This window comes from Lagopus muta, chromosome 11 (assembly GCF_023343835.1).
Source record: "Lagopus muta isolate bLagMut1 chromosome 11, bLagMut1 primary, whole genome shotgun sequence".
Taxonomy (NCBI): Eukaryota; Metazoa; Chordata; class Aves; order Galliformes; family Phasianidae; genus Lagopus; species Lagopus muta.
This window is the reverse complement of record NC_064443.1, coordinates 1,490,401-1,697,716: the sequence shown is the minus strand read 5'-3', so window position 1 is coordinate 1,697,716 and position 207,316 is coordinate 1,490,401. Positions and strand designations below refer to the sequence as shown.

At 45.0% G+C, this 207,316-nt stretch overlaps 9 protein-coding genes and 4 non-coding genes across 30 annotated transcripts; 9 read left to right on the top strand and 4 right to left on the bottom strand.

Moving 5' to 3' along the window:
* The first annotated feature begins 3,239 nt into the window (after positions 1-3,239).
* STAB1 (stabilin 1) lies at positions 3,240-55,308 on the top strand. Of its 4 annotated transcripts, none has more exons than XM_048957672.1 (70): positions 3,240-3,339; positions 4,382-4,536; positions 9,749-9,882; positions 11,722-11,837; positions 12,378-12,463; positions 13,464-13,533; positions 14,283-14,378; positions 14,684-14,800; positions 15,294-15,490; positions 15,681-15,814; positions 16,866-16,993; positions 17,959-18,050; positions 19,224-19,346; positions 21,264-21,410; positions 23,201-23,263; positions 24,022-24,135; positions 24,522-24,575; positions 25,619-25,699; positions 25,987-26,145; positions 26,902-26,964; positions 28,170-28,271; positions 29,309-29,395; positions 29,812-29,923; positions 30,424-30,607; positions 30,852-30,945; positions 31,830-31,988; positions 32,805-32,900; positions 33,281-33,376; positions 33,973-34,020; positions 34,459-34,589; positions 34,958-35,069; positions 35,316-35,393; positions 35,756-35,857; positions 36,334-36,441; positions 36,936-37,067; positions 37,218-37,346; positions 37,804-37,860; positions 38,649-38,735; positions 39,826-40,021; positions 40,425-40,520; positions 41,297-41,342; positions 42,544-42,623; positions 43,403-43,528; positions 44,200-44,273; positions 44,675-44,749; positions 45,101-45,220; positions 46,157-46,204; positions 46,316-46,399; positions 47,249-47,395; positions 47,553-47,690; positions 48,289-48,348; positions 48,423-48,599; positions 49,223-49,309; positions 49,728-49,874; positions 49,966-50,031; positions 50,513-50,738; positions 51,185-51,334; positions 51,810-51,914; positions 52,076-52,183; positions 52,291-52,484; positions 52,973-53,117; positions 53,205-53,338; positions 53,634-53,799; positions 53,915-54,021; positions 54,098-54,217; positions 54,307-54,453; positions 54,550-54,669; positions 54,743-54,883; positions 54,987-55,136; positions 55,203-55,308. In XM_048957672.1, the coding sequence occupies exons 2-70, from the start codon at positions 4,456-4,458 to the stop codon at positions 55,248-55,250; spliced, it is 7,797 nt and encodes a 2,598-aa protein (XP_048813629.1). In that variant the 5' UTR covers positions 3,240-3,339; positions 4,382-4,455; the 3' UTR covers positions 55,251-55,308. The 4 variants fall into 4 exon arrangements, with proteins under 4 accessions (XP_048813629.1, XP_048813630.1, XP_048813628.1 ...); XM_048957673.1 differs by lacking the exon at positions 3,240-3,339 and adding an exon at positions 4,174-4,261; XM_048957671.1 differs by lacking the exon at positions 3,240-3,339 and having other exon boundaries at positions 4,177-4,536.
* A 1,497-nt stretch (positions 55,309-56,805) lies between these two features.
* Positions 56,806-80,282, bottom strand: NT5DC2 (5'-nucleotidase domain containing 2). The gene is made up of 14 exons (XM_048957692.1): positions 79,897-80,282; positions 76,648-76,832; positions 75,802-75,876; positions 74,108-74,163; positions 72,304-72,397; positions 68,122-68,250; positions 64,799-64,859; positions 64,069-64,171; positions 63,552-63,653; positions 62,450-62,531; positions 59,249-59,335; positions 58,215-58,355; positions 57,907-57,971; positions 56,806-57,154 (listed from the first exon to the last, which is right to left on the bottom strand). The coding sequence occupies exons 1-14, from the start codon at positions 80,171-80,173 to the stop codon at positions 56,893-56,895; spliced, it is 1,719 nt and encodes a 572-aa protein (XP_048813649.1). The 5' UTR covers positions 80,174-80,282; the 3' UTR covers positions 56,806-56,892.
* Positions 80,283-80,411: 129 nt separating this feature from the next.
* Positions 80,412-81,250, top strand: SMIM4 (small integral membrane protein 4). Of its 2 annotated transcripts, XM_048957696.1 has the most exons (3): positions 80,412-80,509; positions 80,645-80,806; positions 80,950-81,250. In XM_048957696.1, the coding sequence occupies exons 2-3, from the start codon at positions 80,656-80,658 to the stop codon at positions 81,015-81,017; spliced, it is 219 nt and encodes a 72-aa protein (XP_048813653.1). In that variant the 5' UTR covers positions 80,412-80,509; positions 80,645-80,655; the 3' UTR covers positions 81,018-81,250. The 2 variants fall into 2 exon arrangements, with proteins under 2 accessions (XP_048813653.1, XP_048813652.1); XM_048957695.1 differs by lacking the exon at positions 80,412-80,509 and having other exon boundaries at positions 80,516-80,806.
* A 2,880-nt stretch (positions 81,251-84,130) lies between these two features.
* On the bottom strand, positions 84,131-145,248 carry PBRM1 (polybromo 1). 13 transcript variants are annotated; one of them, XM_048957684.1, is made up of 32 exons: positions 145,146-145,226; positions 144,092-144,212; positions 143,000-143,155; positions 142,097-142,194; positions 141,399-141,546; positions 139,038-139,169; positions 138,229-138,345; positions 137,562-137,630; positions 136,728-136,826; positions 135,463-135,548; positions 132,533-132,631; positions 130,044-130,135; positions 126,087-126,300; positions 119,767-119,908; positions 118,990-119,087; positions 116,228-116,504; positions 114,885-114,990; positions 112,803-113,445; positions 111,077-111,288; positions 109,365-109,550; positions 108,517-108,674; positions 107,682-107,948; positions 106,097-106,242; positions 105,627-105,784; positions 104,963-105,146; positions 104,094-104,304; positions 99,319-99,520; positions 95,122-95,280; positions 91,272-91,427; positions 88,918-88,988; positions 87,579-87,795; positions 84,131-87,228 (listed from the first exon to the last, which is right to left on the bottom strand). In XM_048957684.1, the coding sequence occupies exons 2-32, from the start codon at positions 144,128-144,130 to the stop codon at positions 87,056-87,058; spliced, it is 5,115 nt and encodes a 1,704-aa protein (XP_048813641.1). In that variant the 5' UTR covers positions 144,131-144,212; positions 145,146-145,226; the 3' UTR covers positions 84,131-87,055. The 13 variants fall into 13 exon arrangements, with proteins under 13 accessions (XP_048813641.1, XP_048813639.1, XP_048813634.1 ...); XM_048957682.1 differs by lacking the exon at positions 95,122-95,280 and having other exon boundaries at positions 145,146-145,225; XM_048957677.1 differs by lacking the exon at positions 95,122-95,280 and having other exon boundaries at positions 143,000-143,152; positions 145,146-145,224.
* Positions 145,249-145,265: 17 nt separating this feature from the next.
* On the top strand, positions 145,266-153,476 carry GNL3 (G protein nucleolar 3). Its single transcript, XM_048957693.1, has 15 exons — positions 145,266-145,376; positions 145,471-145,529; positions 145,615-145,752; positions 146,179-146,292; positions 146,475-146,561; positions 147,364-147,499; positions 148,337-148,440; positions 149,393-149,528; positions 150,013-150,100; positions 150,472-150,655; positions 151,100-151,242; positions 151,827-151,963; positions 152,438-152,643; positions 152,984-153,065; positions 153,154-153,476. Exons 1-15 carry the CDS (start codon positions 145,364-145,366, stop codon positions 153,240-153,242), a joined length of 1,716 nt encoding a protein of 571 aa, XP_048813650.1. The 5' UTR covers positions 145,266-145,363; the 3' UTR covers positions 153,243-153,476.
* LOC125699016 (small nucleolar RNA SNORD19) lies at positions 147,558-147,630 on the top strand. The gene has a single exon (XR_007379406.1). It is a non-coding gene; the product is annotated as a small nucleolar RNA SNORD19 (small nucleolar RNA).
* Positions 149,850-149,922, top strand: LOC125699015 (small nucleolar RNA SNORD19). Its single transcript, XR_007379405.1, has one exon. It is a non-coding gene; the product is annotated as a small nucleolar RNA SNORD19 (small nucleolar RNA).
* LOC125699017 (small nucleolar RNA SNORD69) lies at positions 150,326-150,404 on the top strand. The gene has a single exon (XR_007379407.1). It is a non-coding gene; the product is annotated as a small nucleolar RNA SNORD69 (small nucleolar RNA).
* LOC125699014 (small nucleolar RNA SNORD19) lies at positions 150,949-151,021 on the top strand. Its single transcript, XR_007379404.1, has one exon. It is a non-coding gene; the product is annotated as a small nucleolar RNA SNORD19 (small nucleolar RNA).
* A 1,329-nt stretch (positions 153,477-154,805) lies between the features above and the next one.
* GLT8D1 (glycosyltransferase 8 domain containing 1) lies at positions 154,806-160,066 on the bottom strand. Its single transcript, XM_048957691.1, has 9 exons — positions 159,844-160,066; positions 159,639-159,737; positions 158,560-158,776; positions 157,792-157,909; positions 157,232-157,316; positions 156,901-157,013; positions 156,574-156,740; positions 156,280-156,392; positions 154,806-155,663 (listed from the first exon to the last, which is right to left on the bottom strand). The coding sequence occupies exons 1-9, from the start codon at positions 159,857-159,859 to the stop codon at positions 155,473-155,475; spliced, it is 1,119 nt and encodes a 372-aa protein (XP_048813648.1). The 5' UTR covers positions 159,860-160,066; the 3' UTR covers positions 154,806-155,472.
* Positions 160,067-160,075: 9 nt separating this feature from the next.
* SPCS1 (signal peptidase complex subunit 1) lies at positions 160,076-161,884 on the top strand. The gene is made up of 4 exons (XM_048957694.1): positions 160,076-160,757; positions 160,830-160,889; positions 161,197-161,283; positions 161,738-161,884. The coding sequence occupies exons 1-4, from the start codon at positions 160,185-160,187 to the stop codon at positions 161,858-161,860; spliced, it is 843 nt and encodes a 280-aa protein (XP_048813651.1). The 5' UTR covers positions 160,076-160,184; the 3' UTR covers positions 161,861-161,884.
* A 3,335-nt stretch (positions 161,885-165,219) lies between these two features.
* Positions 165,220-181,759, bottom strand: NEK4 (NIMA related kinase 4). 2 transcript variants are annotated; one of them, XM_048957689.1, is made up of 15 exons: positions 181,563-181,759; positions 177,284-177,550; positions 176,070-176,267; positions 175,173-175,280; positions 174,418-174,572; positions 173,656-173,797; positions 172,285-172,704; positions 170,717-170,860; positions 170,218-170,358; positions 169,782-169,848; positions 169,333-169,439; positions 168,022-168,110; positions 167,179-167,384; positions 166,182-166,315; positions 165,220-165,523 (listed from the first exon to the last, which is right to left on the bottom strand). In XM_048957689.1, exons 1-15 carry the CDS (start codon positions 181,653-181,655, stop codon positions 165,431-165,433), a joined length of 2,364 nt encoding a protein of 787 aa, XP_048813646.1. In that variant the 5' UTR covers positions 181,656-181,759; the 3' UTR covers positions 165,220-165,430. The 2 variants fall into 2 exon arrangements, with proteins under 2 accessions (XP_048813646.1, XP_048813647.1); XM_048957690.1 differs by having other exon boundaries at positions 181,599-181,759.
* Positions 181,760-183,047: 1,288 nt separating this feature from the next.
* On the top strand, positions 183,048-206,678 carry LOC125698850 (inter-alpha-trypsin inhibitor heavy chain H3-like). Its single transcript, XM_048957697.1, has 21 exons — positions 183,048-183,161; positions 186,715-186,738; positions 187,806-187,972; positions 189,042-189,146; positions 189,566-189,728; positions 190,568-190,678; positions 191,283-191,408; positions 191,889-192,005; positions 193,564-193,732; positions 194,030-194,155; positions 194,397-194,578; positions 195,516-195,701; positions 196,306-196,445; positions 196,789-196,943; positions 199,187-199,213; positions 200,053-200,103; positions 200,692-200,805; positions 201,366-201,570; positions 202,945-203,117; positions 206,068-206,179; positions 206,290-206,678. The coding sequence occupies exons 1-21, from the start codon at positions 183,072-183,074 to the stop codon at positions 206,417-206,419; spliced, it is 2,673 nt and encodes an 890-aa protein (XP_048813654.1). The 5' UTR covers positions 183,048-183,071; the 3' UTR covers positions 206,420-206,678.
* Positions 206,679-207,316: the final 638 nt, after the last annotated feature.

Sequence of the window (207,316 nt, the reverse complement as noted above, 5' to 3'; positions counted from 1 at the left end):
GCAGCTATGCTCTGTCTCATCTGCTGAGGATCTGCCCAAACGTTGTACAACTTCCCTTCTACCGCAATTGGAAAGTTGTAAATGGATCTCACAAAGAAGGAAATTGAATGAGATGCTCCTATCCTGCCTGCACCATGTTCATGGCTGGCTTTGTTCCCAGCACCACTCTGGTGGCTGTAGATGTACTGAACAGTGATATATCAAGCTTTTTAATTTTTTTTTCTTGACAACTTTAATAAGGAACTTTAAAAAAGAAACCAATCAACAAGAAATAATAATACAAAATGCCACTTCTTGCATGCAGTGTCTGATGGAGATGCTTACTCCTACGGGGTTTATCTTCAGACATAGCTGGTCTCAGGAGAAGCAGCACCACAAGGAAAAGCGCACAGTAGTTCAGAGCAGGTGAACTTCCAGCTTCTGTTTCCTGCTGCCTACCTGATAATGAAGGGACATTTGCTAATCCTGTGAGCTAAAAATGGATGTGGAAAAGGGGGTATGAAACTCATTGCAGCGAGAAGGTGCTGAGATTCAGACGACACCTGCTTATGTCAGAGATTTAAGCTCTGAACTCATGAGCTCTGTGCCTAGTTTACAGCTAGCAGTACAGCTTCGAGCATCTGCAGAGGGCTTTTGTTGCAGCTGGCCTCAGGCTTTTCTCAGAACCTTGTTAATATCATGAGCTTCACATTCTCCCTATCTTCACAACCCATTTTGGCTCCCTGAGATCCTGAATCATGATATCTAACTCATATCAAATAGCTGTGGGGAAATGAGAAGCTAAATCCCAGGAGAATCCCAGAGCACTCCTTACCAGATGGAGAAGGCAAAAAAAGTAAAACCAAGAGATGGAACAACACAGCAGGCTTTCACAGCAAAAGCATGCAGAAAGGAACCTGGAGTTGGTAGTGATAGGTAGGACAGGGCCAGCAGCATCTTCACAATTCCTGTTCCTTCCAACTTGCCAACAGAGAAAGAAATAAAACACCAGGACTGTGTGCAGCAGCAGTGGGGTGTTCAGTGAGTACAGCACAGCCAGCCCTGTTCTTACACAAAGCACTTGTGGCTTGGCCTGTTCAGTGCCTTGTAGGGCCCACAGCCTCCTGATGCACTTCTGATTCAGACAGGAGAGACCTTTGCTAGCTTTCCCAGAAGACTGGAACAAGATTCCACTGAGATAACCAAAGGGCCATCTCACAGAGAAGCAGCGTGGTATGGCAGCTAGGTGGCAAACCATTTCTCTGGGTTCTCTCATTTCAGGAAAGATTGCTCAAACAGAAGATTTCAATCGCAGGAAATTGCCCAAGCTATCCAGGGCTGCACACTGCATGGAGAGGGCTGGTGACACAGCATTTTAAATGCATGGCCCTGCAGGGCTGGAGGGGTTTGTGTGTGAATCCTTTCCTTCACACAAGCACAGGATTTTTAATTTATTTTTTCCCTCTGTGAACAGATTGAGAAGTTTTCACCAGAATGGTTGTTAGGTTCTGAATGTTAAGGTGTTCATGGAAGAAATGTCAGGTCACAGAGACGACGTGCTTTGGAACCAAACTTTTTTACATTTGCCCCATTTCACAAGTTCCTTTAATTGCTAGTCACAGAATCATAGAATCACAACGACTTGCAAGATCATCTTGTCCAACTGTCCTCCCATCACCACTGCTACCACGAGCACTAAACCAGATCTCGCAGCTCCTCATCCAGACACTTCTTGAACACTGCCAGGGACAGCAATTCCACCACCTCCCTGGGCAGCCATTGCAGTGCATGACCACTCTGACAGAAAAAGTTTCTCCTCATGTCCAACCCAAACCTCCTCTGGTACAACTTGCAGCCATTTCCTCAGGTCCTGTTTGTAAGTGATGTTCTTAATGCAGACCTGGATACTTCCCCTGAACATCCTGCATGGTTTAGAAGCATTAGCTTCTGCCAGATCTCAGGATACCTTTCACATAAATTCTTCTTAGCATCTAGTGTTTTCCTGATCTGTATTTGCCAGAAGAGAAAAGGATCAGAGTAAATGCAGCACTAATATGTATTTCTTCCTCCCAGCTGTTTCCCCTTCCTGTCACAGTGTCATCTCTGGCAGTGTTGGCAACTGGACTGCCTGTGTGAGCACACTGCATCGTTCCGCAATGAACTGAGCATTCATTCAGTCATTCTAAGATTCTGTGATTCTATGATTGGTAATGGCTTTTGGCCATCCACTCTTTTGGAGTTGGGTAGTGCTTCACCTGACACTAATTCCCAGGGTCATGCAGATGCAATGTTGGCACAGCTTTTGGTGTTGCAGAACTAGCAGTTGTGATCTGAGCAGTTCATACCCAATGGCTGGAACATGCTGCCTTTGCCACTTGGTCAGAAAAGTACCTGGTGATAGCTGACCTTTGGATTTTATGCTTTATGCCCTTCTGCTGTAAAATGGCGCTGCTCAAGAGTTCCCAGCTGTAGGCTGTGTACTGCTGTTGTATCACACGCCTTTAACATGAATGATGATCAGGTAAGGAGACTGAGAGCCTTTTCATTACTGTGTGTCCTATCTGATTCCACCAAGCTTTCCTTTCCTTTTCTTTTTTCTGTGCACTAGGCCAGATACAGAGATGATAGGCAGCAGTGGAAAGCCTTAGAAACAGTCTTTGCGTGTCTTACTGCTGAAACATTTTTCTTTGGAAAACACACAATTAGAAATCAGGCTGGAGGTTCGGTAAAAAGGAAGGGTGTGCTCATGTGCTTCAGGATAAGCTATCTTCACCATGAAAGCTTGTCTATCTGTGGGTGCCCAGTGCTTCCAACGTACCCCCTGTGTGACAGACAGCTCTGCCGAGCAGCGAGTTCCCTGCAGGCTGCCTGTTTTAGCTGCATGTGCCTGACAGGTAGCACGGAGTGGAGGAGCAGTCTCATTGCTCAGTGCACATGGGCAGCCTGGTGCCGTGCTTGTAAATCCACACGGCGCTGTGCAGCCTCCATCCTAGCGCTCCCCCTCTACAAGCATATCTCAACTGACAGTGGATTGCCTGATCTTTACAGGTCTTTTCCAATCTTGGTGATTCTATGACTCTTTGCAATTCTGATCCCAGCAGAACTGGCATGCATTGCATTGCCTCCTCCTCATTTCACTGCTCCACAGAGTACAGGACAGTTTTGGGGCTCCTGGCCTTGCCCAGAGCTGTGGTTTGTTGGGCTGTCCTCCCACAGGACGAGTGCTGTCAGGCTGGGCCGTGGGCTGGTACATCTGCCTCATGTACTTCCTGCCAGCTCGGGTATAGAACTTGCTTGCTCCTCGTCATGTTGGCTGCTCTGTAGGATGGGGGAAGACGTAAAGCCCAATTAACAGCACTAGTAAGTACAGCAGCTCTTACATCCTTTCTGTCTTAGCATGCATGTCTGTGTGTTTGCGCAGGGGACGAGAAAATATGAACGTGCTCAATCTAAATTCAAAGTTGCTTCCCATCCTGGTATCATTATGCACTTTCCTGTACTATTCATGGCTCAAAACCAAAGGATACCTCATTGCTCAGGGGGGATTTGCTACCGGGACAAGCAATCCTTAGGCTCCTCTGTACAGTGGGAAACAAAGGCCACGTAAAATCAGTTATCAATCCGTGGTTGTTCGTAATATTCAAAAGGAGAAATTCCATTTCTGGCAGCACCTCAGGTAGTTTTGTATTTTTTATTCACATTTAGGAATTTTCATCTTCTGAGTGCTGTGGGGGAGCTCCTTGAGTTCATCAGAGTGTCAGCAGAGTCTTTGGGGACTAATGTATTTTGCTACTGCTGGCATAGCATCTACAAATGGGATGTTGGTCATGCTGAGTAACTGAAATAACTTTAAATAAATATCACACGCTGCCCAAAGTGTTTCACTGATTGGTGGCATGTGCTCGTATTACTGCTCTGAAGTGCAACTCATGCTTGCACTGCTTTGTTCACACACACACTGGGATAGGCAATCACTGGGTGTACTTCTGCTGGAGAGGTTCTGGACATACTAATGTCACTGGTAAAATGAAATTGCTGTAACTTCATGAATTTGGGGTATCTAAATTTTGCCCTTTGGATTTGCCTTCAGTTAAGCACACAGTTAACCTCTTTTCATTCCAATTAGTTGAAAACTAAGGATTTCCTTCCTTCTGTTTTGAACTGATATGTAAGAGGAAATCCGTCGTCGTTCCTGTTTTGAGTAGACCTTTCAGTGAGGAGTTCTGCTTGTGTATTAAAAAAACAGAATAGAAAGAAAGAAAAAGGCAGCACTGATTGAGGGGTAACAGCAGAAGGAGTCATTCCACATACAAAGGCTTTGCAGCCAAGGAGCACCACGCGAAAATGTTCTCACTCTGTTCACTTCTAACCTGTGCTTTGTCTTGGATCTGATTCCTCGTAGGAGGTCTTATCTTACCGAAACTGCAGCCTCTATCACCACCACCCCTTTGTGAAAAGGGTCCTGCCTGTAAAAGAATGAAAATGCATCCTCCTGGGTTGCTGCTTTTCTTCTTAGCAGCGTGCTTCATTCCCACAGCCGACTGCGAGACTCCGAAGGTAAGTCTGCCTGCCTTTGTTTAAATGTTCCTCAAACAGCCCTTCACATATGAACGTTTGTGTGCTACAGAACAGTCCTCTCCAACCTCTGTTTCTCATGCGCATTTTTCTAGGTGCAGAATAGCATGCAGAATGGAACTTTCAGCCTGTAAAATACATTCCTTGCTCGTGGGTGGACTTGAAGGGAACAACTGTTTATGGGGTTGGGTAGTGACAGGACAAGGGGGAATGGTGTTACACTGAGACAGGGGAGCTTTAGGTTGGATATCAGGAGGAAGTTTTTCAGCCAGAGGGTGGTGAGGCACTGGCACAGGTTGCCCAAGGAGGCTGTGGATGCCCCATCCCTGCAGGCATTCAAGGCCAGGCTGGATGTGGCTCTGGGCAGCCTGGGCTGCTGGTTGGTGACCTGCACACAGCAGGGGGATTGAAACAAGATGATCATTGTGGTCTTTTTCAACCCAGGCCATTCTATGTATCGCCTAAAGGTCAGAGCCAACATTAAGGTTGAAGCAAATTACTTGAATTTTTTATCAGGTTCAGTTTGTATTTATGATCAGCACTGAATGCAGTGTAGAACATCACTGGGGATCTTTGTCTTCTGCTATTTTCTGTACCTCAGGCATCTCTCAGCACAGGTCCATATGTGTCCCTAGAGAGTTTTCTAAAACACTTCCAAAAATCTCATTGAACTATTGATGTGCAGCAGGGAGAATACATTTGTTTCATGTACATTTCCTTGCAGTTCCCCAAGGAAGAAAACCACATACTTTCAGTGGGAAGATTTCCTTCAATTTCTCTATTTCCACTCTTGTGTTTAGCACTTGTAGTGCTAGGAGTGTAGGATGCCTCTGTATGTCTAAGGCCTTCACTCTGATGTGCATTTGTGTCACCTGCTGCCCTTGTCTTTTTTCTGCTGTTGAAGGAATGGACTGGCCTACAAAGTCTGAAGCTGTGTGAGGCATTTGGAAATCCTCTTCCTTGGGCATCTGAGCTGTGGGAGGGTTACCTTGTGTTGAATGACAGATAGTTTTGAGGGGAGTGCACAGATGAGCTAACATGATTCTGAGTCTGGAAGACCTGACTTAGGAAAGGACAGAGTGCTGGAAAGATGCTTCAGTGTGAGAAATTTAGGTAGAAGCTTCTGTTTGTGTATATGGCACTTTCATAGGCTAATTGAAGGGCCATACATGGCTAAAAAGCTTTTAAATAAGGTAAGAACCTTGTGAACTTTTCAGACTTCCAGGATATTATGGTGACTTGAGCACAAGTATGGTTTGAAGAAGTGTCTCTACTGGTGCTCACTGTTGGTCTGACAGCATGATTTCCAGACAAGCAGGTTCCAGTGCAGCAGTGCATGCAGAGGCAGGGCTCCTTCAGCTGCTGCCAGCAGAAATGTTGGTCTCTTCACTTTGAAGAGATGTTGATTTCTATAATTCCTGAGGTGTCTGGCTGGGTGTGAAGCAGTTAAAATGTAGGTAATGAGTGACTGCTCAGAGAGAGGTGAAATATTTATAATCACCTCTTGAACAGATTATTTACTCTAGGAAAAATGACCTTTCAGATCTCTTTTCCCAAAAGCTTCCTTCTCCTGGAGGGAGAGAAGAAACTCTTGAAAAGCTAAAATGGGAAGCAAGGAAAATCAAGAGTCTGATGAAGTCTTCTCAGATCACTCAGGACGGCCACAGAATGTGACTGTTAGAGAAGTGCTGAGGTGCCACCAGAAGCCTTATGTTGCCTTGCAGGAGCTTCGCAGGGGTCACTGAGAGAGAAAAGAGAGGCTTTGTGGCAGCTGGTTTCCAGTGATGTTATCTCAGAGCTCTGATTTGATAACTCAGGTCTGTCAGCTTGATTTGGGCTTTGGTATAAGTTGCAGAAGATACAGCACATGTGAGAACCAGGAGAGTTTCACTGTTGGGAGATCAGTCCCAGGTGATACTGGAGGAAGAATAGAAGTAGCAGGGGAAGGAGAGGAAGGCTCTTTGTCTTAAGTGTCTCCGAGCTGTTTGTCCTCATGCTGAGAAGCATTTTTCTTGGACAAATGCAAAGTATTGGTATGTCCAGGAGCCGCTGGTCTGCTCAGCTAAAGTGCACCTGAGAACTTGTTATATGACTGTAGTGACTCAAGCAAATGTCTGAAGCTTTGTTTTGTAAAGGGCAAAAGCACTGGAAACTTGGTGATTCATTAGATAATGACTGTTTCCAGAACTGGCTCCCAGGATTGTTGGAGCCGAACACTGAAGTCCAAATATGTTTTTCTTTCTTCCTTGGAGTTTTGTCTTGCAGAAGGATTTGTGTTACGATTTGAGAGGAAGTGATAAGTGATAAGAAAATGAAGGGAATAAAAATAGCCCTTAAAAAAGTCCCCAGCTTATTCTCTTGAAATTGAATAAAATAAACACGAGCACCTGGAAAGTAGAAGAGAAAAGTGTAGGAACCACTGCAGCATCCAGAAGCTCAGAAGTGTCTCAGTGAAGCCCAGAGGACCACGGCTGCTCCTGCACATACGTGTGAGTGCAGTGAGAAAGAACCATCCTGCCCTGGCAGGACATTGCTCAGTGTGCACAGGGGCTCCATGCCCATGAACCTTTTTGGCTACAGCTCTAAAAGCCTCCTTTATTTTTGGAGCTGATTGAGAACAGCAGCTTTCCTGTTTGCTTGCTTTGCACCCAAAGCGTGGTGCAGTTCAGGCTCACCTCATCTGATGGGAGCAGTGCCTGTTGTCACCTCACCCCCTTCTTCCCCTGGCACAGCCACCAGGGGCTTCGTGGGTCCTCAGTGCTATGGGCAGCCGTGCTGCAACACAGAGGCAGACGTTCCCTCCTGCTGCTTCATCCCCAGTGTTTTCAGCCTTAGGAGGAGTGGTCACAGATAAGGCCAGAGGAGCAGCATGGCTGTTTTCCACAAGGCTGTGCCCCAGGAGTGCCCTGTGACTGCAGCTGCAGCCTGCCTCTCATCCTCTCCAAAGCCTGAGCATCCAAACCACCGCTTTTATGTCTGTCGATTCTTTCTTCTGCTTTCCAAACAAAGCAAACAGAGAAAAATGACTACTTCATCAGTTCTGTCACTCAAATAAGAAGGGACATTTTATTTTTTTTTTTCATTTTCCACACTGCTATTTTCTTCCTCTTTCCTCCTGCTGGTTGCTGCTGACATGGGCATATTTCCTTCCAAAAAGGGGAAGGTCTTACTGGAAAGCTGCCTAAGCTTCACCAAGTGTCCTAGGAATTTAGGGTGGGGGGATTCCATGGCAACTGTCTTGCCTTAGAGGTCTTTGTTTTATTCTGAAAACGAACTGCAAATACTTACAGGTGCCACTGGGTAAGGAGGTGCTCCTCTCACAGCATCCTTCTCTGTTTAGAAATGGGGTGCCAATGCTGGACAGAAAGAAAATTGAATGTGAAAACTAAACGTGTTGTTTAGTGGCCCAGGTGTGCTGACAGCCAGCTCCTGATACCTGGAAGTAAAGATGAGAGAGAAGATTGGAGGGCTTTAATGTAATGCCTTGTGCTTTACTCTTTGTGTGGGCTTTTTAATGTAGATGGTGAGGCTCAGACACCTGATAAGGGTTTGTGGGGAAGTTCTGACAGTGAAAGAGCATCTCCTGTAGTAAGGCATCCATCTGTGTTTCCTCCTTAAGCTTCTCCCTTCTCCTTTTCCTGAGGCATTGCCTGAGCGAAGGCTGAGGCTGGGATTTGAAGGGACCGGATGCACAATTCTGCTAGAACTGGGTGTCTGAGTTCATCTGGATTCTCTCAAAAGCTGAGCTTTAATCTGGAGTCCTACTTTGTGCTAAAATCCACTATTTTGAGCTGTTCCTTTCCTGCCCCATTAATGGCACCACTGATCGTTCGAGGCAGAGTGCTCCAGAATTAGCTCCTCGTTTACCCATCTGTAGTGACTGTCTTAGTTTTGCTCCATAAAAGGTGTGAGATTTCTGGCTACACTGTGTGCCTGTAGGGTAGAAACATAAGGAATGGCAAAGCTGACCTCTATCCTGCTGGATAGAGTTAGTGAAGCTTTGGGTCACAGGGGATGGGGAGATGAATCTGGAGGATCTCAGATTGTTTTCAAGCTATTTATAATGCAGGGAAGGGAGTCCTTCCAAAGGAAGTGGTTATTAAAGTTCAGCAAGGAGTGTCCCAGATGCACAACTAGAAATGATATCCACATGAGGGACCATCACAAGAGTCGGCTGGTTTGCTGGGAGCATCTCTGCACAGATGGCTGCAGGTAACTCCAGGAAGGCAGGAAAAGGTCAGCAGCTCCAGGCAGAGGGAACATGTGTCAGTCAGGAAACTGTTGTGCAGAGATGTCCCTGCAGAGCTGGGACTCCAGGGTTATCTCTCAGGAGGTTTTCCTGACAGGGTCTGTTGGCTATCATACGGGAGGGCCTTCCTGGGCTGCTGATAAAGATGGGAATGGGAAGCTGTGGACTTCCTCCTTTGTTCTGAGGCAAAAGTATGCAGTTGGGCTTACTCAGGCTCAAAGGAAGCAGAGCTGGACTGAGGTTGCTGGTGGGAACCCAAAACAGGGTGTTCTGGACAACAGGAGAGCTGCTGGGCTAACGGCGTTGTTCAGGATTGGCTTTAGGAAAATATCCCAGATTGAGATCTCCTCCCAGAATCTGATCTAATATTTTTATTTTTAGAAAATACAGTGCCTGTAGAGGTACATTTGAGGAGAGTTGTGTTTTTTTTCCAACTGATGAGCTTTTGGGACAAACAGAACTCCTGCCTCCCAGCTTTTCCCTGCCATCAGCAGAGGTGAACATTTTCTCTTTTTAAAATGAGCAAAGACGTCTCTTGTGCAGTTGCTTGGCTCCAGTTGTTTAGGAATTCGAGGAGAGTCATCTGTGAGCTTCAGTGACAAGCTGGCATGCAATGATGCCTGTTCTCTGTGAGGCTGTATTTTTCTCATCTGCTCTGGCTGCATTTCTTTTGGAGGAGCAGAGCTGGTGGGTACAAGGGTATGGAAAAGCCCTGCAAGGATGCCTGAGCCCCTAAGGAGAAGTTGTTCTGGTTAGGTGGAGGTACTTATGCTGAATTTATCACCAGCCATATTTATTATCCAAGTCTCCTCCCTGATCTTCTTGGTTGCAAAAAGAATGATGCAGTGCTGACAAAGATACTAATAGTTGTCAATATGAAAACCACTCAGTTTTGAACTTACTTCATTTTTGTTCTGCTTTGTTTTTTTGTTTTTTTTTTCCAAGTTAAAATCCATGAAATGCAACGTCAAGATGACATTTACCTCAAGCACAGCGTGTACATCTTGTGCTGTGATGTCTAGGACATCCTGTCCCAAAGGCTGGATAAGGGCCACCGAAGGATTTGTGAGGGGATGCAGGTAAGGCACTCCCTAGGCAGTCGTGGTTTTGGTTTAGCCCTGCTATGCAAGGGGTAACAGTGATGTGTGTGGTTTGTGAGCTCTAACAATCCAAGCAGTTTTGATTTCAGATACACAAAATGGATTTATGGCCCCCGTTGTTGCTTTTATTTCCTTGCAAATCCCAGGGACTTTGTCATGGTCTGAGGTCCTACATACCAAAAATAAGTTGTACAGTGATTACCTCCACCTTGCCCTGAACAACCTGAGTTTTCTGATCATGATGTAGCAACTAAACAGAGCTCTGTGTACTCTGTAGAGGTCTGTAGAAACCCATTTCAGACTGCTGTGGTTTAACCTGGCAGCAGCCCAGTACCACAAATTCCCCTCCCAATGGGATGGGGGACAGAGTTGGGAAAGAAACAAAACAGGACTCACTGACTGAGCTAAATACTCAGTACCCTTCCAGTATTTGAAGGGAGCGTATAAACAGGAGGGGATACAGCTGTTTACAATGGTGGATGGTGATAGGACAAGGGGAATGGTGTTAAACTGAGACAGGGGAGGTTTAGGTTGGATATGAGGAGGAAGTTTTTCCCCCAGAGGGTGGTGAGGCACTGGAACAGGCTGCCCAAGGAGGCTGTGGATGCCCCATCCCTGCAGGCATTCAAGGCCAGGCTGGATGTGGCTCTGGGCAGCCTGGGCTGCTGGTTGGTGACCTGCACACAGCAGGGTATTGAAACAAGATGATCATTGTGGTCCTTTTCAACCCAAGCCATTCCATAATTCTATGATAAAATTTCTTTACTAAGGCAGAAAGGGAGGAGGGGAAAAAAAGGAAAAAAAATAATCTTAATTCTTGTCTTCCTTGCTCTTATTCTGTTGAGCGTTTCTATAGCTTGAATCTAGCAGGAAAAGGGTGAAGGAAAACTGAATGTATCCATAAGTTTTTAGACAATGGAACACTATAGATTATTGTTTGCACATCTATTCAGTAGTGAATGTTATACAATACAGCCCCATTGTCTACTGTTGTCTGTATTGGCTATTTTGTAGAAACAGTTTAAAAATATCTGTAGCAGTTGTGCAGTAACTACAGACATATACAGGAGCCAGGCGGAATCCAAAGCCAATTTCCAAGTTCCTTTTGGGGAAAGATGTTGTGCCAACAATAAACTAAAATGTGAGAATAACCCGAGTGCAGACAGCTTTTGTGAATGCTGTCGGTTTGGGTGTTGGGGGGGTTGTTGGACAGACCCAAGTGCAGTTCTGCCCAGCACACACGCAGAGCAAGAGACAGTTTGCCACCAAGGGCTTATCTCTGCATGAAGATAATGGATGAAGGGAAAAATGCTCCTTCTTAGGGATGTAGGGGTATGTCCTAGATGGCATAGAGAGCCCAGCGAAAGAACACAGCTATTAAGTGCAAATTTCCAGCATACCACTGTGGAGTCATTAATGAAAGATAAAAGGCAACAAGTCTTGCAAGGAAACTTTATTCTTTCAAATCTATTTTAGCTGTAGAATCCGAAGTCACTCTGGAGAGCATTACTCTGTCTCTATGCCAACTAACCATTCGGCATCTGCAGTTTATGTCTGGATATCGTCAGACTTCCCCAGATCCTGTCTCACATCCAGTCCCTGGCGGAATTCTTACAGCCTGTCTTTGGAGCACAAGTCAGCAGGCATCCCTAGGGAAGATGTGACCAGAGGGGAAATTCCATGTGCGTGTACTGAGGCAGGGAAGAGTTCTCTTCCGTTCAGAGTTCAGAGCGCAGCAGTGTGCTTGCTGAGAAACCCTGCAACAAGTGTGTGGTGTGTTTGTGTGGTAATCATGAACCTTGGATTGTTCTCTTTAAGGTACACTGTCAAGTTAGGGGAAAATACCCTGTCCTTATCAGGGTGCTATCGCACATGTAAGAAGGAAATTGAGGAGAAAAAGTGCTGCCCAGGATTTTGGGGTACAGAGTGTTATGGTAAGTTTTTCATCCATCTGTAATACTTCCAGCTGTTCAATAAGTCAAAAAGAGTTTCAACAGGAGGCATTAAATATGCCTTGAGTTGATTAATCCTCATGATTCCAGTTCCTGCTTTCTAAGCACTCACGTGGTCTCCATTATCTGTCTAGGAGGTTTAAAAGATAATGGGGAAGCAATTTCTTTGCTTCACGTGGATTGCGTCCGCTTACATTTAGCACGTAACATAACCCCTTTTGTTGGAACTTCCTTTTGTCTCTTCTTTAAAAAGAATGCTTTGGAAAGGGATGTTTTTGTTCCTCTTTAAGAAAGTTTCCAAAGGAAGAGGAAGGTATTTCTTTCTGGTGTCCCTCTGGTCTGGAGTTCTTGTGCCATATGTGTGTTAGTCCAACCCAAGGTGCAAATCGCCCTTATAGGACTTTGCTGGTTAAGAAGCCACTGTGCTTTTGCACAGCTAGAATGCCTAGGGGAAGAAGGGGTAAAACCAGGGATGCAGATTGGGTTTTTCAATGTAACCTCATCTGTCCTCTTACCTGCTAGAATGTCCAGGAGGCTCTGAAAATCCCTGCAGTGGTCATGGGACATGCTTGGATGGTCTGCAGCGAAATGGAACCTGCATCTGCAAGGTCAGCAAATGGGTTCTGAGGGGGTTTGTCACATTTGAGGGAGCAGAGCGCTGTCTGTGCTGCAGCCTTTGATGAAAGCCAGTCTTCTGCTTGGAGGGTCATTAGCAGAGTCTTTTATTCCAGCATCAGTGTCTGTGATTCAACTGGAGGACCATTGTGGTCTGCACCAGCACTAGGGCGCTGTTGGTGAGGTTATGGCATTAAGAAGGATCTCTAGGAAGAAATTAAGAAAGAATTGCATGAATTTACCCCTCTGATCAGTTGAAATAATCAGTGTCTGCCTGTGACTGCAAGAAACCCTGAGATCCTCTTGATAAGCCACACACTTACCAGAATTGAAAGATACAATTCCCTGATGTACTTCCTAGGGATGTACTTCACCTTGGTAGGCAGTTCCTCCCCCTCTCCAGATAAGGAAGAAAGGCTAAAAAGAAAGCTCATTTTGTTGTTTTTTTCCATTGCAGTTCTAGTCTTAATACAACAGAAGCACAAACAACTGCTGTGTGTGTGAATCATATAAAGCAGTGTTTCTAAAATTATTGGCCGAACAGTCTTGAAACTTCCCCCTTTTTACAGCATCCTTAATTAATGACACTGTGGAGAGACTAGCTAAAACCCTGCCTCTCAAGCCCCTCTTTGAGAAAAGCTGATTTTGGACTTCTATATCAATTAAAATACACAGTTAAGGTCCTCTATCCCTATAAAATCAATGCCTAATGTCCCATGAGCATCAGTGAATTCCTTTTCCAGAGAGATATCAGCAGTTGATATGTTCTTGTCTGTGATCCAGAGATTGTTTCCTCAGAGGCAATCTGAGTTCTGATATTTTGCCCTCTGGGTGTGGGTTTACCCCTCTGTGTGGGCTGTGGTACACCAGCACTGCAGGGCTTTGGCTGCCAGTGGACAGCAGAAATGGGGAGATACTCTGAGCTATGGCAACGTTTGGAGGAATGCAGTGGTGTAGAAAAATAACATCTGTCACATCATGGCCCCCTTCTAGGAGCAGTACAGTGGTTTTGCCTGCCAGAACTGTCGAGACGAAAACCGTTTTGGCCCAGACTGCCAGTCAGGTAAGGAAGACTGAAACCTCCACAGAAACACCTGAGAGCAAGTAAAGCAGAGGGGAAGCTGAGTAAGGGATGGTGCTGGCTGAGAGGAGGGGATGACAGCTGGCAGTGTTTAATAGCAGATATCCTGACATTTTGTCTTCATGCTGTCCCATTACATAAAACGATTCTCAGTGTTTCATTCAAATTAATCCATTCTTCCTATTGTAAAGCTCTCTCCCTCTCCCATTACCAGAACTATCTCAGTTTCCTCATGTCCCACATGCTCTGGAGCAACACAGGCTCGTTTCCCAGCTCTTCTCAAATTCCTGTCACTGCTCCAATTGTCTCTCAGCTTCCTTCATGTTGCGGTCCCTACAAATTAATACAGAAAATACTGTTACTCACATACATCATTTTGAATCAGTTTACAACCAGGGCAGCCTTCCATCTCCTGTTTCCTTTGTATCCACACAGATTATATAAGTGTGATCCCAGTGCTTGCACTCACAGAATGACCCCAATGCTTGGATCTCACATACAGTGCTTGCACTCACAGAATGACCCCAATGCTTGGATCTCACATACAGTAGATCTTAACACTGCTTCCTTCCACATTGGCATGGCATTACTTTTGAAACAAGTTACACTTGCTGTGGATAAGTGGTGGGTCATCAGGGTGCCAATTTCCAAGGCAGATAGGCAATGTGAGACTGGAGCCCTTCACACTGCTTTGAAGCTGAAGACCAGGTTTGCTTGGACTTTCCTTTCAGTGTGTGACTGTGTGCATGGGGAATGCAACAGCGGTGTCACTGGGAACAGAAGCTGCACTTGCTATGGAGGCTACACTGGCCCCAGATGTGACCAAGGTAAACGCACCACTAGCTGAAGAGGGGCTGTTAGAGGTAACTGTAAGATGAGCCTGGATACATGTGTCCCAAAAGGAGATGGGATTTCTCTGGAAACTTGGTAGATCAACCCTTCCTTCCAAGCCTTGTGGGACCCCACTGCCCAAGCTGCAAATCCATCGCTGCTTATAGCCCTGGTTTTTATGCTACCTTGGGCCTGTAGAAGCCACGTTCCCATGGCATTTGCATGCATCTTGTAAGGTAAGTTGTGTCTTCCAGCAGTGCCCTGCTTGCTCAAAGGGCAACTCTTTGCTGTGTGATTTCAGAGCTCCCCCTTTGCAGAGGTGTGAGGTGTGAAGCCAACAGTGAATGCGTGGTTAAAGATGGGACTGCGATGTGTAACTGCAAGCTGGGCTACAGAAAAAGCGGCAGTGCTTGCGTAGGTGAGAGACATGATAGGTCCTCTGCCTGAAAAAACACCCCTGCTCTAGCATCTGTGGGTAAACGCGATCGCCATGAATACGGGGTCACTGCAGAAGTGTAATAGCCTGGTTTTTAGGAATCCCTGCAAGAGCAATAGCTCTCTTTTCACTGGCTTTTTCCAATTCTTGCTGACCGAACTCGGCTTGTAGATATCCTCAGATACGATGAAAATTCAGGAGTAAATCCAGGCCTCCTCTTTCTGTCACTCATATTTGTTTTACTGTATGTGGTATGAAGTATGTGTCATCCAAATTCTTCAAATTAGAAAAAAAAAATCAATCCAAACTGCTATCTGAAGCTATTTTATTTTCATGGGAAGCTGTAGAACCTTAATCACATAAATCCCTTATCCTCCATTCCCACTAGCTTCTGGCATTCCGTTGTGCATCATTAGGTTCTGTATTGAAAACAGAAATGTAGATATTCTTACACCTCTCATCTCTTCATTTTCAGCTCAGGATCCCTGCACTTCTTCTCCATGCTCCCCCTTTGCTGTATGTAAGTTTCTTGGTCCAAGAAAGTATGAGTGTACGTGCAGAGAAGGATATCAAGGAGATGGGAAGGTTTGCCAGCCCATAAACCCCTGTGTTGATAACAATGGAGGCTGCCCAGAAACCTCAACGAATTGTATTTACAATGGCCCAGGAAAGGTAAGGGCGATAATGGTGTGCCAGCAGCCTGCAAGGAGGGTGGCCGTGTGGAAGTTCTCCCAGTGATCTCACCATTGTGTGAGCTCAGATCTGCTCTCCTCCCCTTCAATGTTGTAATCAGACTGGTTGTTTTTTTTTTTTCTCTGTAGGGTGAAATAATCTCTGTAATCAGTGCTTTGTCTTCCGTTAGGCGTCCTGTGTTTGCAAGCCTGGCATGATCGCACGGCCTCCTTCATTAGAGTGTGCTTCATTTGCCAATGACTGCCAGACGTATTTTTGTGGTTTCTCTTCTAAGTGTGAAATTAATTCCCATGGAAATCCCAGGTATGCCAGTTTAAGGATTGCTTTTAAAACTTGTTCTGCAGCTATAATGGAAATCAAGTGCGGATTAGCTACATTTTGAAGAAACAGAGATTGAAATGAGAAGCAAGAAGTGGAGTTGCAGAATGACAGAGAAGAGAGGGAAGAAATGCCAGATCTCATTTTAAGCAAAATGTTTAGAAATTGATACCCTGTAGATGAGAAATGATGGCAGACCTAGGACCATTTTTTGGCCTACCAAAAAAGTGTGTGTGCTCCAGGGCAGAGCTGAAACCATGGCTTTCTACTCTGAAGACAGGCCAGCAAAGGGCAGAACTCCGTGTTCTGCACAGCCCCTGACTTCAGCTGGCGCTCAGCCCTCAGTGGCCGGAGTGATGTCAGACCTCCCTTTGGGGTCTGGTGGCCCCAAACCAGAGAGCAGAGCTGGTGCTTAGACAAAACCCAAACAGGAAAAAACGTTGGTTATTGGCCTCAAGTAATCTCTGAGCAATGACCTTATGGTGTGTGGATCAGGATGGATGTTTTCACATGCAGATAAACTTTTCTGCAAAAGTCATTAGAGTGTTTAAGGCCCTCCTTAATTCTAGAGCAACCTGAAGCTAACCAGTTGCTGGGGCCGGTATTTTCTCACTGACGCTCAGGGGCCACGAGAGCTGTTCACAAGATTTTCACTTAGCTTTGTGGGGTTTGTGAATTACCACACATTTTCAGATGCTGTAGTGATTGATTCTGGCTGAATAACAGGATAGAAAGGCATTAATAAATACACTGGCTATCTGTACCCTGAACACTAAAGAAGACTGTTTTGATGTTGATTGCATCTGAGAAAGCATCTTCTTTATCTTTGGTTAGGGCCAAAGCTATCTGCCATCCAGAGGCCTGCATCTTATTTCCCATCCCTTAGATGAGGCAGTAATTACTAAGCTCTGAATTACACCTTAAGGTGGAAATTACTCTTTCAAATGCAGATACTAGTTTTGTCCTACTCAGATTTGTCAAAAGTGGTGTGAGAACTTCTTCATAATGTTTAGTTAGCTTTCCTTCTTGTCTCTAGCTGTGTGTGTAAAGAAGGGGAGATTGGAGATGGGAGAAGCTGCTACAGAGATCTCATGAGTGAAATAAACAAGCATAATTCTCATGGAATATTCAATGGGAAATTAAATGTTGCCAGGAAGATGTTTGGTAAGTGCCTTTTGAATTTGTTTGGGGAATTAAGCCAGGGGGAGAGAGGGGCAAAGCATGTCAGCAAGAGGCTGAAAGCCTCTCATCATAACAGGACTTTGGCAGTGCATGCTCACGGCCTGCAAAATTAAATGCACTGCATCTCTGAACTCAACTCACATTACCAGTTTTGGCTTGTGAACTGAGGAGGTACCTGCAAAGAGTGGTGTGGATGTGTTAGTTATTTGACAGCCCTGGTGAAAAAAGGAGAACTTGCTCTGGGCTGTGAGTCAAACCTGTTTCCCTCAAGCCAGCAGCGCGCCTCCACCTGCAGTGTCTCAGCGGTGTCTCCACCTCAGTGTCACCTGCAGGCTCAGCTTCAGCTATCATGGGATTTTCTCCCTCTCATATTCCAGAGCTGCCAATACTTGTTTTTAAGTGTATTTTCCACACTGATCTGCAATATGAGCACTATGAGCTCTGGGTTCCTAACTCCAGCACAGCAGGACTTGATAACAAGCAACCTTTGTTGATAGGAACTTTGTTGATGAGCCTGACAACAGAGTGAAGATGGACAACTGTGGGTTCACAGTATCTTCACAAGAAGTGTATAGTTTCCATTAATCCTGGTGGCACCCAAAAATGAGTTGTTTCAAGTGAAAAACAGAGAACAAGTTGAGTAGATTAGTAAGCACAGGGAAGCATAAATATTTTAAACAGTCTGCACATTTCAGCAGTGATTCGGTGTGGACCAGTCACCTGTAATCTTCAGCAATCTTGTGGTCAGATGCTTAAAATGAATAGCCACTTGCTGAGCTGTGAGAAGGTAGCAGTACCAAGCTGCCTTTAGTTCCATGTAAGCAAGTACTAGTTACATGCCTGCTGCTGAAAATGTGCAGATTGAATAGTGCTGTTAACATGAAGAATAATTATGGCTGGAGTTGTGTAACTTCTGAGTAACTTTGCTGCATTGTCACTCTTTGCAGTTTCTGGTTGTTCAGTGTTGCTGACTAAATACGGGCCTTTCACTGTCTTCGTACCTTCCCTTCTTCCAATTAATAACAAAATGGAATTAAACGTAAGTTTGCTTGCTTTTAGCAAATGTTTGCTGTCTTAAGATTTATTCCTGCCTGAGTTCTGCAGCCTGTAAAAACTGATGACGAATGAGAGAGTATTAAGAGAAGCAATCCCTTGTAAGGACTGCTTTTTGTCTTGTTCAGCTGCAGTCTCACAGAGGATGTCACGTCCCTGGCATTATTTTTACAACTCCTATCCCTGCCTTCATTATTGACAGTCCTTTGTTTTTAACGTCAGGAGCTGCAACTTCAAAAAGTTTAAGTTCTTCTGGTCATGCTTGTTTAAAGCTCCAACCTTCCCTGTGTGACCATCCTCAAACATTTATGTGGCTTTTAACTGCTTTAGTGTGGGGTTTTCAGAAGGTTCAGAGGTCTGCATCAAGGTGTTGGATGTGGGGCATTTCCTTGGTATGGCCCTAGGTATGGGTACAGTGTCAGCTTCTCAGGAGGAGTTCATCTTACTAATAGGGAAAGCAAAGATGACAAGACTAGAAAAAACTCCTATGGGAGCAGGGACAAGAGTGAGAGTTCTGGGCTTCAAGTAGATCCTGTGGGTCACGTTACCATTTTATTAATTTTAATTAAATTCTGTTCATTGCAGTAGTTTTTGTGCAGTTGCATAATACCTTGTTGAGCAGAGCTTTCTACTAGCACAAGCCCATCCTGTGCTGAGGCCATAGTGGCAATTCCTGTAATCGTAGAAAATAGATGAAGACAGATCCTTCTGGTCTACCTGCTCCTGAAGGATTAGTTCCACCTAAGTCAGCATCCACAGCTGATTGTCTTTAGAAATCACTAGTGATGGAAAACCCAGAAAACAAAGGAAGAAACCAAAGGTAAAGTCAGCAGATTAGGCCACCTGTATGGACCAACATAAACAGAGACTGTGTGTGCAGAGCTTAGGCAAGTCTTGTAATCTTGGCCATGCGGGAATAGTTTTAAAACTGTCCAGGTCCCATAGGTTTCTCTTCAGGGGATTCTTCTAAAATCACTCTCAAATGAATCAATCTCTCTGTGTTTGCCACAGTGCTTCTCCAGTGATGCAAAATGAAGAGGGAAGCTCAATATTATATGCAAAGCTTTTTTGTTATAGTAGTGTTAAGGCTCTTTAATTAAAGGAAGTTTTTGAAAGAGCATACGGTTTCCCTTCTCTGTGTGCCCTTTACTCCCCACAGGGCACTGCTGCTGCAGATCTGTGCAGGATGCACATTGTTCCTGGTCTGCATTTGATAGAAGACATGGTTAAAGCCAAGACTATGTGGACCTTGTCAGGACATCAGCTGACATTCAGTAACCAGGTAAAGGAACTCCTGAAGTCCAGGACTGCTGTTTTTGTGTTGGACTGACCAGAGTTTGGGCACAGTTTCCTCAGTGTGCTTTCTTAATGAGAAAACTGTTTTTCTCCAATCAGCATGCCTGTGATCACAACAGTTTTTCATTTTCACTTCTTACAGAGAATAATGAAGTTTTAAGAGATGGGGATGTCTCAGATTTCTTAGGTTATAATGTACTTATCAGGACAAAAATCTTCTTTGGATACTTATCCAGTATCTTTATGTCTAGTTAAAAATAGTCACTTCTCTGCTCCTTGGCTCTTACCATCCACTTGAGATGTGCACACAGGCGTGGTGTGAAACTGCTTGCATTTCTTTAGCCTGTAGAAACAAAGTCGTTTTTGAGTTTTAAGGTGGATGCACATGTGAACACATCTGCTTGGTCGGTTGTGGATCAAGCTGTCAGAGGCAGACTGTCCTGATGTGTTCTGATAGCCCTGGGGCAAAAAGAAAGTATGCAGATGGGAAGAAAAGGCTGAAAAGTTGTAATTGTTCTTGCTTAGCAAGAGACTGTATCGAAGTGGTTTCCAGTTGTTCCTGTTCTAGAGGATGCTCTTTTATCAGCTTGTTGTTGTACAGGCGTAATGCTGCTGTCCCTCAGAAAGATCCTTTGTGAGATCCAAAGCAAGATGTTTTAAGGTTTGACAAGCAGATGTTTCTGCAAACAACAAGTTAGGCAGAGCCTGACTCCTAAACCTGGTAAAGATGTTTCTGCAGTCTGCATATGCATTCTGGAGAAGAAAGCTTTTCCCTGTGATGTTACCAACTGCAGTATCTTGCAGCAGTCACCCTTTGGGCTGAATGCTTCTCCTTGGAGCTCATGTTCTCAGACACAGCTACACGCTGACTATCTCCTCTTCCAATTACCCAGTTTGTTCCTTTTCTCCTTTTCAACTGACTCATGTTTTCCAGCATCCACTGTTCTCTCTCCATCCTGCACATTTCCGGTATGCTCGTCCACAGCTGGCCGAGGGAGAGCTGGACGTTTCCTCTCTGAGGATCCAGCCTTGGCCTCAGGGTCTGGATTGTAATACATGCACCCTGCCTGCACCAAAAGTACAAAGCGTTATTTGGAGCTGGGGCATCTGAACAGGACTTATCAATGGTCTTCATACATTTCTTTCCTGTTTGTTTACTCAGGAGCCTTTTGATCCAGGAAGCCTTTGTTTCAGCTGGACTTCCCAGAGATGTGAACTGAAGTGAAGGTCAGGGAGGAAAAGTTCAGAAAGAGCTCAGAGAAGCTGTGCATGCCTGTACCCGGGTTATGGCTGCACCAGTACCTTGTACCTTGGGGTACAAGCACCAATACCTTTGGGGCTCACTTTAAAGGTGCACCTCTGTTCACCCACCTTCAGTGCAGGATTGTGCACAGTATGGAAGGACCAGATGCACACCTTATAATTTGGAGAGCCTGACTGTTTGGGCTTTGTCATGGAACACCTTGTTGCTCTAGGAGCTAATAAAAGCTTCAATCAGAGCTGTAGTTTCAGGACTGCTTCCAAATGCTGTGTTTGGGTGCCCAGGAGGCAGCATGCCTCTCTCTTTGTGCTTGGCAGCTCAGTGCAGCAGGTTGGTGATCGAGGCACCCTGCCATGTTCCACAGCTGGGAGAAGCATTCACGCTCACACAGACCTAAATCTAGAGATGACTGTCCCAGATTAGGTCTTCTTTCTCTGATAAGGTTTCAGAATACTCCAGGATGGACATGTTACCCACACTCATGTAGGAGTGAGATGTTTGTTCTGCACTGAGGGCATCCCTTATATTTACTTTTTCCAGAGTAAACCCAATTGTGTCTTCACTTTGCTAACCCAATGATTATACAGATCTGTTGTGATCCCTTGAACGTATACATGAAAATAACCTTGCAATGTTACCCAGGGACACACCAAATCATTTCGATACCAAGATGTGCCAGGGGAGCTGTACAATGTTCTGCACTCAAATCTCCCAGCAGCCAATGGTATTATACATATTGTTGACACCCTGAGGAAAAAAAGTACTGCTGACAACATTGGAAACCCACAGGTATGCACATGTTTCTACTTCTTCTGTTTTATAGTATGGTAGAATAAATGCTTTAAAAATATCAATTTCCAAGGCTGAGATCCTTTAGTCAGCGAGGTATTTTTAAAGGAAAAAGGCTGTTCATTTTGTTTTCAACTCCAGATAAACATACCTTTAAAAGTAGCTAACAGCACAGCACAAGCCAGATACAGTCTTTGCAGTGATGCTTTCACAGTGCTTGGATAAGTAGAGCTCTTATGTCATGAGTAAGGTCACTCCCTTCATAGCAAATAGGCTCTTTTGCTGTTGTACCTTACAGGAGAGTAATGGCATAAATACTGAAAAATATAAAGCATATAAAGTTGAAATTAAGATTTACTTTCTAAGGGCTGTACTGCATTTTGAAATTATATTCAGAAATGTTAACTTTGCATTAAAAGTATGTAAAATGAGGACAAATCATCATTACAGACCATTGCAATTAGAAGTAGTGTCTTGTGTTTTGACACTGGGCAGGGATTTAGGAGTTGTAGGTTCAGTCTCTGCTTCTGCTGAGCACATTTTCCTGTAACTGGGAAAACTTTTTGCTGTAGCTCCTTCACTGTTATGTCTGAGCACTTTCATATTGTTTCTATATGCAGAAAGAAGGCCCTGGTACCTACTGGCTTGTTGCAAAAAAAAAAAAAAAATTCACATAGAATGACATAAGTTCTTTGATTTGGTTGTTTGCACCACTGTCATTAATCTGTAAAAATAGTTGAATTCTGTGATATCTTGTGTTTAAAAAGTAGATAGAATACTGTGTTAAGCATTAGTAGTTCCCGAGCTGAAGTGCCCTGAGGATGGTTGTCAGTGGCATAAGTTTTGGGTGTATATGTGGACTTAAAAGTGCCCATTGCTGATGAACTAAAGGAGCTCACAGTCTTACCACCTGCATGAGGATGTCTTCCAAAAAGGACTGTCTAAAATCCAGAGGGGTCGTGGGGCTGAGCTCAGTGTCTGCAGAGGAGGGTTTGCATGTGGCTGTGGGCTGAGCAGGCTTTATGAATTTCTCTAAGTTTTGGGTACTCAGCACAATGGTGACTGTCACAGCACTGCTGATGTACATGCTCACATTGTGATGGCTGAAAAAAAAACCACCAACAACCTTTAAGAAGATGGCACAATCTTTTTTTGTCCTACAAATGGTGATCCTCATCTGCAGTCCAAGAGGAGCGTGCGGGGAGGTGCGTGGCACCAGGGTTTGCCAGAAGCTGCTTTGGGTCAGGGTGTGAGCAGGGGGCTGGTGGAAACCAGCAGCATCCAAGTACATGCAGCGTTATGGCACTGAGACAGAGGCAGCTTGGGAAGGCAAGACAGCAAGAATGCTCCCTGAAGGCTTCTACTTCCAATGTGATGTCAGGTGTATGCGTATGGATTGTATTTTCTCAGTACTGGGGCTTGTTTGCAGGTGGCAAAATGAACTCTTGCCCTCAAATCAGAAGAGGTTTGGGATGATAGAGCAGATCCTCAGTTTACCAGCCCGGTTCTGCACAACTACAGGTTTCATCTGCAGTTGGGAGTCAGAAAACAAAAGAGTGCTCAAGTGCATAGAAACTCTGGTTTGCTGCACATGAGAACAAGTCTGTGTCTAAGCTGCTGTAGACTCGGTCCTTGCTTGGCTCACTGGCCAAAAAAAAATGTCTGAATCCACTGAGGCTTTCTGTAGACTTGAAGCATGCCAATCCTTAAGTAACAGCTGGCATTCCAGTTTGTGCTCAGACTTTGCTGCAACCCTGGTCACTTTTCTCTCTCTTTGTATCTTCTCACAGAAAACCATTGGGGAGATCCTTGCTTCCACAGAGATCTTCAGTCGATTTGAAACTATACTGGAGGTAAGCATGTTTCTGTCTGCCCCAGGAAGATGTGGCATTGCTGCTGTGCACTGCCTGCTAGTGCTTTCATGGGAATTTGGGGTAACATTTAAATGCATCTCAGTTACTTGTCTTTCTGGATGCTTTTGTCTGACTCACTTCTTATTTTGATTATTTTATATGCATACGTAATGGAAACATCAGCACAGGCAGCAAGCATACAAGTGTCTTTACCACTTTCTTCCCCACCTTCCCATCTTCAAATCATGATTAGTTCTTGACCATCGTGCCTGTAAAAGAGCAAATGTTACATGCCTGCCCATGTCGAGATGGGCTGAAGCTGCCTGTTGGCCTGGTGTAGATGTCTATGTAAATACAGTTCTCAGGTTATAAACGTTTGAAGCTGCTGCCCAGTCTTCATTTAGCTAATATTTTTACAATATTAACACAAAATTGACTAAGTTGAACTGTGATTATAAGCTTTCTCTCTTTTTCTTCTTCCACAGCAAAAAGGTACCAGTTTAGTATCTGTACTTAAAGCACAGGGAGTGTTAGTTCAGTGCTCTTTTTCACACAGCTGCACTCACACCAGTGACTGCACTGCTCAGCCTGTTTTTATGGCATTTACATCTGCTTAACACAAGCCTTGTCTCTTGTCCATACCAGCTTTTCAATCTCTACACCTGGTGGGTTGCTTACAGTTTCCCCTCCCTTTCAGATGGATCTCCCTTGCTAACTCATGCTGTGTCCATTGATGAAGTCTTTCATTATTTTTGCAGAACTGTGGCCTGCCAGCAATACTGGATGGGCCAGGCCCCTTTACTGTGTTTGTACCCAGCAATGATGGCGTGGATAAATTAAGAGATGGAAGGCTCATTTATCTTTTCACAGAGGTGAGGGCTCATAATCCTCTAACACGTGTTGAACGAGGTGTGTTGCAGGGGGCTGTGCTGGCATAGCTTGTGCAAGGTGCCTGGTCACTGCTGCGAGTTGTTTTTCCTGCAGCTGGCTAATCCATGTCTCTCCTTCTGTGAGGCTTTGGGAGACAACTGAATGCTGGTGGAACCTGTGATGATATTTAGCCAGATTGTTTAAGTCTGGTTTTGGGTTTTCTTCCCCTCTTTGTGTAGGGGAATATGAAGGGATTTATTTTCCGAGTGAAGTTGCTGCTGTAGTACATTGGCATTGTCAGTCATTTGTTAAAAGAAAATGTAATTGCCTCTTCTCACTCCTGAGCATTGAAGGGCTGTCCAACTGTTATGCTCTCTTCTTTCCTTAGGGCATAAATAAGCTCCAGGAACTTGTGAAACACCATATCTACCCTTCAGCAGCGGTAAGGCAGGCAGCACTAATCCTAGATAATTGGAGCCCTTTGGGCCAGCCTGTAATCACCTATGTTGTTTGGCATGAAGGTTGCAGTATTGCAATGGAGGCAAGATATTTACCATGAAAGTAGTTGCCCAAAGACTGGTGCACTCCCATCATGACACTGCTCCCTTTCCCTTCTGCTTGGGCCCCATTGGTGGTTAGTGATGGAAAACTGTTGTGAGTGAGCCTATGCTGTGTGCTGGCACCACATTGCTGTGTGGCAGGGTAAATAAAATTAATGCATGCATTAACAAGACTTCTTCACTTATGCAATGAGCAAGATAAATGTTTAAAATTATTAACTTACACTGAAGGTTTTGTGTACACTCCAGCATCATAGTGCAGTATTCTAATCGCATATCAATATTATGCCAGTCTTTTGCTGAGGAGGAATGTCAGTCCTTAGAATTTTCCTAATTCCTACACAGAAAACAAGCATCACTTTGGCAAAACAGCAAAGCACAGTTTTCCTTGCAGCTGATGAACGACAACATCAGCAACAAGCTGAACTACTTATCTTAATAAATTGTTGGGCACAAAAGTAGTGATTATCATAGCTTTTAGAATTTCTGTCAAACCCTTATGTTCAAGTTTCTGTGCAGTAACTGCAGTTTACATTTCCTCTGCCTTTAGAAATAAGCTTTTTTATTAGATCAGAACAAATTACCTACTATGCTTCTGCTTTACTTGTTCATTCAGTATGCCCTGTATACCTGTATCAACGGGAGACACTACTAATAGAAACTTGATTTCAGATATGCTGGACACAAAGAATGAAAACCACTGCTGTGGTTTTTGTATTGCAAATGATTCACACCAAGTCCTCAATTTCCCTTTGGGCAATTGTGTGTGTTTGAGATATTTCATTAAATGTAAATGGTAAAGTCTAAATCTTCAGAAGTATTTTTAGGTGGAGGAAATTCTGAAAGAACTCCATAAGCTGTACTAAAATGGCTCTGCTTATTCATGATGCTGTCCCTCTGTGGCATTGGTGTTTTTTTTTTTCAGATAACTGTGGAGAAACTGATAATGATGCCGCACATCGTTACAATGGCTAACCAGATACTATCTGTCAACATCAGTGCAGATGTAAGTATGGGTCAAAACCCACTCAGACAAACCTCCTGTTCTAAGAAAAAGTCTTAAGGTTCTAAATAGTGAGTTTTCAGCCTATCTCCATTTCCTCCTATGCCTTAAAAATAGACTTAAATGGGGTCACTGAATTATTTTTCCTTCTTATCCAACTAGTGACTTCACTGGATGGCTTGACTGTGTGTGGTTGCACTTGATGCCATCTCTTTCCTGCTTTGGTGTTATGTAGTTAATACACTCTAATGGGATAACATTCTGATAAATTATTTGTGTTTCCACATCAGGGAAGAATTGTGATGGATAACTCAGAGATCCCTTTAAACATGAGAAACATTGTGGCATCAAATGGTATTATTCATACCGTGGATGGCATCTTCATCCCTCCTTCAATAATTCCCATTTTGCCTCACAGATGCAACGAAGAACAGCACAAAATTGTGACCGTAAGTCAACTTGGCCCATCCTCATCTTAGCCATTGCTGTAGACCCCACACTCACCTGGAGGAACAGAAGCAGAATGTGTAAATTACACCTGGGCAGTGTCACTTCGCCCTGCTTTGTTGGCAATCGGCTGTTTGCTTTTAGTCTTTCTTTTCCTTTCATCCTACCTTTAAGGCCTTGTGCTCTCCATACCAGAGTTACTAATCCAGCTGGGAATGCTTTGTTCCCATTACCATTGGCATTGGCCTCCTGTCATTGTGTATGGGGAACAGCCATTTGGTAGTGGAAGTGCAAACAATGTACAGTATTCTCACATAAAGAGTTTTGTGAGCATTACTTTAGGTGCACGTTCCCCAAATTGATGATTGATATGTTACTACAGAAAGAATACAGCTCTGACTAGGGAAAAAGTGTCTGATTTGGAGCAATATGAATTATCTGAACTGACCAGAGGATCAATATCACTTTGAGGTTACCACGTGGATGCCCAAAGTGTTTTATTGCATAGCTGTGTGTCTCATGGCTCACAGGGTGGAGGCAGAGGCTATCCTGAAGTCAGATGCAAACTCGTAACTATAGAGCCATTTGATTTGAGCAATAAACTTACCCTGTTTCAAAGTGTGGAAATTCTCTCCTAAGAATGCTTCTGACACGTGATGTTTTGGATATACAGTGGGAATAGTAGCTCTGTGTCATTCTTGGAACGGGGAAGGGGTTCATTGGGAAGATGAAGTTTTCCACTCTTGTTTTCTTAACAGGGCTCTTGTGTGGATTGTGAGGCTCTCAACAGCAGTGTTTGCCCACCTGGCAGCAGAGAAATGGTGATTATTTCTGGGTATTTCTTTGCATGGTGACATACAAGCACACTGTGACAGATAATTGCAAACTCAAAGCATTTTCAAACAAACGCAGTGCAGGAAAGTCAGCTGGTAGAGGAGAACAGCACGACTTGTTAGAGGATCCGTGTCCACCACAGCCATGGCGAGGGAATCACAGCAAGCTTTATTCACTGCAGAGAGTGAGAAACAATTTATCCTTGGCCTGTGCTCACTATTGATTCAGAATGAGCAGAATTAGCTGAAGGTGGAGTAAGGAGGAGCAGGCAGGGTGCTGGCGTTAAGGCTCATCCCACGCTGGGTTCTGCAGAACAGCAGCTTCCAGGAAATTCCTTTCTGAAGGCCAGGCCTGAGTCATTGCTGTGAAAGTCAGACAGGTGTGCACCACTGTTAATTGTCACGTGTCTTCTGTTGGCTCTGCATGTTGGGATTGCTTGCTTGTGCTGTGTCAGCATGAGTCATAGAATGGCTTGGGCTGGAAGGGACCCCAAAGATCCCCGAGTTCCAACCCCCTGCCACAGGCAGGGCCACCACCCTCCAGATCTGATACTAGGCCAGGCTGCCCAGTGTCCCGTGAATGTAGGAAGTGGAGCTCTGCAAAATCTACATCCACTTTTTCCTCAGGTTGAGGCAGGTGTGGCAGAATCATGCTGGGCCCAATGCCTGTGTGTAACTCCTGGGGTATTTAAGCAGACGTTATTTGCAGTCCTTTCCATTCCCCATCCCTCTGTCTCACCTTGACCCCTATCGTCATGTCCCTCCCCACTCCCTTTCTTTCCCATTCTCACCCTCTGTCATTCCCTCTCCCCCTCTTCCTCACTCTTCCCGTGCCTTTCACCTCCTCTTCCCTCATTTCCCCAACCTCTTTCTTACCCTCTTATTTCTCCCCCACTTTGTTCCCTCTCTTTCTCCCCCACCTGTCTCCTTTCTCCCCATCCTTTCCCCCTGCTTGTGCTCCCTTCTTTATCACACATACAATTGTTAGAACAAAAGGGCAGTGAAAGGAAGCCTCCTTTTGTGCTGGACTCATGTTCTGGGATCTTTTGTACTGGGATCGTGTTCACCTTGGCTCCTTTGTGAACTTCCTTAGCTCGGGGTCAGACACAGTTGCTATCTGCGGCAGAAAGAGCAGAGGGGAAGGTTACCACGCAGATATAACCAGGCAGCACTGACTTGACTTGTTTCTACAGGAACTAACACCATTCCCAAAAGAATGTGTCTACGTCCATGATCCACAAGGACTGAATGTCCTGAAGAGGGGATGTGCCCGGTACTGCAATCAGACCATTGTGGTGAGTGTGATGGAAGGCTGTACCCCTTTGAAAGGAGCTTAACTTTGCTTTGCCTGATCCATGGAGAAGACGTCCAGCTCCTTGAGTTGAGCGAGGATGGGGTGGGAGCCAAGGGAGGGCCGTCCCATGCAAAGGTCTGTCCCTAGGCCCAGCAGGTGGGTTGGCTGCCCACCCTTCTTCGGTAGGCAGGGAGAAGAACACAGCACTAGCCTGCTATGAATATCAGAAAGCAGCTCAGTTCAGCTCCAGTACATTAAATAAATGTACTGTGCATCAGTTTCAACCAGCCAAGACAGAGGGAGCCATGGACAAATGATGCTGTGTTCTCTGAGTTTTAACCACGTCTCCCAGAGGAAGCAGAGCCCAGTGAAAGTGCCATAGGCTGTGAAGTGATTGCATCCTGTTTATGAAGCACTGTCAGATGGGTCAAAAAAGTGGCTCTTGTAGAGTTTACAGACCTCACATTTGACTGCAGATCTTGAGCTGTCCCAGTGCCAACTATACAGAAAGATTTGCGGGTGTCTCATTAAACAACGGGCGGATGTTTGTCTTGTGATTCCTCTTTTGTTGGTCATTGCAACAAGGTTTGCAATCCAGGACTGCTACCTCTCTCCCAGAGAAGTACTAAGCGATGATTAATGAGGAGCAAGTGGGATGGTATTATTAGTGAAATAAAGAGAAACATGGGCGTAAAAAAGCCATAAAAAATGAAACAAAAAACAATTAGAAAGTAGTGGTTTATATCGAAAAGAACTGGCTGCAGTCAGAAAGAGAGGAATCTTTGGAAAACGTTTTCAGAATTAGAGCTAAATTTTATGTTTGGACTTGATCTTAAAGGTCTTTTTCAATGTAAATGGTTGTAAGTATGGTAACAGTTCTAAGTATGGTTGTTTTTAGAAGCGCAGATAACAAACGAGGCGGTCTATTTCAGCATAGCCTGTGATCACAGGAAGGATTTCGGAACTGTGAGAGCAGGACAACTCCAGGCAATATATTCTATGTCACTCGGTGCTTTAAGGATTTTGCTTTTGTCTCAGAAACCTGGGTGCTGTGAAGGATTCTTTGGTCCAGACTGCACGCCGTGCCCAGGGGGATACACTAACCCATGCTATGGCCGGGGAAACGTAAGTATGAAAGATCCTGCTGTGCTGCAGTGAGAAGTTGAGTCAGGGTGGTTAGAAAGAGCAGTTTGCTTATTTCTTTTGGAATGGCAATGTAGGGTATTTTTTCTTTATGCTAACAGTTGTTCTAGATAAGTGTAATTCTGGGTTCGTGCTCCAGGCTTGAGCCCAAAGCATTGGCCACAGAACATCCAAGGAAGATGGCACGTACTCATCAGTGGGCTTCAGCTTTTCAGCTCTAATGTGAATCCTGTTGTGGCTTTTGAAGGCAGCCCTAAGTGGGATCTTGTATTACTACCATTACTCTCCAAAGTCCTGTTTTTTACTGCAACTGTCAAAAGTGCTTTTGATAAATATCAATACCTTGGCTTTCCATTCGTTTGCTGAGTTTCTGTCTCTTGCATTTTGTTTCTTTCCAGTGCAGCGATGGCATAGATGGGAATGGCAACTGCCAGTGCTTTGAAGGTTTCAAAGGAATAGCCTGCCACATCTGTTCAAACCCAAACAAACATGGCGAGAACTGCGATGAAGGTTGGTGGTTCTGAGAGAGAGACTACAGCAAAATGTAGGGCAAAGGTAGAGAGCAGGTTTGTGTATCCAGGGTTCCCCTCGTGCAAGACCAGTGCTGTGAAATAAGGGATGGAAATGTCATTGCAAGTGTCCCATCAAACAGCAGTAGAGAAAACATGGCTAATATGACAGTGGTAATACAGGTATTGGAAACTGGACAAATGTAGGTGTGCAACTTTGGTGCATATCTCTCCTGTTAAAAAGAAAAGGCATTTTCATTTCCCACTTAACAAGGACCTTGTGTTTGATGATCTAAGTTTGAGCCTGTCTTTAGAAACCTCTTGGAGCCAGGCAGTCCCAGTGTCTGTTCCCTAGCCATGTTTTGGTGAATGTCTCTCAGCTGGCACCCCTCTGTTAAGAACTGGGATGATCATGAGATGTCACAGGGGACTGTGAAGGAAAGATGAGAATCTACAAAGCCCCATTGGTGTGGTGGCTTCAGGTCTGATCTTTCTTGACAGATTGTGGCTGTGTCCATGGGGTGTGTGACAACAGGCCTGGCAGTGGGGGTGTGTGTCAGTCCTGGTCCTGTAAGGAAGGCTATACTGGAAAATTCTGTGACAAGACTTCCAAGAACTGTGGCCCGAGTGGGCTGTCCCAGTACTGCCATCAGAATGCTGTCTGCAGCCTCAATGACACAGCAAGGTCAGTCCTTCTGGTACACACATTCAGGTGGGCATGTTGTCATTGTATGTACAGTGGCTGTGAGTCTGCCAACCCTGCAATTGTGTGTATCTTTGTGTACCTGTTGCACAGAATTGCTCAAGTGATGCAGCCAACCTGCGACATTAGAGATCAGGTTCTTGCTTTTTTGCAAGGCTCAAATTGTCATTTTGCTCTCTGCTGCCTTAAGAAGGGGTTGTACTATCTTTTGTCCTTATATTTTAAGGTGTATCTGCAGGGATGGATATGAAGGTGATGGGTTTTCCTGCCAGCCCATTGATCTGTGCAGCCAGCCAGAACGAGGAGGCTGTTCTTTGAATGTAAGTGGGGTTGGACTACCAAAGTGTGCAGAAAGAGCACTGAACAGTCAGAGCAGGGATCCAGGACTCTCAGATTTGTTGGGCACTGGTCTTGTGCCTATCTTTCCTTATCTGTAAGGTGGGGCATAATAACAGCTACCACAAGACAATCATTGTAAGGAGATCAGTCATTTGGTTGGTGGCCAAATGCAACACCCCAGGGATGAATTGGCTGGTTGTCCAAATGTGTTGGCAGCCACAGAGATAAGCTGCACAGGTTTTTGTTTTGCATTCCTTTTCCCCTCATGCTCTCTTAATGTGCTGTAGCTTGTAGCTCAGGCTGTAGCTTGGCTGTGAGTTCCAACTTACATTTCTAGTAACCTCCAAAGCTACACTGTCATCCTTAGTAAAGAGCTGTGGTTCTCCACAGTGGAAGCAACCACCAAATGCTCAGATATCTCTGTGATTTTGATCCCTCAGTGAGAGGAAAGCATAGAAGGAAATAGGATGGCACTGGGTATACAGTAAATCTTTGCAGATAGAGAGCTGCAATCATTGCTGCCTCCATGTCTGGGCAGAAAATTGCACCCCTCCTCTTCAGGGAATATTTTTTCTGTAATGGAGAGCTTTTTGGGGTGGCAGGGAATGCCCCAGGAGTTCTGAGCCACCTTAAACACAAGTGTCCACCTTTCTGAAAACACGGAATGTTTCCAGGATCACTATGATGGTATCCTCTAGGCCATTTCTGAACAAGATGCTTCCAGCCCCCATCCCCGATGCTGCAATCAGAGCTGATCATTCAGAAACTCTCCTCAGTCTGATGAAGGAGATTCGTCTCTGCATCTGCACAGCATTCCTTCCTCTCCTCTGCTGAGTGTAATGCTTTTCTCTCCCTTCTCCTGCAGGCCCTGTGCACCAGTACTGGCCCAGGCAATGCCACCTGCCAGTGCAACGTGGGCTGGACTGGAGACGGGAAGGCCTGTGTGGCCATAGACAACTGCATGCAGGAGAGCAGAGGGAACTGTCACATCAATGCTGACTGCATTTATATCGGCCCTGGTCAGGTATGGGCTATGCTAAGCAGACTGATGGTGGACCTGCATGATTCCTAAGCTGTGGGATTGCTGAAGACAGAAACTGGGCTGGCCATCAGCAAAGCCTGATTGTTTGCTGCCAGAAACACAGCTCCTGCTAGGCCCTCACCTTGGTGGTGGTGGGGCACTGGTATGTTTGAGGCTGCTATACTACTCTGACGCTTCTGTGCAGCTAAGGGAAGGGACTACAACTTCATAACAAGGCATTGGTTGCTGTGCCCGACTTGTTCCCAGATCTCAGCATTGTCTCTAGGCAGTGCTAAGACATACAGAAAATCCCACGTGGCTGTTTGGAAAGTCAGATAGGGCGTCTTTGAGGTTGGAGAAGGTTGTGTGGGAAGGAAGCTTGTTTCTCAAGCTGGTTGATGCTTTTCCCCACTGAGCAAAGGGAGCGTTGGACCACAGGCTCAGAAATGGTGCCAGATCTTCAGCAGAACATAGCTTTTCCACCTGCCTCATACGCAGGAAGCTTTGAAATGAACTCTCTTCTCATTCTGTTCGCAAAGTCTGTGTTGTTCTCTGAAAAGCTGGAAACAGATGGAAACTGTAATTCCCAAGTGTCCCTCTCACTGCCAAGCAGTGCAACAGATCAGTGCACTTGAGTAATCATGCAGCATGCGTGCTGTAGTAGAGTATGATGCCTTGCTAAGGAACTATCTCTGCATTTTCAGCTCTTGAGGAAGAAAACTAGGTAAAATCAATTAAGAATAGATTTTGCTGCCTAATAGCTGTTTTGGGTTGCAAATGAAGATGCTCTGATAGATCTGAAATGTCTCTTTCCTGCAGAGTAAGTGTGTCTGCAAGAGAGGTTATGCTGGTGATGGCCACAACTGCGATGCAATCAACCCATGTCTCCTGGACAACGGCGGCTGCCATGACCTGGTGAGTAGCTGAAGAGGCTGGCATGGCAATGGAGGTTCCTCTGGTTCCCTGTCACAGCTGTTCCCAGCCATGGCATCCAGAGTATTGCAGGAGTTGATGTTGCATCATCCTACTGGCATGCCTCTGAGGTTATAAAGATTTTTTGATCTCTGCTCTACCTAGGGAGATCCTCTGATTTCTGTGAGTACACAACACAAAGCAATCAACTAGGCCTTGCTGTGTAAGGTATAAACTCAGTGGCATGTGAAGGCAAGAGGAGGAATATGTTTGTGTGTGCTCCTTCAGCCCAGGTGTGGGAGGCCAGTGTTTGATTCCTAGGTCAGTGTAACACTTCATAACCTGTGTTTGCTCTCCAATTTCTCCTTCTGTTGTGTTTGCAGGCCATGTGTGTACCCCTTGGAGGAGGGGAGAGGTCTTGTGCCTGCCCTGAAGGCTATGTTGGAGATGGCATGACATGCTATGGGGATGTTCTGAAAGTGAGTAAAGAATAAGTATCAGAGGTCTTCTTGAGGTCAGTGAGAAATGGCTCTCTCCCCTCTCCCTTTTCTGTTGAGTGAAGCTGACTTCTCCCAGTGCCAAACAACGCAGTTTATTTTTGCCTAAGACCACAGAAACACTAGTGATACCAAGGCTGATGTGTTCAATAAATCATTGGCAGTACTTTCCAGGCTGTTTCACCCCTGTCTGTCCTATGCAGTACTCTCTATTGCTTGGAAAATTTTTCAGTTCAGAGTTAGCTAGGCCTATTTTCTGCCACTAGAAATACCAAAGTCCATTGTGGATTCAATCCCTGTCCCTGGTAAACAGCAGCAATTGCAGACAACGTGAAAATAACTTATTTAGGTATATATATTTTTCAATGGGTAAAATACACATATTTTTAATGGCTGGAGTTTGGCCTCGAGAGCACCCATCCCTCCTTATGATACAAGGTGCAGTTAAGGTTGTGAGGTGGAAAAGGAATGCCAAAGTCACTACTGATGGATGGGCTCCTGTCCCCTGCTGTGGGACTCCCGGTCCGGCAGCCCTGGTGCTCAGTTGAGGTAACCCTTCTTTTGTTTCTCTTTGGAAGGAGCTGGCCAGGAGTTCCCACTTTGCAGGCTTCTATGACTGGGTTAAGGTAAGAACTTTGGATTTTATGATGGAGTAAGGCTGTGAAAAGACAGTGATGTATGGCATCTCACTGAGCCTTTGTTCAGCCATACGCACAGCGTTAGGGAGGGATAATTTTGGTCCCTCCTATAAAAGTGATGCTCAATGTTCAGAAAGAATTTATGGATTTGATTGAAGGGATTTGAAAAGTAATTGAAATGTGAAAGTAGAGCTTAAAGTTGCAGACTTCTCCTCGGCAAACAGGTGTCAGGTGTTTCAGCTAAACTCCCATTTGATTGCCAACAGCTCTCGTACCACATGGCAGGAGAGCCTGCTCTGCAAACACTGTCTTTCTGCATGCCCATCCCACAGGACTGCAGAAGCAGGGTGGCTGTGGGTTATATTCTATGGAACAGATGTGGCACTGGCATGTCTTATTTGTTCATCTTTGTGCTTTCGACAACAGAAATCTCTCTTCAGCATCCCAGCAGGAACCAATGTCACTGTCCTGGTGCCATCAGAGGAAGCTATCAAAAGCTTGAACAAGAGTGAGAAAGATTTCTGGTTGACCCCCTACATGCTGCCATTTTTAGTCAGGTACGAGGAGAATCCTGCCTTTGCTTTCCTATGCCTGACAATGGTAACAAAATTGTACATGCTCAATACAGAGTTATGGAGAGCTAAACACAGAAACACAGTTAAATGTATAGTGGGCAAATAATAGAGTATGTATTTGGAATGTAACAGAGCTCAGGCAATTGGAAGTGGATTTATTTTTCGGGTATGTGCAGGAGGAGATTTTCCCTGTCATAAGGATGTGTAGGGCCAAGTAATTCCTTGTCATTCTAACCACGTGCTTACCTGCTTCATATGAGAGCTGTGTGAATGGTGGGTGAGATGACCTGATCTCACGTTGTTATGAACAGCATCCTCACCGTTTCTTTATCTGCCTGCATTCCCTTCAGGGCCCACTTTCTTGAAGGTGTCTTCACTGAGGAAAAGCTCAGAAAGTACGACGGGCCAGAATTACCCACCCTCAACCCACGGACCAAATGGCAGATAAACACTGAGAGTGGTGTAAGAGTTTCTTCTATAATGAGCATGTGCAGCATCAAACTAAACCTCCCAAGAACTGCTGCAACCACTGGAGAACATGGCTGGGTCACTGGTGGATTCCAACATAGGAATCTTCTAAAAACTGCACCCAGATTCATTGTGTGCAGCCTTGAATCAGGTTTTGTCTTGCCTTGAATCAAATGTATCAGGTTTGCATGTGCCTGGCGATTTCTGATGCTTCTGCTCCTCTCTCTGATAATTTTGCAGGTATTCACCATTCAGAATGCAAGTCTAGTTGTCAGTGACATCCCTGCCAGCAATGGCATCATTCACATAGTCAGCAAGGTACGTTGGTGTATGTCACACTAGGAAGTACGCTTGCAGCAAGTTTGTGTTGGCAACATTTGAGATGGAGGCAAGGAATAATACATATGTGGACAGTTAGAACAATAATGACAAAAATACACTTGATTGTCACAAGGTCCTGACAGATGTTTCCTGTATACTGGTGTTTAAGTATATATCTCTGGGACAAGTGGGAAAGGAGTTCCTCTTCTCTCGGCTTATAGAAGAAGAAGAGTTAAGACTTGCAGAATTGTGCCAAATGAGGCACAATGACTACTTGCTTTTCTTGCAAGCGGGGCAGAAATTATTTCCCTCAGACTCTCTTGCACGAACTTGCTGATGAGCTTGTTTTTTTTCTGCAGGTTTTGTTGCCACGTTTAGGAGACATCCCACCCAGTCCTCCAGGGCTGCAGGAACAGCTCGATGCAGTTGCCTCATTCAGCACGTTCAAGAAGCTGCTAGAGGTAAGCAGCTCTGTTGTGGTTGTCAGAACAGATGTCAGCAAGTTCCCAACTCACCCTTTGCAGGTGGGCCTAAAATTTGACCAACTGGTGAGTAAAGGAAGACCATCTGTTTCCTATCATCCCAAAGTGATCTTCTAGAGAAGATCTTTTCAGCAGTCAAAGGACTTATACTTACAGTTAGGTCCCTATATCATCTTATTACAATGGAAGATGACCAATCTACTGCAGACACTCATATGCTTGTAGGAGGTAAAGAAACCTTGAGGAAAAGGTAGACTTGTTAATAATCAAGGAACTGTGCTCTGGCTAGCCTGGGGAGGGAGCAAGCAGTTAGATACACATGACTGCACAGAAGTTGTATCCCCATTTTTCAAGCATTTCCTCTAGTGCTTTTGCCTTTGTAATTGATTTCATGTGCAGTCTGGCTTCAGTAAGTACAGGTGTAATTGCTAATATCAATGTGTGGCCTTTTTTAGCAATACCAGCTCATTGGAAAAATTGAGTCCTCTGAAAAATACACAATCTTTGTTCCTGGAAACCATTCCATCGAGGAGTACTGCCACGCTGCCAATGTCACACAGTTGGTAAGCTCACTGCTTGCTTGTAGCCCAACATGTACTGCGGTTTTTGCAGGGGCATCTGTACTATCAGATCATAAACTTGAGCTCAGAAAGATTTGAGTATGGATAGGAGGATCTGATGCTATAAGCCAGGAGAAATGTGGCAGAGAAAAATGAGAGGGAGGGTTTCCTGTGATGTTACAACGGGATGTGAAAAGCCTGCTGGGACTCCACATGCAAACTTATGACTAAATTTGCATATGATGGATGGCAGAAGATATTCTGCATGCTGGCTGGCCATGGCACGTATCTGCCAATTTAATACCTTTTGAAAGGCTCCAAAGAACTTTTGTGGCTTCATCCAGTGAAAGAGCCATCACGGTGTGATCAGTAATTACTATGCCCTGTGGACTTAATTAGCTCTAGAGAATGCTTATTAACTCTTCCAGACCTTTGACTGAACGGTAGTCTAGGAAGTCTGTTTTTTTATTTCATTTTCTTTTGTTTTGTGGATTTAGGACAATGAGACAGTGCAGTTCCACACTGTACTGGGAGAGAAACTCTTGCCGACAGATTTGAGAAGTGGAGTCCATAAGAACAGCATGTTAGGGCTCTCCTACTGGTTAATGTTTTATCAAAACAGCACCCAGGTAAGGAGGGAAGGCTCTTCTGCTTCTCATGCCCCCATATCTGTTTTGGATACTCTTACATTTCCAGACTGTGGCTGTCTGTCAGTCATCAAGCAATCCATGCAAAAGAGTTGAAGGTTATCATCTCAGTCCTTTCCTTTTCCTTTGCAGAAGTTTGTCAATAATATTCCTTTGGATGGAAAAGTCTTTGAGACGAGGAATGGCATTTTAATCGGGGTTTCACAGGTCCTCCAGATACAGAAGAATCGTTGCACTGCCAATACCACCACTATACAAAGGGTAATGATGATTTCCAGTTTGCTGGCTGCAAGTTCCCCTACAAAATGCATAGGAGTCACGACCAAAGTCCAACCTCTGTCTATCTTGTGGCTTTTGGCCATCTGAAGATTGTAGGGTCAGATGAGGCAGAACTGCATGCGGGAACCTCAGGTTGCAGACAGTCCTACCTCAGCTGAGAGGGTCGGGAGGGGGATGATGTATTATCTTTTCAGCTTTGTTCAGTGGTACAGTCTCACTGCCAGAGTGCAGAAATAAGACCTTGTGTGGAGCCTTTGACAGCAGCCAGGAGCAGGGGGACCGGCACTGTGATTTTTCTTCTTTCAGTGTTTTGAGTCATGGAGATGAAAGCATCTTTGTCCCGGCCAGCAGCCTGTACAGCACCATTTGTAGTCCAGGTGTCTTGGTGCTACACGGGCAGAGGGCACACATGTGACTTGTCCTGTTCTCTGTGCCCTAGTCAAGGTGCGGCAAATGTGAGAAGGGGATCAAGTGTCCTCCAGGATCAGTTCTTGTGGTGAGTTCATGTGGCATCTCACAGGCTGCTTGCTGATAGTGCTTTGATGTCCTTTTATAACTCTACGGATGTCATCTTATTACCTGAAAAGTTCTGTCCTTGAGTCCTCCGTGGCTTGTTAATTAGCAAAGTTTGAAAGAGAAAGCAGAAACCAAGGGAGTTTTATGCAGGAAAAAACACAAATGTGAACTGTGAGACTCCTTACAGGGGTGGCACTGGGCCTTTGCCTGAATTTCAGGACTATTTCAAAGCAGCAGTGGAGAGTTTCCCCTGGTAGGGACGACAATCAGATTTCTTTTTTGATCTCTTCCTCTTTGGATGTTATCTCCAAGGACAGGTGTGCCAATAGCAGTTTCCTAGGCTGTGGATGTGTTCGTGGAGATTGGCTGGTTGAACCTGCAGCTTGTTTGTGAGTGAGTGACAAACACTCAGAGAGGAACACAATCACCGTTTCATCTTTCTGCTGGCTGTGAAATGCCACATCTGATTATTTTTAGGCTTCATTACTCTATGCCAAAAATTTGCCAACCACTTTTTCTCAGTTATTCATGTTGACATGCATACCACAGATCTGTCAGGTAACGAGGCAGGCCGTGTGGGCAAGCTCACACCAGGCCCAGAGATGGCTCACTGCTGTCAGCCCACGGTATCCAGATTTTAGGGCTGTTCTTGGAGGGTAAAAAGCTTCATTCCTCTGTTAAGCAGGAGCGCTGCTGTATGCACCAGAATGGATACAGTCTGTCTATTGCAATGTTTGCTATATGTATCTATGTTAATTATATTGGCAGGAATTTCCAGGAAGCAAGAATCTCCCTCGCTGTAATCTGCGCTCTGGGGACATTGGTTGCCATTTCATCTGTGCAAAAGTTTCTCTGGTAAGAAAAAAATGTTTGGTTTTCAAATAAAAGCAAGTAGGGCATTAGAAACACAGCTGTGGAAACAGCCTGTGCTGGACTGACATCCTGGCTGAACGTGTGCCACTGCACAGCTGAGACAGGTTTGTCTGGGCATTGCTCTCCATCCTGGAGATAGAGGGCACCGGAGGAAAAGACTAACGGAAATGTCTGTGCAGTGAGGGACTGTGGTCTGCTGCTCTTTCATTGTTACCTTGGGTTTTGCTGTAGAGGAAGAGAAGGAGTTGAATGTTTATAGTCAGATTTCCTAAGGAAATGAGGCATGACTGGTGGTATTTGACTTGTGCTTGTGCCCTTCTGAACAACCAATGAGTAATTGGAGCCAAAGTGAGGAACAGGTTTCCCTGTTACTGTGCCCTCACCAGTTCTGTGAAAACATAGATGGGGAGAAAATTCCTGAAGAGGAAATGGTAAAAAGAAAGGCCTGTGTGAATTTGACCCCTCTCTTGGTTGCTGAAACAACTCCCTGGGAAGTTTGGTGGGAGTGGAAAATTGGGAAGGGACAGAGGCAGTTGGTAATACTGTGCCCACAGCCAGAGCTTCAGTCATCCCAGCCCCCTCTGGGCACTTCTGCCTCTCCCCTGGATTATGTTTCTCTTCACTTCTATTTCCCAACTAGGTCCCATCGTGGTTGCCTCCCTCTGTGGGTGAATGCAGAGAGAAAGCAGTGAAATGAGGCTTCAGAACCGAAGCACTCTCTGTCAGAACCTCTTTCTGCTCAACACAGTCTCACACTGATGGGACGCAGGGAATGCAGGCAGGAGATGAGCTGGATGGGCATGGGGCTGAATGTTTGTGTCACCAAATGACCAGCATTGCTCAAGCAGCCATATACATCCTTTACATGTGGTCTGGCCAGCTGAGAGCCCCATTCTGGGGGGGTCATTCCACCCTACCTGCATACAGCTGCTGTTCTCATGTGTTGGCACAAGTGACGTCTGTTGCGTTGAGGAGCAGAGTGTCTTCCTCAATAAAGCCACGAGCCTGGGGGACATGCTACATCTGTGCTGCATCAGACAGCTCACCCCAACCTGCTTTTGTTGGTTCCCAGAAGTCTGTCTGCTGCCCCGGCTACTACGGACACATGTGTGAGATGTGCCCAGGAAAGCCAGGCCGGTGGTGCTCCGGGAACGGGGAATGCCTGGACGGCATCGAGGGCAGCGGGGAGTGCCAATGCCTGGAAGGTTTCCACGGCACTGCTTGTGAAATGTGTGAAGTGGGCCGCTATGGAGCTGACTGCAAATCAGGTGACAGCAATAGTTATTTTGCAACTCATGTTCTGCTCGCAAGGGGAGAAAAGCGGGCCCACAACCCGCACAACAGGCCCACAGCTGGTGGCCCGACAAGGAAGGGTTGTGGGAATGAGTGCTCGTGATCAGCCACTTGTGGCCCCATTTTCATCCTTGAAGGAGTAACCACTGCTCTGCTGCTCATCCTGCTGCTTCCCAAACTGCAGGGAGTAGAGCTGGTCTGCTCCTGGTCACTGGGATCTGACAGTGAAGGAACAAAAGCCAATGCTCCTGTAGCATTTTCTATATGGCAGCTAGAGGCATTGGATTAGGAATAGAGCAGACACTGAAATGGCAGTGAGATTCTGCTTTTGAGACCTGGTTGGTTTGGTAATGATGATCATCTATTCTTACCCCACAGAATGTGCTTGTGACAATGGCATATGCAACGATGGACTGCAAGGCGACGGGAGCTGTGATTGCTTACCTGGGTGGAAGGGCCCAAGCTGCCAAGAAAGTACGTGAATGTGGTGGGTCTGGTGGTGTAACATCACTGTTTTGACAGAGAAATCAGAGTAATTCTCTTTAGCTGCTAGAGCAATTCTGTGTTGGCTGAACAAGGTGACCACAGTTGTGTGTGCTTGCATCCCCCAGAAGGTTTGTTAGGCTGTGCTAATTCATGCTTGCACATCTGTGGTGTGACTTCCCCAGCAGCACATAAGCCTTAATGTTATTTGTTCTGGGTTGGCTATGACTCCTGTTACTTGCCTAATAAAGTGGCAGTGCTTGATTTGAAACTTCCAAAGTGCCTCACTGTGTCTGCTGGATTGCTCACGGGCTCATTGGTTTAGGTGAGCTCAGCCTATGGTCTACAGCTCTCAGCAAATCTGTCACTGTGTGGTAGTGGTATGACAAAGATGGTTGTTCTGGGATTTGGGATCATGATTATCACAGGGATAGGGGGATTTTAAAGGATTTCACCCAAAGCTCGAGTGTGTAGTGACATCAAATGTTTAGGGAACATTTAGAAATGGAAACTGAGTGGAGCTGTCCTTTTAATCCAAATGTAAAACACAAAAGAAAACCATGTTTTACTTTGAATGGAGCAAATCCAAAGGAATAACAAGATTTCAGTCCTTGCTTCATTCCTAGCAGTTTTGAGGCCCCATCACCAATCAGGGCGTGAGCATGGCAGGGAGAATGTTTGGAAGGAGCTTTGCTGTAGATGGCAGAAACATCCTCAGCGAGTGCTGTACTGGAAATGCCACGTCACGTTTGTGTTTTCTCTTGCAGGAATTGAGATGGATTTATGCAATAGCACTTGCCATCAGATGGCTAAGTAAGTACAGCCACAGGACTGGGTCATTTTGTGCTTGGATATGCTTTACAGAAGACTGATTCTGTGTGTCAGGCATCTCAGAGGGTTTGGAGACAGTTTCTGCTCTTTTGTGGTGCATAAATGGCTTTTTCATTCTTCAGTCTTTTTGGTGCTAAGCCCCATCCACTTTCCCTTAAGGTTTTATTTGAATATAAAATCTTTCCAAACAGATTCCATGCGTGCGGATGAGAGAAAGCAGAGACTCTGAGCAGCTCCAAGCCTGTCCTTAGTCGTGCAGCAAAGCAAGCTGCTGACAAGCCCCCTCTGTCTCTCTGGTCCCCACAAAAAAATCCTGTGGGCTGATGGGTTTCAAAGGAGCTCTTGCTGCCTTCTCCATCCATTACCTGCTCTCTGATTTTGTGGCACTGAGACACAGCCACCTGCATGGCACCAAGTATGTGTCTGGGCAGGGGGTGAAGCCTGTGCCCAGGTGCCAGCTCCTTGTCCTGCTTCTGCAGTGGTCCCAGGTGGTTATGGGAGCCTCTGTCAGACCTGCCCCAGAATTTAGGCATTAGGTCTGAGTGACAACAGATGTCATTCAGGCCCCAGTGAGCAGAGGGTTCTCTTTGGGCATGTACCAGATTATTGTCCTCCCTGCAGTCTGATAGATGAGCAAAGCACCTGTGGAGATCTGCTGACTTGTTTGGCTCCTTGCTGACGTATGAAACCCAGCAGTGCTGCCCAGGAGCTTTGTTCCAGATCTTTGTGTGACTGTCCAAGGCCACAGGCTCATTTCTGGATGCAGCCAGATGGTTACAGGGTCCCAAAGTAGCTATTGCCAACCAGCTATCACCCCCCACCTGCTGGAGCACTCCAGTGCCTCTCCATAAGCATAATGAGCACTGCGTAGCTGGGGCAGAGAGGAAGGGGCCAAGATACAGACAGGAGGCTCTGTGTTCTATGAGCAGTGCAGCTGTTAGGCAGCCTTTGTTTTGTGCAAACCTCTGCCACGCTGCCACGACGGTGGGTCTCTTCTTCAAATGCTCTTCTTAGGTCTTGGGGTCTGCAAGACCTTTTGAGAGGAGGCTCAGGGGAGACCTTACTGCTCTCTATAACTACCTGAAGGGAGGCTGTAGTGAACTCGGGGTTGGCCTCTTCTCTTCCACTGACCAAGCAAATCAGAAGATGTACTCAGTGATTATTTTTCTCCATCTTGTTTCAGCTGCCTGAATGCCTCCGCAGATTCCCCACCTATGTGCTTCTGCTCTGCTGGATACACAGGGAATGGGACGCATTGCACAGGTATGTCAAACATGGCCAAGGTTTAAGGTTTGCAAACATCTGTAGAGTCTACACACATACAAAGGTTTTGCAAGAGAGAGACAAAAAGGCAGGTGTAGCAGGGCAGTTCTTACTTCTTATGGACAGAAATGTATGTGAATGGATTGTACTCGTTCAGGTATAACAGCAACAGTGACAAAGCTATAGTGGTTTCGGCCAACAATCCCTGTAATATGAATGCTTTGATTCCTTAAAATGTCACACTCCTCATATTTGTTGGCCATGCTGAAATCAGGTAGAAGCAGTGCAGCATCTGTGCCAAAATGAAGTAGGATTTCAGGGAACTGCTCTAGAGCTGCATGTATCTGACTGTGTCAAATGAGAGACAAGAGCAGTAATGTTGTAGCTCAGAGTAATATTGTAGCAGAGAAATCAAAACATTGGTAGATGTCCTAGTTGATTTTCAGCATTGTCCTTTTTTGAAAATGGCTGAAAGGAAAAAGTGAAAATGCATGTGCAGTGTGCAGGAAAGGATTTTTTGCTGGACTAATCATTGGTCATCTGTATGCAAACACTGTGGAAAGACTTCTTAGTCCGGTGTGGGGTTTGTTTGAGCTCAGCATGACTTCTGAACTGCCCTCTCAGACCCAGGTGAATCCCCTGCCTTTAAAGTTTCATTGAGAAAGAAAAGGATTTAAATAAGACGATCTGATTTTTGTTAAGATGAACGATCATCCTGACCCTGTTTATCTTCCCTAGATGCTCTAAGTTGGTTCTGCTGCTTTTGTTTGCAATCACAGAAATAGATCCATGCACTATTGACCACGGTGGCTGCTCCATACATGCTGTGTGTACTAAAGTGTCCCCAGGAGAGAGAACCTGTGTCTGTAAGGAGGGCTATGCTGGCGATGGGACACTCTGCAGGGGTGAGTGCTCAGTTCGTGTGTTGGTGATGGTGGCAAGACATGGCTCATGCAAAAGGGAATTTCAGGCAAAAAGCATTAACGTTTCAGGTCAAAACACCAAATAACTTGGCTGTTCTTTCTGTCTGTTCATGCAGACATTATTTCAGAGTCAGTAATTAGTGGCTGACCTTGATTCAACCATTTCTGCCTTTTGCTGGGGTGCATGCACACATTTCTATGCACTTACATACGTACCTGCAGGGATGTGCTCAGAATTTTCCCAGGTCCTGAGGAGTGATGTGGTCACTGCTGCCCTGACACAGTGCCACCCAGAGATGTGCAGAGAGCCCTGGCTGCCCTCTGCACCTGTATCACTGGCTGGCCAGCGTTCTGTGGTGCTCTGAGGTGAGGCTGGAGCTGCAGGAGAGTCCAGCCCTCTTCTATCATTCCAAGCATGCTCAGATGGACATGGCATTCTCAGGGGGCAAATTTATCACAACTTAGAGACCCATGTGTGGCAAGAGTCAAACTCACACTTCTTGCCTGTTCCTTTGCTTTTGTAAGTTGCTTTGCCATGAGGGTATTTCCAAAGCTGGGAAGGTCCTCCCTGTTGCTTTACCTCTTTGGATTGCCAGTTCCCAGCTGCCTTGAGCAGCCCTCAGCAATAACGTGGCCTTATTGTTTTGCTGCAGAAATTGATCTTTGTCTTGAAAGCAGCGGGGATTGCCACATCAACGCAGAGTGTGTTAAAACAGGCCCAGGGAAGGTGAGTAATAAGATGGATGTCAGGGCAGAGATACTGTGGAAGTTGTCACAGATGTGTCATTCTCCAAAAGGCTGTCCTTCCCATGGCAATGCCAACGTTGTACTTATTGCCTTCCACAAACAACAGTTGCCTGGGCAGGACATGAAGAGCCTGCTGTTTCCTCAAAAGCAGATGCTTTCTGTTGACCAGAGGTTGGAGGTAGTGTCAGGTTATGGTTGGAGGTGGTGTCAGGTTATGGTTGGAGGTAGAGTCAGGTTATGGTTGTTGACACAAACATGACTTTCTTCATGAAGGAATGGAGTGTGGGACAGATGTTACAGCACATGTTTTCCATCCATTCAGCCATTGTGTGTTTTCTTTGTTGGGTCCAAGTTTCAGACCAAGCATTGTTTTCCCTCCAGGTTGCCTGTAACTGTCTTCCTGGTTACAGTGGGGATGGTGTGAGACAGTGCAACCCCATCAACTTATGTGAACAGGTTTGTCTGCATTTTCCTATTACCGGGGTAAGGGTCACAGCCTTGAAGCACTTCTTTACCCAACAATTAAAAGCAAAGATGGGGTTAACCTGTTTGTTTGGAGCCAGCTGTCTTGCCTTCTTACACACATAAGGAATCTCACAGTGTCTGTGGTTTCTATTGCTTCTCACAATGACCTGCAAGTATCTCAGCCACGTGGCACTAGGATGGGGTGTCCCTCTTTTGGGACAAGCAGTGCAGGAAGAGTGAAAGAGTGACAGAGTGGAAGGCATGTGGGCCTGTTTCTCTGCATCCATTTTGTGTGGAATGTGCTCAAAATTTGAAGTGTAAGCCTTTCACTTCTCTTGCTAGAACAATGGAGGCTGTAGTCCCTTTGGGCTCTGCAAATACACAGGCCCTGGCACTCGGAACTGCTCCTGCTCTTGGCACAGCATTGGAGATGGCTTCACCTGCCGTGGTAAAGTCTATCAGGTGAGAAACATGCACAGCATCTTTTGTGTTCAAGCCTCCTGCCCCACAGCAAACCTCCCTCCAAGCACAAGCTGCAGGTCTGTGTGAGTATCACTGTGTGTGCATGGTGTAGGAGGGAAGGTAGATCTGGGGTTCTGACTTGGGGTTGCAATCGCAGTAAAGCAACTTTGCTCCAGAGGGAGCTGCAGTGTGGACACCTTTGCTGTTCTGTTGGCAGCTGTGGCCATGCCTCCAATTGTGTCATGTTTTCTAACTGTGACAAGCAACTCTTTCCCTGGGAAATCCACTTCTCTCAGTCTGTAGGGTCAAGGCAGTTGTCCCTGGTTGGCAATAGCAGCATGTGGGATGCAGGCTAGAGGGAGGCATGGTCAGGATTCTCTCCAGCTCTGTTGCCAACTCAGCGGCTGTGCTTGGAAGAACTGGTGACCTTTCTGGTAGAAGCAAATGAAAAGCTATCAGAGATGATCAGTTATCATGCCCACACAGAGATGGGAGAAAAGAGAGTGGCTCAGTTTTGTGCTCCTGCGCTACTGTGTAGTGTAGAGGAGGTTGCCTTTCTAAGCTTCTGTTTGCCACTCAGTACAGCATCCCAGAACTGCTGGTGGCAGCATACTGTGATTAAAAGGGATGTTCTATGAAGCGCTTCAGGTGCCCCGTGAGCAACCCCTGCAGAAGCTGCCAGCTTTCCATCCTCAGCAGTCCCTGCCCTCTTCATCTTGCAGCATCTCTGATGTGAATGGTCAGGCAGAGGTCACTGCCTGCTCTGTAACCTCCATGCCCACAGTGCTGACAGGGTGGGAAGGCAAGGCGATTCTGGTGTCAGAAGAACTGATGTCTTAGCAGAGTGGAAGAGTGACTTGGAGTGGAAGGGGCAGGTCACAGTGCTGGCTGGTTGGAAGAAGCTATGCTAACACCAGCTGTTTCTCTTTGTTTAAGGAACTCGCAAGGATAGAAGATGCATCTGTGTTCTTTAAGATGATACTGGTCAGTGACAAATAGCTTTGCCTTTGTCTGTCAATTTCACCTAGTATTTTCTATAGAGAGTTTTGCTAACTGGAACTATGTTTGCTGTCCCACAATGCTTCCTTGCCACAGGCAGAAAAAAACAAGGAGCTCAGTGGTGCAGGGCCTTTCACTGTCTTCATCCCACGGGCAGACTTCATAGGAAACTCTACAACTGTAAGTGTCCTCCCATCCCAGACACCCTCAGGATAGGCAAGCTCCAATTATTGCAGTGCCTTGAAGCAATGGGGTTGCAAGAGTATTAAATGCATCATCCATTCTCCATCAGTGTGAGGTTTGAAAGCCTCTCTGCTCCCAGTCTGGGCAGGGCTGGGCATGGGTCCTGCTGTAAGGAAATGCTTGCTGGAGGCCTTGTCTTGTAGTTCTCAGAGATGCTGCCAAATCAGTGATGTGTGATGACTTTCATTGCCCGTGGCTATGAGGGGTTGCTAATAGCAAGGCTTTAGAGTATCTGTTATGAAGACAGATTATTATTTTTTCCTTCCCCATGCCCCATACCCTGCCATCCCACTTTCATTGGCTTCTTCCCTCCAGTCCCAAGAAGAGGAGACCTAAGGGAGGAGAGATCCTTATCCACAACCCCATGAACAGGACAGTTCTTGACCAGCAGCTTTTTGGTGTTGGTGTGATGGAAGATCCTAACACCACCACCCTAAGTCCTGTTGGGCAGTTTCACACCTCGAGTCCCAGCTTTTTTCCCATGCACTACACTCTCATTAAAGGAACAAATCCCAAGAACTGTGTATCACGGGCATTAATTGCTCGTGGACAGTGTACTTGTATGTTTTCCAGTAAGGCAATCTTTGCAATGTTGATTGAAATTTCCCCACATTCCTGAATGGATGTGTGCATTCACTGTGTTTTGGGGGAGCCAGCTTTCCTGCAGGAATGAGTCAGTGGGGCAGGCCAAGCAGAAAGGCTTGGCATAATCCAGGTCTCCCTCATTAAGTCTTTGCCTCCCTGGAGAGGCAAAGTGCCCCCAGTGTTCCTGTTTTGTCTCTGCAGTTTGAGGAGTGGAAGAGCAGAGGTCTTCTCCAGGAGCTGCTTCGCTACCACATGGTGGGATGCCAGAAATTGCTGTTGAGTGACCTGGAAGCCCAGGAGTCCCTTACATCTTTATCTGGCCACACAATAAAGATCACTGAGAAAGAGGTAGTTCACTGCCACCATTTTCCCTTCCCTGTCCCGCTTGACAGCTCGTCACTTTTGCTGTCTTTTGAAGGCCTGCTGGTTGTAACAAGTAATGCCCACGGATGGCTCAGAGGGCAGTGCCCCACGGGAGCACCTCATTGCGTCCCTTCTCTCTCAGAATAGTATCTATCTCAATGATGAAGCCAAAGTGGTCACGAGTGACATCGTCGGTGTGAATGGGGTCATCCATTTCATCAACAAGATCCTCATTCCAAGTGACCTGGTGAGCCGTAACATTTCCTCACCGATCTCACAGGTAAGCCCAAAGCCCAAACCCCTGTGCTGAAGACAGGGCTGGGATCGTCCTCCCAGCAGCTCTGACACTGCTGCCCCAATAAGCCCTGCTCCATGGATGCTGCTCCCTGCTGCTCCAAGCTGTGCAGGTGATGTCAGAGCACACAGGTCTGGCTTGTGAAGTGAAAGCATTTGTGGCACAGTGGTATTTGGGACTGAATATGATCAGAAAACAGTACAGAGTGTGGGGAGGAAGCTCATCTTTGGTGCAAACCATCACAGTCCTATTCCAGTGCAAAGACTGCATGCCAGTGTCTCTCTGGCACTGCTAAAACAAGCATTAGCAGTGCACAGCCACTGGATTTTACAGTAAATAACACACTATCTGTATAGCACAGTGAAAGTCATCCCAGTTCCCACCACAGCAGTCTGACCTGCACGAATCAGAAAAGTGGTGGCTGCTGCATTCCAGCATTTGCAGGGCCAAATCCATGGCACAGCCACGAGGAGATGAATGCATTGTGTTTACCTACTGTGATTGTTAACTGCCTGGGGGGACAAACTGGCACAGTAGCTCCAGTCCCAGAGGTATTTGGTGACAATTTTTCTTCTCTCTGCAGCTGAACATCACAGAAGCAGCAGAGACCTTTGGGTACACCATTTATAGCAAGTTGCTGAAGGTGAGCCATGCCTCCTGGGGAGCTGCTGTGAACACTTTGGCCTTTTTCTTCATATCCCTTCTTGTCTTGGACAGGATGCGGAGCTGCTGCCGCTGATCAGTAACCCCCTGCACAGACCTTTCACCATGCTGTGGCCTACAGATGCTGCATTTAATGCCCTCCCAGAGAAAAGGCAGCAGTGGCTGTACCACAGGGAGCACCGGGGCAAGCTGGCCTCCTACCTCAAGGCACACATGATCAGAGGCACAAAGGTAAACATAACAGCAAGTAGGCTGAATGCCTCCCAGGTCACACATCTGCCGATAGCTGCACCAGAGCGACCCTGCCCAATATTTTGCCATGTAGAACATGCAGAGTATCAGCTGCATACCAGCTGTGTTGGGAAGACCAGGCCCTGTTTGAGTGCGTGCAGCACTCCATCACAAACCTCTGGTGCAGTGTGGCTGAGCTGAACCTTTCCTGCAAAAGCTGCAAGGAGGCCACATCACTCCCAGCAGCCAGCGCATGGCTCGCACGAGCTCTTCTCTATGGGGACGATGCATCAAGCTGAGCCCTGCCAGGCCTGCTTACTGCTCAGGACAGGACTAACCATTATGCCATTGCTCCCATACTAGCAGGGTGTGCTGCCACATCCACCTCTTCAGTGTGGCTTCTGGCCCTGTCCCTCAGCAGGCAGTGCTTCTTTTTTGAAATGCAAACTGTCAGTTTTGCCTGTCTTTCCTGGCATTCAAGACCAGGCTGGATGGGGCTGTGAGCAACCTGGGCTAGAGGGAGGTGTCCCTGCTTACAGCAGGGGGCTGGAATTACATGGTCTTAAAGGTTCCTTCCAACCCAAACCATTCTATGACTCTGTGTTGATCATTTTCCTTCTTAGATTGTTGCTGGTAACATGCCCCAGGTCAATTCCATACGGACCATGCATGGCTCCACTGTCTCGTTCAGCTGCAGCAGAACCCATGTGGTATGTGAAGGTGGTGCTTGGTCCTACTTTGCCATGGGCAGCAGATGCTCATACACCAGCAGGAGGGTAAGATGGAGTGGGGCTGCCCACATTCTGGGATGCCCCATTGCAATGGCTGCAGCTGGGCTCAGGCTCAGAGACCAGCCAGCAGGAGAGGGCAGAGGCATGTGGCCCTGCAGATACATGCAGCGATGGCCCCTTTGCTGCATCAACCTGCTGCTGCCATGACCTGGATAGACCATTTCTTAATAGAGGTGGCTGTGAAAAACTGTATTTGGGTGGATAAGGATATGAGCATGGAGGTTGTGAAGAGTTCTTGGGGTGATTGAGAAGTGGCAGCCAGAATGAATGATGTCCAGGCGGTGCAGACAGGGTGCAGAATGCGCCAGGATCATGAGGTGCTTTCTTCCTTTGGCAGGGAGAGCTTCTGGTAGGAAATGGTGATGCTGTGGTCATCCAGAGGCACATGGAATTTGATGGGGGCATTGCTTACGGCATCGACAGGCTGTTAGAGCCACCAGATCTGGGATCTCGCTGCGATGAGTTCATCTCTGTGGAGCTGCAGGTGAGTAGTTGGGGTGATGCTGATGTGGATCCACGCTGTCAGAAGCAGAACCCACACAGAGTGGCTGTGGGGTTTCTTTCTCCCTCCACAGGGATCGATGGAGAGCTGCGGACCCTGTGGCTTCGAGCCGCCCTGCCCTGCTGGCTCAGTGCAACGGGTAAAGCTTTCACCTTTGGCATTGAGGCAGCCTGCCGAGGGTTGCTGACAACACCCCCACATGTTTTAGCAGCATAACGAAGGCGCGTGTGTGTGCTGGGCTCAGCCATGCCATTTGGTGGAGCAGGGTGGAACAAGCAGCATGGGCTTGGGGAGTCTGGCCAGTCCCTGTGTGGGTGGCAGCGGGTAATGAACCCAGCTCCATCCCTGGAGCAGCACAGGGAGCCTTGTGGGGGCCTCGGGGCCAAAGAGCTCTGCCTGGCTGCCGGGAAGGAGGGGGTTAACAAGGTCCTGGCAGGAGCATCTCCCGCACTGCTGCTCTGTCACCCCACAGTTCCTTTGCCTCCCACCCCACACTAGGGAGCCTCCATTACTGGTTGTGGGAGCGAACAAGGGGCATGGGAGGGTCGAGGTGAGGTGGAAGGGGCATGGTGTCCAGCGATCAATGTGGCAAACTCTGTGTTGTGCCTGTTTCCCTGCAGGGGGGAACCTGGGGCTGCCACTATTTCGAAAACCAACTGTTCAGGAACACTTTTCTGTTTCGCCATAACCACCCATTGCGGCCGTCCTGGTCTTTCTCCCCGTGGGAACCCTTCAGAAGACACTTCTCTTCCAGGGGGCCTCTGAAACGAGGCTGCAGAAGGAAGTGCGTTTCCACCCAGTGGGTCCCCCAGTGCTGCACGAACCACTACGGCCGCGACTGCCAGGGTAAGGCAGCGTGCATGGATCCCTAGTGCCTGTGTAGCAGGGCAGGCAGTGCCCAGGCAGAGAGCCTCATCCACGGATGGGGAAATGTGGTGAGGTTGGAACAGGGAATTCCCTTTCCTTGGAGAAAGCCCCAGTGAGCCACAGAATGCTGAGGGCCGTGGGCAGTCGCATCACTTGTCCCTCTGCACCCAGCACATGGCCACAGCTGGCTATAGGCTCTGTGCTTCCTGCACAGCAGCTACTGGCCGCTCAGTGAGGCCAGGCAGCAGAGCCCAGCCTGGACACACAGCAACCTTCTTCTTCAAGCCCCATCCCAAGGACATGGGCTGTCCCAGGCCACTAAATGTGTCATACGTGGCAGTGTGTGTCACCCCTGTGTGAGTGGTGCTGCCCCAGAGCACATCAGCCCCACATCATCACAGCCTCATGGAGGTCCTCATCTACAGCATGCCCAGGGGGGCTGGAGGCGCCGTGTGGGAACCGTGGGACCTGCGATGACAAAATCAGTGGCTCGGGGCGATGCAACTGCAGCCAGGCCTTCATCGGGACCAGCTGTGAGCTGTGTGCACCGGGCAGATATGGGCCCCAGTGCCAAGGTATGGGGAGCTCAGGGAGGCTGCGTAGTGCCTTTGTGCAGAGGTGGCTGCAGGATGGAGGGGGATAGGTGCTGGGTGAGCACAAGAATCTGTGCAGAACGCCTGCACCATGCAGGGGATGTGCAGGGCTCGCTGCAGTCCAGATGGTGCTCTGGCTGTGGTTTCTAGAAGGCCCTGGGCTCAATGGTTCCTCCTGGTTTACCAGCCTGGTAGGGCAGAGATCCTGGGGTGCAACCGACACAGGGAGGGATAGAAGCCCTGAGTGGAGGAGCTTGTGTGTCCCCTAGAACAGAGCAGGACAGGGCGTGCTGAGCGATGAGGGGTTTGGGTGGTGGTCCCTCCTGCATGGGAATGTGTGGAGCAGACAGTTGGGTCTGGAGGCACCGGGACATGTGTTGTGTGCACTGGCACACTGCTGTCTGTGGCCCTTCTGCCACCACAGCAGAGCAGTGACAGTGGTGTTCCTGCCCCTCAGAGTGTAATTGCACTGAGCACGGTGTGTGCAATGGAGGGCTGCACGGAGATGGCTTTTGCTTCTGTGTCGAGGGCTGGACTGGAGAGCGCTGCGAAGTCCCCCTGGGTGAGGGCTGCCAACCCCTGAGCTTCCCCATGCGGCTCACGGCTGGGCCCAGCGGCTCATCCCCCTAACAGACCTCCAGAGAGGCTCTGGGGCTGACAGCTGTCCTGCACTGCAGCCCTGGGAGCACACCTGTGGCTCTCTAACCTGCACTCTGTTTTCAGCCATGAAGCCCACCTGCTCGCCGCCGTGTCACCCCCAGGCCTCCTGCCGCGCTGGCAACCTCTGCGAATGTGACATGCACTATGAAGGGGATGGCAGAGCCTGCACAGGTGGGGCCTCAGGGTCAGAGCAGCTCCATGGGGGTAGGCCATGCCGGGGGTGGTGCACAGGGCAGGAGAACGGTGCTCCGGTGCTGGTAATGCTGTTTTCCATGCAGCCATTGATATGTGCAGCCAGGACAACGGTGGCTGTGCCACGCATGCTGCCTGCTCGCAGCTTGGTGTCAACGTCTCCTGCACCTGTGCTGTGGGGTTCTGGGGAGATGGCTACGTCTGTGAGCCCATTGACCGCTGCGCAGACGGCAGGAATGGGGACTGCAGCGAGCACGCACACTGCATCAGCACCGGGCCGGTGAGCACAGCCCACACACAGGGGCAGCATCCGTGCTGTGCAGATCCCACACTGCTGTACTCAGGCCTGCACAGTTCACGGGGCCGAGCTCCCACTGGTGTCATGCTGTGGCCGTTTCTCCCCCACCTCTGCCCAACCGGCAAAGGGTTTGCCATAGCCATGGCATTTCAAGGATGTTGGATGGTCCCTCAGGGACAGTGAAGGCCAGCAGCAGAGGAACAAAGCTGCTCACTATGGGGAAAATGGGGCCAGACCTGCACTGCAGTGCTGGAATGTGCCACATCCCTGCAGCTCAGCTGGAAGTGATCTGTGCAACACTTCAGGGGGGTTCCCGTGCAGCTGGACACAGGCTTGGAACATGGGCTGCCAGCCCATGGAGGCCACACATTCTGCTGCGATTCTACACAGCTGTGGCAGTGCTCAGGGCTCACAGAAGCACAGCTCAGCAGCTGCTGCTTGCACGATGGCCAACACCTTGTGTGCTGCAGAACAAGCGGCGCTGCGAGTGCAAGAGGGGCTACATTGGCGATGGGATCCAGTGCCTGGAGGAGGTGGTGCCCCCAACGGACCGGTGCCTGGACAGCAACGGGCAGTGCCACCGGCAGGCCATCTGCACCGACCTGCACTTCCACGGTGAGCGCCCACAGGGCCACAGATGGGTGCAGGCCGGTGTTGCGTGGGGTTGGTGCTGTGCTGATGCTCCGTGGCTCCATTTTGCAGATAAGACCATGGGTGTGTTCCACCTGCAATCGCCCCGAAAGAAGTACGACTTCACCTACGTGCAGGCGCAGGAGGCGTGTGCTGCAGAGGGGGCGGTCCTGGCCACGTTCCAGCAGCTGGGGGCCGCGCAGCAGGTGGGGAGCAGCAGTGGCAGGGGGCCATGCTCTGTGTCCCTCACAGGAGTCTGCCGTGCTGCTGGCCTCTTCCTCAGCCCCCCACCGGCCTTTGCCACCTCCCCTGTGCGAGGTCCACACCACAGTGGGGTCTGGACCAATTGGGGAGCGGCTCACAGCCATGAAATTGGGCCTCGCTTGTGCCAGTGGGATGGGGCACACCTCAGCCCTTTAGATGGGAGGAGGGCACAGCGTGGAGCCGCACAGCTATCGCAGACACCCTCACCCTGGCTCCTGCTGCTCCGCTTCCCCGCAGATGGGGTTCCACCTGTGCCTGGTGGGCTGGATGGACAACGGCACCGCGGGTTACCCTACGGCATTTCCCACCCCGAGCTGCGGCTCCAACCACGTGGGCATCGTGGACTACGGCCCTCGGAGCAACCTCAGCGAGACGTGGGATGCCTTCTGCTACCGCGAGAAGGGTGAGCGGTGCGGGCGCTGGGCTGGGCCGGGGGGTGGCGATAGGGCGCCCAGGGCGGTGTGGGGGGCGGTGGGCAGCCGGGGCACTGCGAGGCGCATCGCGGCGTTCCCTTGCAGACGTGACGTGCGTGTGCCCCGACGGCTTCGTGGGGGATGGCATGTGGTGCCGCGGCCGCCTGCCCGACGTGCTGGCCGAGGAAGCGCGTTTCTCCACCTTCTACTCCGTAAGCGACGCGCCGGGAGTGGGACCGTGGCGGGGCCGGCCCGGGCTGCCCGCAGTGCTGATGGGATGCTTTCCAGCTGCTGCTCGCTTTTGCCAACGGCTCGGCGGAAGGGCTGGAGTTTTTCACCTATTTGTCCGACGACTCCGCTCCCAAAACGCTTTTTGTCCCCGTGAATTCTGGCTTCGCAGAGAATGAGGTACGCGGCCGCGGGGCGAGCGCGACTCCCGGGGATCAGCGGGGCTCCGTGCGGCCCCGACTCCGTCCAGCCCGGCCCTCTCCCCGCAGACGCTGTCGGGAGAGGAGCTGCAGCTGCACGCTTCGGCTCTGCTGCTCTTCAGCTTCGACCTCACCGCGGGAACCGCCGTCCCGTCCCGGGCGGGGCGCGACCTTCTCGTGTCCCCCTTCTCGCCAGGCAACAGCACCGCGCGCTCCGTAGGTCCGACCTCGACGAGGTCACCTCCCTCCTTCCCCCCCGCGCTGCGGGTCTGAGCCGCGGGGAGGCCGCTGCCGCTCTGTTCGCCGCCGCAGGAAACCATGTGGATCAACGACTCCGCCGTCGTGGAGTGGGACATCGCGGCCGCCAACGGCGTCATCCACGCCCTCGCCGAGCCGCTGCGGCTGCCCCCGCCCGCGGTGCAGCTCGAGCAGGCGAGTGGGGGGGGGCACGGAGCGCTCGGCCCCTGCCTCCCCCCGCCCGCCGTGACGCCCCGCTTCCCCGCAGGTGGGCGGAGGGACGCGCGCTGCCGGCGCTGCCGCGGGGGCTCTGGCAGCGCTGTGCGTGGCGCTGGCGGGGGCGGCCGCCGCGGGCACCGCGTACTGCGTGAAACGGCGCCGGCGGGACGGGCAGTTCGGGTACCTCCAGGTGCGGTGGCCGCGGGGAGGCGGGGGGGAGCGGAGCCCCGTGCCGGTCCCGCAGACTTGGGACGGGATGCGGGGCGGCGCTGAGCACAGCCCCGCGTCTGCAGGCCGACCTGCGCGAGGAGGACGAGGAGGACGAGGAGCGCTCGCGAGCGAAGGCGGAGCCGCGCGCCGCCAGGCCCCGCCCCCAGCGCCCATTGGTCGCCATCCCCAACCCGCTGTACGGCGGCCACGCCCCCGACTACGAACCGCTGCACGTGAGCACCGCCCCCACCCCCCCTCCCCCCGCCCCCCGCCCCGCGCTCACGCCGCTCTCCCGGCAGGACGCGCTGCTGCTGCAGGATCCCGCGGGCACCGGCGACCAGCAGTGACGGACCCGGCTGCGGCGCGGCCCCGCGGGCGCGGACAAATAAAGAGCTCCGCCCCTCACCCTCAGTAGCGCCCGGTTCCGCGGCTCCGGTTCTCGCGGCACCTCGCGGCACGCGGCCCGGCCCCGCTCCCAGCGCCGGGTCTCGCCGCCCTCGATTTGCGCGGCAGCCTCAATGGCTCCCAGCCGTCCTGGGGCCCGACTCCGGGAGCAGCCTCCTTGTTCTGGCTGCCCGCGGTTTGGACGGGCGTATGCTCCGCTGCGTGAAATGCTGGCTGAATGGCCAGACCCAAAGAGCTGTGGTCGGTGGAGTTAAATCCAGTTGCCTGCCTGCCACAAGCGTTGTGTAGTACCCTAGGGTACTGGGGCTGCTACTATTTAACATCTTTATTAACCATCCTGGTGAGGGATGGTTACAACCTCAGTAAGTTAGCAGAAGATAGCGAGGTGGGATGGAGTATTGATCTGCCTGAGGGGAGAAAGGCACTGCAGAGGGACCTGGATAGACAGGATCAATGGGCCAAGGTTAACTGTGTGAGTTTCAATAGGGCCGAGTGTCAGGTCCTGCATTTTGGTCACAACAACCCCAGGCAACCCTACAGGCTTGGGGAGGAGTGGCTGGAAAGCTGCCTGATGGAAAGGGACCTTGGTGTGGTGATGGACAGGGGGCTGAATATGAGCCAGCAGTGTGCCCAGGTAGCCAAGAAGGCCAATGGCAGCCTGGCTGGGATCAGGAATGGTGAGCAGGACCAGGGAAGTCATCCTGCCCTGTACTCAGCACTGGTGTGGCCTCGAGTGCTGGGTTCAGTTTTGGGCACCGCAGTACAGAAAGGAGGTGGAGGTGCTGCAGCAGGTGCAAAGAAGGGCAACAAGGCTGGGGAAGGGCTTGGAGAACACAGCCTGTGAGGAGAGACTGAAGGAACTGGGGCTGTTCAGTCTGGGGAAAAGGAGGCTGAGGGGAAACCTTATTGCTCTCCTCCAGTATCTGAAAGGTGGTTGCAGTGAGAGCAGGGTTGGTCTCTTCTCACTGGTGACAGGACAAGGGGAAATGGCCTCAAGTTGCTCTAGGGGAGGTTGTTTTATTTTGCTTATAATGGTACGTTTGGGGAAACACTTATTTACAGAAAGGGTTGTTAAGCACTGGAACGGGCTCCCCAGGGAGGAGATTGAGTCACCATCCCTGGCTGTGTTTAAAAACCATTTGAACATAGTGCTCAGGAACATAATTTAGCAGAGGCTTGTTGGAGTTGGGGTAGTAGGGTTAGGCTGAGGTTGGACTTGATTACCTTGAAGGTCTTTTCCAAACTGAGCAATTCTATGATTCTACGTTCATCACCTTTCCTCCTCTGCAGGAGGCAGCACTGTCCCTTTCTACTCCCTGCCCCCAGCAGCAAGCACCTGGCACTGCCAGTCCTTCTCCCCAAGGACAGCTCGTGCAGCCAGCACTAGTCACAGCTCACACAGGTTCTGCTCCCTGTGCCCCAGCAGCTCAGGACTCCGCTTCTGTGCCTCTCTAGGCATAAAGCAGGGAGCAGCAAACACACGATCTACACCTGAACACAAGTGTCAAACATCCTTTAGTGGTACACAGAGGTGCTGCTGGCCACACGTACAGACTCACTCAGTTGGCTGGAATAGCTGGCCTTTCACCGAATGTGCACCATCTCCTCCAGGAAGGGGGTTTTCATGCAGCCTGTGCAGAGCTGATCCATCCAGAGTGGGGCCTCATGCTGCAGCGGGGTGCGCCGTGGGTAGAAGGTGAAATTGACATCGTAGTTCAGCAGGCAACTGATGGATGCCATGTAGATATCAGAGAACCGCACCAGCCGGCGTGAGAAGTACGTGGGGTTGTGGAAGGTGCGGAAGATGCTTCCAAACTGGGGGTTGAATAGGTTCTTTGTCAGCGACCTGAGGGGAAAAAAATGGAGCTCTGTAGGACAAAGGCACTTCTCAGGCTCAATCTCTGCCCAGTGAGAGCCACTGTGAGTGCCATCTGCACTCCAGGCGCTCAGCCTCCCAGGCTTCCCAGAAGACTCTCACAGCAGCTATGCTCATCAGAATTTAGCAAGTGGCAGTTTGGCAATTACTGCAAAACAACAGAGGCCCCAGCAGGCAAAGCCCTCTTGGGCCCAATATGAATTTTGCCAACTCAGATAAGAATCCACACCTTTCCAGCTCACAGCAGACCTCCCAGGTCCAGTGGTGTGACCCCAGGTTCCTCCCCAAAGTTTTGCAACCCCAGGCCTTCCATTCCCACAGGATATTTTGGGATCAGCCTCCCACTGAGGCCTGAGGAAGACCTCCCTTGTGCACTGAGACCACAAGGAGCATTCACCGCACTGCCTTCCTTCCAGCTATTCCTGCTAGAGGTGGGGACCCACTTGCAGTGCCTGCAGTGCCAGGAGTCACAGCAGCCAGCCCACAGGCCCTTCTGGCACAGGCTGACACCACCACCACCCCTTTCCCAGCCTGCGTTCATGCTGTCCAACCTCTCCTGCTGCAGGACTGCACTGCTGCAGCCCAACACAGACACGAGGCAGCAGGGAGGGCCGTAAGCCAAGAGCTGCAGCAACACCTTCCACAAAACAGGTTACCAAATAGGCTCAGTGCAGATCTGAGAGCCCCCGAGAGCCCATAAGCAAGCATAGCAATGCACTGACCTGATCTCCTGCCGCTCCTTCATCCATTCCAGCAGTACTTGCTTTGACTCCGCATCCTGATACATCTGCAGAGACAACAGCAACTGCCAGGTCACATCAGCCCTGTAAGCCACCCCTCCAGCCCCTCCAACACCCTCAGGGGTTTCACATAACTCACAAATCTGCGAGGCCCATGCAACTTTATTTGAGGAGAATAAGATTTTCAGAACATGGGAAAATTATGATATCCTCTGATTCCTACACCAGTCCTAAGTCTCAGACTCGGAAGAAGGCATGTTACATACCCTGCTCAGACAGGAGCTCTTTACCTGCATCCTTTCCAACAGCCCCGTCAGAGCCTGCTGCCAGGTCAGGGAGTGCATGTACTGCTCTGTGTTTATGATCCGAATCTCTGTCTCCAGTTCAGGGACTATGGCTCCAGTCCTCCAGCCGTGACGCAGCATGAGGTCCTGGAGGTCAGGGTGAAAAAACAACTGTGAGTTCAACATGAAGACTGAAAGCCAAACACAATCCCATTTTCTTGGAAAGTGGTCTGTTCCCATTGCAGATCCTCAGGGGACAGCCATCCTCACAGTCCGTTCTGGGTCACACTGTAACTCCTATCTCCCAGCCACCAGGACCAGCTACAAGAAGCATCTAGAAATGTGAGCTCCACATGAACTGCTCTCAAGTTCACAGACCAGCAGTCATTCTTCACTGGCAGAAAGTACCTCAGGTGCCCTTTCTGCACTGCTTCCTTCTGCGTGACAGCAGAATGGGATGTTATGTCCAGGAAGCATCCCAAAAGCCACAGCCTACAGAGCACCAAGCAAGTATGCTGAGACCTGAATGCTCAGAGCAGGGCCCTGCTTTACAGACCAACACGACCACAAGTCATACCAGCTTACTGCCGCCTTGCTGCATTCCCTCCTCAGCCATTTCCTGTCCTTCAGCAGCCACAGCACCACCTCCTCCTTCAACAGGACCACAGCACTGCCTCTCTGATGCTCTCTGGTTACCACAGGAGGTAACCAGGTTGCTCTGCTTCACTCCTCACTTCAGCAGCACTCTAACAAGCATGTTCCAACCTTGCTATCATCTGCTTTTGGGCTTCCCCCCTCCCCAAAGCAGCTTTAGGCACTGTGGGACAATTTGGGCTTGTAGAGCAGCAGCAGGGATTCACTCTGAAATACACCGTGATGCCAGACGTGCAGAAGTCTGGCCACACGCAGCTCCTGGATGACTGAACTGCCCAAAATGCTCAGCCTGGACACAGACAGATCCTCCTGATGCACCACAGTGCTCATCACTCAAAGTCCTGCTATGGGAAACACAGAAGCAGCACGCACAGCTTTTTACTCACCGCAAGATCACTGTACAGATGGTCACCAAAGTAGAGCACCTTGGATCCACGCCAACCTGTCAGCCTCAGAAAATCAAAGAGATTACCCTGCAGGTAAAAGGAGAACGGGAAAGTGAGTACAGGCCAGACATCTTCATCCTCAGTGTGTGGAACGGGGCAGCCACCTCACCAGCACTGTCAACACAGCTGGATGTGTCACTGTACCATGGCATGCAGATGTGAGCACTCTCAGGAGATGTTAACCTCATCACTCATCCACCATCCCAATTCAAAGGCTTCCATCCTTCTCTGTCTTACCTCACTTCCACTTCCCATGTGACAACTCCCTGTACAACTCTTGGCCTTCCTTAGGCTGCAGAAAAAGCTAGAAGCTCTTCATACCCCATTAAGCAAGTCAGGAAGTCCTGTGCCCTAGGGCACAGCAAGTCAAAAAGAACGCATGGACAACAAAGGAAGCTTAGAGATAGGAATAAAAAGATGAAAAAAGAAGAGACAACGACAAAAAGAGAATGAGACAAAAAGAGAATTAGACGAGAAGAAGCTTAGAGATGAGAAAAGCTGAATGGTGGACAGAAGGCAGACAAAGTGCCCTGGGCTCAGAAGACAAAGATTCCACCTCAGAGGACGACTAGGAGGCAAGATGAGCAAGCGAGGATGTCAGAAAGGAGCACTTGAGGCTGTTCTCAGATCACCGACTGCCATCTCAACCGAAGCACATAAACCCAGGCGTTCACAGCAATTGCTTCCCCCACCCACGAAGCCAAGCAGCTTGGGCAGCCTCACAGCTAAGTGAAAACAAACCAACCCACAAAGCACCAGCTAAAGCTGCTTTCAATGCTTTCCAAACATCCTGCCAGCACACAGAGGAGACTTTAGGGATTCCCATCTCCACACAAGTTTTCCACATGAGTCACAACGGAAACAAAACCCACTAGGAAAGCAAAAGGCCCCATCAGTGCCAGCAGACTGATGTGCCAGCACCAGCAGCCACACCAACCTGCAGGCTGCTCAGCAGCAATACCTCCAGCCCGTGCCCATCTCTGCTGCCAGGCAGCATGCCTACTGTTCACTGCTGAGTGAAGGCTGGCAGGCCTCTGCATTTCTGGGACTTCCTCTCCTCAACTCACAGACCTGGAGAAGGAGCTTGGAGGAGCCACAAGCAGAAAAGTCCATGTTTTTCAGAAAGGAGACAGACAATAGGCAGGATTGGAGGGCCATCATTTGAACTTCCTAGTGCAGAATTACTAGTCCTTAAGATCACACAACTGCCATACAGCAGCGAACCACCTCAGGAGCCTGCAGCAGTGTGCTGGCACAGCAAGATCCATGGTGAGGGACACTTGCCAGGAAGAAGCATGCTGTGAGAGAAACCATAAATGCTGGAGATGGGATGGACTACCGCCATAATACACTGTTACATCCCAAGAACCACACTTAGGCAACAATCCCCACAGTGAGATTAATGTGATGGGGGAGAGGGACTCTCCAATGGGACAAGAGAGGACCCCCACACCCCACTTTCTTCTCTCATCTTTTCCTTTCCCCAGTGCAGCACTCATTTGGTTCAGCAATCTGTGGCCACAAGATGTAGGTGATCAAGAGCAGAATTAAACTCAGCATGCCCGAGCTGCTCTTCTTCTGAAGGAGCTGCTAACCAACTGAGAAAACTTGCCCACAGGAAAAAGACTTCCTATGGGCTCCGCTTGCATGTCCCCAGCTCCAAGCTCCTGGCAGAGTGCAGCAGCACAGTGCTTTGACAGCCCCACTGTACAGGCCAGAGGCTTCTGAACCAGGACACAACCAACTTTTCCACTGCAGGTCAGGGCACAGCTACTTGACTGCAATCTCACTAACATATTCTTCCCGTGGGATCCAACAGCTCACAAAACCAGGAACAAACGGTCCTAATGACAGAGGCCACTTTATCTCAGGGGACAGACCAGCTGCAAGAACACCACAAGGCAGCAAGTTTACCAGGGCCCACCCTTTGGAAACCCCATCTTTTGGGAAGGGAAGAGCCAGGCTTTGGACCCTTTCTGATCACCTTTTTCCTCCTCTATGAACCACCTGAATGTGAAACCTCTCCTCACTTAGGAAGATCGTCCTTTCCAAAAAGTGCTAAGCAGTCTTTGCTGTTTCTATAAAACTGAAGGTTTTTTAGCAAAGTGCAGCCAAAATAGACTGAGGCAACAACACAACTAAGCCAGACAGCTTCATGCCATCTTTCCCAATCTTGTGGCAAACAACTTGGAGTGAGATGTGGGATAGCTCTGCAGAAACATCAGACTGCAGGCAGTTCTGGACAATCACACTCTTAGGACCCCCTTAAGGGCAAAGGTTTTCAGGACTGGGACATCAGAAAAGCTACACGTGCAGGGCAGGTTCCCCTACTTCCCACTTTTCACACAGACTGGACAGCAGTGGGGAAAATCTCAGCCTGGAAGAGCGAACTCAGCACAGATCCTCCTGAGCAGAAAGCCCTGCTCCTGCCCTGGGGACCCTCCCTCCCTCCAGTTGGGCTGGGTGAAATACATCCCTCCAACTATATGCCATTCTGCAGCATCACCCGCACGTGGAGCTGCATAGGAAATGGTTTCAGAGATGCAGACTGGTTTTCTCACCAGGCAGCTGTCACACCTTGTTTCAGCTCTGCCTCCTGCAACTGTAACAAGCTGCAGTTGCCAAGAACACAGCCTCTTCTACAGGTGGCATGGACCATCTCCCACAGCTCAGAGGCTGGTTTACCATATGCTAACAGGCACAGCGGACCTTGGCAGGGCTTTCTGATGTACAAGACCACCCTTGATCCTAACACACACATCTGAAAGACTTTACAGAAGCTTGCAAATCCTAATGAGAGCTCCACAGGGTGCCAAATGAAAACATTTAGGGGAGCAGTGTCATACTGGCCAAGTGAGAGCTCTCTGCACATGGCCAGAAGACAAGCCTGGCTGCCACCAGCCACCACAGCACACAGAGCCTAGGGCATGCCTCCTTGCAATTGCTCTCTACCTCCATTACAGATGCTCTTTTCAAGGATCCATTTTTCACTTTCTAAACACCCACAATTATCTATCAAAGCATCCACTCTGCCTGAGACAGAAGTCTTCTATCTCCAGGCTTTTCCAGTGTGCAGGTGTACTGTAAGTCCCCAGCATTTTAGACTCCTTTCATCTCCCTTATGCACCCAGGTCACTTTACCTCTTTGTAGATCTTTCCTTTCTCCAGCTGGTTTATTTTGTCCCATTGCAGTGAGCCATTATCATCCAGTTTTCTAAAAGGTCTAGAAAAAAAAACAAAGGGAGAAAATTCAATTTCTTTTGATTTTTAGTGACTGTTGCCCAGCAACTACAACATTCAGATCAGAAAACTCATTTCCATATGTCAGAACCCTGTTCATTTCACTGGCTCATTATGTGAAAGCCCCTCAGGCACCATGCAGTCATACATTTTTATCTCCAAAAGACCCAGGTCATTACAGCTCCAGTCCACATCCTTATGACACTTCACCCACATCCAGTGGAGAGAAATGTCATCAAGTCAGCTCAGTATACAGATTTACTCCCAGTTATGCTGGAGTGGTCTGGGGGGTGGGGGAAGGAAGAGGAAAGAACAGTGGACTCCCTAGAGGGCTGAATATAGAATATATCCTTGATCAGTCACAAACAGAGGCAACAAAGCAGGCACAAGTTCCCCAAACCAACAAACAAAAATGCAAAGCAAGCACAGCGGTCTGCCTGTCGTCTGGTCCCTTGACATCTCCTATCTGATCACAAAACCCAGCTGCCACGTACCAAGGTTTCCAGAGCTACCAGTTACAAAACACCATCATACTCAGTAACTAAAACCACAGATACTTGCTTTCAGGAACAGGAAAGGGAATTATGTTGGCACTCTCTCAAGACCTACTGCCAAGAAACAGCCAGCTGTCATACATACCATTCCACTTCACTTTTCTTTCTAAAGATTGAAGCACACTAATACCTCCAAAATCTAAGTTAAGCCCAGGCCATGAAATAACTCTGGAGGTTTAAGGTAGCTAATTTTAGGAACACGCTTTCTGTTGGCATTACCCATAAGATACTTATTCCCAGATTGGTTGGTTTTTTTTGTTGATCAAGACAAAAGCCTCAGAAAGTACCTGAGACAGCACTGGAAGGTTAGTGGCACAGTGGATTTAAGTTACACACAGAAAACCATAAACTGCTCTTCAGGAGGGTAGGAGAAGCTGTGCACTCCAGACAGCAGGGCATAAAACCTGGGGCCCCCACACAACACTACAGCAGTGCACTGGGGCACCTACTTTCGCCGGTCAGTGAAGAAGTTGGGTTTGTCAGCTTGCACAATGACCATGTCGAATAAATCCCGCCAGTTCTTGCCAACCATGTGTTTCATTCCTTTGTCCCTGGGAGAAAGAAACAGCAAACTTAACAGACTGTTTTCACCCAATGCTACATCTTCCCAATGGTCTGTCCTGAAACTACCCTCATTTCAGCAACAAAGAAGAAAGCACAATATTTTCCAGAGTCTCACAAGGCTGCCTGATTGCAGGCAGGGCTGATGTAACACTTTGACCAATTCCAGGCATCCCACCCTTCTCTAGTTCAGAGATTCCTTCTCTAAATCCAAAGAAGCAATTCAAAGTGGCAGCTCTGTAATAACACTGTGGCCAGACACAGCCTCCTAGCTTCTTGGAGAAGTGAAAGCCCATGGTGTAGAAAGAGCAGCAGGGTGCCATGTTCACAGCTGGTCCCCACAGTGGCCTCTCATCACTACAGCCACAAAGCTCTCTAGCTTGGATATGTACTAATGGTACTCACACAAAGCTAAAGGGACTGTTTGTAATGAGGAAGAGTTTCTTCTTGTGGTTTACCAGTCTGTTCAGGACAGCGTAGATTTCATCACCGTGCAGAATATACTGCTCTAAATTGGAACAAAACAGACAACAATCAAGAAACGCTGACAGAAATCATGAACACATTTCTTTAAAATCAAACAGAATCAAACCTGACCCCTAAACCAACAGGGATGGCAAAAGGACCAAGTTGGATCCATCTCAGACAGGACAGGTAGTGAACCACTATGGTGATAAAATGGCCTTCCTCATCCTCATCAATCCCATCTGGAGGAACGAAAGAGCCTGAGGAACTGAAAAGGCTGGCAAGAAAGAGGGCTGATCCCAAATAGAAAGTCATAGCTGCTCCATGATCATATTAAGAGCTTCTTTCCATTATGAATGGAAGGAAGCCTCCTCAGCCTTCCCAGGCAGTGCCTCTGCAATGTTCACACTATGCAGGAACTGCCAACCCTTACTTAAAGGCAGAAGGAAAACAGACACAAAAGCAATGATGTAGCTGTTTCCTCCATTAGAACAAGATCCTCCATCAGACCCTAAATATCACCTGGTCCCTAATGCCATTCTAACCCTTGGCTGCCTTTAGGCATGCCACAGCCAAGACTTCGTGTAGGACCTATGCAGCAATTTTTGCAGAATGCCACGTAGCACAGGACACAAAAACAGATTTTGCAGCAGAGCTCTGCTCAACTCACCCATATCTTTTTCAATCCATTTGTACATCACTCCTTTCACGTGCACATCTCTAATGGCATCCTGAAGAAAGGGATAGGGGAAAAAAAGTTTCAGTTTAATGAATGGCATTCCTGCTTCCCAGCCTGTTGCCACCATCGAGGAGGAAAACACTAATGACACTCCCTGCCTTCTTGCTGAATGAAGACTTACTGCTTGGTATCAGCGTAGAGGATCTTGCTGAGTAAGGCTTACTCACATGGTGAAAAGAACACAGTGAGTATAGTAAAGCTGACATAATAAAGAGAGAAACTTCCCATTTGGGAACAGATCTTGGGAACCTGGGGAGGTTTCAGTCACCTGAAAACTGGAGAATGTTGCCCAGTTTTCAGGAAGGGCAAGAAAGAAAGCCCTGATGATTACAGGTTTATCAGTGTCATCTCAGTGACCAGCAAAATTATGGAGATTTGGTTGGGAATTACTGGAAAACACTTGAAAACAGAGTCACTGGTCACAGCCAACACAGGCTGACAAGGGAACAGTCCTGCTTAACAAACTCAACTTCCTTTTATGATAAGGTTACCCACCTAACCAACCAAGGGAAGTCAGCTGATGAAATCTTTTTGGACTTTTGGTACTGTCTCTCACAGTACCCTTCTGGACAAGATGCTCAGCATGCAGCTAGACAAAACAATAACATGATGGGTGAATAATTGACTGGCAGATCAGGCTCAAAGGGTTACAGTAAACGGGGTTCCATCAGGCTTGTGAACAGTCACTGATGAGGTTCCACAAGGCTTCAGTTTAGGGCCCCAGGTAGGCATTGGGCACAGAAGCATCCTATAGGAGTGATGGTGGGTTGGGTTTGCTTGTTTGCCAAAACAGAGCTGCCCAATTTTCAAAAGGAAAGCAAGCTAAAACAATGTTGTTAAGAGTATCCAAATATCCTCTATTTTCCAGGCAAGAGGCCAAGATGCAATGCATTTCTGGACACACCCAACTAAGATTTCTCACTAGTCTCCATCCAATGACACATGCCAAATACACATGGCCATTTCCAAACATATTTAGCAGTGTTTGTGCATGTTTAAAGGTACTATTTTCATCCATGACAATTTGGATTAGTAAACGAAGGCTGCCTTTCTCCAGGACACTTAAATCACTGCTGCACTATGTGCAACTCCTCTGGGATTTCAGACTGCATGGCCACACTCACCACTGCCACTGCTGGGGGGACACGTGCACACAACACCATACAGTCACTTCAGTCTCACTGCCATGCAGGTGAAACTTGCTAGTCAGCCTAAAATTAATTACCTTCAAACCTGGGAGAGAACCTGAGTTTACAGCTTAGGTGGGGGACAATGAAAGTGGAGGAGGCACCTCTTCAAAGTAAAGTTTGAGGAGTCTCCTTTCACCATCTGGATCTCAATTGCAAAAGGGCAGCAGTGGACACATCTAATTCCCCAAGAGACTGCCCTATTGAGCTATAAAGTGAGAGCACTAACAAGAAAACAACTTCATCTTGACCAGCACTGGCATTAAAAGCAAGCAACGCCTGGCATTTGCGTCAAAACCACATTTGCAGAGCAGAAAGAGATTCCAAGTCACTCCTCCCCATCCCAACAGCAATGTCAAAAGGAGCAAGGGAAGAGCTGTGCATTTTCTGCAGGACTTAAAAATTCCTTCCAAGGAAAGCTTTCTCACTCTCCAAGACGAAGGAGCCAAACTGGTAAACGTCAGGAGCACAAACTGACACATCTGCTTCAGCCTTCACCGCTGCCTTAGGGACTGCACTTTTGACTCAGTGTCTCTGGTGCTCCCTCCCAAACACACCAGGCTGCAATTAGGGTCACCACCAAGAAATACAGCAGAGTATCAGGTTCAGACATGTTTTAACTCACTGCAAGCCTGAGATACAGTAGCAGATGAGGCTTGGACATCTGTCTGTGCAGGCATGGAAAGGTCTCTGTGCTCACGTCAACAAATCATTTATTTGTGCTTGCACTGCAGGGGGATTCATTTTGCAAAAATGTTTATTGTCACTGTACAAAAAAGGAAAAAAAAGCTGCTCTGGTATGAGTACAAATCAGCTGCCATCTTTTCAGTAAAAATTTCAGGCATTGGCACAGATTTTCTGTTGCGTCTCACTTCTCTGCCTATCTCAGTCACTCCTTCAGGAACAACCACATCCTTCAGCAAAGGATGCAAATTGCCAGGGTTACTACTTGGGAGTTTTGAGGGCTTGAGCACACAGCCTGTATCAGTTTGTATCAGGCTGTGGCAACCACCCGCCTGCTTTTCAGCTAGAAACAAATCACTTCTGACCTCAAGAGAAGGCTCAGAAGACACACTTGATAGAAGACCTCTGGAGTCAGCTGTGCTCCCTCTTTTCATTTTCCCCACTCCACAATCAAAAACTGTTCAGGTCTTGTGGGGAGCTGGCAGGCCTGCTCTTATCAAGCACCAACAGCAGGTCAGAACGCAGGCAGCAATCCTTGGCTGCAGCAAAGCTGACAAGGTGGATCCTTATCACAGAAGCAGCAGCACAGATGCAGCATTTCCCTCACAAGAAGGCTGTACAGTGTATGTACAGGCTGCTGCCAGAGGATGAACATAACATTCCCGCAAGGTACAAACCCCAAACCATTTCTCTGTGGAGAAAAGCACAAAATGAGGCTTGACTACCAGGGGCTACACATCATCTGTCAACAAATGCCACCTAGGACAGCAATTTCAAGCACTCGCACCTCATCTGCAGCATTAACCAAGAAGTCAAATGGTATCCCCCAGCAGTGGTGATAATCTTACATAGACTTTTCAAACACTCAGAGTGAAGTTGGTGGGCACAACCAGCACCTTGGGCTAACCAGCTCTTGAAAGAAGTCCCAGGCATGCACAGAGAAACATCCCCAAGAGGATCAGCCTGCCCTGCAGATGCAAAGTGAAGGGGTGGATTTTCAGAGCAGGACTTTCAAGACAACCCCTGTCTAAAGTAAACTATGTGATCAGATCAAGCCTCTGTGAAAAATAAGATGTTAACAGAAAGACAGAGCTTACCAGTTTGCAGAGCTAGAAAACGTTTACTGAGCTTTATAGCATATTTCCCAGAGAACCTTCAACCTCACTGGCCTAAACGCTTCCACTAAAGATATATATACAACAACACCCACTCTGTAGTGCAATCACTGGCCTAACATGTTCTAGAAAGCTCTAAAGTGGCAGTAACAGTCATACTGGACTACTCACTGATGGCCCTTTGGTTTGGGAACTGCAAAGCTCACAGGCAAAAGAGCTTGCAGCTCTGATGTGGTATGAGCTATGGGGCTGCTGACATTTCACTTACAGATATATCCTTGTAAAGATGGACCTGGTCAAACTCAATGCCATGAGTTATGAAGTAATCGATGACTGAAGAGAGCAGCGTCATTTCAGGAAGAGAGAAGATGTCCATAAACTGTTTAAGTGAAGGACCCTAGAAAGCAAAATTAAAAAAAAATAAAATACAGAAATGTATTGAACAAAAAAACGTTTCAGAAAGAAAAAAAGAAAATGCAAATCCAAAAAAAGAAACTTATCACCCAGTACCATTTGGAAGGGACAACAAAAGCACGTAGGCAAAACAAACAATTTCATCCTGAGCCAGTAACTCACCTTGATAGGGCTGCAGCTCTCCCATACGTTTGTTATTCCCATAGCAGATCAACCATACACCTATCAGCAGATCAACAGCCAAGTTTGGCTCCAGAGAGATCAGCCACCCCATACAACAAAGCAGAAGACTCTACTGAGTCTCACCAGTAAACTGAAACCAGTTTTATCATTGTCACCAAAATGCCAGATCTGCCAAGGGAACACCTATTAAGATCTTGTATGTGAAAAGCAATTTGGAAGCAGTCTACTCAATGAACTCAGCTGCCAGAGGTGCCTGGCAACCCAGTCACAGCATGCCTGCGCATGTGAGCTTTGAGCAACCCATGGCTGATGGCTGCAGTCACAGCTCTCTGGAGTAACACCAGCCCACGTCAGAAGGCATTTTTTAGAGCTGTGTGAAAGACAGACATGAAAGCAGCCTCCAAGAGATCACAGAAGGGACTCAAAGTGGAGTTGTGAGAGGGAGCGTGCTGCCTCGTGCCAAACACATGACCCTTCTCATCAGGATGCAACACCCACAGCACCTTCCATGCAGTCCATACCAGCCATGGTAAGACAGCCAGCACTGGTGCTGCACGATCTGAAGGCATCACTGAGGCAACACAAACTGGGGGCAAGGCAGAACATGCAGAAGGGCAAAGAAACAACAAAAACCATTTTGCTGGGACCAAAAGCTATGATGGCATGCTGAGGAAAACACAATTCCCATCTATCCAGCACAGGACAAGCTGACCTACAGCAGGAGCAGACCCCCTTTGGTCTGGGCTACGTATTGCACAGTAGTGCTACTAAACAATATTTGCTGAACCCTTTCAGCAGATTTTTGTCCACTTGGATGTGGTTTTACTAAAGGAACATTTATCCTAGCAGGAAAAACAAGATTTCCTGAAAATAGCCCCCATCTTTTTTTCCTTTTTTTTTTTTTCTCCTTCACAGAATTGTTTAGGGTGGAAAGATCATAAAGTCCAATCACAGAATCATTAAGGTTGGAAAAGACCTCTAAGATCATCTAGTCCAACCAAGCCATCACCCAAGGCCACTAAACCATGCCCCAGTTACTTCATCAATGCTCTCCTTAAGCACCTCCAGGGATGGTGACTCCCCCACCTCCCTGGGCAGCCCATTCCAATGCCCAACCACTCTTTTGGAGAAGAATTTTTTCCTATTATCCAACCTGAATCTCCCCAGCACAGCCTGATGCCATTCCTTCATCAACATTTCATATCTATCACAACTTTTCCCCAAACATTCCCCATAACTGTTAAGGGATTCTGGGAGAGAAGCAGGAGAGATGCACACAGGCAGTTCCTATTCAAATCACTAAGTACAGGATTTAGCAGAACTCAGCACAGCAATTACCTGCCCCACCTCTGAAGACCTGAAGCTTAGATGAGACATTTAAACATTCAACGTTAACTGCAAACTACCTTGTAGTTAATTGTAGTCATTGCCCTGCAAGGTTCCTTTTAGCAGCCATGGCCTCATTATATCAGAAAAAAAACTGACATAATTCAAGATGAAAACTGCACCACAGGTTTAGAAAGACTGTCATGTACACTTTTTCCACGCTCACAAGTTCCCTACCTTTCTTAATTGCTAACTAACACTAGTCCTGCCTGTAAAAGGCTGCACTGCCTGATCCTAGGTAAGATCTGTTCCTACCTACTGCAGCTGTTGTGATGCCAACACCTATCCACATGCTCCTGCCAACAGAGGATCAAGAAAAGCCTTAATGGAGAATACTACCATGCTTCAGTTACATCAGTACGATTTGTCTTATGCCTGCTGTCTCTCATCTCTGACTTTGCAGCTGTTCCTTGAGCAGCAGGCCCAGGTGAACTTCATGAGGTTCAACAAGTCCAAGTGCAAGGTCTGGCACCTGGGGCGTGGGCAACCCCCACTGTCAGTACGAGCTGGGAGAGATGTAAGGATGGAGCACAGCTCTGCTGAAAAGGACCTGGGGTGCTGTTGGATGGCAGCTGGACGTGAGGCTGCGCTGTGCCCTCACAGCCCAGAAAGCCAACCGTATCTTGGGCTGCATCCAAAGCAGCACAGCCAGCAGGGCAGGGAGCTGATCCTGCCCCTCTGTGCTGGGACACCTCACCTGGAGTGCTGTGTCCAGATGGGGAGTACAGGAGAGATGTGGGTCTGTTGGAGTATGTCCAGAGGAGGACCACAAATGACCCAAGGGATGGAGCACCTCCCTACGAGGACAGGCTGAGAGCTGGGGCTGTGCAGGTGGAGAAGAGAAGGCTGTGGGGAGAGCTGAGAGCGGCCTGTCAGTACCCAAAGGGGCTGTAAGAAAGAAGGGAACAGACTCTTCAGCTGGGACTGTTGTGACAGGAAAAGGGGAAATGGTTTCAAACTAAGGAGGGGAGATTTAGATTGGGTATAAGGAAAAAAGGTGGTTTTTTTTTCGGGAGGGGTTGTTTTGGTTTGGTTTTATTTAAATAAAGGTGGTGAAGCACTGGCAGAGGTTGTCCAGAGAAGCAGTGTCTACCTTGTCCATGGAGAAATTCAAGGTCAGGCTGGACTTGGCTCTGAGCAACCTAATCTACCCGTAGGTGTCCCTGTTCATTGCAAGGGATTTGGACGAGACGACCTGCAAGGTTCCCTTCCAACTCTAGTGACGGGAATGACCAAACCAGCAAGCTATGACAGCAATTGGGATGGCATTGTCCCGATGTGAACAATGCCTCAGAGATGCACATGACAGTCAGCTCTTGCACTCCAGGTCTCGCTCTAACCTGAACCCCTTTTGGAATGACCACTTGTGGAAGCACAGTGTGAGTGCCAAGCACAAACTACAGGACCAAAGACAACGCATAACTGCTGTGGTACCTGCAAAGCACAGAAAGGCACCTGGTCCTGCAAAAGCTCACAGCTTGAAGCAGACTGCACGCTTGTGGCTATTTAAAAAGAAGGGTTAAATCATCCCAGTTTGCCAGGAGTGAGGAGGGCGGTATGGCAGGAGGAGAACTGGGTGCACTTTATGCACAGATATCAAATCCTAAACAGAGAGATTATATTTCAAAACTGGAAACAACGCTGAGCTATAAACAGAATATACTCATCCAGAATGCAACTGCTCAGATTAATTGCTCCCAAGAGAGAGAAATCAAACAGTGGCATTACTGGAGGCTTCAGACTGCAGACTCAGAGGGGTATTTAGCAGAGGAAGCCTGCTCTTCTTCCAGCTTCCCTGTAGGCCACTGAACTAACAAAGGTCAAGAAACAAAGCAAGCCTGGGGGGAAAGGGATGTGAATGGCCCTGCTAGCCCACAGAACCACATCAGGCATTTGTGGAAGAAAATCTCTCTCCTAACTTCCTCTAGTTCAGGCAACCAAAGGATCTCTACAGATCCTATGGGCGTTACTTCAGTCTTTTACTGCGACAGTATGATTTTCTGCCCCTGAAAGACAACAATCACAGATGCCAACCCTACAGACAAGTCACTGAAGAGGTCTGAAGGCTTGTAGCAGGGATCCCTTTCACAAAGAAAAAGGAAAACCCTATACCAAATCAGACCACACTGCAGCCACCCTGCTGCTATAGACACCACACGGCCCTTCCCCCACTGCAAACACCATCCCTGCAGCATGCCCTGGTGGCTCGGGAGCAGGATTTGGCAAAAGAACAAGAAGGGAACATCTTCCTATCAGTCCCCAGAGCCATTCAGCTCCAGGCCAATAGCCCCGGTGTTCAGAAATGCTTTGCAGATGGCTTTCACATGTTAAACTGCTAAATAACCTCTGGGGCGAATTCCCACTGGAACAAAAACACACACTGCAGCTCCCTGAGTCCAAGGGAGGCTGGGGTCATTTATATGCTCACACAATGAGTTTTCCTATCCACTAACAGAGCTTACAATACCTTGCCGTAGAAGTCGCTCATCTGATACAAGGGGATGTGCTGCGTACCTCCATAGAGTTCGATTACCTCTTCATCAGGCACTGGTTTGAGCCCCCTGGACAAAAACCAGCAAACAGTGTGTCAATAATCACCAGTCTGCACAGAGCTACAAACTGCAGAGAAAGGGAAGCAGAGACAGAGAGGCTGGTTTGTAAGACTCACACATTTTTCTTGCACAAAAGCAAGCCTGACAGGAACACGATCCTTTGGATTCACATAAAACCTTACCCTGACATTTTTCAAATACCTTGCCTGTTCCTTTAACTTAATTGAGGGGCTTTATCCACATTCCAGCAGAGTTCAGACAGAGGTTTTCCCTCCACATGCCATCAGTCTGCTGTGGGACTGCTCCATCCAACAGCCCCCATCACCCAACTCTCAGCAGCACCAGGAATCTAGCTTTGGAAAGGTTGCTTCCATGACATTTATCACCACTAAATGAGAAGGTGGAGGGAAAGAGCTTTCTGAAATGGGATTTCCACCCCATTCAGTTTTCCTGAGCAAAGCCAGCCCTTTGCTAACAGAATATTCAACAGGGATCGTTCTTCTTGCCCCAAAATACTGTAACCACAGCCAGGGCTACAAGCTGTACCTGGACAGATTTTCTGGCTGCCAGAGGCTTTGCCTCTTGCACAATTTGTGATGGCTGTTTACTCAAGCAGTCAGTGACTTTCTATTTCTCCTTACATATTCTATCAATGTACAACCTCTAAGAAACTAGAAGTTGCCTAAGTTTTCCTCAAAAGCAAAGGGCAGTTTAGGAAAAAGATGCAAGGGATACTTACAAGAAGAACACTATGAAATAACACTTAAATGTGGGGTTTTTTCCTAAAAATCTCTTTATAAAACTACAGTAAAACATGTGGCAGTACCAATCCCCTCCCCCTCAAACAAAAACACTCAAAGAAGCCAATTCTCTCTAGTTATGAAATTCCCTTCTTAATATTCTTAAGAGTATTTTCTGTAATTGAAGCATAACAGCAAAAGGGCAGAGTTCAAATAGCAACCAGTGGTTTCCACGCTCAGTAAATTCAACACAGATTTACGGCAGCACTGCTGTAGACATCTAAGCACTGCTACTTCTGATGCACCAGTCCCACTCTGCACTGCTGCTGGGCCTTCTCTCAGTTTCCAGCCTCGTGCCTTTCTGGACACAGCACGTGGAAGCAATCCCTTTATGCCTTTCCTCTCAGTTTGGCCACTTACAGCAACGCAACACTCAGAGAACAGTGGAAGAGAAGGAAAAACAGGGCAACCTCAGCCTCCCACTAGGCCCAGATTCGGATGAATCATTACATTAGTGACACTGCTTTGAGTTTATTTGCACGTCCAGACCACGCTCCTCTCAGCTCTGTGACAAGCCAAGGCATACTGCAGCTGGGATGTGCTGCTGCTTGGAACACATAGGCACAAACGTGGACCACGTGTGCTGGAGGCCTTCCCTGAGCGTGCTGTTTACTCATGTGTGAGCACAGGCACGCCGTGGCTGCAGCTCAGATCACACAAAGACGTGATCAGATGGATCATTAAGTATTACAAAAAGCTCCAGGTCCTCCCACACACTTGGCTTGAAATCCTTGAGAAAAAAAGCTCCCTGCAATTATATGCCTTGTAAGCACCTGAAGCAAGTGGAAACAGGATAAGCCAGACAAGACTGTGCTCTGCTCAAAGGGAAAAAAAGCCCGTATACCATGCATTGTGGTTACTCAGACACAGCAACCTGCATATAAAGGCATTTAGAAAACAATGTTCAGAACTGACAGACCTATATGCTGTCCCGAGCTGGACATAATGGAAAGCATCGATCTTCATCAGAAGACTCTGTGAGAAGGGAATGAAGGACAGATATTTACCATAAGAACTCAGCAGGTATACATTGAAACCATGTTTAAGTTTCAAACTCTAAACAAATTATGTTTAGAAAACAGAATTCAATGCAAATATCCCACATCTATGTATTTAAAGCTACACCCTTCTACACACACTTAGCAACACTAAGAGTGATTTTTTTTTTTATAAGCCCCTCTGGCAAAGGCCCATCTTCCTGTGAGCCAAAACACCACTGCCTGCTATGCCCTCAAGTAGGTGGACAGGGATGGAGCTGATAAAGGGAGAGGACAATGTTTCTGTAACTTAGAAAGTCTCTTATCTCTTCCAGAAGCACACACATTCCAAAGGGGCTTTGTGTGCTCTGGAGATCAATTTCTCATCTCATTTATCTGAAGCAGAACTAAGGGGGCAAGCTCTGCCTTGGAGCACAGCTGCATCCAGTCATCCCCCTTACACAGGAATGCACTCCTTCACCACTTGTCCCCCTCCCCAACACACACGTAAGCTGGGATGCTCACAAGCACACCAGGCTTGTAGCATCAGAGCTCTCTTGGAGCTTTCTATACTGCCTCATTCACGAGTCACCTCCTGCCCATCCATCGTCCTGAAAGCATAACTCAAGTTCTCAGCACACAGAAAGCGTTCCAACCCAGCACCGTTCTGCAAATAAAATCAGGACACAGCTTTGAATCCCTTGTCCTGCTCCTACAGTGCTACATAACCCACTCCACAGAGCACTCACAACCCGCAGGCACACTGTTCCACCAACACAGCACACAGGAGCAGCGTGGTGCCCACAGGCAGAGGATCGCAGGTGAACCTGCCTGAACATTCACTCAGACAGGCACTACCCAGTTCTTCATGTGCTTTGCAAATTCTGATCCCCCCCAAAAAAGGCAGTTCTCACCCTGTACTTACTGAAAGGGCAATTTGCTTGGCCAGGCCAGCTGCCACTGTGTTTCCCCACACATCAGCCACAGATTTAAACATGGAGTTTCTCACAGACTGCTCCCACCTGACTGCCTGGCTGCACGGATGACATCACTAGGCAGCAGGCTTTCATGGAATGGGTCCAAAGCACTGGAAAAGGTTTAAAGCTTGTGCTCTGCTTGCCTGCACTCCAAAGAAGCATGCATCTCAAGTAGCTTGGATCTTTTTCCAGGCAGTCCTATTATTCGGGTTGGGGGGTTGGGGAAGGCTTCCTAAAGCATTCTCCTGACAAGTCATTTCTATTATTAGGGAAAGACATAACTCCTCTGCTCCTGGAAAGTACTTGCTGGAGACACGGGATTTAAATCTCCTAAAAGATAGTAATGATCAAGCAAACAAGCTAAGTTTTTAATTAATTAGTTTGTGGAAATAACTAACTTTTTAAATTGGCAAAGCTGTTTACCAAAGACCTTTTGCTAGCCTGGCCCATTCTGCTGCAGGCTACGCAAACACAAAGGACATCTCAGCCCTGCAATTTGTAAACAAGAAGAATCTATGCAATGGAAGCCAGCTGGTCTGTGCATTTCACTGATAGTCTGCTGATCGATGTTACTGCAAGCATTGGCAGAAAGTATTTCCACTCAAAATACAACACAATGAAAGACAAAGCCCAGGAGGTTGAACTTTGTACAGCTTTACCTTTTGTACATCATAGTGAAGTCCGCGTATGGCAAACCCTGGAATGTAGTCATACTTCCCAAGCCCTTCCGGATACTAGAAGAACAGACAGCAATACTTTTAAGAGACACAGGCATTGATTATCAACAAAAGCATTTCACCTGCTGAGCTGGCTTAGGCCTACCAGTCCTCTCACCCCAGGCATAAACCAACTGAGGGACACGTGCACTTTGTTTTGCCCTTCAATAAAGAAAAGCAGATGAATGGAGCCCCCAGATTGCTGCTCTCGTTTAAGGGACACTGACAAAACCCCAACCGATCCGTTCAGGCAGCGTGGACTCCCAGTAAGCTCCATTCAGTGCTCACATCTGGCAGAGCAGTGGCACTGCAGGGTCCCTCTAAAAAGGAAGACACGACTGGAAGAAAACGCACAGAGCCTACTGCAAACAGGGGGCCCATTACCAGGCATCCACCCGCACTGATCTGCACTGCCACGTCCTGCACCCCTTCACTGCTGGCCCAGTGCTTATCCACGATGTGCATCACAAAGCTGGAAGTCCGCAGGCATGACTTCCACAGTCAGGAAAAAGACAGCATTTTATTTCCAGACTGAAGTTCCCAGTCCGTATTTACAAAACCTCAGGAATGTAGAGCTTGGTAAATTGTTCAACAGGAAATTAATTCCAGATACAGACAAAATGTTCTGCAATCAAAGGCTGAAATGTGAAATTTATGTTAATAATTAAAACAAAAAACAAAAAAAAACAACAGTGCCACATGTGCACAGTGCTGCATTTGACAAGCACATCTGAGGCACTGCAAAGATCAGTATGATTAATTGAAGGGAAATCCTTAGTGCACCGTTACCTTGAACTGTTCTATGAGGATGTCTCTGGCAGTGTTGAAAATCATGGAGTGCAGTAAGTTAGAATACTGTGCTAATGTGTAGTCGTAGTCAAAGCCATATATCTCAACATCTCCCAGGCTGATCTCGTTGTTGGCATAGATAGCTGCTGGGTTGAGGAGATTGCAGACTCCTGGTGGAAGGAGATCTGAGAGAGAAGAGAAGGGGGCAGAGATTACAGAAACCGAGAGGACCACCACCATTTCAAGTCTTCTGCCAGCCTACACAGAGCAAAGCAGGCCTGCTGGTCTGAAGCAGCAGATGTGCAGCCCAGCACAGCTCACCGACCGGCAGGGCTGCAGAGCACAGCAGGGAAGCACACAGCCCTCCCTTCCTGAGCAAGGCGAGCAGGAGAGCTCCCCTCCTCAGAGTGCCTGCATCACCCCAATGACCTGTGGGCATTTGTTCCCCACAGAGGCTGGCAGCCCCCACAGAGCAGCCTTTCAGACACCCTCAGGCATCTTTATTTCCTTTTTTAGGAGCAAAATGGAACACAGCTGTGTACGAGCACCAACTATGCATGTAGAGACACACATTTATATAAACAACAAACAAACAAACAGCCTAAAACAAAACAAACACCAAACACCCCACACTCTGGGAGCGCGTAACGCTGATAGCAAGAAGTAATCTGCGCCCTGCTGATAAACAGCTGTGGGAACAGGTCAGCTGCTGCGGTTTGTCACTCCAGAACAGGGCTGCTGCTTGTGAGAGCCCAGCAGAGCCAGGAGCAGGCCCTGCCCATGCTTCCCACTCCATGAGAGCTGCTCTTTGCAAGATAAGAAAGAGCAGTAGGACTCGCTTCCTACAGCAGGATCCCTCATCACATCCACACTGAGGAATGGGGAGGAAGGAGACATTTCCCCCCACACAAGGACAGGTAATGTTCTCTTGGAACGATAGCAAAAGCATCGATGTTTTCCTGATCCCACCCAGCATCAGCAGGCAGCGCTTTTTTCCCCTTCCTACCTTCTCTTATGGCTTTTAGCAAGAACCCATGTCAGTTCCTTAAGACTTTCTCGCTATCTCATCTGAATCTATTATCAGAGTGCCATCAGCCATTCTCAGTTAAGACTTTGCCTGGAACAATTAGAGAATTTACAAAGGGTGTTTTCGGTGGATGTCTCCATTTGCAGGTGTCAACCTAAAGAAGCAGCACAGACCTGCTTTCCTCTGCTAAAGGGAGGAGAATTGTAACAGCCAACACACCCCGCTGCAGCTGCCATATCCCTACAGAGACCAACACTCACCGTTCAGGATGTTTGGGACAACACGTTCTGACAGTCCGAGCAGCACGATGCTCCTTTTATAGGAGAAGTGAGGCTTGCTTAGATTTAAAAATAAATAAATAAAGCCAGCTGCAAAAATGCAGCCAATAAAAGGCACAGGAGCTGGTGTGATTTTGTAAGGCAAGGGGATGAAGGCAGGTCAGAAGCAGAGCAGTGGCTGTGCCACGCCACGCTGAGAGCAGGGGCAGTGCTGCATGGCTGCCCATTCCCCCACGCAGCTCTTCTCCTCTCAGACATTTTGTCCCCAGCTTACACAGCGCGTTCCCTCCGGCCTCCTAAAGGCCAAAGGAAGATGTGTATGCCAGCCAAAATGCTTTCTCATCATTGCCTCACAAGCAGCACGTTCCTTACAGACGCTCCCCTCCTTGCTGTGCTTTCTGTCACCGCTGCGACCAACACAAACCCACGGCCTCCCATCCCCACTGCCACCCGCTGCCTCAAACTCATGGCAGTCTCCAAGTCCCTGAGAGAAAGAAGAGCTGCTGCTGCTGCACAGCTGGCACAGCATCAACACCGACGTGCAGCATCCTGCAGAGACTGCATCCACAGCGCTGCTGCTGCACCACTGCTCCTACCAGCTGAGCAGAGCCCAGTGCGGATGCCTCTTCAACAAGAACAGCAGCTTTTGCTTTTTGCTCCGCAAAGAGGGGTTGCTGGGCAGGTTGAGTAAGTTACAGCAAGAAAAAAAAAAAAAAAAAAAAAAAAAAAAAAATAGCATTAGCTGTCAAAACTGAGCTACGATCCAAACTTCTCTGTCCAAGCACTCATCAGGAAGGAGGCAGCAGTGCTAACTCAGCACTGCACCCGGGAAGTGTGAGCAAAGGGAGAACTGTGGGTGAAGAGAACTGTGTGACCACCCAACTCAGTGCTTCTCTCTCCGAGCCACACTCATCACACAGAGGTAAGAAGCTGGAAGTTCTTCCAAAAGTTCCCCCAGAAGTATCTATTGTAGCAACGTGCTCTAGGGAGCAAACATTGAACATTCACATTTCCTTACAGCCAAACCTTCACTTGCTTTCCAGATCCGCTGTGTTTCAGGATTGTGCATTTCCTAGACTGCAGGATTCTGGAGACTCGTTAGAAACAGTGCCTTATCAGCCTTCCTCCACACCTCAGATACACAAACACTGATAGCCCCGCTCAGCACGGCCCCTCCGACACACACCTGTGCCTGTCCTTGGGCAGAGGGGAGAAGGCAGCACATGAAGCAGAGGATGTATTCCTTATGGGTGATGCCCATGGCACAGCCACAGCCGTTTGCTTTAACGCCACTCTTACAGAGAACAAAGGCCCAACTCAGTCCCGTTGTCCCACCACCAACAAAAACCAAGGTGGGCCAGTTGTGCCTCCTCTCCAACCCTCACCCATCCCCATTTCACATCCAGCTCTGGAGGTAACGCTGGAGCGCACACCCTGCGGCCAACTCCTCTTCCCAGGCTCACCGAGGGCTTCACGCTTTATGCCAGAGCCGGGGGAGGCGGCAGTGACAGAAGCTGCCCATCTCAGAACCGCAAAACGGCTCTTCCAGACCCTCCGACTGCTTTTGTTTATCTAAGGGCTGGAGAAGGAAAGCGAACAGAGAGCTATTTAACGGCAAAGGGACGCTTCCCAGCTGTCCACGCTGCTTCCCTTCGGAACTCCAGGAGCCGAAAAACCTGCAGGAAAAAAGTTCCCTGCCCTTACGGCGCACAAGTTATTGTTTCACGTTATTACGGATCTTAACGCAGCTGAGATCCACCCGCCGCAGCCCCAAAGCCCACGGTCCCGTTGTGCACATGGGGCAAAACGAACGGCTTTCCTCCCGGCCGGGACCCCGCGGCGGGAGGGGGCGGACGGAGCGCACGGCCACGTTCCCGCCGCCACGGAGCCACGCTGCGGCGGGGCAGAGCGCGGACAAAGGCTGCGAGCAGGGCCGGTCCTTACCATAGACCAGCTTCTTCATCTCGTGGTACCTGGCCCACAGGTAGCTCCGGGTGTCGGCGCCCTCGGACGGGGCTGGCTGGCCGCCCGCTGCGGGGCCGGGCTCGGCGCCGCGCCGCGCTCTGCCGCCGGGCAGCGGCTCCCGGGGCTGGCCGTGGCCGCCGTCCGCGGGGCCGGAGCCGCTCCTGGGGCGGCAGCCTTGGCACGACACGGCGACGGCGAGGAGCCGGGGAGCCGCACCGCCGCCCCTCCGCAGCGCCGCGATGCCCAGCGCCGCCATGGCCCAGACGGACGGACGGACGGAGCGGCCTCGGGGCACGGCCAGGGCCGAAGCGGCGCGGATCGCGCTACGAAGCCAGCCCCGGCCGCCCGCGGCGGCGGCACCGAACGGGCGGCCAATCCCCGCCGCGCCGCGCCAGGGGGCCGGGCCTGGGCCGCCGCGCCCCGCCTCGACCGAGAGCCCCGGGGCGGCGCCGGGAGGGGCGGGGCGGGGTGGGCGGCGGCCTCCAGGCGCGGCCCCGCCCCCGGAGCCGCCGCGGCCAATCGGAAACGGGCGCCGGCACGCCGCTCGTCACGTGACACCGAGCGCGTCCTTCCGGCACGCCGTCCCGAGGAGGTGAGGGGCGCGGGGTCGCGCCGCGCTGATTGGCTGCGGCCTTCGGCGGGTCGGAGGCGGCAGAGCAGAGCGCCGTCCCGGCCGGCTTCCCGCTGACCTTCACGCATCGCTCCGCGCTCCCCTCCTCTTTGCTAGGTGACCCGGCCATGCTGATCAGCCGCCGGCTGCGGCGCCTGCTGCGGTTGGTGCCCGGCCGGGAGCGGTTCGGCCCGTACCGCCTGCTGCCCTTCTTCTTCGTCCTCGGCGGGGCCATGGAATGGTTCATGATCAACGTCCGCATCGGCAAGGAGACGTTCTGTGAGTGACCGGAGCGCGGGAGCAGCCTGGGCTGCGGGCAGCGGTGGGGCTGCGCTGTGAGGTCCCTTCAGCCCGGCCGAGCTGGGGCAGGATCGGGGTCGTGTTCCTCTTGGAAGAGCTTACGAAGCCTTTTTCTGGCACAGATGACGTTTACCGAAGGAAGCGATCTGAAAGACAGTACAAGGCGAGGATGGAAGAGAGCGAATCTTAGCTGAAGGCTCCAAGGGACGCATCTCAGTGTCTGCACTTTGTGCGATAGAAGCACTGCTGCGATGTGCTGGGCGGGAGGGGTCTGTGCGCGAGGAGCTGCCGGCTGGCACTCGGTGGTGTTTGTTAGCAGGTTGTGCTGCACTCTTTCGTATTTAACCGAATTCATCGGGTTTCAGCCTTTGCCATCGATTGAATGTTGGTTGGTACTTCTAAATAAACTGCAATGAGTGCACAGTCTGGCTGCTGCTTCTCTTTGCTCGAGCAGACACCATTCTGAAAACACCAGGGTATGCTAAGCTGTATGCCATGGATGCATCATGGCAGGAAGGAAGCGTTCCGTTTCCATTAGATTCCTCTGGACTGGTGGAGGCTGCTATTGTGTCCAGTTAGTGTTCTTTACAGTGTAGTGCAATTCCAACTCGGTTCCATAGGACAGGCGTACAGCTTGGTGTTTGTTCTGCCTGCACTGCTTTGGAAAATCATTTGTGCCCTGCTCTGCTGTGCTGCCTGCAGTGGTGGCTCTTACGAAGTGATGCACAGGCAGAGGGGAAGAAAAGGTTGATGCAAGGGAAGGAAGCCACGATGCTGCTGTGCTCCAAGGCCTTCATCAGGAGGACTGAGGCCACTGGGGCACCTCCAGGGGTGGGCACCTCACAGCCTGACTTTGTGCTGTACTTCATACTGAAGCGCTGTTGTACTTCAGTTCCATCTGCCTTTAAAGCCTTTGGACATTTTTTGTGCTGCTGCTTTGTTTTCTCATTTTTTCTCCATTATTTTAAGAAAGCCTTGTGCACCAGCAGCATCTCAGCACTCCACCTGCTATGGACATTCTCCCTGTGACTTCTCATAGCACTCCCATACCAGTAGTGGTGTCTCAGCAAATGAACATCCAATTTATTGCATCAGAGCTTTCTTAATCCACTGCAGTGGATTCACCAGGCACATAGCAAGTTGGCTTCAGCATCTCCAGTTAAGGAGCACAGAAAGACAGGAGTGCCAGTGGCTCACGAGGAGTTCTTAGTGGGGAGTTTAGCAATGCCAGTCTTTGTGCAGGAGAGAATCCTCTGAGCTGACTGTACCATTTCAGCCACGAGGCAACACGGAATTGCAGTGACAGAAGATGAAGATGATGAATACTAGAAGCAGAGCAGCTGAGCTCTGCTGATCCATTCCAGTGCCAAGCACGCCTGGTGGGGATTTTGGATCGGTTTTACTCCACACCCACTCTTTGGGTTGAAGGATTGCTGCTCATTCGCAGAATCACAGAATGTCCCGGGTTGGAAGGGACCTCAAGGATCACAAAGCTCCCACTCACTGCCACATGCAGGGCCACCAACCTCCACATTTCATAGCAGACCAGGCTGCCCAGGGCCCCATCCAACCTGGCCTTGAACACCTCCAGGGACGGGGCATCCACAGCCTCTCTGGGCAGCTGTTCCAGCACCTCACCACTCTCACACTGACATCCAACCTCAATCTTCCCTCCCATTCCAGCATGAGAACACAGTGTTTCTGTTAGACGCTACGGGAGCAAGCCAGGACACAGCTTTAAGTGTCAGCCTTGCCAGCTGTGGACTCAAGCACATCTGTTCAGTCTGCAGGGAGTTCACCTGGCGCCAGCACAGCACCTGCAAACAGCAACTCAGCAGTTCTTCTGGCAGCAGCCACAGCAGGAGGCTCTGAGCACAAGCAAAGCATCACTGCTGAAAGCTTCCCGGGTGGTGAGTGGGGCCCAAGCTGCGCCTGCACTCTGGTTATGGCTAGCAGCAGCTGCTCCTGAGAGGTGCAGACACCTGCAGCAGGACTGTGACTTCTAGGAATGTCCTTAAATCCTTCTTGGGTGTTTGTGCCTGGCACAAAGCATGAGGATTATTTGCAGTCCTCCCCAAACCGTCTGATGGAAATGGGTTGCAGACTTTGGGATGGACAGAGCATCCATCACCATTTTTTGTCAAAGGCTGCAGAGCATCCTTTGTGTAAAATGAGCAGAGACAGAGCAGCAACTGGTGCTGCTGTGCAACTCTGGGGATCTTCCTTTCTGATTTCATGTCTGTCTGCTGCCTGCTTTGATAGAGGTTAAGCTGCACATCTACAGCACAGGATTTCTGAACAGGAGAGCTGATCAAAGGAGCGGCAGACTCTTTGCTTAGGACCACTGGATCCTAGTGCACTGCAGGCACTTGCAGAAGGCCTGCTGATTTGTTTTCTTTTTTTAATGTACTTACTTTTTGCTTCCCTTTTGTTTGATGGTCAAATTAAACTTACTGAAAATTGCAGCAAGCAAAAGGAAGATGGAGTTCCTTCATTAGACCTGCCAGTGAACCAGAAGCCCTTCCTTGCTGTTGAAAGCACTCAGCTACTTTGGAACACCACTTCCACTCCGTGTTTGGTGCTGGGAGCAGGCTGGGCAGATCTGAGTGACCTCCAGAACTTCACGCTGACCAAATACTACGTGAAGAATGACCTGAATTAGTCTCCCTGTGTGCCTCCCCATGGGATTCTAGGAGGGTGGCAGTTCTGCGTGCCAGGCAGTGTTCAACCCTCGGGTGAAAGGCATTAATGCGTGTTAATTAAATGGAACAGTAAGTGTGTTCTGGTTAAGTAGCTCTCTGCAAAGCATGGCAGAGGCTCCCCAACACAAAAGAAGGCTGCTATCATTTAATTTCCCTTGCTGTTGGTGTTACCAAAGAGAACTTCCATCCCAGTTTTCAATTTTATTGGGTAAAAGATGCGTTTTCCACATTGCTTTTCTAATTCCCTTCATTATCCAGCTACGTCAAAGAAGTCCTGAACCAGGTTAGCTTCCAGCACGAAATTAAGGCTTGCTGTTTATTTCCAAAGCAGTTAATGTGGAGGCAAATGGACCCGACCGCATCCTATCGCCTCTGCTTAGCACACCATGTATTTTGCAGGGCTCCCTTCGTGCTCCTTACGGCTCATTTTTCAACACCACTCTTCTTAGCAGCAGCAGAAGAGTCTCACAACACACAGGAGAACAGAAAAAGATTCTTCACCCACACACATGCATGCACACAGGGAGGATTCCATAGCGTCAGCACCAACCAGAATTACTTGAAGGAAAATCCCACCAGAAGCCTCGATGGGACACTCAAACCTGGTTAATCCAAAACACTTTGCAAACTATTTTTATTCAAATTAAAAAGACTCAGGTAAACAAAGTGATGGTACATACATGTTACACACCTGGTTATCAGCTTAACCCTCGGGAGTACAAGATGGAATGAGCAGCCAAACAGGGACTGACCAGGTCTGAAACCATGAGCTGAAAAAAAAGTCACCAACATCAACTTTTTTTTTGTTTTTTTTTCTTACAGAAATGGTAAATTTTCTCATAGAAGAGAAGAGCTGAGGAAGAGAACAAATAATTATTACTCATCTCCAACTGGTTTATGAAAATGCCGGTCCTAGGTCGATCTGTTTCCACTCTCTCAGAAGCCAACCATTTCCCACACATACATTAATTACGATAGGAAAGTTTCATTTATGCAGATACAGTGAAAAGCAGAGGAAAACAAATGAGGGGTTCAAATGCCCACAAAGAGAGGAAAAGACAGACAGACGTCTTTCCTTGTTTTTAAACCAGAGTCAAAAAACAGCTTCTTCTGCTGGTTTTGAATTCTAGACTGTAGCCATCATATCCCAAACCTTCCTGCCATCAACTGAAACGTCTCCTATGCAGAGACAGGATTTTGAAATAAATAAAGCTTATCAGAATTGATTAGGGCCAGCCCCGTGGCTCAGCGGTAGCGCTCTGCACTGCCTTAACAGGAGGAGCCAGGCTTCGTGGGGATTCCCAACCTCTTGCCCCTGGGCCAGGGAGCAGTGGGAGCACTGAGAGCAGTGGGAGCAGCATTTCGGCTGCCCGGGCAGAACAGAGCCAGTGCTGCACGTCTGCTCATCGCCGGCCTTCAGATAAATTAAACATCTGAGTTACACGGGCTCCAGAGGGAGTCCCATCCAGTCCTCCAAAGAAAATAAATAGAACAATAAGTTAACTAAAATCCATCCCAGGTTCTTTGGTGTAGTTTTTGTTCATGCTGAGAACAAGACCATCTGGTGGTATTTCTACGACCCACGGTAATTCCAAGTGCTTGGAAACCAGGACTTGCTGCCCGATTCGCTTCAATGTCTCATTTGTGCGGCTAAAACTGCAAAGCTTACGGTAACTGAAATGTGTTCTAAGATGACAGTGTGTATGTACAGGAGGTCTAGGTGTACTCCTACCTCATGAAACAAACGTGGTTCCTTACTGGCCTTTGTAAATGATTTCTGTACCACAGGTGCTCTACTGGTAGAGATGTCCATTGTAATGTCCTGTAAGATTTTGCTTGGCTCCCTTTTCCTCGCATCCCAATGTACATCTGTCCTAAAACGTCCCTAAGTGCTCACCTCTAATTATAAGGTTTTCTGTGCAAGGAATGTAGGGCTGGAATAGGAGGGGAACTAGCCAGTACCATTTAAGAATAGTTCATACTTGCCTGACCCTTCCCTCATCAGTATTCAACTGCATTACCAAATAGAACCCAGTATCTGAAGAAAAACATGCAACCTTCTGCCAGTATGAACTCAAAAGTGCTCTGTATGAGCAGACTTTGAAACACCTTTCCAAATGATAAACGTTTCTAGAAGCAGTATGAAAGCATATCAGCAAATTATTCCTTTGGACTGAGTTGCAGCGACCATGTTTGTGCCAACAGCTTTTTGTTTGTTTGCTTTTCAAATTAGTGCTGTTTTCCCAGTTAATTTGTGCAATCCAAGAGCTCTAAAGTGGAGCTTGTGAAAGCAAACAGCTTTGCAGCCCAAAAGGTTGGTTAGTTTGCTACAGTGAAGTCTTCAGCAAAGGCAGTCACAACCTGAACATTTGGCAAGAGGAGCCTACATGACCTTACTGAGCTAAACGACAGAAGCACAAAGCCCTCTGAAGGCTGCAATGCACAACGCACTCTGTCTCCAATGCACAAGGTATGCTGAACTTACAGAACTGTTTTGAAACTGAATTCATGTGTTACATTTCAAATTTTGCCTTGTAAAACTTTCATTAGTGTGAGTCAATACACTTAATAGAAAAACGTCTTACGGTGCCCAATCATTAACAGAATATGTGTGGATTTAGAAACCATGTGACTCTACCAACAAAAGAGCTTCCCCTCTCCTCTAACTTACCTTCCATGACCCACACTGGTTCAAAGTTGTGGCCTCTCCCACACGCAGACTGCACTGCACAGGTAGAGGTGTTCCCTTCCTGCTGCCCAGCGTCAGGGACATCTCAGAACACCCAAAGCAGGTCATAGCAGACGAAAGATTTCACCTCCCACAGGCATGCCAGCACACGTATTCTGCTACTGATCTGGGGTCACAGTGGCCTTGGCTGCAGCTTTAATGCCTGGACAGGACTGGACAGCATTAGCAGTCAGGTTAGCCTTGTCCCATATCTGCACCTGCACTTCCACGATCGCTGTGGCCCATTCAGCTGCCTCAGTATTTACCTGCAACGTGGTTTTTCCCTAGCTCCAATGCTCACCTTACCTTCAGCTTCTTTCAAAGAGATCCTCCCTGCTCATATCCAAGTCAGCTTCCTGCTGGGAGCGCCTAGCACACACAAGCACATGTACACACATTCCTCTAGGATGTAAACTATGACTAATTTCACATTCCATTGTACCAACCTGTAAATACTTTGTTTTCTTTTTTTCTTCTTTTATATAAAAACAATGGCATCAGATTCTCAGCAATAAAGTGTAAGAAAGATGAATCCTCGACTACAGTTAACCAAATATGAAATCGCCTTTCAAACAAAGGAAGCATATGCAAAAATCTGTGTATTTGATAAAGTCAACTTAATATAACAAAAAGTGAAATATGCTTATTAAAAGTGTCCTTATATAAAAATGGTCTCGCAATGTACAGTAAAATGCAATACAAATCATCGTTGGTTATCTCTCCCCACCCAGTAACTAAAACAGCTATTGTTCCACAAAACTCTATATGCCAGTATCAAAGAAAGAAGCAAGAACGCGACTACACATTTTCTATGTTGTACGCCTGACGGATGTTCAGGGTGTCTCGCAGCATCAAGTCTCGCAGGCGCCACAAAGCATCGGCCATGGTGGTGTGAGCCCCTTTGCTTTTCAGCCAGTGCGACGGGAGGCGGCTCTCCTGCTCCTTGGACAAGTGGACGTCTCGTCTTCGTGCTGAAAGGGGAACAAACAGCCTTGTTATCCGCTGGCTTTGCTAAGCTGGCTTTGCCCTTCATATTTGCCAGCATTTTTCTAAGGGGAAAAAAAAAAAAAAGGGAAATAATTCTTCGCTATTTCTTTTATTTGAGCACATGCAGTGGATAATTAGATTTATACCCAGTGATGGAATTAGTCCACTGACAGCATATATTCCCTGTCTGTGGATTTTAATGAAACTGACACACGCACGCAATTGTGAAATAATCAGCAGATTAATTTGGTATTTTCCATGGAAGCCACGAGTATTCAGTTACAAGGAAGTGAGTTCCAGATGGAAACACCCCGTTCTGTGCCAAAAACCTTACCTGCAAGGGTCTGGTCCCACTTGCTAATACTGTTTGATTCAGCACTGAGCCCCTCGATGTATTTCAGATAGGCTTCGGAATGAAGAAGCCTCTGTGTCTTTGGTGGAGGGGAAACAAACATGGGAGTCGAGGGCTGCTGCATAACAGGCTGCGTGGCGGGGCTCTGGCCGGGATACGGGGGAGGTGCCTGCTGTCCTGGAGGACCGAGGATTCCTATCTGCAACGGCAAAGCGATGGAGAGATGGCATCTGGGGGAGCTGCAGGGATGGATCACACCATGCCTCACAGCATCCTCACACAGCAGAACTTTGGTTATAACCAAAGGTGTAAGAGATTTCCCTAGAAGGCAACCTCCTCCAGGCAGCCTTACCTATTGAGGTCACTCACACATACAGAGAGATGTGTGAACAAACCTCATTTAACAGAAGGCAGCTTCTCATCACTACCACCATTTCTCCTCTCTCCCACTGCCCTTAATTACTGCCCTTGCATCATTTTTATTTCATGCCTTCTGAAATTTGACTAGAAAATCTGTGATGTGCAAAGTGTGGAGTTTAGCTTGCTTTAGAGCTCTCTATAACATATCATCCAAAGCAATCCTCATCCTTGGAAGACCAGGATGCTTCCACAGAATAAATGCTGATCTCGGTCAGACAAAAACTGCAGTCACACAAAAGTCCCCAAACTATGGAATTCCCACTGCTGCCATTCACCTGCAGTACTGAGAACTCTTAGCAGAGCCAACCCATGGTTTAAGGAACTCACTGAAATGACATACTCGCTCTATTGCCTTCTCACTCAACTTCTGTTCTTCTTTACACCTCTCACCAAATGCAAGTGCAGTCCTTAAAACTCAGTGTGATGAACATTTAATCTACATCAAGAGTGAACATCTGATCATCACTGGCATCAAAACTCCCAGATGTAAATGGCCAGTGAACATCTGCATTGTTGGTTTGTGAAATCTGGGAGAAAATAAGCAGTTTTTATCCATTTAGCCATGGCTGAGAAAACGGACAGCATCCCCTCTGTCAGCAGCTTAGCTGTGTGCTTACGTGACTTACATTAGCTCAGCAGAAAGGAAAAGAAGCCTGTTTTGCTTATTTTGCAGAACTTACCTCACTGGGCAGAACCCAATTAGTCTAATAACAGTTCAACCAAGAAATACAAATAGGCACCGAGAGAGAGGTATTAACTGGTTCTGAATATAGCCCTGTGCATTTGTGGCTTCTGTTCTCTCTGCATAAGGCTGTGTGCATTCCTTACACGTCTTAATTGTTGCAATGCTAATCCAGAGCCTGGGAGCCTCATAAATAATGCAAAAAGGACTCACACTCACCTGCTGTCCAAACGGACCTGCACCGGGGGCTGGAGTGCCTACCATGGGGGACACGTTTTGGCCTATAACACCTATATTCCAAAATATACAACGATTAGTCTTACTTCAGAGCAGAGAGAAATACCGCTTTGGTCAAATTTGCAGTGCAAATTTATACTCTGAAATCATTGCTTAAAGCAGTTTTGGGAACATTCTAATAGCCCACTCTCCCACAGTAAAAAACGCTTTGGAATTTTCTCAATGAAAAATAAAAGGCACCAGAACAACGACCCAGCATCGATGTGTGCCCTGCTGAATCTCATTCAGCTACAGAAATGCAAACTCCTTTTTTTCCCTCCTTTACCCAGACTGGCCTGACTACATCATTTCCTTCGTTATACCTTTGGCTGGACACAATCCTCCTGAAATCCTCATCCAAGGAAAAGCTGATTTGCTTTAGCAACACTGAATATTTCCTGGTTTTTAATGGTATAAAATACAACCGTGGCAGGAAGAAAGCCAAGCCACTGCATAGATTCTGTATGTAAACATGTACATAAATAAGATGCCACTTACAGGTTCAGCTTAAATAGTCTCATATGAGAGACAGAAAAATATTTGAAAAACAAAGCCACAAAGGCAGGTTTGCTTTTTCCCCATTTTTTTTTTTATGAAGAGGCTTTTCCCTACTGCATGCCATGCAGCAGAAGCCTCCCACATACAAATCACAATGTGCAGTTCCTGCTATTTGACGTACATAAAAAGTCATGCGTGTTGCTGCTTTTCTTCATGCCATTTTTTTTTTTAATTCCTTCATTTCAAAAGCTGCAAAATACCCAGAGTCTTCCTAAGGCTTGAATTTGCAGGCAGATTTCTGTGTCAGGGACCAGAAGACATGTCATTGCATTTTGCAAGCTAAAGCACATATCACCTTAATTTTCCATTTGACTACAACCCTCCATCTTAAATGCATCTGTACTAAGTCAGACATTGGGAAAAACACTGAGAATGCAAGCTGTGGGATATAGCACCTATCTTTGTTTTGGTACAAAGTGAATAGGTTTGGAGGGGGCACCCTCATCTGCCCAGCAGCACAGCCTCGCCCTGAGCCCACCCAGCCCCATCTAACACATGGGACCACATCCCACGTGTTCCTCCATCCCTGGCACTGCTTTGCTCATGCACAGCCCAGCTGGAAATACTGTGCAAAGAAATGCGTTGTCCCAGAGTCGCCTCCAAACATTTGTAAGCTGCAGCTGTGTGCTTACAGGTCTGCACTGCGGTGAGTTGCAGGCAAGCTCAGACACACAGCACTTCTACTCTATGTGAATTGATGGTGAATCTCGCCTGCTGGTGAAGATGCAAGCTTACACTGACGGGTTGAAAAACAAACAGAAGCAAGCAAACAACATCCAACCATCACAGCGATCTGCAGACAGATACGGCCCCAGCAGGGCTTCCGACCAAAGTAGCTGCAAAGGGAGCAGGGAGACAAACTGAGCACTTCTGCCCACAGCTTGTTTAACTGCTGAATGGATGGGATGCACATCTCTAACGGCCACTTGAGTTATCAGGGGTAACTACCTGGGAAGAACCCACAGACAACAGAATGAGAGGGCAGGCGAGTGTATTTTCCCCACCAAATGGCATTATTGGCATTAACGCCAGAAAGTTTGGTATCATTTGTTCAGCCTTACCTGTCTACAACAGGGTGGCAAAAAAAAATAGCAAATGCGTAGTAAACATATGTTCAAAAAATAAGAATTTGGTCACAGCAGCATAGCCAGTTCACCTTACCCCCAGAAGTTTCCAGTTCCAGCTACAAGGCACAATCTGCACACTGCTCTATTATAACATATGGTGGTGCGCAGCGGCCGAGGGCTCTGATGCAGCTGGGTGAATCAAAGCGCAGCCAAAACGCGCTTTGTCAGCTAACACACTGCACACGAGCTCAGTAAGAAAGGAGAGCAATGCATCTCATTGCAAATTCAATCATTTTGCTTTAATGTGGAGAGGGTGGCAGAGCACTCTTCAAATGACACAGGGGTATGAAGGGGCTGACTGCCGTTTGTCAGACCTTTGATAAACTCACGCCATTCTCAGCCTTGTTTTGGCTGGTGCAAAGCCACTGCTGGAGCAGCCCCACATTTCTCCAGTGGCCTTCTGCCGTTCCTTTATTGGATGTGTATTCTGCCAATGTAATCACTTTGCACCCCCCTGCATTCATCTGTGCTGCAGTTAAACAAACCTGTAACAGTTTAGGCACAATCAACTGCCACTAGGAACAAAACAAGCCACAGACAATTCCTGTAACAACCAGTTAAACAGCAAGTACATGACAATGAAACACAGAGCGAATGAGGATGAGTTCTTACCGGGCGGTGGGATGCCTGGGATGCCTGGCATACCTGGCGGGAGTTGGTGGGGTGGGGGCACCCCTGGGTGAAGTGGCTGCATGCTGCCCATGCTAACAATGCCATCAACTGGGCCCTGCAAAGGTGGCAGCACCGGTGGATAGCCACTTATCATGCCTTGAAGGACACAACAAATTTCAAACATGCATCAATGACATGCAATATGATCTATACAGTAAATCATGCACTATCCACAAAAAATAAAATGAAATCGAAAGCACCCTTAGTAGAGCAAGACGAGACTACAATTAGTATCTCGCAAAAATGAAATCAAGTTATCGATATGAAACACTGCACTGTTGATGAATTAGTATTTAGTGTATTCGTAGGCTTCTCATGGGGGCAATAAATGCTGAATACTGAGACATGTTAACACAAGGGATAAATTCAGCCACAATTAAATGTTACTAACAAGCGATTTTAACGCGGCTTAAAGCTCTGCCATCTGCATACAGGTTACAAACACGACACTAACTACACGAGCCTTGCACACAGCCCTGGCATGTGGGCTGGCTCAGAGACCTGACCAGAAAAAATAAAGATCTACACGTTTTTTCTGCAGTGAATATGCAAAATTTACATTTAAAAGTCCATATGCTTAAAATCAAAGGCAGTGACAGGGATGACTGCTCTTATACCATTTTCAGTACAAATCAAGGAAGTCACTACAGCGTGGGGCCGGAGAGCACTGGGCTGCAGACCTGCACTCACAGCACTTGACTGAAGGTAAAAGAGCTGACAAGGACTCATCTGGCCCCTGGCTGAAAATCACATCGTACCCCACTGCTCTCAAAGCATCTTAATAGGGAACACAAAGATACTGCACTGCTGCTCATAATTTTGTTTTTCAGCATGTGAGGAAGACAACTTAAGGGCTGATTCCAGTTGTGACTCAGGTTCACTGCCATCATTTAAGTGCACCCAGACAATGCAGGTAATGCTAGCTGCTAGAACTTAAACTTGCCTATTTTCTTGTTTGTTTTCTAGGCTTTTAAATCAGAGAAACAAGGAAAGGTGTTGGAAAGGCAACAAAAAGATTGAGAGGGGACAGAAGCAAGTCTAAAGAAGAAAGGTAAGTTTAGAAATGAGAACTGCTGGGCTTTCTGTAACCTGCTCCAAGCAATAACGTACAAAGTCTTTGCCACACTCCAAGTAACCCATAAAAGAAACTTTCAAAGCAGAGATCTCTGGAATAAAAATGTCAGGAAAAAAATAAATCAACATCAGCTCTGACTGAACATTTTTCAGTCTGAGCTCAAGATCCGAGCAGCTTGAGTGGCTCCAACATGTGAGCCAGATTTGTCACCTGCCCAGCAAGGGTGACAAAGGTGAGAAACCTGCAATTCCAAAGCCTGAATTGGAACAAAGAACTGATCTTCAAACATTCGTTTTCTTTGAATACACAGGACACCCAGACTGACACTGATTTTGGATACTATTTCATATATCTTGAAGCTTATCTGTTCCACCTTATCAATACAGTGCAATCTGTACTGCTAATGGCAGAAATAAAAGAAGAAAGGATAAAAGCATCCCTGGAATAATGTGCTTTTACTGTAGCTGCTGCCTGGTACTTGCAGTGCACCCCACACTGCAGTCACACCATCAGTGCACCTCTGTAAGCTTCTGAAGCTTTTAAAGAGAAGAAAAAACAAAACAAAACCCACAAAAAATACAAAACAGAACCAAATTTCCAATGAAACAAACCCATCTTTGTCCATCACAAAAGCCCATTCCTGCATTTCCAAACAAAATACTGAGCAGCTGATTAGATTAATGACACTGTAGAAAAGTCTCCATAGGAAATCTGTTTTTTTAGCTCATCACAAGGTTATACAAACAGCCACTGTCATTCCTCACGTACAAATTATCACTTTGATTTTAAACTAGTATACCTGGTGAACTATTTTCAGCTCCCACAGCTGTGATTTACTGCCTTTCAACTTACTCTTCCTCCCATTTCTTTGAACCGTAACAACGTGAGATTAAATAAACTATTGTAGCTCCTAAATTTGAAAGCAACTAGAGCACTGTGTGCTGAGAGAAATGCATCTCAGAAGGCATCATGATTTCTTGCACCTGTGGACTGTAAAAAAGTCTTACGATGAAAAAGATCTCAGAAACAGAGAAAAGCAACCGTGACTTAAAGATGGGCTTAAAACTGTGACTCAAAGATGGAGGAAGGTTTGAAAAGTCTGCATGGAATAAGACACTTGTGGAAACCAAAAGAGGAAAGACTGCAAATGGGACAAAACCAGCAAGAGTTTATAAAGATCCACTTGGTCATCCTCCTAAAGAAGTATTTCACAATGGCTGAGTAACGAGACTTGAACTTCTAACTGCTAACTGTAAGATGATGGCCTTGAACAAATGTGTGCTTTTTGAGGAGGCTGCTGCAGGATGGCAGGGAACACACATAGCTGGAAATGAGACAATATGAAAAAGCAGGAACCAAACCAAGAAAAAAAACAACCATGAGATGATGACATTCCTAGTCATCGCCACCTCATCGAGATCAAAGATTACTCACAAACCAGCACTGGAGCTAGTTTTCCTTCTCTTTCTTTTTGAAATATGTGCACACGCACACAAACACCACCGCAAGACACAAAATCTGAAAGGTGTTCAAAGAACAAAGGTGTTTCTTACATTTTATTTTTTTAAGGCAAAAAGAAATATCAGTATAAACAACTGCTTTTGTAACCTGGAGGTGGTAAACTGTGTAAGAGATATGCCTTCAGTCTAAGCATCCCTCCAACCAATGCACTGAAAAAGGGTTTAGAAACCAGGATGAAAAATACTTCAGGCCATCAGTTCTAAGTATGGCCACAGCCTGCAAGGCAGGAAAGAAAAAAGAACAAAAGAATAAATGGAATAATTTGAATGCCTTAAGTTAAAAAAAAACACAAACCAACAACCAAGAACTCACAAACCAAATCAAACCACACAACAAAAAGAAAACAAAAAACTAGTCATTCATCCAACTATTCACTTTTACCTAATTCAGGACTATTTCAACCTTGACTGATGCTACCCAATCCTTCCTAATCAGAAATGGGAGAAGAAAAGCAACGCATCAGGTCAGACCTAATCCATCCTCTCGCAAGATGTACAGCTGATTCTCATAAAAGAACTTCCTATGGACTATGCAGTCTTCACGTAGGACCTGGACACACTGCCTATGAGTCAAGTTGGAGTATGACTGGCAACAAGAAAAAAAACCAACAGGAACCACAGAGAAGAGTTCTCAAAGCTGAGGTCTATTCTGCAAATCACCTGATAAAAACCAGCAGTGCTGACGTTTCATACTTGGTTTTGCAATGACTCCAGAACCTAGCCAGCTGCACTCATGTCTAATCATAATTCTGGAGTTTCGATATTAAATTTGGTTTGGATTTTCTTTTGCCTCTCGCATCCCGACAACAAAAACAAGTCCTCTGTCTCCTCCTGAACCACCTCCGCTGATGCTGCTTACACTCAAAGAGTATTCAGCTCCCAGCACCACTGCTGCAGCGAGAACAAACACGACTTCTGCAAAGTAGAGCCAGTAAGCATAACTGCATACAAACAGCACAGGCCTGCCTCACAAGGAGGAGGCTTCTTCCCTGTGTTTCCATCAGAACGCCCACTGCTGGGGCAGGGCACCGGGGCTGCCACCCTACTGCTGCAGATACGCATATTCACCGTGACGGAAGACTGAAGAGGCCGAGCGTTTTCCTCCGTAAGAACAAAGTGACCCAAGAGTGTGTTCAGTTATGAAGGGGGTTGATACAGTGGATGAGGAAAAATGGTCGTAGCTCCTACGTTTTACCTGCAACGGGTGTCAACTGCTGATTGAGCATCCCCATTGGTGTTGGTGGCGGCACCACCCCCATAAGAGCCCCGACAGGAGTGCCTGCCCGGGGGGAGGGATTCTGCTGCTGTGCTGCTCGCTCTCTCTCCTGCTGCTCAGCAACTTTAGCTGCCCGCTCTGTAAAAGTATTTTAGATTTTCAGTTCTGTTTTGTAACCCAGAGTTTCAAAATATTATCTGTTCATTAAAAAGGTCTAGTCAAACACTGGCATACTTTAGTAAAATATAAAGTAGAACAGATGAATCTTTGTAACCAGCATATGATTTGATTTCATGTGGCTGCAGCTAAGACTTCTAGAGAACCTTGAATGAAAAATATCCCACAAAGTTTTATCTTTTTCTTAAAAAATAATATTAATAATAATAAAAATAATAAAATAAAAATTTTAAAGGAACAAATTGGATAACAACACCAGTGTTACCAATGTGAAGCAGCAGTCCAGCACGAGGCTAAGTCTGCACCAGGACAACATGGCAAAGCCTCCCCTCTTTGGACACCACTGGCTCAGCTGGACCAGCTTCAGTCAGCACTGCCAGCCAGTGCTCCAGAGCAAGGTGCAAACAGCAGCCAGCAGTGCCAGTGGCCCATTTCTTTTTGTGCTCCCCACTGCTGTTTCATTGGTGGCGGTTTTGCTGTTGTTGTGTTTTTTTTTGTTGTTGTTTTGTTTTTTGTTTTACTGATACAGCTGAAAAATGGTGGCAAAGTTGGGAAGCATTTGCAAAGTTTTCTTAGAGTAGATAGGTTCTTTAGCGTTTGGAATATAACAAGCAGCAGTTTGATGAACCAAAAATATCTGCTCTGCCTCTGTCATTTTCCCCGTTTTTGTTCCCTCAGATTTTTTAATTTTCTTTTTCCTGAAGATGTCTAACTCACACTGAGCTGCTCACTGGAGGCCATGTGTGTCCTCTGTATGATTAATCTGGTCATTATCTCAATCGAGTTTCTCACCATGACTGCAGGAACAAAAGATCTACTGCAGGGGAATCTGACCGGAGGACTATTTTATATTAAGGGAAGGGCAAAGGGTCATGGGAAGAAGAAAGAAAGAAAGAAAAAAACCACAACAAAAGAGAACCAAAAAACAACCCCAAGCAAACAAAAAAGAAGGTATACCGAATGCCCACTGAAGGTGCTTCTGGAGCATGCAAGTTGCTGGTTGTTCACTCTGAACATCATCTCTTACTGACGCAATGAGGAACAACAAAGGATAAATGAATGCAGCATACATCTCCAGCAAATGTTAACAACAGTGAATGCAGGGCTGGAAGTTCTCTTGCAGTTGGTGAAAGATGAGAACTGTCACTAAAACAGCAACCAAGGTCCTCAGTCAAACAAGGCTAAAAAGTTCATCAAGGAGATCACGTTATACATGCATCCTGCCAAGGCTACTTAGTTTTTTCAAGTACGTGACTGCAAATGTTCACCATGCATTGGTGTCCCGGAGGACCTGTGCAACACCTAGCACTACTGCCATGCACTGTAAGACTGGTTTCATTTCCAAAGGCATTTCCTTCCTTTTCACTTGTGTCATTTCAGAAAGAGATGACGACGCACAGGAACTCCTATGTACACTACAGGCAACTCACATGTGACTGACCACAAAATACATGAGACGTTTAAAGGCAAATCCTGAAGTAGAAAATGGAGATAATCATCTTAAGAGTACAGCAAGCATTTAGAGAAAAGATAAAGTAGCTGTTCTGCCTCTCAACTACTCTTGGCCAGTGAAAATAACAGTCAGACAAAAGAAAAAGTTTTGAAGACATTTTGATGAATGAGAGATTCTTGTTAAGCATTCAGTTTTATCAGATTTTGGAGTGCTGAGCCTCTGAGAATGTGACATAGGACAACATTCAAGTTTTACCTGATCTGTCCCTGTCTACCATTGAACTAACAGATGGAACAATACTGCCAGAGGGAACTTAAGAGGTCTGAAAGTTTGGCCTGGAGCATTCACCTTCACACTCGCAACATTCAGGCTAGGCCTTGAAATCGTTCTAATCCCATTTCCAATGCATCTCAAGAGACAGGAAAGAGACATTCTGCTTTGAACAGACCTCTCCTTAAAGACAAGCCTTGGCCTCAAACCCCACATACTCTTTCATATTAAGGAGTTCTCATGGTGCAGTTAGCCATGCAGGCACTTCCAATGCAGCCTGTTCTTTATTTGACTACTGCTAAAGAACAGCCATCACTCTGCACGTATACTAAATGAAATTTTCAGTAGATCAAAATGGATCAAAAATGCAAACTGCTTTCCCAGCAGACCAGGGAAAGGCACTTTACTATCGAAATGTCAAACCATATCTGCTCCCTACTCTCTGCCCACCCTGGAGTGCATGAATTTCACACTGTCACAGTGGAAGGAGCAGAGTTTCTCTCCTTTCATGCACAGGAGTAAGCAAAGAGTTTGGACTCTGAGGAACACCATCCCAACCCTTCAAAACCGAATAAAAGCAAGCCTGTCCCTGGGCAGACAGCAAGTCAGAGAAACTGCAGTTCAAAACTCAAAAGCTTTGGAAAAAATGTAAGTAAGGAGGAAGGCTGAAATGGAAGCACTTGGGCTCACACAAAGGACAGACGCTGCTGCTGTCACATTACGGTGGAAGTGCGAGCAGCAAGCTGCTCTATGCTAGAAGTGAGGACATGCCAGCCATCCTACTGCTTGGGCAAGGCTGCAGGGAGGGACCTGGCAATAAAATGTATCAGACGCACCTAGAATGGTGAAATAGGAGACTACAACAGGGAAAAGAAAGACCATACTACTTTCACATACAGCATTACCACTTCCCTTGACAACATTTGCCAAGGAAACTCGCATGCAGTCCTGCTGCATTACCCTCCAGCACTTCAGAAAGGATTGAGGAGGCTGAGGGTGTGAAGTGACAGCACACAAACTTCTAGTCTGTACTATAAACTGTAAGCGTGTAAAAAAACCTAACCAAATCTCACCTCTTAAAAGTAATATTGTAACTTAATTGAGCAATACCTTCTTAGGGTGTTGAAACTTCCCTAACCAAAGTAATGTCTTCTCCCAATAAAACTGCAACAGTTGCTTAAAAACTGGGCTTTATATTAGAAATACTGAGACATTGCTAACTAGAAAAATAACTGAATGCCAAACCACTGTATTAGAATTCATAGGGCCTGCTGTTAAGGATCAACTGTATTCTGACTTTGATCAAATAAAGTTGACACACAGTAAGCAGTATCAGTGAGGAAGAAGAGAATGAAGGAGAGGACAAAGGAGAGGATGGAGAGGATGAAGGAGAGGATGAAGGAGAGAACGGATTTTCTAAAGTAAATCTCACGCCTATGAAATTTATTGGCATAAGGTTTCAAAATCTCTCAGCAACGTTACAACACGTGATTAATACTGAGACTGAATAACAGGTCATATTTACAGTACTGCAATTGAATCTATACCTCTTTTTCTTTTTTTCTTTTTTTTAAACAGAACTCTTTCAGACTCTCAGTACAGTTAACTGAAGAACTTTTTCCCACTCCACTGTGAGCTTTCTTACCTGGCACTACAGCTCCAAAGAGCTTCTTGTCCAAAGATCCCTTTCTTGCAGCCCCCTCGAAAGTCCTCCCATATGGAAACTTTTACAAGCTGTGTTTTCAGCTGACAAGGGCACTGAGCCCTTTTGCTCCTCATTTTCCACATTTCTTTTATCTTGGCTCATTTGATTATTTGTGGCAAAGACACCTGAATTATCAGTTGTGCACTACACAATTTAAGCCTGCTCTTTGCTCCTCTTCAGTCATCGCTCAATACGACTTCTCTTTAAGGTACACCCAGAACACAAACGTAACTACACTCAGAGGGCAGTGAGGCCCTGGCACTGCTGCCCAGAGAAGCTGTGGGTGCCCCAGTGCTGGAGATGCTTAAGGCCCGGTTGGATGGGACCCTGGGCAGCCTGAGCTGGTGGAGGGAGCCAGCCTACAGCAGGGAGATTGGAACTAGAGGACTGTGAAGGTCCCTTCCAGTACAAGCCATCCTGCGATAACTGTGATTTCTACAATTCTATGACATTCTGTGATTCTATGATAACCACCTTCTTTTATAAAACCGGTCATCTGAGTAACAGTAATGAACATGTTCAGAGAGAAAAAGTAGAAAAAAAAAAGTTTAACATTTTGTATTTTATTTACCTTCATATTCTGCTTTCTTTGTTGCTTCCAGGTTTCTCCATTCAGTTCCTACAAGCCTGCTGAGCTCTCCAAAGGAGTAGTCTGGGTGCTGAGCTTTAATCACAGCTCTCATCTCACTGCTAAATAGGATGTAACCACTCATGTTGATCTTCCTTTTTGATCCCTCCTTCTTGGTGCTGCCCTTAACAGACTTGGGAGTGGACTGTGAGAAAAAGCAGTTATGACCACAAGTATACAACAGAGAAGTTTCTTAACATTAAAAAAAGTAAAAGCTGTAGGAAATAGCATGTAAAAATATCCCCAATTTTCTCTCTTGTACATCCATATGAGGGCCAGCCAACCTTACAGCCTCTCAAGAGAGACTACGCTTCCCAGTGAGCAACACGAACACACGCATTTACAGAAAACACTCAAATGGGGAAAAAAACCCCACAGTAACAACAAAAGCAAGAAGCAAAACACAATAACATGATGCTTTTTAACCCTTCCAGACACAAGACCAACCTTATAACTGCGGCTTCCAAAAGTGTGCAGTAACTCAGCACAGAACAATTGCTATTAGCTGAGGTCATTTCAAATTAACCCACAGGGCTCAGAAGTACTGAATAGGAAGCAAGTAGTTAGAAGGCAAAAAGAGAATACAAGCAATTGTACTAATTTCATATGTCATCTATTTTGCTGTTCAGAAATACTGCCAACACGAGTCAAGTAGAACACTTCATTTGCCATCACACATTCTATGAAATGGCTTTCACGTTTAATCCTGGGCTTTTGCACCTCTCATCTCCTTGGTGCCACCCCCTAATTTCACATTTCTGAGTGCTCTTCATTTTGCCTGTCAAACTTTCCTTTCTGCTGCTCCTCTCACATTTCCTAAATACCCATTTATCCCTGGAAATGAAAAACAGTGCCCAATTTCAGTGTCACCTGCACACAAGTTCACAGCCCTACCTGTTGATGGGTAACTAATCCTCTGTTCCACTAAAGATCTGTCTCCTTTGCTCTCATCATCCAGACTGCTCCTGCTGAGAGCTCTTTGACATCTCCAGCTATCAAAAAATTCAACCTACTCTGACAACCAGCAAGGCAACACCTGCCATTAGATGCAGGAGACCACAACCCACCCACTGTGTGACCAATAAGGCCCAAAATGCTTCATCAGATCAAATCCTTCAGAAGGCTCTCCCCATGTCTTCAGCATTACAAATTTCTCACACTGTGAGCAGCACAATCATTTCCAAACATTTGCAGGGGAAAAATGTCTAATGCCTATCTCTCAGAGAAATGCAAAGCTTCAGCTACATTGAGACTCTGAAAGCCTTGTTCATAATTTAAGCCAAGTAGTGGATGAACTGAGGCATAACAGCACGTTACTACAAACATCACTGCATTCATTTTCAAATAGCAATCTACCCTCACTGTTTTCATTACAAACCAGGGGTAACACTTAGCTTTTTGGGAGGAATTCTTTAGATACGTCTCTATGATGGAGAAACGAAGGAAAAACCCCACACAGTGCAGGCAGAACATAACCTAGCTTCTCAGAAGTTCTCAGTTCAGAAAAAGGAGAATCCAGTTATACATATGGAATATGTATTCCAAATCCACCACACCTGGTGGATAGGGAAAGGCTGTTGGCACAAGTTTCCTTTAATTCAGCCAAGTCTTTCACACTGTCTCTCCCAGCACTCTCCTGCAGAAGCTGGCAGCCCGGGACTTGGACAGGCGCACTGTGCTGGGTAAAGAAGGGGCTGGAGGGCCGGGCCCAGAGAGTGGAGGTGAATGGAGATCAAAATTCAGCTGGTGACAGGTCATGAGTGGTGAATCCACACCCTGAGTGCTGTATTCAGGGTGTTTTGTATTTTGTGCCTCTCACTACATGAAAGACATTGAGGCCCTGGAGAATGTCCAGAGAAGAGCAACCAAGCTGGCAGGGGCTGGAGTGGAAGCTTTATGAGGAGCAGCTGAGGGAACTGGAATTATTCAGCCTGGAGAAGAGGAGGCCCAGGGAAGACATTATCACTCCTACAACTCCTTGAAAGGAGGCTGTGGCAAGATGGGGGTCAGTCTCTTCTGCCATGAAACTAGGGATGGGACAAGATGGAATGGTCTCAAGTTGCACCAGGAGGGGCTCAGATTGGATATTAGGAAGAATTTCTTCTCAGAAAGAGTGCTGAGGTATTGGAACAAGCTGTCCAAGGGAGCAGTGGATTGACTGTCCCTGAAGGTGTTTAAGGAAAGGGTAGATGTAGTACTTAGGAACATAGTGAGCAATACTGGTGGCAGGTGGATGGTTGGACTAGATGATCTTAGAGATAGTTTCCAACCTTAATAATTGTATGACTTGGCCTCTGCACTTAGACAGACACAAATGTATCAGCTGGTTTTGCTTTGTGATGCTTGCAGTAGTGTATTAACAACAGTCGTGTTATTACACTTACAGGTCAGGCCATCAGTTTGGGAGAGATAACAGGACTTTTTTTTTTTAAGAATTCTAAATTCAATTCTTATGTTTTCCATTACTCTACATTGCTGCTATGACAATTTCTAACAGAATATTTTCCACTCAAGCCAGGTAACTGTTTTAGATGTGTTATGAGAAGAAATAAACCAAGACCCACTCGTACAACATTTCACAGCCATATGATAAAGCAAAAACCAAAACTAAAATTGCACTATTTCTTTTCCCTTCCCATTCTGCTTCTTGATTCACAGCAAACAGCAGCAGGAAGGCAACATCCACTCATCTGTCAAGCTTGACTTGGCTTGACTCGTTTAATTTTCAGGAGTAATACTTGCTTCTTTTGTTACCAGGAAAAAGGGGTAAAAACCATCAGGGTTTTTAGTTGTTAGATAAATTGCATGTGTTTAAGAGAACATGAAGCAATCGTGTGCCTTTTACCTAGGAGCTCTGTTTAAAAGAACTTATTTTAAAGGGGACAGAAATAGAACAGATTACAATAGGTCAACAAAGATGGTTCATTTCTGTGCTATGTGATTGCAATCACTCTGCCACAGTTATATTGACCTTTGTGTAGCAGCTCAGACACAGCGTCCTTTATTTTCCAAATCAGCAGCATCAGGAATCTCCCAGGGGCCCTTAAGAATCGTTCTTTACTTTCAGCCTGCATTGCTATTTGACCCTTTTCAGTTTTTCTAACTTTCTTTTCCCACTTCAATTTCTAGTCTTCAGAGATCACATCTGGCTGAAGTATAAACACACACGTTGGATATTTCCACTGATTTCTCAACAGTTACCCTAGAAGTCCCATTACAAACAATTCTAAGAAATGCAGCTTTCAAATATGGCTTTTTAAAAAGACACTATATATTAGTTCCTCAATAAAACATCTCAAGAGATCTGAACAAAACAGCCATACTGGAAGACAGAAAGCAAAGGAGAGCAGAAGACAGCGAATGCTGCAAAAAGGCAGCGCGAGGAATTCTTTAATGTCCAGCAATTCCTGCAGTGGTAATATTTTGATGCATAAGCAGCCACAGTCCCCTCTCCTACAAAATTATGTTAGTTAATACAGATTAACAACACAATATCTTTTTTTTTTTTTTTAGCACTTAGCAAGAATTCTCATGCTACTTAAGAACACAGCATTAAAAAAGATAAGAGCAGAACAACGGCTGCACCAAATGCATTTGGTGGTCTGCTCACACAGCAAAAAAAATAATCACAAACAAACCAAGGTAAAGCAGTGAATTTCATCAACGTGTGTACGTGTGTGTCACATCCAAAGACAGTTATTTCTACCCAGTGGTCACATCGTTTCTTCAGCTGCCAATGAGGCTGCCACTTCAGAATTAGTATGACACAGCAGAAATCCAGACTGCTGGTTACAAACACATCCCAAACTCCCTCTTGTTCCCAGCACATCACTCCCACTGCCTTCTCAAGGCTGGCATTAACTTAAATGTGAGAAGGTGATGAAACAAATAAAATAATTTAATCCAGTTGCAAACAAATGTTTTTGGTTAGATTAACTCACAGGTAAAGTTTCCCACTCTACTTCAATACTCAGTTACATAAATACCAGGGCTTTTGTGAGAGAAGTAGTAAGAGAGGGAGGACTGAAAATGCCCTGTTTGAGCAGCAGCAATGACTCATGGCACGTTCAAATGCCATGTAACCACGTGGTTCCTGATTTGTCTCCTGCCCATATATCAGCACATTAAAGTTTCTGCGATGTACAGCAAGACATATAAAAAGTTTTCATCACTTTTTTTCCTCTCAAGTTCTGACTTTCAAGTATGAATGGTAACTGAAAGGAGCGATCTTTTTTCCTTCAATAATGATGTGGAGCATTTTCTAAAAAATGAAACAAGTCAGAACTCCAACACTCCAGTCTAGCTTTTTACAAGATGTAAGGAAAAGCTCTAAAATGGATGCCAGGTTACCTAAGTATTACAATTAAACTCTTGCATCCTAATCTTATAGTTGATATAAATACCTAGTATTTCATAAGCAGTGTCACGGAAAACATACTCATGGAAAAAAGAACATTGACATCTACAGAACATTCCCTGCGAGATTTTCCTCAGCTGAATGATTTCCTTTAAAAATATTTTAACTGACTCAATAATTAGAATATGGATATCATATTGGACATGCTAAAACTGCTCTGTGTCATCACTCCACAGACCAATAAATCAAACTATAAATCTGTTCTGTAGATGTGATAAAACACTATTGCATTTTGTTTAGTGGGGTTGAGGTAAGAATGAGGAATATCAGCACTTAAAGGTCCCTCAAGGAACATGTTTACCTGCGGTGGAGTATAAGGCATGATATCCAATTCACTAGATAACGGGGTCTGAAGCTGAGGCATGGAAGGTGTTTCAGTGATATCACCTTCCTCTTCTCCCATCTCTTCCATGTCCTCATCGCCTCCTTCCAGCTCAGCAAACTTTGCTTCTAGCTGCTGGATTTTCTTCTCCAGAAGTGGAGATGGTTCCTTCTGAGGAACTATGGGTTTTCTGAAAGGCACAGGAGGAAGACAGAAGGAAGATGAGAATACACTCATACTCAACAAGGCACAGCAAATATTTTGAAGAGAAAACCAACTTTTCTCCACATTTTCAAAGTGAGCAGGCTGGGAACAGGCAAAAAAGCTGTGTGGGGGGACAGGCAGGATAGCTGATCCCAACTGACTAATGGGATACAGAACCACAGAATGGTACCAGTTGAAAAGGAGCTTGAAGGTTCCAAGCTCTGCCAGGGGCTGATGGCCACCCACTAGAGATCTGGCTGCCTAGGGCCCTCCCAATCTGGCCTTAACCATCTCCATATTCAACTGACTGAAACGAAGGTGATGGATGTGGGGTTATGGCATTTGTCTTTCCATGAAACCACAGCTTGTGCTGAGGCCCTGCTTTCCAGCAAGCAGCTAAACATCTGCCAGCTGATGGGAAGTAGAGAATTCTTATTTTGCTTTGCTTGCATGCATAGCTTTGCATCAGTAACTATGCTGCCTTTATATTAACAAAAGACTGTTTCTTGCATCTGCCCTTTTCATTTTCTCCTCATGCTATGGGAAATGTACAAGTGGCTGCATAGGGGCTCAGCTGCTGGGTGGGTCAACACACCTCAACACAGAGTGCTCAGGAGATCTCCACATCCCCATAACATTTTTACCTAAAATAGTAAATTTCATCATCGACAACTTTTGCAGAGAGTGAAAATCTCTTGAGCCCCTTAAATTTCTTCATTTGTTTGTCGCTTTCGTTGTAGCGGCTCTCACACAGGAAAACATCATTCTCAGAAATTTCAGTTGGTCTGCAGCAGAGGAAGTCCTTGAACGACAGAACAGCACACTTGCCTGCAGAAATGAACAGAGCTGGGTAAGAAGGCAGATCCTTTACAAAAAGGGGTGGAAATTCAGATTTTCACTAGTCATGTAAGTATCAGCCCACTGTCTGACCCAGCTGTGGAAAAATACATCAGCTGACATCTCTGTTAAGTAATGTCACTCATGAGAAACCTACACCAACTGAATGCAGCTTTTGGAGTTGTTGTTTTTTTTTTAAAGAAAAAAAAATAGAATTAAAAGATTAACAAAAAAAAGCCATTGCCAGTCACAATGCATCTGAATTACAGAATGAAGTATGTAACAGTCATCTCATTCAACAAACCAAATATCAACCTCCTTCTGAGCTGACTTTCCAGGTACATATACTGGAATAATTACATGAATAAGCAAGGATAATGGAGTTTTCTACTCTGTGACTTCAGATTTTCGTTTGCTTTTTCCTTTTAAATGTACAGAGTGCCCAGTGGGTTTAAAGTTGCTAGGAATTACCCAAAATGCACGACATAGGACAGGTCTCCTCCAAGTTACTCAGAAACACTTCCTTCTTGTAGAACATTTTAGTTGGCTCATGTTCAGTTTCTTCAGGATGGATGAAGATTGGACCAAAGAAATACGCAGCTCCATCTCGCACCCACATCTTTTCAATTCTGGAAAGAAAAACATATCACTGACATCAGTGCAAGGCCATCCTTGCTAAGGGAGTAAGCTAGATACACTGGGCTGCTCAGGAAGACTGTGGGCACGAAACAAGTACTGAAGTGCAGCCTGCTCTGACTGTGCAGCCGTTACCTTTTTTAATAGGCTGACACAACTCCACCTCAGCCTAGTAAGAGCTTCTAACACAGTCTCATTCAAAAGATTTTTTTCTCCCATCCTCTTCTACACTTTTTTGCAATAATCCAGTCTTTTGGCCAATGTATTCTGACAGACACAAACTGCAATAAAGAAGTGTGACCTACCTCCCTACCCGAGGCCGCACTAATCCATGCGATTTTATGAAGACGCAGTCCCCAACCTTAAGCCACATATCATTGTAACAGAGCTGCTCAAAGTAATGGCAACCAGGCTCCCCATTAGACATTTCTACTGGTACATCTTCTTTGTCCTGCAAAAGAAAATGCACTTAGAAGCTTGTGGGACAACGGAAACTAAACACAATGATGCCAGGTGCAAGGAGAAGAGTATTTGCTCCACCTTTATGTCACCAATAAGAGGCAACACACCAACTAGACAAGTAAAAGCAAAAATTAGGGGACTTGGACTTTAGAAAATGAAATATCCAAGCCAGAGCTATCCCTCTATGTACGTTGCAAGCCTTCCTATTTCATAATCAAAGCTGTAATTTTGCCAGTAATTCACAGATCCTTTTTTGTGCTATTACTACAAAGGCATAAACTTTGAAGCCTTATCTGTCTACTTTGATGGCTTGTTTTAAAGCACACTAAAACTTACAGAAGGCAAGAATTCAGTATTTGGTGAAGTTAAAAGAAATAAAAGCGTAATGATCATTTATCACAGTTACACAACTGCTCCATGCTTTTAAGAACAGAATCATGCAGTTTGCTCTATTTTAATTTCTCTTTGGTGCCTCAAGCTTCATTTGACTTCTCTGTTTGTTATTTCAGAAAGCCAATGGAAACACAGGATATCCCCTCAGTGTGTGTCAGGAAAAGACTTTAGAAGCTTTCATCCTCTTGGTAGAAAGGATTTCTTCTTTTGTCGTGAAGCAAATAAATACAGTAATACACACAGTGTATACTAAGTGGCAATGCTGGACATTCCATTTTGAGGCTCTGTTAGAGTGCTCAGAATGTAAAATAGACTCGTCTCATTACTCCAAATTTATTTCATATAAACAATTAAACTTACTGCAATTTAACACAATTAAAAAAGTATATTTCCTTATGACTTTAAATACAATAAAATAAACCAGTTTTCCTAGTAGGTTGTGCAGAAAAAAGCAGTTTGAAGGTAAACTACTTGGTTGTTAACCACAAACCACAGTGTTTATTATGTACTGCTTACTGCTGCCTTGCTACTAACAATTTTACTGAAAGACTACTTCAAAAAGCAGGTTAGAATCATAGAATCATAGAATCACTAAGGTTGGAAAAGACCCAAAAGATCACCCAGTCCAACCGTTCACCTATTCCCAATAGCTCCTACTAAACCATGTCCCTCAACACAACATCCAGCATTAGGATCAATGTCAGTTGAAATTAGACTTTTAGATCCACTGATTCTCCAGGATTGCAACAAAGTTTTTAGTAGAAATATTATTTTCTACTGAAGCAGTGAAGGAAAAAAAAATAACCCTTACCATGGTCACAAGAAAGCATTTTGTAAAACCTAGCAAATAGGTACACAACTCACTTTTTGCTTAGTCGGGTTATAATTTGTTTGTACCTCTGTAATGAATGTAAAATAACTTTAAACATGAATATTATACACATTTTTTCCCATGGCTGGATGCTGAGAAACCCAAGTTGTGCAGGCTTAAATGTTCATCATTCTTTATCTGTCAAACCTTTCCATCTTGCATACCTTTTCGAGATGAAGGATACTTTCCCCCACCTTACTGTCATCTAACGTATCAGAGTGCTTCTCCTCCTCTGCTTTGTCTGTATTAGCAAATACAGAAGCAACACGGACCACAGGCAGGGGCACATCGCGTGGGACGAATCTTACAGAGCTGACAGGCATAGTCCACAGTTTAATCTTCTTAAAAGATTTTGTCTTAGCGGAATAACGCGACTCGCAGACATACACATCCTCATCTCTAAAGTTTTCAGGACACAGTTTAAAATATTCCTGCAGAACGAAGAGGACGACATTTTTAGGTGAAATATTTCAGCAACGTTCCCACACCCAGCAGCCACCAGAATTACAGCGTACTCCCTTTTGTGCGCTCCAGCTTTCTCTATGCTTTTATCAGAAGCCTTTTCAGACTGATACAGCCTGTCTGCCGAGCTCTTCTCGTACAGTTTCACAATAACAACAGGGTATCAAACATGGGACAGATAGCAGAGACTTCATCTTCTTACCAACACTGCACTCAAGGGGAGTCTCAAGTATTCTTCAGCCTTTACGACATTACCTGCAGTTTCTCTAATAGATTCTCTGAGAAATTCATTAGCTACTCATCTAATTCGTAAGTGATTCCAAAAAGCAACCAGCACTGACAATCAGTGTCATGTGGATGAACTACGGAGCTTACAAAGCAAACAAAAAACACAAGCAGTACATGGGAGCGAATCCTTTTTAAAACTTTATCTCAGTGTTACTAAAATGCCTACAGATCAGAGCACCTACACCTCCTCAAGAAAACAGCACAGAGCATAGCAAGTCAATAAACAAATTAGTCCAAAGAGTTTCTCACCTTAACAAACATGACCACACATTTACCCAAAATTTTGCTAACTGGAACTTTATTATAATAGTCACTTTTAAAAACCTCTTTCTCCAAGAACTTTCTTGTTGCAAGATGAAATGTTTCATTTGGTCGATAAAACCAACAGCCATATAGCCATTTCTCTCCTTTAAAAAAGAAACAAAAAGAGAGGAAGAAAGGAAAAGATCTAAAAACGTGTATTCTCTAGTGCATGAAGAAGCAAAACAAACTGCAAACGGTTTTCTTTATCAGATAGCCACATAATAATCAGTGAAACAAATTTAACCAATTTAAGGAAGAAAGATTCCTTAACTGCTTTGGGTAAAGAAAATTAGGTTTCTTAGAAATCCTGCAAACTTTTTTTCCCCCCCAGAAGAATTAATTTCATCTTTGTTTTGCTGAGATCTGCAGAATCGATCATTTACAGGAAACAGACTCTGCAACTTATTTATAGGTATCTTTTACTTCCAAGCCTTCAAATGGCTTCCAACATTTGCAGTTATACGTGTCCAACTTTGGTTCAGAAATTTCTATTGCCATCCTCTGCATCTAAATTAGAAGAAGCTCAATCCACTTCAAAATGCCTATTTTCTGAGATGCTGACAATTTGGGGACGAGTTGAGAAGAACATAAGAAAAAAAATTATGTGTTGATCCAAGAACTTTCTTTCTATTCATAATTATTTTGGGACAGAGCAACTCAGAAACAAGAAAAAATACTCAGCAGTCCACACATTTCTGCAAATCCAATAGTTAACACAAAAAAGGCTCAAATTTGAAGATGGAAACAGTAATAAGCTTCACTGTATTGTCTTCCTGTATGAAAAGCACCCTTACCAGCAGAATCTTCCCATAGCCTCTCAATACAGACTATGTGAGGTTGCAAGTTGGCTTCAGCAGGCTCCACGTAGACATAGTCTCCTACGTGGTACATGCTGTTCTTGAAGCTGCAATCCTGGCTGTAGGTCCGATGCAAGCATGACAGCCCAGCTGAGCCAGAAGAGTCTTCACTCTTTTCAGCTTCTGTTTTCAAGAACAGGTGGAAAACAAACATTGCTAATTCTACATTTACATGTTAGCCATGATTTCTGATGTGAACACTTGCACCTTTGCTTGGTGCTGAATAACTCATGAAGAGCAATAAAAGTGTGTCCTACAGAACAAGAGAGGGACTCCAAAATCAAGCTACCAACTTCTTAACCATTTAGGAATTATGTTTCCTGGATTGAATCAAATAAGTTTTGTTCAGTGAATTATTTTAAAATTGTAATGAAAATAATTACTTATAAAACAGTATTTTTGTCAGTATTGTTGACCATAACACGTATGCAAGAGCAAGTAAATGTGAAGACAAGCAGATGGCTGCAAGCAGGTGAATGACCACGAACTGGTAATGCTTGTTGGCTACGAGTGTAGTGTTGAGCAGGCATTGAGCTCTGCTCTCTGGTGAGGGAACAGCACAGAGCTGCTGTGTCAGGGGAGGGTTGGGGTTCAGCACCAGGGGGTGCTGGGCTGCACAGGGCAGTGGTCACAACCCCAAGCCGCCAGAGCTCAAGAAGCATTTGGACACTGCTCACAGACATGGGATTTGGATTTCAGGTGGTCCTGTGCAGAGGCTGGAGCTGCACTTGATGATCCTCGTGGGTCCTTTTCAGATTTGGATATTCTAAGATAACTGAGTAAACAGAACCACCTGAGTTTTACTGAGCCCTTCAGGTGAGGAAAGATAAACGCTGACAAGACTGACCTCAAAAGCCTTCAGAAAGGCATCTATTGCTTTCTTTGGGTTTTTTTAATTCTCAGTGGAAGACCAAAAAAGGGTATTAACAGCTGCTGTTCCCTTACGGTACTGAGTTAGTTGGAGCAACCAGCTTTACTGCTGCTGACCTTAGTGCCACACGGGAAGGCAAACTGTCAGAAAGACAACTGAAGGACAAGGAACTAACAGCCCTGCTCAAATCTGTGGAACAGAACAGGTAGAGAGCTGTGCTGAGTCCCCACATGACATGCTCCACCAGCCATTGTATGTGCAGGAAACGTGAAACAAAAGATCAGTACGTATCTTGCCCCATGAAAGCCGAAAGCTTTTTTCCTCTTCATACCCACAGCAGCCAAATAAGAAATGCAAGAGGCTTACTTTGATGTCATCTCATTAGTAACAAGAAAGTATGATCAGAGATAACACCTTCAGCATATCAAGGAAAATTATATTTACCAAAAAGTAAATGACTCAAAGGTCCATTGGAACAGTCATTGCTAAGTTTATTACCAGCTACAATAAAACCTACCCAATTATTTTATTTTGTAATATAACTGGAGTTAGACTACTGTTTCCTCATGTGTTCTATTGAAGAGTTTACTTAGGGTTAGTGTCTACATTTCTCTCTGTTTCAAAGACATGTGGACCCAGCTGATAAGGATCAAAATAAAATAAATCTCTCATCACCTTAAAATATACCCTTCAGTAAGTGAAGCTGCAGCAACAGCAGAGCACACACGATACGCATAGGTATATTCTCAGTACATTTAATACCAATGAAAATAGCTACCTCTTTTCTCCTCCTCTCTTTTGAGTTTATCCTCCTCTATTTCTTTGGGTAGCTTTTCCTTCTTTTCTTTTTCTACATCATTGTGAAGGTGCTTGGTGGTATAACTGAGAGCAGGCGACAGAAGAATCTCTCCATTTTTACAGAGTTCATCTCGAATCTTAATGAAAAACTGCTGAAGTTCAACTGCATCCTCATAAATCTCTGAATCCGTCCTGTACAAAAGCAGGTACAATATAACATGGCAGAAACATAACTTTGTGCAGTCAAACAGGATCACACACACACACACACCCGTGGACCTCCATACTTTGCAATAAAACTCCTCTTTAAAAAAATAACGCTCTTTTACATCATATATATACACTTCTATAGCCTGTCTGTAAAATTACCACAGATGATTTCAGTATCTAATTTGGCTACTAGCTTAAAACTGAAAGTGTAAGCCTAGGAGGCTAAGCCTTGCTTGTCACCTACCCTTTATTTGAAAGAATTTACAAAATGAAAGTTTAGCAAATTAAGCTTAACCTGTGCTACTATTCAAATTTGAGTAGCAGATTAAATTGTATTTGAGCTACAGAGTTCATCATAAGGAAAGAAAAGGTATTTTTACAATGAAGAAGGTTACAAAGGGGTATGTTTACATCTCCTGGAAAATGAAACGGTGACTGATCGCCTGTAGCCAAAGTGAACAGTTTCCAGTCAAACACAACTGAATAGTTACAGGTCGTTCTTATCTGCAGAGGTATTCAGCTGAAGATGGCCTTTGCCTTTTTTGAAACTTACTGCAGGTTTTCCAGTTGCAAAACTTAAAAATCTCAGTGAAGGTGAAGAAAAAGGCAGATGAGAGCAACCACCGCTACCAGATTGCTCGATGGCCACACAGATATCAACTTAGAGAAGCATCTCATGATCCACCTCTAGGTGGAACTCTGACAAACTCCAGAGAGAATTTGCAGCGTAAAGCACTGCTGACTTTAAAAAAGAATGTGAAAGTAAAAAGAAGACAAGATCATTCAACGTAACTCAGGTTGATACAGTAAAAACAAAACAAAAAGTAACACCCAAATAAGCAAGCAAAGCAAAAGAACAAAACAGAAGAGACTGCTTCCAAGGAAATAATGACAAACTTTAGTACCGACGGGATGGGTGATGCATGCTAAAGCTTCACTTTACTAACAGATTTCTGTGCTTACTCATAACAGGTGGCACCACAGACACTGCCAAGTCGTGCTCCATCTGCTAATATGATGTCAGTTTGTTTTACAGTTTATCTAAAAGCAGCATTTTTTTATACACAAGTTCTAAAATAACAGAAAAATGAAAACCAACTGCTTGAGACTAAAATTACTTGCCACTGGCCCCTGCCAGTCTGTTCATTTTCAAGCATTACTTCTGAGAACTTAAGGAGTAATAGCAATATTAACAAAGATGTCTTTCCTAATTCAAGTTAAACACTGCTGGACGTTTTAAAGGGCTCACAGCTTTGGAACAAATGTGGTTTTCATAAGGTTAACCTTTAGAGCATTAGCATCAAAATTATAGCAGAAGCCTAAATTTTTCCTTGTTTATAAAAGAAAACTTACATTCCTTTGAAGACATGAACAAACTAAAATTTCTGAGCGCTCATTCCAAGAAAAGCAAACACTAAAAATAAAAACTTGAGTCTCCCTAACCAACAAAACACGCTGTATGGCAACAGATATCTGCAAAATGTGGCTTTGCTCACCTGTTCATTCTCCTTGCCCTCTCCAGTACCTCAAACATGTTCTCCTGGAACAAATCCAGTCGTCTATAGCGATTATTTTCAACATTTTTTCGGATAATGTCAAAAGTCAGAGGAGGTTTATTCGGGAAGTTGGGATCAACAGCAGGAATCTCAGCTAGGGAATCACTGTAGCATCTGCCCTCATCATCCTGGTGGCTCATAACAGATACAAAAAGGTTATGGATAAGTTCCTGAATTAGCAAAGTGACATTGGGCACATGAGAATCCTCATCTCCTTCTATCTCTCTTCGAGTTTCAAGCAAAACTTTATGCAGGACCAGGGCATCTTTGTAAATCAAAGATTCTGGCTCATTGTAGGTGCAAGCGTTGTTGAACATCATCACAAAGTCTTCTACCATGGAATCGATATCCTGGTATTTATTGGCCATCATGTGACTTCTGATCTTCTCCATGTCAACCGGCTTCTTAATGGTTATGTAGTAGTCGGGCAGCTCAGACCGAGACGGCAGCCGCAAGAAGATGGCGCTCAGCCGCCTGCCCCGTTTGTCCGTGTAATTCTTAACTGCTTCATACACCTCGTTCAATTTCTGCTGCATTGGGGTCATGTATTTCGATTTTTTGGGGGAAATGCCACTTTTTCTACCTGCGTAGACAGAAGAAGAAAAAAATCATTACAAAAATGAGTATCAGTACTTCTTTGTCCACGCCTTTCTGTTAGAGAAATGCCCAGTGAAGAAGCACTTTACAGTACAAGCAAAGAAACCACTGAGCCTAAGCCAAGTTGCAGCTTCTTTTCTTATTTCTAATAATTGCATGGCATTTTTTTTAACGCTACATTTAGTGAACTCTGAATCATACATTGCTTTAAGGCCCAGCAGGCAAAGGTCTCTTCAGCCTTCAGCATGGAAAATAATTTTTTCCTCACCTTATCTCACTCTTACTAAGTTGCTTTACATTCAATTTGGCCTTATTAGCTCCTAATGTATTTTTCCTCCATGTCCATTAAAAACCCAGGTTATCACTAGTGCCAAAATTAAGCATAAATCAGAAACATTATCAGATCCTTCTATCACAGGTTTATGCCAAGTTAGAATTTCTAAGGGTAAAATAATGCACCTCCTTGGGTTACCAGTCAGAGGAGCTTCTTGACATATTCAAAATCTCCACTACTGCGCTGCATAGTACCTGCCTGTGAATTCCCTACTAACTGTAGTGTAGCAAAGAGGTGCACATTTCTGTTTTCAACAGTGCCCAAGAAGGACTTAGGTTGGATGTCGGGGGGAAGTTCTTTCCTATGAGAGTGGTGAGGTGCTGGAACAGCTGCCCAGAGAGGCTGTGGATGCCTCCTCCCTGGAGGTGTTCAAGGCCAGGTTGGATGGGGCCCTGGGCAGCCTGGGCTGGTATGAAATGGGGAGATTGGTGGCCCTGCATGTGGCAGGGGGTTGGAGCTTCAGATCCTTGAGGTCCCTTCCAACCCTGGCCATTCTGTGATTCTGCAACTGCACACAGTTACTCTCTTTAAATCTTTCTGTGCAATGTAAATCTTCTCAGCTAACTTCTAAGCAGATGTGAGTAGTAGCAAATTAGTTTTTATGGGCAATAGCCCCAAGAATGGACACTGTCACAAACTTTGCTTCTGTGTTTTCAATATTCTCCAATTAGACGTCAAATTTCCTTCATCATTCTGTGGAAATCCCAGATATCTGACCAGGGAAACTATGGTTGACTCAGCTTGTGAAGCATCTTACTTGTAAGCACGCATTACAGAGGTGTTTCTGAGTACACAGTGTAGCATCTAACATTTGGATAATATGCCACATCAATCCAGCAGCTCTAAACTTTTCCTCCTTCATTCTGTTACTTTTCTTGGAAATTGCGATATGCAACAGCACATACAAAAACTAACATGCATGTATAAAAACCACAGCTGGCATCATCATTTTGAAAATAAAACCATGCTTTGCCTGACAGTGTAAAAATGCAGACAACATCTCCCATTTCAAAAGGATGAGTCTGCCAGTCGGTATTCCTGGATTGGGCAAGTGTTCAGTGGAAGCACAGCAATTGATAACGTTGTCTTACTTAGCTTTAGTTTAGGGGATGCAACATCATCATCTTCAGGCAGTGGTCCCAGTTCTTTCCTTTTTTCTTTCAGGATCTTTTCCAGCATATGGGCATCATTGTATACCTATTGATCAGTCATCAAAAACAAAACAAACACAAAAGCAGGTTTACTGTGTTTGCCTCACACAGTGTGAAGAACTTTCCTGATGCACTCTAGCATAAGGTGATTAACTTTATGGCAGTAATTCCTGCTGTCTCAGGGTGCTGAGATTTAGTCAAATCCAGACCTTAAGGACAAGTTTAGTACTAGTCCTCTTGAGACATTTAGATGCTATTTTGAAAAAGATGAAGGCAAAATCAACTACGTGGTTGAAAAGAAGGCATTATTTCTCAATTATACACACTCAGCACATATATAAAGGTAAGCAGAATTGATAAACATAAATCAATGAGATATAAAAGTTTGATAAATTAGCCAATTAAACTTTCTTTTCCAGATTAGAAAACAAGGTTGTCTTATCAACTTCCCTATCAAATCATTCTGTTCAACAACAATCTCTCCAACTAACGCAGCTCCATTACAGAAGAAATGCCTAGAACAGCCCTCCTGGGTCTCCAAATCCAAGTCCAGCGTAGGCAACTGTTTCTGTATGTCATCTGATCATGTTTCTCATTAGCATAACCAGAGGTTTCTTACTGTCACCCTGTTCTGCAACATCAAGCTTGCTCACCTAGAAAAACACTTTTAGCTCCCAAGCATTCTCATGACCATCTATGCCCCTTTCTGCCCAACATCACCTTACATCCCCCTTTTAGCTGTCCATTAAGATATATTCATAAGTGAAAAGCATATTCATCTCAGATTACTTCTGCTATGCTAACAAGTCCATTCCTCTAGTCTGATCTTCCACATTCTCTACTTCCATGATAATGATGTTGTTTTTCTTTCGACTAATAGATGCCTTTTCAGAGGTTCTGAGCTCCTGAACAAGTGCTGGTGACCCTCCACAGTGCAAACACCTTAATGTGATAAATAATGAAAATTCAATAACCAGCTCAGAGTTATTATTAACATACAGGAGATACTCAGCTGACAGTTCTTTGTAGTGAAGCAATAAGCCAAGTGAACAGGAAGTAAGTGCAATCTTCATAGTCAAATAATTAAGGGAGCATGCTTCCCTTCATATTTATACAATTACACAGCAAATCAGAATTAAAAACTCGAGGAGAAAGAAAGTCACATTTCCCTTCTACCTAAGTAAACAATTACCATAAATACTGGAGCTAATAGTCAAAGCTGAAAAAATCCAACTATGTATCTGCAAATAAGGCTAAGTGTGACTGCAGAATCAAAACAGTACCTGGGAGCCTTCCTCATTATAATGCCTTGCATTTCGGAACATGAGCTTCATGTCGTCAATCATGGCTTCTTCCCCTACATACTTATCATTACGGATGTTGTGTTCTATCATTTTCAAGTCCATTGGCTCTAAGATAATTTTATAGTAATCTGGATAGTCCTTTTTGGATGGCTTAACCATAAACAGGTCGCAGAGCCGCCTGCCTGTGCCCGACTCTCGAGCTTCCAGAACTGCGTTGTACAAGATCTTCATTCGTTGCTTTCGCATGTTCTTTTTACTGTTAGGTCATGGAGAAGAATAAAAAGGGAAAGAATAAATGCTGAAGGCTCTTCCAGCACTCCTATCAAAATGACATAATTCTCTAAAATAAGAAAACAAGCACAACTTTAAGACAGAGTAGTAGAAATGCAAGTCTGTGATGGATTTCCAAATGAATTTGCAAATAACGACAGCACCACTATCAGTACTCTGCTAAATAAACAGGAAACCATCTTTAGGATATTATTTCCCCCCATTTCCACCTTGTTTTGAAACATTCTACAGAGTAAAACAAATCACTCGCTTTAAAAAATAAAAATACAAAAGATCAGATGGAGTTCTGAGCACTGTCCAGCTGCAGGGAGAACAGATCAGTCAGGAGCGAACACGTGAATCCAAGAACTCAAAAAATACAGCAATCACTGCCTTCCTGACCACCTCTGCTGAAAACAGAACATCAAAGATGTGAGACATTAATCTATGTGTATTTCAGCACCTTTTGCAGTAACAGATAGCAAGGATACTGAGAACATAGGAGGAAGATGGCCTGAATTGCCTAAACACGTCAACCACACTCAGAGCCACAAGTCAACCTTACCAGTACTGCAACACCCACCCTGAAAAGTGGCCACACCTCCATACTAACACCACAAATTCCACAGCCATCCTATGTGTGCTGTAAGGATTGGGTCATGAAATCTGACAGCATAACCAGGATGAAGATTGTTAGAAGGAAAAATAGATAAATCAAGTCCTGCATGGCTCCCTGTACATGCACTACAGGGTCTGTAACAAATCGGATGGAAGAAGAAAGCTTGTGTTACTGTTAAACTCAGATACCATGGCACATTTAGAAATGCATTCTCCAAAAAGCATTTTTGAACCATCTTTCAAATTGCAATCTCTACAAAACACTTATTCAGGTAGACGTAACTTCAACTATTTCTATAGACATCAACAAAAAAACCATCTACATTTGCAGAATGTATAAAACATCACTGTGAAGCAAGCCAAACTGCATTGTAGTTTTTCCATCACCTGGCTCCTTCTCAAAGATATTCATCTGAAATACACCTAATCTTGTATGGCTTTGTGCCTCTGATACTGCCTGCAAATAACTAACAAAATCAATGTTCCAACATGTCAGAAAAATCAAAATGGATTGCCTATATAAAGAACTCCCCTCTCCCTTTCTACCTTCACTGTTGGATGCTGTTAATTAATGGTTCACAGCAGCAGATGAACGATACCAGAACAGTTACACGGCCCTTGAATTCCATCCACACTTTAACATGCTTCCAAAATTTACCATTTAGTCTAACAAAAGTAGGTGATGCAAAAACAAAACAGAAACATCAAAAGCCTTGTTTAGACAGACTTATCTGACAAGTAAAAGGGGAAATTCGAACAACACCATCAGTAGAAAACACTATTACTTTCCCAACAGGATGCATTTTGCCTGGTGCATTAACATTTTCTTTCAATATCTTGCAATTCCTCCATGCTGCACCTCTGTGACCACCAGCTTTCACAGTTGTCTTTTACTTGCTGCCTCTCAGCAAGTCAATGTGATAGCAAATGCTGAACTGACAGCATCAAAAGCACTTTAGGTTAGACATAAAATACATACAATTACCTCCCTTACCTATGAAGATTTCTTCCTTCTCTTACCCCTCTTAGATGACAAGGTCTGACAGATACTCTCTTTTAAGCATTTCAGTATTCTTTTGCACAGGATCAAAGCACTGAATTTCAAGAATACTGATGACAATTTGACTTGGTTCATTAGATACTGAAGATCACAACAGTGACAATTTTTGCAATTTTTTCCTTCTTGATCTTCATTTGATGTGGTGGTTTGCCTTACCTTTCTGCTTCTTTTATTTTTTGCTCACATCTCTGGGTTGCACCACCTCCTAAATCCATGCTAATGTTTTCCCCGTGCAGATTTTTCTTCTGTGTAAGCGATGCACTTACTTGATTGCTCTTAAGTAGATCTTTGCTCTATTCATTCCCTTCCTCCCCCCATAACTGCTGTCATTTTGACATTAGGAAGAACTAAAAATAGGGGAGGCTGAACATCTAAGAGGGATGTTGAACTGCAGTTTCACACATAGTTCCTACACTTGAAATCATGTTACTGAAAGTCAGAACTTCCTTCAAAAGATAAGGAGAGGCAGAGAAACAGTCCAAACATTTCTGCCAAGATTTTCTCAAATGGTTTAGAGAATGGAAGAAGGAAAACGTATGCAAAGAGACATCAGTGCTTCCAGTGCCCACTTATTACAGTTCTGTTGACATCTACTAACTAGCCCAAAAGGAAACTAATGTCAGCAAACAGTTTTTAACTAACTAGAACAATTAATGAGATTAAGTTCCAGAGCTATTCAATCACTACACAAATGCTAGAACACAGCCTAGTGTTCTCTAAGAATAAGCAAAGAAAATAATAAATAAACAAAATAGCAATGTTAAAGTCTACAGGAGACTACAGAAGCACACACCTTTTCCTTTTGGAGCTTCCAGTATCAGATGTAGCAGAAGAAATCATACTGTCCCCATCCTCAATGTCATCTCTCCGAGCAAGCTCCTTCTTCTTTGCCTGAAGAAAGGACAAACGGCTGAAGTCACTGCTGGACACGTTCAGAACAATATTAAAGACCAGATCAGATGCACAAGATAAAATGCAGCTATGTGTTTTCTGCACATAAAGGCAGATGCACCATCAAAATATTTCATTTATCTATTACACGTGTGTTTGCAGACACAAAATGGTCACTGAAGTTCTTAGGGGAACAATTTGAAATCAAAGCCATTTCAGATTACAGCACGTAGCTGGAACATCTAATGAAATCTTCAGCATCCTCCACCTCTCTGTATTTAACTGTAAACTGAAATAAAAAAGGGGAAAGAGAGAAATACAAACAGCATTTTTTTCAATTTTCCTCACAACTTTATCAGGTTAGAAGCTGTGATAAGGAACAAGAGTGACCAAGAGACCAAGGTTACAGTTATACTGGAGGAATCGCTCCATGCTGCTCTTCATTCCCACACATCACCTCCTAATCAACTACTTTTGGAAGCAATTTTCAGACTACTATTTAGACATTATAGGACACTATGGAACACATGATCAACAAGCCAATCACAGCCAATAAAAACACTACTGCAAACACTACTGCAAACATGAGTCTTGTTAGAAATTGGTTTGGAAAAATATTACTTAGGGAAATAAATTCATATGAAAAGTTACATCCTTTTGATTGTTCTACTGCAGGTACCTGCATAACCTGCTGCATTTTCAGAACTCTCTTATAGATGGCAGAATTGGGGACATTGTAACGCTTGGCATTTTCAAACATTAAGTTCAGGTCAGCCTCCAACTGATCTAATGTTTCATACTCGTGGTTCTTCAGTTTAGCTCTGCAAAAGAAGAAAATTACAGATTACTTCACACACACAGCACCAAATCATACTTCAACAGCTTCATTTTTGTGAGAAATCCATATCCAGACAGCTCTTGTTATGTTCTTCCGATGCCACAATATCACCTTGCCATTGTAACACTAGATAAACACTTCTTTCTGTGTTCCCCCAAAGATGTCTGTTTGTTGACTGGTGCCTCACCTGCTGAAATATGCTTCTGGAGAAAGTTGGAAGGGCCAACAACACAAACAAGCTTTTCACACGCTTTGAACACAAGAGAACGCAACAGAAAATAGTAACACAAAGCAAGAAACAAGCAAAACAAACCAAAAATAATCCCCCCATGTTCTCTTCCAACTACAGAACTTCTGAGAAGTGCTCACGGATTTCTACCACAACAGCACTGTAGAATCCTTCTGCTGGTAACATCCAACCAACTGCTATTTCCTGGGTTCCAGCTGCATGTGCCCTACTGAACAGTAAGCGCCATCTCACAGCTGAAGAACTAGAGAGCTCTCAGTGGCTATGAGAAAACAATAAAAAGCTTTGGACAAACATCCTAGACTTAAGATGTGGAGAAAATTACTTGTTATCCTCATCTATAACACACCATCCTGGGTCCCTACATACCACTAAGATTCTAAGACATTGGTGTCTTGTTAACGTTTGTGTATTATTTTCTAGCTTATTTTTGGTATTTCCAACTGAAGTCATGCATAACAGAAAGGTTCTCCTGTCAGCATCACTCACTGCCATTCCAAAAATGGACAGTTACCAAGATAGCTTTCATTGCAGAGTGGCAAGAATTAAAATAAATAAAAGGGGAAAAAGGGGGAAAAGGAATTTTTGTACCAATGAAACTGTCATGAAGCAGAATCCATCTCCATTTGTACAACATAAAACTCCAACAAAAGCTATCTGCCTATGGTAACAAGTATGTTACAGTATTAAAAATGACTAATATTAAAAAAAACCAAAAACCCAAAATGTGAAATTCAGGATTTCTGTCCCCAAAGCCCCTGGCTTATGATGCACATACTCATCAATACTCAGGACATAAATACTGCTTCATGCTCTTGCCATCGTCCACTAACAAACTGTACAGGTCATGCCTCATCTCCTCCAGCTAGCCTGACTGCTGGCTGGTATGGAAAGCAAAATCTAGGGAGCAAAGCACACAGGGAGGCTCTGCAGTCCAAAAGGAACACTGAGAAGCCACTGCAGGACTGATTAATGAGCAACTAAAATGATGTCCAAATAAACACAATTCTGCCTCTTTGAACGGAAAAAGAACAAGAACCATCTAGAGTACTTAGGAATCAAATGCTACAAAAATTGAGAAAAGCATGTCCTGTGCAGAAATGAGTTCACAGGAGAGAAATGCCACCAGAGCTCCTCTCCTCGGGACACAGGTAGCAGCTGCACTGCCTGTTTCCAGGGGATCTCTCAGATGGAAGTGATCACTCACACTGACAAACTCACAGAACTGGGCTCTACTTAGGCATCTAACAATGTAAAGACCACCTCAGCTGCCTTAGCTTTGCATATTAAATACTTCATGTCTAAAATACCTCAATACTTTTCACTGCTACAGACAACCATTACAGGAAAAGCAGCCATGCTCCAGCAATCAGCTATTACTAAGCCTTTTTATATTACAAGATCTGCTCTTGGTTCATCCCCTGAAAGCAGGCCAGCCTGCACACATCATGCCTGCCTTCCACCTCTGCTCAATTGCTGCTTCAGTATCAGCAGCACGCAGTTTGTCAGCATCCTCACCGTGTTTGCTTCTTCCAGAAAACTGAAGTTTAGAAGGACTCAATGGCAGAAAGAACTAGAAAAATTGCTAGTCTCCCAATTAATATAAGGAAACAATTACAGAATCACAAGTCTGCGCTCTGCATGAGGTGTAAGGCCAGCTCCCAAACAAGAAACACAGAAGGCCACCTCTCAACTGAAGTACCACTTTTTCAATTCAGATTGCTTCTCCCCACTTTCCCTTAGCACCACTTCTCTTTGTTTGGAGTTGTTCTGCCCACAACACAAACTGTGCTATGCCCACATCAAAACAGATGAAAGTAAGCTGCAGGCAGAACAAGGCAGCAGCATTTCTTAGGATATGTATCCGACTAGCAACAGTTTCCTTTCCTTAAAAAGGGACAAGGGAACACAAGGAAAGCTTCTTTCAGTTTGCTTTTATTTTCTCACTGCAGTGGTCTGATGGTAACAGGCAATAAACTAAATTAATCTCCCAGTTCTGGGTCTGCCCAGCCCACAAGGCAACCAGTGAGGAACATCCCTGGCCTTACATCAATCCAGGAGCATTTTCCATCACATCTCCTCCCTCCACTGCTCTATGGAGCAGCAGTGGGACTGCAGCACGGTGGAGCCCAGCTGCCTGCTGGCATTATGCCGCCACAGTGGCAGACGGAAGGAAAATTTGCAAGGGATTTTGAATACTAAAGAGAAGAATTTTGTCTTCAGAATATTTTCCCAGTTGGCACATGCATAAATTAAGCAAACTGCAATACAATGATATATTATTTTTCCAAAAGTTATAATAAAACCTTAACCTAAGTGTTACTTTCAGCTATTAGTTCCATAAAACATTCAATTTAACCCAGAGAGCAGCCTCTGCCCCTTCAAGGTTAAGTCCCACTGATCAGACAAATATGTTTATTCTATTTTCAACTTGAGTATTAAATCTAGAAGTAACAAGAGCCAAACAAATTTAAGCTCCAGGAGAATCTCAACCCAGTGAAACAAAGTTCATATTCCTATGACACATAAAGTTGGATGAAGGTTCCTAAGAAAAGCTCTCAAGGTTCTTAAGTAGCGGATGTCACGCAGAACAAACTGCTTTCCATTAGACCACAGAATCATAGGGTGGTATGGGATGGAAGGGACCTCTAAGGTCACGCAGTTCCAACCCCCTGCTGTAGGCAGGGACACCTCCCATAGCCCGGGTTGCTCACAGCTCCATCTGGACTGGCCTGGAGAGCTTCCAGGGAGGGGGCACCCCCAACTCACTGGCCAACTTGTTCCAATGTCTCACCACCTTGACAGTAAAGATTTCTTCCTAATATCTCATCTACACTTATCCTCTTCCAGTTTAAAGCCATTTGCCCTCATCCTGTTGCTACATGCCCACATAAAAAGTCCTTCCCCAGCTTCCTGGAACAGAAGACACTGGGGCATGCCTATGAAGGCACTCATCTCTCACATGCAGACAGGAGAGAACAGCTGTTAGAGAAATCCCCAGTGGAATAAAGCCTCATGAACTTGCCTTCAGGATCATATTTACTGATGCTGTAAAATTTAAGGAGAAACACAGTTCTGGTAAGCATGTCAGTATCTGACACCTGCATTCCATGTAACAGTAAGTTTGGTGCATTCCTGCATTAATTCCTGACTACTTCTCCGGGCAATGAATTACTGAATTACTTTTAACAGTGCTAAATAGCCTCCATACTGCAGAATTCTAACATATCTTAAAGTCAAAGTCTGTTTAAAGACTCTGCAGCCCTGCACCTTGCTCTATTCAAGCTGAGGCAGGGAGTATCACACCAGTGAAGACAAACACCCCATGGGAGGGAATGAAGAGTGAGCCAAACCTGTCTCATCCATGTTCACTGTCAGAACAAGGGCACAAAAAAGAGGGAATTCCATCTGAACACGAGACTCCTTTCCTGAATCTATGATGGTTGCCAAATGCTGGGATGGTTACCCAGGTTGGCTGTAGAGAATGGGTGATGTGCACAGTGAGGTGGCTGGTAGGTGGCTCCATGCCAACCCTGGCTTCTGTACAGAGCAGGGCAGGAGGAAACAAGGAGGACACTGCAGCCATGGAAGGATCATTTCCTGCAGCCAGAACAGCCTGAGAGCAGCTCCCAGCTCATGCCACCAAGGATCACAGTGCTCAGTGAGTGATCAAGATGCTGGGATAGCTGTTATCTGTTCGATAAACCAAACACACCCAGAGCTGTGATATGCTAGAGATGATAAATCATTTAGTGTGGATTTTCCTGCATTTAACACACACAGACTCCTGAAATACATGATTAGCTGCAAAAGCTCCTATGGCAGTAGACACTCAGCCACCCATTTCACAGTGCACTCTGGCAGCATAGCCCAAATATCCAGGTGCCAATGCAGCAATCACTAGGAGACTGGGATGCCAGGCTGTACGCTAACACCCTTACTTTGTCACTACAACAATTAACCTTCTGTTAATTGTCCCCATCTTGTCCCCCTCTAGACCCATCACCTTCCTGTCCCCATCTAGGACCATCAGGTGCACACCTTGAATCTGCATCTTCAAACACGCAAACCAACAGTAATCATCTACTGTCCCCTCCCCTCTAAAACTCCCCTGCCCCCTCCCCCCCAAAAAACAAACAAACCCAAAGCAAAACCTAAAAAACCCTTCCATTCCCTAGGAATACCAACAAAACCATGCTCGTTTCAGTTTTCCCTAATGCACAACAATTAAGTACACATATGCATGACTTCAGGGCTTTTAGGCATAATAAAGGAGAACCCTATGTGGTATTTAACAAATAACTGAATTTCAGAACTTGCTAAAGCTACTTAGACAATTATAAATACTTCATATTATAAATATTATAAATGTGTACACACACTATTTCTAAAAAAACTGTGCTTTATTTTCCAAGCTCTCAGGTAATAAGAAATATCATCTTCTTCTGAATTTCTTTATACATTTGCATGCCATCTTTGGACTGCCCCAGCAGCCAAGGGTAACCTGACTACTCTGTAAGGCAGACAGAAAAGCAGCTGCCTTCCTAAGGCAAATTATCATGTACTAAGCACATTTTCAAAGCAACATTTCTCCCAGTTAAATCCATATATACATAATTAGAACCAGTGCCCTTCTGTACACTCAGATTAAATGCTCCCTATCAATGATGTTCTCAATTTCATCTTTTTTCCCAAAAAAATGTGCTGGGTGGTTCCTTCAACAAAAAATGCCTCCTTTGTCAACAGCTGTACTAAGACATAAAGAAATAACTGCTTTAAAGCCATTGATGGATAGCTAACCAGTGTGGGATTTCTCTACTTGCTTCCCAAACCTTTATCCCATGACAACAGAGTAGGCTGGCTGTTCCATGGAAGGGGAACCAAGCACATGAAGGTGGTCAGCAGGGCAGAGACCTTGCCAGCTGTGAGCAAGCAGGTTCAACCTAGAAACCAGGCTGAATTTTGGTGACTAGGCAAAGGCAAGAAGCCAGGCTGGCAGGTCAGGGTCCTGTCCAGGGATGGCAGCCAGGGTCAGACAGCCAGCAGCCATCAGGCAGGCAGGGCCTGCGCACAGGGACACAGCAGGCCCAATTTCAGTCTGGGAAATCAGCCTGCAGGACAGAGTCTCAATAAGTAAGGGGATCAGTGGGAGTGCATGGCCAGGCTGTGGCGTGCTGGAGCACACACTGCTACCACACAGCCCAGGGCAATGACTGGAGCCCCAGGGCTGAGCTGTAACAGGGCTCCTGGGTCCCAGGGCAGGAGGCTTGGGCCACTGTTCTGGGCCACTAACACTTCTCATGCACTCAGCACCTTGACATATATCCAAACATACTAGCTCCATCATAATAGCTTCTCTCACACCACTCAAGGAAGACGATGCTCGCTGTTCTTCTTTTAAACCTGGTTTTTACCCAGTAACTGTGCTGTGAGAGCTGATGAGCTTCAACGGCTCATAGATTTAGGAATGGTGTGTTGCATGAGTACTGCACTCCAGACTACCTAGATCATTAATGAAAATATTCTCCACTGTGACATAGACAATTTGCTTTGCTGAAGACTATTAATGTACAAACCATGGCAGTAAGAGGTAAGCAAGTCACTGAGGTCAAGGAAAGGGCATAACATAGGGCTCTGCAGAAACTTTCACCTCTGCTGTCTACCAACCCTCCAGAATTATTGATATGGCACAGCACAAATGAAACACCATGTAAAATAAACCCGCGGATGGCAGCCATTTATAAAAGATGACCAGAAGACTGATGCAGGCTGGCGTGAAACAAGCACCAATCAAAGCACGAAGGAAAGATGGTACACGTTGCATCAGCAACCTGACCACAATATAGGACTTTGGAAACAGAAGAAACCCTTAAATATTTTCCCATCAGACGTAGTTTGCATTCTGTTTTCTTACCTGATCTGCTGCAATGAAATAGGTGTTTTAATTTGCTGGTAATAATCAGGATACTTTTTCTTGGAGGGCAACTGGAAAAAGGGTTCAGATATTAGCTGGCCCTGATTATTTCGGCAACTTCTAACTGTATCATAAAGCTGATAGAGAGGATTAGAAGTGTCCATGAAGGAAGTAATACTCTCAGCTTCAGACTCTCCTTCATAACGAGCAGCAGCTGCACAGAGAGAAAGGAAAAACGGGAAACTCTCAGCGAACAAGTCAAGTGGATTTTGTTGTTTGACTTTTCAAATAGAGAAAGAACTAAACAAGAACAAAAGAGTCCTTCAGCTGAGGGCATTCAGCCACTCTGGCAGTCAGATTCACATCTTAGAAAAGGACACCACAAATGGCTGTACCTCATGTGCCTCAAGCTGATGGGAAAACAGAAAACAAAAACCACCACAACACACAGCTAGATAGCAAGCTCTCTTAGCACATGAGACTCAGCTCAGTCACTGGTAACACACCCTGCATACAGAAGCACTGAGAAGTATGTATACATGAGAGTACACACCAGGACCACTCAACCACATGCTACTAATAGGACAGCTATAGAACATCCTTATTTACCCATTTAAACACTGATGTCAATATTTGTGCCAAATATATTTGTACACTGAGCTACAGCCATGCTGCTGCCCAACTGGAGTACACTACAAGAACATGAATTGACAAACCACATCTCAAATTTGCAAAGGTGCTCAGACAGGGAAAATGGCTGAACTAAACACGATGTTTTTTGTATGCATGTGAAAAGAAGTGACTTCAAAACTTCTGTTATCCTTTAAACTCTAACATTCACAGCCCAATTAAGAAAACTGAACTTTAACTGACAAGACTGACACTGAAGATCACCTTTAATATGCAGAAAATGAAGACGTACACATTTTAGAATGATTATTATGAACTATTTCTGCTAATTATAAAAAGTATTTATCAATTTTATAGAGACTTTGCCAGCTAACTTGATGAAACAAACACTAAGTTTCAGGATTAGAACAAACAAAAAGGATACTGTGCTGAAATAACATGTACTGCTGACAAAACCAGGAAACACACAGCTATTTATTCATTCACTTCCCCTCTTACAAATTCCAGTTTAGATGGAAGCTTGGTGGATGACACGCTGGATAATTCAGCTGCACAAAAGACAGCTCTCTAATGCTCATGCCGAGTTTCCAGCAGGCATTTTCATTATTGCTCAGTAGTGGCTGGCAATGTTTCAGGTTTTCTACTCAATTTCAGTAAAGATATATTGAACTGATGACAAAGCCAGAGGGCATTCTGGCTGCACACAGCACAGTGTTAGCATCTATCCTCTGCAGCCTGACATTGCACGTCTATGCAGACCTGCTAGCCAAGACAGATGCAAGCTAAAACACAAAGCAGACCTCAGTAGATGCACAAACATGACAGAGATGTTCATTACTGACTCAGAGGAGATACCTAAAATTATCATGTGTCCGAATGCCAACCAGCATCAAATAACTGCACAGCATCCACTGCGGTAGCCTGCAAAGCAGGAGCTGGACAGAGTAACTTCAGCAGGAAAAAGAGACTGGAAACAGTGCTTTGTTTTCCCTGAACCTCATCTATCAGCCTGAGCATGGAGAGAAATCCTTGCAGCAAAGAAAATGCTACCAGGTACAACAAGTTTCCAGACTAATTATGCAACAGAAGTAGGCTTTGCTTTTGTTTGCTCAACACTGCAGCTCTCACTGTTCCACCAAAAATGAATACAAGGGAAAAAGGAGAGCTGCTTCTAAGAGGGAAAAAAACCACAAGAAAGAAGGACTTTAATATTCTGTGACATGGTAGCCAGCAAAGAAGCAGTTCAATACTCTGGTCAAGACAGGTCCTTCTTTTGTAGGCATTCCCCAAAATGAAATCTAAATAAATTAAACAAGCACTCAGAGGAAAACGTGTACATAACACCTGAATGAACCTATACATATTTTTATTACAATGTGTATGCTCTTTCAAAGACATGGCAATCACTATATATCCTGAAGTATTCAGAAAATGATAATGTCCTCCCAGCAGGAAGCATTAATGCATCTTGACAACTGAAGATGTATTACTCAAAAGACAAAAATCCTTATTTGGCTACACAACCAAGCACATAATGCAAGACCACAGGCTCCTGAACATCCAGAAGCAATAGGTCCCGTAAGAACACATTAGAGAGGAACAGTTAGCAGGTACAGAGGAAAGAAAACAGAAATAAAAATTGCAGGCAGTGACTGTGTGTGTGCTCTTACTCAGTGCTGACAGAGGAAAGAAGCAGAGTGAGGAAAGCACAGGAATGTATACAAAAAAAATAGTCTTTACTCATCAAGTAACTTGCTTTTATCAATGTCATGCACTGAGACAACACGAACGCTTGAAGCCTAACAAGATAGATGCTAGTAAAATCAAAAGCTGCAACCAGTCCTAAAGGCATAAACCTTATGCCTTTTTACGTTTATAGTGAGGATAACTTGTAATGGAGCTGCAAAAGCTGCTCATGTCTCAGTACGTTTGAGCTAGAAATCTTCCACAAGCTCCATCACACCACGACACACTCTGAAACTGTGAGGATAAACTCCAAGTTGGAAACAGTTGCTTAGGCAACTGCTGCACTCAGAGATGCTCACAAAGACTGAGCTCTGTATCAAGGAGAAAGTTCTCTATGCTCTTTATGTCCAACCCTCATTTGTTTCAGTAAGTGTTGGGGGAAAGACAGATACCAGAGCAACCAATAAAAAGACTGCTTGCTTTTAAGGAAAATCTTGTTCACTCTAAGAATGAAAACATAGGGATGTCCAAAGGTATGCTGGAAAGACTGAGAAACAGTGACAGATATCTGCCAAAAAACTGCCCCTTTGATGAATGCAATAGGATAACTTCAGCAGTACTAAGGCAAAAATCTTAGACACACACAAGGCCCTGTGCAAACGACATCCGTGTCCATGGCAGACATGACATCTGAAAGCAATTAAACCACTTGAAGCATTTAAATCCCGAAGAAGCAGAAAGCTGTATTGCTCCTACAGCACTGAGGTGTGGAAGGCCTGCAACTGACAAGCACACTGAGCCACAGGAATGAATACTCTCCACCTCTCCCAAAGAGGGGAGCCAGAACTGAAGCCTAGGCTAACCAGGAACACAGATACAATTCTAACATGAAATAAAACACACCCTATGTTAAAAAAAAGTAACAAAAATATTAATAATCAGATATCTGCTCTGAGATAATGTGAGGAAATTACGGAGAATGCAACTATTGAGAAAGACTAACTTAAAAGACAGACTACAGTAACGTTGGCCAATACTGAAATATATGATATAATGTGTATGTTACAGCAGATGTTTATAATACAATGCTATAGCATGCTTATGAAACTAAAGGTGCTGTCTCAAGGCATGCCTTTTTATGTGCTTTTGTTTGAACATGAGCCCTCACGCAAGATCACATCACTGCTAGATTACACAAGATATTTGCAAATTAAGTTCCATTATTTAGCTTTCCTTATATCCCATATAAATAGTCTTAACCTTAAAAAATAAAACCTGACAGGCTCTTAGAAGAGCCCCCGGCACAAGAAAGGACAAGCCAGCATGGTTTCTCTAGGACAACTGCCATATCTCTTAACCCACAGAACACGTAACACTGTTTTCAACATCTCCTTGTCTGTTCCACATCAGAAGGAACAAAAACATGCAACAGTTTCCCAAAGCCTGGATCAGTTTGGCCAGTTGAGCCTATCTCTTAGCAGCTGCACATTTATAACTCAGTACTAAGATGAAACAGTGACTGGACTTAACAGAATTATATGCTCAATTTTCAAACAGTAAATATAATTCTGCAATAGAGTGACATTTGAAGATATCTTTAATTAAAGAAAATAAACAGATAAATTGCATATCAGCTCCTACCAGCCAAAGCAGCATCCTCATCACTTTCTGATCCATACTGCAATGCCATGGTTATTGCTGATAAACGATCCCCCTGGGCTGATCTTTTGTTACTGTAAAAAGAGGGAAGAAAAAAAAAAGATTTCAGAAGTAAAAAATAACAAAAAGTTCTTCTTATTAAATCACCATTAACAGCCATCCTGAGTGAACCAGTAAACCAGTGAAGCGCATGACAGCTGCTTATCAGGAAAACAGAGATGGCTACAGAGAAAGAACCATAGAGCTCACCAAGCTGCTAACATCCCTTGAGACAGCCTTCATTTTAACAGGCTGGCCCTCTAACCAGAAACTGCCCGTGCAGTCCGAATGTCAGAGCTCAAGCTATGCATCTTCTGTCCTACTTCAAATACTGAAGTAGTTGCGTTACTAATTGGGACTTATGGGAATAAGGCTTCCCAATTATCCCAAAATTATATAAACAAATCTCTTATTTAATCCTGTTTTATAGGGATTGGTCTACATTAAGAAATTCAGCACGTTACAGGTTGTCTCCCTTTCCTCCAGCCCTGCCTGCACTCGTTCAGCACGCAGAGTGGTTTTAAGTGAAGGAGTTCCTAACTGGTCTCATAACATCTTCAGCATCAATCTTTCTGCCTTTTCTCCCAAATCTGGGGCACAGCATCTCATGCATTGCTTACAATGACACTGACTCCATACAAGCACTCAATACCTGAAAGAGCCGTGCTGCTGCTGGGCATTAGGCCACAGTTTCAAGGCCTACACAGAGAAGACTGGCTGCTTCCAGACAGTAGCTAAGCCTGCTGGCATAAAGCCTCTGCTACATACCAAACATCTCTAGTGATGAATGAAGAACAAACTGGACAGCCTGCACTAAACCAGTCTGCCTAGTAAGTCTGCCATAAGCACATCAGCAACTCAGTACTAATGGCTTGCAGGATTTCACACTATCACAGAATCTTTTGAGATGGAAGGGGCCACTGCAGGTCATCTGATCCAACTCTCTGCACTGAGCAGGGACACCACAGCTCCACCAGGTGCTCACAGCCCCTCCAGCCTGACCTTGGCTGTCTGCAGGGACTGGACATCCACCACCTCTCTGGGCAGCTGTGCCACTGCCTCACCATCTTTAAAAAGAATCTTATTTATATCCAATCTAAAGAGGAGTTGGGATTGTTCAGTCTGGAGAAGAGGAGGCTCAGGGGAGACGTTACTGCTCTTTATAACTACCTGAAGGGAGGCTGCAGTGAGCTGAGGGTCGGCCTCTTCTCTCGTGTAACTGGTGATAGGACCAGAGGGAATGGCTTCAAACTGTGCCAGGTGAGATTTAGGCTGGATGTTAGGAAATGCTACTTTTCTGAAAGAGTGGTCAGGCAGTGGAATGGGCTGCCAGGGAGGTGGTGGAGTCACTGACCCTGGAGGTGTTCAAGGAACGTTTGGATTTTGTGATGAGGGACGTGGTTTAGTGAGTGCTATTGGTGATGGGTGGATGGCTGGACTGGGTGATCCTGTGGGTCTTTTCCAATGTTGGTGATTCTGTGATTCCGTAAAACTCCTCTCTTTTAATTTGAAACCATTTCCCCTTGTCCTGTCACAACAGACCCTGCTAAAGCATCTGTCCCCTTCTTTCTTACAGCCCCTTTGGGTAACGACAGGCCGCTCTCAGCTCTCCCCACAGCCTTCTCTTCTCCACCTGCACAGCCCCAGCTCTCAGCCTGTCCTCGTAGGGAGGTGCTCCATCCCTTGGGTCATTTGTGGTCCTCCTCTGGACATACTCCAACAGACCCACATCTCTCCTGTACTGAGGACTCCCCATCTGGACGCAGCACTCCAGGTGAGGTGTCCCAGCACAGAGGGGCAGGATCAGCTCCCTGCCCTGCTGGCTGTGCTGCTTTGGATGCAGCCCAAGATACGGTTGGCTTTCTGGGCTGTGAGGGCACAGCGCTGCCTCACGTCCAGCTGCCATCCAACAGCACCCCAGGTCCTTTTCAGCTGAGCTGTGCTCCATCCTTACATCTCTCCCAGCTCGTACTGATAGTAGGAGCTGCCACAACCCAGGTTTTGTCGGTTTCTATCTTCCATCTCTTAAATATTTATTCCTACTTATTTCTTTCAGTTTCCAATATCATTTTCCTAGACTTACAGTTCATTTCCTTATGAGTTTTCACACACTTTACTTTGTAATGAAGTCTAGCACATCAATCTTCAGAATATTTCTAAGGAAACATCTACAGCGAGTATTTAATAACAAGTGTTTGAAACATGAAACATAAAAATCAAACACAGAAGCGTACTTACAGTAAAGTACCTTCTTAAACTTACTTCATAGGAAGGAAATAGATTTGAAATTTCAAGAGTATTCGAGTCAACATAGGAAATTAAAGAACAGTGCCAACTAAAAAAAAAAAGTGCATATGTATTTTTTATTTTTAAAGTCAGCATTTCGACGTGACGATGACCCAGCTTCTCCTCCAAGTCCAAAATTTACTTACCGAAAATATTTGTTAGAAGAATTTCTCTCATCACCCACACTGCCTTTACCCTGTGAGGAAGGACCTGTCAGCTTGGAAGCAGTCAAATTTGATGGCGTCCTTAATGCAGGAGAGACAAGCCAAGGAAAGGGGGAAAAAAGAGGCCCACCTTAGACCCAAGACAAGATGCAGCAAGGCTACAGCTCTGTACAGAGTTACTTCGATAGGTCAGACAAAAGCTTCAGAGACAGGCAAAAAAAAACATTTTAAAGCTAAAAGTAAAGCAACACCAAGATACATTTAGTGCCCCAGCATTCTGATACTGATTTTGTTTATAAAAAGCCAGAAGGTCACATTTAGATGGAGGATTAACAGCTATACACACAGCTCAGCCTACAACAACATGTGAGCAGCCAACAAGACACTCCTCAGCACCAACATAAAGCTACCCATACCAAATCATGTTTGATCAGTACTTCATAAAAGCCACAGTGTGCACAGTCAAGGAGTTTTATTTTGTCACTTGACTGAAGGGAGGACAGCTAAATGCACCGAGAAAGAGCAATTAGTGTGACAGCAGACATGCAGGACTCTGTGCTGGGAGAGCACAGTTATTTGACACAAGTTAGTGGCATGAGAAGGAGTCTGAGCCTGATCCACCAAAGAGAAAGTGACATAAATTCAGAAGAAAAAAAAATTAAAGGAACTTATGGGGGTATTCTACCAAAATCAGCAACAGGTAAAAGAGACTGTCTGTTGAGACAATCAAACCAGGAAAAAATGAATGATTCTGTGATGTAGATTCAGCAGAATACAAAAAAGAACAATGGTTCAATTAAAAACAGAACGAGGCAAAAAGAAAACCACCAAGCAGTGAAACACTTCAGAACAGCAGGTGGGAGGCTTGGTTTGGACTACACCTTTCTCTCACCCAATTCTTTTGCACTAAAAAATAAAAATAAATTAAAAAAAAAAACCCAAAAGGATAAAAAATAAATAGAATAGTTTTAAGAAAGACAAAAGCACCCCCCATCCCCTGCTATAAAGGGCAGTTCACCATTACTGTAGCCTGTTTCAGGCACTACCAATACTTTTTGCCAAGTTACAGAGACAAAGAAAGGGAGCAGTCAATTAATGAGACATTCAGATTACTTCAAGCCTTGCAGATCCATAGAGAGCAGAATACACAAGAACGTAAAGAATCAGGAACCTTAGGAGTAGAAATGGGTTGGCAGTGCAAGAGAGGAATTCAACTAACAAATATCAGTGTGATTTATCTGTCATCCCTTTTGATGCAAACAGCTTAAGTTTGAAGAAAAAAAAAGTAAGACTCCAAATTAAATACAACTTGTGATATTAAGAATCATAGAACCACAAATGGCTCAGGGCAGAAGAGAGCCTAAATATCAGCTAGCTCCAAGCCCCACCACGGAAAGGGCTGCCAGCCACTCGGTCAGGCATCAGATGGAGCTGCCCAGGGCCCCATCCAAGCTGGCCTTGATGGAAACAAAAACACCTCCACAAACAGGGTACCCACAACACCCTGAGCTTCATCAATGTAGCCCAACGTAGCTAAATAAAGAAATAAAATCACAACTTATATTAAAAGTTTCTGGGCCTATATGTAATTCCTGTTCCATCCAAGCTAACACACATGGAAACGATGTGTCTGTAGAACCAAGATCTCCTGGCACCACACGTACTTGGAGGAAAATTATTACAATATGCATCAAGAATTACTCCTTAATGCTTCTGTTTTTGTCCGTTCCTTTACACGAGGTTTTCTGCTCACCGCTCTGGCTGACACCTCACCCAAGTATGGGAAGCATGCTAACTCTGCGTGACTGAATCCGAAAAACCACAGTGTAATTGAGCACTGAACAGTAATATCCAAGCAGGGAACTTTCATTTCTTTCAGACATAACAGTATTAAAAGTAAAGTCTGTGGCTAACACCTTCTAAATATTTTTCAGGGGAGAAACAAAACATAACCACCAGTACACAATCTGCCTCTCAGTCAACAGAGGGTGCTGGGGTTCTCAGCTGTACTGCACAGACCTTTGCAAGGAATGAACAGCATTTATTTTTCAGCATGGCGTGCCAGCAAACAACTTATATAAATACTTGGTCCATCCTAGAATGAGTTTGCTGACTCCCTGGAGGACCTGCAAGACAGTGGTTTGTTTTTTATATATATGACACAGCTCATACTGAAAAATAATATTTAAGCTTACTTTTGACTGGTGACTCAAAAGTAAAAATATAGAGAAGAATAAATTCAATTGCATTTTAGATCAGACTGCATCACTTCTTTCTAGGTAGCAGCTTCTTTTCAGGTAGCAGTATTTCCTGATTAAGCTCTTTCTATGAAACAAATACAGCTGTCAAAAGCATTTCATACCTGCCTGCCTAAAGACCAAAATTATCCCTCTCTGATTTTAAGTCCAGATCTTCAGTGTCTTGTGCCTCTTTTCATAGCCAGAAATAGGTTTTCAAATAGGTTTTCAAATAAGAGTTCATATAACATGGCCTCTGTTCTACATACCTGTTGCCTTGTTGCTGCATTTCTGCCCCTACCTAGATAACTGTGAGCTCTCAGCTCCTTACAAGATGCAACACTACCCAGTACTTTTGGCACAGCAAAGCAAAACAACGCAACTTTTTCCATCACTGCTTCTCCTCTGTTCTTACCTTACAAACACACATGGAAGCAGTTGGCCAGAGCTTAAGAGAGCCATGAAACATGTACAGAAATACTCATCATGGATGCATTTGAGTAGGAAAAAGGAAACAAACAAAAAAAAAGAAACCACCTCTTTCCAAAGGTTATAAACCACAGAAGAACAATAAATGTTCATGCAATTATTTCCCAGGATATTCCCCACAGCAAAATTAAGGGAACAACTACAGAGATTTTCACAGCCTTACAAACAGAACTCTATTTGTGGTACCTGAGTCGGAGACTTGACTTGGCCAGCTCGCTGTGCTCAATTTCAGCCTTTTTCATATTAAATATTTTTTTAATTGCATTTGCATCCTGTCAATGAAAAGAATGTGCTTGTTTATGGTTGAAAACAAAGAACGTTATTTTCAGGTAGAACCATTCAAGGATCAGGAACAAAAATGGGTTTTGGTTAGGTTTCTTATGTTGTTCATTTTTGTTTTAAACGTTTCTAAATGCTTAAACGATTTGGACTAAGTACTGAAGTACAGAACAAAATCTCCAAGCAGTAGCCATACCGTGGCTGTAGAAACATAAAAGCTGAGTAGCTTGAGCTCATTTTCTCTCACATGTTTAAAAAAAAATTAAAAAAATTTAAACAATTAAAAAAAAACAACCAGGAATATCACACAAGCAGATGAGTTTCCGTGCCTTTGAAATTATTTAGCTACGGCTATTGCTGAGCTTTAGGACGTTCCTTCTCCCTCTCTCTCAGCAACAGAGTTGATACTTGAAGTAACAGTTCAAAAAGCAAAGATCACAAGATTTGAACAGGTTACAAGCCTGGGTAACTGAAGTCACAATCCTGAAAGCAGAGCAACTGGAAAAGTCCCATAACCACTGACACAGGAAAGTCACAGACATAGGAAAGTCACAGACATTGCAAGGTCTCCTACCACAAAGCTCATAGGAACATACAAGCAGTTATTTGTCACTGAAATTCCCTTATTTTCAGAAGTACATGGAAACAGTAATATCATAACTTGCACACAAAATGCTGGTGAACTGAAAACTAACCAAGATTGGAGGTGTCATAAAAACACAGCCAAAAGGAAAAGAACCTTGGAAAACCACACAAAGAAGGCACTGCTCCACTTTTCAAGCTTATGATGAAAAGTGCAGTCTGTTCCCAACACCTGTAATGGGATGATAGCTGAGCATTGCCACTAACATTTTAACCTGCAGCCCCAGCCATTCCCATTTCAAGCACAAATAAAAGGATCCCCCATACTTCTAAAGAAGTCACATAATTCACATCTTGATATAAAATTTAATTGGAAAAACTCGTAATTCAAGATAAAAAGATATTACAACTATTTAAATCATATATATATTACATACATAGTACTATACAAGGAAATTCCAACAAGAGATCTATTTCTTATGGAAACAGTTTTTAGGGCCTTACACCAAGGATTTGTTCAAAGACCAACAGCACAGAAAACAGTAAAGAAATACCTAACTTTGATCTAACTGTGAGTGACTGAAACTAACCTTGAACACTTGGGATCCAGGCTCATTGTAGGTTTTGGCATTCTTTGCGAGAAGATCTATATCCTTGGCCATTGCATGAATGCTTTTATAAGTTCCATTCTGCAACAGAGCAAAACAGAACTGCTTTGGGGCAACCTTCAGACAGCATGGAAAGTCAAAAGCAAAGGGAATTCATAACGGATAAAGAGAACACAGACTAGAGAACAGTTTTAGAAAAGAAGAAGAGTACTTAAAAAAAAAATAAGAGCACAAGGTCTTCTTGATCTTTAAAATGCTAAGATTGGAAAAAGTTTAACACTATTGCAATACTATCTTAATGTTGAAGGGTCTGACAAGATGTGATTTCAGCTTTATTCTCCAGTTCAATTAGACCTTGTGCTGTCCTTCACTATTACACAAAATAGAGTAGAATAAATAGTAGAATTACTGAACAGCATTTCAGATTGCTGGAAAAGCAAGATGAAAAATGAAGCAGTACAAAATCTCTATTTACAGCAGTAGAACAGAAGCAGGTGATGCTAATGCACAACCAAGCTTCAACAGATCAATGTTTGATGTTTGTAAGATTTGCCAAGGAATTACTTTAAAGCATTAAACATCAGGGAACCCAAGATACTCAGGTTCAGTGCCAACAGACTCTGGTTTACGATGCCAGATCTTCAACACAGCTACCACTGCAGTGTTAAACCAGGACACAACACTAAATAACTACAGCATCTTGAGTTTTCAGTAGTGGGCAGAAATAGTCTGCTTTTCTTATTAACTTCAGCAATTTTAGAGTGTTTGTTTTTAATCAAGTCTAAACTGTAGAGTATTAATAAGTTTGTATTGTACCTGAATCCTTTGGGCAATAGTTTTAAGATCTATGGGCTCCTTTATTATTGCATAATAATCTGGATATTGCTGGAAAACAAGAACAATTGATATGTTATCATGAACAGTCACAAAGCTCTTCTAAACCATTCTATGAGTTCTTAGTAAAGATTAATTGTAGATGAAGAATAGTGTAAGCTTCATAATTACAGTATCAGGCATCAGTTTGGAGAGACAGATGATAAGGCAGATACATACAATTATGTCTCATCCATAAACTGCCATAAAGAAACAGTTCTGGCTGAAAACAAAATACACAAAATGGTTTTCAAAGTACTTCTTTTGCTGGTTAAACCTGTTACACCACAACCTGAAACAGAACAGTAAAGTCAGCCAGATTAAAAACAAACCAAAAAAAAGATTAAGAAGTCTCAACCAAAAAAAAAAAAACAAACCAAAACCAACCAAGTAAACTAAAGTTGCAGAACAGAGCAAGCCCCAGCCTGCAATGATAGGCCTGGGAATGAGCAGGTAGGAGCAAAGCAGCTCTAAAAACTGCTGGAGACAGATAAGAGAGATGAGACAGTAACAAAAAACTGCATCCTCAGTCTGTGCATTACAGTGCTCAGGGGCAGTGATACAAATTTCCACATCCCAAATTCAGGATGATTATTATTGAAACACCCACCACTTTAGAAGGTAGCTTCTGGAACAGTTCACTTATCAGGCGTCCTGATGGATTCGTGGCAACAGCTACAGCTTCCAGAAGCTGTTCAAGAATCTCCTTCAGATAACCTGGAGATGACTAACATGAGAAATTGCACCAATGAAATGAGGTTTCAACAACAGCCAAATACAGTGCTTCAAACTGCACTGAAATACACACATTTATTTTTCAAAGACAGAAAAAAAAAATCAACTATGCATGCAGCCTTGAAAAACAACATTCTTTACATATTCAGGTAAAGCATATGAGAGTCTGATTTCACATTTACACTAAAGACTCACGTACACATTACATCCTGTCAGAAGAAACTTGATTGCCAACCTTAATGCAATCATGCATCCCAACGTCTTAAAAAAAGAAAAAAAAGAGACAAAGCCAAGCTTCCTGTTGTCATATCTGCATTAAAAAACTGCTCCAGGAAGAGTTGCAGTAATTGTATAAGATGCACACAGGAAAACAGTGTCATTAGACATTAGACTATCGAGAACACAGCTGACCCAGAACTGCATTTTGTCCCTAAGGGAGATGCCAGAACTTTTTTTCCTAGACAGAAGCAGAACATGTAGACAGCGCTGTGAAATAATTAACTGGCAACTGATAAACATGCATTAAAAACAAAAGCAAAACCTGCAAGGAAACACCTGTAGGGGCATAACTGAACAATGAAAAGACTTGATGCCTTTCCAAACGTGGAGGCCGAGCTTCAGCTCAGTCAGCTGCCACACAGAGCAACAGCTTCCTCCAGCTGCAGCTGTCAGGCCTGCACTTACTAGTTCTTGACTGTCATGTCCTTCCTCATCTTCATCCTCCTCCTCAGCATCTCCTTTTTGAACAAATTCATTTTTTGTGCGCAAATACAACTCCCATAACTTGCAAGCAGCTTTATATTCAGGAGAATCGGGCTGAAAGAAACAACCACACAAATCAAACAGCATCAGCACCCTCAAAATTCACAATTCTCTCATCTAGAAAGAGCTTATAAATTAGTCTCTGAATTGTATTAAACTGATTGAGTAACACAAAACATCAGAAATTCCTGCTTGAGAGGTTCTTTAGAGGTGTTAAGAATGGTAATAAGAACTAGAAAATACCACTGCTGTCACTGCAAAGCATTCCAGCCTTCTTGAAAACTTGGCAATAAAACTGCTTTGGGCAGAGGCACAGACAAGTACGAGATGAATCTCAGGAGATCTCCAGGCTCTGCTGCAGCACATCAGTGCCAGTATTTAAAACATAATAAATGTCAGTATGCCAGAAATGTGATTTGCACAACACTTGAAAACTCAATTCTACCAAAGAAGAACACCAAGGAACGCACACACATCTCAGTAAGCACTGCAATGATTTGCACTGTTCAGTAATAACTGTGAAATCCCAAAGAACTTGAGAAATGCATTAGTCAGCAAAAATATTTCAAATACAGAGCAGCAATCAACCATCAGCCTATTACTGCCTAAAGCAAATCACCAGAAAGAAAGGACTGCTTTCCCACTCTTTTGAGCTTTTCCTCCCCTTTCCCGGGCCATCACCACTATTCCAGGAGCTTGGGCAGAAATGCTGTCTTATTTCTGTTGATTACACTCTTCTTCACTCTCTCAGCTTCTGACAGCTTGAAACAGAGATGAGAAACCAACACAATAACTGTTCTTACACTTACCCTACCAGACATAATATTCTCAAGACATCAGACCAGGTGCTGGTTGTGAGACAGAATAAGGGATACCCTGCTCTGCTGGTCTGCTCCTTTCCTCATTACTGAGCAAGACACTCAGAAGTATTACTTGAACAGAAACACTGAACAAGCAAAGGCTTCCATTTCAGTCTGACACTCCCAATAAAGCACCTACTGACACAAACACCTCGCCAATGAATCAGCCTTCCTTGCATCAAATTAATTTAAACTATGTGAATAAAGGTAAAAGACGAAAAAAGATGAAGTTATGTTTGTGTGTCATACCTTCATCTAATGACTCTGTATTTCTCTGGTAATGACAAAATTCCTGCATTCTAGTAAGATAGCTATCTGCTTCCTATGCTGCATGCAGGATTGCTACAATATGGGCACAGATCTGAGCTGAATATTGTGCAGGCACAGGCATCTGACATTTGGGAAAATGCTAGTAATTGTTTCCTGCCATCCATTCCTTATTCCTAATATAAAACAGAAAACAAACCAAAAAACCCACCACACTAAGGGGAATGTGTCTGCTAAAGCACACCATGAATACGCAGGTCTCTGTGCTTTTTCTACTGTAACCACAACGTAGAAAGATGTTAACCCTTAAACCTGGTTGTTCCTCAGAAAGCCACAAACACGCACAAACAAACACAGGCACCATTTACCTGAGTGTCACCTGACTACAGTGCCTGCCTGAATTACAAAGCAATTATGTGGACAACCTCCAAAGACCAAGATTTATCAAAGCTAATATCAGCACTGAAGTTTTAGGTTTGCTATCTCAGCCACAACACACAGTGTCCCTTTTTTAGTATGTAAAATGCTTCCATTAAATGAGATCATTCCAGTTTTCTTTCCCCCTTTCTTAAGGCAACTGCAATAGAATCCATTAATACCTAAAATAAAACACATGTTGGGTTTGGAGGAATGGAGACGTGGCTTGCAGCCTCGGTGAAACACATCACATACACTCACAATCTATCATCAGAAACCAGAGTAATCAGTGTGCCTTATTTCACTTTAGTAACTGGACAATGGAAGAGAAAAAGTCAGCAATCATACTGCAAAACTCCAAAACAAACTCCTCCTTTAGGGAGAAAAAAGTGTGGTTCTTTTCAAAAGGTCACACGGGATATCTCATAAAACAGGAAGGTTTTAATAGATCAGCCTTTTTCTCTGTTGTTGGGTTTTTTGCTTTCTCTCTCTCTTGGAAAATGAAAAAAATACCCTCTCCATGTTATTTTATGGCATCCCCACAGAAAAGCTACTATAGCAAGACATCTCACAAAGATATGGTCAACATTATGGGAAAATACACAAACACCTGCAATAAGTTCATGCTGCTCTTACTAGCATCAAAGGCAAAGCCAGAAAGCTTTCTGCCAAACCAAATAAGAACCTCAGTATATCTCCATCACTGATAAATTCAAGCCTTTGTACCTATTTTCCTCACCTTGTAGTAAGCCTTTGCATTGTTAAAGAGAAGCTGAAAATCAGCAGTCAGCACATTCACATCATCATATTCCTCCATCTTCAGCTTCTGTTGGATTTTCATTAAATCAATTGGCTGTGAAACCACTTCATAATAGTCTGGTTGATTTCTGTGGTAATGACAAAGGCAGGCATTGTATTTCAAGCAGAAAGTTTAGACACAGAGACAACAAAATGAAACAAAGACAGTTCCAGGTAAAAGATCTGGTCAGCGTTCTGTTAGTAAACTTATTGTAATACCTGCTCCATTATCATTCTCTGTTTTCTGAGTTTAAGGTACATTCAGTCTCTACTTATATTTTCAAGAGCCATTTGAAGAGTTTATCATCCTCCCAATGCACACCCTCAGTATTACACTCCACCACTGGGGAGGAACATCTTCAGGTCAGATGTTTTAGACAGGTGTCACAAGAAATATCTCAAATACATTCAAAATACATTCAAATACATCTCAAAAACATAAAGGTTTTTCCCTTTACTGAAAACAAGTACCAACATCAGCAGGTCCCACTGAGTAATTACAACACTCACTCACACCATCATACGCTGCTGTGACACAGTGATGAGCATAGCTGATTTGGATTTTTTTCCATATTTCAACTTTCTTTAATGGTGAAGCATTCCTTAAAACCCAAGGCTTGACAAGAACCATGGCCTTACCTTCGTTTCGGTGCCCTAATGAAAAGCTCACAAAGGAGCCTGCCCTGTTCATCTTTGTAATCTCTGATGGTGTTGTAAAGTTCATGGCATACAGCAATCTAAAATTCAAGAACAACACAATAAAAAGCAAGTCAATTTTAAGGAGATAACAAATCAAGACCTGCTTACAACAAGAAGGGGAAGGCAAACTGCTCACGTATGGTGCACTCCAAAGAAATAGAGTGAAGAACACTGCATGTCCTGCATTAGTATGATCTAGCAGGTCAGTACTGCAGAACGTTAGGGTTGCCTGTTTGGTTTTTGTTTTGTATTTTCTGATTTAACAGAGTGAACTTTCTTTCAGTACTAATCCTAAGTAGAACATTCCAAATGCAGGCTAATTCAGTACAACTCTCTTTGTTACAGACATTTAAAACCATGACAGAGGTCCTTTTGCCCTGCAATTATTTAAAATCAGACTGCTAACTCAAGGCATAACAATGACATCGTATGCTTCAGCACGTATCGAAGAGCTGTTCTCCACTTATCTCTCCCAGCATTTGCTATTCAGATGCAACTCTCAATTTCTGCACTTCAGCCCTCTGTCCGCCCAGTCTCTTTCCATCTGCTAAAATCATCATCAGAAAAAAAAACAGCAGCAAAAAGGAAAATGGAAAGGGAAAAAACAAAAACGAGGAGAGCAAACCAAAGGTGAATAAGATCCTAAACACAGCTTAGCCAAGGCAGCAACAGTTTCAGGACACAATAAACTCAGTGTATACGTGCCAAATACGATTGTCAAATACGCAGGAAGCCAGAGCATATGCTGTAAGGGGCGCTACCATCCCACAATCCAGCATTTCTTAGACAAGAATACAGTAAACCCAAGAGAAAGAAAGGTGTGCACAACAAGAAGGTACTAACAGGATCCACAGTCGGGAGATTTGAAAGCCTCCTTCTCTTCCTGCTGGGGCCTGGGATATTCGTGGAGTGGTGGCCATCATCGAAGTCCCCTCCGCTGACACTGCTGGACGGCGAGGTTGCTCTTCGCCTCTTGGAACCCATGGAATCCAACTTCTTCTATAATGAAGAGAAATGTTCTTAAACTCTTGGCATTGCAACCAAATCCTCTGACGAGAGAGAGCTATTAAGTGAGCTATGTTTTGCAATGGGTCACACGTGTTTCTTACATCCACACCAGACGTGAGCTGGGAGTACAGGGAAGGCAAAACGGCCCTGCAGGTTTACACTGCCACTACCAACACCAACGTCAGAAACCCAGGGCTTACAGGTACAAAGCTGTATCAGCAACTTTTACCAGGACACATTCTGAAACCATTTACGTTTTGGTTCCTCGAGCTATGAATGATCATAACGTGAGAACTGCTATTTTATAGGAAAGAGCTGTATGGAGAAAAGTAGTTCATTCTGTCTCGAATTGTAAAACCAACACAAAATAAAAAAGGACGCCACAAAGAAGACAAATGACCAACTAAAACATGAACTGCTACTGAATACCTTGTGTAAGATTCAAGCCAGAAAAGGGCTGGGTCCTCGTGTGACCACAATTCCCACTGTGTGTGTAAGACGAACGGCACAATCATCAAGAAGCAGAAAAATCCACTCTTGTTTCAGTCACAGTTTCTAATTTATCAACTTAACAGTGACAAATGGATAACAACTGTCCAATGACTATGGGGATTTATGGACCAAGTCGCTGGCTCTTCCCTGGTTTCTAATGACAGCATCGTAACACCATCTCCATTTGTAGCTAACTCAAAGGACAGCACAGATTCATCTATCCCAGCCTGTACCGAATCAAGGGATCTCCTAGAAAGTTACAAGGTATGGCAGTACAACATAACTGCACGAGAGCATTTATGTTAGCAACAAAATGTTGAGCATGCAAATTAGATGAATAAGAACGAGGTAGGAATAATTAACAGTAAGGGAGAGCCTTAATGCAGAAGAACGGAGAGCATGGTGTACATACAATCAATAATTTACCAGATTTACCAGAGTACAACCAGCACCTCGAAAAGCCAGTCTCCTCATAGTGTCTGGTGGGCAAGCACAGATACTAGGAGAAGGGGACACCCAGAGCAGCAGGTCAGCAGTGCTGTTAGTACAGCCAGAGCTGAAAGACAAGAACAAGGAAAGAGAGAGGAGAGAGCTGACAGCAGATAGGTTATCCAAGTCAAAGAATAAATGGAAGAATTCAAGTTGGCAGACAGAAAGCAACAAACAGGAGGCAACTTTTGCTTTTTAACCTTAGCAGAAAGTCCAGAAAGCAGCTCCGCATGCAGAACACGAGGCATTTCTGTCACGGTTTCTCTGACGTTTCTCAACAAGCGGTGCGGGTTTCCCAGCCACCTGCACAGCAACGAACCACCGCACATCTGATCTGAGAGTCTGAGCTACAGAGCAGATAAGGTGGATGCAGAGCAGCACGGCAACGGTGCAGCGATCGGCACGGCCAGAACGCGGCCAGAACGCGGCCAGAACGCGGCCAGAACGCGGCCAGAACGCGGGTCAGCCTCTGGCGGGCAAGAATTGCGTCCGTCTGCCGAGCAAACGGCTGCTATCTGCCAGGAAGGAGCGCAGCGCGCCCGGCCACACAGCTTCTTTACGGACGAATCTGCTTCCATTTACAAGCGCTCTCCAGCTCCGATTTCCCCCCTTTGCGTACAACGCACGGCTCGACGGCAGTGCGACGGCCTTCATTGAGCTCACGCAACTTCTGCTCGGAACCGAACCCGGGGAAGCGGGTTCCTCCTGCGGCGCTTGGGCTGCGGGCCGTTCAGCGGGGAGAAGCGCCTCCTGCAGCGCGGGTCGGGCCGCTCCGAAGGCCGCTCCTCCCGGACGGCGCCGAACCCCGCGAGCGCGGCCGGGTCCCGGCACGGCAGGCGTCGCTCCGCGGAGCGGGACGGAGAGCAGCGGAGCGGGCCGCCGGCAGGGGTGGGGGTGGGGAAGAGCGGCCCGCCGGCCCGCCCCGCGCCGCCGCCTCCACACAAAGGGAACCCGCGGCCTCCCAGCCCCGCTCCGCCGCCCGGCCCACAGCGCCGCTCACCCCGCCGCCGCCGCCTCTCCGTGCCGCTCCTCACCGCCCCTCGCCGCCCGCCGCGGCCTTCCGCCCCGCGCCGCCGCTCCGCGCCGCCACCAAGCCCGCCCGGCCGCCAAGCGCGCCCGGCCCGCGCGACACCTCCGCGAGGAAGTGCCGCCTCGCTTTACGGCAGCACCCGCCGGCGGGAGGAAGGGGCGGGCGGGCGGATCCGCGTGCGCGGCGCCATGAAGCGACCGAGTGAGGAGCACGGGAACGGGTGGCTGGGGGGGGTGGTGTGGGAGGCGGCCGAGCGGGGCTTACGGGCGCTACTCTGCTTTGCTTTGCTTTGTAGAGCTGAGGAAGGCGAGCAAGCGGCTGACGTGCCACAAGCGGTACAAGATCCAGAAGAAGGTGAGGCCGGGCCGGGGGGCGCGGCGGTGCGTGAAGCCGCGCGGTGCCGCTCGGGCTCTGCCGACAATCCCGTGTGTGCGCTCAGATCCGGGAGCATCACCGCAAGGTACGGAGGGAGGCGAAGAAACGCGGCCGCAAGAAGCCACGCAAGGACCCCGGCGTGCCCGGAGCGGCGCCGTTCAAGGAAGCTCTGCTGAGGGAGGCCGAGCTGAGGAAGCAGCGGGTAACGGCGGCGGCAGCGCGTGTGTCTGTGTGCGTGTGTGTGCAAGTGTACGTGCACTTGTGTCCGTATGTGTGTGTGTACATGTGCGTGTGTGTACATGTGTGTGCGAGTATGTGCTCGTGTGTGTGTCTGTGTGTACATGTGGGTGTAGGTGTGCATGCGCGTGTGCGTGTACACGTGTGAGTGCAAAAGTGTGTGCGTGTGCATGTGTGTGTACGTGCATCTGCATGCATGCATGTCTGTGCATGTGTGTGCATGCATGTATGCGTGTGTGCGTTGATGCATGTATAGTCATGTGCGTGTGTGTGAAACTGAGCTGCACCAGCATCCCTTTGCACAAATCAGTACATGTGGGCAGAAGGGTGACATCCTGTCTCTCCCTCACATGCATTTTACCTCTGTTGGCTCTTGCTTGTTTGCGATCAGCTCGAAGAACTGAAGCGGAAGCAGAAGCTTGACAGGCAGAAAGAACTCGAGAAGAGGAGGAAGCTCGATGCCAAGAGGAGTGCGGCTGCGATCCAGGAACAAACTGAGGGAAAGGTTGGTGTCCAGTGTGATTGTTGTCACATGAAGCTTGTGGAGGCAAAGATGTCATCCTAAAATTACACCTCTACAAGTCCCGTGTTGTGTTCAGACAACACAGCAGTCTTCAGACTGTGTGCACAAATATAATAGAGTAATTCTCAGTTAAATCATTTCTTTTCTGCTTTATTTGCATGCAGGAATCCTCTGGCAAGTCTGAAGCAAAGAAGACGAAGAAGGCGCTGGATAAAAATGCAAAGAAATCATTTCACAGTGAGCTTGAGAAAGTAAGAAGCTTCAACTTCTTATGATTTTATGTAATTTGATGATAAGCAATGAAACAACTTAAAATCATAGAATGGCTTGGGTTGGAAGTGACCCCAAAGATCATCAAGTTCCAACTGCGTGCTCCAGGCAGGGCCACCAACCTCCCTGTCTAATACCAGACCAGACTGCCCCATCCAACCTGGCCTTGAACACCTCCAGGGATGGATGGGGCATCCACAGCCTCTCAGGGCAGCTGTCCCAGCACCTCACCACTCTCTCTGTGAAGAACTTCACCCTGCCATCCAATCCGAATCTTCCCTCCTTGAGCTTAAAACCATTCCCCCTTGTCCTATCACTGTCTATCCAAGTAAAAAGTTGATTCCCAACGACTAGGAAGTGTAAAGGTTGCTCGTGATAAACCAGCACTGAAGTAAGTGATATTACTGTAGAAACCATGAGGGTTTCAGTCTTGCCCAGTGTTGACTACTGAGATATTGAGCGTTCTGAAGACTTCTAGGACCAATGTCAGTACAAAGCGACCAGTCAGAGAGCTCTTTGAGTTATGAGATATTCCTGTCCAGGAATTTCTTGACTTCAGAAAGCTGCAGCAATTTTCACCTTTTTCTGTCAATTTGCCTTTCAGAAGATAAGAGTTGAAACAAACAGCCTTAAGAAACCTCACCTACTGAACGTTCTGTGAAATTCAGTAGTCGCTGTTGTAGGCTGCAGCTTGGCTATTACAGAGTTACCATCTGTCAAATTGCTAGTCATCTCTTATTTGAAAGCTCTCTTTCTATAATCTTTTTTTTCCCCCTTACGTAGGTGATTGAGACCTCAGATGTGGTTCTGGAGGTTTTAGATGCAAGAGATCCGATGGGCTGCCGGTGTCCCCAGCTGGAGCAAGCCATTACTTGCTCTGGAGGAGACAAAAAGCTGTTGTTGGTTCTGAACAAAATCGGTAAGAAACAGATTTTCTTGAAGTGTTACTGTAGTCACTGGGTGGTTCTGCTTTAAGTGAGCTGTGAAGAAATACGTAAAGAAATCTCAGATTCTGCTGAAGTCATAAGATCCAACTCTGAGCTCGCTGCCTTAGGGAAGTGGCCACGTTCCCTCTGCTGAGAAAACACCAAGACAGGTAGCTGCACATTGGCCCCTTGCTTTTACAATGACTTCTGGCCAGTGTCAGCCAAAAGTGGAGATCTAGTAACATTCATGTGAACAAAGATGAAGTGAGCAGGTAGCGATGCTGAACCCACTGAGATGAGTTAAGCGTCAGCAAATCGGCACAAGGGTTGTCTTTGAAGTTTGGCTCCCGTTGCTGTATGAGGGAAACCACACAAAAGAGGATGAGATCAGCTGGGAAAGCTGGTTGTTAGTGGGTTAACTGCAGTGCAAAAAGAAGGAAATGAGGAGTGAAAGAACAACAGGAACTTTGTCTTAGCATAGCTTTTGCAGGGATGATGGACTAGCCCACGTAACATCACCCCTCGTACCTGCCGTCTCCTTGTGATAGTCCAACATGAAAAACACAGGGTCTGAAAATGTAACTGTGGGATGTTCTGCTTGGGGCAGAGAATAAACACTAAAAGCTGCAGCTGTGGGTGGCTGTACTGTACTGGAAGTGTACATAAAAGCAAATACAGAAGCTGTGGAGTGTTCAGCCAAGCGTTAATTGTCGTAAAGAAATGTGCAAAGTGGACAGGATCCATCCTGGTTTCTGATTCCGTGTTAGATTTCTCCAGACAGCAACACAACATTCACAACAGTGAGGAGAAGTCTGTGCTCTTTTTTTCAGATTTAGTGCCAAAAGAGAACTTGGAGAAGTGGTTGAATTATTTGAAGAAGGAATTTCCAACGGTTGCCTTTAAATCAGCGACGCTGCTGAAGGACAGGAATATGGTAAGAGCTCTGCGTGCTGGCTCAGATGACTGAATCACACACGTTTGCATTGTATGTGTTGAAGCACGTTGAAGCAGGATCTCTTGTTCTTTGTAATTCATTTTTCCTGTATTTGATTATACTGCTTCAACTAATGGATGTTCTGTCACACGTTGAGCTTCACAGTGCAGTTGGGGAATATGTGCTGATGAAATACGTATTGTTTCGTGCGTGGGATGCTGAACTGGGGAGTGAAAGTGGGCTGTTCTGCTTAAGCAGGACAGCAAGGGGAGGGAGATGAGGAATTTTTCATCTATCCAGGATGGTTGCACATTGGATTGTAGGTAAACTGACGCAGGGTATGCGGCATTCATCTTACTTCACTGTTACTAAAGGCCATAGTTTCTGTTATTTCGTGGAAGATTATCAAGGAGTTAAGCTCCCTGGGGTTCCAGTCTCAGCTTTGTGAAGATGCTGGCTTGAGACAACGTGTAATGATGCATTTTGCTCCACCTGCCCTAACTCTGGTAACAGTGTAATCAAATAGACCCTGGTGTGAAATGCCACAGAAGCCCAAACACAGAGAGCAGCTTTAAAGTTGTGTAAAAAAGAGAGAATTTTTCTTGGACAGTTCATTGAGTGAATGTACAGATCAAAGAACTCCACCCCATGAATGTACATGGTTCCTTCCTGCTCACACAGCCCATCTGCAACACAGCCTGAACTGAAACAACAAGCCCTGGAGGTTTGTTCAGGCTGCTTCAAGTGTTTGAGTGCTACATTTTTTTTATATCCACCACTTAACTGCTAGATTCATCTTAGCCAAATTCTTACTGAACTAATTGCATTTCTTTAGAAGAAGGACACAGTAACATCAGCTAACGAAGCACAGGAGTTTGAAGTGTCACAGTAGATGAATAAATGTAAGACCAACGTGTTTGTTTTGTTGTTTCTTTTCCTTTGAACCCTGTAGCAGGAGACTTTCCGCAGAAGAAGGACACGTATTGATTTATCAAGACACACGGAAAGTTTTGGAAGTGGATGCCTTATGAAACTTCTTCAGGAGTATGGCAGGACTCAGAACAAAGCCATTCAGGTTGGGTTAGTAGGTAAGAGTTTGGAGAGATGGCAGAAGTTTCCTTTTCCTCCCATCAGAGCTCTGGTATCCTGAGTAAAACACCCAATGTGTGACTCGCTTCTGGGCCTTCTTGGCAGGGTGCTCACTTTCAGCTGAGACTCAGCACCTCAGCTGGTAGTGATCTGTCTTGTACTTCAATGCAGAGTGTCTGTGACCCATGGAATGCACATTTTATGAGGCCTTAACTGATAAAGCAGCTTTAGGTTACATACTGCACAGCCTACGCTGCCTCTTCCTCCCATCTGGTGAGGTTTGTGGTGTGACATTCAGTGATGTCTTTCTATTGCAATGTGAGAAATGAGGATACAGACTTTGTCTGAGTTCTGTATGAAGACTTCAGATCCAACTCTGATCTCACACGGAAGATGTATGTTACCAAAAACACGTGATAAGCTGTTAAATAAGCTGAGTTTTCTGATTTATGAGGATTTCTGTGTTGTTTTTTTTTTCCCCAGGTTTCCCTAACGTGGGGAAGAGCAGCATAATCAACAGTATTAAAAAAGATCGTGTGTGTGATGTTGGACCAGCCAGAGGTGTCACCAAGTAAGCTGAGTGTTAGCAGCTGTTTATTTTCCTGTCAGTTCTGATTACCTTGAGTTGGTTGTGTACAATTCCCGTGCATCAGCAGCAGTCAGAGCATGCCTACGTTCAGTTTTAAATGCATAGTTCAATTTGCATCGTTCAGAACGTGATCTTTCATCCTGGCACGTTGCCACAGGAGAATACAGTGCATAAACTTGCTCTTACTGTGCACTTGCATTTCTGTCCAGCACAAAGCACGTGATGAGAAAGCACTGAAACTGATTCTGTATGAAGTGCATTCAATCCAATGCTGAGCTTTGTGGCTTGCTGCCTTTGCTGCTATCAGTCCTTAGTTTGATTTGTCTTCAGATGTGGCCTGTTTCTCTGACCAGGTCCATGCAGGTTGTGCGTATTGATAAACACATGAAGATTTCAGACAGCCCGAGCATAATTGCAGATGCTACCAACAGTGCTGTGACTCTGGCCCTGAGAAGTATCATACACAGCGGGGAATCGTGCTCACTGAACGTGATTGAAGCAGTGGATGCAGTCCTGAATCACTGCAATAAGCAGCAGGTAAGTCCTGTCATCCTTTCACAGCGTTCAGCTCCTCTCTAGCTTTCTTAGGCCGATAACGGAAGATATTTCACTTCACACAGTTGTTCTGCACCGTTTTCTCCTTAACCAAACTTTGGTTAGCGTATCCAAACCTGATGTGACCTTTCACCCTTGTATGTGGAAGGTGGTTGCAACACACCAGGATCCTGTTGGCCACTTTGTTTTCCCAATGAGTTTGCTGATTTAAAGAAAAATAAAAATCCATCAACAAACCATACTGCCTGTATCACCAGGCAGCGATGTAACAGAGTGAAAAATGAAGACAACTTCAATGCTTCTTACTACAGTGAAGACTTCAGATCCAACTCTGATTTCACTCTAATTTCAAATAGATTCACATAAGCCTGATCCCCTTCCAGTTCTGTGATAACTGCTCCCTCACACTGTTTTCTTTTGCACTAGGTAATGATGTTCTACAGTATCCCAGATTTCAAGAACACTGAAGAGCTTTTAAGTTTACTTGCTCAGAAAAGGGGTATGCTGAAAAAAGGAGGTGTTCCCGACATAGAGAACGTAGCTAAATCACTGCTTTGTGACTGGACAGGGTATGTCTGCTATTAATTTTGTTTTGTGCTGCTGACCTCCTTGATTTTGACACTGTTAAATCTGCTGTGAGTCCGCAGCAGAAGCATTGAGTCCTGAGAACTGCTTCCAGAAAGGAGAGGCTGCTTTTGATTTTGAGCAATCAGGCTGGCTTGGCCAAGAGAGGACACCACCCAAGGATAATTTTCTAAACTATTAAAATACACACAGAGAGTAAAAGCAAATTACGTGGAATTCCTGTAGTGCTCTCTTCCATCAAGAAGGAATCTTGCAACAGGTTTTTTTTTGGTTTTTTTTTTTTTTTTTTTTTTTTTTTGGAACCTTTAGTGATTCCTGTGTTCAGCTGAGCGTGGAATGAATGAATTATGAATTCAGAATCATTGCACTTGCTGAATTGGTTCATGTGCTTCAGAGCAGGCTATCTTCAGTTCTGTTACTGACAGCTTCCGAGGCCCATTTAAACGGCCCTTTAACTGCTGCTAAACAAATAATACTGCAAGAGTGGTTCAGTTGAGTTTGGGAGGTTTGGGCTCTGGGTTTTATTCTGAAAAGATAACAGCTAAGTCACCATGTGTGGTTTTTGCAGAGCTAAAATAAGCTACCACTCAGAACCACCAGCACTGCAGATCGTGCCGCCATACCTGACAGAAGACAAAATAGCTGAACTGCAGAGGGGCTTTAATTTAAAGAAGCTGGAAGAAGAAAACAGCAGCACAGTTCAAGGTACTGCACTGCCAGCACTGAGAGCCACTGAGCAGCTGTAATGGGAGACCACGAATGGGAGTTGTCCTGGGGTTTGTATGATGGCTGTGTCAGCATGCAGCAGGCACAAACCTTCAGAGAATGAAATGGATTCCAGGGCAGCAGAGCAGTGGACTTGGGGGCTGTCTTCACACAAATTACCCCTGCTAGATTACCCCAGTAGTTCTCGGTTTCTGCTTATCTGATTTGATCTTTCTAAATAGCCACTGCTTGTAGGCCCTTTCATGCTTTTGCCCTCCCCCATTTCCTCGTCAGACCAACAAAATGTATTTCTGCTCAGTACATCTTAGACTCAGGACCAAGTTCTTCATCCTAGCAATGTTTCTGTTCTCACTTTTTCTCCCTGCTTATGTGGGAAGGTGATCCTTTTAATAGGTAGACATTGTATCTCCTGCTAACAATAACGTAACAGACAGCTCTCTATATATTTCCCAGCTTTAAAGTACCCCAGTCCAGCAAGCAGCATTGTTTTCCAATCAGCTGGCATGACTAATGGGAAAATAGTGCGAAATAAGGCGGTAGAAGAAGAATCAGAGTGGGAGGATTTGGAAACAAGCCACGACGAAGAGGATTTCATGGAGACTGATGATGATCAAGATATTATAGAAGAAGAAGAAAAAGAAGAGAATAATGTCAAGGAGGTAAACCAGGGTTTCATTTGTTTTCTACCTGCTCGGGCCCTGACACCAAGTAGCCAGTTAGCATCCTGTTACGAGCAGTGTGCAAGCACTGCAGAGCCACCTGGGGTAACACACAGCCTGTAGAGCCACACTTCTCTAGAAAGAAGGGCTGAGCATTGTGCTCAGTTGAGAAATCAGCAAATTAAGAAATCGGTGCTGCTCCTAGTCAGTCAGCACGTTCCTGGCCAGCAGCTGGGCGCTGGGACAACCGCACTGTCCTCAGCCTCTGTGTTTCATTTACATGGGAAGTTTCATTAGTGATGTCAGCAAACTCGTGTCTGACCTCTCCAACCCATTGCAGGATGGCAGGACTCGGCTGACGGGGAATGCTGAGCTTGGAACGGGACAAACAGGAGGTGCACATTCAGAAAATGAGATGGCAGGTCTGTGCTAAAACCCACAGCACAAAGTACAGCCCGCACTGCTCCAGTACTGCATTCATTTCACTAACAAACCATTCCTTTTTCTCAGAAACTGGACTTGCCAACTCACTGCCGTCCAGCTTAGACAAGGCAGCGGGTGAAGATGATGCCTACGATTTTAACACAGACTACGTGTAACGAGATGTGTGAAGAGAAGCCTTTCAGAACAGACAGGTTTCTGTTACAGAAGGGGGAGGAATGCCATGTACCATAGCTGCTGCCAAGACCCCAGTAACATATATAGTACTGCCTCTCTCCATGGCTGCAGATTTTGTACAGTTGTAGGATGCTAAAATCCTATATGTTTATTCCTGTTTAAAAATAAACATATTAAAAAAAATATTATACTGCATTAATCTGGTCTTTATGCCTTACAAAAATATTTCAAAATTACAAAGTCTCTGGTGTTTTCTTTGAAAAATAATGGTAAGTGTTTAATTCTAGTAATTAAATTTTATTCTCCCTTCATAAAAGGCAAAGAGTTTTTCCTGCAGGGTTGCAGAGGCTGTACCTCTATAAGAGTGCCTTCTGGCAGCAAGTGTTCCTGGTTTTGTGAAGGTAAAGGCTGGTTAAATAACTCTGCTTAGTTCATATGGCTGTAACATTTTGAGGTGGAAACTCTTGAACAAAAGATGGAAGTGCAGCAGTGACTAACTGGTAACTAAAGCAAAACCTATTCCTCTGTGCAATTGTATAATCAATGAATATTAAGATGTTCTAATTACAAAATAAACAAGAGTTTGGCAAAGCAGACTATGATAACAAGAAGAGAATAGATAGAAAGCTTACCCCTATCCTGGGCTCACTTACAAAACTTCAGCAGAGCAGATCTCCAGAAGAGATCCCTCCCCACTGGTAGCCAGCTCTTCAATAGGTCTAGGAGGGGTGCAGCCAGGCTCCATCCCTGCAGCCCAGCTGAATTGCCTTCACTGTGCTCCTCTGGCTGACTCAGTGCTCACCTCAGGTGATCAATCAGAGGTTCAGGTCGTGGCTCAGCAGTTCCCATACAGTAATAAAGACGTGTCTCTGCAAAACAGGGCTGCCATCTCCCCACTTCTGGGGTACAGAGATAACATTTAACTTCACGGGTCAGTAACAAACCAGCACCCAGGGCAGTCAGAACTGCGTGCAGCAAGATGAAAAGTTGGAGATCTCTTTCACTTACAAGGCACTAAAACGTTCATACACACAACTGAGCCCTTGAGCTCCCTGATGGTTTGCAGCCCACAACACACCAAGCCAGTCTTGACACCTTGCTCCCAAGTATTATTATTCAATAAAAACAAGAACCCGAGTTCAGTTAATATTGAATGGAACAGTAAGCACAGTAGCTGCTGGTCTATGTTAGCTAAAAACAACCAGCACCCAGCCACCAACTGTACAGCAATGTAAAAAAAGCTGATGGACTGCGAGCTGCAGAAGGTGGCAGCAGGCTGTTGCTTGGGGAATTCAAAGCATGAGAACAGGAAGGGCACAATGGGAAAAGACTTCTGGCAGAGAATGGTGAGGAACTTGTGATCAACACAGACCTGTTTCACACAGCCTGATCCCAGAAGTAAATACTTGGAACATTCTTAGATTGTTTCCCCCAAAATGAGATCAATGGGCTTTGATCTCAATTAGTACTTAACACTGAATTTAAAAAATGAAGCACGCTTCACATATCAGAACAAGTCAAATCATTACTGCCAGGAGCAGAGGTTAATGTCAAAAATGTAACATCAGCTTTTATTTTAAGACATTTTCTCCACCAGTTATGGAAAATGTTTGTGTGCACTAGCAGTTCAGACCACTTTTTGCATAGTCAACACTTGAGCAACCCTTCAAAAGTCAAGATTTGATTTTGCAGAATTGTGCAAGGAATGCTGACACGAATGGATGGAAGCAGTTTTCATGCAAGAAAGGACTGTTGATGAAACTATTTCACAGGGTAAGAAAACAACAACAGAACAAACTCCAAGCAGCTCTTAATTACAGTACATTGCTGCGCGGAGCTGCACGGTACAAGCTCCAGCTGAAGTTCTTCTTGTTTCTGGAACCATTTATAACTGACAAAGCAGTTTCCCCATGAAGATTCGTAGTAAAGAGCAGGAGGACACACAGCAGACAGAAATGCCCTCACAGAAGCACTGGTGTGTGGAGGGGCCCCTTCACTCCCTGCTGGAGCAGCACCCTCAGTCACACAAGCAAAGTGAGTCTCCTTTGGAACCGTGCAGCTTGGAGCTGCACCACTACAGCTGGGTGAGTGCATCTCCCTGTGCTCCAGGAGGTGAGGGCTGTTCTTTGTACAAACAGTGAAAAAAAAACAAACCATTGCTTGGCTCCACAAGTGTCCTGAGAAAATGCTGACAGTTACTGAAAACGTACTCTACTTGGCTTCGTAGGCCTCTGGATGCCTTCGGATCAGGCTGAACTTGCCTGTAGGATCAGGGACGTACCACTTCTCCCACACCTCGGCGTACGAAGCCGTTCTTCCCCACGGTTTGAAATGTCCGTTCCAGTGGAGCAGCTTGGCAGCTTTCACAAACTGAGGAGAATATCTTTTTCCAGCATTAGACCCTTTTATTGAGAAAGAAGCGTTAGTGTCTGAAATACAGGCGGCAGAAAAACAAGGATGCGATTTGTCAACCTGAAAACAAAGATTTTTCATTGGGAATGGGAGGCAAAAATCAGCAAATTAGAAAGTAATTTGGATGCATCTGAAGGACGCTTTGATCTGCCTTAGCACGTATTTAAATGAACTGCTTTAACTTCCAAGTTCTTTAAAGCCTTCTAATGCCTGGGCGTATTCAGCAGCGTATATTTTACTCATTTGAAACAGAGAGACCTCCCCCAGATTTATGGTTTTATCAGTAGCAGAACAGAGAATGACTGCTTGTTCCTCTCAACAAGCCTAGGAGGCACCTAGATACACATACAATACATATGTGGAAATACTGCTTCCAATTAAAAGGAACAAAGTATTTGAGAAATGAAGAACAACCTGCCTGGCAGCTCAAAGAGGAACACGAAGGATTAAGCCCACAAAATGCAAGAGGAACATTAGGTGGTTTTTCTTAAAGCACAAGCACATGGAAGGCAAAGATCCACTTATTGTATCATCAGCTGAGGGTCCAGCTACAGACCCTCGGCGGTGGTGGCCCCTGGCCAAGCACCACAGCTATTTCAGACATACCAAGATGTCGGACGTTCCACAGGGGATCAATGCTGGAATGCTGCTTGTAGAACACTATGAGCAGTGGAGGTGTAGTGATGCTGCCAGCCAGAGTTCTGCTGTACAGCTCCTCTCTGAAAGAGAAGAGGAAAAGAAGTTGGGAAAGGATCCTCACCTACATCAGCTGGCTTTCACTTGCAGCCTCATGACAGGAATGCACAGATAAACACACAGCCCACCATCTATTTAACTCTTAAATGCCACCACCATGACCCGGCTCCTGACCTGCACTCAGCCCCACCTCGGGGCACTTACGCTACATTAAGTGCCATCCACTTCTCTAACTGCTTCGTGATGTTCTGTAATTTCCATTCTGTCAGATTAGCAACAAAAACTCCTGGATTGAAAGAGCAGGTGTTGGCTTTCATCGCAAGCTTTCGGATGGTTTCTTTCTTGTAATCCAGAAACCCAATGTAATTGTACTGAAAAAGAAAGATTACAATCAGCTGAGCCACGTGATTTGGGTAGGAACAGCCAGGTTCCTGTGTTTGGAAGTCAGCCTCAAGAACAACAAAGCCAAGCGCCCTCCTCCAAAGCCTGGAGCCTGCAGTATTGTTACAACTGAACCAGAACAAAACCAACCTGATTCCCTGCTCCACGGACAGCAACCTTATTGGTGGTAGAGTCACAGTCATCTGAAAAAGCAGCTGCATGTCCAGGTTTCAGTGGAGTATTGTAAAGCTCAAGGATATCATCTGAAAAATGGAAATCCGCACAGAAAAATTAGAAGCAATCCTGCTTAAGCTCTGAGTGAGCTTTTGTTCAGCAGATAAAAACATGAAGTTTAATCCAATTGTACTTGCAAAGTTTTTACATCTTTCCTTGAAGCAAAAATGCTCAGCTGCTGTCAGAGGTGGCACACTGAACCCAGCTTAGACCATGGCAAAAAGCATACTACAAAACGGTCCCATACCTTGCACTATTATGTCATCATCCACATAGATGGCCTTCTCTGCATGAGGTACCAAACTGGGCAAATAGAATCTTGCAAACGTTAACTGTGGATGCACAAAAAGCAAAAAATTGCATGGAAAATGGTTCAAACACACGTGAAATTAATGCTCCAGACTGTGGCAGTGGTGTGCACAACTTCTACCCAGGAAACAAACCAGGTGGCAATATCTTAGAAATTGTTTTAAATGGGCAGGTTCCATCAATTCCTGGTTTCCTGTGAGCATCAATAAACTAACTTTAAAAATAGTCTCTATCTGAGTTTCTTGTCTCTTCATACGCATCTGTGGCACCTCAGAGGCCAACCAGCTGTGTTTCACTGGAGATATCGGTAACGAAGACTGGACATGGAGATATTCAAAACCAGCCTTTGCTATCTGAGAGAAATATTCTTACTGGAATTTAGAAACTTAATTATAAAATATTTTGAAAGCCAGCTGAGTTCTAAAGCCATTGGAGACTAAAATCAAAGCACACTGTCACTGAATAGTAACTGCAGAAGGTAATCAGCATCATCCTTACTGGCTTTATGCTGTCTGCCTTCTGGGGATCCGCTTGCACCTTCCCTTCTAAGACACGAGGGTCAAAATTCAAAATTTGGTACCTCAGGTTTTTCAGAGCAGTGTTTGTTAGCCACAGCCTGCAAACAGGAAGAGTACAAACTTGATTAAATGAAAGAAAAAACAACAGATCCAATAAAAAGAACTTGTTCTGGCCGCTCTTTTATCTACACAACAAACATAGCAGTAGAGCGCAACCTGCATCAGCCTTCAGGAGTGTTTCACATGTGTGTGCAGGGGCATGCCCACCATCAGCACACTACATGGCTGTGACAACTGAGAGGTATGAGACTGCTGCTTATTCTTTTAGAAATACATCATCCTGTTACTACAGGTGCTTCAGAAAACCATCAGCACTAACAGAGCTGTGCAAAAATGAAAGAAAAAAAAAAGGAGAGAGAAAGGAGAGAGAAAGGAGAGAGAAAGGAGAGAGAAAGGAGAGAGAAAGGAGAGAGAAACCTGATTCCATGCATTTAAATTGGTCAGGTGACATGCAGAAAGCAAGCCCTCCACTGACACACTCCAGCTGGATGTCTCAGAGAAGAGAAACACTACCAGAAGGAACAACTGGTACTCCCCATTGCAGCTGTGCCAAAAAGATGCAGTGAGCAGCAGCAGACAAGACAGCAAGCAATGCTGGAGAGTAAAAAATCAGGCAAATTCAGCTCTTTTCAAAGAGACTTTGGTTTTACAGGACTGTGGGAAGCTAACAACAAAAAAAAAACATTACCTCAAGTGGTCCACAGTGTCGTTCAAAGTAACAATATAGAAAACCACGTTGGATCTGGTGTTACGGTAAATGCTGTTCATGGCTGCAATTGCACCTCCAAGCCTCTCATCTGAGGCAGCAATGACCACAGAAATTTCCTTATCATTCCTTTCATCTGTCAGCCTCTGAGGAGCAGCAGGTATGAAGTCTATAGGCTGAAGTCCTAACGGATTGGAGTCTGTGGAGAACAAATGGCAGCACATGCTTGTTTTCCATAAGTGAAACGCAGGAACTATTACCATGCTAAATCCCTCCCTAGAATTGTTTCTATCACACAAGTTGCCTCAATGTCTGAGATGAGAAACGTGGACCAGAGGAGCCCAGCACCAAACACGCACACAACAGACCCCGTGTTGAGAATCCAAGCCATTAACATCTGTGGAAACGTCCTGCTTGCAAATACAGTGCGTGTAACTGCTTTAAGTGCTCATACACAGCACAGCAAGGAGCTACGTGGCGGCTCCAGCTACAGCAGGCTACGCTCCCCCTGAGTCCCATTCGCCACAGCTACAGCCACCCTCCTTCCTCCCTGCTGTTACCCCAACCACCCCCCACCAGTCACACTGACCTTCCCCCTCCTACTTTTGTTTCTTTTCAGGTAAAAACTAACGGACAAAAAAAAACATATTCTAAATTACCACCACTGCTGCAAGATTCTTCCACCTGATTATCAAGGCGTCACACGCAGCCCAGTTTTATTCCAAGCATCACAGATCCCATTACCTCAGCTGAAGCAGCAAGAATTTATCCTCACAGCACAGATAGGAGACCGGCAGCTGAAATGCAGGGCCACATCAGCTGTAGGAGTTACAAAAGCTGCAGGCTTTTGTAACGCTGCCCATATAACTCCAGGACACCTCAGCAAAGTGAGGAACAGAGCTGGAAAGCGGGGAATCGGGGGTCCACAGGGACGTGGAGAGGCTCTGTGGTGTTGGGAAGGGCAGAGGGCAGCAATAGGGGGCAGAGGCACAGGGACGGAGCCCCGTTAGGAGAGCAGAGCTGCATCATCGCACAGCCCCGGGCACGGGGTGCACACACACCTGTCAGCTCGCGCTTCAGGAGGTCGCTGAGGCCCAGGAAGTTGTGGTGCAGAACGAGCAGGAAGAGAACGATGGCCACCACGAGAATGGAGACGTTCACTGAGGATTCAAAGCACAAAGACGACGGGAACGGGTGGAGAGAGGCCGGAGGAGTCGGCAAAGCGCGAAGTGGACCCGAAGCGGCAGTCGGGCGTGCACAGCTCACCTTTCCTCAGGCTCATCGTGCTCCGCCGCTCCGTGTCCCGCCACAAACGGCCCCGAACGGCTCCGAGAAACCGCCGCCCAACGAGGGCGGGCGCCGGGCCGAGAAACCGCGGATGCCCGGCTCCACTCCGCCGCCCTGCCCGCGCCTCCGCCAACTGCCACCGCGGCACCGGGCTGCCCGCCGCGCCGCCTACTGGCCACGGGCTGCCGAACCGCGCAGCGCCCGGCCCCCGGTGCTCCGGCGGCGGCCGCGGGGACTCGACCGGGAGGGAGCGCGGACTGAGAGGGGGCGGGAGCCGCCCGTAGGCCGGCAGTCGGCACCGCGTCCGAACGGGCGCAGTGATGGACACCCCGCGCCCGCCGCCCGAAGGGTCCTCGCCGCGGGGTCCTGCGGCCAACACCGCCGTTGCCGTGGAGACGGCGTCCACCGCCGCGCCGGCACCTATGGAGGAGCGGGGTGGCTCCGGAGAGCTGGCTGCAACCGACGGCGGAGACCGGGGCGAGGCAGGGGAGCGGGCCGCAGACGACGGCGGGGACTTGGCCGAGAGCGCGGGAAACGCTTCGGAGCCCCGGGGGGATGGCGGAGCACAGCGGCAGCGAGAGACGGGGCGCGGGGCGGACACTTCCGGCGGCGCGCGGAGGCGCCTTCCGGTATTACTGCGCCTGCGCGGCAAGGATGCGGTGTGTGCTGCCATCAGCGGGGAGGAGCCTGGAGTGCGGGGGGAGGGGGAGAGCGAGAGTGAGGAGGGCGACGTCGGCGAAGCCGAAGAGCGGGAGCGGGAGCAGGAGCAGGAGCAGGCCAAGGCCAGTGAGGAAGACGAGCAGCGGGAGCAGCAAGAGCAGGCCAGTGAGGAGGACGAGGAGCCGTGCCCCGCCACCATGCTGGACGTGTTCCGCTCCATCCCCACACAGATGGTAGGGGCGGGACGGCCCCGCGGCGGCTGCCCGGCGGGGTGCATCCGCTGAGCGAAAGCTTTGTTTCCACAGGACTACAAGGGCCAGAAATTAGCGGAACAGATTTTCCAGGGCATCATTCTTGTGTCTGCCGTAAGTACACGCGGTGATAACGAGGGGCTCCTTGGGTTTGTTCTCCGATTTTAGGATCTCGGTTCTTCTCGTTGCTGGCTTGGCATTAACGCTTTAGTTCCGTATTTATTTCTTTAGTTTTGAAATTGGCCTTCAGTTTTGCAGACGAAGTTAGAAAGGTGCACCAAGTGTGCTTTCAAACAGAAAAACCCACACCATCATTTGTTCTTAACTCTCCTCCACGCCCCCAGCCAAGCGTGGCTTCAGCAGCCTTTCTGTGTGCTTGAAATGTATCAAAAACGTGCGTGTTTGTTGGTTTGTTTTTTAGGTAATTGGTTTCATCTTCGGATATGTCACTGAGCAGTTTGGATGGACTGTCTACATAGTTATGGCCGGATTTGCATTATCCTGTTTGGTAAGGGGGTTTTCTTGTGCCCAAGCCAGAAACTATATCCACTATTTAACCTGAAGCAGCAGTTGAATGACAGGGCTGCAAGCACAAATGTTTGCCATTTAATTCAGGTAGCAGTGCACGTCTCTGCTTTCTTTGAGCTGCAGAGCAAGCACTCCTGTACTTAAACTGACATGACAACACGTTAAGATTTTATAGAATGCTGCAATTTCATGCTGCTGCCTACACTGAATTGATTTTCCATTTCAATTAGATATTAAAGTTCATCTGACTCTGTTGGTAATAGAAATGGCAGTGTGTTTCTCTGGGTACCCAGAGAAACGGCGAGCTGCTGCTAAAAGGAACGTGGAGACCCAGATGGAAAGCACGAATGTCCATGCTGCAGTTCAGGTCTCAGAAGCTGTGCACTTCTTTAACTCCGTGCTTTACGTGTTTTGTTTTGTTCCTGTTCTCTAAGCTGACACTCCCCCCATGGCCCATGTACCGCCGCAACCCCCTGAAATGGCTGCCTGTGCAGGAGTCGGGCACAGAGGATAAGAAGCCAGCAGACAGAAAACCAAAAAGGCATTCTAAAAGCTAAATAAAATGGTTCTTTGTTATGGTACGCTGTGGCAATTAACTTTGTTAAGCTTTAATATATTTTCCCTGAGAGATGCTTCTTGTCTCAGTATTGTAGTTTCTCCCCCTTATTGGTTTGCACGCTGTCATGAGTTCATTAAGAGCTGCACAGAGCACTAAGGCCCTCTCTGCTTTGGCTGCAGTTTAAGTGAAGTCATAGGGAAAACAGCATGGAGTGCTGAATTTCAGGCTGAGTTCAGATTCTCCTCAAAGTGTTTTAGCAAAAAGGAAAACACTGCCCACACTCCAATCGAGCGTAGTTTGGCTATTGCCGTGAGTGAGGAGGCAAAATAAAACTATGCTTCTTTGAAAGCATTTTTCTAACCACGTGAAAAACAAGCTGTCAGCAGTGCCAGGTTGAACCAGGTCATGTGAGACGGTACATAATGCTCGGTTTTGGGAAGTCCTAAGGGCTTGTAACTGATGTAGGGTATGAGATGGCACTGACAGCTTTGTTAACAGCAGGTTCACGTGGGGGGAGAAAGCAGCGTCCTGTGAGACGCCATAGGAAGGTATGAACGCTTTTGTCTCAAAGATGGCTGTAAGATGCACGCACAGCTGGAGGCATCTGCCTATACAGGGCTGCCAGGAACCGGGCCTCGTGTGGGAGCCCTGCAAGCGCGTTGAATGAGCCTTCACTGTGAGCAACCCAAGAGGAACCGGACTACAACCTCGATCGCTGAGGTTCGCTGCTTAGGCGACTAATCGCGACATACGGGGGATTTCTGCCGGCTCCTCTATGAAGTGAACCGCGATATAACAGAGTAGGCCGGCAGCTCTCGCGAGAGCGGCTGGCGTGAAGTGGGCGTTGCCAGCGCGCGTTGCCGCCCAGCAGGACGGGCGCTCAGCAGTTAGCGGAACTGTGAACGGGTCGCTGCTCTCGGGACGCACCCACGTGCAGCCGTGGTCACCGCACGGCGGCGAGCTGCTGCTAAAAAGAGCGTGGAGACTCAGAAAGCACGAACGCCAGTGCCGCAGATGCTGCAGTTCAGGTCTCGGGCTGCAGAGGATGCCCGGCCGCGTCAGTGCTGCAGCGGGGATCCCGGCTGTGTGCGGTGCGAGCAGCTGGGCGATCTGCTCAGCGCGGTGGGAGAGCTGAGGGGAGAAGCAGAAAGGCTGAGGGACGTCCGGCACTGTGGGGATGGGATCGATTGGCGGAGTCGCACTCTGCCATCCCTACAGGGGCGGTGCTGGGAGATGCTCTGCTGTCTCACAGTCAGGCGGGAAGGGGAGACCTGAGAGGCAGAGAGGGATGCAAACAAGTCCCTGTTCGGGGCAGCAAGCTGACTGCCCCTCAGCCTGTCCCACCTTCCCAGGTGCCCTTACAGAACAGCTATGAGGACCTGGAGCTGGAGGGACTGGGGGATGTGGATGGCGGTGAAAGTCCAGCCGTGCAGCAGAGGTTGCCCAAGGTGGTCAGTCTGCTCCCCGTTTTGCTACAGCATCAGTCGGGAAGAAAAGAAGAGCTGTAGTCATAGGGGACTCCCTTCTGAGGGGATCCGAGGGCCCAATATGCCGCTCGGATCCATCCCACAGGGAGCTGTGCTGCCTGCCTGGTGCCAGGGTGAGGTGTTGCCAGGAGCATCACTCACCTGGTCAAGCCCTCTGATAAATATCCGTTACTGGTTTTCCACACTGGAAATGAAGAGGTCGGCAAAAGAAGTCCTCAGGCAATCAAAAGGGTCTTCAGTGCTCTGGGAAGACTCCTGAAGGATCAGGAGTGCAAGTTGTGTTCACCTCTGTCCTCTCTGTTGGTGACTGGGATCCACACAAAAGGAGTAGGGTGGACATGCTGAATGAATGGCTTTGCCAGTGGTGTTGTACTCAGGGCTCTGGGTGCCATGGCTTGGGACACAGCCTTGAGAAGGGGGGAATGCTGACAGCGGATGGGAGCTGAGTAGAAGGGCCACAAATATTGTTGGGAACAAGGTTAGCAGGGCTTTAAAATAGATATGATGGGGGTGGGAGGTGCACTAGGTGACAGAGAAGTGTGTGGGAATGCTGTCACCTTGGGAGGCAGTAAGGGAAAACCTCAGACTTGTTCTGGAGGTACTAGGGAGGGCTCCTGAGGAGGAAACAAGGCCAATAACTAAGCTGAAGTGCCTCTGTACCAATGAACGCAGAATGGGAAATAAAAAAGAGCAGGTAGAAACCATGGTGCAATCGGGAAAGTATGACCTAATTGCTATCATGGAAACATGGTGGGATGAATGCCATGATTGGAGTACCCTGATTGAGGACTACAGGCTTTCCAGAAGGGACAGACAGGGTAGGAGGGGAGGCAGACTTGCCCTCTACGTTAAGAAGTGGATAGATAGTGAAGAACTGTGCCTGAGGAACAGCCCTCATCAGGTTGAGAGTGTGTGGGTAAAAATCAAGGACTGGTCCAGCAAAGGGCAACTAGTGATCATCAGATGGCCTTAAAGGGACCCTTCCAGGTCTAAGGATTCGATGATTGTATAATGTCGCTCACACTGATACACTTTTCCTTTCCTTCTCTTTCCCCTTCCCACATTTTATAATAAAGTGGTTGGGCAAACATTTGACTCCATTCTGAGTCCTAAGCTCATGAACCATCTCATGTCCAATAATTCACAGGATCACAGAATCCTTAGTTAGAAGGGACCTTTAAAGGCCATCTAGTCCAACTTCTCTGCAGTGAACAGGGACATGCACACATAGGTCAGGTTGCCCACAGCCTGATGGAGCCTGGCCTTAAAAATCAGGGATGGAGCAACTACCACATCTCTGGGCACCCTGGTCCAGTGCTTCAGCCCCTTCACTGCTCCCATCCACAGCTGCACCTTCCCCATGCAGGCCTCAGACCTGCACCTGGGGGGTGGAGCAGGCAAGGAAGGTTTTCATTTGCAGCTTCAAGCAGTTTTGTCCATCCCCACCCTTCCTTTGTATTCTTGCCTCCAGCCGTTTTTCCTTCAACCTGATGGATGCAGGCTGCCTCAGGTTTTGTGTTTTTGCCTTTGAAATAAGCTGTCTGTGCATGGGTGAACTGTGCTATCCCTGCTCTTTCTGTCTGACCCCCACACCACAAGTGAGAGCTGCTCCTCCCCACTAACTCTATACAAGTACTTGGGGTAAGGTTTGGTGTCTCACACCGTGGCCTCAGCATGGATTCTGGTACCACCATCACCTCCACCTCCACCATCACCTCCCTCCCTCTATGTGTGTGTGTATATATATATATCACTATCTATATATACACATCACTTTAGCCCAACCTTTTGCTATGACAAATTGACACACTTTTTTCTTTTTTTTTTTGGACACTCCTTTTATACAAAGCTTAGCGTTGCAGCCCTATAGAAAAAATGAAGTTTAATTAAGAGAATAAAAACTAAACAAAGTTTCTCTTCTGAGAAAGCATTTTAACATGAAAAATATTACTACAAAGTATAATGTTTTTTGCACGTTTATGCAGCCAAGGAGGTCAGTGGAGAAACACGCTCTTCAAGCTGATCCAATCCATCAGACAAGATGGAAAGCTCTGTCCTCTTTGCTCAGGAAAAGGCTCTGCTCAGAACTCCACATTTTCTTCAAGGAACTTCAGGTGGCGTGCCTTCGCACTGTAGCTCACATACTTGGCTCCCATGTGCTCCCGCAACTGCAGCTGTTTAGAGCACAAGGAAGAAAAAAAGTAAATACCAGCAAACTTACTGAAAAAAGCAACAGCGACTGAAACATCAGCAAAAGGAATCAGGATGTAAACCAAAGCACTCAACTGAAAGCAGCAGGTGAAGTTTTATTGCACAGATGGAAGGGGGGAAATGGGAAAAGTCCATTTTACTGTGAAAGCAAGAGATGCTCCAAATCCCCCCTGGCAGTTTTAAATACTCGCTGGCAATGCCTGCTCATGTGATATTTTCTTTGTAGTAAAGTTTTTATTAAACATTTTGCTCATTCACCTCCATTAGGAACAGGCATTAAACCGTTCCTCACTTTGAAGCAAGAGGAACATGAAGACACAAAGTTGTAGTTCAAAAGGAAGCCCTTAATGGAGAAACAGCACAGAGCCATTACTTACACCCCTCACATCTTCCTCAAACTCAGGGACAGTTCTAAAGCTCCTCTGGTTCCTCAGGAACATGTAGCTGAATGCCATTTACATTCAGAACCAATTTTTATAATGTTGAACACACACTCAGGCTCTTGCCTGCCATTGACCACATCAACACTTTCTGGAACTCAGGTTTGCACTGTTACCTCAATATCTAAGTGGTTTGTAAGAAATCAAACAATTCTAAAAATCTGACTTGTAAAGCATTCACCTCTCTCTTCACTTCATCTTCTTCTTCCATAATGCTGTACACCCTCTCAAGAAGTTTCACACCCAGTCCTCGCACCACATCAGACCTCAGGACTTCAACCATTCTCCTCATCTTTTCAGGACCTGATAATATGTCTATTAAAAAAAAAAAAAAAAAAAAAAAGGAGATCACTGCAGTTACTTTCAATTTTCATACTACACACCTAGAAGAACACGGAACCACACACTGCCACAGAACTGCAGTTGTCAGTTTGCATGAAATAACCTTTTATCTGAAAGAGATCATCCACAGTGATCTCAATCTTCAGGCTCCGTACAGCACAACATCACTGCAGGCAGCTCACACAATTAGGCCTCTAACTTCATTTCAGGCAGTTCTTCTGCAAAATACTATTTTTCATTCTAACAATTCTCTACAACAACAGAAAACCACTCAACTGTTTTAAGAATAATTTCTTGCAAATGAGCTTCTATATGAGCCTGTGGATGCCCCATCCCTGCAGGCATCCAAGGCCAGGCTGGGCTCTGGGCAGCCTGGGCTGCTGGTTGGCGACCTGCACACAGCAGGGGCTTGGAACGAGATGAGTGCTGTGCTCCTTTGCAACCCAGGCCATGCTGTGATTCTATGATTCTATCTTCATAAAAACCTCCGCTGTCTTTAATGCTGAGTTGTGCAATTCCAGCTTTGTCCACAATTCACAACAAGTGCTTTCACAATGCTCAACTCCAACTCTGAACTGTTCATTCTGGAAACTTCTAAATACAAGTCCCAGCACAGATCAGCTTTCTTCATTAATAATTGCAGGGACTGACCCCACTGCCTTCACTGGCATGTATATCACAGCTAGAACAGTTCTGTACCCAGAATTATTTGGAAAGCTGTTAACATCTGGAAGAAGCAAGAGTGGACCGATTGCTTTCTGCCACCCACTAGGAGGTTTTCTTTGGCAATCAGCAGCTGACAACCAATCATTTAAGACAGTAACACAGCAACAGACCTGAAGGAATCTCTTCAAATTCGCAGTCCTCTGATGGCTCTGATGATTTTCCATGCAAACTCAAAGTGTCTCGGTATTTCCTATGCAGTTTGAACTCCTGGGCTGGAGTTGAGGTTACAGAGCACTCAGAGCTGTCCTTGGGGTCCACTCTCAGTGTGCAAATCATCAGCTGCACCAGCTCATTCACTTCACTCACGCTGCTTTTTCTAGGAGAGGAGAAACACGATGTAATTCAGTTACCATTGGTGATGCAATTTCCCCTCTGCCTTCAGAGGACTTTCAATAAATAGGGCGAGGTCCTGCTAAGCATCCCAGGTTAAATTCACATCTTGCAGTGCAGTTTTACCAACAGCAGCATGAGCAGTATTCCATCTAACAACGGCACCAAATGCCTCCAGCTGGACAAAACCCTCAGTCCTATCAGCTGCTGCTACCTGTGCAGCTGCATCTGCAGCGACGCAACAAACAGCATCTCTTGAAGAAGTTGCTAACACTGACAAAATGTGAAACAAATGATTTCAGCCCCCTTCAGAGCTGAAAGAAAACACACGGACAGCTCTGCACTCATGCTTTTAAAGCACCCTGGGCGGTCTTTATCCTCTGGTGCTGCAACACTGGTTTACTGGGGAGCTTCATTTGCCAAAATACAGCTACACAATTGCATGTCCTAAGAAGTACAGCACAAAAAGTTTATAATCAGAGAGGGACAACGATTAAATGCTATGTATCATGAGATTCTTCAATCACTGTGTAAAGGGAAACTGGGAAAGCAATGCCTGGAATTTTTTCCCCCACTCCAAGTCAAGGTTTAATACTCTCCCACACTGTACACAAAATACTTACTTCTCCTTGCAATCTCCATCAGACTTATCTGTAGAGCTTGTGGAAGAGCTCAGCTCATCATCAGACAGGCAGTGGGTTTCTCTGCTTTTCTACAGGCAGAGGAAACAACAGAGGAAAACCCTGATTTTCAGAATTAATTTATCACTATGGCACTAACCAGTTGCTCTACACAAAAAAGAGCCCCATTCAACTGGAACAGTTGTTGCATACTGATATATTCAAAGAGTTTCAACTTCATTTTTAAACAAGCTAATACACATCAGAACGTGCTTACTGCTTCTCTGACTAGCACCACACCATGGCTCAGTTTCAACAACCACCAATGCTTTACCAAGTGCCTCATTTTAAAGCAATTACATCATGCACAATTTCCAGCTAGCTACACTATGCATGATTATCCTTAGCTCGTCTGCTGATCTTTAACACACACATCTTCAAATCATATTGATTTCCTTTATTAGTTAAGGTTTCAGCATCCCTTGAAATACACAAGGACTCTGTGCCACGTGTCCCCAGGATCTTGTGCTCAGTGCACAGCACACAGCACCACTACCAGCAGTGCACACAGCATTACCAAACATTACTAAATCCACTAAATAACAGTTACAAGCATACACAAGCAGGCAAACCATATAAAATACCTTCCTTGCAAGCGCAGAACTGAGGAAAACAAAGCCTATGCTTTGACTTTTCAAGTTTCTTCCTTTGTTTTCCTGATGTTAATAACGTCCCGTGGATTTGCAGAAGATTTTGCCCAATGTATGTTCATGACCTTAGCCTTTTTTTCTTTTTTTTTTAATTAGGCAACTAAAAGAATACCACCAGAAACTATTTAGTTTTCTTCTGGAAGCTATTTCTTATTGTGAGCATGTAAACATACTCAAATACAGTATAGAAATACTACTAACAAAGCACAGTGAGACCTACAAGGCTAGAGGTAAGGTGTGAAGGCTGAACTCCAGCAGGCGATTCACCCACCACCAAAACAGAGCTCATGACAGATATGTTCTTATCCACAAACCAAAAAACCCAACTAGCAGTGAAATCACACGTCAGTGCTGCTGGGGGACCTCTTAGGCTTTACCTCTGACAGGTGTAGAAGATGTGTAGAAGTGTTAAGCTGATCTAGCCGAACAAACAGGCAGACCACAGAGCTGTACTTTCCCTCAGGACTTACAATACATGCAGATAACTAAGCATTCTCACTGAGTTTCTTCCACACACAGGTTTGGTTTTTTTGTTTAAATACGGCTAGGTTCCCAAATGGTGCCTCCACTGAAATACATCAAAAGCGTGACGACCTCAGTTTACCTGAGAAGCACTGGGATCTGATGAAGACTGAGCAACTTTAACACGATTTTCCATATGAGATTTTCCTTCAACTACTGCACTACTTCCTGTTCGTCTTGCTGGGATCACTGGAAGGATGACATTTTGGCAATATTTACAACTCAGCTGTATGTATTTTGAATTAATTTCATGCTCATGCAAGAAAAGGTTTGGATAGGCAGGCATTCTGCTAACAAAAAGCACTGCAGTTTCTATTGAAAAGCGTACATCCTGAGCCTCACACACATTTCAAATACAAGCCGTCACCCCTGAATGCGACTGAACATAATTAAGAATTAGAAGAATACAGAAACGTTTGTCAGAACTGCAGCTTTAGTGCATCTTTCTCAGGATGTCAGTGAAGAACAGACAGTGAGTTCGAATTTATTCTGGCAGCAGTCCATTTCTAGAGCTCACGTGCAAACAATTACCAGAGGGAAACGTCTCCTCCCAAGACTGCTTCAGCCGCCTCCGCTCTCTGGCTGACAAAGGCCGCCCCTTTAAGATAAATTAGTACGGTATTAATTAACAATTGTCACAACGACCTTTGCTATCTACAAAACAAAACACGTTCTTTCATACGACAAAGAGAAAGCTGATTTCTATTCTAATTCTAAACGCTGTATTATTTATTACAAAACGGTTTTGGGAACCACGACTAACACACTCTTTAAAAAAGAAGCCTGAGACTGGCTCAGCACAGAAGCATCTCTTCCAACACCAGCCAGATGGCCGACTGAACTTCCACATAGGAAACTACTCTGCATTTCTGTACTCTCTGTACACGTGCTCCAGGAACAGCCTGCTCAGAAGAGAGACAAAAACAGAGTGACACCATGTTTGGAACCAACAGTGTTTGGAACCAACCTTTGCAATGGCATCTTGACTGGTTTTGGCGCTGTTGGCAGGTGCAGAGATGTTGGCAACACGCTCCTCTGCACAGCTTTGTGCTGCCGTCACACTCACATCAGTAGCAAAAGGTAAAGGCCGAGGAGAAACTGCTCTGAACTTGAGAGAGAAATGAGTAAGAAACTACGTATTTACATCAAGTTCTCTGCAATCTGAAGACACTCTTGCATGGTAAAGCTGGATGAGAGGTTTGCATTCTACCTGACGTCTCCCACTTTGCACTCCTGCTTGCATCCACTTCCCCTCTCTCCATCCCTAAACCTCTTCCCCCTCTTTCCAGACTACTTTTCACCCTGTGATTTTGCTGATCCCAGCCTCAAATACCCAAACTGAAGAGAACAGCAATAAGGTATGATTCCGAAAACCAAGCATCCTGTTTCCCTTTCCTTACAAAGGTGGTGTCTTTCCCCAAAAAGCCACTCAGCCCATTGTGGAAGCAGTGAAAGGAGCCCTGTACCTTCTCTGAACAGACTTCAGCCAGCTCTCTTTTCTTCTGCCATTGCTGCCGTGAGACAGAAGGCTCATGAGTAGAACCATGAGGCTGTAATTGAGAGGGAACTTTTTCCTGAGCATCTCCTGAAGCTCCACGATAGACAACATCCTAATAAAGAAAAGTACTTTTTCAGTTTGTAGGCACTTAAAAAATAAAAAAAAAAAATCAGCACAGGCTACTCGACTGTTTGGCCTACATCCAACTTAGCACATGACACTGCAAACACAATAAGCTGGTGACAGCCAGAAAACAGTATCTGCTGCACCACCACACCTCAAGAATGAAGCACTCCAAAGACACCTGAATTACAACAGGAACAAATGGTTCCAGCAGATTTTCAGTAGAATCCAAACTCTGCAATAGATGATTTCTCATTTTAAAAGCGCATGAAAATCTTCTTGTAGAAAAAAAGTAATTACAAGGCAATCAGCACCTAAAGTAAAATGGCTTCAAGCGATCGTGCAGAAGTGACAGCTGTGCAGCCAGGAACAGACGTAAGACTTAAATCCAAGCACCAATGTGAGGGGAAGAGCCATGTTTATATTTGACATGTAGAGATTCAACAGGATGAAATAAGAATAGTATTTTTGCAGTTGCCATAGCAAACCTGTTTAACGCTGGGAAATGCACATGGGGAAAAGAATTAGGCAGCATTTGTGTCAGTTACCATCTAAATGGCAGCACTACAGAAGCCCAGGGAGAAGCTGACATTTCCTTAGACATACTGATTTTCCAGATCACCAACACAAGCAGTGAAAGAATAAATGAAATTAAGGACAGCAATAGACAATCTGCCTTCAGAAGAAAGGAAAGCAAGACAGCTAAATGCTTCAGACTTCCACATCACTATTCAATTCTCCCTTCTCTTATGCCTCTTTCCACCACTTCATCACCTGCCTGCCTTAAATCACTCCTACTCCTCACCCTCACTTTTTTCTTTTGAAACTTCAACATTCCATTGAGTGTCAGACTATAAAGAAGCAAAAAGGAGACAGGAGAGTGCACGTGGTGTATGAATCAGGAATCAATCCCAAGCGCTGTTTAATCTATCCTCTACTCTCTGACAAATCCAGTACCCCAGCGCCAAGCCTACCATTTATTTATTCAGATCATTTAGTTGAGTGCACTAAATAGTCAAGAATGGAAGAGAAAAGCCTCTCTGAGACCCACTTGACTGGCAGTCTCCTCCATTTGCTGTTAGTCACCTACCCACACCAGGACCAACCCAAGAAATCAGCCAGGCCTATTCACAACAAAGAAGTCCTAAAACGATTCTTGCCATCTCTCTTCTCAGCTCGGAGATTCGAGTTCCCTTCAGAAGCAGAATTACCATCATCTGAAACTCCCCCACCACACAGCATTTGCAAATCTGAAGCCAAGGCCCCCAGCTATTTAGAGCACACCAATAATGCCAGAATTCAGCAGAATCCTGCTTGGGTAGCAAACCCAATACGAGCAGCAGCTCTCTGAGCTTTAAGAGGTGTCTATTAGTTACACCTATTTCAAAGTCCATGTAAGCGTAAATGCATTACCACATCAGTTTGCTTCTGGTCTTTCAATGCAGGCTGCAGGAGTTTCAAAGTGTCATCATCATCTTCCACAGCATCAACAGAGGAGTGCTTAGAATCAACGCTTCTCCCTTTAGAAGCTTGCTTTGTCTTTTTCTGTAGTCCATCAGTTTTCATTGGAGGATTACTGCATATTATCTCAGAATTCCCTGAAGCATTCACACACTTTGCTTTATGACCCTCTGGCATATGCTCACTCTTTTCACTTCCACAGTTTCTCTTTTCATATGGTAAGATATCAATATTCACTCCACTAATCGTAGCCAAGGAGCCTCCCAGGTTGTCCAAATCATTACTGCGTGGTTTTGTACTCAGCTCAACAGCTGGTTTCTCTGATGGACAAAACTTGCTGGCTTTATGTTTGATGGCACAATCTTCCTCATTCTAGAATAAAAACAAAACAAGAGAGTTGCTTCTTGGTATTACACACTTATGAAAGAACATCCCAAGCACCTGAGGAACACTGTTAACGTACCAGAGCTCATGAAGTGTAACGAAATTATGCTAGCAGATTGAGAGCTTCAAAAATGCCACAAGCCACATTTTAAAAGAGATGCAGGCTGTATGTGCAGATTACGTTTCAGGCAGGGATGTACACATATACTGCTCACCCACTTTCACTGGTGCCACAAAAGAAAAGTTGTAAACCCTTGGCTCTTCCATGAGGGAGAAGCCAATGAGTGCCAGCAATTCTCCAAGAGCTGCTCCACCACATACATTTAGCATTTCAGCTCTAAAGCCTAAACCCACGACAGCAGACTAATTTCAGAGTACAAACAAACAAAAAAACCAACTGACCACATAACCACATACAACATTAATCTCTTTATGACTCATTTTAACCACTGGAAACAACAAGAACAACAAACAGTTCCGTGGTGGAGCAATAATTAATTTTGCCAATCAGAATCATGTCACTGAAAACGATTACCACTTGTCATCAAATATTTGAAAAATATTTTACCTCAAATACTCCATGAGCAGAGTGGAAATACTGGTATATAACTGTGCTTCACACTAAAGGTAAGTCTGCAAATTCAATTGCACGTTTACATAGAAGTAGTTCATACAGTGGCCCACAGGTAGAAAATCAGATGTTATGTAGTTACCATCTTAAAGTTAAGGCACTACAATTAGCTTTACTGACCCACAGCTTTTTAATTACTTCTGTTATTAACCTCAACACCATTCCTTCATCAACGTAAGTTTTACACACCACCAGGAATCTATGTTCTCACCAGTGCTCAGGGCATGTCATGAAAAATATAATATTTTTCCTAGGAGAAAAGCAAGCTGATTTTCAGTGCGCAGGAGAGGAAGAAAGATGCATCTTACAACTCTGCATTTCCTGCCTCGCTCAGAGGAACTGCTTGGGGGTGTAATGTCCTTGTTATGACATTCATTCTTCACTGGGACCACAGAAGAAGCATCTTTAAGTTTAGAATCTGCCGTTTTCTTAGGACTTTTGGCTGCTTTCCTGTTAGAAAAAAAAGAAAGCTGCTCACTCATTGGCTACAAGACCTTAAGATACTTCTTTAGATTCCATGAATTAAAAAAAAAACCAATCCAGTACACAGATAACAGAGAATACACAACAGGGGGCTTTTTCAACAGGCTGTACTTAGCATTCTCATTTTTCTCTCTATAAAAGGAGCTTAGAAACACCATTTAGACTCTGGCAGCAAAGTACATTTGTTCAGCACAGCACCAAAACCACTCTTATCTGGGAGCAGGAAAGTAACTGACCAAACTTACCAAAGAAAAACAATGGTATCAGTGAACACCAAAAGGAAATTGCAAATACAATTCCCAGCTGGTAAATGGCCTCAATGAACCATACAGCACAACCTGCAGCACCCAGTGTTTCCTTGAAAATACTGGAGTTTCTCATTTCTTTACTCTGAATAAGCTGATCTTGGTTTCTAGCTCTCCTATTTCTCAAGGACTCTAAGCCAACTAATATGTTTGCAGGCTTTACAATGGCACACAGTGAACTAATGTTATCCTCCTATAAAACCAAAATAGGAAAAGTTATAAAGCAAAGATGAAAGCAGCAAGAAAGTCTTGCATACAGTCACTCAAGTGAAAACATCTTACATCTTTGTGGCTTCCAAAAACAACGAAATTTGGTGCTTGATATATGGCTGTCTCAGGATGCTTCTCACAGTAGGCCTCTGCTCAGGTTTTTTACTGAGCATAGTTTGTATTATTTCTACCAGCTGTGGGCTGTAATCCTTTGGCATGGGTGGCAGCTGTAACAGGAGTGGAAGTCTGATATTATTTAACATTGTCAAAGCATGCTGCAAAATCACTGATACATAACAGCCAAATTCAAGCTAAGTACTCTGTATAAAAAACAGCCCAACTATTCACACGATACATTTCCCCACAGCTGTGCTTTGCCTGTCAATTTTTGTTATTGCTTTTAATTAACATTGAAGTTGAAATTCTGTGAATAGGTGCAAGAGATTTATACATAATTAATCTGTTTTAACCTCGTCATATAGCCATGGAAATAAGACACTGAAGTCAGAACAGGAAAAAGGCTGATAGTGATGGAATTCTTTGCACAACATGTAAGCCAGAAGCAAATGAAAAACGCTACTCAAAACCTTGAGGATTAATCTATACAGCACTGTACAGAAAGGAAATAAGAAACCCAAGCAATATCTAAAAACAAACTTCCTGGGTGTGCTGCTCTATCAGAGATTACCAGGAAACACCAACCTTACAAACAGCCATGACGACGCATGTAACATCCAAATACCTGCAAATCCCTGCACAGCTTCTGACTGCAAACGGTTACCTCAAGTTATCAAAAAAACCCCAAGAACTGATAAAAATGTTTTTACCTTTCCTTCAATAATTCGATAAACCAAAGAGTTCATGTCTTTAGCATTAAATGCATGTTTCAGTGTGGCCATCTCATAAACGCAGCAGCCTAAAGCCCAAACGTCAGACTGAAAAAAGGGAAAGAAAAAGTTTGAAGAGCTTTGCATTAAAGGTAGAAATTTTCTCTCCAGGCTTAGCCTCATGCTTTGCAAGAGGCTTTTCATCACAATAAATGATTTAAGATCAAAATGCGCTGCAAACTTTCGGCCTCAGTCTCACTTTATGTTGATTTCTATGATGATTATTTCCTTATTTCCTTCCAACTTTAACCAAGTGGATTCTGCAAATAACTGTAAAAGTTGCAGTTTGTAGGGTGGTTGTTTTTCTTTTTAATTACAACATTGGTTTTAACCAGAGAAAGAAAATCTTGTTTTTCCTAAGAACAGTTTCCCTTAGTTGTTGCTCACAGACACCCAAACTGATGCTCCCCATGGTTTTCAACGCGTGGAACATCAGAGCACAACCATCTTACTTCAGTTTAAATTCAGAGATGCTGCACGTTCCTCTATTTTTTTTTAATGTTACAGTTCAGTATAAAGCATCCTGTCTCATACATAATACTTTTAGAAAACACAGCTACGTAACCCAGACTAAAATCTTTATTTTGGCATGCTACAATTGGTACAGGTAGCCTGATAAACATCTGCTTTGTGATAACTTATCACGTGCTGTTAATTCTCACCCACTGCAACAAACAGCTCCATGAAGGTGCTGCCCAAAATCTCATTTTTCCTTTTACCATTTGTGACATTCAAAAGCAATGAATTAAAAGTAGTGCATATGATTGTAATGTTCTCAGGCAAACAAAACAAGCTGCTTAGCAAAGCAGAAACGACATTTGCATCAGCTTACTGTACCTTGTAGTTGTAGGGTTTGTTAGAGAAGAGCTCAGGGCTCATGTAGTACGGTGTGCCTATGAGAGTGCTGGCCATGTCACATTGGTTTTCCAACACTCTGGCTATTCCCAGGTCACCCACTTTGATTATATTTGTTCTTGTCAGAAAAACATTTTGAGTTTTAAGATCTCTGTGAAGAATGTGTTTTTCGTGTAAATACTGGGAGGGGAAGAGAAAAAAACCAATATAGACTGAGTTAAGTAACACAACTGGTTCTCCATGAGAAGCAAAATCAGGCAACACAAAGGAGGGAAATGCAAACACAGCAAAGACACAGGTATCACTGTCTAATAAAAATGATTTATCACTGCTGAAGGCAGCACTGGTACATTAACATCATAATACAGGCACAGACCCAAAACTTGGTGTTGCTTTATTGACATCTCCCACAGGGTTTAACAAGCCAGCAGAAAAGAAGAAATAAAAAAAGCAGGACTGTGCTCAGACTAACTCACTTCTGATGGCTCCATTTCCTGGCAGCCAGATCTTAGTCTTTAGTTAAAACTTTTGGTGGAAAATGCCATATGAGCTTTGTCTAAAGAATGGGAAAACAAGGAGGCTTCCAATTAGCAAGAGCAGACATGGCTGTGCATACACATGTACTCGTGTATATCTGGCCACAGGAGCCAACGTTTAAGGAGCAGGACAGAAAATTCTTCTTTCTCAGTGTGAATATTTCAATCTTGTCTTTATTACCACAGTAACAGTTTTGAAGTTTGATAATCTGTGATGCCAGCAGAGTCAGATTATATTTAAGAAAATGATGAATTAGCAGTTTAAACTTACCATTTAAAAAACAGCAAATCACAGAAAACAAAATGCTTCTGAAAGAAGCCTTTTCTTTTAAAGAAAACAGAACAACAGCTACACTCTTTAAGTCTGATCCAAAAACCACAGAAGCATTTCAGACCACAAACACCTTGGAAGTTAACACTGTCTGCTGTGACAGAGATGTAGATATACCAAGCGATAGCAAAACCCTATCTAAAACAGTAAGTTAGTTTGACTGCAGTGACCTGCAAACAGGTCCTTAATGGAACTGACAACCATTGTACTCAGCTGTCAACCCAGCCAAAGTGGATTTCAAAATCTGTAGCCTAACTCTGGAATTCTAAAGGCAGAGAGATACAAACTGGATTTCTATTTTAAAATGACAAAGCTACATTTTCTTTTACCTGCAATGCCATGGCAATCTGGACAAACCATTCTACCACCTGATTTTCTGGCAGAAGTTTGCCCTTCTGCTCCTTGAGTCTGTGATAGAGGTCTCCTCCTTCGCAGAAGCCCATAACGATATACAGCAGCCCATCCTCCCCCTGCCAGGATTCTCGGTATGCCACTATGTTGGGGTGCTTCAGCTGGGAGAGCAGCTGTGCCTCTTGCTCCGCTGCCTTCCTCTCTCGGCTGGAAGCATGCTTAAGGTTTAACTTCTTGATGACGTACTGGAAAAGAAATTCTAAGGTGTATCATCAGAGAAGAAAGTTACCACATAGAAACTCTAGAAATGACTCAAGTCTAAAGGAAACACAGTAATGGAAATCTCCTTACATTATTCTATATGGAAACGACAATTTCTCAGCAGTTATATACCACATAGACAATTATGGAGGCAAGGGGAGGCAAGGGGAGGCAAGGGGAGGCAAGGGGAGGCAAGGGGAGGCAAGGGGAGGCAAGGGGAGGCAAGGGGAGGCAAGGGGAGGCACAGCTGTAGCTGTTCTTAGTCTACCTGAATGACACTGCACAGGAATTCTGGGACACTTTTTGTCTATGTTCACATTTATTATCTTTTTCTTTTCATTTAGAAACACGTTTATCATTAACCTCTTAAGCCAGAAATGTCTTACAGTGCATCACAGTTACTTCTAAAATGGTCGTTTTGATAGTAATATTTCCACAATAAGTACATAATATAACACTAAGGAAAGCATGCAGTTGTATCGGAAAAACAACAATGAATATCTAGAATAAAATTCACCTGAATATAGATCATGCTTTCTAAATGAAATTTAAAAGAATTTGTTAAAAAAAAAAATCTCTATTTCAAAGCTTGGATTCCACATTTTCATATCCACAGGAAGTATCTAATAGAGCTGAACTTCTGAACGCACAAAATAACGCAGCTAAGCTTTTTAGGTCTGTTTATCCTTTTCTTAAAAGCAAAACAAGCAGCCCTAACAGAAAAGCACCAAACAAAAAATAAGCACCTGGCAGCAGAGCCATAAAACTTAGGACTGTTCTGTACAAAAAGCCTACAAAGCAGTTTACCATGGAAGAAAACAGGCTTCCACTGGGAAAGCAATGGTGCAAGCAGAGAAGCAGTTGGAGGGCTGCCCAAAGTATTTTCCCCAGAAGCTGAAGGCAGATGCCATTTACAACTGCTTCAGAAACATCTTCAACTTTGCCCTAAAACATATCTGCTGCAGGTACCAGGTTCTGCACATGCAGGTTGAAGCCTGTGCAAGAAGAAATGAATGAGAGTGAAGCACAGCCTCTTGGTCATACTGAAAGCCAAAAGGTTTCTGGCCCATATTCTGTTTTACTGTTAGTATAAATTTATTTTTGTTTTAAGCTACACTTGAAAGCTGTTATTCTCCCTCATGTACACCACAACAAACATTTCCTAAAGAATTTCAGATTTAAGGAAAAATATCACTGAAGCCAAGCGAGAGAAGAAAACATGGAGCACATACGGAGCATGTGCTCAACAAACGGAGCAGCAATATTTAGGGTCAGTCCCTCACTGATGTAAATTTTGAGGCAATCCCTTCTAAGGAAGCAGCCTTCCGTGGAAGAGCCATGTCATGGCACACATCTGACTCCACTCTCACCTGGGAGTTTTTCATTCAAAACCATTACAACAATCCTTACTCAATTTCACTGTCCTTGGCAATGGTTTGGTTATCTAATTCCCAGGCTGGCCCTATTAATTTAATTCAGCATGTTTAATTAGCGTTGAGGAAGACTGCCCCTAATATACCACAGGAATCCATGATGCAGAAAGCAACAGTACCTCACGACTCTGAGCATGGTTTGTTTTCAAAACTCTGCTGGATATTAGAAAAGCTCCTCAGCTTTAATAACCAGTGGCACAGGGCTCCCATGGGAAACACAACAGAACTGTGCACAGCATCATCTGCGTTTGAAACAAAATACAAATACTCTAGCTATAGTAGTAGAACTAGTGTTCTACATGCCTAATCAACTACAATCACAGAATGCTTTTAGTTGGAAGGGATCATTACAGGCCATCTGATCCAACTGCCCTGCAATGAACAGGAACATCTATAGCTTGACCTGTCCATCCTGGTCTTGACCGCCTCCAGGGATGGGGCACCACCACCTCTATGGGCAACCTGTGCCTCACTACCCCTACTGCAAAAAGGTTTTCATTATATTCAATCTAAATCTCTCCTCTTTCACTTTGAAACCATTTCTCCCTGTTCTGTCACAACAGACCCTGCTAAAGAGCCTGTCCTTTCTTAGAGCTCCTTCAGATACTGACAAGCCATTCTCAGCTCTCCCCGCAGCTCTTCTCCATGCTGCACAGCCCCAGCTCTCAGCCCATCCTTGTAGGGAGGTGTTCCATCCCTTGGATCATCTTTGTGGCCCTCCTCTGGACACGCTACAACAGATTCATAACTTCTCCCGCGCTGAGGACTCCCACATCCTCACCTTCCAACCCATTCCCTCAAGGGCTGTGTGATGAGTAGTTGCCAGTGACTGATGCAAAAAAGCTGCTGAGTACCTCACCTTTACCCTCGTCCAGCCTGCCTGTATTACTCACTAGTGGAGGCATGCCTTCTTGGACTAACCTTTTCTAGTTGAGGTACACACCTTTCTTGGCTCTCCTTACCAAAACCAGTTCCAGTTGAACTTTGTCTTCTTCACTACATCCCTGCACAGTCTAGCAGCATCCCTATACTCCCATGGTACCGGTCCATGTTTCTACTGCCTGTGCATTTTCTTCTTGCTCTCTAGTCTATCCAGCAGATCCTGGTTCTGACACCTGCCGGTCTCTTGCCTTCCTTTCTTGATGGCCTACACCTGGGGATGGAGAGCTTGTGTCACTACAGCCCAGGCAGCCTCCAATCCTGACACCTCCAACCAAATTCACTCACATTGGTGAACAACAGGTTCTGTTTTGCATCCCCCCCTGGTGGGGCCATCTATTATTTGACTCAGGAAGTTGTCAGTGCATTCCAGGAGCCTCCTGGATTGCATACAGCTCACCACGCTACTTTTCCAGCAGATATCATGGTGGCTTAACTCTTCCAGCAGGTTGAGAGCCTGTGAACACAATGTCTCTTGTAGCTGGAGGAAGAAGGCTTCATCAATAACCTCCGTTCCATCAGGCCCCAACCACTAGGCTCCCTTTTCTGCCTCAGTCTCTAACTCACCCATAGGCTTTCAGCTTGCTCGTGGCCATTCTTCATGGACAGCTCTTCACACTCTGTACATCTATTGATGCACAGGGCAATGCCTCCTCCCCTCTTTCCTCACCTGTAGCTTCTAAACAGCTCTAGCTGTCAACAGCCACACTCCAGTCGTGGGAATCATCCCACCAGGTTTCAGTGACTACACCATAGGCTTTCTAGTAGCATGGTGGCTTCCAGCTCCTACAGTTTGTTTCCCAAATTGGCTGTATTGGTACAGAGGCACTTCAGCTGGGCAGCCAGCCTTGTTGTCTTCTTCGAGGATAACTCATATTTCCTTTGAAGCATTTCCAGACTTGCCCTCTTCTATTGTCTCAGTGGTATTTGGGCACGGAAACCAATAGCTTATAGTTTTATTTCAGTGTTAGTCAGTACGACCAGAATGCAAAATAGAGGCACATAGCCTAACTTGAAACTCAACACTGCTTAAACTTGGTTTAGTGAACATGCTACTGTGGCAAGATTCCCATTAAGCCCATTGTAATCCTCTTCTGCTTTCTGTTGTGCAAATTAGACTTTTTTCATTTTAAACACTAGAGCCACGTGACACCCATAAAAAAAAACAAAAAACAAACAAAACAAACAAACAAAAAAAACCCCAAACATTACTCTGGCAGCAAATATACTTAAAATACAGTTTCTTTTGCAGAACACATAGCAAGCTCCAAAAGCCACAACCAAAAATCTTGCTCATCCTGCTAGTGAAAAAATGCTTGTAACAGTTGGCAAGAGATAAGACGCAGGCCAATACATCAAATATTTAAGTTAAAACAGAAACGATAAGGAAGCCAGATCCTGGCCAATGCTAACGATCTGCACAGAAAGCGGTGACATCCAGGGACCTGCGTAGAGCAGAAAGTCCCCTCCCGGTGCTGTTTACTTTTCGGACGGCGAAGTTAGCAGAACACCGCAATGCGCACCGTGGTTAACAGGCTCGCAGGGCGCTCGTGCTGCCATCGCTTTGCCTCCGGGCCCCCGCAGCCAGGCCCCGGCCGACCCGCTCCCCTCAGCCCCTCGCTACCTGCTTGCTGTCCTGCCGGTGCCGCACCAGGCTCACCTCCCCGTAGCTGCCCTTGCCCACAGCTCGCAGGAAGCAGTAGGCGGCTAGGGGCATTCTCTCGCCGCCGGCCCCGCGGCGGGCTCCCTCAACGCCCGGCGGCGGCTGCCGCCACCCGGGGCCGCCCGCCCGGCAGCGCGGTGGCCGCTGCCATAGAGATGCCGTCGGCTCCCCGCCGCCACAGAGAGCGCGGCGCGCAGAGCGGCCCGCCGTGCGTCTCTATGGTGCGAGCTCTGCGCCGCCATCTTGGAAGCGGGCGAAGCGGCCATGTTAGGAGCGGGCAGGGCGCCTGAGGGAAGTGCGAGGCCGAGTGCCGCCGCCATCACGAGAAGCAAAGCCGTCCCCTCAAAAACAGCGGCCGACGGTCCCCGCGGTGCTGCCTGTGTGGTGTGTAGAGGCCCGGGCTGCTCGGAGCTGCTGAGCGAAGCCATCGTGTCACCTTCAGACAGCAAAGAGCTGCTTAATAAAGCTCTAGCCTGGTTTACAAGGTGCTCCTTGTCCTCTTGAGCCGTGTTCCTGCCGAGCCTCAGAAAGCTGGCTGCAGGGAAAACTGAAAATGTCTCAGAGCAGGGGAGAAGGAAGGGAAATAAAACTCTCACAGAGCACGTAGGGAAGAAAACAGTGCCCAGCCCGTCCCGTGCCACACACAGAACAGCTCGGCACAGAACGGCACTGTGCTTCTCTGCTTCCCGCTGCTGATCTGTTCACGTGTCTCATTTTAATGTCTTTTCATGTTAATTTTATGTTTTGCATTTGGCAATGAGAAATAAATGAAAAATGACATTTGGCATAGCTCACTGTGTATCTCCAGTGTTTTATTACTGAGGGTTTACCTCACAGACACAGAACTTGGGGTTTTCGTGCAATGGAGGAGATGGAACCAGTTAAAAGATGAGGAATCAGCGCTGTGGAGATAACAAATAAAGTAAACGGGCCTGGCACCTGCAGGCTGAACAGATATGAATTGTGCAACATGTAAGATCTGTGAGCTAGGAGCTGAATTCCAGCCATCAAAATGACCAGGAAAACATGAAGTTTCTGGGATAGCCAAGATATGCGTCAGATACTGGCGCCTCAGTCGAGAGCCTGAGTGGCATGCAGGGTTATAAAAGGCAGTTTATAGGAGAACAAATGAGTATAAATGAGTTTACAAGACTGCGAGCTTTGGAACAGCTGTGGTGAAGCTGAGGCATGACAGCTTTTCAGAAGATATCAGAAGGAATACAGAAATGGCTGTTGGAGTTCTGTTTGCAGGTGATATTACATAGAGATCCATGGCTGAAATGTTCTTCCAGCTCGACATAAATATTTTGTAGCAATATTCTGTAGATCATACAAATCAAAATTCAGTGTTTAATTTTTTCTGTACACTTAATCCCACTTTTCACATGAGGTTATTTATTAACACTCTGTAAACAAAGCATTGTATATTTATTTGTGTCGTTCAGATGAGAATCTTACTTTTTTTCCAAAATGGAAAGTCACCTATTGCTTTACATTTTATTATTGATTCCTGCCTTTGCATCATCAGACTTTTTGGTAACACATGTCAGAAACATTAAGGTAAGTAGTCAACCGTGTGTGCTGCTCCCATTCTTCGTAGATTAACTTCCTGCCATTTATCATCATTTTCCAGGGAGCTCGTACAGTGCTGCCACCAGGAGATTTCTGTTCTCTGTTATCGAGGAACACCAGCTCAGATTTGGGTCTGGAACTTTAATCAGCCTCAGTTTTGAATCAGCTATGAAGAAGCTCTCCTATCTCTCTTTTTCAAAACATCACTTTCCTCTGTTTTCCCTGTCATTGCTGTATAATAGTAAAGTGTTCTAGAGCTTTTACATTCAGATGTATAAAAGATTCATTGCTGCCATATAACTCATTATAGCACCTGAATGGCAGTGACAGTGAAAGATGCCTCCAAAAAGAAGAAATGTAACAGGAATGTAACGTGGCATCCTGATAAACATTTCCGTGGCCCAAGTGACTTAGTAGGATTTTTCTCAAGAGATTTGTGTTAGCATAACATGAAATGTATCTGTGCCCCACATTCTGCTTTTGGCAGATCTCTGAATAAGGCAGTGTTTCCTGATATTCTGAGTAATTATCTTCATTTAAGTTGCAGACCACTACTCTGTAAATGGCTTTCCTCTCCCTCAGCGGTTAAATCCTATGAAAATTACAGAGGGCAGATCTCTTCAGGGGGGATTGTCAGTTAGTGGGTGAACAGGGCAAAGCAATTGGCAGTCAGTCTCTTCTGATGAAGTTATCATCTTTGCCAAGACTCTTTCTTTGAAAATAGGATAATAACATATCTAACTTTTTGAAATCACCTTGAGATTTACAGCTGCAAATTAGAAATGCCAACGATTCTTATTTAGCTCATACTTATCCCAGATATAATGTATTTTTTTCCCTCTCAATTTCTATACCAACCGTAATTCTCTCTATGCCTTACAGTGCTAAAGCCTCCCTAAATAGATGACCAAGGCTCAGTGCTATGTTCCATCTGTAAATGCACAGCACTTCAGAAAAGATGTTTGATTCTGCCAGTTTATGCTATGTATTTTTTGCAAATGTCATTTTATTGAAATGGAAACAATTGTTGTGTGTTGTGATGGAGTCAGTCCAAATCTCTGTACTAGCCCTTTTGAGCAGGTAGTTCACCACTGATGGGTGGTGAAAGATGTCTGCAAGTCTATCTGGTACATGGGTGATGACCTTCAAGTTGTCAGAGCTACAGTCAGATAAACTCAACTGGCAGAGCCAAGTCTGCTGAAAACTGAGGAACAAGCAAACAAACAAAAAACAACAAAACCAACCCCAAATCTAAGATGCCTGAGTACATTTGTACTTCTTTTTATATACACATAACTATTAAGGGCGGATTTTTTTTTAATTTTCATTTTTTAAATAAAACTATTCAAAGCATTCAGTGCACGGTGATGCAGCTTTCCTTCTCCGACCCTCTCCTTCTGGCAGCAGCAAGACTCCTGTGTAATTTAGCATAACTTAGTTGAGCCATTCTCTCTTCTCTGTGATTTCCAATTGGCATCACTTGCAATGATGGAATCTGTAATGTTGTTGTTGATTTGAAAATAATTTTTTATGCCTTATTTTTCCTATGCATACATAGAGGTTTACATAAATATGTTGTGTAGCCATAGGTCCCTTCAAATTAACTGTACAGTCTTTGCTGAATCTCTTAGTCACGCTGTATTTTAGTTTCCCAAGCTATAAAATCACGGTTTCTTTCAGTAAGTACTGTAATGGAAGCCCTCTTTCCCCACCCTTTATTCTTGGGAGTTCAAATTTCTTTTTTCCTCTACTTTTGGGTTTTAGTAGATGTTTTGCATCTGTATTTTTTGCTGTTGCCACAGCAGAGCATTCTACAAAAGAAGAATGAATATCACTGTCATTAACTAAAAGAAAAACTTTCCAATAGTTGGTGCTACTGGCAAAACTGTGGAAACACTTGGAAACATTGTAAATGTGACTTCTGACTGTAATTACACAAGTCAGGGAAATCCCATTTCTTTCAGAATTGCATAACACTTTTTTTAATGGGATGTTACCGTTTTCTGCCTGCAGAGCTCGAAATGACATCAGCATAAGCGAGGTCTCTAGCTTTCCATCTAAGTGAATCATTAAGAATGAGAAATATCACAAAATAGCAGAACCAGCTCATCTGGCCCCGTGTCAGATCAGGCTCTGTTCAGGCAGGCAGCCCAGGATGATGGGGTCTGAGTATCTCTGCCCAAGATTCGCCCAAGCCACGATACCTTTCACTGGAAGATTTTCCTCTGTTTGCTGTTTCAGCGAGAATGACAGCGTAGCACTGAAAATATTGACAGAATCAGAGCAGAACTCATTCAAAACTACTGTGGAACCTGTAATTTTGCTAAAGAACGTTCACATCAGCAATTCAGGAAAAATGAAATGCATGTGAAGTATTAGTTCAGATAGTAGTAGTCAGAATTGCGGGATTTGTAGCTAAAATGTAACACGTTTTTAAGAAAAGGGTGCAGAACAAGCAGACTTTTCAGATACTTTCATTTTTTTGTTTCTAAGGTCTATACTTTGGTTTGTGGTTGGTTTTTGTTTGTTTGTTTGTTTGTTTGTTTGAAGAAGATGAAATGATTGACTGTAATGAGAGTATGGATACAGAAAAGACAGATTTTGTAAAGGAGTGATTTGAAGTGGTGGGTACACAACACAGGCATTAAAAAAGCCCACATCAGTTTGTGAAGCAGGGGAGACGTGCATGCAGAAATCACCTGTGTGGCAATAGCAGTTTGAAATATGGATTGCCAGACTCTTATAGAACTAGAGAAGCTTTCTCCAAATCCCTGCATTACCACTGACTTTATATATAAAGTCCTGGGGGAAAAAAAAAGAAGAAAAGAAAAAAGAAAGAAAAAAACCCCAGTCTTGTGTGTCTGTTTTCAGCCTGTAGAAGTCCTAAATGTGAAAAGTAACAAAACCCATGGATGTGCCCAACATACATCTCTGATCTGATCTCTCTGCGTCCTTACTGCTCTGTTCAGTGGAGTATGCAAACACGAAAAGAAAACTTGTACAAAATGTGACCCATGAGGCCCTTGGAGCCAGATGAGATAAGGATTTGCAACCAAGATTACGGGAACGCAGTTACACAAGACACTATCGTAACATGAGTTCCCAAGTATGTTTCAATCCTGTTATCTCTTTCAGGTCATGAGAGCACGTGGTATTTCTGTAGAGCTGCTGATATTTGCAGTCATTCTGAGAAAGAGCAACTTTCTTTTTCCCCTCCATGCAGCCTTTCAGAGTATGCTCTCTCTCTGTGAGCCTGCTGAATTGCCATCTGATGTGTTACTGTTAGAGTGAGAGGCTGGTGGGGTGGAACGGGTTAAAGCATCAAGATCAGTCTGCCTGATGACTGGAGAGTGTTTGTGACTGAGTATGCAAACCATTTTGTATGCTTTGATATAAAACCTATTTATCTCCCAAAGGAAAATGAGTTGGAAAAGACAAAATACATACCAAAAGGCCTGAAAAAACATTCCCAAGAAGATGCCTAAATGAGGCTTTCCTACTTTACTCATGACTTTTTTTTCCTTTTTTCTTCTCTTTACAGAAGCGAAATTCTGATAATGACTTGGTGAGTAGTCTTCTCTTATATGAAGGGTTGGTTCTGATCAGGCCATGGCTAAAGATTGTAAGTGACAAGAATATTCTTCGCAGAAGATTTCTCTGAGTCCAGTCTGAGCAAATGGGCATTCCTGGCTGTGTGGAACGTGAGAAGGAGCCCAGAGCTGCTTGGTTTAGGCACTAAGACTAACAAGTCTGTACTTTTCAAAGCTCAGACCGGGAGTCCTGCACAGGGAAGGAGTGTGAACAAATAATTTGCAACCTCATGTTGTATTTTAATAAATAGCAGTGTCTCTAACACTGTTTTTATTTTATGTTGTAGTTATTTCTAAGGAAGTCAAGAGACTGCATCTCTGAGGCTGATTCCACTTGGCACCTGGATGCCACTTCAGCAATGCTGAATATGTTTTGATCTCGGGGGGAGAAGTTCTTAATAACCCACCAGAGATCAGGCCCTGCACAAAACTCACAAGCTTCTTTTCATTGCTGATTATGTTGCAATCAGATCTTGTTATTGCAGAGCTGCCTAAAGAGGCACATGCACTGTTACCTATGTTTTCCTGCAGTCTCAAGTAACCTTACTCCTGAGCATTCAAAACAAACAAGTCATGCCGAACTCATTTCATTTCTTAAACAGGAATGAGCCTCAGTGGTGAGGAAATTGAGGATAATGAAATGGGATTTGAAACTCATCTGGAAATGGTTAGATGTATTTTTATACAAGACGAATCCTTCCATCCCTGCTCTGGGAGTCAGCCACTTGGTTGATATTAGCAGTGCAGTGCTGACTACAGAAGTCTCAGTCTCAGTCTCAGTGGAGAGAAAAAGCAATTCTTACAGTGGCATCATCTTTGCCAAGGTGGCAGTATTTTGTTAAAGGGGCTGTAGATATGACTCATAGAAATAACTCTGTCAGTTCTGTAGACACCCAAGGAAACACTGCTGTGTCCCATGTCTTATGATTAGGTCTTCCTGTTTCACTTTGGAATGATAGAATCTCCTGCAGTAATTTCTTTCTATAAAATCATGACAGACATGTGTAACAGCTGGCTCTGTTCTTTCATCTTCAATGTACAGGTTGTCAATGGGATAGAAATATACAGAATGAAAATTGATAGCAAAGTGACTTCCCGATTTGCCCACAACGTCATCACCAGTCGAGCTGCCAATCGTGGAAATGCACACAAAGAAGTCTTCTTCGATGTCGAGCTCCCCAAGACAGCCTTCATTACCAACTTCAGCATGTGTGTACATTTTATAATTTTCTTACAGTAGCCAAGCCAAAAAGTTCAGTTTTAATTGGCTGTTTGATAGATTGAGTAATTTTCTGATATTGTTAACTTCAGATGCAAGATACTTGGAGGTAGGCAAACATCTATAGAAAAAAGTGACTGATTTTCAGTTATGTCTCTTTGTTATCATGGACCTTGGGGAATTGGAGATCCTCTCCATGGATACACTCACCTTTTCAGAAATATCACTTGTTTTACTCTGCTGTTATCAAACCCCAGAAGTTCCATCACTTAGTTGGCATTCCATTACTGTAATTGGCATTACAATTTAATTTCTTTCTTCACGTTGAAAGTGTGCAATTGAGAGATAGGAAATAGAGGAAATTATTCCTTAAATTTGTGTCTTTAGATTCAGTAATATGCAATTTTCACACTTTTATTAGGTTTCAGCTTAGAAGTGTTCATCTCAGCTAATCACACTAGCCCTGTGTTCTTTTCAGTGAAAAGAAACAGATGCTTTTAGGGTACAATCACTCTAAGTTATGCTAGAACTTTTATTTTAGGATGAGATTCATCTCCTGTGAAAAATGCTTGCTTATTGGTGTGAGTAGTCTATGGATGAAATTTTCAGCTGTGGACACCTGCATTTGGGCAGATGAGTCTCATCCAGAGAGTCATCCTGCTGTGTGATGAGATAGATGGGATGAGATAGATGGGATGGGATGAGACAAGATAAGACGAGACGATCAAGCTGCTAAAGTGCAGGTGCAGGGTGTGTTGCTGTCAGCCTAGTTTTTAGATCTAATTCATTTTCAAGAACAAAAATATTTCAGATTCTGTTCAGTGCTAAGCACAGAGCTCTTCATTCCAGGTAAAGCCTCTGGAAAGACTTGTTCATTTGTGCTTCATTACTTGTGCTCAAATCTTGGCAATTGCAGGATCCTGAAAATGCTTTTGAGCAAACCAATTAATAAACAGAGATTATAGATTATGCAATTATATAATATATTATATGCCTATAATAACTTTCCATATATCAGTGCAAGCCAATCAGCTAAATAAGGCACTTTTTCACCCACAGGACAATTGATGGCATCACTTATCCTGGAAATATAAAAGAAAAAGAAGCTGCCAAACAGCAGTATGAGAAAGCAGTTTCAAAGGGACAGACTGCTGGTCTTGTCAAGTAAGAATGATGTCTGGTGTGGCTTCCATGCCATTACCCTGTAGGAAATTGTGAGATTCATATCTTGCTCTGGCATATTTCTGAAGCTTGTTTTCTTATAGGATCAAGAGGACAAGTATCATTAATTTAGAGTTATTTTAGCATAAATTATGAAGAAGGAAATACAATTTCTGGCAGGTAGTATCTGCAGTTAAGAAAAGAAGGTTTCTGCGTCTTTCACGTGATGTGCATATCCAGTTCTGGGACAAAGCTCCTAGGAAAACTTGGATAAACTCTATGCTGTTTGATTATGACTTTAGCAACTGATGAAAATTCCCATCTTTGTGTTACTTCTTTTTAAAAATTGTACTGCACCAACCAAATGCAAGCAAGAAATATTGTGAAAGAGGATGATTTTTTTCTTACCCCCTTAAACATAGGGCTTCGGGAAGGAAAACAGAAAAATTCACTGTTTCAGTCAACATCGCAGCAGGCAGTAAAGTCACTTTTGAACTCACATATGAAGAACTACTGAAGAGGCAATTTGGAAAATATGAGATGTTCATCAAAGTAAAACCGAAGCAGCTTGTCAAAGATTTTGAGGTAGATGTCAAATTTAATTCTGCAGCTTAAGAGATGGTGAGATTCTGTACATATGTAGAAAGAGGAGTACCGTGATCATTCCTACTGGCCTACAGCTGGACTGAAGGCCCCATAATATCCATGTGGGGAGTCCCCACCAATATGCTTTACTGCAGATTTTGATTGATGGGCTTCTGAGCTAGCTCAGCTAGTAAGCCTCCAAAAGAAATGCCATACAGAAAACTGAAAAGCTGTTAAGATATTTTGGAGCAAAATAACTTTTATAATGCCTTCATAGTATCACTACAAAAATATGTCTTTCTCACATCATTATAAAAATATGTTGTGCTAAATTACAGTGATGCATATATTGCATTCTAGAACACTGGCTTTTCTGTGCTAAAACTTGTCTTTGATCACTTCTGTCTGCTTTGTTAAAACTCAGCCTTACCGATCAAATGTTGTGTAAAAATCATTACAAAACTCAGTACCTGTATGTTTAAAAGCATTATTTCAAACATATTAAGATGAAAGGCAAACTGAAATATATATCAAACTTGGCCATGGCTCACAGCTGGATTATATTTTTGAAGGACTTAGGTATTTGACATTTGACAAAATTCCACCAGCTAACCATTTTACTAACCATTTCTATAGAGCTTTGTTTGTTTCTAATTTGTCTTTTAAGTTCTATGTAGAAGATATGTTGGACTGCTGTTATTAATTACAGAAGTAAACTTGTTTTCCTTTTAAGAAAATCCCTCCTTCATATCCTTCATTTCCTTCAGATCCTCCTGTAAATGTCTAAGTTGATATACTGTGGGATAGCCAATAAAAACAATTTTCAATTCATATTTCAGATTGAAGTAAATATCTTTGAGCCACAAGGTATCAGTGAGCTGGAAGCAGAAGGAACATTCATCACCAATGATCTGCAAAATGTCATAAAGAAAACTTTCTCCCATGAAAAGGTACAGTAACGCCTTCCATATTTTATTTACTATGTAAAAGTGCTGCAGTCACTAGCAGTGAAAGTGAGAGGCTAAAAATAGAGTAAATAAAGCTTTCTCTCTGCAAATTAACTCTGAATTCCAAGCTAGGAAGCTGAAGGCTGTCACCATGCAGTTGGAAAGACACTTGCAGCTATTAGCGTGGAACTGCACCTTTGTCCCACAACAACACGTGGAAGCTTGGACACCAATTGGACTATTTCCTGTGGAAGAATGGTGTCAGTAACAAGTAGTTTTCTCATGTATGAAAGTGATAGAAGTCCTAACACACAGACTGCTCAACATTCCTATCAAACGTATCATTTGGAGAGAAGGGCTGGAAGGAAGATGGAGCCAAGGAAGATGAGGAAGAAAACATCTGAAGAGAGAGCTAGGCAGCAAACCTGAGCTATTAGTTATTTATACAGATATACTAGTATACTAATATACATAACCATATAAAACAGGTCATCCTTATGTCTGTGAATCTAAATATACCAGCTCTACAAACTTGCAGACCTATTTGTGTTCTGTAGAAAGTTTTCAGCTATTAAGATTCAGATCTAAAGAAGTTTCTCCTTTTCAGGGGCATATCTCTTTCAAGCCATCTCTTGATCAACAGCGAACCTGTGAAAATTGCTCACAGTCACTCTTGGATGGAGATTTTATTGTTAAATACGATGTGAAGAGAACAACTCCAGATAATCTGCAGGTAATTTTGCAGATAAATGTCTGGCAGATTTTCACTGTTGAATGTGCTTATCTTTCACAGATAAATGTTAGAGTAGTCAAGGTCAATTGCTCCCTAAAGGGCAGGAAGCTGACTATGACAGCTCAACCTCACCAAGACTCCAGTCCCCAGATTCCTTAAGGCAGACCTAGAGATGGTATTCAGATTCAGCCAAGAGTCCAGATCACCAGGCAAATTTGTCAGGATGAGGCAAGCTGTGGTGCGAAGTCAGAATACAGAGTGGGTTCCAAATCAGTCCATGAACAGATGGGAGCAGGCATAGTTGTGACACTGCTAGAGACAGGTGTAAGTCAAGCAGGCTCAGGTTTGAACTTAAACAACACTCCTGGGCTCATGGATGGAGGTGAGATTGGTGAGAATTTGTTAGTCTACTCAGGGACTAGAGTCTAAATCAAAGTACTTTCTTTTTCATCAATTTTATCTGATGTCCTTTCTTTTCAGATTGTCAATGGCTACTTTGTGCACTTCTTTGCACCAACGAATCTTCCAAAGTTGCCCAAGAATGTTGTTTTTATAATAGATATCAGTGGCTCAATGAGTGGAAGAGAAATACAACAGGTAAGTTATCACACTACTTTAGAGTCTCGGTGGAAGATCCTCTGTCATGATGTAAAGGACATGGTGACGTTGGGTGCCTTTGACATGGTCCCACCTAACATCCTTCTCTCTAAATTGGAGAGATATGGATTTGATGGGTGGATTGTTCAATAAATAATAACTGGTCATTCATAGAGAGTGGTGGTCAATAGCTAGGTGTTCAAATGGAGATTAGTGATGAGTGGTGTGCCTTGGAGGTCAGTACTGGGACTGGCAGCCAGTAGTGTGTCCTCACAGCCCAGAAAACCAACCATATCCTGCACTGCATCCAAAGCAGCATGATCAGCATGTCAGGAAGGTGACCTCTACTCTGTGCTGGTGAGTACTGCGTCCAGAAATGGAGTCCTCAGTACAGAAGAGATGTGGACATTTTGGATCTAGAGGAGGGCCATCAAAATAATCAAAGGGATGGAGCACCTCTCCTGTGAGGATGGGCTGAGAGCTGGGGCTGGGCTGCTCAGCCTGGAGAACAGAAGGCTCTGGGGAGATCTGAGAGCAACCTTTCAATTTTTAAAGGAGATGTAAGAAAGAAGATGAAAGACTCTTCAGCAGAGTCTGCTGTGACAGGACAAGGGGAAATTGTTTCAAACTAAAAGTGGGGAGATTTAGATTGGGTGTAAAAAGGAGCTTTTTATGATAAGGATGCTGAGGCACTGGCACAGGTTACCCAGAGATATGCTGGATGCTGCATCCTTGGAGACATTTGAGGTCAGGCTGGAGGAAGCTCTCAGCACTGATCTAGCTGCAGATGTCCCTGTTCATTACAGGAGAGATGTACTGGATGAGAGATGTACTGGATGATCTTTAACTATCCCTTCCAACTCAAACAATTCTATGATTCTATTATTCTGAGTTATACCAGATGCTTTTATGCTGTGGCTTCACAAATTCTCAATACTGTAAAAACTAGCTTGAAGTCTTGCTGTAGAATAAAATTCTATACATTTAGGCTATGTTTTGCTTACTTAGACGTTATTATTTCAAAACTTTCAGACTATCAGCATTTTCAGAGAGGTCACTCAGATGTGTTGGCCAGTTTCAAAATTAAATATATATATATATAGTACTCTGTCCATTATCAATGTTGTTCTTTCTCTCTCCTCTTGGGAACAGCTCTTTTTGTAGTTGGGACTACTCAATCCAATCTAATGATCAAAACTTTCAAATTTTGGTGCTGCATTAAAATATCCATACTTACTTATGACCTTTTCCACAAACCTGTAGCTACCTTATTTTCCAGCATTTTAATTTTGCCATGCCAACAATGTGTGATGTAAGATTTGCTTTTCCTCTCAGCTAAAACAATTTTCCAGATGTAACTGCAACTGTATAACTTCATTAGAATTACTTTGAAATAGACGCAGGAATAGGAAGGGTGGAACAAGCCGAGAATTATTTGCACAATTCTCTGTATGAAAGAAACAAAAGAAAAAAGCACTGGAGAGATTAGTTATGTAAAAGCTGCAAGCACCCATTTCTTTATAGTTGAACAATTAATTTAAATTTCTTCTTCTTACAGACAAGAGAAGCACTTCTAAAAATCTTAGATGATATTAAAGAAGATGACCACTTCAATTTCATACTGTTTGGTAGCGATGTACACACCTGGAAGGAAACATTAATCAAAGCCACTCCTGAAAATTTGGATGAAGCAAGAAAGTTTGTTCGGGGCATTGATACTGAAGGCTGTGAGTACTTGACTTGTAGGCTGTTGAGTGTCTTAATTCTCCAATTCAGTCTGCGAATGCAATGCTACCACTTAAAAATTGGCAATGGGACGCTACTAAACTTGAAATTGTTGCAACAGATGACATCTTTTCATCCTTATGTTTGCAAAGCTCAGTTATTTTTGTATCTAAACATCCCCTTGCTAGCAAACTCCAACTTTTCATTATCATACTATAATCAGGTTTTCTCAGATTCCCATGAAACATGGTCCATTATTTTGACTGTGCCGAAACCAGATTTCTATGTCTGTCTTACAGTGACAAATTTATATGGTGGAATGATGAAAGGAATTGATATGCTGAAGGCTGCTCATGAAGAAAACCTTGTGCCCAAGAGAAGTGCTTCAATAATTATCATGTTAACCGATGGCCAACCGAATGTAGGTAAGTTTGTGTTGGGCGAAATAACAGAGTGAATTAACTAACAAAAATCATTTTAAATTAAAATAGGCCGTCATCTTTGACTTCTGCTTTTTCCTTTTTCACGATTGAAATGCTACTACACCATCATCATGTGACCAAACAAGTTTTTGATAATGTCTCTTAAGAAATCCAAACACCGCTAACCGCGTTTCATTTTATCAATTTATGAAGAAACTCAACCTTTTTTTCTTGTTTAATGTAGGGATATCAAATACTCAGGACATTCAGACACATGTGAAAAAAGCCATTGAAGGAAAGTATACTTTATACAATCTTGGTTTTGGTTATGGTGTTGATTACAACTTCTTGGAGAAGATGGCACTGGAAAACAAAGGATTGGCCCGTCGGATTTATCCTGACTCTGATTCAGCTTTACAACTCCAGGTACAGTAATCACAACTTAAATTAGATGAGAGATGTGTTAATTCTGGCAAGTATGCTAACTTTTTTTTAATTCTGAAGTAATCAAAAAGCAGAAAGTGTACTCTGGTACTGAGACAGTCAAGTATGCTGTAGTCAGAGTATTGGTTGCATTTAATTTTCTTCTTCCTTTCTGAAATAATGGAAAAAAAAACACTAAAGAGAGACTCCCCACGCTATGGAAGAGTGTTCAAAACTTGGCACAGGTGACACAAGACAGACATGATTCTGAAGGACTCCTTGGTGTGTGCCACATTATATAAGCGAAAGTGCTGCAGTCACTATACCTTCCATATCTCACAGATTATGTCAAAAGAGGAGAAGGCCGACAGAGGTTAAAGGCTCTAGATATTCTGCATTTAGGAACTTTCTGCAAGCTAACTTATTTTACCATACTTCTGAAACGTTCTGAATTCTATATGACATGAAAAGACATCAAAGTAGTATGGAATTGAATTTTTGGCTTTTGACATGGAAATAGCATTCATTGGAAAGACAGGCCAAAATGTTGTATGCTGGATTTAATTACAAAATCAAATGCCTCATCTTCTTGGCTTGTGTTATCATTTCAGTCTCTTCAGGGAGTTGGTCTAGAAACTTACTTTATGAAATGAAAGGATCTTGGTGTTCCTCATGATGAATGATGATGGAACTCATCATCCACAGCACGTTTTCTTGGGTATTTTCCCTCTGTCTTAGTGAGACCAAAAAGTTGGTGCGTCCTTCCTCGTTTGCCTTACTTGCAGATTTTTAGGTTTTGTATTCTGAGATACAACTGAATATTTACATATTTCTTCTAAAATACATTCTAAATGTTCACTGCTGAAATAGCACTGGTTACAGATCTACACATGAATTAAAGAAAAAATGGTGGTTAAATATTTTTCTTTTTATCCTACAGGGTTTTTATGATGAGGTGTCCAATCCTATGCTAATGGATGTGGAATTGAACTACCCAGAAAATGAAATTGCAGACGTAACTAAAAACAGCTTTAAGCATTTCTATGATGGGTCTGAGATTGTGGTGGCTGGGCGCCTTAGAGACATCAACCAAAACAGTTTGACAGTAGATGTGAAAGGTGAAGGTGTAAGTATGGATTTCTTTGACTATTTTCTTGTTCCACAAAGTATCTGTGTTCAAAGGTGGCACAACTTAAAATAGTCACACGTATGTCTTCACCTCAGTGAGAACATGTATTGCTGCGTATGTGAGAAAGCAAGAGCACCAAAGGCATTGCTTTTACAAGTTCCTTAGGCAAGTTTCTTGTCTAAGTCTGTTAGTTATACTTGGGTTAATCCAGAACAGCTTTGTGCAACATGACTGAATAAGCTTTGCTAACTTATTTTGTTTTCTTTACTCTCTAAATATCCTCTCCAGTTCTTTCAGAAGCCAGATGTTCAGTGCTGGTAGGCAGTAGTCTTCATATTGAACAAGTTGCTATATAAGAATCGTAATCATGATTCTTTAAATCGTGAGTAGTCAAATTCTAATGAATCAAATGTCATTTGAATTTGGAAAGTGCATTATGTCTCATAGCATACACTACTGAGCTTTTTAGAAGCTAAAAAATTCCTGGGCAAGTTCTTAGTTGGACCACAATGTTTTTCAATTTATTAAGATTTTCAGGTGTTAAGGTTTTGATTTTGGAAAATAGTGGGAGTCCCTGGCTTATTTTCCTTATTCCTAACAGGCTAATGATGCCCTATCATTTACTTCACACCAAGATAAGGAGCAAACAGCTAAAGCTTTCCAAGAGCAGGGATATATATTTGGAGATTTCATTGAGAGGCTTTGGGCTTATCTCACCATTGAACAACTCCTGGAAAAACGGTAATTATACCAAGAATCACACGTCCAGTGAAAGCACCACGCTGTGTGACTGCTCCAGCCTCTAGGATGTAAAGCTGGGATTGAGGTCTATTTCCTTGTTTTTGCTCATCATCACACCCAGATGCCAATAGGAAAGCATAAAGAACAGTAACGAAAATCTCCACAACCTCAGCATTTGTTTTACAGTTAGCAAATTAAACAGTTTTAAATTATCATTAATGGAAAATGCAGTTTTGTCTTTTTAGCTGCAGAGAGATTACTTCACTTTTAAAAATAGTACTTAACTCAGAGTTCAACAGTAATTTGGCAATCACTGATGCTAGGAGCCTCTCCCTGTATTCAGCATTTCAGCTACAGGAGAAGAAAAGGAGAATCTTACAGCTGAAGCCCTGGATCTATCACTAAAATACAAATTTGTGACACCACTGACGTCCATGGTGGTAACAAAGCCAGAAGACGACGAAAATCAAGCAGCGATTGCTGATAAACCTACTGAAGGTACAGACATTTTCACAGTTTTATCAAAGTTGCTTTCATGCTCATCTGAAGAAAGACTTGGGTGGGCACAGTTTCAAACACATATTGGAAAAAACTGTTTTCTGTGCCCTGCAGATGCATGGTTTGTGCAAAATTAGTTTTCCTTCTAAAGCTCATTCCTATCAAACCATCCTTCACTACCAGTTCATACGGGGAAAATACTATAAATTTAAAAGCAGTGTATTTAAAATTAATATATAAAATATTGCATCTCAGGAAAGTAGCATTTCTTATCTCATAATTCAGCTAAATTCAATTCTGTTCACATCACTTTCCCCTTAGTTGTTTATATACTTAGAAGTAAATGCAGTAGCATCTTTCTGTGTGAAAAGGGAATATTGCCAGATCTTCCTTGTGCAGAATATATCAGAGGTGGTAATACCTGTAAAACATGGTATTCGTATATGTTGCAGAAGGAAAAATAAGTAGTATTGAAAGTGCACCATTTATTCTCATCTCCTTTAGTACTTTGGCTAATTATTAACTCCTTGCTCAGTAAATCATTGTACTTTCATGCAGTTCAGCCTCTTTGCTTAGCCTATGTGAAGTGGAATTACTTTATTCCTCTTTATTAAGAGCAAAGGGAGACAAATTCTATCTTCTCAGTGCACCCCAAAGCCACTCTGTCATCAGATATGTGTTGTTTGAGCCATTCTCATCTCCCCCTAATTCCACAGATCCGACAAGCCTCTTGTGGGGCTCTCCAGTCTCATCTCTACATCTGTTGGTTTTTTTCCCCCTGAAACTTTAGCCTAGTGCCCCTAGTTTTGTCCCAGTTCCTAGTTCTAATCCGTTTGCTGGCTTTTGCATGAAAAACTTTCTTACCTTCTGAATTGATATGATATGATAACCAGGACACGATAACCAGGACTGACTTTAAGGTGATTTAACATAACAGAAATGCTTCCTGGTGATTAGTAAGAGTTTCTTTCAAGTGGAATAAACCTTGCAACCACTTAATTGCTAGGTGCCCTACAGTATGAAATAATTCGACAGGCATTCTGCTGATAAAATTGCTTGTGTTATTTATTCAGAAATATCATGATGGAATACTGACATAAAAACGCTTCATAATTAATTTAGCATTCGAGACATTATGCAGCATAATGATTTTGTAGTTTACAGATGGACACCATGAGATATAAAACATAAGAGCATCTAGCAGATGAGGCAGGCATTCGGAGTGACCCGAGTGACTCACAGGTCCTTTTCTGAATCTCTTTCCAAGAAAATCCTCTATCTGTGTAGAAGTGATAATAGAACTACTCAGAGCACTACCAGCTTGTAGAAAAAGAACATAATTTTTACACATACAGGAGTCTACATTTGTAACTGTTATAAAATACTGAAGATGCACAGTTAATCTGACAATTCAACAATAGGTTTTTTTGAATGCGTTCAATTGTACAACTGAAACTGTAATTTTCTCTTTTTCTTCCTCTTACTTCTCTACTCACGATAACAGCTGAAGGTACGTACATTTGTTATTAAATTCACCTGTTATTTTTTAACTACTAGATTTAGATTTCCTTAGATTTGGATTTATTCCCTGAGAATTGTATGAAAATATTGCACTATAGATTAAGACTATTACAATTAGATTAAAAACGGTTGGGATCGAAAATTTTGGGGATACTGCTTTCAGTGTGGATCCTCAGAACTGCAGTGTGCCACCATCATGAACTTCTGGCCCAGTACAACTAAGCTGCTTTCCAGGGCTAGCACTGTTGGCTCGCAGGTGTGTAGACAGGTCTCCTCACAGAGATGCCTTCAGTGTTGCTGTGAATGCTGCTTCTTCAGCACAAATAGCCATCTACAAACACTGCTCTGTAGTTTCAAATAAACAAGACAGAAAATATGTGGGAATGGGTGGATAAATCTTACTGACATCACAGTATTAGAGTTAGGAACAAAACACAAAGGAATTAGAAAAGGAGCAGATGTCCCCAGCCCCTTACAGGGCCTTCAGAGAAGTAGCAGTTTTGCTGTAAAGTGCACTGGGATTTCTGTCCATGACACTGTGTTGAAGCAAATCACAGTTTGCTTTGTTGCAGTACAAAACCCAAATAAGCTGTTCTGATGGTTTTCCTTTTTCAGGAGTGTTAAGAAATGTGTACATAACTACAAGGTCTTGGAGTTGGTTTTGCTCGTGGGAGGGATTTTCTTCTTTCTAGCCTCTAAAATAATTTTTGTTTCATTCACAGCTCAGGCTGCCCCAGTAGTTGCACAGGGTAAGTCATGAGTGAGCATTTCTACATGAAGAAGCATCTGTCACAGGAAATGATTCAGCCATCTGAAATCACTGGAGGGATGGAAACTGCCTTGTCTGAGTTTACAGCTGTATTTTGACAAATACTACCTGTTTTTCCTCACTATGCTAAAACCATAAAGACTGAACAAGACCAGCTCTGATTTTTTCATTTCATGCCATTTCATCACAACATTTTTTTTCTCAGATACAGAGGATGGACTTGAGTGTGCATCTCTTTAGGAATTACGTAAAGCAAGAGAGTGTGATGTCAGCATCTCTGGCTAAATTATTCAGTTACTTATATGAAGATAGTTTTGTTGAAGAGACTGAGATACCCACTGATCCTTCAGATTGCTGGAAATGGGGGAGTTGAATTTAACATTTTGCTCAGACTAGTTTCAGTCTCTCTCAATGTTTCCCTCCCTCCCTTTACAATTTTCTGGAGTTTTTTTGGAAAGCCTCACATTCATTGCACTGAAAATAAATGACAAAACCTCAGGAGTTTTAGATGTGTGGTGCTGTTGCACCTAGACCTGCTGGTAGGCAGTGTAATCCTTACATCTGCGACATCTGCCTTCCTCTGGCTACATTACTAGAATTTGTGTAAACACTGAAAGCAATTTAGATTACAGAATAAATCCTAAAGCTTTGCTTGATTCAAAAGACACACACAGTCATTCCATTTAGTTTAAGAACTAGGGTGACACTAGCAATTTACCTAGCATGTTAACTTCCTGACATTTAGCGTGGACTTTGCATACAGTGCATAAATATTCCATTTTGATGTTTCTCTAACAGTTATTTTTCTGCTCTCTGCAGCTTCACCAGTACACTATGTGTATGCATCAAGCCCTACATGGTATACTAGTGGTAAGTAGTTTTAATTCTTTCTACGTAGAAGGAAAACATAAGTGGGTGTTTAAATAGCACAATTCTCAGAGTTTTTAGATAATTTATTTCCACAAAAACAACCTTTCTTCTTCCTCCCAGAGGACTTGTATTTCTATTTACTTTAAATAGCCTTGAATGTTTTTAAACAGATGAGTCACTGTGATTGCATATGGTCATTTTCTTAGTCCTCTTCCCATTTGCTAGGCTTTGTGATGGTGGCTGTCTATTCTCTACCCCTCCTGTCCTCATAGATAAGCACTCACAGGTGCCCATTCTGATCCTGTAGCCTGGGTACCAAATTCTGCAGGGTCACAGGATAAATGGCACACACCTGGAAAGTTAGGGGGAAGAAGGTTGTACTTCACTTTGGAGATATGGTAGCAGCTTCTCTGGGACATCCCTGCTCCATTTGACAGCTGGGCTGGACTAAGCTGGGCATACAGCTTATGCAGGAGCCAGTCCTGCTGGACCCCTCTATCAGCAGATCCACTGCCACAATTTTAAGTGTTCATGTGGAACTTTGACCTTGTGCATCACTATACAAACACCTGTGACTTGCCTTTACAGTTGATGGAGATCCACACTTCATCATATCAGTGCCACAAAAAGAAGATGCCATTTGTTTCAATATCAATGAAAAACCAGGTGCTGTGTTAAGGTTGATAAATGATCCAGTTACAGGTGAGTTTGTCACTTTAAAATGCAGTAAATCAAAATACTTACATTGAAAAATCTTTTTTGTAAAGGCTACTTCTCTCGTTTTGTACTGCACGAACCATCTTTGCTGCAAAGTTAACAGGGGCTCCTATCACTGTGATAGGATACTGTTACCATGACTGTTTTCACTTCCTGGAATTGAATGATCTTTTAATTGTTTGAAAACTCTGTGGGAGTTGAGAGATGTTATTTGCCTCGGTAAGTAGAGATAGGCTATGAAATAATCCTCAGTTTGCCATTTCATGGAGCATGTGGAAAAGAGATGGGCTGCTTCTGCCTGTCACAGAACTTCTGTGGTCCAGGAAATACTGAATTTTTATCAATGAAATAATGGTTGTCATTGCAGACACCTACAGAACAGCTCTATTCCCTTACTGTACTTTTGCACAAACATGCTTAAGTGATTCTGAACTATTTTTCAATTTGAATTTGTTTGGTTGAGCTGCAGATAAAACTACCTCAACACTTCTTGACCTCAGCTGATTATCTGTAAAACAGTATTTGATGTTTCCTTTTGATGTTAGGCATCACAGTAAATGGAGAACTCATTGGTGACAAGAAAGTAAATAACGATGCAAAGATCCAAAATACATATTTTGGAAAACTTGGCATTGCAAACAAGCACCTGGATTTAAAAGTGACAGTAACTCCTGAGAAGATCACTATTCAGAATGAGACTGGAAAGACAACTTTCACCTGGCTTGACTCGGTCACGTTTCAACAAGAAAGGTAATGTCTGCAGAAAGAATATAGCAGATTGCTGGCTTATTTTTTACACTTCTGTGGGAGGGTTGATCAAAAAATGTGCTTTTAAGATATGTTGCCTGATTATGCAAAGAAACTCACCCTGATCCAAATAATGCTGAATTCTGCCCTCTACTTCATTATGTAACTGACAAACTATTGTATTGGTAACTTCTACTGCTTGGAAAGGTAAGTGCAATTTGCCCTGACTTTCCATTAGTATGACCAAGGTAAAATCACACTTTATATTGTGCTTAACACAGTGGTGACTTCAGCAAACACCAGAGGAATAATTTTAGTCATGATATCGAGAGCAGGAATAATAATGCTTAGCAACAAATTTCCATTTTGAGACATGGAGATTGTGATATTTATAGGATAGCGTATAATCAATCAATATTAAGATGTTATAATTATGAAATAAACAAGAGAGTTTGACAAAGCAGATTATGATAACAAAAAGAGAATAAATGGAAGGCTTACCCCTGTCCTGGGCTCACTCACAAAACTCCAGCAGAGCCCATCTCCAGAAGAGCTCCTTCCCTGCTGGCAGCCAGCTCTTAAATAGGTCTAGGAGGGGAGCAGCCAGGCAGCCCAGCTGAATTGCCTTCACTGTGCTCCTCTGGCTGACTCAGTGCTCACCTCAGGTGATCAGTCAGAGGTTCAGGCCGTGGCTCAGCAGTTCCCATACAGACAGGTATGTTTTGTGCTGTCAGCAGGGATATATCTCATGAGATTTATCTGTTACAGAATTGTTTTCCTGCAGGAGAAAGCTTAGAAAAAGAACAGCAATACCTCCTCCTCCTTTTCATTTACATTGAGTTTCTCAAAGCACAACGCTGAAACAGAGCACTACAGCAATGCTGTGATTGATACAAGATACTTTTTTTTTTTTTAATGGCAACTAATTTGATGATACAGTAATCATAATGAGAAGCAAATCTTCTTTATCCTGGTGCTAACCAAGGCATTGCAGGAGTTGTCTTTTCTGTAGAGCAAAGGGAAAAGATCTCGGGTAGCATCCAGGCAAGAAAGTGGTGGCTTTGTTAACACCATCTTTACTACTGAGCACGAGGTACTACACTAAATCTCACTAACCTACCTGTGATTAATTGTGCTGTTACAGGAAGAGTTTTGATGGAAACATCTTTCTGTAAAAGGCTTTTGCAGATGTGATGTAGTCTGAGTTTTGAACTGTCCATGAACACACAGATTCACCAAACAAAATACCTTAACACACATCAAGTAATTAATTTATAAAGCCATGCTTGTTTGTTGGACATGTTTTGTTTGTCAGCTTTCCTGTGACAGCTGCTAACTCTGGTAAGCTCAATGCCCTGCCATTTTTTTTCTCCTCAGTTTAACTTTGATAATTAACAAGAAAAAAAGCCTGGAGCTCTCAATGGGCAGCGGCGCTTCGTTTGTGATAGTTTTGCACCAAGTATGGAAGAAACATCCTCTGCACAAGGATTTCTTAGGACTGTATACATTGGAAAGTCATAAACTGTCTGAACAGACGCATGGATTATTAGGTATGAATTCTTTTAGCATCGTGAACATGCTTTCTTTCCTTGAGGCTAAATGAACTGCAGACACCACCTTGTACTTGCCCTTTCTGAACTGAGAAAGGGGATAAAATTGAGGCTGTGTTGATTAACCATATTAACATTTCTGGAAAAATATTCTGGGCTCAGGCTTTGTGCAAGATGGTTTCTTAAATTCTTCTGCTGCTGCTGAGAACAGTAACATCTGTTGTTCTCAAGGACGTCTTCAAGACTCTACCTTGCTAAGTCCATCCACAGACCTTCTTAATAATTATTGCATCAATTCCCCAGTCTCTTGGATGGATTGTTTTCTTCATTCAGCATGTCCATTTTCTACTAAATATAAGCACTCTGAGAAAGTAGTGTTTGCTGATCAGTTAAGATGTGCCAAACCACAATTAGTGCATCCCTGGTAAGAAAACTAGCTGGTTTCGTAAATTCAACGAACGCAGGGCTGTTGTGCGTGTGTGCAGAGATAGGATGAGGAAAGCCAAGGTGCAGAAGGAGCTGAACTCAGGGAGGGATGTGAAAGATAACAAGGAGGGGTTCTACAGGAACATGGGCAGGAGGAGACGGGCCAAGGAGAGCGTTCCCCTCTGGTGAAAGGGAATGGGTTCATTATGAGTCATTGATAAGGCTGTAACACCTGCATCATTTCAAATGTCTTTTGTGTGTGTGTGTCTCAAATGAACTCTCAAAACTGAGGTGTTACTTTAGAAAGCTCTGCCTAATGACCCGGTGTCACTTTGAATATTCAGATTTGTATTCCCACCATTTGGTTTGCAAGTGCTAAAAAGGCCATTAATAGGCTTCAGAAATAGCTGGGGTGGTGACAAGGCCAATGGCCTGGGTTACTGTTCTTGCAGCTGCCACAAGCCTCACGTGCCCCACATGGCAACGACTGGCAGCCACATTGCACTGCCATACCTGTCTGTGTTAGGCTCAAGAGTGGACACCAAACGCCTCCGTTGCTTTTGCAAATTGGCTTCATGTGCCTGTTCACAAGAGACAAATTCTCCCATCAACAGAAGATCACACAACTTCAGTTCCAATATAACATATTCAGGTTTATTGACATATATTATTAACTTATATTACGTAGAAATATATATTATATCTCTATATCTATATCTCAAATATATTCTATCTCTCTATATATGCTATAACCTAGATATGTGTAGCAACATGGGCCCTGTGCTAAGATTCCCCTTCCAGATGTTCAGTCCTGGGTTTCATTTTCTTTTCGTCTTGAGCCTCGTTGTTCAGTTCAGCTTTGCCCTTTTAGCAGGAGGTTGCATCTTGATGTCATCATCTTCCTCCATTGCTTTCCTCTTCCTCCTCATCCTCATTGTTTCCTCCAGCCTCGGATGTTTTGCTGGAGGTTGCCAAACAAGGATGTCATCTTTTAGGCTTAATTTCCTCTTCCTTGCCAGCCTTACATTTTCATCCATCCTTGGACGTTTGGCTGGGGGCTGCCACACACATTTGCCATTCTGTCGGCTCAGCTTCCTCTTCCGCCTCAGCCTCATCACCTCATCCAGCCTCTGGCGTTTTGCAGGAGGCTCCCAGTTGCAGCAGGACTTTGGTGCTTTTCTCTTGGTGGGGAGCTGAAGCACAGGCATCCTTCAATGCTCACCAGCCCAACTCCCAACGGCCAGCAGGCCTGAACCGTTACTGCGTGTGTTGTGTTCCAAGAACCCATGGCAACGGGCGGCGTGGTCTCCAGACATCATCACCTGCTGACTGTGACCGTTCAGCACTTCTCAGAGCATCCCACCACCTGCTCCTCCACTCCAAACTCCAACAGCTTCTCTAGGAGGAGCCAATGGCTGACAGTGCTGCAAGTGCCCCTCAGGAGCAGGTAGACATAGCTGGGCACTGCTCTCTGGAGCAGGGAGAGGGAGGTGCCTGTCCCTGCCTACTCAGCTGTTGGGAGGCCCCATCTGCAGAAAACTAGCTGCTCAGGTGTATCTTGGTTGACTGTCATGTATGAAAACCAGAGAATGCCTTGTATTGCCTAGGATTTCTTTCATGTTAGATAACACTGCTCTAGAAGGAGGTCAAGTTGGTAAACGAGGGATGAAACTTGTGACTTCATTGAATCCCTGTTTCCTGCAGTGTAGTGGGATTTGTGGTGCTTTCTCTGCTGAAATGTACGCAGTGCTTTCACACTTCCATTCACACACAGCCATTTTCCTTGCATCCTTATTTTGTCCTACAAAATCAGGTAAGGGCAGCAGACCTGCATTTCAGGTCATTGTGGTAAATAATGAGCTGCTGTGAACTCACCTCTGAGTCCTGGTGTGCACTGGGAGGTGTGAGGAGAGTGAGCCAAGCTAAGTGTGGATGAGGGTGTGGGGTCTGTCACTCTTGGCAAATGCTGTAACGCAACAGAGAAGAGAATAAGGGTGCAATGTCAGCACACTTTTCTGTTCCGTAATGTGAAGGAAGAGTTGTGTTCCTTAGGGAAGGAGCCCAGAAGGTAATCCTGTCCTGAACAGGATCCCTTAGATGTCAGGCTGCTTCTAAGCACAGTCTCATCAAGTGATTTCAGAGATCAACAAATGCATTATTTGATTCAAAGAAAGCTGAAGGCTTGGATAGTGGTATGTCATAAATACAGCGAGCAGACAGGACACCAAGTGAGGTAACCTGAAGAGCCGGCCATCTAGAAAAGGCCAATTTTACCTTACCCTCAGAAGGTGGAACCACATCCAGATGGTCTGCAGAGAATTCCAGAGAGTTTCTGCACAGTAAATAACATCGTGGTCATACATGCAACTTTGCACAGAACTTGGTGTTTGCTTGTGCATTCAGAGCCCTGAGGGACCTTGGTAAGCAGCATGGCAATGCAGACATTGTGGGGGCTCTGCTCATTTTGTTTCTGCTTCAGTATGTGCAGCATACTTGACATGTTAATTTTGGCTTCTGTTTTTAGGACAGTTTTTCCACCCCATTGACTTTGCCATACTTGAAATGCATCCTGGGTCTGACCCCAAGAAACCAGATGCCACAATGATATTTAAAAACAAGGAACTGATAGTAACAAGGTAAAATAAAAAGAAACAGAAATCAAATCCTTCAAAAAGACAAAGCAAAGTTTATTTTCCAATTTGTATTTTCTGCTTTGATACTTGTGTGGCTGTATTTTGCCTTGCAGGGGCTGGCAGAAGGATTACAGAAGAGATCCTGAGCATGGCCTCGATGTTCCCTGCTGGTTTGTTCATAACAATGGAGCTGGGCTAATAGATGGTGTTCATACGGACTACGTTGCTTCCAGTCTGTTTTAAACAGCAGCACCTTCCAAAGTCGTGGGTGCACAGAGTATTTTTTTCTGGAAAAGCAGTACTTTTCACTGCTGAAGAAGTGTTAAAAATACTCAATCTTGCCATGTGTGACAGTGCCAAGATCGACCAGAGTCAGATCTTGAGAGGGAAACTGCGGTTCTGCCTGTGTGCACAGACATCCCCAATCCCCTAGCACGTTCCTCCAATCTGTGATTAGTAGCTGAGTGTCAGGAGCAATTGAAATAAAAGCATCAACATTCAATGTCTTGTTCTGTTATTCCAATGCCCGTCAGTGCTTTAATGCCTGCTTCTCCAAGCTCAGGGCGTCAGCTGTATTTTGGGACAGAACACAGGAGGGCAGCTGACAGAACAAAACATAGTTCAGATCAGTTCAGCAACACTTACAGTCACCTGACGTAGCAGTGAGGGCTGGGCCAGTGCTGTGACTTGGGATGGCTGCTGGCAGTGTGCTTTGAGTGCAGGACAGCGGTTTCTGTGGGAGGTAATAAGCTACTGAATACGGCAGAAGGCGGGCAGAGAAAGAGGAGGGAGGGAGAAAGCTCAGAGCGTGGAGCCAAGGAAGTGGAAGTTCACATGATCCTGAATTTGTGTTCTAGAATAATGTCTTAGGTAGAGGAAAATAATATCTATGTAAGAGCAGTGATCCACTTTGGATCCTGTAGCAGGAGCTGTGGGGCTGTGCAACCAGGTGGGTGTCGCGCTCACTTGTTGTGGTGCCAAAGCAAAAATGTAGCAGTGGACAACAGATGTTGACCTACTGTGAGAATCCTTCTTGGTTTGTTTTTTTTTTTTTTTTTTTTGGCTCCAAGCTTGCTTCCTGAGGTTTTTCTTGTAATAAGACTCTGAGTGACTTGTCAAGGAGGTAAGTGATGGGTGCTC

Bases quoted from the DNA above. Each gene is read 5' to 3' on its own strand.
- GNL3 (XM_048957693.1), top strand. The intron at 146,562-147,363 runs GTAAGAAGCTTC...CCCCTTACGTAG, and splicing joins TTCACAGTGAGCTTGAGAAA to GTGATTGAGACCTCAGATGT. The intron at 151,964-152,437 runs GTACTGCACTGC...TATATTTCCCAG, and splicing joins AAACAGCAGCACAGTTCAAG to CTTTAAAGTACCCCAGTCCA.
- SPCS1 (XM_048957694.1), top strand. From the start codon at position 160,185: ATGGACACCCCGCGCCCGCCGCCCGAAGGGTCCTCGCCGCGGGGTCCT. The intron at 160,758-160,829 runs GTAGGGGCGGGA...TTGTTTCCACAG, and splicing joins GCTCCATCCCCACACAGATG to GACTACAAGGGCCAGAAATT. The intron at 161,284-161,737 runs GTAAGGGGGTTT...CTGTTCTCTAAG, and splicing joins GATTTGCATTATCCTGTTTG to CTGACACTCCCCCCATGGCC.
- STAB1 (XM_048957672.1), top strand. From the start codon at position 4,456: ATGAAAATGCATCCTCCTGGGTTGCTGCTTTTCTTCTTAGCAGCGTGC. The intron at 38,736-39,825 runs GTAAGAAAAAAA...GTTGGTTCCCAG, and splicing joins TCTGTGCAAAAGTTTCTCTG to AAGTCTGTCTGCTGCCCCGG. The intron at 49,875-49,965 runs GTGAGTAGTTGG...CTCCCTCCACAG, and splicing joins TCATCTCTGTGGAGCTGCAG to GGATCGATGGAGAGCTGCGG.
- SMIM4 (XM_048957696.1), top strand. From the start codon at position 80,656: ATGCTGATCAGCCGCCGGCTGCGGCGCCTGCTGCGGTTGGTGCCCGGC. The intron at 80,807-80,949 runs GTGAGTGACCGG...TTTCTGGCACAG, and splicing joins CATCGGCAAGGAGACGTTCT to ATGACGTTTACCGAAGGAAG.
- NEK4 (XM_048957689.1), bottom strand. From the start codon at position 181,655: ATGCCCCTAGCCGCCTACTGCTTCCTGCGAGCTGTGGGCAAGGGCAGC. The intron at 172,705-173,655 runs GTAAGATGCATC...TTTTTATTCTAG, and splicing joins GAGGCAGGAAATGCAGAGTT to AATGAGGAAGATTGTGCCAT. The intron at 169,849-170,217 runs GTTGGTTCCAAA...TTTATCTTAAAG, and splicing joins GTCAAGATGCCATTGCAAAG to GGGCGGCCTTTGTCAGCCAG.
- LOC125698850 (XM_048957697.1), top strand. From the start codon at position 183,072: ATGGAAAGTCACCTATTGCTTTACATTTTATTATTGATTCCTGCCTTT. The intron at 186,739-187,805 runs GTGAGTAGTCTT...TTCAATGTACAG, and splicing joins GAAATTCTGATAATGACTTG to GTTGTCAATGGGATAGAAAT. The intron at 192,006-193,563 runs GTAAGTTATCAC...TTCTTCTTACAG, and splicing joins GTGGAAGAGAAATACAACAG to ACAAGAGAAGCACTTCTAAA.
- GLT8D1 (XM_048957691.1), bottom strand. The intron at 157,910-158,559 runs GTAATGTTTTTT...TCCTGTTTGCAG, and splicing joins GACACTGTGGACCACTTGAG to GCTGTGGCTAACAAACACTG. The intron at 156,393-156,573 runs GTAAGTGCCCCG...CTTCTCTTTCAG, and splicing joins TGGATGGCACTTAATGTAGC to AGAGGAGCTGTACAGCAGAA.
- PBRM1 (XM_048957684.1), bottom strand. From the start codon at position 144,130: ATGAGGAGACTGGCTTTTCGAGGTGCTGGTTGTACTCTG. The intron at 138,346-139,037 runs GTAAGTGCAGGC...TTCTCATGTTAG, and splicing joins GACATGACAGTCAAGAACTA to TCATCTCCAGGTTATCTGAA. The intron at 113,446-114,884 runs GTAAGACAACGT...CTGTCTACGCAG, and splicing joins ATCCCCTAAACTAAAGCTAA to GTAGAAAAAGTGGCATTTCC.
- NT5DC2 (XM_048957692.1), bottom strand. From the start codon at position 80,173: ATGGCGGCGCTGGGCATCGCGGCGCTGCGGAGGGGCGGCGGTGCGGCT. The intron at 68,251-72,303 runs GTATTGTAAGCT...TTTGCTTTCTAG, and splicing joins TGAGCGACTTCTACGGCAAG to GGTCCTTCACTTAAACAGTT. The intron at 63,654-64,068 runs GTGAGTACCATT...TCTTTCTCCCAG, and splicing joins AACAGTCCCTTTAGCTTTGT to GGACAAAGGAATGAAACACA.